Source organism: Aotus nancymaae, unplaced genomic scaffold (assembly GCF_030222135.1).
Source record: "Aotus nancymaae isolate 86718 unplaced genomic scaffold, 86718_ANA_hifiasm-v0.15.2.pri h1tg000002l, whole genome shotgun sequence".
NCBI lineage: Eukaryota > Metazoa > Chordata > Mammalia > Primates > Aotidae > Aotus > Aotus nancymaae.
This window is the reverse complement of record NW_026988413.1, coordinates 21542881-21831238: the sequence shown is the minus strand read 5'-3', so window position 1 is coordinate 21831238 and position 288358 is coordinate 21542881. Positions and strand designations below refer to the sequence as shown.

At 40.5% G+C, this 288358-nt stretch overlaps 4 protein-coding genes, 1 non-coding gene and 1 pseudogene across 12 annotated transcripts in view; 3 read left to right on the top strand and 3 right to left on the bottom strand.

Moving 5' to 3' along the window:
• The window catches only part of CNOT4 (CCR4-NOT transcription complex subunit 4), a 144094-nt gene extending 66779 nt beyond the window's left edge, over positions 1-77315 (bottom strand). For 6 of the 7 annotated variants that reach the window (XM_012465727.3, XM_012465731.3, XM_012465728.3 and 3 more), the window contains exons 1-2: positions 77102-77315; positions 10646-10911 (exon numbers count right to left, since the gene is read on the bottom strand). In XM_012465727.3, the coding sequence (XP_012321150.1) occupies positions 10646-10819 (174 nt within the window). In that variant the 5' untranslated portion in view covers positions 10820-10911; positions 77102-77315. Of the gene's footprint in view, positions 1-5406; positions 9495-10645; positions 10912-77101 lie in introns of those variants that run through there. The other variant, XM_012465730.3, reaches the window with a different exon arrangement.
• Positions 77316-121086: 43771 nt separating this feature from the next.
• NUP205 (nucleoporin 205) lies at positions 121087-209762 on the top strand. 2 transcript variants are annotated; one of them, XM_064373210.1, is made up of 43 exons: positions 121087-121167; positions 133601-133743; positions 136434-136605; positions 139305-139449; positions 139997-140156; positions 141155-141383; positions 142431-142595; positions 147969-148144; positions 150641-150757; positions 150920-151057; positions 153570-153720; positions 155122-155327; positions 156698-156880; positions 159187-159237; positions 159826-160035; positions 163145-163244; positions 163651-163788; positions 165483-165672; positions 167091-167211; positions 169463-169544; positions 170060-170224; positions 170553-170677; positions 174074-174188; positions 175953-176102; positions 176690-176761; positions 177037-177194; positions 177540-177620; positions 178343-178534; positions 179364-179631; positions 179725-179823; positions 182990-183138; positions 184796-184987; positions 185874-185995; positions 187586-187724; positions 190138-190264; positions 195300-195376; positions 198008-198136; positions 198318-198444; positions 204283-204449; positions 205983-206106; positions 206554-206682; positions 207237-207310; positions 209423-209762. In XM_064373210.1, exons 1-43 carry the CDS (start codon positions 121140-121142, stop codon positions 209573-209575), a joined length of 6039 nt encoding a protein of 2012 aa, XP_064229280.1. In that variant the 5' UTR covers positions 121087-121139; the 3' UTR covers positions 209576-209762. The 2 variants fall into 2 exon arrangements, with proteins under 2 accessions (XP_064229280.1, XP_064229278.1); XM_064373208.1 differs by having other exon boundaries at positions 176687-176761.
• Positions 209763-209858: 96 nt separating this feature from the next.
• LOC105726307 (protein max-like) lies at positions 209859-213251 on the top strand (annotated as a pseudogene).
• Positions 213252-216472: 3221 nt separating this feature from the next.
• Positions 216473-234186, top strand: STMP1 (short transmembrane mitochondrial protein 1). The gene is made up of 3 exons (XM_012465726.3): positions 216473-216576; positions 232133-232186; positions 233493-234186. The coding sequence occupies exons 1-3, from the start codon at positions 216562-216564 to the stop codon at positions 233565-233567; spliced, it is 144 nt and encodes a 47-aa protein (XP_012321149.1). The 5' UTR covers positions 216473-216561; the 3' UTR covers positions 233568-234186.
• Positions 219607-219710, bottom strand: LOC135274309 (U6 spliceosomal RNA). The gene has a single exon (XR_010342158.1). It is a non-coding gene; the product is annotated as a U6 spliceosomal RNA (small nuclear RNA).
• A 6806-nt stretch (positions 234187-240992) lies between the features above and the next one.
• Positions 240993-267255, bottom strand: SLC13A4 (solute carrier family 13 member 4). The gene is made up of 14 exons (XM_012465724.2): positions 266960-267255; positions 264631-264803; positions 264132-264186; positions 261449-261488; positions 260252-260332; positions 257955-258139; positions 254618-254737; positions 253437-253538; positions 251939-252040; positions 251093-251190; positions 250749-250873; positions 245463-245624; positions 243758-243895; positions 240993-241357 (listed from the first exon to the last, which is right to left on the bottom strand). The coding sequence occupies exons 1-14, from the start codon at positions 267253-267255 to the stop codon at positions 241220-241222; spliced, it is 1815 nt and encodes a 604-aa protein (XP_012321147.2). The 3' UTR covers positions 240993-241219.
• Positions 267256-288358: the final 21103 nt, after the last annotated feature.

The window sequence follows — 288358 nt, the reverse complement described above, 5'->3', positions numbered from 1 at the left end:
AGTTAACATGGTTTGCAGTTTCTAGTGTAACCACTCAATGTCTTCCACATATGTAGTTATGTTTCCACTTCTTTTTTTTTTTTTTTTTTTTTGACAGAGGCCTGCTCTGTCACCAGGCTGGAGTACAGTGGTGTGCTCTTCGTTCACTGCAACCTTCGCCTCCTAGGTTCACACAATTCTCCTACCTCAACCTCCTGAGTAGCTGGGACTACAGGTGGTGTGCTACCACACCCAGCTAATTTTTGTACTTTTAGTAGAGACAGGGTTTCAACATGTTGTCCAGGATGGTCTCGACCTCCTGACCTCATGATCTGCCCACCTCAGCATCCCAAAGTGCTGGGATAACAGGCAAGAGCCACCACGTCCGGCCACGTTTCCACTTTTATTCCAAATGCTATTTACATGTATTCTCTTTTTTATTAAACTTGCTAAGACTTTGATTATTTTATTGGTCTTTTCAGAGAACCAGCTCTAATCTTTACTGAAAACCTTTTTTTTTTCCTATTTCACAAAATTCTGTTTATTCCCTTCCATTATAAGAAAAATGCTTATTCTTTTTCTGATTTCTTAAGCTGGAAATTAAGTTATTTTTCTTGTTTTCTAATAAATGTATTCAAAGCTTTAGCTTTTCTACTACATACCACTTTGGTCTCATGCCAGATATTCAAAAGTCATGCTCCAATTATTGATTCAGAATAATTTATAATTTTCATTTTGATTTCTTTAAACCAAGAGTTATGGAAGATCATAACTTACATATTACAGGTAAATGAACTTTTAAAAATCCTTTTGCTGTTAACATCTAATTTGATTATACCAATTTTTTAGGGTTCTGTTTTCCAGTAATAGAAAGCTAATTAACCCTCTTAATAAAAACCATGAAAAATACAACATAAAACTTTTCTTTTTACTAACATCTTAAAAATCTACACTGGAAAAATCCCAAGCCAATTTTTCGTTGAAAGTAAAAATACAGAAGCTAAACAGAAAATCCGATAAAAAATAAATGGGATAGGGAGAGAAAGAGATGGGGGGAAAGAACATTCAAAGCCCAACACCAGCCCACAGTAGTCTTTGGCAAGATAGGTCCCATGATAAGCTGAGATACAGCCCACCTCCAAATGATGGGCTCAGGACAAGAACAAATTACAACCAAAGTGTAGTCCCAGGATAAGAACTACAGAAAGGTCAGAATAAGGCAAGAAAAAAGGAAAAGAAGATAGGGAAAAATATCCTGGATATATTGTTGAAGTCAACCCTAGGAAAGAGTTGCAGCACTGAGATACATAGCTTGGCTAAATCAAAGAACCTTTAAGCACATGGCAGCCCTAATGCCAATGTTTACAGGACTCAGCAGAAGCCAAACTGAAGCCTCTCTAGAGAGGAGCAAATTCACACTAGTCCTTGAGAAACTTCACAAATAATTTTCTCAATGACAACCACAAGGAACCAGCCACATTAACCAAACACATAAAGAAATACAACAACATGAACAACAATAAACAGAAACATACCCCACAGTCTTCAGCCACTGGAATTATTGGACAAAGATTTAAAAAATAATAATAATAATGCTTCTGTTTAAAAAACATATAAGCTTGAAAATACCTGCAGGGTATAATAATCTATTTTAAAATAACAGCAAGAGTAGGAAAAAAAAAGAGCAAACATTACTTCCAGGAATGGAAAACACAAAACCAATAGTTAAAAACTCAAAGGACATATTTAGTGGCAGACTGGACCCAAAAGAAACTATTCACATATGAGGATAGATCAGAAGAAATCATTTACTAAGGTATTAAGGAGAAAGAACATACAGAAAAGAGATTAAGAAACATAGAAGATAGTGAAAAAAATCTGAAAAATATTTAATCAGAGTCACAGAGGAGAAGAAAGAGAAAAAAGGTAATATCTGAAGAAATAATAGCTTAATTGAAATCTTGAACTTAGAAAATTCACCAGCCCACGGATTTGAAAAGTCTCCGAAGGAGGATAAATTTTTAAAATACACGAGAAAGTTTTACTTTTTGGAATTGGCTAATTTTTCCATTGTGGCCTAACAGTTTTTTGACCACTGCTCTTGTATTTAAAGTTGTGCACAAATTTATCTGTACAAAGTTATACACGCACACACACATCTTGCTAATTCTGTTATTCAAATTCTCCATTTTCTTTTGATTGTCTACTTCATCTATCTCTAAAATACAGAAGTTAAAGTCTCTCCATTATAAATACGGATGTCAGTTTCTCCTGGTATTTATAATGGCTCAATATACTTCAAAGCTGTACTGTTAAGTAAAAAAAGATTCATGACTCTGTGGACCTTTTGCCCTTCTAAAATGCATTTGATCTTGAATTTTATTATGACTAATATCAGTATTCTTATATCTTCTTTCCTATAATTTCCATTTGCCCAATGTATCATTTTTCCTTCCTTTCATTAATACTGTTTTGTATATGCTTCTAGTCAATCGTTCCTTTCATTAATACTGTTCTTGTATATGCTTCTAGTCAATCGGTTCTCCAAGTTTCATTAGGAAAGAGAGCAGTCCCCCATTTTCCCTCCTCCTCTGCAACCAGTTGCCTCTCCCTAGAAATAATCATGTTGACGCTTTTAGATGATTCTTTGTCATTTACTACCCTAACTCTAAATAGTATGTTCATATTGCTACTTCTTGTTGTCTCAGTTTTAGATATTATCGCATTAAGCAACTTGAAGATTTAGCTCTGTCAGTCTCCCTCATCAAACATCCTGAGTCCACTTTCTAACTTCTACCATAACTTTGGTTAGGGCAATATTCAGAATTACATTATTATAAAATGATAATGTTATTTACACACTTCCACTTCCAGCCATGAAAGTGACAGACTGGGTCTATCACCATAAACAACTAGAAAACTAGAGAAAATACAGGAAATAACTATTTTCAAACACTGAACCAACAGCCAATGAACAGCAAGACTGTGATCTCTGAAAAAAAAAAAAAATAATAAGATGACTACCATGACTACCCAAGCTTTCTGCTCTTCCAGCACTTACTGGATCCTGGTACTGAGTCCAAAAGTCATAATGAACAGAGGGGACAGACAGTGATCAAAATTAGAAGAGGCTGAGACAACTGAAAGGTATGGGGCAAAATACCACAAAGAGGGAGTTAGCCCAAAAAGAATTCCAAAATAGAAGAATACTGTGACAGCTAGTTTTCACAGGTGTCTTTCCAATGAAGATACCTAGTAGAGTCCATGCCAATAATGAATTTAGGAAAGAAATAAAAGAGAATACCAGTGGCATGCAAACTCTTTCAGAAGGCAGAAGATGAGGAAACATTTCCCAACTCATTTTATGAGCACAGTATGCCTTTGATATTAAAACTGAAAACAATATAAAACTACAAAGAAATATCCTTCATGACACAGACACAAAAATCTTCTGAAAATATTAGCAAACTGAATATAAAAAGGATAATACATCATAATCAAGTGGTGTTTATCTTTGAGAGGAAAAGCTGATTCAAAAATTAACATAGGCCAGATGTAGTGGTTCATGCCTACAATCCCAACACTTTGGGAGGCTGAGGCAGGAGGAACGCATGAGGGCAGCAGTTCAAAACCAGCCTGGACAACATAGTGAGCCTGTCTCTGCAAAAATAATTTCTTAAAAAAATTATTCAGGTGTGGCAGTGCACACCTGTAGTCCCAGCTACTTAGGAGACTGAGGCAGGAGATTTGCTTGAGCCCAGAGGTTGAAGCTGCAGTGAGCTACAACCAAGCCAACTGGACTCCACCCTGGACAACAGACCAAGACCCTATTACTTTTAAAAAAACAAAACAAAATAAAAAAACCATAAATCACTGTTTCAACATAATAAAGGGAGAAAAAAAGTATGACCACCTCAATAGTATCAAAAAAGGTATTTGGCAAAATTTAACATCATTCATGATAAAATCTCTCAGCAAATTAGGAATAAAGGAAAACTCCCTTGACCTGATAAAGACAAAACCAAAATATGCACAGACAGCAACATACTTAATGGTGTAATATTTAACATCTTCCTGCTAAGATTGGGAACAAAGATATCTTTCTTATCATTTCTTTTCAACATTATACACTAGAGGGGTTACCCAGTACAATTAAGGCAAGAAAACAATTTTTAAAACACAGAGCCAGGTGTCTACAATCCCAGCACTTTGTGGGGGCTGAGGCGGGCAGATGCTTGATGCCAGGAGTTCAAGATCGGCCTGGGCAACATAGCAAGACCTCTAAAAAAAATTGTTTTAAATAATTAACCAGCCATGGTGGTGCATGTCTATAGTCCCACCCTACTGGGGAGGCTGAGACAGAAGTACTGGTTGAGCCCAGGAGTTCTAGACTGCAGAGAGTCATATTTGTGCCACTGTACTTCACAGCCTGGGTGACAGAGCAAGACTTTGTTGCTAAAAAAAAAAAAATTTTACAGCAGAGATTGGAAAAGAAAGAGTAAAACAGTCTTTATGCACAGAAGACATAATCACCTATGCGGAAAATCCTAGGGAATCCATTTAATTAACAAGGTTACTTGATACAGATGGTCAACATTCAAAAATGGTACAATAGCAATAAACAACTAGAAAATGGAATTTTAGAAACAATACGTTCTATAGCTCAAAAAACAAAATATGGATGAATATAACAAAACATATGTACTATTCTGTATACTGGAAACTACAAAACATTGCTAAAGAAATTTTTTAAACTTAGAAAAATGTCAAGATATACATTTTTAAGACGTCATTTTTCCTCAAAATGATCTATCTATATAGTTAATGCAATCTCCATCAAACCTCAGTAGGCTTTTTGTAGAAACTGACAAACTGATTCAAAAATTTATGTGCAAATGCTAAGTACTTAGAATACCCAAAATAAATCCTAAATAGAATAACAAAGTTGAAAACCTTGTCATGCCAAAACTATATATGGATAGATATAATCATCAATGGACAGAATACAGATGCTAGTAATAGACTTATACATTTATGGGCAATTGACTTTCAAGAAAGATTTAAAAAACAATCAAGAGTGAAAGGACAGTGTTTTCTGCAAATGAAGCTCCAAAAACTGTATCAATATAGGAAAAAATAATAATAAATCTGGACCCCTACCTCACATGTGAGCCACTGTAGCATAATATGATTGCTTTTTCATTTCTGTACAACTTTTTGTTTCCCCTAGAGTTAATCTGTTTCGTCTGATTATATTTTTATGTGTTTATTACTAATTCAACCATTAAATCTCTTCCAACTGGCAAAATGGCCTCACAAGACATTTCTCTTTTGGAACACCAAGTATTCTTTTTATTTTATCTTTTTCTACAAATCCCTCTTGGAGTTTTCTGATGTGTTGCATTTTGTACTGGTTGCCCTCTTTACCTTGGGCACAGCTGTCATTCTTCCCCATCATTTCAGGAATCCAGGTACTTCTCTCCTGTGTTGGATCTCCTGTTTCCTTTATCCCATGATTCTCTGTTCTTTATTCCTTCATGTTGGTGGGGCACATCCTCCAAGATTCCTGAGAGAGAATGCATGGAAGGTAAAAAAAATTTGAGGCCTCTCGGGTCTGAAAATGCCTTTTAGTGTACCTTCACACTTAACAGTTGAGCAGATACGGAATCCTAAGACAAAAATTAATTTCCTTCAGAAGTGTCTTCTAGCTTGAAGTCTTGCTATTGAAAAGTCTGAAATGATTCGGATTCCTTGTCTTTTACATGTGATCTACTTTTTTCCTGGAAGCTTGTAGAACTTCTTTGTCTTCAGTATTCTGGTATTTCAAAATAAAAAAGTTTGTGCTGGACACTTGATAGGCCCTTTCAATCTGAAAATATGTTCTTTGGTTCTGGGAAATATTCTTCAATCATATTCTTGGATGATTACTTCCTCTCTGTATCTGTGATCTCTTCCTAGAGTACTGATCTCTTCCTAGAGCGCTTAATTATTTGGTATTTGACCTCGATTGATCCTCAAATGAACTTAATCTCTTCTCTCAAATATTTCATCTCTGTTGCTTTTTGTATTACTTTCTAAGAAATCTTCTCAACTCCATCTTCCAATGCTTTCCTTCAGCTATTTTTGCTATTATATTTTAATTTTCAATAACAATGGTTACTGTTCATTGAATACTCTTCTTTATATCATCCTGTTTTTTTGTTTTTTTTTTTTTTGGTTTTTTTTGAGGTAGTGTCTTGCTCTGTCACCCAGGCTGGAGTGCAGTGGCACAAGCATGGCTCACTGCAGCTTCCACCTCCTGGGTTTAAGCGATCCTCCCACCTTTGCCTCCCGAGTAGCTGGGACTATGAGTATGTGCCACCACACTCAGCTAATTTTTCTTATTGTTATTAGAGATGAAGCCTCGCTATATTACCCATGCTGGTCTCAAACTCCTAATCTCAAGCAATCCTCCCACCTCGGCCTCTCAAAATGTTGGGATTACAGGCATGAGCCACCATGTTCAAACCACCATCCTGTTATTGTTTCATAAATACATTATCTTCTATTATTTCTGAAATAAAAATAAACATACTTCTGTTGAATTTCTCATTTCCCTGTCTAGTCTCTGATTTCCATGAGAAATATACTGCTACATCAGTGCACCACCTATGTTCCCAAATCTGCTATTTCCACCAGGTAGCTTTCTCAGAAATGCTGCAATAAAAGGACACATAAACGCAGTCTAAGAAACAACCAAGTAGCCTGTGACTGTGTTTAGCAGCTAGACCAAACAGAAATACTAAACTCTCTTGGTTTTTAAAACCTGGCTGTCTCTGCTTTTCAAAGATATTAAAGCTAAGAGAAACCTTCTGCAAACAGGCAGGTTTCATATTGTAGACCAAAAACAGGAGCTTGATTCAACTAGCTCCCTACTTACATCTCCCAAGTTTCTTCAGATCATCTCAGTATGTCACCTCACAGCATGGCCTCTGTAGACCCTCTCCCTGCAAGGTTGGGTTACATGTAAATGGTAGTTTCATGGCCCTTTCTAGGCCTCTAGCAACATTTGTGGTTTTCCTCTGTGTTAACACAACCACTGTAGATGGGCCTCCAGAGACCAAAAACTTTCTCGACTCCAACCAAGACAGGCAACTTCATAAATATTAATCCTGCACTGTGCTAAGCATATTCTCTGGCAAGACTAAGCCAGGTCTCAGACTCCAAGACTCTCTGTTGCCTGTACTACAAAGTCTGGTGGCCAGGAGACGAAGGAGAGGTTCTAGGAGATGTGATTAAGTCAACAAGAAACCAAAAAATTATTCCTGGCCTAATAATAATAACCACCTTAGCTAAAGATTAAACTTGGAGACCCAACAAAGAGGTTGTCTTAAGACCTCTGTAATCTGCATTTCTTTTTTCTGTAACTGTTGGGAAGTTTTGGTGCTTATCATTAGACAATCTCTCATCTTTTCAATTCATGATCTTATCCAGTCTCATGATTTTATAAACAATATACAATATGCTAATTGACTCCCAAATCTGTATGTCCATACCAGAACCTCACCTGAAATTCAGACATGAACCATTCATTCGCCTGTCTACTCAATATCTCCACGTAGATTTCTAATAGGAATCTCTCACTTAACATATCTAAAACTGAGTTTCTAATCTTCTCAAATGTCTATTCCTGGTACAGTCTTCCCCATTTCAGTTAATGACCATTCTTTACTTCCAGGTGCTCAGTCAAAACCTTGCAGTCATCCTCAACTCTTCTATTTGTTTGTATCATGGTTCATGAATAATAAAGTTCATTAATCTTTGCATGTGTAAAAATGTTTCATTATGCCTTTACATATGAATAAAATTGAGAGCTCTCCTTTCAAAGTTATGTTCCCTTAAACTTTGGGAAAATAAATTTGTCAGTTTCTTTTCTATGATTGTAAAGTGAAAATACTGTATTAATTTTAGTCTTGTTCCTTTGTAGTCTAAATATTTATAACTCACAAGCTTTTAGAGTTTTCTTTGTACTAGATGTTCTAAAATTTCACAATTATATAAACAGATACTGATCTTTTTCAGTCATCTTGCTTCACACTCACAAGGCCCTTCTAATCTAAGAGGAATTTTCTTCTATTAGTTCTTTGATTATTTCTTGCTATTCATTTTTAGTTCACTCCTTCTGAGACTGCTCTCAGCAGATATTAGAACCTGTGGATCTATGATGCTTTTCTTTCATGCCTTCTATTTTTTCTCTTGTTGCATTATATTCTGCAATAAAAACCCACTCAGCACAAGCTTCCAATTTACCAATTTGATCTTGAAATGTGCACATTTTGCTTTTCAGGCCATCTTTAAGATTTTTCAAGATTTCTCTGGTTCTTTTTACTAGAAAATACAATCTTTCTACATGAATATGCCATTCTCTCTTTCCTTTCTGAAAGGTATCAATGATAGTTTTAAATGTCTTCTGTTTTGTTCCTGTGTTAGGGTCTTCTATTTACTGATTCTTGTGCCTCTCTTTCATGATGTTGGTTTTCCTGAAATCTGTGTTGACTCTTTGCTGTTGTACAACTTTACATGTGAGAATCCTTGTAATCTGCCTATAAATACTATTTCTGTTTACTGCAAGAGGCTCCTTTGTGACTGTAGCAAGGACATACTGCTGGACAACATATACTAACAGGTAATCTGCTAGGCAAAGAAGCTCCTAGTTTCTCCAGAATGTTTCCATTTACCTTAAGGCTCTGATTCAAACTTATAATCATCGTTTTAATTAGAGGGCATCTGTCTCTGCTTCATGGGCTAGACCCATGAAGCTGCTCTGACACCATACTCAACTAACTACACTGATATTTTTCCTAGGATCCTGAAGCACTGCCACTCCTTTTTTCTTTCTTTAAGCAGTCTTCTCTTGAGCTGATCTAATGCTTCCTCCTTGAAATTGATTCCAATGTCCTTCTTGTCTTTCAGAGATTCCTCACACTTTCTGGTATTCTCAGGACACCCTTTTATTCATAACTAGCTTTGCTAAAGTTATACTTTTCTTGCCTTTAAAATCTTCTATTTTTTTTTCTTGTTTTACTTTCTGAGGACTTGAAGTAATTTTAGGTAATCTCTTAAGACTGAAATTATTTTCTTTGTAATTTCCCCAAATAACTGATTTTTCTCTAATGTCAATTTAATAATTGGCCCTTTTAAGATGACTTTATAACATCCCAAAGGGGAAAAAAAAAAAGATAAACATCATGAAGCCAATCAAATTCACAATCCTTAGAGTCCTGGGCAATCCTGAAAGTCATTACTTCTGATGAAATAGTTCAATATGATTGTCTTCTTACAGAATGACTGGGAACCAATTTCTAAAAATAATTAAACATTTAAAATCCATAAATAAAAATGTATATAGGTTTTCCCCAAAGCTAGTGTTAAGGTTTTCATTTACCTTTCCATTCACATTTCTTAAACTATATTAACTATGTGAAATATTATATATATACATATTATATACAAATACACGTTATATAAGTTATATATACAATATATATGTAACTACATAAATGTATAAACTATATTAACATTGAAATAGACCTAAGTTTTTATTCATATAATACATATACATACCCACTGGATTAATTTTAAAAAAAAGTAATGAAAAACAAACAATGCATTGCCTTCTGAGATATATTATAAATTCTCAGGTAAGAAAATTGAGAGGTAGATTTTTTTTTAATTTTAGATATCTAAAGCACATTTCAGCTTTCTCAAAATTTGAAAGTAATGATCACAAGAGTCTTAGAAATGAGTAACCAGAAAATTAAGTTTAAATCATATAAACATTAAAGAGAAGGCAAATTCCACAATAAAGTGGCAGATATTTGCATTAATCCCTAAAGTTACAAAGTCCTTCAAAAAACAAATGTGGCAGTCCTACCTATCCTAGTAGTATTCACTATACTGTATTTGTGTTGCTGGTGCTTATCAAAACAATAAAACCCACAGAATATTAAAAATCATAGATTTTTAAGAGTTAGAAGGGGCTTTTCAATATAGACTCAAAAGACATATTTGAATTCCAAACCTCCTACCTACTACTCACAAGTTGATGACTCTGGACAAGGTCTCTAAGCTGCTGTTTCCTTGAGTGTAAAATGGGAATAGCAATACCAGCCTAGAATTGCTGTAAGTTCTCAACAAATGGCAACTATTATCTTCTAAACCAGGATTTCTCTGTCATTTTAACCCTTTTTAGTAAACATTTTCTCTCCTATTTTGTACTAGAAAATTGAAGTGAATTTCTTCTCACATGTAATATGAAATATGTTTCTAACTGCACAAAATCCTATCCAAATCTATTACCTCTCTGTTCCTAATTTTCTTAAGCAATGAGCATCCCTGACCATGTCTTTCTCCTCAGATAAAAACAACAACAACAAACTAAAGGCCAATCAGACAGGTTATATGACTTTACAAAGATCATACAGCTGGAAAACAACAAAGCCAAGACATGGCCCTGACTCCCAGTGCAGTGTACTTTCTACCTTATGATGTCTTAAAATAACATACATAATAATATAATCTCACCTAAGGTTTGTACAGTCTTTTAAATTCACTTACTCATATACATGGCAGCAAAAAACCTATAAAATTAAAACAAATCACTGTGAGGTTATTTTGAAGTATTTACCTTTCTACATGCAGGACAAAGCCCATTTTCATCAGTGCGAATTCGATGCCAACAAAATCGGCAAATCTGGTAGCCACAGGTGCAAGGGAAAAAGTTGATATCATCTATCTCCAAGGGCTCCATGCAAAGAGGGCATTCCACAGGGTCTTCCTTTGCATCAGGACTGCGAGACATCTTCACGTTTATTAAACAGCAGCAAAAGTTTATAATAATTTAAGGGAGAAGGAAGTTCAGCACTGAAAGCTAAAATGTAGAACTTTGACGACCTGCATGAGAAGAAACAAAATACATTGTTTACTACTGGAAAAACGGCATAGTCAACAATTAAGAGTCACACTGTCAAAAAAGTTAGAAAATACTGACTGAGTAACTATTGTTATCAACTTGAAATGGCTTTCAGAACGAATTTCTGAACATTTTTTAATAACAAAACAAAAGGCCTGGCATCATTAATATTTCAGATTCAACACAAATATAAAAGAACTTCCTTTTTTTCCTCAATAAAACATTTAGTACTAGCCTATAGCACTAATCGTAACACATTTTAGGGGAATAAATAAAGTAAAACAACACTCTAAACTGTCTCATCTTTGACCTAAAACTTAGTTAATAGTGCCACATAACTAGAAGACTATTACACTATTCTAAAGTTTGTCACAATTTATAAAATCGAATGAAAAACACAGACTTCAATCATCTATAGTTACACGTTAACATCAAACTCTTGACACAGAAAACATAGGCTAAAACTTAGAAAAACTAAGATGCCACAGAACCACAGATCCTAACTATACAACTAATTATGCAATAATATGCCAGTGATAACTTCTGAGAAACATGTATTAAACAAAAGTATTCCTATGGTAATACTATAAAAAGCCTACAAGAAACAGTAAGAAATAAGGAAACAAATCGACCTTCATATCACAAACACTTTTGGAAAAGTTAAATAATAAAACGTTTTAGATTACGGGGAGTTTTAAATTTTAGGTAACAGTTTAGGCTAAAGCCACTGTTAGATTAAAAGGTTAAGATGAAATCACTATTTTAAGTTAAAATCCAATAGCCTACAAACTAATGTATAATTCTGTAGTAATCCCCACCAAAATCATGGTGGTAATTTTTTACATAATTGGACAAACTGATTTACATACCAGAATAAATACATGAGAATCATTTTGAAGTTTCTGGGGGAAAAAGTGGGAATTTGCCCTATCACATACTAAATTATACTACAAAGTTACAGTAATTTAAATAATTTCCTATTAGTATAAAAATAGACAAAAGAGCAAAGAAACTAAAGAATCTAGATATAGCTGGGTACAATGGCTCATGACTGGAATCTCAGTATTTTGAGAGTCCAAGGCAGGAAGATCATTTGAGGCCAGGAGTTCAACTCTGGCCAGGAGTTTAAGATCAGCAAAACATAGCAAAGACTCCATCTCTGTAACAAATTTTAAAATCAGCTGGGCATGGTGGCACACACCTGTAGGCCCAGCTACTTGGGAGGCTGGGACAGGAGGATTGCTTGAGCCCAAGCATTCAAGGCTGCAATGAGCTATGATTGTGCCACCGCACTACAGCATGGGTAACAGAGACCCTGTCTCAAAATCAGAAGAATCTAGAAACAGACTCATGAATTTATGAGATTTTAATATTTGATAAAACTTATGAATCAAGATGGAAAGGCTGGACTTTTTTTATAAACGGTGATGGGACACTGGGATATCCATTTGAAGAAAAAACAGTATATATCTAATACTGTAATTTTTAAAAAATCCCAAATGATCTAGTGATCAATAAACTATTGAAGCGTTAAAGAAAAAAACACAATTTTTATTTTAATCTTGGGATACAAAAGGCCTTCCTAAGCAAAATAAAAAATCAGAAGCTATAAAAGGATACAATCAACTTAGTAACATGGAAAGAAGAAAACATAAAACTAAAGACAAGCATCAGAGTACAAGATATGTGTGTTACATATAATAAAGAGCTAATGTCCAGAATGCATAAAGAAATCCTACAAAGCAGTAAGAAAAAGACAAGTTTTAAAAAAAACAGAACAGAAAATGATAAGTAGTTAACAGAAGAATTACAAGTGATTAAAATATATGAAAAAATGATTAATCTCTTTAGCTAACAGCCAGGTAACATATATGTATATATATTTTTTACCCCATCAGCCTGCCAAAGAAGTTAGTTTTTCCCTGAAGTAGAGAAGTAGAGAGTATCACTGATCTAGTCCCTCTTTCAAAAGAGGAAATGGGAGCATATTATTTTACCTGAAGTAACACACTTATTAGTACAGACTGGATTCCTTCCAGGAAGTCTTAGCCTTAGAATCTGTGCTCTTAACCACTCCCTTATGCCACCCCTGAACTAAGAATCTATTCTACAAAAATAGTGACACAAGTGCACCAATAATATAATGCTGTGTTCTACAGCATTATAAGAGTAGAAAACTGCAAGCAGCATACTGCCCATTAATAGAAAAACTATTAAGTAAATATAATACAGCATAAGGTTATGTTGATCAGAATATCTATTCTATAATTATACTTTTTAAAGAACATTAAGTTAGAGACTGACATGAATATACAATTACTTTCACATAAATACATAAACCCTGTATGTGTGTATACATTTGTTTCACTAAGAAAATAAACATATGGAAGATTAGACACCAAAATGTTATTATATCACGAAAGAGAAAATGGAGAATACCACAAAAGACATGAAAAGTTTAGACATCAAAATGTTGTTATATCACAAAAGACAATTTAGATAATACTGATTTTTTAAAGAAAAAAGGTATTTTTTTGCAATTCAAATGGCCCTTTAAAAAGAGGAAAATTGTTTTCATTTCCTTTAGAAAAATTACTTATCACTTTTGCCAATAGTTAGAAGAAAAATACAACAAAATAAGTGCCTTCTAATGAATCTATAATTACTTTTAAAAAAGAAAAGAAAAAGAAATGTCCAAATTTGCCACTATCAGTTTTCAGTATATATAAAGTTAGGGGCTTAAAGCTGACTTCTAACAGGTCCAATTTTAAACATCCCAAAACTGTATCTGTTGAAAATATAGACTCAAATATAGGTTCCAATAACAGAAAAGTAAACTGAAAAAAATCAAAGGGTGCTATCTACACCTGTAGTATCTTTGATTCTAAGATATCATTTCTTTAACTACAGGTTATTAGAGTTTTAGTGAAGTAATTTATGGAATGTTGGGAAGGAAACAATACATTGGGGCTTATGAATAGAAAAGTGATCTAGAAAGTAAATTACTATAAATAAAAGATGATATACTGAGGTTTTGCTTTTTGATTGTTTCTACCTGCTTTTTAATTTTTAAAAAGTTTACAAAAGTATGTATCTTTCAGTTAAGGAGGAGATTTAGAGGAACAGAAGGGGACAAAGGAGCAAGAAATCCTTGAGATAGTTAATACAAAAGTAAGTATATTTGTGCACTTCTAGCACCATGGAGAGAAGCCACAGAAGCTGGCTGCCAAAAGTAATCTCACAAATGGTAAAAGGTAGTCTGACTTGGTAGAACACTGCAACACAAGGTAAAAGAGTTGACTGACTCATCTCTTTCACAAAGTAACTATATGATCTTGGATAAGACATTCAAATGCTCTAGGATTTGATTTACTCATCTCAACAATGAAGAGACAAACTTCTAGGGAATTTTAAGTACAGAGCAATTTCCTAAATGTCTTATAATACCCTTTTAAACTAAGCTTTTAAAATAAGCTTTGAAATTGACTCTCCAAAATACCCTTGCCCAAATTTTCATTTAGAGAATAATAATTTTACTTCATAAGCCAGACAACTAATATTAAAATTAGAACTAAATAGGCTAGGCGTGGTGGCTTATGCCTGTAATTCCAGCACTTTGGGAGGCCAAGATGGGCAGATCACCTGAGGTCAGGAGTTTGAGACCAGCCTAGCCAACATGGTGAAACCCTGTCTCTACTAAAAATACAAAAAAAATGAGCTGAGCGTGGCAGCGTGTGCCTGTAATCCCAGCTATCAGGGAGGCTGAAAAAGGAGAATTGCTTAAACACAGGAGGCAGAGGTTGCAGTGAGCTGAGACTGTGCCACTGCACTCCAGCCTGGGAAACAAGAGCAAAAACCCTATCTCAAAAATAAATTTAAAAAAATAAAATAAAACAATGAGTTGAAACAATAAGATTTATAATGTTATAAGACATAGAAATAAAATATATTTTTAAATGAAAAAGCCAATGACTTCCTGAATAGGATGTGGGAATCCTGAGAATTAATTTTGCAGGGAAAAAAATATTCCTTTTTAGCCAGACACGGTGGTTTACACCTGCAATCCCAGCACTTTGGGAGACCAACGTAACAGGACTGCTTGAGCCCAGGAGTTCAAGACTGTCTTGGGCAACACAGGGAGACCTTGTCTCTGTGAAAAATTTAAAAAATTAGGCAGGTATGGTGTTGTGTGCCTGTGGTCCCAGCTACTTGGGAGGCTGAGGCAGGAGGCTTGCTTGACCAAAGGAGATTGCAGCTGTAGTGAGCCATGTTCATGCCACTGTACTCCAGCCTGGATGATAGAGTAAGGCTCTGTCTCAACAACAATGCTGCCAGGCACACTGGCTCATACCTGTAACCCTATCACTTTGAGGTCAAATGTTCAAGACCAGCCTGGGTAACATGGCAAAACCCTATCTCTACCAAAAAAAAAAAAGTTAGCATGGTTGGTGGCACAGGACTGTAGTCCCAGCTACTTGGGAGGTTGAGGTGGGAAGATTGCTTGAGTCTAGGAGGCAGTGGTTAAAGTGAGCTGAGATCATGCCACTGTACTCCAGCCTGGGCAACAAAGTGAGACCCTGTCTCAAAAAATAAAAAGCCTTTCTATATACATGATCCAGTCCTCACAGTGACTTGGTAAGAACACACTATACCCTTTATAAAATATGAAACTGAAGCTAGAATGTTAAAGACACAATTAAAAAATAAGGCCCAACTTCAAAACTCATGCCCGTTCCAACACGGTAAGAAAGATGTCATGATAACTGATGTTGGAGCTACATAAACTTGGGGGTGAACTGCAAATACTCAAAGAATAAAACAAAATTGCTTTTTTAAAAATTAAACTCTACAGCAAGTTTTTACCCTATTGAGTTCTTGTTCTCTACATCACCTGTAACTAGTAATTCTGGCATATAGTAATGTTCCTGCATCACCAAAAATCTCACATACCATGTAGTAAGTACACATAATAAAAACCATACACTCAAAATCATGTCTGAAAATGTCTTATCACTTATAAAATGTTGCTGTATACATGGTTTTGTGTTTAGGGTCCTGTTCAAAACATATGTATAAAAATGCACTATAGGCTGGATGCAATGGCTCACACCCACAGTCCTAGCACTTTGGGAGGCTGAGGCAGGCAGATCGTTTGAGCCCAAGAGTTTGAGACCAGCCTGGGCAACGTGATGAAACCCCACCTATACAAAAATTAGCCAGGAGTGGTAGCACACACCTGTAGTCTCAGCTACTCAGGAGGCTGAGGTGGGAGAATCACCTGAGCCAGGTGATGTGGCACCACTGTACTCCAGCCTGGGTGACAGAGTGAAACCCTGTCTCAAAATTATAATAATACATGGAATGTAAGGTAGTACAGCCACTACAGAAAATAGTTTGGTGGCTAACTTAGAATTAGCATATGACCCAGCAATTTCACTCCTAGGCATGTACTCAAAGAATTGAAAGGACCTGAACAGATACTTGTACATCAGTGTTCCTAACAGTATTATTGACAATAGCCAAAAAACGGAAAATAATCCAAGTGTCCAACAATGGAGGAATACACAAAATGAGGTATACCCATACCACGGAATGTTAGAATACATTCAGCCATAAAAGGAATCAAATTCTGATACATGGTACAACATGAATGAACCCTGAAAACACTATGCTAAGTGAAATAAGCCAGTAACAAGAAGACAAATATTTTGTTTTCACTTTTGGTGTCTTTTTTTTGAGTCAGGATCTCACTCTGTCAACCAGGCTAGAGTGCAGTGAGTGGTGGGATCATAGCTCACTGCAGCCTCAAAATCCTGGGCTAAGCAAATCCTCCCACCACAGCCACCTGAGTAGCTGAGACCACAGGCGTGTGCCACCACACCCAGCTAGTTTTTAAAATATCTATACAGATGGGGTCTCCCTGTGTTGCAAAGGCTGATCTTGAACTCCGGGTTCAAGTGATCCTCCCAGAGTTTGGGAGCCTCAGGCTTCCAAAGTGCTGGGATTATAAGCATGAGCCACCATGACCAGCCTGATTTCACTTTTATGAGGTATCTAGAATAGACAAATTCACAGATACATAAAGTAGAATAAAGGTTACTAGGGGCCTCAAGGGGAGAGAGAGAGAATGGGGAGTTATTGCTTAATGGTACAGAGTTTCTGTTTGGGATGCTGAAAAAATTTCTGGAAACAGACAGTGGTGATAGTTACACAACATTGTGAATGTACTTATGCCACTGAACTATACATTTAAAAATGGTTAAAATGGTAAATTTTTATGTTACATATATTTTGCCACAATAAAAAAGTCAAAAAAGGAAACATACACTGTATACACTTAAATACAGTACATAATATACACTACTTTTGTAAAATTTTAGAATTATGGTTGCTCTATTTAATTAATCCTTTAATATTTTGCCAATCTTAATCGATTAATTTTTAACAACTTAAATGTGTAGACAGGCAACTCCACTGAATACAGTTAAACAGAAATAATACTCCTAAGTATATACTAGGCAACCAAAGTTATATATACACTATAATTATACATAATTGAAAGCTATTTATAGACATAAAATCTACACACACACATACACACTTCAGTATCTTGTATAGCATCTTACAAGTTTCCATAATTTCTGGCGGTGGTTCTAGTTAGAAATCAAAAAGTAAAAAAGATTGAAAAAAGAAAAAAAAGTTCCCATAAAAACCATACATGTAATTCAATATATACATAAAATTATAAACTATCAATTCTTAAAACCTGTAATATAAGTACAATACCACACACTTTATATTTTACTTAATGTGTTATAATTATAAAATTCTTGTTCACTTTATAGTCTGTTCCCACTATAATGGAAGCTTCAGGAGTGCAGAAATGATCTAGCGCATCACATTAATGACAGTATACCACGCAGCTACAACATGGCTTCCAGTAAATACTAAGCATTCACACATTTGATTACTACGTAAAAGAATGAATTATTTGTTATATGTCAGTTGTAACTGACAACCTTCGAAAATAAGAAACAGCACTTTAAGTTGTCCAGTGTTTCTGAATTAGACACATTTTACAAAGAATATTATAAACATAAACTACATAAAGACAAAAAACAAACTGAACAGTAGCTATGGACAGTTTGCTAAGTGAAAAAGCAAGGTAAGTTTCTGTTTAAATATCAGCACTAATATTTAATTTCCCCTTTTAAATTAGGTGTCAAAGTACCAATACGTATCTACCAGAATATTCACATATTATAGAACTCAGGACTGTATTACCTTTAGGAAACCAGAAAAGCTTACTTATGTTTTAGAAATCTACCTACCTAACAACTTAAAAGTCTCTCTCATAAAAGATTAAACTGCTGTTATACAGAAAAATCAACTATGTAGGCCTGCTTTCTACTTCTCTATCACTTTGCTATTTATGTAGTAAAATACTTGTATTTTACTTTTCTAAGACATAAATCAAAAGCAACATACAAATCATCTCATATAATTTAACATGTCCCTAGAGATAGCTGGGAATCTCTACCCAAAGGAACTGACTTCATTTGCAAGACTGACGTTCAAGCCTAAAGGCAGTATCAAACCCAAGGTGGAGTGAAAGGCATTTTGGAAGAGATTCAAAATACAGGCTAAACTGCAGGCCAACTAAGTTGCAGGTGAGAACCAGGGAATAAGACAGGTGGGATGTATCCCCCTGGGTCTGAACAAATCGTAGATGAAATGACCTTGAGAGTTGTTTGGATCTGGCTAAGAAGCAATTTATGTCCTAGGGTATTGTTAAAGACAACAGAACAGTCAGCCAGAAATCAGTGGAGCTAAAAAGCTGGGTGTGGTCAGAAAAAGAAACAGAAGAAAGCTCTGCCAAACACTGTCAGCCCAGGGTGCCATGCAGGCATACACAAGTCTGTGCCCCTAAGGAGCAACACAAGAGGCTTAAACACTGCAAAAGGGAAACAGAAGTCACTAAAATAGGGAAACAGTAGTTACTAAACAAAAATAAGCAAATAACTGTAACAAGCCCTGGAAACGAGCAAGGAGTTGAAAGATCAGTAAGTACCCAGAGTTGTTGCAATGTTATACAAGATGTTCAGTTTCCAACATAAAATCACAAGCCATGCAAAGAAATAGCAAAGTATAACCTATATACTAGAGAAAAATAAAGGCAAAAGACACTACCTGCAAGAGCAACCAAATTATAGATTTAACAGACTTCAAAAAGCTGTTATAAATATGTCCAAAGAACTAAAGGATACCGTAATTACAAAAGGAGGGCATAATGACAGTATCACAAGAAATAGACAATATTGATAAAGAGATTATTAAAAAGAACCAAATGGAAATTCTGGAGTTGAAAAGAACATTGACTGGAAAAAAATCACTAGAGGAGCTCAAAAGTACATTTGAACTGGCAGAAAAAAAGAACTGGCAAACTTGAAGACAGATTGATAGAGATGATGCAATCCAAAGAATAGAGAGAAAAAAAGAGTGAAAAAATATAAAGCCTCAGAGAAATATGAATCATTAAGCACATGAATGAACCCATAATGGGAGTACTAAACGGAAAGGAGAGGGAAAGGAAAAGAAAAACTACAGGTAACAAAGATGAATCTCACAAACGTAATTTTAGCAAAAGCTGCAAATCAACGTAAGCAGGTCATGTAAATTTCAACAAAGGAAACTATATTTTAGGGATGCACGTAAAGGTGAAAAACGTCATGACAGTGACTGCCTCTAAAGAAAGGGGGAGAATTTCAAACGGCAAGGGGTGTATGGGGCAGGATTCTCAGGTACATGAAATATTCTGCTTTTAACCTTGGAAGAGGCTCCAAAGATATCCACTTTATAATGAAACAGTACATGTTTTATGTTTCTTAACATATACTTCCTTTTTCAAACTTTTTTTTTTTGAGAGACGGAGTCTCACTCTGTCACCCAGGCTGGAGTGCAGTGGCGCAATCTCAGCTCACTGCAACCTCTGCCTCCCGGGTTCAAGCGATTCTCCTGCCTCAGCCTCCCGAGTAGCTGGGATTACAGGCACGTGCCACCATGCCCAGCTAATTTCTGTATTTTTAGTACAGATGGGTTTTCACTATGTTGGTCAGGCTGGTCTTGAACTCCTGACTTTGTGATCTGACTGCCTCTGCCTCCCAAAATGCTGGGATTACAGGCGTGAGCCACAGCGCCCAGCCCTTTTTCAAACTTTTAAAAGAAAAAGATACTAGCAGCAAATTTCCCAGAATTAGTTAAAAATAATCCCCAGACCCAGAAAGTACAACATATCCAAGTGGGATCAATAAGCCCACATCCAGACACAAAATAGTAAAGTTGCAGAACACTAAAGACAGCAATAACCATAAAAGAAGCCATAAAGAAAGAACCCTTCACCCAATGGAATAATTAGAATAACAGTAGAATTCTCAACAGCAAGGAAGCCAGAAGGCAGTGACCTATACAAAAAGAAAATCACTGTCAACCTATAACTGAGCACCTAGGAAATAAGAATCCTGAAAAGTGAGAGTAAAATCATAAAAAGACATTTTAAAGACAATTGAAACGACTCTGACGTGGACTGGGTGTTTACAATATTAAGGAATTACTGCTAATTTAGCTGGGTATGAAAATATCGTGGGTTTTTTTTTTTTTTAAACCTCTTCTCCAGGAGATACATTCTTAAGTATTTACAAACTTCATGATAGGATATTCTAGCAGGAAGGCAGGCACAGGGAGGTAGAGACCCCCTCTTTAAATATCAAATGATAAAATATCAGTAACAGGAAACTAAGGAATGGAAATACTGGATTTCATCATAGTATTTGTTCTACTTTCATGTATGCTTAAAATTTTTCATGATAAACATGAAAAATAGGGACAGCAGCCAACACTTGTGATCTCAGCTACTTGGGAAACTGAGGCAAGAGAATCGCTGAAGCCCAGGAGTTCAAGACCAGCCTGGGCAACACAGTGAGACCCTAACTCAAAAAGAGAAATAAGGCTAAATTAAAAATTAAATAAACAAAAACAGGCAATTTAACAGTAAAAAGTCTCCACTAATTAAACTTCTAAAGATGTTTTTTAAGAAGAAGGAAAATGATCTAGGAGGACAGTCAGAAATTGTTTTTTCTGTTTGTTTTTTGCAGCAGAGTCTCACTCTGTCGCCCAGGCTGGAGTGCAGTGGCGTGGTCTTGGCTCACTGCAACCTCCACCTTCTGGGTTCAAGTGATTCTCCTGCCTCAGCCTCCCAAGTAGCTGGGATTACAGGTGCACACCACCAGGTCTGGGTAATTTTTGTATTTTTGGTAGAGAAGGGGTTTCACCATGTTGCGCAGGCTGTTCTCAAACTCCTGGCCTCAAGTGATCTGCCTGCCTCTGCCTCCTGAAGTGCTGTGATTACAGGTGTGAGCCTCTGTACCCAGTGACAGTCAGAAATTGAAGGGATGGTAAGGAAAGAATGTGGTAAAAATGTGGGTAAACTCAATCACACATCTCTCTATAAAATAACACGGTCAAATGTGTTAGATTTAAAATGGATAAAACATCTGTTGGGAGGGGAGTCATATAAGATAAACTGCTCTAAGGTTCAACTTTAAGAGTAACATGAGGCCAGGCGCAGTGGCTCACACCTATAATCCCAGCACTTTGGGAGGCTGAGGAGGGCAGATCACCTGAGGTCGGGAGTTCGAGACCAGGCTGACCAACATGGAGAAACTCCGTCTCTACTAAAAATACAAAAATAGCCAGGTGTGGTGCTTGCCTGTAATCACAGCTATTTGGGAGGCTGAGGCAGGAGAATAGCTTAAACCTGGGAGGTGGAGGTTGTGGTGAGCCAAGATTGTACCACTGCACAGTCTGGACAACAAGGGTGAAACTCTATCCCAAAAAAAAAAAAAAAGAGAAAGAAAGAGTAAAATGAATGGTTGGGAGGCCGAGGTACAAGAATCACTTGAACCCAGGAGGCAAAGGCTGCAGTGAGCTGAGATCACGCCACTGTACTTCAGCCTGGGTGACAAAGTGAGGCTGACTCAAAAAAGAAAAATAAGACCCTCCCCTAAAAAAAGAGTAACATGAACGGTAAAATTTCAAGAGTAATCACATAATCCTCTATGATCTATAAACCCCACCTCTGAATATCTTCCTTAGAGAAACAGTTGCACATCTGCATGAGTAGCCATGCACAAACAATTGCAGGAATGTTTTGCAATAGCAAAACATTGGAACTCCCAATGTCTATCAATAGGAAAGTCTAAGTTACTGTGTATCAATAAAATGAAATAAAACAGTTTAGAAAAATAAATCTGTATATACCTACATACTGAATGAAAAGAAAACTAACTATAAGTACTGTATAACAGTCGTGTTTTGTTTTGTCTTGTTTTTGTTTTTGACACAGTTTCACTCTGTTGCTCAGGCTGGAGTGCAGCGGCGTGATCTTGGCTCATTGCAAGCTCCACCTCCCAGGTTCAAGCAATTCTCAGGCCTCAGATTCCCCAGTAGCTGGGATGACAGGCATGCACCACCACCCCTGGCTAATTTTTGTATTTTTAGTAGAGACGAGGTTTCATCATGTTGGACAGGCTGGTCTCGAACTCTTGGCCTCAAGTGATCTGCCTGCCTCGGCCTCCCAAAGTGCTGGAATTACAGGTATGAGCTACCATGCCCAGCCAACAGTTTACGCTAAAAAAGAAATCATATATTTTCTCTACATATGTATATTATAAGCAAAACCTTTGGGGGGAAAATGACATATGAACTGATAATAGTGATTAGCTTTAGAAAAACAAAGAAGGGAATGGGAGCAATCAGAAACCTGAACCTTATGTGTTTTTGCAGAGACTATTTATGTATTTTTCTTCTATGACAGCAAATTAATTTTTAAAAGATAACTTTTTTATTAGACTTTGAATCCCTTGAGTGCAAAGACTGTCCTATTTTATTCAACACTGTATCACAGACATGTGCAAGTATTATAGGCTCCCGAAACTGTACAAGGAAGATGGCAGAGAGATGGATAAAAGAGTGGTTCAGGCCAGCTGCAGTGGCTCACAGCTGTAATCCCAGCACTTTGGGAGGCTGAGGAGGAAGGATCACCTGAGGCTAGGAGTTCGAGACTAGCCTGGGCAACACACCTAGAGCCTGTCAGTAAAAAAAAATAGCTGGGCATGGAGGAGCACACTGTAGGGAGGCTGAGGTGAAAGGATTGCTTGAGCCCAGGAGTTCAAGGCTGCAGTAAGCTATGATCACATTACTATACCCTAGCCTGCGTGACAGAGTGAGAACCTGTCTCTAAAAAGGGAATATTAATAAAAGAGTGTATCAAAGGACATATAAGAAAACAGGGCCGGGCGCGGTGGCTCATACCTGTAATCCCAGCACTTTGGGAGGCCAAGGCAGGTGAATCACCTGAGGTCAGAAGTTTGAGACCAGCCTGGCCAACATGGCAAAACCCCATTTCTACTAAAAACACAAAAATTAGCCAGATGTGGTGGCAGGCACCTACAATCCTAGCTGCTCAGGAGGCTGAGGCAGGAGAATCGCTTAAACCCGGGGGCAGAGATTGCAGTGAGCTGAGATTGCACTACTGCACTCCAGCCTGGGTTAAAAAGCAAAACTTCATCAATCAATCAATCAATCAATCAAACAAACAAAAAAATTTTTAAAATACAAATACAAAAAATTAGCCAGGCATGGTGGTAGGTGCCTGTAATCCCAGCTACTCGGGAGGCTGAGATAGAAGAATTGCTTGACTCCAGGAGGCAGAGGTTGCAGTGAGCTGAGATTGTACCGCTGCACTCCAGACTGGGCAACAAGAGTGAAACTCCATCTCAAAAAAAGACAAAAAGAAAAGAAAAGAAAATAGCAGTGTCTTTACTGAGTAGAGGGCTAGAGGTACATTGTTTTCTTCCTTTTACTTTCCAATCTTTAGAAATGAACGTTTACTTTTACAGGGAGAAAAACTATATTAAATTAGTTGAATACTGAAATATAACAAACAAAAAGGGACAACAGAGTGATGAGATGAAAAACTTCTGACTATATAATTAGAGATCAGCATCAGTATGTTTCCTATTAATTTAATACTCTCAGGAGGAGGCTAGGAGTTTATGAAATTAAAGGCTAAGCCTGATGAAAGTGTTATTAGTAGGTAAATTCAAATCTGCACAAAATCAGAGCTGAGACTAATTAGTGTGCTAAATAATACTCTACCACACTTGTGAAGGTTGTCAAGAAAAGGAATTGCCTATATCAATGTATTTTCAACTGAAAAAAAAGTTTTATTTGGGAGGAAAAAGCATCTGATAGGGTATAATTGCTTTAAAGTTTGTAAGGACTTATCCAGAAACCTATTCGAAACAAATGCATCCAGGTATTATAAGCTTAAAACCCTTCTAGACCATCTGGACTCATAAATTAGTCTTTTTAGAGATACATCTGCTCACTGATTTACAGTAAACCACTAATAATGGATAAAATAGAAAAAAACAACACAACAAGAAACACTAATAGCCAGGTACAGTGGTGTGCATCTGTGGTCCCAGCTACTTGGTAGGCTGAGGCAGGAGAATCACTTGAGCCTAGAAGGTGGAGGTTGCAACGAGCCGAGATCAAGCACTCCAGCCTGGGTGAAAGGAATGAAATCCTGTCTCCAAAAAAGAAAGAGTAAGTCAGTAAAAATAAAAAGGAGTTCGAGACCAGCCTGGGCAACATGGTGAAACCCCACCTCTACAAAAAGTACAATGAGCTGGGTGTGGTGGCATGTGCCCGTAGTCCCAGGGGGCTGAGGCACAAGAATCACTTGAACCTGTTAAGAGGAGGTTGTAGTGAACTGAGACCATGTCACTGCACTCCAGCCTGATTTTGTGCAGATTTGAATTTACCTACTAATAACACTTTCATCAGGCTTAGCCTTTAATTTCATAAAGCAGTCTTAGCCAGCTTTTTTTTTTTAAAAGCTCATGTTTATTAGCCTAGTTAAATGCAATCACTTCTTTAGCCAAACTGTCACCCAGTCACTTAAATTCTACCACCTCCTAAATTCTAATCCCAAATGGCATGCCGCTAATCTTATGCTCCTTGCCCACCAAGAGATCTCTGTCAGTGTATCTGTCTCAAACTTCATTCAGGAAGAGCCTGCCACCACATCTGTAGTTCCATTTCATGGAAAGCACTGATTCATATGGAAGTCCACCCTTCAGTGTTTTGGGCTAGGTAGGGCATAAGGGGACATGAAGGAAGGATACAGTAAGAGAGAATTCATAAAGGAGGACAGATAACAGGTATCTGGGTAAATAATGATTTTTAAATGAAAGAAAATGGTTTTTGAAAACTTAAACAAAAATAAAGCAAGCAAGCTTTTATATGAGTATTTACTTCCTGGGTTATATGTATATTTGATTTTTAGATATGCTGCTATGCAGCCATCCAGGATAAAATTAAATAACAAATACTTTAAGGGGCCTAAAATACAGAAATATAGCTATTAATTCTTCTTTAAAAGGAAGAAAAAAATTAGTATTTAATGTCTGGTCCTCCCTAATCTCCATGTGTGCCTTGCTTCTATTATGACTTAATAAAACCTAGAATGGTAACCATTTTACACCTTAAAACTAAAATGGTACAGTCAAGAGTCCTCTGGTCCACATACAACTAGTTCATTCCTGTTTCCAATAGAAAATGTTAACCAAATTACCATTACTATAGAAAGTCTCATAGAGAATGTATGTATCAGAATGTTTTCAAGAATAAAACAAGGCCGGGTACTGCAGCTCATGCCTATAATCCCAGCACTTTGGGAGGCCCAGGCAGATGGATTGCTTGAGCTCAGGAGTTCAACACCAGCCTGGGCAATATGGTGAAAGCCTGTCTCTACAATAATAATAATAATAATAATAATAATAATAACAACTAGCCAGGTACAGTGGTGTGCATCTGTGGTCCCAGCTACTTGGTAGGCTGAGGCAGGAGAATCACTTGAGCCTAGAAGGTGGAGGTTGCAACGAGCCGAGATCAAGCACTCCAGCCTGGGTGAAAGGAATGAAATCCCGTCTCCAAAAAAGAAAGAGTAAGTCAGTAAAAATAAAAAGGAGTTCGAGACCAGCCTGGGCAACATGGTGAAACCCCACCTCTACAAAAAGTACAATGAGCTGGGTGTGGTGGCATGTGCCCGTAGTCCCAGGGGGCTGAGGCACAAGAATCACTTGAGCCTGTTAAGAGGAGGTTGTAGTGAACTGAGACCACGTCACTGCACTCCAGCCTGTGTGACAGAGTGATATCGTCTCAAAATAAAATAAAACATTCTATAAACATAAAGGACCATTGATACACAACACTAGGTCAATTACAATTGTGAAAAACAACTTGGTCAGCCAAATTGGCTCACACTAGTAATCCCAGCACCTTGGGAGGCTGAGGCAGGAGGATCACTGAAGTCAGGAGGCCAGTCTGGACTACAAAGCAAGATACAGTGTGAAAAAAGGGCAGGATAGGACAAGACAGAAAGAGAAAGAAAGAACAGCCAGATGCAGTGGTGTGCATCTGTAGTCCCAGCTACTTGGGAGGCTGAGGTGGGAGGATCACCTGGGGCAAGGATTTCAAGGCTTCAGTGACCTAGGATGATACCACGGCACTCCAGCCTGGGGAAGACAGCAAAATCCTGTTCTCCTTAAAAAAAAAAAAAAAAAAAAAAAAAAAAAAAAAACTACGTGAGGGAAAAAAAGCCTTAAATTCATATAGCAATGGCAATGCCAACCAATTCAACCAACCTAAAGACTGTGCTTTAAATATAGAAAATAATGATCAATACATATACAGGTGCTAGTTTTACTAATCTTTAAGTTGCACATCAATATATTCTATACACATTTAAAAAACAATTTCAAAATGTCTACCAACTATGGACAAAGGAATTCATTTATTTTGCAGCTAAAATGGTCTATTTAATATATACTTTAAATGACTTCAGGAAATTTAAACCCACAGGTTTAAAAAAAAGGCCAGACATGGTGGCTCATGTCTGTAATCCCAGCAGTTTGGGAGGCTGAAGCAGGGGGATCACTTGAGGCCAGGAGCTCAAAACCAGCCTGGCCAAAATGGTGAAACCCCATCTCTACTAAAAATACAAAAATTAACTGGGTGTGGCTGTGCATGCCTGTAGTCTCAATTATTCAGGAAGCCGAGGCATGAGGTGAACCTGTGAGGTGGAGGTTGCAGTGAGCCAAGATTACAATACTGCACTCCAGTCTCGGCAACAAGTAAAACTGTCTCAAAAAAAAAAACAAAAACAAAAAAGACTAAAACATATAAGTATGCAATAACTGAGAACAGGATAGTTTGTTTACTTAATTGTGGGATGGAAACTCCCTACACCACTGCCATTTTAAAAAGTAAAAGCCCCATTTAAAAATGTAACATTGATGAAAACAGAAGAAAATCTAGAGATCAGGAAACATTTTTGTTGAAGGGCTAAACAGTAAACATCTTATGCTTTACTGGCCATTCAAATTGTTACAATTATTCAACTCTACTGCTTAAATGCAAAGGCAGTCACAGGCCATACACAAATAAATTAAGTGTGGCTATGTTCCAATAAAACTATCTATGGACATTGAAAACTGAATTTTACTTTATTTTCTCATATTAAAATATTGATTTTTAAAATTATTTTTTCTACCATTCTCTCATGCCTCATAAAAACAAGCAGCTGGAAGGATTTTATCCGTGGGACGCAGTTTATCAACCTCTGCTCTGATCTAAACCAACAAGGAAACCTCACAATTGATGATAAGTCTAAATGATAGACCTCTTTCAAATCTTTTTCTCTTATTCTTCTCCCTGAAGAAATCTTTTTACTACATATTAGGCAAATGGTTTCTCTCTACTCTAAGGATGTACTTTGACATGCTAGGGTATAATGTGAAGTATAATCATCCATCAGTATCCTTGGAGGACTTGCTCAAGGAATACCCCACCTTCTATAGATACAAAAATCTGAGGAAGCTCAAGTCCCCTATATAAAATGATTTACTATTTGCATATAACATATGCAATCCTCCCATTTAATTTAAATAATCTCTAGATTACTTATAATACCCAGTAAATGCTATATAAACAGTTACTGTAATGTAGTTTATTTATTTATATTTTTTAATTGTCCCCACCCCACCCCTGAAAATTTTCCATCCATGGCTGGTTGAATCCACAGACATGGAAGGCCAACTGTATATACAAGGTTCAGTACCATCTGTGGTTTCAGGCATTCACTGGGGTTCTTGGAACATATCACCCCAGATAAGGGAGGACTCTTGTATAACATGGGAAAAGAAGTAAAACTAGTCTTTATTTGCAGATGACATGATTTTGGACATAAAAACCCCAAAATAACAGAAAACTACTATAACTACTAATTTAGCAAGAATCACTGGCTATAAAACCAATATACAAAAATACGCTGCATTTCTAAATACTAGTAACAGGCAATGGAAACAAAGTAAAATCATAATAACACTCAAAACAGCATCAAATAAAACATCAAACACCAAGGAATAAATTTAGATGTGAAACAGCCAGTCCTCTTTCTCTTCTCTCTCTAGTATTTTGTGATTTAAAATATTAGAGAGAGAAGAGAAAGAGGACTGGATGTTGGTGACATATATACATCTGTAAAATGTATGTAAGGGAGTATACATTTGTAAAAAGTCACTATTATCTAACTGTACTTCAATAATACACTGTGAAAAGAAGGGAAAGAAGACAAAGGGGAAAAGAAATGGAAGGAAGAAATGTCATTTGAGTTTAACTTTATGATCTGGCTAAGTCAAAAACTATATGTGAAAGTAACACCAATGCATGCTTTTGTGGAAAGAAGTGTTCTCTATGATATATAGTATCTCACACTGTAAAGGATATACCTTAAAATACTACTATTTTATTTGGACAACTAACTGAAATGTCATTATTACATGCTCAGCCTATTTAAACTTTAATAATAATAAATTACTAGGATTTTGAGATGTTTTATTTTAATTTTTCCAAAAATTTGTAAGCTTCAATAGAGTTTCCACGTTTCTAATACTATTTTATATATAAATACTTTATCTGTTCTCTCTGTGACTTAAAACTCTATTCAGATTTAATTTTTCCACATGCAAAGGTAAATTATTTAACTTCACTGTAATATAATTAGCACTGAAATAAAAGCAACAATTAGAAAAAAATATGTCACCCAGAACGCCATACTCTAGTATATAAAGCTTTCTGTACCTACACAGATATCAAGAGCGTGTGTGTGTGTGTGTGCGCGCGCGCGTGCGCACGCGCTTTGTAAAGGATCTTACGGCTCACAGTTCTGGAATTTTGTCTCCCCCACTCTTAATGCAATCAACATTTTTCCTTTGTGTAAATCATAGGTTACAACTCTCAATGAATATTCTACTACACAGATGTCCTATAATTTATTTAACAAGTCTCCTGTTACTAAACATTTGTTTCAAAGTCTTTACTACTGTAAACAACATTGTAATACTCTATGTATGTTGATTTTCTTCATTTATATTATTTTACCCATACAGTCATAACTTGAGGATATTGTAGATTCAGTTCCAAGCACCTGCAATAAAGCAATTATCACAATAGAGCAAGTCACACAAATTTTTTGGTTTTCTGGTGCATATTAAAGGTATGTTGGCCAGGCACAGTGGCTCACGCCTGTAATCCCATCACTTTAGGTGGCCGAGACAGGCAGATCACGAGGTCAGGAGATTGAGACCATCCTGGCCAACACGGTGAAACCCCCCATCTCTTCTAAAAATAAAAAAATTCTTTGGGAGGCTGAGGCGGGTGAATCACGAGGTCAAGAGATCGAGACCATCCTGGTCAACATGGTGAAACCCCGTCTCTACTAAAAATATTAAAAATTAGCTGGGCATGGTGGAGCGTGCCTGTAATCCCAGCTACTCAGGAGGCTGAGGCAGGAGAATTGCCTGAACCCAGGAGGCGGAGGTTGCGGTGAGCCGAGATCGCGCCATTGCACTCCAAGTCTGGGTAACAAGAGCGAAACTCCGTCTCAAAAAAAAAAAAAAAAAATTAGCTGGGCATGGTGGCGTGTGCCTGTTATCCCAGCTACTTGGGAGAATTGCTTGAATCAGGGAGTCGGAGGTTGCAGTGAACCGAGATCAGACCATTGCACTCCAGCCTGGCAACAGAGCAAGACTCCATCTCAAAAAAAAAAAAAAAGTACATTTACACTATACTGTAGTATACTGCATATTCGATAGCATTATGTCTAGAAAACAATGTATACACCTTAATTTTAAAATACTTTATTGCTAAAGAATGCTAAGATCATCTGAGCCTTCAGACAGTCAGTCTTTTTGTTGGTGGTCTTGCCTTGATGTTGATGGCTGCTGACTGATCAGGGTGGTGGTTGCTGAAAGATGGAGTAGCTGCAGCAGTTTCTTAAAATAAGACAACAATAACATTTGCCACATCCACTGACTCTCTCTTTCACGAAAGATCTCTCTGTAGCATGTGATAGTTTGATAGCATTTTACCCACAGTAGAACCTCTTTAAAAATTGGAGAAAATCCTCTCGAACCCTGTCACTGCTTTGTCAAATAAGTTTATGAAATATTCTAAATCTTTTATTGTCATTTCAACAATATTCACAGTATCTTCACCAGGAGAAATTTCCATCTCTAGAAACCACTTTTTTGCTCATTCTTAAAAAGCAACTCCTTATCTGTTCAAATTTTATCATGAGATTGCAGCAATTCAGTCACATCTTCAGGCTCTACTTCTAATTCTAGTTCTCTTGCTATTTCTACCATATCTGCAGTTAATGCTTACACCAAAGGTTTAATGCTTAAACCTCTCAAAGTAATCCATGAGAGATGAAATCAACTTCTTCCAAACCCCTGCAAACGTTGATATTTTTAACTCCTCCCATCAATCAGGGATGTTATTAATGGCTTCAAGAATGATGAATCCTTTCCTGAAGGTTTTCAATTTACTTTGCCCAGATCCATTACAGGAATCACTATCTATAGCAACTATAGCCTTATGAACATTGTATTTCTTAAATAAGATGATGTGAAACTCAAAATTACTCCTGGATCCATGGACTGCAGAATAGATGTTGTGGCATGAGAACAACATTAACCTCCTTGTACATCTCCATCAAAACTCTCAGGTGACCAGGAGAATGAGCAGTATTAGTTTAAAGAGAATCTTTTTTTCTGAGCACTAGGTCTCAACAGTCGGCTTAACATTCCCAAAACCATGCTGTAAACAGATATGCTGTCAGCCAGGCTTTGTTGTTCCATTTATAGAGCATAGGCAGGGTAGATTTAGCATAATTCCTAAGGTTCTGAATAGTTCATGGGCACTGACTTCAACTTGAAGTCTCCAGGTAAATTAACCCCTAATAAGAGTCAGCCTACCCTTTGAAGCTTTGAAGCCAGGCACTGACTTCTCCTTTCTAGTAATCAAAATCCTAGATGGCATCTTCTTCCAACAGAAGGCTGTTTCATCTACATTGAAAATCTGTTTAGTGTAGCCATCTTCATCCATGATCTTAGCTAGATCTTCCGCGTTGGGTTACAGTTTCTATATCAGCACTTGCTGTTTCACCTAGCACTTTTACATTATGGAAATGGCTTCCTTCCTTAAACATCATGAGCCAATCTCAGCTAGCTTCAAACTTTTCTTCTGTAGCTCTCTCACTTCTCTCAGCTTTCATACAATGGAAGAGAGTTAGAGCCTTGCTCTGGATGAGAGTTAGAGCTTTGCTCTGGATTAGGCTGTGGTTTAAGGAAATTATGTGGCTGGTTTCATATTCTAGGTAGATGACTCAAACTTTCTACGTGTCTGCAATAAGGCTGTTTTGTTTCTTATCATTCATGTGTTCACTGGCGTAGCACTTCCAATTTCCCTCAAGTTTTCCTTTGCATTCAAAACTTGGCTGTTTGATGCAAAAGCCCTACTTTTTGGCCTATCTCATGAGGCTTTTGACATGCCTTCTTTACTGAACGTAATTCATTTCCAGCTTTTGATATAAAGTGAGAGTTGTGTGATTCTTTCATTTGAACACTTAGAAGAATACTGAGAACATCCTGGCCAATATGGTGAAACACCATCTCTACCAAAAATAGAAAAATTAGCTGGGCGTGGTGGCATGTGCCTGTAGTCCCAGCTACTTGGGAGGCTGAGGCATGATTCTCGCTGAGATTGCGCCACTGCACTTCAGCCTGGCAACAGGGTAAGAGTCTGTCGAAAGAAAAAAAGAAAAGAAAGAAAGAGAGAGAGAGAGACAAAGAAAGAAAGAAAGAAAGAAGGAAAGAAAGAAAGAAAGAGATCTAATTTCAATATTGTTGTGTTTTAGAGAATAGGGAGGACCCAGAGGGAGAGAAACAGGGCAATGGCCACTCAGCAGAGCAGTTAGAACACACACAACATGTATCAATTAAGTTCATCATCTTACATAGGTGTAGTTCCCAGTACCTCAAAACAGCTACAATATTAACATCAAAGATCACTGACCAGAGATCACCATAATAGATATATTAATAATTACAAAGTTTGAAATATTGTGAGAATTACCCAAATGTGACACAGAAACATGAAGCGAGTATATGCTGTTGAAAAATGGCACTGACAGACTTGCTTGACACAGGGTTGCCACAAACCTTCAATTTGAAAAAAACACAGTATCTATGAAGCACTTGTTAAAGCAGTACACAATAAAGCATGTTAAGCCTGTAATTCTGAATTGCCTGAAATGGTTCTTTGTGACTGATCATGTAGAGCTTTCTTCAAGATTCAATAATTATTTTTCTGCAAGGGCCAGATTGTAGGTATTTCAGGCTATGTATGCCACATACGATCTCTGTTCTATATTCTTTGTTTTGTTTTTTACAAACCTGTAAAAATGTAAAAACCATTTTTAGCTCATGGACTTTACAAAAAACAGTCCATGAATTGGATGGGGCCTGCATGCCATAGTTTGCCAACACCTGGTTTAGATCACATTCTACAAAGATCTGTGAAGACAGAAAGTTACCCCACAATTTTAGGTGGTATGCGCCAGTCACCATATGTTTTTCATGTCTACTATAATGATTCTCAGCTACATTTAAGAAATAAATTTCCTATATCTTCTTTTAATTCTCACCCATACACAATCAAAATTTTTAATTTAAATTTTTATGAAATCTAGTGTGTATAAAAGAAAAGAGCAATTTTAAAGAAGTTTATTAGAATAAATGGTTTTGCTAATGTTCATAACTTATCAACTACTTTTATCAAATATTCAGAAGATAATCCCTGAAAGGCTGTTCCTAACAAGCCATGTACACCCAACTGTGGCTACATAATGACTCACAGCTACAGGAATAAATATCATCATCTAATTGTCCTTATCACAGCCTGTCCCTGCTTTACCTACTAAATCTTTGGAAATAAAGAGAGGCCGGGTGTGGTGGCTCATGCCTGCAATTCCAGCACTTTGGGAGATCGAGGCAGGTGGATCACCTGAGGTCAGGAGTTCGAGACCAGCCTGGCCAACATGGAAAAACCCCATCTCTACTAAAAATAAAAAAATTAGCCAGGCATGGTGGCACATCCCTGTAATTCCAGCTACTCAGGAGGCTATGGTGGGAAAATTGCTCCAGGAGGCAGAGGCTGCAGTGAGCCGAGATTACATCACTGCACTCCAGCCTGGGTGACAAAGCGAGACCCCACTTCAAAAAGAAAAAAAAGGAAATAAGCAGGGCATATATAATAAAAATATTAAAAATTAACTCTGTCTTTTTTCACCAAAATAAAATTTCAGTAAAATATTTTTAATCACTTCAGCAAACTCTTCTCTTTAAACAAGGATAAGACCCGTGATGGTCCAGAGATTAAAAGAAAGAATATCCATCTTAGGAGTATATTCACTTTATATTTTCTATTCCCTTTTTAAAAAAAAAAAATCACTAAGCAAATGATGTTTGAACAGAAGGATAAAGAAAAGGTAAAAAAATGAAAACTTTTAAAAGAGAAAACACAGAAGGTAGACTTCACAGGTGTAAGTTAGAAGACTAACAGAATTCTACAACTTTTTTTTTTTTTTTTTGAGACGGAGTTTCGCTCTTGTTACCCAGGCTGGAGTGCAATGGCGCGATCTCGGCTCACCGCAACCTCCGCCTCCTGGATTCAGGCAATTCTCCTGCCTCAGCCTCCTGAGTAGCTGGGATTACAGGCACTCTGGGATTACACGCCACTATGCCCAGCTAATTTTTGAATTCTACAACTTTTAAAATATTACCAACTTTAGTGGAGTGCAGAGTGCTTCTAAAAAAAATCTACTGTTTTTAGTTTCCTTCAGTTTCCAGCAACTGTGCTAGAACATAAGAACCAGCTTGGGAAGTTACAAAATATAATTAACCTACCAATTTTGCCCCATCTCCCTCAATCCAATCTCCCTATTCTGGTCTACTTTAACAGGTCCACTTTACAGTCATCCCATCTGCACTCTAAGAGAGAAGAGGGTAGGGGGATCCAGGAGAAAAAAGAGATAACAGGAATGAAATAATAAACGACTGGAGAGTTAACCATGTGTCACAAAGACCCTTCCTCTCATAGAAAACTTGATTCCTTCCTAATACTTCCTAATACTTTTGCCCATTATAGCTTCTGAAGATTTTCTTACTAATAAAGACCTCTGAACATGCAAATATTAAGCACATTATTTATTTCAATTAGATTCAAATTAGAAAACATTAGAAAATAAGGTATGTATAGCAGATCTAAGTTACAGTATTAGATTCTTGAAATAACTAGTTTTGAGAAGTTAGTCAAGTCATAGGTTTCTGTAGACCTAAGCTTCTGTCAGTAAAATGAAGAGGTTGTATTAGATAAACCTCTAAGATCCCTCCCCATTCTAAGACTCTAAAAATGCAAAATGATTATATTAAACCTCTTGCAGTTAAGCAACATATTTTAAAGGGATTAAATAATGTGATAACCTTCAATCTTCTGCATATGGCTAGTCAGTTATCCCAGCACCATTTATTTGTTAGCCAACCTTTTCCCCTTTGCTTGTTTTTGTCAGCTTTGTCAAATGACAGATGGCCGTAGATGTGCAGCCTTATTTCTGGGCTCTCTCTTCTGTTCCATTGGTCTATGTGCCTGTTTTTCTACCAGTGCCATGCTGTTTTGATTACTGTAGCCTTGTAGTACAGTTTGAAGTCAGATAAAATGATGCTGGACCCCTTCCTTATACCATTAATCTCCTTGTATATCTCCATACACAAATCAAAAACCAACTCAAGATGGATTAAAGACTTAAATGTAAAGCCAAAAACTATAAAAACCCTGGAAGACAACCTAGGCAAATACCATCCTCGATGCAGGAACTGGCAAAGATTTCAAGACAAAGACACAAAAACCAATTGCAACAAAAGTAAAAATAGACAAGTGGGTTCTAATTAAACTTAAGAGCTTCTGCACAGCAAAAGAAACTATCAACAGAGTAAACAGATAACCTACAGAATGGGAGAAAATATTTGTAAACTATGCATCTGACAAAGGTCTAATATCCAACATCTATAAGGAACAAACAAATTTACAAGAAAAAAAAAAAACAACCTCATTAAAAAGTGAGCAAAGGACATGAACAGACACTTCTCAAAGAAGACATACATGCAGCCAACAAGCATACAGAAAAAAAAAACCCTCAACATCATTGATGATTAGAGAAATGCAAATCAAAACCACAATGAGATAACATCTCACACCAGTCAGGATGGTGATTATTAAAAAGTCGAAAAACGGGCAGGGCGCGGTGGCTCAAGCCTGTAATCCCAGCACTTTGGGAGGCCAAGGCGGGTGGATCACGAGGTCAAGAGATCGAGACCATCCTGGTCAACAAGGTGAAACCCCGTCTCTACTAAAAATACAAAAAATTAGCTGGGCACGGTGGCACGTGCCTGTAATCCCAGCTACTCAGGAGGCTGAGGCAGGAGAATTGCCTGAACCCAGGAGGCAGAGGTTGCGGTGAGCCAAGATCGTGCCATTGCACTCCGGCCTGGGTAACAAGAGTGAAACTCCGTCTCAAAAAAAAAAAAAAAAAAAAGTCAAAAAACAACAGATCCTGGCAAGAAGAAAAGGGAACACTTATACACTGCTGATAGCAATGTAAGTTGGTTCAACCATTGTGGAAAGCAGTATGGCAATTCCTCAGAGCTAAAGGCAGAACTACCATTTAAACCAGCAATCCCATTACTGGTATATACCCAGAGGAATATAAATCATTCTACCATAAAGTCACATGCAAATGAATGTTCACTGCAGCGCTATTCACAATAGCAAAGACATGGAATCAACCTAAATGCCCATCAATGGCAGATTGCATTTTTAAAATGTGGTATATATACACCATGGAATACTATGCAGTCATAGAAAGAACAAATCATGTTTTTGCGAGAACATGTATAGAGCTGGAGGCTATTATTCTTAGCAAACTAATGCAGGAACAGAGAGCCAAATACTGCATGTTCTCACTTCTAAGTGTGAGCTAAATGATAAAAACTTATGAACACAAAGAAGGAAAAAACAGACACAGGTCTACTTGAGGGAGAAGTGGGGAAGGTGAAAAGAGGGAGGAGAGCAGAAAAGGTAACTATTGGGTACTGGGCTTAATATCTGGGTGATGTGATATGTGGTTTACCTATGTAACAAATCTTGTCATGTGCCCCCAAACCTAAAAGTTAAAAAAAAAAAAAGGTGATAACCTGCAATAGGAATAAAATAAAATGCTAACCAACATTCTATAATACTATTAAATAAAATAATAAAATTTAAAAATAAAAAATAAAATAAATTTATAATTCTAAAATTTAAGTCTGTCATCATTCTCAAGAAAATGCTGCTATTTAATAAAGCCCAACGTTTTGATATTTACTGTTAACAAATGGCTTTTAGTGTCTAGTAATGACCAGAAAAATCTAAAGATATTGCACAAAGAAGTTTTTCCTAAGGTATACGAAAGCTACTAATTTGAATTGGAAGAGAAATCTGAATTAGAGTACTTCTTTATATACAAACAATTATTTTATACATCAGATTGTTATTGATGCACTAAATTATCACAGCTAATCTGGAAGATAGCTGGGCTATTAAAGCAGAGTTTTAATAAATCTAGTGTATTTCCTAAGCTGCTGCTCTATGGTTTTAACAAATTAATTTTAAATAAAAGAACAGGGTTCACTGTTTTATTCATTTACATGTTTATATTTATATAAATGAATTAAAATCCAATCACATGCCCATTTTAATGGAATTTTTTTTTCTATTCCTGTTAGAATGGATCTTCCCTTGTAATCTCCACCCACATCAGATATGTGCATATACACGCTGACTGCCACTCCCACAACATACACTCACATTATTGTATTTATGGCAGAGATCAGTAATTCATAATTACTCAATTCAAGTCCCCTCTTATCCAAGGCGAATACATTCCAAGATCCCCAAGTATGTAATACTTGATAATAATAAACAACTATATTACTGGTTTATGCATTTGCTATACTACACTTTTTATCATTATTTTAGAGTGTACTCCTTTCTACTTATGAAAAAAAGTTAACTGTAAAACAGCCTGAGGCAGGTCCTTAAGAAAATATTCCAGAAGAAGGTACTGTTATCACAGGAGATGACAGCTCCATGTCCAGTGGGACAAGATGTGGAAGTGGAAGACGATGGTGATGATCCTGACCCTGTGTAGGTCTAGGCTAATAATGTAAGCAAGGATGTGTGTGCATGTGTGTGTAACAAAAGTTTGTGTGTGTGTGTGTTTTTTAATTAAGGCCAGGTGCAGTGGCTCGTGCCTATAATCCCAGCACTCAGGGAGGCCGACATGGGTGGATCACCTGAGGTCAGGAGTTCGAGACCACCCTGACCAACATGGTGAAATCCCAGCTCTACTAAAACTACAAAAATTTACCTGGGCATGGTGGGAAGTACCTGCCCCAGCTACTCTGGAGGCTGAGGCAGGAGAATCACCTGAACCTGGGAGACAGAGGATGGAGTGAGCTGAGATAGCGGCATTGCACTCCAGCCTGGGCAACAGAGCAAGACTCCATCTCAATAAATAAACAAACAAACAAATAAGAATACAAAATTAAAATAGAAATAGCTTACAGGGTAACACCATAAAGAAAAATTTTTGTACATATGTACAATGTGTGTTTTAAGCTAAGTGTTATTATAAAAGCTAAAACGTTTTTTTAAAATTAAAAAGTTTATAATGTATACCACGTACGGTGGCTCACACCTGTGATCCCAGCACTTTGGGAGACCGAGGCAGGCAGATCATGTGAGGTCAGGAGTTTGAGAACACGGTAAAACCCTGTCTCTACTAAAAATACAAAAATTAGCCAGGCATGGTAGCATGGAACTGTGTAACCCTAGCTACTCAGGACTGAAAGGCAAAGCTTGCAGTGAATTGAAATTGCATCACTGCACTCTGTAGAGCCTGGACAACATAGCAAGGCTCTGTCTCAAAAAAAAAGTATAATGTAAAAATGTTAAAGCAAGCTAAGGTAAAATAACTTTAGTGTAGCCTAACTGTACAGTTGTTTAGAGCATCCACAGCAGTGTAATATCCTAGGCCTTGATATTCCCTCAACACTCACTCACTGACTCATCCAGAGCAACTTCCAGTCCTACAAGCTCCATTTATGGTAAATGCCCTAAATAGGTGTACCATTTCTTAATCTTTTATATCATATTTTTACTATACCTTTTTCATGTTTAGATATGTGTAATACACAAATACCATTGTGTTACAAATGCTTACAGTATTCAGTACAGCAACATACTGTACAGGTTTGTAGCCTAGGAACACAGGCTATATCATATAGCGTAGATGTACAGTAGGATGTACCATCTAGGTGTGTGTAAGTACACTCCATGACGTTCACACAACAACAAAATAACGTGCATTTTTTCAGATTTAGCCATATTGTTAAGTGATGCATAACTGTACATTTCCATTTCTAGGACAGAGAGCATTTCCGTTTTTAGTAATGTTTACTTTTATCTTTCACCATCTGTGAATTTTCCAGGAAACTGAAGTTTAACTCCTTTTAAAATGGCAGATCCTATTAGGCACATACTATGTATCAGATATAATACTAGTCATTCATGATAATGATGATGATGATGATGTTGCTCAAGTAATAAGTATTAATGATCAATAAATTTACTATAGACTCTGTGACCTTCACTCTATTTTCACAGGCAAATTTCAGGTTCTTCAAGATTTCAAAATTTATCAACTATGTTCTAAACATAGCTATGCAAACTACTGTGCAAATCTGTCTATTCCATGCTGCCACTACTTTCCCCATCATCGCTGTGAGTCAGCCTTCTTTAGTCAATAGTCTATGATGTAAAGACATAAAATTTCTGGGGCCTGGAACAGTCATGCCTGTCATCCTGGCACTTTGGGAGGCTGAGATGAAAAAATTGCTTGAGGTCAGGAGTTCAAAACCAGCCTGAACAATAGAGCAAGACCCCATCACCACAAAAATAAAAAATAAATTAGCAGAGCATGGTGACTCACACGTGTAGTTCCAGTTAGTTGGGAGATTGGAGCAGAAGGCTCTTTTGAGCCCAGGGGTTTGAGGCTGCAGTGAGCTATGATCATGCCACTGCTCTCCAGCTGGGATTACAGAGCAAGACCCTCTCTAAAAAAATTTTTTTTAATTACAAAAAGACATGAGAATTGCTTCAACTGGGGAGGCAGAGGTTGTAGTAAACCAAGATCATGCCACTGCAATCCACTATAGCCTGGGTAACAAGTGAGACTCTGTCTCAAAAAAAAAAAAAAATTATACATCTATTCTGTCCCTGAACTTTTGTTTAGAGTACCTGTTGGCATATTTTCCACTTTCTCCTTATAGCAAATTAGCATGTAGTTCACTACGTATCAGAATCACTTCAAAACTCTATGTCTTTTCATATATTTATTATCTTCTTCTTTTAATATTCACCTTCCATCCAAAAAAGGGTGCAAAGAGAAAAGGATATGGGACCAAGGCCTGAGTAACTCCAACCTTTAGAGACTGTAATGGAGAAAGCCGCAACATATGAAGACCACAGAAGGTTCTCAAGAAGGGTAGGAAAGAAATCAGAGGTGTGATGGTAGTGAAGACTGAGAAAACCGAACAAGTCTGACAAATAATCTGTCAGGAGAATAGATGATGACTGATGATGGTAAAGGAAGAGGAGGAAGTTTCAAGTTGATTCCCAGTATGACTCCCAGGGATGCCCACAAACATTCATTTATTTATCACATTCTTTATTGAGTATTTCGTACATATATCAGGCACTTTTCTAACATGAGGCTCTCTTGAAGAACATATCTAGAGTTCAGAAGAGATATGAGAGCTGATGAAATACAAATTTTGGAATCAGATATATTTAGTATTTAAAGATTTGAGAATGAACGATGCTTCCTGCATCTTCTCATCTATGTGAAACAAAAATTCTCTTTCTGTTTAAGCTAGTTTGGTCAAGTTTTATGCTCTTTGCAACAGAGACCTAACTGACATATCCTCTTCACTGGATCTTCCTCCCTCAGCTTCACCTTTAACTCAGTCTTCAAAAAGTAGTCAGGTGTAAAAATGTAATTTGATGGTTTTATTCTCCTACGTCACTTCCAGGGCTTTTTTTATACTTGGGATAAAACTCTCCTTAATATGAACACCTAAGGTCATTTATGGTATAGCCTTGACTTACCTCTCACCTCCATTCCTCCACATCACTATGGTCCAGGGGAAAATAGTTTTAAACATATACTTTCCATATGGCCTAGCAATTCCAATTCTATATATTAACCCAAGAAAAATGAAAACATACATCCACAAAAGGGCTTACACATAAATGTTCATAAGTAGGTTTTTGTTGTGTATTTTATTTTTTGAGACACAGTCTCGGTCTGTTGCCCAGGCTGGAGTGCGTGGCGTGATCTCGGCTCACTGCAACTTCCGCCTCCTGGTTCAAGCAATTTTCCTGCCTAAGCCTCCAAAGTAGCTAGGACTACAGGTGCACGCCACCATACCTGGCTAATTTTTTGTATTTTTAGTAGAGATGGGGTTTTGCCATGTTGGTCAGGCTGGTCTCAAACTCCTGGCCTCAAGGGATCTGTACGCCTCAGCCTCCCAAAGTGCTGGGAATTACAGGTATGAGCCACCGCACCCAGCCTGGTGGTTTTTGAGACAGGGTCTCACTTTGTCACCCAGGCTGGAGAGCAGTGGTGCGATCATGGCTAACTGCAACCTTGACCTCCCAGGCTCAAGCAATCCTCCCACCTCAGCCTCCTGAGTAGCTAAGACCACAGGCACACAACCCCATGCTCCCCTAGTTTCTTAGTTTTTTTTGTAGATACCAAGTCTCACTGTGTTTCCCAGGCTGGTCTACAACTCCTGGGCTCAAGCTATCCTCCTACCTCAGCCTTCCAAAGTGCTTGGATTTACAGATGTAAGCTACCATGCTTGGCCTGTTCATAAGCAGTTTTATTCATAATAGCCAAAATAGAAAGAACCTCAATGTCCATCTGGCCAGGCACAGTGAACCGGTTGCAATGAGCTGAGATCACGCAACTGTACTCCAGTGTGGGTGACAGAGCTAGACTCTGTCTTAAAAAAAAAAAAAAAAAAAAAACTCAGTGGCCACCAACATGTAAATCATGTAAATGAATAAACCAACTGTGGTACACTCATTCAACAGAATACTAAATACTACTCATTAATAAAAAAAGAAGTGCTAATAGATGAAACATGAACAAATCTGGAAAGCATTATGCTAAGTAAAAGAAGCCAGTCATAAAATTATTCCATTTATATAAAACTCCATAACAGCTACGACTAAGTTCTAGTGACAGAATCAAAACAAAGGTTGAACCTGGGAAACAGATATTGAGTAGGAGGGAATATGAGGGAAGCTTCTGGGGTGATGGAAACGTTCTATATCTTGATAAAGATGTGGGTTACAAAGGTGCACACATTTGTCAAAACTCATTTACCACTTATGTATTTCATTGTATTTAATTTATCTCAAATTTAAAACAAATTTTTAAGCCATGAACAAAATCTCTACTTAACTCCATGCCTGGAGAACCCTTAAAGCTAAGCCTACTATATAAAATTTGATTCTACTATTCAGCTAGTGGTGAAAACTTGGAGGGAAGTAAAGCACCCAACAGTGTGGTGAGGAAGGGAGAAAGGGTAGTCTTTAGAACATATCCTACAACTCTAAACCCTGATAAACTCAGGACAGTTATGCTAAATTACACAGTAAACCTTCAGTGAGAGGACTGGGCGACAGTATGGAAACAGAGATAAGAGATTCTGATTTAAAAAAAAAAGTCACTAGGCATGCCAATTCATTGAGAGGCCAAACAACTGAAAAAAGTTGATACTTTTAAGAAAGTTAAGACACTTCATTATAATCTTATAAAATCTGAGGGTCCTCAAAAAAACCATTATTAAACTGTATAACATCTTCCAATTATTATTATGAGACTTGTGACACATGCCTAAAAGCAGCATTTTCGTAACTAAAATTGTAATGAGTATGTATAAAAGAATCAAACACTAAGTTTAAAGGAACCTGATAAAATTCTGTTTTGGGAAGCGAGATTATCAAAAGATAAAGTTACAGGCAGAATAGTAGTCTTGAAAGTAAATTATTTTATGTACATATGTATTTATTTATTTTAATTTTTGTCTTTTATCAGCCGGTTGGAGATAATGGAAAGTGAATTACTGACCAATACATTCTTCCATTCTCTGAACTCTACAGCTCCCGCGTATACAGTGACTTGTATTATTCCACAAGTGTCTTATGTTATATACCTTAACCTTGTCAATCTGCTAGCCAATATATTGGCACCTTAAGCAGTGTTCCTATGCCTAGCAGAGAGCTGGAAGGCACGCTGACTAGCTGAATGAGACCTTGCTAAACAAAATACATTGGCCAGGCATGGTGGCTCATACCTGCAATCCCAGCACATTGGGAGGCCAAGGCAGGTGGATCACTTGAGCTCAGGAGTTCAAGACCAGCCTGGGCAACATGGTGGAACCCCATCTCTACTAAAAATACAAAAATTAGCCAGGTGTGGTGGCACGTGCCTGTAGCCCCAGCTATTTGGCTGGCTGAGGCAGGAGTAGCGCTTGAGCCTGGGAAGCAGAAGTTGCAGTGAGCTGATATCACACCACTGTACTCCAGCGTGGGCCACAGAGTAAGACCATATCTCAAAAACATATATATAAATATATAGAAAAAACGTATTAAGTGATCCTCACCATAAGTAGGTCATAGCATCTCACAGCTTTTAACCCTTTCAAATTGGCCCTAAGAGATAATAATGATTGGCTCCAAAGGAAATTAAAGAGAGGTAACAAAGAAACTTAAATATGCAACATAAAAATTATACAAAATTCTAAACAAGGACTAAGTGCGGTGGCTTATGCCTGTAATCCCAGCACTTTGGGAGGCCAAGGTGGGTGGATCACCTGAGGTTGGGAGTTAAGAGACTAGCCTGGTGAAACCTCGTCTCTACTATAAAAACACACACACACACACACACACACAAAATTAGCCAGGTGTGGTGGCAGGCACCTGTAATCCCAGCTACTCAGGAAGCTGAGGCAGGAGAATTGCTTGAACCTGAGAGGTGGAGGTTGCAGTGAGCTGAGATCATGCCACTGCACTTCAGCCTGGGAGACAGGGCAAGATTCCAACTCAAAAAAAAAAAAAAATCTAAACAAAGGGTAAAAGTACAAAATAAATCTTTTAAAAAATGCAAATATAGGCCAGTTGCAATATCTCATACCTACAATCCTAGCACTTTGGGAGATTGAAATGGATGGATCACTTGAGCCCAGTAGTTCAAGATCAGCCTGGACAACATAGGGGGACCCTGTCTCTACAAAAAATCAAAAGATTAGTCGGGCATGGTGGCATGTGCATGTGGTCCCAGCTACATAGGAGGCTGAGGTGGGAGGACTGCTTGAATCAGGGAGGTCGAGGGTGTAGTGAGCTATGATCACACCCCTACACTCCAGCCTAGGTGACAGGGCAAGACCCTGTCTTGAAAAAAAAAAATGCACTTGCAAATACAGTTATACAATTTAGAGTCTTACTGATATTTTAAAAAAAGATTGATTAATGTATCTCAGAATCTAGTTTTTTTTGTTTTTGTTTTTGTTTTTCCCAAAAACCACAACCTTTCTTTGAAGTAGAATCTAGTTTTTTAAAAATTGTGGGCTTGGAGGTTTGAATAAGAGTCCTTAAAGTGTCATAAATGGGAAAGTAAATAAAAATATTCACTGAACCTCCTATATAAGTATTCCTTATTTTTCAATAAATGAACTAGTAACATGCCTTATTTTAAAAGACCGTTTCCAAGCATCTCTTAAGTTACTTACAATTTTAAAACCACATTCAAAAGCAATAAAGAAAAAACAGAGCTACCCTAATATTTTTTTTGTTAGAGTAAAAAAAAATTTTTTTTAATTTTAAGTTAAAAAAACAAAAGAAAAACTAATAAACATGACAGAAACAGTTTTCCATTTATTTCTCTGAAAAACTTATTAAAGAATTAATTACTAATCTGGCAAAGGATTAAAATATAGGCCAGGCATGGTGGCTCACACCTGTAACCCCAATATTTTGGAAGGCCGAGGCAGGTGGATCCCTTGAGCCCACGAGTTTGAGATGGGCCTGGGCAACATGGCATAATCCTGTCTCTACAAAAAATTCAAAAATTAGCCAGGTATGGTGGTACATGCCTATAGTCCCAGCTACTTGGAAGGCTAAAGTGAGAAGGAGGTTGCAGTGAGCCCAGATGCCACTGCACTCCAGCCTGGGCAAGAGAGACTAAGAGGGAGAAAGGAAGCAAGAAAGCAAGAGAGGGAGACAGAGTGTACATGTGACAGACATTTATGCACAGTGTCTGTCAAATTGCAGGATAAGAGTAGACTCTAGAAAGACATTAAGACAAAAGCACAAACTCCCCCATTCCAAAAGTAGAATAGTACTCTTTATGGCTTTCTTTCCAGGGACGCTCTATTTCATCATGCTAATAATTAATCTTAATTTTTAAACTGGGTTTTGTTTTTTGGGTTTTTTCTTGAGACGGAGTCTCACTCTGTCACCCAGACTGGAGTGAAGTGACACAATCTCAGCTCACTGCAACCTCTGCTGCCCAGGTTTAAGCGATTCTCCTGCCTCAGCCTCCCAAGCAGCTGGGATTACAGGCACCTGCCACCGTGCCCAGCTAATTTTTGTAGTTTTAGCAGTGATGGGGTTTCACCATCTTGGCCAGGCTGGTCTTGAACTCCTGACCTCGTGATCCACCCACCTCAGCCTCCCAAAGTGCTGGGATTACAGGCATGAGCTACCACGCTCAGACTTTTTTTTTCTTTTATTCTTGAGACAGAATCTCTCTCTGTTACCCAGACTGTACTACAAAGGTGTAATCTGGGCTCACTGCAACCTCCATCACCCGGGTTCGAGCAATTCTCCTGCCTCAGCCTCCCAAGTAGCTGGAACTACAGGTGGGTGCCACCATACCCAGCTTATTTTTAGTAAAGATGGGTTTTCATATCATGTTGGCCAAGCTGGTCTTGAATCTCTGACCTCGAGTGATCTGCCCGCCTTGGCATCCCAAAGTGCTAGGGTTACAGGTGTGAGCCACTGCACCTGGCCTAAACTGGTTTAGATTCAAAACACTAATGCAGTGCATAGTAGTCTGCATAGCCAAATGCTCTGGCTAGGAGTTTAAGTTTAGCATGTCTCTAACCTGCTTCTGACTTCTTGTTCTTATTAAATTTCCATACAAAATAACTGAAAATGTAAATGAAAGCAAATTCACAAGACTCTTTTACTCTTAGTTCATTTGGTAAAACATTTTAAAATAGTGACACTTAATTTTAAAGAAAATATCTTAAATGCTTATACACTGCTGACATTACAAATAGTCTCAATCTTTTTGAAAATTAATACAATGCAAAAAACATAATGATGGTAATATCCTCTGATCTAGTAATTTCATGTCTAGAAATTTTACTTACACAAAAAATTTAAAAGAAATGTGCGCTGTTTCAACCTTGCCTAGCATTTCAGAGTCAGTAATACAATTTAACAGTCAATTTAAATGAGCTAGAGCCTGGTTTAAGGCAGTGTAAAGATCTATATCTGAGGCATCCAAACTGCTATCCTGTACTCCAAAGGTGTTATCTGTGTGATACAACATAAATGAAATCTACAAAATGAAATTTTATCAAAGCTAAGGTAAGTCACAAACAAGCAAAATTCTACATTTTGGAATCTCATCACTGGAACAGGAAGGCTCCAAACCAAGAGGCCAACATTATGACCAGTATTTTCAGGTTGAAGAAACAAATAAAATACAAAAGAACTGAAGAAATTCTGAGACTCAAAGACAGAGTCAATAAACAAAATTAAGCATACTACGACTAAAATTGTACTTGGTAAACTACAGTGCTATCTAAAAACTGATGATTACAGAATTTCAGTGTGCAATATTTGACACAGGAAAACTCTCAGTGTGCAGTGAAATGGTTAAAAATTTTTTTAATTAAACTGAATTTGGTAGAAGTTCAAAAGAAAACTAACAAATACAAAGCTGTAATTTACAAAATTAACAAAAATCAGTTCAATAAAGTAAATGTTCATTCTAAAATGTAAAAGGAAAATAATCCCAGTAAAAATAATTTGAGTAAAATAAAAACGAGTTGGGCAAGGTGGCTCACACCTGTAATCCCAGAACTTTGGGAGGCCAAAGCCGGAGGACTGCTTGAGCCCAGGAATTTGAGACCAGTCAGGCTAAGATGGCAAGACCCTGTCATTACAAAAAACAAAAAATCAGCCAGGCAAGGCGGCACACACATGTAGTCCTAGCTTCTCAGGAGTCTGAAGTGGGAGGATAGCTTGAGTACAGGAAGTCAGGGCTGCACTGAGCTATGTTCACACCACTGCACTCCAGCCTGGGTGACAGAGTAAGACCCTGCCTCAATAATGAAAATAGAAAAATTAAAACGAGGAAAAAAAGTCTAAAAAATTTAATGTTGCTATGTAGAAAATTTACCAATAAAACAGTGTAATTTTTCATATAAAATATTCTGACGAAAATTCATCAATTTTGGTAAAACTGACTAAACTGTACTGACAATATCCTTCAAGGATCAGTCTACTGGGTCAAAAAATGTAGTAAAAAGATACATCACTGCAGTATCTATGACATCAAAAGACCCTGAGAAAAATCTAAGCGTCCAATGGTGGAAGATTTTCCTAACCAGTAGAGGCTGTCACCTTCAATGAAACTTTGAAAGAAAGAGATACACAACCATGAGAAAGGAAGAGGACACCCACCCAATCCACAAGATCAGCCATAAGCCCAGGCAAATGATGTGGTAATACACACAATCACATTGCCTTCCCATCATTATAATGAAATTATTAACTGACTGCTAAAAATGAGGATTGGAAGTTCATTTTAACATCCCCATTTTATTTCAGGAAGTATGCTATGGAGTGTAGGAAAACTGTAAAACACTAATTTTATGGTAAGTTATTTAATAAACTAATTTTTTTTTGAGACAGAATTTCGCTCTTGTTGCCCAAGCTGGAGTACAATGGCCTGATCTCAGCTCACCGCAACCTCTGCCTCCCGGGTTCAAGCAATTCTCCTGCCTCAGCCTCCTGAGTAGTTGGGATTACAAGCATGCACCACCACGCCAAGCTAATTTTGTATTTTTAGTAGAGATGGGTTTCTCCAGGTTGGTCAGGCCGGTCTCAAACTCCTGACCTCAGGTGATCTGCCCACCTTGGCCTCCCAAAGTGCTGGGATTACAGGAGTGAGCCACCACGCCCATCTGAATAAACTAATATTTAAAAAGTAAAAGCATAATACAAACTAAAAAGGTTAAAAGGGGCTGGGCATAGTGGTATGCACCTGTAGTCCTAGCTATTGGGTAGGCTAAAGCCAGAGGATCATTTGAGCCCAGGAGACTGAGGCTGCAGTAAGCTATGACAATGTCACTGCACTCCAGCCTGAGCAACATAGCAAGATCCAGGTGACAAGATCACTTGGGCTCTGGAGTTCCAGACCAGTCTGGGTAATACAGCAAAAGCCCATCTCTACAAAAAACACAAAAAAGTTAGCTGAGCATAGTGGTGCATGTCTGTAGTCCTAGCTACTCAGGAGGCTGAGATGAGAGGATAGCTTGCTCCTGGGAGGCAGGGGTTGCAAAAACAAACAAACAAAAAGAATAAAAGTAACACATTAAAGCAAATTTTTACCAATAGTTATTTTGGGAGACTTTTCTTCTATTTTGTCATTTTTCACATATTCTATAATGAATATATATGCCATAAACATTTAATTTTAGGCCAGGTGTGGTGGCTCATGCCTGCTATCCCAGCACTTTGGGAGGCTGAGGTGGGCAGATCACTTGAGGTCAGGAGTTCTCACCAGCTGGCCAACAATGGAGAAATCCCGTCTCTGTTAAAAATACAAAAATTATCCAGGTGTGGTGGCGCATGCCTATAGTCCCAGTTACTCAGGAGCCTGAGACAGGCGAATCACTTGAACCTGGGAGGCAGAAGTTGCAGTAAGCCAGGATCACATCACTGCACTCCAGTCTGGGTAACAGAGCAAGACTCTGTCTCAAAAAATAATAATAATAATTAATTTTACTTTTACTCACTAAATGATCAGAATTAAAATCAATAAAAGGACACCCATTAACTTTTGTTTCCATCTTTTCCATCTTTTAAAGTCCTAATAACAACCACTGTAAACAGTTCTTGTGAATTCTTACAGATATACTTAAGGTATACATAAACATACAATCATGAATATATCTTGTAGTACCCTCTTTTAATTGAAAAGAATGTGTACACTGTTCTGATCTAATCTGTACCTTTTTCACATTAAATATACTGCACATTCTTCTATCTTTTTTTTTTTTCTTTTTTTACCATAACATTGAAGTGACTGAACATTCCTCTATCTTGATAGATGCATCTCTACATTCTTTTTCATGGCTGCAACACATTACATCATACAAATAATTTAATACACAACTGACCCTCCTGTTTCCAATCTTTTGGTTTACAATACAGTAATGCACACACTTGAACATACAACCCATCCCTCATTCTACAAAACTTGATTCACTGAAAAATAAATTCACTGAAATTACCAAATTTACATATTTATCTCAAAGATCTGAACCACTCAGACAAATGAACCTTATATTTTATGCTAATATACATTTTATGTTGATACATTAATACACTGTATGTACTTGTGTGTGAATGTTTCTAGTTAATTAATATATGCCTATTAATACACACAAATATACATTTATTAAATATCAATAAATGCAGGTGTTATATATTTATAAATATTAATTTGTGAAAACATATTTATATGTATCAATATACTAATAAACATATTTGTTCACTCTTTTTCCAGTCATTATAATTCTTAATTTGTCTTTCATGATTAGATTTCACATTCTTGTTTGAATGAAATATTTTATTATTCCAGTTGTTAGGTAACTTTATTATTATTCCCCAGTGTCTCAACTAAGATTATCATTCTTAATTTTTATAGCAATTAAGAACCAAAATAATGCCAAGCGCTGTGGTTCACGCCTGTAATCCCAGCTCTTAGGGATCCCAGCTCTCAGGCGGGAGGATAGCCTGAGCCCAGGAGTTCAAGACCTGCCTGGGCAATATAGCGAGACCCTGTTCTCCACAAAAAGAAAAAAAAAAAGAAGACAAAACAAAAGCATAAGAATCAAAATATTGGCATTTCTTACTAATGCAGTTGACTAATTTTTAACACACATTTATGGTAGATGTATGTTAGAGTTATAGTGAAATAATAATTACTGGTTGTGAAATGTTTTTCTGAATATTGAATATATCCATAAAAATCAACCAGGCCATGACCCTTAGCTTACAAGTTGAACAGTTCTTTAAGTGATATCATAAGGATAGAGCTGGGCACAGTGGCTCAGATTGCTTGAGTTCAGGAGTTCAAGACCAGCCTGGGCAACTAGGGAGACCCTGTCTTTACAAAAAATACAAAAATTAGCCAGGCATGGTGGCACATGCCTGTGGTCCCTGCTACTCTGGAGGTTGAGATGGGAGGATCACTTGAGCCCCAGGAGGTGGCAGTTGCAGTGAGCCGATATCGCACCACTGTACTCCAGCCTGGGTGACAGAGCGAAATCCTGTCTCAGTAAATAAATAAATAAATATTGTCAACCAAATCTCATCAAAAATCTTCAAAAGCTATTATGACTATCCCATCTGATATAAATAGCTATAAATTTTAGTCAAAAATACAAAAAGCAAGGTTGGTATAGACACTTTGAAACTGACAAACTAATCCTAAAAATACTAAGATGCTGGGGGAAAATACTTAAAATAACTTTTAAAAGGACTGAAATCAGAATAAACTGAAAAATTCTCCCATAAAGTGATGTAATTTTGACCACATCTATTAAAAAAATATTTTCCTGAATACACCAACACAACTGGTAAATTTGATGAGTCAGCCTGTGGATTAACTGCCATACAGCCAGTATATGGGTAGAACAAATTCTTAGAAATGAAATTGCTAGATGAAGCATGGTATATGCATTTTTTTAGCTTTGACAAACATTGCCAAATTGTCATTTTAAAAGTTGCACCAATCTTACAGTCTCACCAAAGCCTATTAAAACCAAACATTTTAATCCTCACCAATCTAAAACATAAATACTGGAGTTATTATTTATAATTTGCATTTTTAAGAATTTGACTCAAAAAAAAAAAAAGAAAGAAAAAAGGCCAGGCATGGTGGCTCACAGGAATCCCAGGACTTTGAGAGGCTGAGGCAGGAGGATTGCTTGGGTTCAGGAGTTCGAGATCAGCCTGGGCAACATGGAGAAACCTGGTCTCTATAAAAAATATAAAAATTAGCTGGGCATGGCACCTGTGGTCCCAGCTACTCAGGAGGCTGAAGTGGGAGGATTGCTAGAGCCCAGAAGGCAGAGGCTGCAGTAAGCCAAGATCGTACCACTGCACTCCAGATTGGGTGACAGAATGAGAACTTATACCAAAAAAAAAAAAAAAAAAAAAGAATTTGAGAGTTTATGTATTTTATAATGAGAAAAATTCCTTAAATCCTTTAAAACCAATTAAATTATTAAATTATGAAGAAACAAGTATAAGAAACATTAAAAGTATATAAATTGGCTTTAAACTACTAACAATCTAAAAAAAGTTCACAATTAATAAGAAGATAATTTGCAAAAAAAATGCTGCTTATTTTAGGATTTTAAAATTGTAAGTTTTTCTAAATTTCCTTTTCAAGATTTTCTCCATTGTTATTATTACGCTTATTTTCTGTTAACAATAAGTTCTAGTAGTCTGGGAGTAAAGAATAACCACCACAGCTTTTTATGCCACCTAGGGTTTTGATTTCCTGTCAATGGTCCACCAAGTTTTCAGTTGCCCAGTGACAAACCTTGATCATAATCATTGATATAGCACTCTCCTCCATTCTTTAAATCCTAGCTATTAAATATTACTTATTTAAGAATTCTCTTTTTATATACCCTTTAATATCCATTTCAAGTGGTTTACTAATATAGGTAATAAAGGAATCTGAGCTGACTCCTTACCATAATTTATCTTCTCTACAATTCAGCTTACACACAGTCCTATTTGACTAACTTCCCTTCAAACCAGTGCCTACCAAACCTGATCACACAATCTTGTCAAAAATGCAGATTCTGGAAATGCTGTATTAAAAAAAAAAAAATGAGGTCTTACTCTGTTGCCCAGCCTGAAGTGCAGTGACATGATCATACAGTTTCAAATTCCTATTAGAACCATTGCAGAAGCATTCATCTGTGTCCCATGAAATATCTTTTAGGAACACAAATGTTCCTTCCACTTTATTCCTGGCTATAAGCTTAATATACAATTATACAATGCCTAAATCATATATATCTGCTTAATTTATGCAATTCCACATATTTAGAGACAAGTAATTTTCAATGTAAGTGCCAAGAACATACACTGAAGAAAGCACAGGCTCTTCAATAATTGGTGCTAGGAAAACTGGGTATCTATATGCAAAAAAAAAAAAAAAAAAAAAAAAACTGGATTTCTCTCTCACCGTATTAAAAAAATAGTCAAGATGAACTGAAGACTTAAATGTAAGACCCAAAAAACATAAAACTGGAAAAAAACACATCAAGACATTGGTCTAAGCAAGATTTTTATGGCTGAGACCTCAAAAGCTTAGACAACAAAAGAATTCACTCTAATTTTATATTATCTCTTTCAGAAAAAAAGAAAGAACACTTTTCAACTGATTTTATGAGGTCAATATTACCGAGGTATCAAAACCAGACAAAGACATTACAAAAAAGAGAAGAAAGAAAGAAAAACTTCAGACCAATATCTCCCATAAGAAAGTAGATGAAAAGGGCTGGGAGCGGTGGCTCACACCTGTAATCCCAGCACTTTGGGAGGCTGAGGAAGGCAGATCACCTGGGGTCAGGAGTCCAAGACCAGCCTGACCAACATGGTGAAACCCCGTCTCTACTAAAAATACAAAAATTAGCCAGACGTGGTGGCAGGCACCTATAGTCCCAGCTACTTGGGAGGCTAAGGCAAGAGAATCACTTGACCCTGGGAGGCAAAGGTTGCAGTGAGCCGAGACCGCGCCACTGCACTCCAGCCCAGGCGACAGAGTGGGACCTGATCTCAAAATAAATAAATTAATTTAATTTAATTTTTAAAAAGAAAAATAGTACCTTTTCCCCTAACTTTAAGCACAAAATAGGACTGGCTGATCTCACCAATCTTATCCAACATAATTAAGGAAATTCCAGTCAGCACAACAAAATAAAAGGCAAACAGATTAGAACAGAAGGAAAAACTTGCCCCTGTTTGTAGATGACATGATTATCTAGAGAATCCCAAGAAATCTACCCCCAAAAAAATCCCCCAGAATAATTAGTTTCTGCAAGGTTATAAGATGCAAGGTCAACATACAAAAATCAATCTTAATTCATGCCTGTAATCCCAGCACTTTGGGAGCTGAGTCTGGCAGATCACTTCAGGCCAGGAGTTTGTGACCAGCCTGGCCAACATGGTGAAACCCCATCTCTATTAAAAATACAAGTTTGTTGGGTATGGTGGTGCTCACCTATAATTCCAAGTACTTGGGAGGCTGAGACACAAGCATACCTTGAACCTGGGAAGTGGAGGTTGCAGTGAGCTAAGACTGTCCCACTGCACCCCAGCCTAGGTGACAGAGTGAGTCTCAAAAAAAAAAAAATCAAAAATCAAAACTCAATCATATTTCCATATATTAATAAACATGAAAATCCAAATTTAAAATACAATGCTATTTACAATTGCTCCAAATGAAATACTTAGGAATACATCTAACAAAATATGTGCAGGATCTATAAGCTGAAAATTACAAATGCTAATGTAAAATCAAAGATCTAAATAACTAAAGAGACTTACCATGTTCATTGATGGGAAAATAGTAAAGATATCAATACACCCCAAATTGATGTACAGTGTAATACAATTCCTAGCAAAAATCTTAGGAAGGCTTTTTGTTTCTATAGATATAGACAAACGTATTCTAAAATTTACATGGAAAGGAAAAAGTCCTAGAAGACCTAAAGCAGTTTTGTAAAAACAAAACAAAACAAAACAAAAAACAAGTAGAATTACTCTTTCCGATATTAAGGGTAACTATACAGCTATAGTAATTTAAAATGTGGTACTAATGAAGAAACATATAGACTAATGGAATAGAACAGAAAACCCAGAAATCTGTCCACACAAATATTCCCAAATGATTTTTTGCAATGATGTGCAAGCAATTCAATAAAAGAAAGACAGCCTTTCCAACAGATGATGCTAGAGAAATCAGGACTTCCATGGATGGGAGAGGGAAAGGGGAAGGGACGGGGAAACAGACATCAACCTAAACCTCTTACTTTATACAAAAACTAGATCCAAATGGATCATACACTTAAATGTAAAATGTAAAAGTATAAAACTTTTAGGAAAAATCTTTGAGAAAATCTCCAGGAATTAGCACTAGGTAAAGAATTCTTACACTTGACCAAAAGCACAACCCACAAAAGGAAGAACTGCTACACTGAACCTCATCAAAATTAAAAACTTTTGCTCTGTGAAGAACCCTACAAAGAGGATGAAAAGACAAGTTAGAATCAGGGAGAAAATATTAGCTAACCACGTATCTGACAAAGAACTAGTATCTAGACTGCATAAAGGAGTCACCAAGATCTCACAAATCACCACTAAAGAACTCACTCTTATAACCAAATACCACCTGTACCCCAATAACTTATAGAAAAATATAAATAAAATGAAAGAGAAAAATCTAGAAAAGTCTCAAGATATTTAAAAAAAATCTAACAGTAAAGATAACCAATTAGAAAATGGACAAAAGACACAAACTGAGTCAGTGCAGGTGTTTTTTTGTTTATTTGCTGGGTATTATGTTAAAGCAGACAAAAATATCTTTCCTCATATGTAACTTTTTCGATCCATTTTTTTTTGCCTGATAAATGTGCCTTTATTTTAAATTTTAGACATTTCATTGAAGAGGAATTACAAAAGGCCAATAAGCACATGAAAAGTTGTTGAACATCTTTAGCCATTAGGGAATGCAAGTTAACACCACAATAAAATATCACTATAGATCTCTCAGAATGACTACAAAGAAGAAAGTGATAGTACCCTATCTGGCTAGAACACAGAGAAACTGGACCACTCATTTAATGCTTATGAGAATACAAAATTGTACAGACATACTAGAAAATACTTTATCAGTTTTTTAAAAAACTAAACATATACTTACCATATGACCCAGCAATTTTGCTCTTGGGCTTTTATCTGAGAGAAATAAACACTTACATTCATACAAAAACATGTACACAAATGTTCATAACAGCTCTTTTAGTAGAACCAGGAACTAAAAAGAACCAAAATGTCCTTCAGTGGGTAAACAGCTAAACTGTGGTATACCCACACCACTGAATACTACTCAGCAATAAAAAGGAACAAAGAGTTAATAATATACAACACAGATGGACTCAGAAATTATTCTTTTGGGGCACATAAGAATAGTCTCCTAAGGTTGTGTCACAGGCAAAACACACACACATACATTTTTTTCAAGAAAATTTTATGAATCAATCGAAATATAGGTCTAGACAGCCAACAGAAAAGAAATCAGGCCTTCCTCAAAGCATAAAAAAAATTAAAAAGGTAAAGAGTATAAGTTCCAGAAAATTAACAAGTGAAAATTTTTGTTTCAGTCTGTCAAGATTATCCTTCCCCATTAGGCATCCAAAAATGTGAACTTTTATGACTTTGCTTAATGTCTTACTTCCCCAAATTCCTATTATCTATATTATCTCTATTTTTTCTACCCTAGATAGCTCCTTTTGCCTCTTTGAGCTTGTTTATAAAACCTGTATTTTCTCAATTATGATCATTAAAAAAAATTTTTTTAGCTGGTTGGCTCGTGTTTTTTTTTTTCTTCATGTATACTGTTCCTGTAAATATACTTTTCTTTTCTTATTTTTGAAAACAGGGTCTCCCTCTCACCCAGGCTAGAGTGCAGTGATGCCATCGTGGCTCACTGTAGCCTTAATCTCCCAGACTCCAGCAATCCTCCCACCTCAGCCACCCAAGAAGAGGTGGTGGTGCATACTGCCACACCCAGATAATTTTTTTTGTAAATTTTTTTTGTAGAGATTCAGTCTCCCTATGATACCCAGGCTTGTCTCAAACTCCTGGGCTCAAGTGATCCTCTCACCTTGGCCCCAAAATGTGCTGGGATTACAGGTGTGAGTCACCACGCCATGCCTAATTTTCTGTACCTAAGCAGGTATTATGGACTCTTTGGAGTTGGTAAGAACAATAAAAGTAATAGTTCTTCAGTAAATAAATAATTTCCAAATGCCTAACAAAGCCACTTTTGTTAGTAGCAATATTTCATGGATTGCTTTTTAAAAAAAAATCAGAATTGCTATTAGATTGTGGATTACTTTTAAAATATACTTTGGAGCACAGAACCTGCTTTTAAAAAACAAATCAGAATTGCTATTAGATTGTGGATTACTTTTAAAATATACTTTGGAGCACAGAACCAATAAATCTCCTTAAGTAATCCACAGCTACCCAATAACCAGTCTGTCACTTAAAAACTAGCCAGATTTGAACTACGTATATGATATGCCACTTGGTTGTAAACACAGTTTGAGATTTAACACTAAAAAAGCATTCATTAAACTCCACATAAATCTTGTTTTCAAAAGTTTTTTTCAAAAAAACTAATATAAATAAAACCATAAACTTAAGTCCTTTTTTGAGCTCTGTTGTCCAGGCTGAAGTGCAGTGGCATGATCTCAATTCACTGCAACCTCTGCCTCCCAGGTTCAAGCAATTCTCTTGCCTCAGCCTCCTGAGTAGCTAGCATTACAGGCACGTGCCACCACGCCCTGCTAAATTCTGTATTTTTAGTAGAGAACGGGTTTCACCATATTGGCCAGACTGGTGTTTTACTCCTGACCTCTAGTTATCTGCCCACCTCAACCACCCAAAGTACTGGGATTATAGGCATGAGCCACTTGCACCCAGCCTAAACTTAAATCTTTGAAGAAAAAAAGCCAATAGCGGCTGTTAGAGTCTAAGTTTATAAAAATTAATAAAATGTGTGCCAGCAAAATGAGTCAGTGCAGGTGTTTTTTGTTTGTTTATTTACTAGGTTCTATATTAAAGCAGACAAAAATCTCTCCTCACATGTAACTTTTTCAATCTATTTTTTTGCCTGATAAAATGTGCCTTTATTTTAAATTTTAAAATTATGTTATGATAGAGGAATTATAAAATGTATTAATATTCCTAATATTAAGAAGGAAAGCAAATAAAAGATCAACTTTGATACTTTTAATTTCAAATTCCCTTTTCAAAATTCTCCCAAGCAATGTAGAGAAAGAATAAGTTCTGCTTGTGTAGTACCATGGGTAACATATGGCAAAAGTCAAATCATTTTTTAAAAAAAGAAAAAGAAAACTCAAGACTTGAGAAAGTTAGTATTAAGAAGGAAAAAAACATAAAATTTGTTCCTTCAGAAAAAACAAATTCTTTTATAATACATAATACCAAAATCGTATTTTAGTTAATATATAACAGTTCATTAAGTGAGTTAAAACAACTTCAAAAGTTTTAGGGTAAAAGAGAAAGGTAAGTTTAAGACAGCACTATCCAAGAGAAATATAACATAAATCAAAATATAATTTTACATTTTCCACTAGCCATATTAAGAAAAAAGAAGAAACAGTAAAATTAATTTTATTTAACCCAACATATCAGCTCAACATGTAATCTATATTTAAAAATTACTAATGAGAAATTGTATACATTTGTTACTAAGGATTCTAACTCCACTGTGTATTTTATACTTAGCACAATCTCAATTCAGACTAGTCACATTCTCCTCCCCTTTTTTTTTTTTTTTGACACAGAGTCTTGCTCTGTCCCCCAGGCTGAAGTGCAAGGGCATGATTTCAGCTCACTGCAACCTCCACTTTCCAGGCTCAAGCAATTCTCCTGCCTCAGCCTCCCAAGTAGCTAGGATTACAGGCGCCCACCACCACATCCGGCTAATTTTTGTATTTTCAGTAGAGATGGGGTTTCTCCATGTTGGCCAGGCTCGTCTCAAAACCATAACCTCACGTGATCTGCCCACCTCAGCCTCCAAAAGTGCTGGGATTACAGGCATGAGTCACCGTGCTTGGCCAACTAGCCAGTCTCAAATGGCTAGTGGATACCATCTTGGACAACAAAGGTCTAAGAAACAGCTTGAGAAAACAAGCATATATCTACCTTCAGACCAAGAAAATAAGTATTATAATCTAAAAGAATGTAAAACAATAGTAACATATATACAATGCCACAGCAGTCATGTGATTGTTAATCCCACTACATAAGCCTCTCTGAAAGTGAATCAAAGAAAAACTGATTAGAGAACATTTGCCTCTAGAGAAAAAAATGTAAAGAGATAAATGAACTGTGAAGTTCTTTTTTTTGCCAACCAATCTCCAAGGTTCTTTATATACAGTGTAGTACATAACTCCTCTAGAAATCATTAGCATTTTTAGTTTATGACAAGTACATTCAAAGTAGTCAATAAAAATATCTTTCATTTCTTTGCAATTTCACACATGATTTCTTCATTACATATTGGTATCAATTTCCCCTTTACTATCATGTCCAGTATCATTCTAATGAAACATTATTAGCAAAAATAAAACTAACTCACACAGAAAGCATAAGAATGGGTTTCAGGATTTCTGAAGGGTTTGAGTATAAAATACTAATTCAAATAGAGCGAAAAATCCTAAGAAATATAATATTCCCATATGGGAGTATGGGAAATAGAAAAGGCAGATGTAGAGACAGGACACCAAACTTGGCAGGGGTTGGAGGAAAGCAAGCTTGTTACTAAAGGAGGTAATAATGAAGTAACAGACCTTTTCAAAAAGGATGATCCAGTATTCCTTTCAAAGAAATTTTCAGGAATAGCAACAAACTCAGGCCCTCTCTTTCCAATTTCCTCAGGAATACAGATGTCTTTGTACATAGGGTGGAAAAGAGAAGTGAGGAGAAAAGAGGGAGGCTATGAACCATGTCTGACAACTCCTTCTCCACCCGCACAAACAAGCATACTCAAAGCCTGCCTTAAATGTGCCTTCAGGGCTGACATGATTTTCTAAAATACCACTGACTAGAACAATCTCTAATCTTACTAACTTATGAAACTTCTTAAATGTGGTACAAAATCTCTTGCCATTTGACTTAAATTTTCAAAGGATCATTTTGACCGCTATGTTAATAACAGACTACAGAGGCCAAGGGTAGAAGCAGGAAAACTTATTGAAAGGCTGCTGCCATCACCCAGCAAGAGATGATGGTGGCTGTGGAGATAATGAAAACTGGTTGAATTCTGGATATGTTTTAAAGTTAGAGCCAACAACTTCCTGAAGGAATGAATGTGGGATAAGAGGATAAGACAGCAAAAGAATCAAGAACGACTCCAAGGTTTCTGGCTTGAACAACTGGAAAGTTGCCAACAACTGAGACGAGAAAGGCTATGTGGACAGAGCAGGTATTACAGAGCAAAGGGAAATGCAAGAATTCCATTTTGGACATGTCGAGTGTGACATGTTTCAGAGTCATTCAAGTGGGGATATTACATAGGCAACTGGATATAAAAATATGGAGTTATGGAAAGACATCAGGGCTGAAAAATTAATTTGAGAGAAAATATTCAAAGTCACCAAACAGATCGCTAAGGGAGTGAGCATAGATAGAGAAGATAACCAAGGAGTCAGCCTTGGGATATTCCCATGTTCAGAGGTAGGCAAAAAGAAAAATTTATTAAGGAAGACTAAGTAAGAAGGAGCAGCCAATGACTTTTGAGGAAAGCCAAGGAAATGTAGTACTCTAATAGGGAAGTTAAACAAGTATATCAAAGACAAGGAGAGAACAACTTTGTCAAACATATATCATCACCCAAGATAAACACAAAACTGACTACTAGATTTAACAATGTCATTAGTTGGAAGACCTTAACAAAAACAATCTTAGTATAGTGGTAGGGGCAAAGCCTGATTAGAACAGGCTTAAGAGAGAACATGAGAAAGAAATTAGAACAAGTGCATTTAGACAATGTTTTAAGGGGTTCCGCAGAAAGAGCAATTGAGGGAAGATATTTTTATGAGTAACAGCATGCTTGTATACTGATTGAAATGATCCAGAAGAGATGAATTGATGATATACAGAGAGAAGGGAGAATGGCTAGGACAATGTCCAGAGTAAATAACAAAGGATGGGACCTTAATGCATTTATCAGAGGACCTGGACTATACAGAAACAGTGAATCTACCGTAACATAAAGACACGAGCAAGGTCTGTGAGTCCAGATATAGTCAATACATACATGTGGTGGCAGGAGTCTGTAATTGTTCTTCTGACTGCTTCATTCTTCTTACAATGAAGTAGAAATCAGGTCCATCAACTGAGAGTGAATATGAGGAAAAGAGTTGGAAGTTTGAAGAGAAAAGCAAGGGTACAAACTAAGTCATCTTTAAGAGGGGAGACTGAATGGACTAAGGAAATAGAGTATGATTGCCAGACAATATTCAGGGCAAGAATTCTGAGGTTCTTACCATGAATTTAAAGTGAGAGCAGTTATTATAGTTGTATTTTTCTACAATAACTTTCAGCTGCACAGATATAGATATGAAGTACTCAAAAAGTTGATTTAACTTAGACTGAAGTTTTGCCAAATAATCATGAGGAGGCAAGAAAGGAACAAGTGAGTCAAGGGCATATGCAATATATCTGGCAAATGAATTCTACTAGGTAAGGAAAGAAGAAAGGAAATCAAGGGAGCAAGGTACAGTGAAAAAGGAATAAAATCAGTGGACTGACAGTTTCAATGACAGTGAAGAATTGTTGAGTTGAGGTACCAGGCAGAATAGGCTGAAGAGATAGTAGTCAGAAAGAGCTTAGAAGAAATGAAGAGGTTTCAAGTTACTGGTAATAACAAGTTATAAGACATGACCATGAGGCGAGGTGTGGTGGCTCACACTTGTAATCTCAGCACTTTGGGAGGCCAAGGCAGGAGGACTGCTTGGGGCTAGGAGTTTGAGACTAGCCTGGGCAACACAGCAAAACCCCATATTTACAAAATATCTTTTTTAATGCATAAAAAAGATATGACCATGAAGTGCTTTAAATGGGCCAGAGAGTAAGATCATTAAAGAAGACATTTTGCAATTAAGAGGTCACAGTATTAGAAGGACCATAGATGTATATATTGAAATTACTAAGAATTAAAAGAGACCTAGTGTTAGAAGAATGACAGTGAGCCAGGAGCTAAACTAGTCAAGAAAAGAGAAGGTGTAACCCAGGGTGCAGTAGATACCAGCAAACACGAGGTTTACAGACAATATAACCTGTTAACGACAAGTTTTAAGGAAAACAAGAGAATGGTAAACAACTGCTCCATCTCCAGTCTCCTGGTTCCAGTCAGTGGATCCAGGCTCTCTCTTGATTCCTGTTCAATGGAGTAGGTCAGGTCAGGAATAAGATTTTTGTTTGTTTGTTTGTTTGTTTGTTTTTAGAGACAGGGTCTCACTATGTTGACTAGGCTGGCCTTGAACTGGCCTCAGGGATCCTCCTGTCTCCACCTCTCAAGTAGCTGGGACTGCAGGTAGGAAATGTAGTTTTAAGTTTCAGTGCACAGGACTTCCCACTGATCCCTGATGGCATTATCAGAAAAAAATGGAATATTTAATTGTCAATGTATAAGAGAGTCACAGGGGAAGCAGCATCCTCAGAAAAGTACAAAGTAGACAAACAAGGATACAGGAAATTTTGCTGATGATAGACTGTAATTTCACTGGGTTGCACAATGGCAAGATTTCAAGAGTTGAAGAGGATTGAAAAAAATAGTAAATATACAGGACCTTATGGGGAAATGAGTATCACCTGGGAGACTGGTAGTAACTGACATAAAAAGGGAAAAGGAATAAAGAACATAATGAGATTAGTCCTAGTGGACTAATGCAAGAATCGGTGTCAAAGCTATATGAATACTGGAGGAAGGAATGTGGTATTTGAAGCTCACTGTCAATGGAAGACAACAGTTTGGGTAATCATGCTCCTGCTTTCAGTACAATGAGCCTCCCTTAAACACTAATGATGGCTTGCAAGGAAACTGTAATGCACCTATAAGGTGTTATAGAATTTTTTAAAACTAATAAGGAGGTTAGAATAGTGCTTAGCATCTAATAAGCACTCAAAGATAGGCTTTCATTACCTAATCAAATGTAAAATAAAAGTATTGTAGCAAAGAAAAAAAGAGATTCATTTACACATTCCCTTCCTCAGCTATTAATAAATGGGTTTCCCAAGTGATTTCCAGGAAAACCTGTACCAAAATAAACTCCAAAACTCATTAGAGAAAAACGAGGAAGTCTTTGATAAGGTTAAGTCCTATATAGTGTCCGTCAATCTGATAACCGGCTCTTCTCTAAAACTGTACCACCAGCGTCGGGCGCAGTGGCTCACACCTGTAATCCCAGGACTGTGGGAGGCCGAGGAGGATGGATCACCTGAGGTCAGAAGTTCAAGACCAGCCTGGCCAACATGGCGAAACCCCGTCTATACCAAAAATACAAAAATTAGCCAGGCATGGTGGTACATGCCTATAATCCCAGCTACTCAGGAGGCTGAGGCAGGAGAATTGCTTGAACCCAGGAAGCAAAAGTTGCAGAGATCACACCATTACACTTCAGACTGGGCAACAAGAGTGAAACTGTCTCAAAAAAAAAAAAAAGACCACCAGCACCTTGAATGCTTTTCTCTATCCATCCCACTTCAATGGTAAATTAACTTATTCATCCGACAAGCAAATAATGAGCACCTATTACGTGCCAAGTACTATTCCCAGAACCTGGAACACATCAGAGATCAAAACAAACATCCCTGCCCTACTGGAAAGAGATCAACAATGAACAGTTTATGTATTAACTTAATTACATGATATGTTAGAACATAAGTGTTATAGAAAAAAGTCAAACAGTGCAAATATTAAAGGAAAGAGGCCTGAAATCCAAGTGTAAATAAATAGTGTAGGTAGATATTCAAAGTGTTCTCCAAGAACATCCAGAGAAAAAGCCCTAAGACCTTTCCATTTAGTTCTTGCCACTACTTTGCAGTAATTTTATTAAATTCTTTTTTCTTCTATTTTTTTCTCTTCAGGTCACCAATTCTACTCTCTTACTTTAGCAGTAGATAGTAATAGCTAACATTTATCAAACATTTACCACATAGCATTGTTCTAAGTGTTTTTAAAAGATTAAATAATTACATCCTCACAATAGTTTTGCCTCCATTTTACAAGGGAAAAAACTGAGGCACACAAATATTAAGCAAATTTTCCCAAGATCACATGGTTAGCAAGTAGCAGAGCCCTGGAGGAACACGTATAACACATATTCCCCATTATGAAATTTAAGACTAGCCTGGGCAACATGGCAAAACTGCACCTCTACAAAAATACAAAAAATTGGCTCATGCCTGTAATCCCAAAACTTTGGGAGGCTGAGGCAGGTGGATCACCTGAGGACAGGAGTTTGAGACCAGACTGACCAACATGGTGAAACCCTGTCTCTACTAAGAATACAAAAATTAGTCGGGTGTGGTGGCACATACCTGTAGTCCCAGCTACTTGGGAGGCTGAGGCAGGAGAATCGCTTGAACCCAGGAGGCAGAGGCTGCAGTGAGCTGAGACTGAGCCACTGCACTCCAGCCTGAGCAACAGAGTGAGACTCTGTCTCAAAAAAAAAAAATAATAATAATACAAAAAATTAGCTGGATGTGGTGGCACATACCTGTAGTCCCAGCTACTTGGGAGGTTGAGGTGGGAGGATCACTTGAGCCCAGGAGGTTGAAGCTGTAGGGAGCCAAGATCTCGCCACTGCACTTCTTCCTGGGCAACAGAGTGAGACCCTGCCTCAAAAAAATAAATTAATTGATTGATTGATTACTTTAAGACCAATCAGGGATGGGTGGGAGCAATAGCTCACATCTGCAAATCCCAGTGCTTTTAGGAGGCCAAGGTGGGAGGATCGCTTGAGCCCAGGAGTTAAGGTTGCAATGAGCTATGATTGCACCACTGCACGCCAGCCTAGGAAATAGTCTTTATCACAGTCTCTGCTTACCATCTCCCTTAACCTCCCTGCAATCTGATTTACATTACCATTCTTAGTGTACTGAAACTGTTCTAATGTGGTTGGTCAGTGACCCTCACACCACCAAGCCAAAGAATTCTTTCTCTATTCTCATTCTCCTCGAACTTTGTATTGGACTATGTCCACCTCTGTGTCCTTCTTTCTGAAATGTCCTTGGCTACCTAGAAGCAACACTACCCTGAATCTTCCCTATTCCTCTCTCTCTGACTTTTCCCTTAGAAAATCTCTTCCTTGCCGGGTGCAGTGGCTCACGCCTATAATCCCAGCACTTTGGGAGGCCGAGGCGGGTGGATCACGAGGTCAAGAGATCGAGACCATCTTGGTCAACATGGTGAAACTCCGTCTCTACTAAAAATACAAAAATTAGCTGGGCATGGTGGTGCGCACCTGTAGTCCCAGCTACTCGGGAGGCTGAGGCAGGAGAATTGCTTGAACCCAGGAGGTGGAGGTTGCAGTGAGCCAAGATCGCGCTATTGCACTCCAGCCTGGGTAACAAGAGCGAAACTCCGTCTCAAAAAAAAAAAAAAAAAGAAAATCTCTTCCTTTGGATTCTGAGACTTAAGCTTTTCCATCTTCCTTTTACTTCTCCAATTGTTCCTTTAATAGTACCTTTTTCACTTCTACCCTGAAAGGTAGGAACCTCAAAAATTTAAGTTGGGTCCATTGTTCTTCTCTGTTTAATTATTTATTTATTTATTTATTTTTTGGAAATAGTTTCTCTGCAACCCAGATTGGAGTGCAGTGGTACAACCACAGCTCACTGCAGCCTCAATCTCTCAAGCTCAAGCAATCCTCCCCACTCAAACTCCCAAGTAGCTGGGACTACATGAGTGCGCCACCAAGTCTGGTTAAATTTTTTTTTCTTTATAAATGGGGTCTCACTATAATTGCCCAGGATAGTCTTAAACTCCTGGGCTCAAGCTATCCTCCACCCTCTGACTCCCAAAGTGCTGGGATTACAGGCGTAAGCCACCGCACCCAGCCTCTTTTTATATTCTTTATATTCTCATAGGGTCAGGCATGGTGGCTCACGCCTGTAATCCCAGCACTTTGGGAAGCCAAGGCAGGCACATTGCTTGAGGCCAGGAACTCAAAACCAGCTTGGCCAACATGGTGAAACCCCGTTTCTACCAAAATATACAAAAATTAGCCAGGCATGGTGGCACGTGTCTGTAGTCCCAGCTACTCAAGAGGCTAAGGGAGGAGAATCGCTTGAACCCAGGAGGTGGAGGTTTTGGTGAGCCAAGACGGCGCCACTGTACTACAGCCTGGGTGACAGAATGAGACCTTGTCTCAAAATAAAAATAAAATAGATTCTCATAGTCTCTTTTAAGGTTCATTCATCTGATAAGTATTTATTGAGCATCTACCATCAACCAGGTTCTGTTTGGGTTGCTTAAAATAGATTAGTGAACAAAACAGACCAAAAAAAAAATCCTCTGTCCATATAGTGAAATAATTCTATGCTACCAAGGACACTCAAAACTATCTTCCCCTAAATACTATTTTAAACACATCACTCCCGTGACTTAAAAACAACAACAATAACAACCTTGCAATGATTCCCCTCTTATCAGCCACACCTAATTTTCTATGCCTTAGTTCAAAACACTTGATAATCATTTTCTATTGTATCCATACAGGTTCATTTTCCATTACTCTCTGATTCAAGGGAATTCCAGGCAGGCCAGTCCTTTGATTACCCCTCAAACACATTCCTTATATTTCTATGTAGTCAAACGACTACTGAAAATGTATGTTTAATACTTAGACATTTTTTACAAGTGTACTGAATTAAAAGATAAATTCAAAGATAAATGTTTTTGATTCCTTCAAATGCATAAAAATAGCAAACACTTGTACAAGACTACTATGTGCCAAACACTCTTTCCAGCACTTTATATACATTAACTCATTTATTCCACATAACAATCCAGGTATTTTACAAATGAAGCTGAGGCCCAAAGACGGTAAAGTAACAACCTAGGTCTCACAGATAGTAAGCAGGTGGCAGAACCAACGTTCACACTTAGGCAGTCTGGTTCCATACTACATGGCATACTCCCAGCAGAAGTAATAAAAACAGAGTTCAAAACTGAAACTGAAAACTATATTTGACTATAAAGTTATGTATACTAATCCTTTACTCCAAATAAGAACAATATTTCCTTTAATATGTCAAGTTTGTTAAATTATAGAACAGTATATAATAAAAACCAAAATCTATAAACATGAATACACCATATATTATTCAGAGTTCCCCAAAGCTGCTGAAAATACTTGTTAGGCATGACAAAAAATAGATGGTGACACAGGTCTAACTAATATTCTTCTGTCGGCATGCATATATTAAAGCATTTTGCTGTCATCCTTGCTTTCATCAGGATCAAACTAGATTTGAATACAATCTTTAAGGTATCTTTTTTTTTCTTTTTTTTGAGATGGAGTCTTGCTCTATTGCCCAGGTTGGAGTGCAATGGCGCAGTTTTTGCTCACTGCAACCTCCATCTCCTGGGTTCAAGTGATTCTCCTGCCTCAGCCTCTCAAGTAGCTGGGATTACAGGCATTTGCCACCACGCCCATCTAATTTTTGTACTTTTAGTAGAGACGGGGTTTCATCGTGTAGAGCAGGCTGGTCTCAAACTCCTGACCTCGTGAACCACTCTCCTCAGCCTCCCAAAGTGCTAAGATTACAGGTGTACACCACCACACCTGGCTAATTTTTGTATTTTTAATAGAGGTGGGGTTGTACCATGTTAGTCAGGCTGGTCTCAAACTCCTGACCTTGTGATCTGCCCGCCTCAGCCTCCCAAAGTGCTGGGTTTACAAAACTGCCAGCTTTACTTTTTGGAAGCCAAATTCACATGTAGGACTAGGTCCAGTATGACAGAAAAAGATTTAGTAGAAGCAAAAAATGTCCAGAGCATTTAACTCATAAAGGTGTTCTTCAACCTATCACCAACTCTGTGGCTAAAGGATCTTTTAAAAGGTTTCTAAGGACTCACTGAGAATTTAATTATTTTATAACTGGTGACGTAAAATTAAAATCGAAAGGCAGCGATTCTTCCATAAAACTATTCTAACATATTAAAAGATAGGGAGTACCTAACTCCTACTTTATCATTTTCTTCTCTTTCCAGTTTCCCCTGCTCTTCAAGCAGAGAAAAGACATGAATTTGTCAGGTTTTGAGATGGAGAGATTAAAATGAACAAACCAGGCCAGGGACACTAGTTTGATCTAGAAAAGGCTAAACTGTATGTAGCCTTTCCAACTAGTAATGACAGCCTAACTAGAAAAGAAAAGGTATGCAGCTAAAGGCAGAAAGAAAAAAAAAATGTCATCAATTGCTTAGGCAAAAATGCACAGCAGCTACTATTGCCCCCTTTATTTTCTGCCTCTCCTCCCTTTTCCTGGGTAAGGAAACCACCCAAAACACCCCCAAGGTCACTCATAGAAAACCAATATCTTTCCAAGAACTGTATGAATTAAAAAAACATAAACTAGTAATAATTTGAGATTAATCCAATTTAATCTCAAATTCTGAAACTATTTAAAAAAGATTTTTCTAACAGGGAGTCATTTTCTCCTGTCACCCACAGCAACCCACTATGACACTCATAAATTAATTCCATACTCCAAGGGATTAAATACAAATCTGCTGGGGAAAAGGCTGGATTTGGCAGCTATCACTGAAGATATTCCCAAATACTAAGGTTCTCCTATACCCCATATTTGATATTTACTTCCCTTTCACATACACTGGTGACAATGAGAAAGATGTATAATCTTTCTCAAGATTCTCTACACAAAAGAGATCTCAACTCAAATCTCAAATCCAAAATTAACATATTAAAACCCCTGTTAAAACAAACTCCCCAAGGAGAAGGCAATAGCTTTCTATTCTAATGTTCATTTTCAACAGCACACAGGACCAGCTAAGTAAAGAAGTTTAAAAATGTCAAAAATATTTCTGTCACATCACAAGAATGAAAAAGGTCTAAAGATAGAGGCAATGCCAATGAAAAACAGATTATTTCCCAATAATGTACTATATTGCATCATCTTAATCATTCTAAGTATTTTCCAAGTCACTAAAAGGTCCATGGCATTATGATAGGTCCTACATTTTATAATAACAAAAACATGGCCAGACACAGTGGCTCATGCCTGTAAACCCAGCACCTTGGGAGGCCGAAGCAGGTGGATCATGAGGTCAGGAGTTCAAGACCAGCCTAGCCAACATAGTGAAACCCCGTCTCTACTAAAAATACAAAAAATTAGATGGGTATGGTGGCGGGTGCCTGTAATCCCAGCTACTCAGGAGGCTGAGGCAGAGAATTGCTTGAACTCAGGAGGCGAAGTTGCAGTGAGGCGAGATCATGCCATTGCACTCCAGCCTGGGAGACAAAGTGAGACTATGTCTCAAAAAATAATAACAAAATAAAACAAAAAACAAGAAAGGAAATGGTAAAATTAAGTTTAATTTTAAAATTATAAGCACAACTGACATGTTTTCAGACTCAACTGTGAGAAACTTTGAGATCCACATGCTAAATATAATAGAGGAGGAATACCTGATATATTGATGGAAGCATGAATAAGTGGCAATACAGTATTATTCATCTACCTCATTTACAAAGTGAGAAACAAGAAACCTACTTTTCCCCACCTTAAAAATAAAATATGAAATTTTCCTTCACAACACAAAGTATGCTATCTAGAAACACACAATAGATCCAGAAAGTTGGCTTAATTCAGGGTCAACAAACCAAAACAAAGAATAAAAGAACAACTTCAAAGGTCGCAGAACTTAAAAAAAAGAAGAAAAATCCAACCAAAACATATACGGCTGATGTTTAACCAGACCTATTTTTTAATATTACCTTTGCAAAAACAAAGCATATCAAAGTAAACCAAAGGGTAGGTTTTCATCTCACAATCTCCCTATATACTTCCTCAGCCTGCTGATCTAGCCTTATCCATCCTTAAAGGGAGCTGGTAGCTAGCAATATTTAATGCTCTACTTCGTTAGAATTTTCTTTAGCTCTGATCAGGCCATTATTAAAGTCATCCAGTAATATTTAGTGGTCATAGCTATTCAAACGTAAGTAGTCTCCTAAACCCCTTCTGAACTAATATACACATAAGAAGCAGATAAGGCCTAAATTTCTCTTTTACAAATGAAGCATGTTCTATCTCTTACTGTAATAAAGATAATGTTTCTTTATTTTCCAAGCTCCTATTCCCCAGTGAATATCTTAAAATCATTCAAAAACACTGGTAGCTATTTTCTACCAAACCTTTTTTTCTGTTTTTTTGTGGTTTGTTTTTTGAGACGGAGTTTCACTCTGTACCCCAGGCTGGAGTGTAGTGGTGCCATCTGCGCTCACTGCAACCTCTGCCTCCCAAGTAGCTGGAATTGCAGGCGCATACCATCACGCCCAGCTAATTTTTGTATTTACAGTAGAGATGAGGTTTCGATATGTTGGCCAGGCTGGTCTCGAACTCCTGACCTCAAGTAATCCTCCTACCTCAGCCTCCCAAACTGCTGGGATTATAGGCATGAGCCACCACACAACACCAGGCCTAATAAAACTTTTTGAGTCTCTTATTTGAGTAATCATCTATCATTTACTTCACAAAAGCTAGGCTTGGAAAACAAATTGCAGTTTACTATCAAAGACAAACAGACCACATTTCCGCAGTTCTCTATTCTTCAAAACTTTGAAGTCACTTTAGGGCATGCAGGATTATAGAGAAGATGGAATCAATTCTCTGCCAACTCCTGTAGAATTTCCACTCTAACATATCTCAGAATAGCTCCTTACCTCAGTGGCTTGGTCTCTAATTTTTCAAACAAAACTCAACTGTCAATCCCAAAATATGCTACATACTACTGAAAGAATAATCTTTCTGAAAACCACTTTCATCATGTTTTCTCCTGCTCCCTATCAATCTCTACTGGCTTCTTACCGCTTAGCAGATTAAATTCAACCTGACACCAGTACACCTTTCATAATCTAGCTCTACCCTACTTACACAAATTTATCTGCCACCATTCCTAGAAATTAACACTTTATTTCATTGAGATCAGACTCCTTACCTCCCTCTCACAACATGCTGGTCCCTACCAAGTGTTTGCTTTACTATGGTCTAAATGTCCCCTCCAAAACTCATATTGAAATTTAATTACCAGTGTGATGGTGTTAACAACATCAATGATTAAGGGTTCTACCCTCATCAATGATAACACCAGAATAATGAAGTAAATTCCTGATGCCAGAGTAATGGAAGTAGGTTCCTGATAAAAAGCAAGTTCTGCCCTCTCTGTTCCTTGTTCTCCCATCCTCTCTTGCTCTTCTACCTTACACCATGGGATGACATAGCATGAAGGCCGTTTCCAGATGCCAGCACCATGTTCTGGGTCTTCCCAGTCTCCAAAACCATGAACCAAATAAATTTCTGTTGATTATAAATTATCCAATCTGTGGTATTCTGTTATAGCAGCATAAAATGAATTAAGACATGCTTCTATCCCCTATATAGAATGTACATAATGTTCTTCTTCTGGAGATGCTAGCCTATACAAACAGTATACAATCTTCATTCAAGTCCCATCTCCTTCAGGAAGTCTCACTCCTAGAACTTTAATCTGAAGATATCCCTATACTAACATACTGGACTCAGACTACATGTAGCACACATTATTTGTATATTGCTTTGGACAGTGTTAATTATATCATTATGAAAGTATTCCTGACAAGATAAACTCTACAAAGAGGTTGTGCCAAATCTTTCAATAAGTGGTTCCATAAACACTCAAAGTCTATTTGAAAAGTTGATTAAGGCCAGGCGCGGTGGCTCACTCCTGTAATCCCAACACTTTGGGAGGCCGAGGCAGGTGAATCGCCTAAAGTCACGAGTTGGAGACCATGGTGAAACCTCATCTCTATTAAAAATACAAAAAATTAGCCAGGCATGGTGGTGGGCACCTGCGATCCCAGCTACTTAGGAGGATGAGGCAGGAGAATCCCTTGAACCCAGGAGGCGGAGGGTGCAGTGAGCCAAGATCGAACCACTGTATACTTGTTGCCTGGGCAACAAGAGTGAAACTCCACCTCAAAAAAAAAGAAAGAAAGAAAGAAAGAAAAGTTGATTAAATAACCCTGCTTTTGGTAGGGCGTGATCCCAGCACAGCACTCTGGGAGGCTGAGGTTGGTGGATTGCCTGAGGTCAGGAGTTTCAGACCAACCTGGCCAACATGGCGGAAACCCTGTTTCTACCACAAATATAAAAATTAACTAGGCATGGTGGCGAGAATTGCTTGAACCCAGGAGGCAGAGGTTACAGTGAGCCGAGATGGCACCACTGCCACTCCAGCCTGGGTGTCAGAGTGAGAGACTGTCTAAATAAATAAATAAAAACATTTTATTTTGTCATGACACAGTGGCTCACACCTGCAATCCCAGCCACTATGGGAGACTGAGGCAAGAGTATCACTTAAGTTTGAGACTACCCTGGGCAAGAACCTCATTTCCACAAAAAATAAAAAAAATTATCTGGGCCTGGTCCCATGCCTATAGTCAGAGCCACTTGGGAGGCTAAAGTGAGAGGATTGCTTGAACCCAGGAGTTTGAGGCTACAACAAGCTAGGATCATGCCACTGCACTCCAGCCTGGGAGACAGAAACCATCTCAAAAAAAAAAAAAAAAAAAAAGGTTCAAGTACAAATGAAACAATGTAATGACTAAGATTTGATAATCTTTGAAGCTGAGTAACAGCTACATGGTGGTCCATATCTACTTTTGTACTTTTTTAAAAATACCAAAAGTTTCCTTTTAAAAAAGTACCAATAATGTCTTTATATCATTTTAAATGACAAAACTAAATATATTATAATACTTTCTTTACCCAAGGAATATGGAGGTCCTACTGACAGTAAGAAAAATGTTTGCAGAAAGAATTAATGCAGAACCCTAATTCTCATCTAAGAATAAAAGTTAGAGGAAAAAATATAATCAAATAGAAGAGATTTCCATGAAAAGAAAAATTAATCTTAACTACCAAAAGCAATACTGTTTATACTATACATTTTCATTCAATTAGAGCATTCATAAAAGGGTTCACCTACATAACTGATTAAAATTTAAAAGTTCAGAAAAAAATCTTAAGCAAAATATGGCAGGCAGAAAGTAAAGAGAAAAAAAGGAAAAAAGTTGCTGCAACCAATGTTCAATAACCCAAATCAGCCAATGTTATTTTAGAAAATTCACAATCTGAAAACACCTGATGCTCTAACAGGGAATGGATTAATAGGTTCTTAAATAATCAGAAAATCAGCACTTCCACTTTATTCCAAAGACTGAAAAACATGCTTAGAAAATTTCAGATATTTGGATTCATGACTATGTATGTTTGTTGCTATTAAGAAATGTTCCACCACTTTGAAATTTCAGTCTAACTGCTTTTCAAAATTCAATCACTATTTTGCCTACATCATTCACTAATTGCTTCCAAAAGCAGTAATATAACATCTACATTTTTTTTTTTTTGAGACAAAGTCTTACTCTGTCACCCAGGCTGGAGTGCAATGGCACGATCTCAGCTCACTGCAACCTACGACTCCCAAGTTCAAGTGATTCTCCTGCCTCAGCCTCCCAAGTAGCTGGGATTACAGGTACGTGCCACCACGCTGGGCTAATTTTTATATTTTTAGTAGAGATGGGTTTCACCATGTTGGCCAGGCTGGTCTCCAACTCCTGATGTTAAGTAATCCACCTACCTTGGCCTCCCAAAGTGCTGGGATTACAGGTGTGAGCCACTATGCCTGGCCACATCTACTATTTTTAAGTGAAAGCATTTTATTCTTCTAATTACACTGCTTTTTGCCTTGACATTTTTTCCAAACTGGCTTTAGATATACACAAGCCAATGTTGATTATTTTGACTTCAAATTCTACTCCATAATTTCCTTAAATACTCAAGAGGTGAGATTTTATAGTCATAACTTTAAAAGAAATTGTATTTGAACAGTTATCTGACATACGCACCTAAACAAATAGCAAGACTTATCCTAACAACAATATATCATCTGCCCATCACCCAAAGCAATTAAAGCTTAAAACAGGACAATCCTTCTGTGTAAGCTGAGTTTAAGAATAAAAAAGCCATACTTGAGGCCAGGCACAGTGGCTCCTGCCTGTAATCCTAGCACTTTGGGAGGCTGAGACAGGTGGATAACGAGGTCAGGAGTTTGAGACCAGCCTGGCTAACATGGTGAAACCCCGTCTCTATTAAAAATACAAAAATTAGCCAGATGTGGTGATAAGCGTCTGTAATCCCAGCTACTCAGGAGGCTGAGGCAGGAGAATTGCTTGAACACAGGAGACGGAGGTTGTGGTGAGCCGAGATCGCGCAGCTGCACTCCAGCCTGGGTAACAAGAGCGAAACTCCGTCTCAAAAAAGAAATGTGTCACAGAACCAATTGATTCTATTATAGTTTAAAAAGTTGACATTTACCACATAATCTTTTCTAATAAAGAAGTCCACATAACAAGATTAAAAACAATGGTGAAGTTCTTTTAGAAAACCACTAAACCCATGATTGAAAAGTCCCATATATCTTCTTTCCTTGCATCACAAAAATAACTGGGTAAATTATGCTAGTTTTTAATTCATGTACTCTCAATTTTTGAGAAAAAAAGTGTATATATTACAATCTTTAAAATATTGAGGATATTGCCATCTTTTGTTCAGGAATGAGTATTTGTAGATTTTTCCAAATATCTTTGAGGTAACATAAAATATTATAAAATCTCAGAATGTGTTAAACAAGTTTTATCCAATACATGCTATTCCAGTGGGATGAAAACCATTTACAAGTTCCATTTAGATTAAGAAATCCTTTGAGAAAAGTATGTAGTACATTCTAGTTATACTGTTTCTAGAACAGCAAAAATTTCTATAACCTATTTCCCTACTGTTTTCTTCAGAACCAACTGAGCTGAATGTAACTTCCTTCACAAAAAGTCAAGACAGTATTATAGTTACTGTCAGAGAGCTAATTAACTGAATTTTCACCAGAGGCTGAAGTTTTCACAAATTGAAACCATTATACTTAAATGATCTATAAAAATAGTAACACTGAGTTTAAATATATTCAATTGAACACTATTTGCAGTCACCTTAGAAAAGTTAATTTTTTTCTCATTCACACAAAACAACAAAAAGATAAATTTATTAAACTGAAGAATATAGATTCCTTTTAAAGCCAAGAGTAGGGAGGGGAAGAAAGGGAAGATTTCTAAATCCAAACTGCTTAAACTGATATTTTTTTCACTCCTTTAAAGCACAGAAAATCATTTTTAAAATAAAACTCCCCTAAAACTAGGAGTTTATACTCTGGCAACACCCTCTTTCTTTTACAAAGTAATGAGTTGCAAGTTATCGCTAGTACTCCCATTTAGACTCAAGTTGAAGGGCATTACTAAAACAATTTTATTTTTCTGTATTTTCCCATTTGATTATAACTGTCTTATCCTAATTTTATAATAGGCCAACTTTAAGTGATTCATGTTGAAAACCTTACAGAAATAATCTATTGATCTGAAGAATTCAACTATTGAAGCTGGCAGAAAGTATTCCAAGTTATCAAAAGAAACCATGAAAGTATGAAGTTGCAATGTTCATAATGTTAGATCAAAAAACTTAAACCATGCAAAAATATTTAGAAATCTCAGCTCCCTATTTCCTATCAAAAAGTTAAAGAATTTTAGATATCTTCTCTAAACGTACTAAAGATCCAAAAGTAAATTCCTTTTGACTTCAGAGGGCTGAAACAAAAAATTCAGTAACTGCAGGCAAAAAGTATGGAGGGGAGAAAATTACTTGAGAAAATATTTTGTGAGACAAATACCGTTTTAAGAGAGAAGATGTATTAAAATCACTTACTCCCTTCTACCAAACAGTCCTCACTTAGAACCCACTGCTTACAATTCAGCCAAGTATGACTGCCAAGAGTTTCTAAACCTGTGTTCGGATTGTTCAAAGTGGAAAGCTTCTCCACCAGCGTATTACAAGAACAAAAAGTATATTTTTTAGAGTCAAAGATCAACTATTAAATACACTCCTACTGATAAACTAAATGTAAGCGATTTAAAAAAAAACCTCAAGTTGTAACTTAGGACAAAGTTTTCTATATAAATTGCTTGCAATTCTAAAAGTATTTATTTAGTTTCCCCAAATTGGGGCTTAAGTGGCTGAAAGCAAAAAGAAGTTTCATAAACAGCTTTTCTAACCTTAGTTTACATTTGGTAAAACACATCATTTATCACAATCAAGTGAACATTATGCCAAATGTAAAGATTCCAAATTTTACAGGTAAAATTTTGTAAAAATTACAATAACCCAGAAATGGACTGCCACATGAGACTGTCACTGATTTTAAACATTGTTACATATGTCTTAAGAACACAATGTCATGTATGTCATGTTTAAACTTGAGATGTATGTATTTGAACTATGTAATCCTGGTTGCTTTTCTGATAATTCTTTATCTCACAGTGGTCTGACTATAGCAAGGGCTCCTTCTTCCCGTTACACCATTAGTCCATACATCTTAATTTTGCTTTCACCAAAACATGGACATCATAAGCCACCTCTTGCTTCCAGTTTCTGCTTTTTACTGTAGATAACAATGACAGTGAGTTCCACCAAATGCATGTATGTGCACAGCTTTGTCATTCTTTTCCCAGCCCTTCTTTTCTACGAAAAAAATACGAGGAACTTAGGTTTACATAAAAATATTGATTTTTTCTTTTGCATACATACCGAATGGATTTTCAAGAGAAGACAATTTATTCAGATAACTATCATCCTACAAATGTCAACAGAACTTCCCAAATCCAAAAACAGTAACTAAATCTGATATTAACTAGAGAGGAAATTTCCACTCCAATCAAATAAAATGTCATCAATTAAGCTGAACATCAATAAAGCTCAGTCAAAAATCAAGTCTCAATACAGAACCCACATATAACCCACATGCAATCAAAATACCATTTATATTGCTAGCGGAGTTCACAGATGAATTCTGCATGTGCGCCAGATTTCTCTTATTTTGAAATGCTTGGGTTAATATTTATTGGTATAAATCAGAGCCCATACTAAGTGTCCTGGGGAGAGGCAATCCAAAGAACGCTTAGTAGCATGGTAAAACCGGTCCAAAATGAAAAGAAGGAAAGAAAGAAAGAAGACGTCCTAACACAACAGAGTGAATAAGCGACAAATAGATCACTGAAAGCAAAACGAAAACGTTCCTCTCCTGAGTAGCCTGAATAAAAGATCTTTACTCATACGTTTAATAGTATCCTACCTCACTTCATTCACTTCCCAACTTCCTTTACTTTTCAAGGGCCACCACGGGGCATCCCTTTTTCTGAAAGTGTATGTTGAAAAGATCTGTATAAGAAAGAGGGAAGGAACCGACAATTCTCAAGAAGGCTGAGAAACAGGTGGGTGAGCAGGAGCAGGAGCATAATCTAGATACTTAAGGGGCAGCTTTAAGATGACAGATGTGGTAGAAGGAAAGACTGCAAATCGGAAGAAGCTCTAGTGTGGCAGATACACTGTGGGCTGATTGCAAGCACCAGAGGGGGGCAAAGGCTAACTCCAGAGTGGTAGCAGTGGAGCAAAAAACAAGCAGCAGGACGAGTGGGCAATGAGCAGCGGGATTAATGAGCAGCAGCAGCAACACGGGTCAGAGTGGAAGTGATGGCTTTGGTCTAGAGAGACTGGGGCCAGTGGGAAAGGACGTCAGACAGGGAAAAGGGGGTTGGGGAAACAGGGAGGACTGAGACCTAAGAATCCTGCCTCTATAAAAATGTAGGGGGAAAACCTGGAGACCAAAAGACGCCTCGGCTCCCCAATTAACGAAATTCTCGAAGGAGAGTCGCGGCTTGCCGCCGCGCTGCCTTCTGACCCGCTCCCTTTTCCTGATGGTAACTGCTGTGGCGTAAAGGGGAGAAGGAGGAAGAGGAGGAGGAAGACGACGACTGAGGAAGAAGAGGGTGAAGATAAGGCGGGGGGTGGGGAGAAAGGGGGGTGCGGCCTGTACAGTCCCAGAGAAGCCTCCGCTCTCTCGTAGCCGGTCAGCCCCGGGTTTCCCCTAAGCCCAGCCCCGCATAGACTCACCCGCCTGCCTTGCCTCGCTTTTCCCTCAGCCGACTCCACGCGCTGCTGCGTCCTCACAAGAAACCACCGAACGAGCGTCGGGGAAAAAACTCTTCAGCACCGGGCCTGATTGCTTCAGCGAGTCCGACCTTTACGGCTGAGAGAGAGACTCTCAGCTTTCGGTGGGTTTCACAGCCAGACGGGCCACCATCTTACATTAGGGTAAGACTCCTCCGGCGTCCCGTGCGCAGGCGCACGCCGATCGGCCAGGAGGGGCGGGGGAGGGGCGGGAGGAGCGGCGGGCGGCTGAGTGGGAGGTTGCGGCGGCCGCTCCCGCAGCATCCTGGGAGTTGGAGTCCTCGGAGGGTAACCGCCCAGGGGCACGCCGGGAGTTGAAGTCCTCTCTCAGAGGGCGGAGGGGATCGCCCACCTCACGTGGTTGCTGGTCTACTGCCTTTCTTCGTGTTTTCCTTCCTTCCCTGCGCGCATCTGCTGCTTCAATGTCATTTGGTCGGCGGCTTTCGCTAGTGATTCCGTGTCCTCGGTGTTGTGGAAATGTGCAACTCCAAAACTGGGACGCGGCTAAACAATTTTTCGGGGAGCCCGGAATGTTTCTTCTCTGCCCCGCCCACCAGAAATATCTAAACGGGGCGGGATAGAGGTGGAGGCAGGTCGGGGGTACACAGAGCGCGGGATTTGATCTAGGGTGAGAATTTTACACAGATTTGGCGTCTGCGAACAAGGAACAAACAGATGCCTATTTAATTCATTTCCCTGTCCTTTGCGCATTTGGGGGCCACCACCCTTGATCCCTTCCTCACTGTAAAATCTCCAGTGAAGAATAACCTAAATTGTTGTGTGCAGATTGCACAGGAGAACGGAAGGCCTGTGTACTTACAATAACGTGCTTCTGTTGATGTGAATTTGAGAACTTTCGGACCTCGGTGCAAATTAATGTTAGTTCGGTGTCCTGCCAGCACAGCTGTGTGCAAGTACACAAACTCTACACATATCAGCACATCCCCAAGAACAATGAATGCAGCCGCAGTCCCTGTAAGCACCCGGGAATCTTCAGTCACAAAAGTCAGTCAATGTACTGGTAGCTCCCGTTTGCCTCCCAGAACTCTGATGGAAGTGGCGCTCGAAGCAGTAATTTTTGCTTATTGCATGTGTTCTTCACCCATTTATACAGCAAATACTCAGTGAACTCCTCCTGGCTGCCCGGTACTCTTCTATACACAATGGCGAGCAAAATTGACAAAATTCCCTGTCCCCATTCTAGTGGGTGTGTTGGGATGAGGGAGAGGAGAAGGGAGGCATTATTTTTTAAAATACATTATTAAAATGTATGTCATAACCTATTTTAAAAACTTAGGAAGGGGAGTAGGGAAATAAGTTGCGATTTTAAATCTACGAACTTAATTTCATAATGAGAAGCCCTCATTTTTTTTCTCTCTCTCTTTTTTGAGGTGGAGTCTAGCTCTGTCACCCAGGCTGGAGTGTAGTGATGCGATCTCGGCTCACTGCAACCTCTGCCTCCCTAGTTCAAGCGATTCTCCTGCCTCAGCCTCCCGAGTAGCTGGAATTACAGGCACATGCCACCACGTCCGGCTAATTTTCGTATTTTCAGTAGAGACGGGATTTCACTATGTTGGCCAGGCTGGTCCCAAACTCCTGACCTTAGGTGATCCGCCTGCCTCGGCCTCCCAAAGTGCTGGGATTACAGACATGAGCCACCGCGCCCGGCCTCATTCTCTTAATACTTTAGTTTTCTGGGTTTCAGTTTCCTCACTATCAAACCTAGAGACAACAATTATTTGGGTAAAAATTAAAATATATAATGAAGTCACATTTTACCAAAAGTTTGAAATTATAGAATCATGAAATGATTACCTAGCAAGGAAACAGGAAATTATTTGGATTTTCCTTTAGGTAATTAAATACCTAAACATTCAATATGGTAGACGTTTTTATTTAAAATACGCGTTTATTTTTCTTACATATATTACCGATTTTATAGTGGAATATAAACAAAATAATGAACAAAATAAAAAGAAGCCTTCCCATTATGAAAGATTAGAATCATCACAATAAAAACTGGAAAGGATCTTAAGCATCACTTAATCCAGTGACAATCTTATCTTACCCAACATTCCTTTTTTTAATAAATGTTTTTATAATATGATCTTTATTAGCCTAAAATGAAATTCATAGGTATGTAACTTACCTATATATGCTATTTCATCTTAAATCAAAATGACATTCTATTTATAATATAAATAGTACAAAGAAAGGAATTTATAATAAAAATCATTTGTATTTCAATATATAAATGCTCAGCATGACTATTCTAGAAATACAGTCAAGTCAGGGTTTGCTAGCACTTATAAATAAAATCTCCAACACTAGGGGGCAATGCCACCCCTGTATTGAGACTGACAGTAAAGGTGACAGTTTCTAGGTCACTAATTGTGAGAGTCACTACCATCTCAGGCCAGTACTCCTTTTACTATACTACATTGCCAATTTTCATATGTTTATGTATGCATATGTGTATGTATACTTTTATATAGACTTATGTATGTAACCATTCTCAAATAATTTTAAAAGTTGCTGGACACAGTGGCTCACAGCACTTTGGGAGGCTGAGGCAGATGGCTCACATGAGGTCAGGAGTTTGAGACCAGCCTGGCTAACATGGTGAAACCCTATTTCTAATAAAAATATAAAAAATTAGCCAGGCGTGGTGGGATGCGCCCGCAACGCCTATAGCGTCTATAATCCCAGCTACTTGGGAGGCTGAGGTAGGAGAATTGCTTGAACCCGGGAGACGGAGGTTGCAGTGAGCCAAGATTGCGCCATTGCACTCCAGCTTGGGCAAGAAGAGCGAAATTCCATCTCAAAAAAAAAGTTAACATTAAATTGGGCCAGGTGTGGTGACTCATGCCTGTTATCCTAGCACTTTAGGAGGCTGAGGTGGGAGGACCATTTGAGCCCAGGAGTTTAAGGCCAGACTGGGCAACCTAGGGAGACTCTGTCTCTATAAAAATAAATTTGAAAAACAGCTGGGCATGGTGGTGCCTGCCGGTGTGGTTCTAGCTACTTGGGAGGCTCAGGTGGAAGGATTACTTGGGCTTGGAAGTCGAGGCTGCGGTAAGCCATGACCATGCCACTGTACTCCAGCCTGGGCAACAGAGTGAGACTCTGGCTTAAAACAAAACAAAACAAAAAACATTCAGTTGTATTATTTCGCTTACCTAATGATTCCTCAGTGTGGAACCTCTCTATTCACATAATAAATATATCTTACCTTTAGGCGTTGTGCTCAATGCTGGTGGTATAGTAAAACAGTGGTCAGCAAAAGATGGTCCCTGTCCTCATAGAGCACAACGCCTAGTAGAAAAAGCAGAGATTAAATAATCATACATATAAATAAATATAAGTATGTAAATGGAATTTCATATATATGATTACAACTGGACATGAGTACTAAGAAGATATTTATAGGATGTTATAAGAAAGTTTAAGAGGGGAGCCTAATTTAGATTGGTGGGGAGAGGAGGGTAGTCTTCACCAGGTTAAGAATGGAGAATAGGCCGGGCGTGGAGGCTCATGCCTATAATCCCAGCACTTTGGGAGACTGAGGCAGGTGGATCACGAGGTCAAGAGATCGAGACCATCCTGGTCAACATGGTGAAACCCCATCTCTACTAAAAATACAAAAAAAAATTAGCTGGGCATGGTGGTGCGAGCCTGTAGTCCCAGCTACTCGGGAGGCTGAGGCAGGAGAATTGCTTGAACACAGGAGGTGGAGGTTGTGGTGAGCCGAGATCGCGCCATTGCACTCCAGCCTGGGTAACAAGAGTGAAACTCTGTCTCAAAAAAAAGAAAAAAAAAAAGAATGGAGAATATGCAGAGACAGGAGATGGTTTTAAAAAACCTGATCGGCTGGGCGTGGTGGCTCACGCCTGTAATCCAAGCACTTTGGAGGCCAAGGCGGGTGGAGCACCTGAGGTCGGGAGTTCAAGACCAGCCTGACCAACATGGTGAAACCCCGTCTTAAAAAAGAAATAAAAATAAAAATAAAAAAACCTGACCACAGGCAGGGTGCGGTAGCTTATGATCGTAATCCCAGCACTCTGGGAGGCCAGGGCGGATGGATCATCTGAGGTCAGGAGTTTAAGACCAACCTGGCCAACATGGTGAAACCCTGTCTCTACTAAAAATACAAAATAACTTAGCCAGGTGTGGTGGCAGGCACCTATAATCCCAGCTACTCAGGAGGCTAAGGCAGGAAGATTGCTTGAACCTTGGGAGACGGAGGTTGCAGTGAGCCAAGATCACGCCACTGCACTCCAGCCTGGACAGCAAGACCTAAACCTTCATCTCAAAAAACAAACAAACAAACCTCACCACAGCTGGGCATGGTGACTCATGCCTGTAATCCCAGCATTTTGGGAGGCAGAGGCAGGCAGATCATTTGAGCCCAGGAGTTCGAGACCAGCCCAGGCAACCTGGCAAAACCCTGCCTCCACCAAAAAAAACAAAAAATAAGCTGGGCGTGGTGGCACACATCTGCTGTCCCAGCTACTCAGGGGGCTGAGGTGGGAGGATGGCTTGAGTCCAGGAGGTTGGGGCTGCAGTGAGCCAAGATTGTGCCACTGTACTCCAGCCTGGGTGACAGAGTGAGACCTCATCTCAAACAAAACAAAACAAAAAAACTCACCTCACCAGAAGGTGTGTATGGACTATGGTGAGCAAGGGGAAGGGTGGCATGAGGTTAATTTAGAGAAAGACAAGGGCCAAGCGGGCATGGTGGCTCATGCCTATAACCCCAGCACTTTGGGAGGCCAAGATAGGTAGATCATTTGAGGTCAGGAGTTTGAGACCAGCCTGACCAATGTGGTAAAACCCCATCTCTACTAAAAATACAAAAATCAGCCAGACATGGTGGTGCACGCCTGTAGTCCCAGCTACTTGGGAGGCTGAGGCATGAGAATCGCTTAAGCCAGAAGGTGGAGGTTGCAGTGAGTCAAGATCGCACTACTGCACTCAAGGCTGGGCAACAGAGTGAGACTCTGTCTCAAAAATAAATAAATAAATAAATACAAAGAAAGGCAAGGGTCAGATTATTCAGGCCCTTGTAGAGAGGAAACACAGCTCTCATTCCACAGGAAAAGGAAAGCCTATGGAGGAAAGAGTCATGATCTGACTAACATCTTGAAAAGATGATGCCACCCACTGTTCATCAATGGGAAAGTTATTAATTTAATTTCAGAACTTCCGTTTTCTGGAATATTACATGGCTATATGAAAAAAAGAAAAAGAGAGATGACATATTGACCTGGAGGAATGCCCATGTTTATCAGATAAAGAATAAATGAGTAAATTATGACATATATTGTGTAATGTAATACATTTTTTAGAAACAAAAAGAGCCAGCACAACAAGATACAAATACATTTCTATACAATCACAGAAAAAAGAATAGAAGGATTCATTACCTATCAAATATTTAGTGTGTGTTAGTTACCTGGGAAGATTGGAATTAAGTAGGCCTAGAGAGAAAGTGTAATATTTGCTTTATAAATCAACCAGGATTGTTGGCACATGCCTGTAGTCCCAGCTCCCTGGGAGGCTGAGGTGGGAGGATCACTTGAACCTAGAAGGTCAAGTCAGCAAAGTCTGTAGTAAGCTATGATCGTGGGCAACAGAGGAAGACCCTGACTCAAAACAAAACAAAACAAATGAAAAAACAAAAGCAAAAGCATTTCTTCAACCTGAGGAAGTTGATTCTAAAAAAGAAAAAAAATACATAAATGGCTTCATGGATTTTTTATTTTGTATATGAATTAGTTTTATATATTTTTTAAAAACAGATCACTCTGCTTTTTGGAGAATGGATTGGAGAAAGGCCAAAATGAAAATGGAACAACTAATTAAGAGAATATTTCAGTCATCCAGACGGTAGTTCTGATTGTGGTGGTAGCAGTAAAGATAGGGGGAAAAAAGGTGATGAATTCAAGATATTTTTTTGAAGTTGAAATAATAGGACTTGGCGATGCACGGTATATGAAGATCTCATGAATGACTCTCAGATTTTCAGGCTTCAATGGCCTTGTAGATAGTGGCTCCTTTAGTAAAAGGAGAATATTGAAATAGCATCTGTAGAAAGCAGAACAGCTTCATCAGAAAAACAGCAGGATTTCAGGGAAATGATGGCTTCTCATTTGAGAGTAATGAATTTAAAAATCATGGTGATTATGTTTTCCCCAACTTAGTGATTTTTCTCTACTAATGCTTATTTCCTTGGGTTCTGCCAAATAAACTACATACAGTTGGGTTTACCTAGGCTGGAGGAGGACAGTGAAAATAAGAGAGGGTTAATGGGCAACCAGAATTATGGGTTATCTCCAATCTTTTAAGCCTTTTAAAATTAGTAACATGTAGATTTTAATTTTAATTTTTTTTTTTTTTTGAGACAGAGTTTCACTCTTGCTACCCAGGCTGGAGTGCAATGACGTGATCTCGGCTCACCGCAACCTCCGCCTCCTGGGTTCAAGCAATTCTCCTGCCTCAGCCTCCCGAGTAGCTGGGACTACAGGCGCACGCCACCATGCCCAGCTAATTTTTGTATTTTTAGTAGAGACGGGGTTTTACCACGTTGACCAGGATGGTCTCGATCTCTTGACCTTGTGATTTACCCGCCTTGGCCTCCCAAAGTGCTGGGATTATACGCATGAGCCACTGTGCCTGGCCAATTTTAGTTTTTTTTGAGACAGGGTCTCACTGTGTCGCACAGGCTGGAATGCAATAGCACAATCTCAGCTCACTGCAACTTCTGCCTCTGGGGCTCAAGCAATCCTCCCACCTCAGCCTCCTGAGTAGCTGGGACTACAGGGGCACACCACACCTGGCTAATTTTTGTATTTTTTTGGCAGAGACAGGGTTTCCCCATGTTGCCCAAGCTGTTCTTAAACTCCTGGCCTCAACTGATCCACCCACCTCTGTCTCCCAAAGTACTGGGGTTATAAGCATGAACCACTCCACCTGACCTAGATTTTTCTGTTTTGGAATGGAGGTCTCACTGTATTACCTAGGCTGTTCTCAAACTCCTGGTATCAAGTGATCCTCCTTCCTCAGCCTCCAGAGTCACTGGAACTGCAATCCTGAACCACCATACCCAGCTAGATATTTTAAGTAAATAACATTATTTTCAAGTCACATTCTTGGGATATAGTCTCAAATATAGACCTACTCGGCAAAGTTTGTCCAACCTGCAGCCCACAGGCCACATGGGGTCCAGGACAGCTTTGAACGTGGCCCAACACAAATTGGTAAACTTTCTGAAAACATTATGAGATTTTTTTTTGTTTTAGGTCATCAGCTATCATTAGTATCAGTGTATGTTATGTGGGGCCCAAGACAATTATTCTTCTTCCACTGTGGCTCAGGGAAGCCAAAAGATTGGACACCGCTGTACTAGACCAAAGAAAATGATCAATTTTATGACCCTTGTTATGGCTAGATTGCTTTAACATTAATGAATACTGAAGCCACTTTGTTCATGGGACTTTTTTTTTTTCTAAAACCTATTAATTTTGTGGGGGGTTTTTTCTGTTATTTATTTAGTTTTAATCATTTACTTAGTATTCGAGGGTTAAATATTGGGTATATGGTCATAAGCAAAACACTAAACTCAGAGATCTTAGGGTTGAAAAAGAGAGACAGATAACGAAATAATAAGCAAATGACTTATATTGTCAAAGTATTAGGAAGGACAAAGAACAGAATGATAAAAGAAATATCAGGAAGGGATTTACTTTAGATTGGAAAGCCTCTCTGAAGAGATGACTTAATCTGAGATTAAAAGGATTTGAAGAGATTATCCATTTAATGAATGGCCTGTGACAAGACCCTGATGCAGGAACAAGTTGAGCGTATTCCAGGAATGGAAAGTTAACCTGTGAAGTTGGGGCAGAGAACGCAAAGGCAGAGTGGTAGGAGATGAGGTTAAGGAAGAAAGTAAAATCCAGATCATGCAGGGTTTTACACAAAGTTTGGATAAGAGACTGTTGAGGCCGGGCACAGTGGCTCACTCCTGTCTTCCAGCACTTTGGGAGGCCAAGGCGGGCAGATCACAAGGTCAGGAGTTCAAGACCAGCCTGACCAATATGGTGAAACCCTGTCTCTACTAAAAATAGAGAAATTAGCCAGATGTGGTAGTGGGCACCTGTAGTCCCAGTTGCTCAGGAGGCTGAGGCAGGGGAATCGCTTGAACTGGGAGGCAGAGGTTGCAGTGAGCCAAGATTGGCCCACTCCACTCCAGCCTGGGCAATAGAGTGAGACTCCATCTCAAAAAAAAAAAGACAATTGAATGATTTGAAGCTGAGGAGTGACATGATTCAATTTATCTTTTCAAAAGACCACTGTGGCAGTGTGGCAGTCATGCGGAGAGTAGATCAGAGACATTCAGCGAATGGAGAAGTGGAGAGACCAGCGAGGATGCTGCTGCAGAAATGCAGCCTGGAGATAATGCATGGCTTGGACTGGGGCAGGGCTGGGACTAGGTGAGGGGAGTAAGGAGGCATTTGCCTTGGGCACAACATTTTTTAATGTTTTATTTTATTTATTATTATTATTATTATTATTATTATTATATTATTTAGAGACAGGGTCTTGCCTAGGCTGGAGTGCAGTGGCATGATCATAGCACACTATAACTCTGATCTTGAACTCCTGGGCTCAAGGGATCCTCCCTCCACAGCCTCCAAACTGCAGGCATGCAGCACCACCATGCCCGACTAAGGTTTTTATTTTTATAGAGACGAGGTCTCACTATGTTGCCCAGGCTGGTCTCAAACTCCTGGCCTCAAATAGTTCTCCCTCCTCAGCCTCCCAAAGTGCAGGAATTACAGGCATGAGCTACCTTGCCTGGCCCTAGGGCACAAAATTTAAGCAAACATTTAAAAACTCAGTAAATGTCTGGTCATGGTGGCTCATGCCTATAATCCCAGCACTTTGGGAAGCTGAGGCAGGCGGATCATCTGAGGTCGGGAGTTTGAGACCAGCCTGACCAACAGGGAGAAACCCCGTCTCTACTAAAAAATACAAAAAATTAGCCGGGTGTGGTGGCACATGCCTGTAATCCCAGCTACTCGGGAGGCTGAGGCAGGAGAATCACTTAAACCTGGGAGGCAGAGGTTGCAGTGAGCCGAGATCACACCACTGCACTCCAGTCTGGGCTACAGAACAAGACTCTGTCTCAAAAAAAAAAAACCTCAGTAACTAAGGTCAATAATGTTTAGATAAAACATTTTAAAAAATCAAAATTAATGCAAAAAATCCATGATGAACAAAATATTAGAATAAAAGATAAAGACAAAATCCAAGGTTGGGCATGTGGCTCATGCCTAGAATCCCAGTACTTTGGGAGGCCGAGGCAGGTGGATCACTTGAGCTCAGGAATTCTAGACCAGCCTGGGCAACATGATGAAACCCCGTCTCTACAAAAAATATAAAAAATTAGCCAGGCGGCCAGGCAAGGTGGCTCACGCCTGTAATCCCAACACTTTGGGAGGCCAAGGCAGGTGAATCACGAGATCAAGAGTTGGAGACCATCCTGCCCAACATGGTGAAATCCGTCTCTACTAAAATACAAAAAATAGCTGGGCTTGGTGGTGTGCACCTGTAGTCCCAGCTACTCGGGAGGCTGAGGCAGGAGAATTGCCTGAACCCAGGAGGCGGAAGTTGCAGTGAGCCAAGATCGCACCACTGTACTCCAGCCTGGCACCTGGTGACAGAGCGAGACTCTGTCTCAAAAAAAAAGAAAAAAAATTAGCCGGGCATAACACTTAATAGTGGAATTTTATTATTCATGTATTTATTTTGAGACTGGGTCTCTCTCTGTCACCCAGGTTGGAGCATAGTGATGCGATCTCAGTTCACTGCAGCCTCTGCTCTGCCTCCCATGATCAAGCAATTTTTGTCCCTCAGTCTCCCGAGTAGCTGGGATTACAGGCATGAGCCACTGCGCCTGGCCTAATTTTGGTATTTTTAGTAGAGAAACGGTTTCACCATGTTGTCCAGGCTGCTCTTGAACACCTGACCTCAAGTGATCCACCCGCCTCAGCCTGCCAAAGTGCTGGAATTACAAATGTGAGCCACCACACTCAGCTACTATACAGTAGAATTTTAAAAGCATTTGCTTTAAAACATGACAAGGATACTCACTACTATCATGGTTACTATTTAACATCATACTAGAGGGGCTAGCCAATGCAAAAAGACATAAGAAAGAAATAAGACATATGAACTAGAAAGAAAGAAAAAACTATATTCAGATATAATGATTGTCAGTATGGAAAATATATTAATAAATAACAAAAACTAAAAGCAAGTCAGTTCACAATATCAACATACAAAAAACAGGCCGGGTGTGGTGGCTCACATCTGTAATCCCAGCACTTTGGGAGGCCTAGGCAGGCAGATCATGAGATCAGGAGATCGAGACCATCCTGGCCAACACAGTGAAACCCCGCCTCTACTAAAATACAAAAATTAGCTGGGCATGCTGGTGCGTGCCTTATAGTCCCAGCTACTTGGGAGGCTGAGGCATGGGAATTGCTTGAACCTGGAAGGTGGAGATTGCAGTGAGCCGAGATCACGCCACTGCATTTCAGCCTGGTAACAGAGTGAGATTCTATCTCAAAAACAAAACAAAACAAAACAAAAACCCCAGCGGTATTCCTATATATCAGCCACAAGAATACAAAACCATATGAAAAATGCACATGACTAAATAGTAGGACTTGTTAAATCTTGGAGTGTTTACAGAGTCATGGGGATTTGTGGCTTCCAGTAATAAAGAGCATGCAAGGTGATTCTGACCAAACTTCTCTCTTATAATGCAAAGTGGGAAGAAGAACACACACCACAAATGCTGCATAGTGTAAATGTAAAATAAGGTTCAGTGGGGAAAAAATATTGGCAGAGATGCAGCAAAGCATTATTTCCTATTATCCCATAGAGACACATGCTGAAGCCTTCCATAAATAGGCTAGGTATACTCCCCTCCCCAAAAAGGGGCGATTCCAGGTGATAGACCGCATGCCTGTGATGTTTTACCTACCTACTGAGAATGGGAAATAGGGAGTAGATAATTATATAACAATGAGAACTTCTTGGTTGGGAATGACCTTATTAGAAAAGAGCAGCTCCTGGAGCTCAGATTCTGATAGTATTCTTTTTTCTTGGACCTGCTGAGCCAGGTTCTTGCTAGGCTACTTGTCTGATTAGCTATTGCCACAAAAGTGCTGGGTAATAACTACCCACAAGATATAATGGCTTAAAACATAGTCAGTTATTCTCTCCAACTGCAGGTCAGCTGTGGGTCAATGGATCTGAGCTGGGTTCATCTCAGCAGCTCTGCTTCAAGCTTAAGTCCAGCTGGGATTGGCTCCTCTCCTTGGGTTAGGCTCAGGATTGCTTTCATGTGTGTTCGTTCTGGGGTCCAAGGTCAAGAGGCAGCAACTTCCTGAGGAAAGCTCTTCTCATGGCAATGACAGAGGTGCAGAAAGGCAAGCTCAAATATGCAAACTTTTTTTTTTTTTGAGACAGTTTTGCTCTGCTGCCCAGTCTGGAGTGCAGTGACACAATCTCAGCTCACTGCCACCCCCGCCTTCCGAGTTCAAGCGATTCACCTGCCTCAGCCTCCCAAGTAGCTGGGACTACAGGCACCTGCTACTACACCCGGCTAATTTTTGTATTTTTTTTTTTATTATTATTTATTATTTTTTTAAGACGGTGTTTCACCATGTTGGTCAGGCTGGTCTTGAACTCCCGACTTCAGGTGATCCACCCGCCTTGGCCTCCAGAGTGCTTGGATTACAGGCATGAGCCACCACGCCCGGCCAATTTTTGTATTTTTAGTAGAGACGGGGTTTCGCCATATTGGCCAGGCTGGTCTTGAACTCCTGAGCTCAAGCCATCCGCCTGCCTTGGTCTCCCAAAGTGCTGGAATTAAAGGCGTGAGCCACCATGCCCAGCCTTGCAAACATATTTTAGGCCTCTCTTTACACCACATTTGGTAACATCTTAGTAGTCAAGGCATGTTACATGGTCAAGTTCAACATCATAATAACTGGGAAGTAGACTCCTCCCCTGGAGGGCAAGGGAAGTGAGTGAATAGTTACTGAACACTAACTAATCTACCACAATAATGAAAGAGAAAGGAATAAATCTCCAGTACCAATCACATTTGTCTTCACTTTCTGGCTCTTGAAGCTCATTGAATATAAGTCCTTTATCCTTTCATTAAAGATAACTGCTAGGCACGGTGGCTCACACCTGTAATCCCAGCACTTTGGGAGGCCAAGTAGGTGGATCACTTGAGGTCAGAACTTTGAGACCAGCCTGGCCAACATGGTGAAACCCTAGCTCTACTAAAAATACAAAAATTAGCAGGGCGTACCTGTAATCCCAGCTACTCAGGAGGCTGAGGCAGGAGAATTACTTGAACCAGGAGGTAGAGGTTGTAGTGAGCCAAGATCATGCCACTGCACTCCAGCCTGGGCAACAGAGTGAGATTCCATCTAAAAAATTTTTTAAAAAGAATTCAGTGTATGACTTTAACGGATGATTAGGTGGAGCTGAAAAGAATTTTAGTGAACTAGATGGTAGAAGATTTATCCATAGTAATGGTAGAAGATTTATCCATAGTAAACTCACAGAGATAAAATGGAGTAAAATACAAAATAGAGAACAAGAGATATATGATGCAGAGAAATGGTCTAGTATAATTAGTATTCCAGAAGAGAAGAGAGAGAAAATGGAGTTGAGGCAGTATTTGGAGATAATGGCTGTGAGTTTCCCAGAATCGATGAGGTACCTCACTTCATTGATTCAGGATGCCCAGTGATTCCCAAAAAGGTAAAAGAAAGGAAAGAAAGCCATGTGTGTTCATTCTGGGGCCCAGGCTGAAGGGGCAGCAGTGTTTACTATAGTCAGCATATATTGAGTTTAACTTCTTAATCCAATCTGATGGTGACTGTCTTTTATTTTGTTATTTTTTAATTTTTAAAAAGTTTGTGTAGGGACAAGGTCCAGCAATGTTTTCCAGGCTGGTCTCAAACTCCTGAGCTCAAGTGATCCTCCTGCCTCAGTTTCCTAATGTGCTAGGATTACAGGTGTGAGCCACCACATTCAGACAGATCACTACCTTTTAATTGAGCTGTTCAAATCGTTTACACTTCATATAAGTATTGATTGATATGGTTGGATTTAAGTCTACCGTATGGCTAGTTGTTTTCTATTTGTCTCATCCTTTTTGTGTCCCTTTTTCCTACTTTCGTTTGTATTGGGTATATTTTGTTCTATTTTATCTCCACTATTGGCTTATTAGTTATAACTCTTTTAAAATTATTTTAGGTCAGGCGTGGTGTGGTGGCTCACACCTGTAATCCTAGCACTTTGGGAGACCCAGGTGGGAAGAACACTTGAGGCCAGGAGTTCGGGATCAGCTGGGCAACATGGTGAGACCCTAGCTCTACAAAGATATAAAAAACATAGCCAAACTTGGTGGCACACACTTGTAGTCCCCACCACTCAAGAGGCTGAGACGCTGAGGCAGGAAGATCACTTGAGCCCAGAAGGTAGAGGCTGCAGTGAGCCATGTTTCTACCACTGCACTCCAGCCTGGATGACAGAGCAAGATCCTCTTTCAAAAAAAAAAATATTTTAGTGGGTGCCCTAGAGTTTATATCTTTAATACATTTTTAATACATCACAGCCTACCTCCAAATAATATTGTACCATCTTACATATAGTATAAGAACCTTACAACAATGTATTTTAAATTCATTCTTCCCATTCTTTATACTATTTTTGTCATATATTTTACTTTTACATGTTATAAAGCTCAAATATATTGCTACTATTTTGCTTTAGACATCAATTATCTCTTAAAAATGAGAAAAAATGTATTTTACAGTTACCTTTGTGTTACCTTCATACGTTGAGCTCTTGTTTATGTGGATATATAAATGTCTGTTAGGTATCATACTTCAGCTCAAATAACTTTCATATTTCTTGTTAATTTGTCAGGTGCAGGTTACAAATTAGCCAGGTGTGGTGGCTCACACCTGTAATCCCTACCCAAGAAACTGAGGCAAGAGAATTGCTTGAGGCCAGGAGTTCAAGCAATGATTGCACCACTGCACTCCAGCCAGGGAGACAGAATGAGACTCCATTTCTTAAAAAGCTCAAATTCAAATTTAAAAAACCATTTCTTGTAATGCAGGTCTGCTGTCAATTAATTCTCTCAGCTTTTGTTAGTTCAAAAAAGGCTTTACTTTGACATAATTTTTGAAAGGTGTTTTCCATGGGTACAAATTCAGAGTTAACAGTTTGAATATTACGTTAGCCATAGAGGTGCACCACTCATACAACCCTCAAAGAGAACCTGCTGCAGAGAGCATAGTTGACGGATAATCCCAGATGTGTCACCTTGAATCTACCACACCATTCAGCTTCATGAAGCACTGGAAAGGCCACCGAAGGCACAGCTTAAGCACAGCTTAGAGACAGTACACTGTAAGGGTAGGATGCCATCCTTCCAGATGCAGTGTCAACATTAAATCAGAGTCCATGTAGCACAGTGTTCTCAATAAGAACATGTGGGTCCCGGAAATGAGGGTGAAAGCAGGAGTGGCTCCATTTTCCCTCACTCCCAGTGACCTACTGGGGATTTTGTGCTTCTGTGATGCTCGGCTCTGGAGGATTATAGGTCCTAGTATACTAAAAGGCCACTTGCTTGCCAGAGGAAATAGCAAGGGTCCCATTGAACGATAAGCTACTGCTACCACCAGTGCACTTTGAACTCCTTACGACCAGGGACCAGCAGATAAGTAGAGTTATCATCTCAGACCAGGCGTAGTGGTTCATGCCTGTAATCCCAGCACTTCGGAAGGCCGAGGTGGGAGGATCACTTGAGGTCAGGAGTTCGAGACCAGATCAGCTTGGCCAAAATGGTGAAACCCCGTCTTCTATAATACAAAAATTAGGCAGGCTGTAGTGGCTCATGCCTGTATTCCCAGCACTTTGGGAGGCTGAGGTGGGCATATCACAAGGTCAAGAGATCGAGACCATCCTGACCCACATGGTAAAACCCCATCTGTACTAAAAATACAAAAATTAGCTGGGCATGGTGGCAGGTGCCTGTAGTCCCAGCTACTCAGGAGGCTGAGGCAGGAGAATGGCTTGAACCTAGGAGGCGGAGGTTTCAGTGACCCAAGGTCGCACCACTTCACTCTAGCTTGGGCGTCAGAGCAAGATTCTGTCTAAAAAAAAAAAAAATTAGCCAGCGATGATGGTGGACTTCTGTAATCCCAGCTACTTAGGAGGCTGAGGCAGGAGAATTGTTTGAACCCGGGAGGCAGAAGTTACAGTGAAGCAAGATTGCACTACTGCACTCCAGCCTGGGTGACAAGAACGGAACTCCGTCTCAAAATAAATAAATAAATAAATAAAAGTGCTGGGCGCGGTGGTGCGTGCCTGTAGTCCCAGCTACTCGGGAGGCTGAGGTGGGTGGGAGGATGGCTTGAGCCCAGGAGTTCTGGGCTGTAGTGCGCTATGCCGATCGGATGTCCGCACTAAGTTCGGCATCAATATGGTGACCTCCCAGGAGCGGCGGACCACCAGGTTGCCCAAAAAGGAATGAACCGGCCCAGGTTGGAAACGGAGCAGGTCAAAACTCCAGTGCTGATCAGTAGTGGGATCACATCTGTGAATAGCCACTGCACTCCAACCTGGGCAACATAGAGAGGCCCGTTTTTTTTTTTTTTTTTTGCCTATTTTAGGCCAGAAAAAAAAATTTTTTTAATAAATAAAAGTAAAAATAAGAAGAATTACCATCTCAGCAGGGATAATCGACCTAATCAGTAGGGGGAGGGTTACTTTCACACAAGTGACGTGGGAGTATACATGTGGAACACTTGGGTGCATCTTGATGCTTCCTTGCCCAGTTTTAACTGAGAGTGGGCACATCAGCAATCCCGGCCTGAAGAGGTGATAGTTATAAAGCTCTCAAATGCCTCCTTAGTTAGGGTTTTAATTATACCTTCTGGAGAGCCTCTAAGACCAGTCAAGAGGAGGGCTGTGGGTAAGAGAAGTTTAGAATGGATAGTGAAGGAAAGATAATGAAAACCTGTTGCAGCTCTGTGACAATATGTATCCCCTAATAGGGACTGTATTTCTTTCCACTAACCCCCATCTTCTAAGTTTACCTTCATGAAGAGAGGCCCACAGGAATTTGGGAGGAGTTTTTCCCTAAACACATAGGGAAAAGTGGATCTGTGCAGTGTAAGAGGTGGATAGTGACAGTCATGAAGTTTTGCTATACAGATGGCCCTTCAAGAAATGTGCTGACAAGCTGTGGCCAGCAAGGCATGAGGCCAGCTCACGCCTGTAATCTCAGCTCTTTGGGAGGCCAAGGCGGGAGGATCACTTGAGCCCAGGAATTCAAGACCAGCTTGGACAACATAGCAAGATCCAGTTTCTAAAAATAAAATTTGAAAATAAGCCAGGTATAGTAGGGCTCTCTTGTAGTGCCAGCTACTTGGGAGGCTGAGGTGGGAGGATTGCTAGAACCCAGAAGATCGAGGCTGCAGTGAGCTGTGATTGCACCATGGCACTCCAGCCTCAGTGACCTAGCAAAACCTCATCTCAAAAAAAAAAAAAAAAAAAAGGAAAAAAAAAAGAAAACTTGCCTTGCCTTGGGGACCCCAGTCACACACCTTTGGGTCCACAGCAGTTTCCAGTCATAACCAGGTGTGACTTTAGGAGGAATGGCTCAGGTGGAATGAAGGAAATAACCATTGAGGTGAGGAGGTCAAGGAACGGAGAAGTCATGTGACAGGAGTTGGATTGGATAGCAAAACAACAGTATGGGCAAGTGGATGAGGGAGAAAGACAAGGAATGTAGATGACATTAAAGAGTAGGGAGAGGTTGCACACATGGTGGCTCAGGCCTGTAATCCTAGCACTTTGGGAGGCCGAGCTGGGAAGATTGCTTAAGGATTGCAGGAGTTCAAGAGCAGCCAGGGCTACAAAGCAAGACCCAGCCTCTACAAAAAATTTTTAAAATCACCTGGGTGTGGTGGCATGTGCTTGTATTCCCAGCAGCTACTTGGGAGGCTGAGATAGGAGGATTGCTTGAGCCCAGGAGTCTGAGACTGCTGTGACTAGTGATTGTACCAATGTACTCCACAGACAAACAAAAAGTAGGAGGAGATGGTAATACAGCCAAATGTCATGAATTCTGAAGAAACAGGTTTACAAGAGGAAGAAACTATTTTTTATTATTTTTTTAAAATTTTATTTATTTATTTTTATTTATTTTTCAGATGGAGTTTTACTCTTGTTGCCCAGGATGGAGTGCAATAGCACCATCTCGGCTCACTGCAACCTCTGCCTCCCAGGTTCAAGTGATTTTCCTGCCTCAGCCTCCCAAGTAGCTGGGATTACAGGCAAGCGCCACCACACCCGGCTCATCTTGAATTTTTTTTTTTTAGTAGAGACAGGGTTTCACCATGTTGATCTGGCTGGTCTTGAACTCCTGACCTCAGGTGGTCCACCTGTCCCAGCCTCCCAAAGTGCTGGGATTACAGGCGTGAGCCACTGTGCCTGGCCTATTTATTTCTTTTTCAAAACAGGGTGTCACTCTGTCACCCAGGCTGGAGTGTAGTGGCACAATCATGGCTCATTGCAGCCTCAACTTCCCAGGCTCAAGCAATCCTCCTACCTCAGCCTCCCTAGCAGCTGGGAATACAGGCATGCACCACCATGCCCAGCTATTTTTAATTTTTTTGTGTGGAGATGGGGGTCTCACCATGTTGCCCAAGCTGGTCTCTAACTCCTAGACTCAAGCGATCCTCCTGCCTCAGGCTCCCAAAGTGCTGGGATTACAGGTGTGAACCACTGTGCCTGGTGGAAGAATCAATAAAAGCCTCACAACCAAAATAAGATCAAGAGGAACACCATGCTATCTCTGTTTCCTAAAGTATGTGGAGTATAAGAAAATAAGCACCTTCGGCCAGGTGCAGTGGTGCAAGCCTATAATCCCAAGACTTTGGGAGGCCAAAGTGGGTGGATGACCTGAGGTCAGGAGTTCAAGACCAGCCTGGTCAACATGGTGAAACCTCATCTCTTCTAAAAATACAAAAACTAGCCAGGCATGGTGGTGGGTACCTGTAATCCCAGTTACTCAGGAGGCTGAGGCAGGAGATTTGCTTGAACCCAGAGGTTGCAGTGAGCTGAGATCATGCCATTGCACTCCAGCTTGAGTGACAAGAGCCAAACTCCATCTCAAAAAAAAAGAAAAGAAAAGAAGCACCTTCTGTTTATGGTGATGTGGTGTACTTGGAATACACGTATATATTAGTTAAGGGCAGTAAATAAAGAGAATGATCTGGAAAGATGTTGAGAGTATTTGTTGATCACAGAGTAGAAATACTAAAGGACTCTGTGGAAGAGTTTGGGAGGAAGAGGAAGAGGTGAGAACTGAATCAAACGGCAGAAATAACTAAGCACCATGGGAGTCAAAGGGAAACAATGGATAACAGATTTTTTAGCTGTGTGGGTGTAGTCTTGCAACTCAAAGTACATCCCATGAACCAGCATCATTGGCACTACCTGGGAACTTGTTAGACATGCAGAATCTCAGGCTCTATTGAAAAAATTTTCACCTTGTTGCTTTTATTGCATGGGAGTTAAAAATAATTTATTATATATGGGCGAGTGGCAATGACTTGTTTGTATAATCCCAGCACTTTAGGAGGCTCAGGTGAGAGGATCGCTTGAGGCCAGGAGTTCAAGACCAGCCTGGCAACATAGCAAGACCCCATCTCTACAAAAATAAAAATAAAAAACTAGCCAGGCATGGTGGAACATGCTTGTAGGTCCTAGTTCAGGAGGCTGAGGTGGGAGGATCACTTGAGATCAGGAGTTTGGGGCTGCAGTGAGCTGTGATCATGCCACTTCATTCCAGCTTGGGTGACAGAGTAAGACTCTGTCTCAAAAAAAAAAAAAAATGTATCATATATGTTTGACATTGCAAACTTTATCCAAAAGGACCCCAGGGAGAATCTCATTTGTATTTCACTCCTGGGATTTGTACAAGTCTGAGCACCTTTGGGAGACTGAGGAGTACCCAACAGAAGTCTACCTGTAGAAGATCCCAAGAAATCTCCTGTGAGATGAATCTCTAGGCAAGGACCTGACATACAAGACTGTAACAAAGCCTTAGTCATTGGAGAGGCAGGGATGATACTGAGTCAGTTTATTACTCAGACTTGTGTCCCCATTCAGCCCCCTCAATAAACCCATGTGAACTATGAGTCAACATTGAAAGGCCAATTTTCCTAAAATGTGTATATGACATTGGTATACAAGCTTTATGTCTTTAATACTCATTCATAAAGCATGACACCCAAAGCACAATTACCCAGAATTCAGAAGAACTTTGGCACCTTGAAAAATTCATCATATCCACCATGATGATGCCCAGAGAGGGAGGAGGCGGCAACCAGGGCCGCCTAACAATATGGTGAGCACCAGAAGTTGCGATGGGTGCCTTTACACAGCTTGGCAGGTAGCAGAATTCTGAACAATTCCTGCTGCTGGAGTCTAGGAAATAGACTATATAACATAGAATGTGGGCCTCAGAGTTAGATATGGATTCAAACCCCAAATTTCATTCCATCCTGCCTACATGGAGGCCCCTGATAGAAGGCATGTGCTGGCTGATAGTAGGTATCCAATCTATTAACAGTTCTTTCATTCATTCAACAAATATTGAAGACCCACAATGTATCAGGCACCATGGAGGATATGGTAGCTGGCAAAGAAAATGAGCTCCTTTTGCTAATGGGTGAAGTGCAAAAGCTTAACTCACACTGTGCTATTCTCACAAAGAATCACTCCTGGGGCCGGGGCGCGGTGGCTCATGCCTATAATCCCAGCACTTTGGGAGGCCGAGGCGGGTGGATCACGAGGTCAAGAGATCGAGACCATCCTGGTCAACAAGGTGAAACCCCATCTCTACTAAAAAATACAAAAATTAGCTGGGCATGGTGGTGCACGCCTCTAGTCCCAGCTACTCGGGAGGCTGAGGCAGGAGAATTGCTTGAACCCAGGAGGCGGAGGTTGCGGTGAGCCGAGATCACGCCATTGCACTCCAGCCTGGGTAATAAGAGTGAAACTCCGTCTCAAAAAAAAAAAAGAATCACTCCTTTGCCTGCTCATGGTATCCTACCACTTCCAAGTTATAGACCCTTTGTTGCCTCCCTACCAAGCTCCCTTTGGACAGTTGGATTGGAACTTGGTAGCTTTGTCCTGGATACCTTTATTGGTTTCCTCTTGACTCTCTACCCTTCCCCCGTCCTGCACCCAACTACCTCCCATTTGCTGGAGAGAAGAGCATTCAGATATGTCTCTTCTGACAGCCCTGATAACCTCAGCAGAAGTAAAGAACGTTATATAATCCACAGAGACCAGTGCAGCCCTTATTTACCTTTGCCTTGCTTTTAGCTTCTCTGGCCTTCCATGAAAAGACCAAGTCTATAGCCTAGTGTTAAGAGGTTAACCCATTTAGGACCCTAGTTCTGGGGATCTCTGCCTCTGTGCTTAATTCTTTCAGAGGCTGGGTCCAGTTGAAGTTGAAGTTGCTTGCTTACCTTCTTGTTCACTGTACCAGCCAGTGTTCTTGAATGCAAAGAATAACTATAGACCCTGGCAAATATAAGTAGAAAATAAATTTATTAGAAGGATATTGGATGACTCACAGAATTGGCTGGGAAATGGAGATCCAGACTTGGAAAACAGGCAGGAATCATAGGGCTGGCAGCTGGAGAGGTCTGGATAGCAGGACAAATGTCCCTGGCATCACATCCATCACCACTGTTCTGCATGGCTTGAACTGTGGCACTGTTGTATCTGTTGCATGCTACCCCAAATAAAGCCTGGCTAGCTGTTCCTCCTTGCATCGCTCACTGTGAGTCCTAGAAAGACCATTCTAGTTGCAGAGCTTATGTCATACCTATGCTTTACCTGGTCACAAAGGCAGGCAAAATTTAGTAGCATATTGCTTTTTTTTTTTTTTTTTTTGAGACAGAGTCTCACTCTGTTGCCCAGGCTGGAGTGCAGTGGTGCAATCTTGGCTTACTGCAATCTGCCATCCAGGTTCAAGCAATTCTCCTGCCTCAGCCTCCCAAGCAGCTGGATTACAGGTGCCCACCACCATGCCCAGCTAATTTTTGTATTTTTAGTAGAGGTGGGATTTCACCATGTTGGCCAGGCTGATCTTGAACTCCTGACCTCAGGTGATCCACCTGCCTCGGCCTCCCAAGTGCTGGGATTACAGGCAGGAGCCAACAAGGCTGGCTTTTTTTTTTTTTTTTTGTAACAAGGTCTTGCTTTCAGACTGCAGTACAGTGGTGCGATCTTGGCTCACTGCAACCTCTGCTTCCCAGGTTCAAGCAATTCTTCTGCCTCAGCCTCCCAAGCAGCTGGGATTACAGGTGCCTGCTACCACGCGCAGCTAATTTTTGTATTTTTAGTAGAGGTGGGATTTCACCATGTTAGGCAGGCTGGTCTTGAACTCCTGACCTCAGGTGATCCGCCTGCCTTGTCCTCCCAAAGGTGCTGGGATTACAGGCATGAGCCACCAAGCCCAGTTTTTTTTTTTTTTTTTTTTGCAACAAGGTCTTGCTTTTTCAAGCTGGAGTGCAGTGACATGATCTTGGCTCACTGCAACATCCGCCTCCCACGTTCAAGCAGTTCTCCTGCCTCAGCCTTCATAGTACCTGGGATTACATGTGTGAACCACCATGCCCAGCTAATATTTTTGTATTTTTAGTAGAGATGGGGTTTCACCATGTTGGCCAGGCTCATCTCAAACTCCTGAGCTCAAGTGATCCACCCACCTCAGCCTCCTAAAGTCCTGGGATTACAGGCATGAGCCACCTCGCCCAGCCAATAGCATATCGCTTGCTTACCCTCTTTATTACTCCCAGCTTTCCCTGCCTGATACTCCTCTGAATCTTCTGGCTGAGGAATTGAAGAATCGGGGTTGACCATGGATTGAGATGCAAAATCATATTTGCAAATGGGCTTCCGGTGGTTTCATGCTGACCCTTTTTAGGTCCATCATTGTATAGCCATCTTTCAGAATAGTCATTTATTTTTCATCCCTACTTACCCTTAGTTCCTTTGTAACTTCTCACTGTCTTTCTTCACCTTTCTCTTTGCCATGTTTCTCTGCAACACTATTTGAACCTGTGTTTTCATGACTAAGACCCTTCTCCCAGCCTTAATCATTTCAAACTTGCAGTCCTGTACTATTCTATATCTTTTTCACCTTTAGGGCCTTTTTACACTAGAAAAATCTGTGCACCTGTAGCTAAAGTTTTTCTCCTCAACCGTCTTATCCTGCTATTGAAACACTTCACTTAACTCTTGAACAATCCTACTCGTAAAAATTCATTCCCCAAAATTCACTTTTCTTTTGCATGTTTCAAACCTCTCATTTTCATTATGTTTCATTCTTTCCCTTAAATTACTACATTTAAAATTTTTTAATTTCAATTTTTTTGAGACAGAGTCTCACTCTGCCACCCAGGTTGGAGTGCAGTGGCACAATCTCAGCTCACTGCAACCTCTGCCTCCTAGGTTCAAGTGATTCTCCTCCTCAGCCTCCCAAGTAGCTGGGACTATAGGCACCTGCCACCACACTCAGCTAATTTTTGTATTTTTAATAGAAACCGGGTTTCACCATGTTGGCCAGGCTGGTCTCAAATTCCTGGCCTCAAATGATCCACCTGCCTCAGCTTCCCAAAGTGCTGGGATTACAGGCATGAGCCACTGCACCCAGCCTCATTTTTTTGTTTTTTGTTTTTTTTTTTGAGACAGTGTCCCGCTCCATTGCCCAGACTGGACTGCAGTGAATCATAACTCACTGCACCCTTGACCTCCCAAGATCATTGTCCCATCTCAGCCTCCTCAGTAGCTGGGACCACAGGCATGCACTATAACATTTGGCTCATTTAAAACTTTTGCAGCAACAGGGTTTCACCATGTTGCCCAAGCTTGTCTTGAACTCCTGGGCTCAAGCGATCCTCCAGGCTCAAGTGATCCTTCTGCCTCAGCCTTCCAAAGTGCTGCGATTACAGATGTAAGCCACTGTGCCCAACCTACATTTTTTTTTTTTTAATTTGGAAATAAGTACTCCAATTAAGGTTTCAAAGACCTTCTTTTTCAGTGTTTATCTAACGTTATTTTTCTCCTGAGATATTTGTGGTCAGTATGTTTAGGTTTGTTTTTTTCAGTATTACATACAATAGCAAAATATAAAGTCTAGTCCATTGGTAGAATACTGGCTAAAGAAATTATGGTATATTCGTATAATGAAATTTCGTATAGTCATTTAGAAGAATGACACAGATTTGTATGTTACTTGTATGGAGCCATGCTCAACACATCCTGGTAGGTGAAAAGGCAGGAGGATAGATATGTGTATGGTCTATTACTATTTGTGAAGAAATTTGTATATACAACAACTGTCTCCACAAGAATACACAAGAAACTTGGCTGGGCGCAGTGACTCACACTTGGTTCTGTTTTGTTTGGAGACAGAGTTTCACTCTTGTTGCCCAGGCTTGAGTGCAATGGCATGATCTCAGCTCACCGCAACCTCTGCCTCCTGGTTCAAACGATTCTTCTGCCTCAGCCTCCTGAGTAGCTGGGATTACAGGCATGTGCCACCACACCCAGCTAATTTTTAATTTTTAGTAGAGATGGGGTTTCACCATGTTGATCAGACTGGTGTCAAACTCTTGATCTCAGATGATCTGCCTGTCTCGGCCTCAAAAAGTGCTGGGATTACAGGCATGAGTGGTTCACACTTATAATTCTAGCACTTTGGGACACCAAGGCTGGTGAATCACTTGAGGTCAGGAGTTCAAGACCAGCCTGGCCAACATGGTGAAACCCTGTCTCTACTAAAAATACAAAAAATTAGCTGGGTGTGGTGGCTTGTGCCTGTAATCCCAGCTACTCGGGAGGCTGAGGCACGGAAATCCCTTGAATTTAAGAAGCAGAAGCTGCAGTGAGCAGAGATTATGCCGCTTCACCCCAGCCTGGGTGACAGAGCAAGACTCTGTCTCCAAAAAAATAAAAATAAGATGAAAGACACAGGAAACTAGCAATAGCAATGCCTCTGGAGATGGAATCTTGGCTAAGGGGAAGTGCTGTGAGGGAGACATTCTTTTCACTACATGCTCAATATGGTACCAAAATAAATTATTTCTACTGGGGGAAAAATCCAGGGATATAGACAAAAACTGTGATAATTTATGATTCATCTGAAAGACCTTGAAAAATCACTCTATTTAAGGATGATTTGGTTCATAGTTTAAATATTTTTTCATTTCTGCTCCCAGTTTGACTGCCACAAAAACTTTGGGAAAAACAGGATTTTGGGTTTCACTTTAATCTATTTAGAGAGGCTGATCTGCATTTCGGGGCTGGACATCTGACTGTATCTTCCCTTCTATGTTACTCACTCATTCAACAAGTATTTATTGAGCCCCTGGGGAGGCACCGGGGTCAGTGCTACACATTGAAATGGCCCACATGCTGCAAGCAGGTTTCAGATCCTGTGATGAGAATAAAGTAGAAGAAAATATAAAGCTGATAATGTTAACCTTTGCTCTATCATTGAGACCACAGTTCTGTGCGATTTTTCTCATGCTAAATTCTTGAAATACCAGTAAAGAGACTTGAGAATTAAAAAAACAAACAAACAAAAACCTTGCATATTTAAGCAAATCTGCTTCCAAACTACGCAATTTTTTTCAGGCATGAGCTTTTGTAGAACAAATCAAGTAAGTAAAAGACTATAGAGGCCAAGCATGGTGGCTCATGCCTGTAATCCCAGCACTTTGTGGGGCCAAGGCAGGCAGATCACAAGGTTAGGAGTTCAAGACTAGCCAGACCAACATGATGAAACCCCGTCTCTAAAAAAAAAAAAGAGAGAGAGAGAGAAAACATGAAAGAATTTTTTGACAGAACTGCCGCTAGAAAGAAAGAAAGAAAGAAAATAAATAAATAAATAAATAAAAAGACTATAGAAAATGTCATAGCATGGCTAGGAGCAGTGGCTCACACCTTTAATCCCTGCACTTTGGGAGGCCAAGGCAAGCAGATCACTTGAGGTCAGGAGTTTGAGACCAGCCTGGCCAATATGGTGAAACCCCATCTCTATTAAAAATACAAAAATTAGCCTAGCGTAGTGGTGCATGCCTGTAATTCCAGCTACTAGGGAGGTTGAGGTGGGAGAATCGCTTGAACCACGGGGGCGGAGGTTGCAGTGAGCCAAGATCACGCCACTGGACTCTAGCCTGGATGACAGAGTGAGACTCTGTCTGAAGAGAAAAGTAAAGAAAAAAGAAAAGAGAAGAGAGAAGAGAGGAGAGAAGAGAAGGTCATACCAGAAGTTTCTGTTTAAATATTTTAAATATATACATTTAATTTTGTTTGAATACTTCTCACAGTTTACTTGGGATCATAGAAATTTCAGCAAAATAATGCTGCAAGTTTGGAAATAAAATAATTCTCTTAGCCTTTTTTTTTCCATTTGGCACTCTACCGACATCAAGCAATGCTATGAGAATCCAGTTCTTCAGTTATTTTCCAAAGATTTAGACAACTGTTTCCACCTTGAGACATCTGTAGAGACTAAATAAAAAGCAGAGTAACTGAGACAGAAATATGTGGTATTTCATCCAGCTAAGTTGCAATTGTAATGTTCATCGTCTTTCCACTGGGGGAGGCTGGTGAAAAATAACAAGCCCAAGCCAAAAAGAGAGCCATCAAGAGGCCACTAGGAAAATGAATTGACTATGAAAGCCTAAGGAACAGTAATTTCATAATGATGATACAGATTATGTGGTACATAAAGATAGATATGTCATTCATTTGTTTATTTGTTTATTCATTCATTCATTCAGCTTAATAGTTAAGAACATAGACAATGGAGCCAGACTGCTTGTTTTAATCCTGACTTTGCTACTTATTATTAGTGTGTGACCTTGTTCAAATAACTCAGCCTCTCTGGGCCTCAGTTTCCTTATCTGCAAAATAGTACATACTTCATTGGGTTGTTTAAAATTTGCTCTTTGAATAGTGCCTGTCACATAGTAAACATTACAGAAGTGTTTGTGACATTAACACTCACAAGCGTTAATGAGTTTGACAAATTATATGGTTTAACAAGTGATATGGTTTGGCTGTGCCGCAACCCAAATCTCAACTTGAATTATATCTCCCAGAATTCCCACATGTTATGAGAGGGGCCCAGGGGGAGGTAATTGAATCATGCTATTCTCCTGCTATTCCCATGCTATTATCTTTCCCATGCTATTCTCGTGATAGTGATTAGTCTCACGACATCTGATGGGTTTATCAGGGGATTCTTCTTTTGCTTCTTCCTCATTCTCTTTTGCCACTGCCATATAAGAAGTGCCTTTCACCCTTCCACAATTGTGAGATCTTCCCCAACCACGTGGAACTGTAGTCCAATTAAACCTCTTTCTTTTATAAATTGCCCAGTCTCGGGTATGTCTTTATCAGCAGCGTGAAAATGGATTAATACAACAAGTGTGCATTGAGCAACTAGTATGGTCCAGGCATTGAGCTAGGTGCTTGAGATACAGTGGTAAATGAGATAGTCACAGCATCTGCCTCTAGAACTTTCAGACTATGGAGAAAGACAATCAAACAAGTGATTACATAACATGTGACAAGTGTTTTGACAGGGGCTGTGTAAGGTGTTATGAGATCAGAGTGTGGAAGAACCTCTGTAACCCAAGTCGAAGGAAAACCTGGCTGTTCTAGAAAGGAGCTTTGCAGCCACCAAAAGAGGCAGTATAGTATAGTGGTTAAGTGGCCCTGGAAAGTCCAGCTCTCTGGGTTTGTACTAGGTTGGTGCAAAAATAATTGCATCATTTGTTTGTTTGTTTTTGAGACAGAGTCTTGCTCTGTTGCCCAGGCTGGAGTGTAGTGGTGTGATCTTGACTCACTGCAACCTCCACCTCCCAGGTTCAAGCAATTCTCCTGCCTCAGCCTCTCAAATAGCTGGGACTACAGGTGAACGCCACCATGCCCAGGTAATTTTTGTATTTTTTAGTAAAGACGGGGTTTCACCATATTGACCAGGCTGGTGTCACACTCCTGACTTCATGATCCGCCCACTTTAGCTTCTCAAAGTGCTGGGATTACAGGCGTGAGCCACTGCACCTGACCAATTACTGTTTTTATAATAGCAAAAACCGCAATTACTTTTGCTTCGACCTAATATCATGGCTCCATCACTTACTGGTTGTGACCTTGAGCAACTTACCTAACCTCTCCGTACCTCAGATTTCCTTACTGATAAAGTGGGAGTCATAACTGTGTCTGTGTCTTAGGATGTGGTGAGGACTAAATAAATTTGCACACTGAGAACACTTAGAACAGTACCTGGTTCTATAACAATGCCATAAAAAAAGAAAAAAAAAAAGAACAGTACCTGGAATATGGTAAGCAACATCTATGTGCTTTATTTTAATAAGAATATTCAAGTAATTCTTATCATTAAAACATGTAGATGTTATAATACTAAAGATACAATAATATTACTTCATGATGAAAATAGGATAATATATTAACATAATAATATGATATTATTGCAGTTGATCTTGCCTAGGTCTCTTTTTTAGCTTTACTTCTCCTTTTATGAGACAGGTAAAAATTTTAGAGCATTATGTTTTTTCTGCATCTTTTGCTTAAATTAAGGTTATAACAAAAAATTTCTTCTCTTACCCCTTCCCTTTTAAGACTAGTTTAGAACAGCTTTAAAGGGGGACCTCTTGGGAAATATCAAAGCATATTCTAGAAACTGGAACCACCACATGCACAGATAATAACAGCATTCTTGATAGTGTATTTTTGTTTTCCTCTCCTAGAAATAACACCAAACTTGCAGTCAAACAGCTTAGGGATTTGTGTGTGTGTGTTTTTGAGATAGAGTCTGCTCTGTCGCCCAGGCTGGAGTGCAGTGGTGTGATCTCGGCTCACTGCAACCTCTGCCTCCAAGATTCAAGCGATTCTCCTGCCTCAGCCTCCCGAGTAGCTGGGAGTTACAGGCACGTGCAACCACACCCTGTTAATTTATTTTGTACTTTAAGCAGGGATGGGGTTTCACCCTGTTAGCCAGGATGGTCTTGATCTCCTGACCTCGTGATCCACCCACCTCAGCCTCTCAAAGTGCTGAAATTACAGGCATGAGCCACTGCACCCGGCCAAACAACTTAGGCTTTATACCTACTTTTGCTACTTGCTAGGTGGGCTTGGGCAAGTCACTTGACTTGTCTAATCTTCAATGTTTTCTCATCTCTAAAATGGGAAAATAATAATTCCTCATTTACTGAGTTGTTATGAACACAAATGAAATAACATAGGGAGGAAGGAGGAATTTGCAATCTGCAAAGATCCATTCAATTAGAAATACAGCCACATGCATTTGCCTCATAAAATCTGATCCAGTTTTCTACATAGCTGGCTACTTCATGGGTCATTCATGTTGACTAACAAATCCTCAGCCATTCGCTCCAAAGCTTTGGCTACTTACCTAGATTCCAGATCAATCTAGGGAGCCTATCTAGGGCTTAAAGTGCCAGGAGGGATACATTTGTGAGAATGGGAAAGAAACTGAAACTGTTTTTTTCTTTGTCACTCCATTCCCTTTCTCTTCTCTGTCCTTTGAACTTCCTGAAAAGCCCTTGATTCACCTATACAGCAAAAGGAGACGAGGTAAAATTAGTTTTCTTCCCTGTGTCTTATCTGGATTTCTATGGTGCTTTCTATAGAGTCACACAATGTATTGTGGTCATGTGTTGATGCGTTTGTCACTACTACTGAATCTCTTTTTTTCCCTCCATTTGTTTTTCATGGTGGGTTCTCAATAAATGCTCATTGGATTGAACAGACTGTAAAGTAACTGAAGCTCTTCAGAGCTCAGAATGTATTTCATACACTCAAATCAAGTGATTATTTCACACACTCAGATCAAGTGATTTATTCAAGGAGAGTTTCAGAGAGTTTGGTTAAAAATAAAGATCTGGATTCAGGCAATTTTGTTCAGAGAATTTTAGGGGAGTTAAATAGCTCTGGCTGTAGGCTAGGGTCTTTGTTATGGGGAAAATGCAACATAGGAAGAATTGCAAAGTACCTCCAGGAAAATGTCTGGGTATTTTTGAACCTTTGGCAGAGATGCATGTCTGTCTGGAATACACTTCTTTCCCTTCCCCTCCTGTCTCTAATCCTAAGGCTTAACCCAATAGCACATAATAAATAAGCAACATTTATAGAAATATTTCTCTGAATCCTGATTCCTTGAAATTATGACCTGGTGATGCCTTCTCCTACCAATAATACTGAAGTCAACATGGCATATAAATATGGCAACTACATGTCCTGGCTTTTTCACTCTAGTTTTGATTTAAAATATTTTCTCTCAGTATGAGACTTTATCCCATTTTTGGTTCATATTCATGGAGATCCTATAATAAAATGTTTGTTAGAAAACTACTGTCACATTATTTTTAAGATATTATGCTTTAATTATGTTTTAATATATAGCATGGGGAAAGTATTTGTATTTGAACAAATTCAAAACTGCACTAGCAATATAAAGTGCAAGTTAAAATTTCTCTTTTTATTCTTATTTTTTTTTCCCTTTTTCCATCCTAGCTCCTGGCTGATGAATACCTTCCCTTCCTTCCCCTCCCCTCCCCTACCCTCTCCTCTCCTCCCCTCCCTCCCTGCTCCATTCCCCTCCCTTCACCTCCCCTTCCCTCTTCTCCCCTCCCTTCCCCTCCCTCCCTTCCTTTCTTCTTTCTTTTTTTCATCTATTTAACCATACGAAGAGGATACCATTAAAAAAAAAACTTCCAAATAGCATCCATTTAAAATTTTTGTATTTAGTGTTGGTGAAGTTTAGAAAATCAGTACATTCTCTAGTAGGAATGTAAATTAAAAGTATCTTTAAAGTAACTTTACAGTATCTATTGAGAGTATTAAAAAGTTCACATGCCCTGGCACAGTGACTCAGACCCATAATCCCAGCACTTTGGGAGGCTGAGGGTGGGCAGATCACCTGAGGCCAGGAGTTCGAGACCAGATTGGCCAACATGGCAAAACCCCGTCTCTACTAAGAATACCAAAATTAGCCAGGGGTGGTGGCGCACACCTTTAATCTCTGCTACTTAGGAGGCTGAGGCAGGAGAATCGCTTAAGCCTGGGAGGCGGAGGTTGCAGGCAGCCATGATCTGTTGCTTCTGGGCGAGATTGCAACCAGCCATGATCTGTTGCTTCTGGGCAAGGCTGCTGGTTGCCCTCTGTAACAACCTCCTGGCTTTCTGGTTTCAGAACAATGGGCCATCTCCCTAGGCTCTGTCTCTTTTTGTCCTCCAAAACCTGTTGAGATCTTCTTCTCTTGCAGCAGTTTTGTCAGCTTAGAGTTGGTTTCCAGTTCTCTGCCCTAGCCTTCAGGTGATGAATGGTTGCATGAACTGCCTCTGATTCTTAACCTGGCCTTTCTTTCACCCTCTTGAGCAACACGGTCCTTCTCACTCTGGGTGCAACAAACACAGAGAATGGGCCGCCTGCACAGCTAATAGGCCAGTGGCCCATAGTTTAACTGAGCTGCTCAGATCCATATTTCAGCCTCAGCAAACTGGGGTTAGAAGCAGAATACTAGTATTAAAAACAGACACATAGCTGAGTGCGGTGGCTCAAACCTGTAATCTCAACACTTTAGGAGGCTGAGGCAGGTGGATCACGAAGTCAGGAGTTCTAGACCAGCCTGACCAACATGGTGAAACCCCATCTTAAAAAAAAAAAAGAGAGAGAGAGAGAGTGTCTGTACTGTCTTTCCAAAGATTTCAGCTAGAGATATTACTTATCTCTGGGTAAAGAAACTAGTATTTTCACTTGAGATTTACTCTCTCCATGAATTTTTTTTTTTTTTTTTGAGACAGAGTCTCGCTCTGTTGCCTAGGCCGGAGTGCAATGGTGTGATCTTATTTTACTACAGTCTTTTCCTCCCAGGTTCAAGCAATTCTCCTGCCTCAGCCTCCCTAGTAGCTGGGACTAGAGGTGCGCACCACCATGCCCGGCTAATTTTTGTAATTTTAGTAGAGATGGAGTTTCATCATGTTGGCCAGGCTGGTCTTGAACACCTAGTCTCAAGCAATCAGCCCACCTCGGCCTCCCAAAATGCTGGGATTACAGGCATGAGCGATTGCACCCGGCCTCTCCCCATAAAATTGAATTAATGAAAGTTCCCTCTGTGATTGAAAAGAAATCGCTAAAATTAAAAATTTAAAGCCCATTTGGTCATAATATATTATTTTTTCTATATATTGCTGGATTTGTTTGGCTATTTTAGTAGTTGTTCCTGTTAAGGATTTTGGCATCTATTCACAAGGAATATTGGTGTATAGTTTTCTTGTAATGTCTTTGACTCTATCAGGTTAACAAGTTTCATAAAATTAAGTGAGAAGCATTTTCTCTTCTATTTTCTGAAAGAGTTTGTGTAGGATTGTTATCTTTTTTTTACTTAAACATTTATTAATATTTACCAATGAAGTCATCAAGGCATTAAGTTTTGTTTGTAAAATGATTCTTCAATACGAACTCAATTTTATTAACAGATATGAAACTAATTTTTTTTTTTTTGAGACAGGATCTTGCTCTGTTGCCCAGGCTGGAGTACAGTGGTGAAATCTCAGCTCACTGCAACCTCTGCCTCCCAGGTTCAAGCGATCCTCTCGCCTCAGACTCTCTAGTAGCTGGGACTACAGGCACATGCCACCACGCCCAGATAATTTTTGTATTTTTTCAGTAGAGATGGGGATTCACCATGTTGGCTAGGCTGATGCTATTTGGGTTTTCTATTTGGGAATTTTTCTTTTAGGGGTATTGACCATTTCATCTAAGTTGTCAATTGACATATATTGACATAAAGTTGTTCAAAATATTCTCTTGTTATCTTTGAAATATCTGTAGCTCTGAAGTGATGTATTTGTATTTTCTCCTTTTTTTCTTGATCAGGTAAGCTAAAAATTTATCAGTTTTATTTTTCAAAGAACTAATGGTCAGTATTTATAACATAATAATGGAGACTGGGTAATTTATGAAGAACAGAAATTTATTTCTTACAGTTCTGGAGGCTGGGATGTTCCAGATCAAGGGGCCAGCATCTGCTAAAGGCCTTCTTGCTGTGCCATGACATGGTCAAAGGCATCACATGGCAGGAGAAAGCAAGAGAGCCAAACTCAATTTATAACAAACTTACTCTGCAGATGATGAGCCCACTCATTAATCCATTCATGAAGGCAGGGCCTTTATGACCTAATCGCCTCTTAAAGGTCCCACCTCTCAACATTGCTGCATTTGAGGTTTAAGTTGCCAACACATGAATTTCAGAGAACACATTCAAACCATAGCAGTTGATTTCATTGACCTTCTGTCTTTTCCCGTTTTTCTATTTGATTGAGTTCCATTGCTTTATTGTTTTCTTCCTCACTATGTGTATATTTAAATAAATTTTTAATAAATGAAATATATATATATGTGTATATATATATACACACTTTTTTTTTTGAAACGGAGTCTCGCTCTGTTGCCAGGCTGGAGTGCAGTGGCACAATCTCGGCTCACTGCAATCTCTGCCTCCTGGGTTCAAGTGACTCTCCTGCCTCAGCCACCCAAGTAGCTGGGATTACAGGCTCCTTCCACCACGTCCAACTAATTTTTGTATTCTTAGTAGAGACAGGGTTTCACCATGTTGGCCAGGATGGTCTCGATCTCTTAATCTTGTCATCCGCCTACCTTAGCCTCCCAAAGTGCTGGGATTATAGGTGTGAGCCACCGTGCCCAACCTCACTATATATTTAATTTGCTTTGCTTTCCCAAGATGTGTAATTTTTATTCAGTTTAGAATATTCTCTGATTTTGCCTGTGATTTTTTTTTCTTGAAGCCTTTTTGGTAGTTTTTTCTCGCTCGATCTCACTCTGTCTCATGTACCAACTTTTTTCTCCTGTACATTCTTCATTCAACAAATATTTTTTGATCATCTACCACAAGGTGCTAAGTACTATTTTAGGTACTTGAGTGACATGAGTGACTAAAATAACATCCCTGCCCACATGGATCATACATGCTAGCAATGGTTACAGTTTTATCATTTTGTCTGTGTTTATCCCCAACCAAGCGTTCTCCTCCATTTGAAGTCTTGACATATTCCTTTCTTCCTGTATCTCCACTATGACTTTCCAGTACTTATTTGCAACTGCAAAATACCCTAACAGATGATACAGATCTCCTGTCTAGTATATTTCCTGAATTTATAATCATCTTTTTAAGAAAGAGGGTATTTATTGGGAGATGTATTCTCTTCTGTCATACTTGTACCTTGTTTGGTCTGAAGTCAGAAAGATGGACTAATTTTCATAACCATCTTTCTAGCTTTAGCTAGCTTTGGCGTTACTAAACTTTCCTGATGTTGTCAATCAAAAAAAATTACTGAGGCTATCTCTTAGGCTGATATTATGGTGATATATAATTTGTATCTTTTGTACTTTTCCTGTTTGAAAAATGAATAAAGGAAGAAAATTGATTTATTCTATCAATTTTGTAATTTTAAAAGCATTTAAATTAGTGTTATAACTATTTGTGGGCTTATTAAATGTGCACCTAAAATTTTGAACATAATTGACAACTTTTCCTTGTTGTGGAGTGATCCTAGATTTTTAAATAATGCATTTTAAAACTCAAAAATAAAAATGAAACAAAAATTACCTGATATTGGCTTAATGTCAGATTATAAAAAGAACTCCTACAACTCAACAGTAAAAAATCTCATCTAAAAATGGGCAAAGGCCTGAATAGATATTTCTCCAAAGAAGATATACAACTGACCAATGAGCACACGAAAAGATGCTCTATATCATTAATCATTTAGGAAATGCAAATCAAAACTACAAGGAGACACTACTTTATACCTGTTAGGATGGCTATTTAAAAAACCCAGAAAATAACAAATGTTGGTGAGGATATGGAGAAACTGGAAGCTCTGTGCATTGCTGGTGGGAGTGTAAAATGGTGTAACCTCTGTTGAAAATGGCATGGTGATTCCACAAATAATTTAATGCAGAATTACCATATGATCCAGCAACTCCACTTCTCAGCATAGACCCCAACACATGGAAAACAGAGATATGAAGAGATATTTGTTCACCCAATTTTATAGCAGCATTATTCACAACAGCCAAAAGGTGGAAGCAACCCAAATATCCATCAACAGATGATTGGATAAACAACATGTTTTATGTAGTCTATACATACGATGGAATATTATTCAGCCAGCCTTGAAAAGGAAGAAAGTTCTGACACATGCTACAAGATGATGAACTTTGAAAACATTATGCTAAATGAAAATACACCACAAAAAGACAAATACTGTATGATCCCAGCTATATGAGGTACCTCAAGTATTCAAATTCCTAGAGAGAAAAACAGAATATTAGTTGCCCAGGGTTGCGGCAAGGGAGGGATGGGGGAGTTAGTATTTAATGGGTACAGAATTTCACTTGGGGACAATGACAATGTTTTGGAGATCGATGGTGAGGATGGTTGCAAAACAGTGTCAATGTACTTAATGCCACAGAAGTGTACACTTAAAAATGGTTTAAATGGTTAATTTTAAATGATGTATATTTTTGCCACAATAAAAAAGTAGGCGAATGAGTACCTTAGCCTTGCTATAGGTTCTGTGTAAGTTAGGAAACCAAGAAGCAAAAATATTTCCTTTTGTTTTCGTTTTTGTTTTTGAGACAGACTTTCACTCTTGTTGCCCAGGCTGGAGTGCAGTGGCGTGATCTCGGCTTACCGCAACCTCAACCTCCCAGGTTCAAGCAATTCTCCTGCCTCAGCCTCCAAAGTAGCTGGGATTACAGGCATGCACCACGACGCCAGGCTAATTTTTGTATTTTTTGGTAGAGATGGGGTTTCACCATGTTGAACAGGATAGTCTCGATTTCCTGACCTCGTGATCTGCCCTCCTCGACCTCCCAAAGTGTTGGGATTACAGGCATGAACCCCCAAGCCAGCCTAAGTTAAATTTTAAAGTGACTGCCTTGCTATGGAGTTGTCATGCTTATGGCTGGAGATTGAAACCTTAAAATTATGGTAAAATTCAACTCCAAGTTCCTGTAGACACATCAATTTTCTATCTAAATTTTGAAAGCATTTAAATTAGTCTTATTACCACTTGTGTGCTTACTAAATGTACAATTTAAAATGTATGTCGTTGTGTGATATGATTAACAGTGTCACGGGAACTTCATTAACAGAATCACTGATGCTATGCTATTATTAGTACTGAAATAATATATCTTTAACAGACATTTTATTCAGTAGCTCCTTTTTTTCTTTCTTTAATCCCTATACTTTACCTTCATCATTCTTCAGTTGGATCATCCTGTTACAAGTACTTCAGGTTAAATTCATGTTATTTCACTATTCACAGCAATCCAAGTATTATTGGAAAGTATATTATTTCTATTTTAATCAACGAGGAAATTTAGGCTCACAACAGTTGAATAGCTTGCTTGCTAACCTACGGTAAGTCATGGATGAAGTAGAAATTTAAATTCAGGGCAGTATGTCTCAGGAGTCACTTCTTAACTCCACCAGCACGAGATGCCTTCCATTGTTGATCATTCTCTTCCTGAAATCTCAACTTTTCCATGACATGAGAAAAGAAGACACAAAATATACATCTCTGAAGAACGGGCCGAGCCTGATGTATCTCGATTCCGAGATCGCCAAGGGAAGAAGAGAAATAGTACACATACAGCTTCATGTGACTCTGGAATCTTTCTTAAAAATCTTTCTTGGCTGGGAGCAGTGGCTTACACCTGTAATTCCAGCACTTTGGGAAGCCGAGGTGCGTGGATCACCTGAGGTCAGGAGTTGGAGACCAGCCTGGCTAACATGGTGAAAACCTGTCTCTACTAAAAATACAAAATTAGCCAGGCATGGTGGTACATGCCCGTAATCCCAGCTACTTGGGAAGCTGAGGAAGGAGAGTCGCTTGAACCTGGGAGGTGGAGGTTGCAGTGAGCTGACATCGTGCCACTACACTCCAGCCTGCGCGATTAGGAGTGAGACTCCATCTCAAAACAAACAAACAAACAAACAAACAAAAGTCTTTTTTCTCTAATTTATTTACTTACTTTTTGCTTTTGTTTTCACTTGGGAATATTTTCTGTTGTCTCTTGTTTCTGGGTTTGCATCATGTCCTGAACAGCACAGTAGTTTATTTCAATTAATGTTTTCTTGTTCCTTGTACAAACATAGCTTCAATCTGAGCCTTCAGATAAGATGAAGGCTCTGCTCTTTCATCACACTGACAGATTTCTGCTTTCCTCAGGAGCTCCCCACTCTCCTCCCCACACTGCTGCCCAGGGCCAGAGCCAAGTATTCATGCTGATTCCCAGAGTACAAACCACATTCTTTCTTTTCTTTTCTTTTTCTTTTTTTTTTTTTGAGACAAAGTCTCCTTCTGTCACCCAGGCTGGAGTGCAGTGGCAGAATCTCAGCTCACCGGAATCTCTGCCTCCTAGGTTCAAGCAATTCTCCTTCCTGAGCCTCATGAGTAGCTGGGACTACAGGCATATGCCACCATGCCCTGAAAATTTTTGTATTTTTTGGTAGAGACGGGCTTTCATTGTGTTGGCCAGGCTGGTCTTAAACTCCTGGCCTCAAGTGATCTACCCGCCTTGGCCTCTCAATGTGCTATAGGCGTGAGCCACTGCGCCTGGCCCAGATTCTTTCTGATCATGAAAGTTGACTTTGCAACCAGCACTTTTACACTACCTGATTTCCTGTTTTATGTCATGTTCTGAGGTGTCACATGCCCTTGTCAGGACCAAGACCTGACATAGAAGGAAATAAGGAGTACTCTGCTTCCTTCGGATCCACATTGATAGTTCATGTAGCAGGAAAAGAGGGACCCAGCCTTCTTATCCTAGAGTTTTCAGACACTTGCAACAGAGATGTTGGCTTATGAAGAGTCTTCAAAGAGCCCACAATACTACGACTGCTGGCAATGGGTAGTAGACGGCAGCTTGATCGTTTGTCATCCTTATTCATTCAACAAAGTTTTATTGGCTACCTATTGGGTACCTCTATTCTTCTGCGTGGAGCTTCAATCCAGGGGGACAAACAGAGTTATGAAAAATTACAATACATTACGGGAGGAGCATTTAATCCAATCTAGGAGTAGGAATGAAGTGGGAGAAGGTGATGCTTGGGTTGAGGCTTGATGGCCAAGTAAGACTAACCAGATGAAGAAGGAGCTAAAGGTGATCTAGAAAGTGAAGATAGCACCCACAAAGATTCTGAGTTTGCATTATGCCCTGAAGTGTGCAGTAGTTTATTATTTCAATTGATGTTTTTGTTTGTTTGTTTTTTGAGATGGAGTCTCACTCTGTTGCCCATGTTGGAGTGCAGTGGCACCATCTTGGCTCACTGCAGCCTCTGCCTCCTGGGTTCAAGTGATTCTCGTACCTCAGCCTCCCAAGTAGCTGGGATTATAGGCGTACACCACCATGCCTGGCTAATTTTTGTATTTTTAGTAGAGATGGGGTTTTACCATGTTGGCCAGGCTGTTGTCAAACTCCTGATTTCAGGTGGTCTGCCCACCTTGGCCTCCCAAAGTGCTAAACCACAGCACCTGGCCTACGATTTCTTGTTCTTTGTACAAAATAGCTTTACTTTTTTTTTCTTTTCTTTTTTTTAACATAAAAAGAGAGAGCTTGTGCAGGTAAACTCCTCTTCTTATTTTTTATTTTTTTGAGATGGAGTCTCACTCTGTTGCCCAGGCTGGAGTGCAGTGGTACAATCTCGGCTCACTACAAACTCTGCCTCCTGAGTTCAAACAATTCTCCCACCTCAGCATCCTGAGTAGCTGGGATAACATGCACCCACCACCATGCCCAGCTAATTTTTTTGTTTTTAGTAGAAATGGAGTTTCACCATGTTGGCCAGGCTGGTCTTGAACTCCTGACCTCAGGTGATCTGCTTGCCTTGGCCTCCCAAAGTGCTGGGATTACAGGCGTAAACCACCTTGCCTGGCCTATGCTTTCCTGTTCTTTGTACAAACATAGCTTCACTTTGAGCCTTCTAATAGGATGAAGGAAGAAAGATGTGACATGGCAGCCAGAGGGCACTGACAAGAACTTGAAGGGTCTTATGAAGAGGAGGAAATGATCCTTCGGGTTCCAGTGTGGAAGGTGAATTGGAAATAAGTGAGACTGGAGGCAGAAAGGCCAGTTAGGAGGCTGCTAGGAAGATCCGGCCCATGGAAGGGAGCTCTTGCACAGGATCCATTTGCTGCACTGTGCTGTGGATCCCTGCTCCATCAGGTACTGCCAGTATCACAAGGTCAGCGGTTCTGCAACTGCAGCCTGTAGCTGGCCACTGACTGGGAGTCAAAACATAATGGTGGACCAGTCATGTTTGGGTCTTCCAGTGGGCAGGAGATGGAAAATTGCAGAGCTTGAAACTCATCTAAATGTCTAAGTCTTGTCTAGAGGAGTTGTTGTAGCTCTGTAAATACTAAACCTCGAACTTTGTCACTTTTTCACTGGTCTGTTTCCCTTCTCCCTATCCCATACACTTTCATGACCATGTAAAGTCTTATCCTTTGTCCATTCAAATGTAACTTACTTCATATAATTTCCCCTAATTTTCTTCCCTGGCTCCAGATAATAATTAGCTGTCCTTATTTTAAGATCTCAAAGAACTCTGTGCATAGGTTGAAACTCAATTAACTGAGGGTAATGAGGGAAGGTACCAATAATGGATCAATTAGACTGGGGCACAACTGTTTAATTGCTGAGTGCTGCCATATCTCCAGTGCACCCTAACAACTTAGTTAAGCTAGTCCTGAATAACTAATTATACCTCCATTTATACCTATTTGGCTTTTAGAAATAGTTTATTTTTATTTAACAAATACTCATGTAGCACTACATGTCAGACGTATTTTAAGGACTTTACAAATAAGTTTTTTACCAACCCTGTATAGTTACTAATATTACCACCCTATTTAGAGAGGGAAAAACCAAGGAACTCAGGAGGATTTCATAGCTAATAAGTAAGTCAAACACAATTTGAATTCGGGAAGCCTGGCTCTAAGTCCCGTGCGCTTCATCACAATTGTATGTGGTTTCTCTCTGTAGGCAGTGGAAGCAACAAACTCTGCAAATTATTTTTCTGAATTGTAACTGCAAGCTGGAGATGGGGTAGGAGCATGGAATATAAATATGAAAAGACACAGCTGTTGCTTTCTAGGAGTATATCAGTTATTTCTTGGGCATAACAAACCACAAAATGGTGACTTAAAACAATAGCCATTTACTTGCTCACAATTCTGCCATCTGGTCTGGACTCACTTAGGCATTTATAGTCAGCTGGTGGCTCCACTAGTACTGAGGATCCAAGATGGCCTCATTAATGTTCAACATTTCAGCTAAGGTATGGAATGGCTAAGGGCTGGCTAGGCCTCTCTCCTCATGGTCTTTCATCCTCAAAAAGACAAGCTTGAGTTTGCTTACATGGGCAAAAGAGCAAAAAGGAAGTAACAAGGTCTCTTAAATCCTGGGTTTGGAAGTTGCCCAAACATCACTTCCTCTGCATTCTTCTGATCCAAGCAAGTCAAAAGGCCAATCCAGGTTCAACGTGGCAGATGATTGCACAATGGCTTCAATTCGGGGACCTGTGATTCTCTGAGGACGTTTTAATAACAATCTACCACAAGAAGCTAACAGTGTTAGTGAGGAGACAATTGGCATAACACATTGGGTGGTAATAGAGATGGGAAAAAGTGCAATAGGTCTGTGGGCAAAGAAACACCCGAATTTGCTGGGGGAGAGGATCAAAGATAGCATCATAAAGGTGGCATTAATGCAGGGCCTGAGACTTGGAAAGCAGATCATGTTTGGAGGTTAACTTGGTGGGTTAAGGATGGATAAGGTCACAGATGGATAAGGAAGGGAAGGAAGGGCAGTTCAGGAGGACAGAGCAGCAGGTACAAAGACATCGATACATGGCAAAAGAAAGCATGTTGTATTTGGGGATAACAAATAGTTCAGAGTGATTAGAGTAAAGAGCTCTTGAAGAAGAGTGTGGAAGGCTGAAGAACGAGGCTGAATCACATCAGGAAGTGTCATGAATCCCTTGCTAAGAAGATTTTAAATGATACTATTAATAATAGAAGATCATTGAGAAATTTCAATCAGAGCAACCACATCATGTGTTTTTTGTATTTAAATATCACTTTGAGACCGGACGTGGAGGCTCATGCCCGTAATCCCAACACTTTGGGAAGCCAAGGTCAAGAGTTCGAGACCAGCCTGGCCAACATGGCAGAACCCCACCCCCGCCACCTCTTTACTAAAAATACAAAAATTAGCTGGGTGTGGTGAAGTGTGCCTGGTAATCCCAGCTACTCAGGAGGCTGAGGCAGGAGAATTGCTTCAACCTGGGAGGTAGAGGCTGTAGTAAGCCAAGATTGTGCCACTGCACTCCAGCAAGTGAAACTGTGTCTTGAAATAAATAAATTAATACAATTTTAAACAAAATTAACATCACCTTGGGACTCCATGAAAAGATCAGATGGAAATAAGAAAGACAAATGAGAAGGCTATTGCAAAATACCAAGTTTAAGAAGATGAGACTTGGGCCAGGCGCGGTGACTCATGCCTGTAATCCCAGCACTTTGGGAGGCCGAGTTGGGTAGATCGCTTGAGGTCAGGAGTTCAAGACCAGCCTGGCCAACATGGTGAAACCCCGTCTCTTAAAAAAAAAAAAAAAGATGAGACTTAAACAATGGCATAGAGAGCAGAGAAGAGAAAAAGAGTTCCAGAAATATTTGTGAGGTAGAATGAACAGGATTTGACAGTTGAAGGAAGAATACAAAACAAGTCCCAGGTTTCTGATTTTGGCAACTGGGTGGATACAGGTGGCAGAGTTTTAGGGGAAAAGCGATCATTTACATTTCAGAATGTTGGTTTTGAAATGCCTGTGTGACAATCAATACAGATATGAAGTAGACAAGTTGGATCTACCAGTCTGAGGCTCAAGAGAGAGGACCAGACTAGAGATACAAATACAGAATTCATCAGCAAGCAGATGGTAGTGAGAAACCATAAGATGTCCCAGAGAAAGCATGTAGAATGGAAAGACAGAAACTAGAGGTAACCACAGGGGAAGAGCTACATTTAGTGGATAGAGGAGGAAGAGAAAGCCACTTAGAACACTCAAAGGACTGGAATAAGAGGAAGAAAACCAGTATCAGTGGTGCCCCAGTAGCCATGAGATAATATGATTTTCGTTTTTTTTTGAGACAGAGTTTTTACTCTGCTGCCCAGGCTGGAGTACAATGGTGCGATCTTGGCTCACTGCAACCTCTGCCTCCAAGGTTCAATCTATTCTCCTGCCTCAGTCTCCCATGTAACTGGGATTACAGGCACCTGCCACCATGTCCAACTAATTATTGTATTTTTAGTAGAGACAAGGTTTTGCCATGTTGACCAGTCTGGTCTTGAACTCTTGACCTCAGGTGATCCACCTACCTTGGCCTCCCATAGTGCTAGGGTTACAGGCATAAGCCACTGTACCCGGCCTGTAATTATCACAATTCAGAAAAGTACCCATGGAATTTGATGAGTGATTACTGGTAAACATACCAAGAGCAGTTTTAGAAGGGCTTATGATGGGAATATCCCAATTGCTAGGAATTGAGGAATCCTGTGAGAGAATGCTTGTAAAGTGTAATGATGGGAGAAGAGGAGTTGGAAGTTAAAGAGTTATCTTATAGAAAGCAAAGTCATCTACTGAGAGGGAAGTGTATGGGCTTAAAAAGTGCGTGTGGAGAGGGGAAGGCTCATAATAGTTGTGCTGAGAGAGAAATCTTTGAATGCCACTTCCTGTCAAGTTCCTGCTCAATATTCTTTTCAGTTTTATGATAAACTTCTTGAAAAATTCCTTTGCCCTTACTTTCTCTCTTCTCCACTCCTTAAAACCTCTTTAATTGTAGTTTGGCATTTGTCTCTATATAACAATAACTTTCAGAAAAAAATCACCAGTGACTTTTGTGTTTCACCTAATGTATATTGCGTCACATGATATTATTTGTTTAAAAGAATGAATGTTCTGGATATTCTTTTTTTTTTTTTTTGAAATGGAGTCTCAGGAACTCTGTTGCCTAGGCTGGAGTGCAGTGATATGATCTCAGCTCACTGCAGCCTCTATCTCCTGGGTTCAAGGGATTCTCCTGCCTCAGCATCTGAGTAGTTGGGGTTATAGGTGCGCATCGCCATGCCTGGCTAATTTTTGTATTTTTGGTAGAGATGAGGTTTCACCATGCTGGCCAGGCTGGTCTTGAACACCTGACCTTAAGTGATCTGCCCGCCTTGGCCTCCCAAAGTGCTGGGATTACAGGCATGAGCCACCGCACCCGGCCAGTTCTGGATATTCTTAACAACATACTCTATGCTTTTGTCTAAATTACTTGATTCTGATTTCCACGGTGACATGGGAATAATGGAGAGTTGATACAATGAGATTGTAAGGCACATAGAGTGTCTCTGACATAAATAGCTATAATTATATCATTTCCCCAATAGAATGGTTTGCAGGGATTAAACGAGATAATAGCTGTAATTTTTTTGTTTGTTTGTTTGTTTTTTGATATGGAGTTTCTCTCTTGTCGCCCAGGCTGGAGTGCAATAACGTGATCTCGGCTCACTGCAACCTCTGCCTCCCAGGTTCAAGTGATTCTCCTGCCTCAGCCTCCGGAGTAGCTGGAATTACAGGCACAGGCCACCACGCCCAGCTAATTTTGTATGTTTTTAGAGACGGGGTTTCTCCCTGTTGGTCAGGCTGGTCTGGAACTCCTGACCTCAGTTGATCCGCCCGCCTCCGCCTCCCGAAGCGCTGGGATTACAGGCGGAAGCCACCACGCCAGGCCAAAATTCTTAATGAATAGTTATATTTTAGCTTGAAAATCAGCCAACTAAAATTTATCAACTGAAGAAAGAGAGTTCAGCTACTTTGGCTGCTCAGGTAGAAAAATACTTAGTGATTATAAAACGTTAAGTCTGGAGTTTCTTTCAAAATAATCGAGCGCGGCAGGGGAGGGTAGAGTACTGAGGTGGTAAGGGTGGGTTGGGGCTGCGTGGTGGGAAATTGGCCATGTTATTGATGCTGGGTGTTCACTATTCTAATTTTGTATCCGTTTGAAAATTTTATAGTTAAAAATTATGATTTGCTTCGCTCTACACAACTATGTTGACACAATATACTTGGTAAGTTGAAATGTCACAGAAACTTGATTTGTAACTGGTCAATGGCTTTTGGATATGTAGACACCTCACACCTTACTCCACTCCCCACTTGTAAGGAAGATTTAAGATTTAACTTGAAACGGAGATTATGATTTGAATTTATGGCTTTAATGTCATAAGGGGGCGTCATTTTAATAACTACTCTCAGAATATCTTTTTCTATTCCACTTTACTTTTTCCTCCCTACTTAACCAACTCATCCTTAGAAAGAAACTACAAGTCCCAGGGTGCACTGCGCGATGAACGTCGGATCGAGGACCTCGTGTCTCTGAAGTGGTTGCCCTCGCCTTATTTGAATGGGAATAATCCCAGTGAAAATTTGTGTTGGTGACCCAGAGCAGATTCTGGAGCCGTTTGTACGCCTGGGACGGCCCAGCGTCGAGGGGACAGCGTGGTGCCTTTCTGTTCAGGCTTCGTTCAGGGCAGCCTCACCCTTTCCTGGGGCCTTCTTGCGGCAGAAGGACTCAGTTAGTGCGCCTTCAAGATGGCGACGCCTTTGGCGGTAAATTCGGGTAAGTGTGACCAGACAGAAAGGAGAATTGAGCTAAGTGTTGACCGGTTCTTCAGGGAGAGACCAGGCCGGGGGTTTCTCGGAGTCCCGGACTCCACTTATGTGCGGTGCCTGCTTTTCTCTAGCTCTGGGCCTAGAGTCTCACCCCTCCCCAGTTTGAATGGCGCGCGTTGGCGCTGCGGCTGTAGCCCTCGAGTTGGGGTTTGAGAGTCAAGGCAGTGAGGCTTGGGCCGCTGGACCCAGGTGTGTAATCTCTCACAGCCCAGGGCCGAGCCTGGTCCCTCTTACCCCCAAGTTTCACTGTGCTTCTGTGGTCAGATTTCGCCGGGATACGCGTCAAATCTTAGGCAGCGAAGCCAGAGGATCCGAGATATTTTCCAGCTATGCACGGAGGCTGAAAACTCGCACCTCAAGAGTAGACGCTGGAGTTCCTTATAGGTTGGGGGATCTTGTAGGCACCGAATGCTCCCGATTATGAAGTCGGCCATCTGAAAGGTGGTCAGGAAGAGGGTGGTGGGACTTCAGCGGATGTCTCCCAACTCTGCGATTTGGTCCGGCCCTGGATGTTCTTGTACCTTTGGAGCTGTAGATTTTCGGGGTGGAATTGAATGTGGAAGGCAGTAATGGAATTTAGGAAGATTTGGGGTGGAACCTCTTTTGGTGATTCTCAATTCGGGCGGTACCGGCTTCCAGTGGTGAATGAGTGAGTGCATTTTGATTGTCATATTTCCTGGGGTATACTGGTGTCGCATAGTAGGCGGGGCAAGGATGCCGAAAGTCCGGCATGGGTAGAGCAGTCCGGGAAGAGAATTTCGCGCTTAGAATGTTAATGCTTCCGTTGAAATGCTCTGAACTTAGCGAGCAAGATTAAGAGACTATCTGTGGGGTAAATTCTTTTAAGAATCTCACTTAAAGGGCCGGGCTCAGTGGCTCACGCCTGTAATTCCAGCACTTTGGGAGGCCGAGGCGGGTGGATCACGAGGTCAAGAAATCGAGACCACCCTGTCCAACATGGTGAAACCCCGTCTCAAAAAAAAAAAAAAAACAAAAACAAAAAAAAAAACTCACTTAAAAGGACCCTTTCCTGGGTGCATTTTCTGTTTCTTTAGAGTCTTTTTTTTTTTTTTTGGATTGGTTCCATTTTCCACAGGACTGATATTCTTAAAAAGTTGTCTAAATCTGTTTTGTAAATCAAATCATTTCAGAAACGCTATGTTATAATGAAGGCTGTGTTTACTGAACACATACTAGATCCCAGCATTGGACTAAGTATTGTGCTTATGTCATTCAGTACCCTTTACACACCTTTGGAGTAGTTGCTATTAAATACTCCGTTTTACAGATTTGGAAATAGAGGCTTCAGATTGTTATGTAATATCCCCAGAGTTAAACATCTAATGATTCTAAGCCAGTTTTAGGTGCTTAAACTACTTAATGCTACTACTTAAGCACAACCCAATTCATTTTATGACATTAGACTTAAGTAATAAAGAAGTTATGTGCTTAATATTGCTATTCTTCCCTTCTAATTAGATAGGCTTAAAAGCAAGGCTTGCATGTTATATATTTGGTTATATATAATACATTTTATTTTATTTTAGTTTTTAATTTTCTTTTTTTGAAATGGAGTCTTGCTGTGTTGCCCAGGCTGGAGTGCAGTGACGCCATCCCGGCTCGCTATAACCTCTGCCTCCTGGGTTGAGGCAATTCTGCCTCAACCTCCCAAGTAGCTGGGATTACAGGTGTACACCACTATGCCGAGCTAACTTTTGTATTTTTAGTAGAGGCAGGGTTTCTCTATGTTGGCCAGGCTGGTCTCGAACACCTGACTTCAGGTGATCTGGCCACCTCAGCCTCCCAAAGTGCTGGGATTACAGGCATGAGTTGCCCACTATACCCGGCCTAATATATTTCTTTATTTTTTATCTTTTGAGATGGAGTCACACTCTTGTCTCCCAGGCTGGAGTGCAGTGGCGTAATCACAGCTTACTGCAGCCTCCAACACCCAGGCTCAAGCGATCTTCCCACCTCAGCCTCTGGAGTACATGTGCTACTATGCCCAGTTAATTGTTTTTTATTTTTTGTAGAGCCTGGATTTCACTGTGCTGCCCAGGCTGATCCCAAACACCTAACTTGAAGCAATCCTTCCCCCTTGGCCTCCCAAAGTGGTAGGGTTACAGGCGTGAGCCAGCACGCAGAGTATATACATTTCTTTTTTATTTTTCCTATTTCTTTTTTTGTGATGGAGTCTCGTCCCGTCACCCAGGCTGGAGTGCAGTGGCATGATCTCAGCTCACTGCAACCTCCGCCTCCCAGGTTCAAACGATTCCCCTGCTTCAACCTCTGGAGAAACTGAAATTACAGAAACTCACCACCGTGCCTGGCTAATTCTTTTGTATTTTTAATAGAGACAGGCTTTTACCATGTTGACCAGGCTGGTCTCAAACTCCTGACCTCAGGTGATCTGAGTACCTAGGCCTCCCAAAGTGCTGGGATTATAGGCATGAGCCACTGTGCCTGGCCTAGATACATTTCTTTAATACATACTGGCCCTAAGCTATTATAATTATCAAATGAATCATTGGAGGGAAAAGGAGTAGCCAATAGCAACAAAGAGTGTATATACATTGTATATAATAAAGCCTTGTGTTAGGAGTGTTTAACTGGCAACATAGGAAACATTTTTGAAAGCCAAGAGTCAGGAGAATGGTTTTTTAAAAAATAAATATCTTAGGGAAGGAACTCTTTCCATTAAGGAGTGAATGATGGGTTGAATGGGTAAAGAAAATGTGGCATATACACGCAATGGAATATTATGCAGCCTTAAAAAGGGAAGGAAATCCTGTCACATGATACAACATGGATGAATCTTGAGGACATACTAAGTGAAACAATCCAGTCACAAGAGACAAATACTACATGATTCCACTCATATGAGGTATCTGAAGTAGTCAAACTCACAGGAACAGAAAGTAGAATGGTAGTTGCCAGAGTCTGGGAAAGGGGAAAATGGGGAGTTGTTTATGGGGCATAGAGTTTCTGTTTTGCAAGATGAAAACAGCTGTGAAGATCTATTGCACAATGTGAATATACTTAACACTGCTGAACTGTACACTTAAAGTTTGTTGAGATTGCATTCTATGTTATGTGCTTCATTTAAATTACAGTTTAAAAAAATCAAACATCTTAGAGTTGTAGAGGAAGAAATACAGAGATCATAGAGTTCTAAGATACATGTTTGGCCAGGCACGGTGGCTCATGCCTGTAATTCCAGCACTTTGGGAGGCCAAGATGGGCAGATCACCTGAGATCCAGCCTGGCCAACATGGTGGGTGAAACCCCATCTTTACAAAAATACAAAAATTAGCTGGGCATGATGGTGGGTACCTGTAGTTCCAGCTACTCAGGAGACTGAGACAGGAGAATTACTTGAACATGGGAGGTGGAGGTTGCAGTGAGCTGATATCGTGCCATTGCACTCTAGCTTAGGCGACTGAGCAAGACTCCATCTCTAAAAATAAATTTAAAAAAAGACCTTTGCTTGTATTTCAGCTGTATGACTTAACTAGTCTTGTGACCTGTACCAACCTGGCTCAGTAGATACACTCACAGACTTGTGAATAAGCAACTATTAACACTGCTTGGCAGTCCTTCTGTGATAGTCTAGTGACCCCTGTCCATTCACAGCAGTAACTACTTCAGACCTTTCCACACTCCTCAAATCCTTAACCTGTGACTAACTAAACCCTCAGACTTCTAGTGACAGAGAAAATAGGAAACAACATGCACAAACTCCCTTTATTTACTCTCAAACCTAAAAACCTAGGTGTGTCTGCACCCTATTGAATCAATTTACCTCTGTCTAACTATCTAATGTAAATCCCACCCTTCATGTTCTTTTCCTGTTACCCCTTTTTTGTCTTGTATATTCACATCTTTCTCTTGCTCCTTCCTTTCTCTCCACTAATGATCTCATGCCTCACTTCACTTACTGTTCTTTTCTTTTCTTTTTTTGAGACCGAGTCTCTGTCACCCAGGCTGGAGTGCTGTGGTGCGATCTCAGCTCGCTGCATCCTCCATCTCTTGACAGTCCACAGGTTCAAGCAATTCTCCTGCCTCAGCCTCCTGAGTAGCTGGTATTACTGGTGCCCACCACCACATCTAGCTAATTTTTTAAAAATGTTAGTAGAGATGGGGTTTCACCATGTTGGCCAGGATGGTCTTGATCTCCTGACCTCGTGATCCACCCGCCTCAGCCTCCCAAACTGCTGAGATTACAGGTGTGAGTCACTGCACCCGGTCCCTAGTCAAACCTTTCAAAAGATTTGTTAGTATTCACTGACTCCATGCCCTCCCTCCCTCCTTCCTTCCTTCCCTCATTCTCTCCCTCCTTCTTTCTCCCCCTCCCTCCCCTCAGTTGCCTAGGCTGGAGTGCAGTGGCACAGTCTTGGCTCACTACAGCCTCTGCCTCCCAAGTTGAAATGCTTCTCCTGCCTCAGCCTCGCTAGTAGCTGGGATTACAGGCCTGAGCTACTGTGCCCAGCCCACTGGCTCCATTTTCATACTTCCTATTCCTCCACCCATTCTGGTCTCTTCCTATCCTTGTAAACAGCTCTGAATAGGGTTAATATCTGTTTCTTCTAGTTCAGAAAGTCCCTATTTTGTTTCTGTTTTGTTTTTTTGAGACAGAGTCTCACTGTTGCCCAGACTGGAATGCGATGGCGTGATCTTGGCTCTCTGCAACTTCTGCCTCTCAGGTTCAAGTGACTCTCCTGTCTCAGCCTCCTGAGTAGCTGGGATTACAGGCAACTGCCACCACACCTGCCTAATTTTTGTATTTTTAGTAGAGATGGGGTTTCACCATCTTGGCCAGGCTGCTCTCCTGACCTCAAATGATTCACCCGCCTTGGCCTCCCTAAGTGCTGGGATTACAGGCATGAGCAAAAAGCCCCTATATTTTAAATCTTCATCTGGCTTGATCTTTTAGAGTAAAGACCACAGTCCTTTAACATGGGTGACTGAGGGCTGCGTGGTGACCTTGCCAAACCTGTTTTCTGTACTGCAGCTCTCTTGGCCTTTTGAGTTCTTTGACTTGCCGCATTCCCTCTTGCTATAGAAACCCACAGGTTGTCCTCTTCCTGGAATGCATGTCTTCACCTCTCCCCTGACAGTTAACCGCCCCCGCCTTTTTTTTTTTAAGACTCTTACTTTGTTGCCAGGCTGGAGTGCACTGGCATCATCTTGGTTCACTGGAACCTCTGCCTCCCTGGTTCAAGTGATTCTCCTGCCTCAACCTCCTGAGTAGCTGGGACTACAGGCATGTGCCACCACGCCCAGCTAATTTTTGTATTTTTAGTAGAGACAGGGTTTCACCATGTTGGCAAGAATGGTCTTGACCTCCTGACCTTGTGATCCGCCTGCCTCGGCCTCCCAGAGTGCTGGGATTACAGGCGTGAGCCACTGCTCCCAGCCAGCTCCCACTTTTGTCCTTCAGAGTTCAGCCTAGTTATTACTTCCTCAAGGATAACTCTCTCCTCTTGCCTCTCTGGCTAGGTCAGATTCCCCTATTATGTGATCTCTTGCCTTGGCTATCTCTCCTTTGTATCCTGAACACAATTGGATTTTACCTTTATGTATGATTATGATTAATGTTTTTCTTCACTACAGTGTGATCTTTCCAATACCTCACACATGGTGAATGAGTGAATAAATGTGACTTGCTGGAGGTATCCCTAAACGTTAAGGAAAATCAGTGTATTTCTCAACTGGCTAAACTATATGTTAAAAATATGTGTTTAGTAATTTTGAAAAATTTATAATGTCCCTTCATTTGTAGTTAGTCAAAAGATTACTGGCCGAGTGCAGTGGCTCATACCTGTAATCCCCGCACTTTGGGAGGCTGAGGAGGGAGGATCACTTGAGGCCAGGAGTTCAAGATGAGCCTGGGCAACATAGTGACACCCCAGCTCTACAAAAAATACAAAAATTAGCCAGGTCTGATGGTGCCCGCCTTTAATCCTAGCTACTAGAGAAGCTGAGGCAGGAGGTTGCTTGAGCCCAGGAGTTTGAGGCTATAGTGAGCTGTGATTGCCTCACTACATTCCAGCCTGGGTGACAGCAAGACCCCGTCTCAAAAAACAAACAAACAAAAAGATATTTATTAAAATTGGTCAAACTCAAGACAGATTGAAGATAGCTCTTTGTTGCAGCTATCTTTGTTGTCTTTTTCTTTTTCTTTTTTGAGACGAGGTTTCGCTCTGTTGCTCATGCTGGAGTGCAGTGGCACAATCATGGCATACTATAGCCTCTACCCTTCCAGGCGCAGGTGGTCCTCCCACTTCAGCCTCATGAGTAGCAGAGACTATAGGCACACGCCACCATGCCCAGCTATTTTTTTTAAGTGTAGACAGGGTTTTGCCATGTGGCCCAGGCTGGTCTTGAACTCCTGCGCTCAAGCTCCTTGAAGCTCCCAAAGTGCTAAGATTACAGGTGTGAGCTACCTTGCTTGGCCCTTTGGTGCTGTGTTGATATTCATGATGAACTAAGTAGGCCAGTGTACCTGTTTTTTTATTGTTGAGTTTTTTTTTTTTTTGAGATGGAGTCTTATTCTGTCTTCTAGGCTGGAGTGCAGTGACGTGATCTTGGCTTACTGCTACCTCCGCCTCCCAGATTCAAGTGATTCTTCCGCCTCAGCCTTCCAAGTAGCTGGGATTACAGGCATGTGCCACCATGCCCGGCTAATTTTGTATATTTAGTAGAGATGGGTTTCTTCATGTTGGTCAGACTGGTCTCAAACTCCCGACCTCAGGTGATCTGCCCACCTCAGCCTCCCAAATTACTGGGATTAAAGATGTGAGCCACTTTACTTGGCCTGTTGTAGAGCTTTGACCTGTAATTGGATTCCTCCCCTTACTGGAGGAAAAATTGGATTTTTCTCTACCATTCACTGCACTTATTACACTAAATATGTACAGTACAAGGAAATTTGTTAGTTTTTCAGAGGTCCTACTGTATATTAAATAATTAATATTTAAAATGAAGGAGAAAAAAATTAGCTTCTGTCAGCTCTTTATCAGATTTCTGAAATGTCTGTGGTAAGGCATATTTCAGATTTGCATAGGAGTCATCATTGATACTTTCCCTTTATACCTGTGCCATTCAATGACCAATTCTGGGTCCTTTCAGTTACTAACGGACTTTTCTTCCTCTTATACTGTCCTCATCCTAGTTTAGGTTCCATTTTCTCTTCCTTTCTGTTTTCTTTTTTTTTGAGATGGAGTTTTGCTCTTGTTGCCCAGACTGGAGTGCAATAGTGCAATCTCGGCTCACCACAACCTCCACCTCCTGGGGTCAAGTGATTCTCCTGCCTTAGCCTCCTAAGTAGCTGGGATTACAGTCATATGCCACCATGCCTGGCTGATTTTGTATTTTTAGTAGAGATGAGGTGTCTCCATGTTGGTCAGGATGGTCTCAAACTCCCGACCTCAGGTGATCCGCCCGCCTCAGCTTCCCGGTTCCATTTTCTTATAAGTGGCTTACTTGCCTGTTATTCTTGTTTTCTGACACTTTCTGTTCTAGTCCATCAACCACACAGGAACACCATTGTCCTACAATGCCAGTTTGATTTTGTCATGTACTACTGGAAACTTTGCCATTTACTAATAGGATAATTTCCATCATGGCCCTGGAGTCCAAGGCTGAAACCTACTCTATCCTTTGCATTTAGAGAGAGGGCCAAGAAAATGATTCTGAGGGAAGTCAGCTAGTCATCAGGATCTGATTTTGGCAGGCATAGAAATCTGATTTTTTTCAGTGTATCCAGAGTTGATTAGGTCCCATTTATTGCTTATTCTCTAATGAAATTCAGAAAAGATAGATACATAAACCAGTATGCCAGTTACTGCTCTTTTTTATTTTATTTGTTTATTTTTTGAGACAGAGTCTTGCCGTGTTGCCCAGGCTGGAGTGCAGTGGTGCAATCTTGGCTCACTGCAACCTCCACCTCCCAGGTTCAAGCGGATTCTTGTGCCTCAGCCTTCCTTGTAGCTGGATTTACAGGTGTGCACCATTGCTCCTGGCTAATTTTTATATTTTTAGTAGAGATGGGGTTTCACCATGTTGGCCAGGCTGGTCTTGAACTCCTAGCTTTGGCCTCCCAAAGTGCTGGGATTACAGGCATGAGCCACTGCCCCTGTCAATTAATGATTGCTCTTTAATGGGAAGTATGTTTGCATAGATACTCATGTTGCTTCGTCAACACATTCTTCATGCTAGGAATTTATATGTAGAGCTGTATTTTTAATCAGAAGATTGGCAAGTGTGGGACCAAAGCAGGGAATCAGAGCAGGGATTTGAATGATCTCTCTATGTAAGGAAGATCTAGATATGCAGAGTCCCATTCTCCCACATCCCCACATCGAAGGCCTGACACTTGCTTCCTGCCCTAATCTTCAGATTAGTTTAGGCTCTTCCCCTTTTCATATACTGTCATAGCACTCTGTACTTTATCTTATATTTTATTATACTGATATTTTTAGAATTCTTTGTTTAATGTCTGTCTGTCTTATCAGTTTATAAGTTCCATGAGACTTGGGATTCTGTCTTCCTTAGTCTATATATATATAAAGTCTCTCAGTGAAGTCCCTATTTACAATCTTTAATGTTTAGGCTATAGTTATTTCTCATTTTTTTTTTTTTGAGACAGAGTTTCGCTCTTGTTGCCCAGCCTGGAGTACAATGGTGCGATCTCGGATAACTGCAACTTCCACCTCCCGGGTTCAAGCCTCAACCTCCTGAGTAGCTGGGATTAGAGGAACCCACAACGACGCCCAGCTAATTTTGTATTTTTAGTAGAGATGGGGTTTCTTCCTTGTTGGTCAAGCTGGTCTCGAACTTCTGACCTCAGGTGATCTGCCTGCCTCGGCCTCCCAAAATGCTGGGATTATAGCCACCGAGCTGGGCTACTTCTCAGTTTTATCTGTTGAGTAATTAATTGGTCTTTATAAACACATATGGGTATCTTATCTGCTTATTTCCAAACAGAAACCTTTGGCTTTAGGTTCATATTTTTTTAAATGTTGAGTCTAAAATCAGTTTAGTAGGGACCGGGCACTATGGCTCACGCCTGTAATCCCAGCACTTTAGCAGGCTAAGGCAGGCAGATTACTTGAGGTCAAGAGTTCGAGATCAGCCTGGCCAAATGGCAAAGCCCCGTCTCTAATAAAAATACAAAAATTAGCCCAGCATGATGGCTCACGCCTGTAATCCTAGCACTTTGGGAGGCTGAGGCAGGTGGATCATGAGGTCAGGAGTTCAAGACCAACGTGACCGATATGGTGAAATCCTGCCTCTACTAAAAATACAAAAATTAGCTGGATGTGGTGGCACGTGCCTGTAGTCCCAGCTACTTGGGAGACTGAGGCAGAAGAACCACTAGCACCTGGGAGGCATGGAGGTTGCAGTGAGCCAAGATTGTGCCACTGCACTCCAGCCTGGGTGACAGTGTGAGACTCTGTCTCAAAAAAAGAAAAAAAAAATTAGACAGGTGTGTTGGTGGGCCTGTGATCCCAGCTACTCGGGAAGCTAAGGCAGGAGGATCACTTGAACCTGCGAGGTGGAGGTTGCAGTGAGTGGAGACTGTGCCACTGCACTCCAGCCTGGGTGATAGAGTGAGTGAGACTCTCTCTGTCTTAAAAACAATAAAGATAAAATCAATTTAGTGGGCCAGACACCAAAATTGGGACAGAACACAAAATATCAGATATTGAATGTAATCAATAAATTAATTTTGGTTTTTGTTGTTGTTGAGACAGAATCTTGCTCTGTCATCCAGGTTGGAGGGCAGTGGCACGATCTTGGCTCACTGCAACCTCTGCCTCCCAGGTTCAAGTGATTCTCACACCTAGCTTCCCGAGTAGCTGGTATTACAGGCGTGTGCCACCACTCCTGGCTAGTATTTTTGTATTTTTAGTAAAGATGGGTTTTCACCATGTTGGCCAGGCTGTACTGGAACTCCTAGCCTCAAGTGATCTGCCCGCCTTAGCCTCCCAAAGTGCTGGGATTATAGGTGAGAGCCACCTTGCCCAGCCTGAATTTTAGTATTTTATATAATACTTTTGTTCTAGTTTTGTATATACATGTGTACTGGGTTGAAATATGAAATATTTCTTGCTGTGGATTATAGTCAAAAGTTTGAAAGTACTACTTCTACCTCTTTAGTCTTGCTAGTGCTCTGTGAATTCTCTTTCACACTTTTACACCTGTCTCTGATCTTTTGCTCACATTTTTTCTTGGCTTTTTGTTGCCCAGATTTTCCTCATCCTTCAAATGCTGCACAAGTGCCATCATTCCTTAGCCAACTCCGACTATCTGTTTGATCTTTTGAAATTATTTTATTGTTTGTGGCAACAATCATATTCCTTTATTGGAGTATTTCACTTACGTATATTTTATGTCCCCAGCTTATGAGCTTTAAGACAAGGATCGTTTGTCTAATCCTCTTTGATACTTTACTGTTCATTTACAGAGCTTAAATTTATTTATTTATTTATTTATTTATTTTGAGATGGTGTTTCACTTTATTGCTTAGGCTGGAGTGCAATGGCACAATCATGGCTTACTGCAACCTCTGCTTTCCAGGTTCAAGTGATCCTCCCGCCTCAGCCTCCAGAGTAGCTGGGATTACAGGTGTCCACCACAACACCCAGCTAATTTTTGTATTTTTAGTAGTGACAGGGTTTCACCATATTGGTCAGGCTGGTCTCAAACTCCTGACCTTAGGTGATCTATCTGTCTTGGCCTCAGAAAGTGCTGGGATTACAGGCGTGATTCACTGCGCTCAGCCATGGAGCTTAAACATTTTTTGGGTAAATCGGTTAGGCTGAGTTTAGATGACTATTCCTAGGGATGTTTAGATGTGATCTTGCTTTCTTCACTTACTAGACTATTTAGTACTATTTTTGAAATACCTAAATTCTTATCAAACAGTTTCACTTTCCAAGTATTATGTATTATGTTATAAATGTATATCATTTACTTTCCGGTAAATTACGGTGAAAATACAATTCACTTGTTAGGGCCTCATTTTGCTGCCCAGATTGCTTGGGTTTAAGTTCTGACATTATCTAGTGTGACCTCAGGTAGTGAGTATTTTGAACTCTCTGCCTCAGTTTCCATATTTATAAAATAGAGGAAGCCCTAGTGCTGACCTAATAGGGTGTTGTAAGACATAATATAAATGCAAAAAGATTAGGGCCATGCTTAGTAGCACACAGCACAAGCTCAGTCATTATTGCTTATTGTTACTATGTTTAGCATTTAAAATGTGATCCTTTTTATATGAGTTTATAAAAGTATTCTGTATTTCTATGCTGTTTTATAGTAGCTAGTGTCTCAGCCCAAACCAAGTACATTTTCAGCTTCTAAGTTTTATAAAATATGAATATTTTCCTACTGATGTTCTTCATCTGTATGACAAGAAGGAAAGGAAGGCAAAGCATTTATCTTTATTGAGTGCCTGTGATACGACAGGCACTGTATTGTGTGTTTTACTGAGTTAATCTCATTTAAAAACTTACAGCTCTTTGAAGCAGATGGTGTTCACGATATATATATATATATATATATATATACACACACACACACACACACACACACACACATACACACATACACAAGTATATATGGAAATGAAGTTTAAAGAGGTTATTTCCCTTGTTCCAGAACACATAGCTAATAAAGTGGTAAAACTAGGTTCAGCTGATATTCCAATTTAAAGTCAGGATTTATTTTATTTATTTATTTAATTAAAAAAATTTTTTTGAGATGGAGTTTTGATTTTGTCGCCTAGGCTAGAGTGCAGTGGTGTGATCCCAGCTCACTGCAACCTCCGCCTCCCAGGTTTGAGTGATTCTCCTGCCCCAGCCTCCCAAGTAGCTGGGACTACATGCACATACTACCATGCCTGGCTAATTTTTGTATTTTAATAAAGACAGGGTTTCACCATGTTGGCCAGCCTGGTCTCAAACCCCTAACCTCAGTTGATTTGTCCGCCTCAGTCTCCCACAGTGCTGGGATTACAGGCGTAAGACACTGTGCCTGGCCTGAAGTCAGGATTTATTTTATAGTAAGTTAGATAAAGTGATGTTTATATCATTGCTTGAGAATTTTAATAAAGTGTGCTTTTATATTAATGTCTCTTAATTAATAATATTATATAATTATCAATTTATTATATTAATATAAGTGAATATTAATACAGCTAATGTAACTTACTGATTAATATATAGTTATTTGTAATATAATTAATATATTAAGATAACTTCTTGGATTAAAAAGTAGCCGTGAGTATAACTAAAATGTGTAGGTGATAACCTCACGTTATTTTTCAAGTGTATGTTTTCTTTGACGCTGGTTTCATTTGTTTTTTCTTAAAGCTGCTAGTCTATGGGGTCCTTACAAAGACATTTGGCATACAGTGGGAAATGCTGTTTATAGAAGACAGCCTGAAGCTGTTCACCTTCTTGATAAGATTTTGAAGAAACACAAACCTGAGTTCATCTCATTGTTCAAAAATCCGGTAAGAAATTTTCTTTTTCAGTTTATTTTTATTTTTATTTTTTAAGATTGAGAAAGCAAGTAAATGCTCTCTTTCTTTTTTTTATTATTTTTTTTAATTTTCAAATTCTTTTCAGAAATTTATTTACTCTGACACAGCCTCAGGAGGTCCTGACAACATATGCTCCTAAATGCTTAAAAAAAAAAAAAAAGACAGGGTCTTGCTTTGTTGCTCAGGCTTGTCTTGGACTCCTGGCCTCAGCGATCCTCCTGCCTCTGCTTCCCAAAGTGCTGGGATTACAGATGTGAGCCACCATGACAGCTGTAAAAACTATTGTAAAAACATTTTTTAAATTAATTTTTGTGGGTACATAGAGGATGTATATATTTATGAGGTACATGAGATGTTTTGACACAGACATCCAGTGTGAAATAATCACATCATGGGGTATCATCCATCACCTCAAGCATTTGTCCTTTGTTTTCCAAACAATCCATTTATACTCTTATAGTAATTTTAAAATATAAAATTATTATTGGCTATCATCACCTTGTGCTATCAAATAGTAGATCTTTACAAGTAAACTCTTAACGTATGTAATGAAAATATGTTACCTGTCTCACTCCAGTGGTTCAGTGATTTTCTTTTCTTTCCTTTTTTTTTTTTTTGAGGTAGAGTCTCACTCTTGCCAGGTGCCAGGCTGGAGTGCAGTGGCTCAATCTCAGCTCACTGCAACCTCCACCTCCCAGGTTCAAGTAATTCTGCCTCAGCCTCCTGAGTAGCTGGGACTATAGGCGTGTGCCGCCATGCCCAGCTAATTTTTTTATTTTTTAGTAGAGATGGGGTTTCACCATGTTAGTCAGGATGGTCTCAATCTCTTGACCTTGTGATCCCCCGGCCTTGACCTCCCAAAGTGCTGGGATTACAGGCGTGAGCCACTGCGTCCGGCCGATTTTATTTTCTAGATATTTTTTAAAGACAGAGTGTTGCTCTGTCCTCCAGGCTGGAGTGCAGCGGCCTGATTATAGCTCCCTGTAGCCTTAAACTCCTGGGTTCAAGGGACCTTCCTGGCTTCTCACTCCTGAGTAGCTGGGACTACAGGTGTGTGCCATGGTGCCCAGCTAATCTTTTTTAGAGATAGCGTCTTGGTACGTTGCCCAGGCTGGTCTTGAACTCCTGGCCTGAAGTGATCTTTCTACCGTGGTCTCAAAAAGTGTTGGAGTTACAGATGTGAGCACTATACGTGCCCTGCTGTGATTTTAATGGAATTTTTCTTTGGAGCAATGATTATCTTTTTATTGTCTGTAGAAGTTAATATTATGTTTATGTCTAGCTAGGAGATTAACTTAATAATGTTTAAAGTCTATTTAAGAAATTTAGTATATTCCAGAAATACTAGCTTCCTTAGAATTTCTGATCTTTAGTTAGTAATACATCTAAACTTGGTAAGATTGATTATTTTGTTTATTTCCAGGTATACGTTAACATTTTAAGTCTTCATAGTATTATGTAAGTTGTGTTAATGGAACATAGTAATTCTTGTGTATCTTTAATTACTGCATCTTGAAATTCTTTGCAATACTAATAGAGTACTTAAGTGTAGGGGATTCAAACTTGGAAATTGCCTTTCTTGCTGTTTGGCACTTTTCCTTTGTGTGTGTGTGTGTTTGTGTGTCAGAATCTCACTCTGTCACCCAGGCCGGAGTGCAGTGGCACGATCTTGGCTCACTGCAACGTCCCTCCCGGGTACAAGCAATTCTCCTGCCTTAGCCTCTCGAGTAGCTGGGATTACAGGTGCTTGCCACCACATACAGCTAATTTTTTTGTATTTTTTTAGTAGAGATGGGGTTTCACCATGTTGGCCAGGCTGGTCTCGAACTCCTGGCCTCAAGTGATCTGCCTGCCTCAGCCTCCAAAAGTGTTAGGATGCAGGCGTGATCCACCATGCCCGATCTGGCATTTTTCTTTTATGTACAGGAAGCCATCTAAGAACTATTTATGGGATTGTGTTACAAGAAATGGCTTTTTGCTTTTTTGTTTTTTGCTTTCTTTAGTAGAAAGAACCCTAGCCTGTGAGCCAGTTGAGCTGATTTCCAGTCTTGGCTCTACCACTACAGAGTTTTCTGACCACAGACAAGTTACTTGACTTATCTGGATGTTGGTTTTTCTGTCTGTAATGGAGGAACTAGATTCAATGAGTGGTGTGTAACCTTAAATTCTGAAATTTCAAGATTTTGTGATCTATCAGGTAATTCTATACTGTATGTCACATGTTAAATATTTGTATCAAATAATCTTTTAGGAAATAAGACCACATTTTATATAATATATTAATAAAGTATTACTTGCTCTACTAAGTAATTAAACAGTGCATATATCCATTTGTTATGTCCCATTTGAAGACCTTATCATTTTTAATTATGTAAATGAAAAGTTCCTTAGAAACTTGAAAAATAGTATGCTATTTTGTATATTTTCTCCAAATATTGTAGTTCAGAGTTTAGCGGTAATAGTTATTGAGATGGTAGTATTGGAATAAAAAGTGGAAGGTTATGCAAAATATTACCTCATAAAAGTCTGTTCTAAAAAGAAATACTTCTGTTTGTCATGTTACCAGGCTGAATTATCATGAATAAACTTCTGTATGTAACACTTTAGGACCTTATCTCGAGTGTGCTATTTTCATAACAATTACAATTTTATCATTGTAGCCAAAAAATGTTCAACAGCATGAAAAGGTTCAAAAAGCCAGTACAGAGGGAGTCGCCATTCAGGGTCGACAGGGAACTCAACTTCTTCCTGAACAGCTCATTAAAGAAGCCTTTATTCTCAGTGACCTTTTTGATATTGGAGAATTGGCGGCTGTTGAGCTTCTCCTTTCTGGTAGGTTGACATTTAACTGAAACTGTGATAAAATAATGCAAAATTATAAAATTACTTGCTCATAGTTTAAAATAGTTTATTGTTTAGATTCTAAGGATGCAGTTTGGTAAAACCATATTCAAAATATTTCCTTTTTTAATCTTTGTTTTTTTTTTTTTTTTTGATACAGAGTCTCACTCTGTCGCCCAGACTGGAGTGCAGTGGCATGATATCGGTTCAAGGAATTCTTGTGTCTCAACCTCCTGAGCTGGGATTACAGGCATGTGCCACGACGCCTGGCTATTCTTTTTAAACCTTTGATTAAAAGGAAGGCTTCAGTTTAGTGATCAGAATCATTAAAGATATCTCAGAAGTTTTATAGCACAAAGCACTTATTGTCAGTGAGTAGGCAGGTAAGGTCACTGCTTTTTTAGAATTTCTTTTTGAGAGAGTAATTCAGTTAATGCGTGAATAGGTAAAAAATAAGATAATTTCAATAACACAGAGTACCAGGAAGAAAATAAAACAAAGCAGTGGGATATAGAGAGGTGGAGACTGGCTAGGGCAGCTCTAAGTAGCGTCCATAGAGAAGACCTCTCTAAGATGGGGTCATTTGACTTGAGACCCAAATGATGAGAAGGTGCCAACCACCCAGACTTACTGGGTAAGGCTTTTCCAGGGAGAGCAAGCAGCCAGTGCTTGAGGTGGGAATAAAGGCATGTTTAAGGATAAAAAGACCATTGTGGCTAGAGCATCTTAAATGAGGGGAAGAGTAAAGGAAGATGCGGATACTGCAGGAAGCAGAGCCTGTTTGCTTTTGCATGCTATGAAAAATATTTGGATTTTATTCTAATTGCAATGGAAAGTTGTTGATGAGGGCTTTAAGCAGAGACATTACATAACAAATTCTAACTCTGAAATTATTTCTCTGGCTGCTGTATAGAGAAAAGACAGTTTTAATTATAACAGGGGTCATTTGAAGAAAATATGAGCATTTCAGTTGAACAAAAGTGTAATATGTCTAAAGATAATATATAGCTGCCAAAATCCTTTTTGACCTAAGATTGCATTAAAAGAAGTATGATATAAGCCAGGTGTGGTGGCTCATGCCTGTAATCCCAGCACTTTGGGAGGTTGAGGTGGGCAGATCATGAGGTCAAGAGATCGAGACCATCTTGGCCAACTTGGTGAAACCCCGACTCTCCTAAAAATACAAAAATTAGCTGGGTGTGATGGTGCGTGCCTGTAGTCCCAGCTACTCAGGAGGCTGAGGCAGGAGAATTGCTTGAACCTGGGGACGGAGGTTGCAGTGAGCTGAGATTGTGCCACTGCACTCCACCCTGGGTCCTGGCGATGGAGTGAGACTCTGTCTCAAAAAAAAAAAAGAAGTATGATATTGGGAATGAGGGGGATGTTAATTAGACATGCTTGAGTTTTCAGTTTAACTCAGAACTTTCATCTTTTATTCTATACCTACCATGTGCCAGGCATGGTGTTAATTATATCACTCCAGTGATATAAAGATGAATAAAATCTCAACTAGTATAAATAAGCTCATACTGTAATAATTGAGAATGATGTGGAAACAAATAATTTTGACACATTTAAGTACATTAATGCAGTTTTGTGCAAGATTTAGAGATGGTTCAGAGAGAAGGGGGTTAGATGGACCTTGATTGTACACAGAAGTCTTAACAAGATCATGAAGTTTAAGGTAGATGTTGCAAAATGAGTAAGCATACATCAGGTGGAATAGGTGGTTATTTGGGAGGATGAAGGGCATCCAGGCAGAAGAAATTGTTTGTGCAAGAGGGTGAAGCAAAGTGATGAATTTGGGGAACAGAAAGGAGTAGAATAGAGGAGCAATTGCAGTAAGGGGAGAAGAAAGCTATAGGAAATGAAGAAATGAAACTGAAACTATAGGCAAAATACTCTTAAAAAAAAGTAGAACTTGGCTGGGCACAGTGGCTCATGCCTGTAATCTCAGCACTTTGGGAGGCCGAGGTGGGTAGATCATGAGGGTCAGAAGTTCAAGACCAGCCTGGCCAACATGGTGAAACCCTGTCTCTACTGAAAATACAAAAATTAGCCAGGTGCGATGGCAGGCATCTGTAATCTCAGCTACTTGGGAGGCTGAGGCAGGAGAATTGCTTGAACCTGGGCGGCAGAGGTTGCAATGAGCTGAGATGGCACCACTGCACTTCAGCTTAGGCGACGGAATGAGACTCTGACTCAAACAAAAAAAAATGTAGAAGTCATTCAAAGGAGCGCAGTTAAAATGGTGAGTCGACTTGAATTATAAAAATGTTATTTAATTTTCAGAGAAGATTCTGAGGGAAGAAACTTAGAAATATTTGAAAGATTCCATATGAGATAGTAAAATGGGCATTGAATAAAATTAAATTTAGTGAACAACAGTGAGACCAAAAGATTCTCACCCAGTATGTACAAATCACATAAACATGACAGTTAGAAATTGAGAGTTTGGAAAATGGTGAATTTCATGTTTCTGCTGGTGTTCGGGCATAATGGATCGGCCCTCTAATATGTTGAGCAAGGAGTTAGACAGTGGGTGGATGTTTGTAGTAGAGGACCCCAAAGCCCCTTAAGCCCTGAGCTACTGTGATTCTTTGAACTGAACATTGTTATATTGATTTTTGTCTCTTTCTAAACACATTATGTGTTTATTAACAATATTATTTCTCAACTTCCTTTTTTAGGAGAGCACCAACAACCACATTTTCCTGGCCTTACCAGAGGATTAGTAGCTGTTCTTTTATACTGGGATGGAAAGCGATGCATGGCAAATTCCTTGAAAGTCTTGATACAGTCTAGACGGGGAAAGACATGGACACTAGAACTCAGGTCTTTTTACTTCTTGGGATTTCAGGGGTTAAATTGAAATTACTTGAAGAATTATGGTATTTCCCTTTTTATATACAATTTAAGCAATATGTAACATAAGCTGAATAATATACTCCCTTATTCTGCCAAGAAAGATACAGCAATTCCTGTTTTATTGTGTTTGTAAATAAAAAATAATTTGGGCCCAGGTGCAGTGGCTCATGTCTATAATCCCAGCACTTTGGGAGGCAGAGGCAAGAGGATCACTTGAGCTCAGGAGTTTCAGATCAGTCTAGGCAACATGAAGAAACCCCATCTCTACAAAAAATAGAAAAATTAGCCAGTGGCTCGTACCTGTAGTCCCAGCTACTTGGGAGGCTGAGGTAGGAGAATGACTTGAGCCTGGGAGATCAAGGCTGCAGTGAGCTGTGAGCACGCCACCGCACTCCAGCCTGGGTGACAGAGCAAGACCCTTTCTCAAAAAAAAAGAGCATTTGCTATACCTGTTATTATGAGGAAGCATAAGCAGTATTATTTAACATAGTTTATTGATTTCTTTTCATTACAGCCCAGAGCTGGCTTCCATGATCACACGCTTTACAGATGAACTGATGGAGCAAGGATTGACTTATAAAGTCCTTACCCTGGTGTCACAGATTGATGTGAATAATGAGTTTGAGAAACTACAGCGAGAGAGAGGTTTGGGCAGTGAAAAACATCGCAAAGAGGCAAGGGTTCAACAAAATCAGTTCATGAGTTGTCTGTCAAACCTCAGATGTAGAAATATCATGATAGCCGGGCGCAGTGGCTCACGCCTGTAATCCCAGCACTTTGGGAGGCGGAGGCGGGTGGATCACAAGGTCAGGAGTTTGACACCAGCCTGGCCAAGATGGTGAAACCCTGTTTCTACTAAAAATACCAAAATTAGCTGGGCATGGTTTCATGTGCCTGTAATCTCAGCTACTCGGGAGGCTGAGGCAGGACAATCGCTTGAACCTGGGAGGCAGAGGTTGCAGTGAGCCAAGATCGTTCCATTGCACTCCAGCCTGGGTGACAGAGTGAGACTCCATCTAAAAAAAAAAAAAAAAAAAAAAAGAAATATTATGACAGTTAGAATATTCATTTTTTCAGGAAGAGTTATGTAGCTGACACCATGCCTAATTGCCATGTTTTTAAAAAATTTTATTTTTTATTTTTCATTGACACAAAACTGTACATATGTATAGGGTACAGTGTAGTATTTTGATGCATATGTATGATGTGTAATAATCAAATCAACATAATTAGCATATCCATCACCTCAAACATTTATTATTTCTTTGTGTTGGGAACATTGAAAATTCACAGTACTACTGTTTGAAAATATAGTATACAAGAAATTGTTTTTAATTATAGTCTGCTAATAATATAGGTTAAGGCTTGTAGTCAGCTGTGTCCATAAAATTGACTTGCAGTTGTTTCAGCTTCTGTATAGTCATTTATGTGCCATTCTAGCTCTTTTTATGAAATGAAGAAGAAATTGGTCGTCTCAATTTCTTAAGGAATTTCAGGATAAGGAACAAACAGTAGGGTTTGTTCTGAGTTCCAGAGGTGATGTCTTAGGATCACTTGTGAATTTAGATAGGTTTATTTTATTCACCTTTGTAAAAGGTAGTTTGTACTTTGGAATAAGACCAGACTTCACAGTAACTTATTGATACTGATAGTCATATGTTTTTATTTCTAGGTTTCTGATCTCATTAAGGAGTGCAGGCAGTCTCTGGCAGAAAGCCTTTTTGCCTGGGCTTGCCAGTCACCTTTAGGCAAAGAAGATACTCTCCTCCTTATTGGACATTTGGAAAGAGTGACAGTTGAGGCTAATGGCTCACTGGATGCAGTGAATCTGGGTCTTCTTATGGCGCTTCTGTACTGTTTTGATATCCGTTTTATAGAGCAAAGCACAGAGGAACGAGATGGTATTGAGTTTTATACATTTTCCTACATTAAAAAAAATCAGATTTAAAATTGTGGGGATAACATTTAAAAAGGACACTGATTTACCTACTAAGATAGACTGCTCTGTTCCTGTGTGTGCAGTCCGTTCATATTTGAATATTTATGTATAAGATCACATTAAAAAAAACAACTGCAATCCTGTTAATTCTATATTGGGGGGGATTTGGAATGGAAAATATTAAAGCATATATTATACATGTTCATGATTGCACATGCGTAATTTACTTAATTGCTTGTTTCTTTACCATTTATTTATATTTTCAGACTTTTTATTAAAACATTCTGCGAGACGGTGCCTGTCATTCCAGTAATGTTATCTTTGACCTGTGTTTTCTGTGAAGGAAATAAACTTTTTATGATCGTTAGATAACATGATTTATATTTTAGAATTTATGTGCAGAAAAAATGAGTATCTTTAACTGTTTTCTAGTTTATTTGTAGTACACTTAGAAAGATAACTGAAAATAGTGAAATTAAAATTTAGGATTATTGCTATTTGCTGTTTTTGTTTTTAGTATGTGTGCAATCAACAATAGTGTACCTTTTGGCATGTTGAAATTTGTCATTATTCTGGCTGGGCGTGGTGGTTCACGCCTGTAATCCCAGCACTTTGGGAGACTGAGGCAGGTGGACCACAAGCTCAGGAGATTGAGACCATCCTGGTTAACATGGTGAAACCCTGGTTCTACTAAAAATACAAAAAAAAAAAAACCAGTTGGGTGTGGTGGCGTGTCCCTGTAATCTCAGCTACTCTGGAGGCTGAGGCAGGAGAATCACTTGAACCCGGGAGATGGAGATTGCAGTGAGTGGAGATTGTGCCATTGCACTCCAGCCTGAATGGCAGAGCAAGACTCACTCCATCTCAAAAAAAAAAAAGAAAGAAAGAAAGTAGTCATTATTCTTTTATGAGAATGCTCAGATTTTCTGACTTTAAGACATTATTTCTGCATATGAAAAGTGAAAATTTATCTAGTGTTTGGTAAAGTGGTCTCTTTTTGTGTTTTCAGATATGATTCATCAGTTTCCACTGTTGACAGAAAAACAGTACATTGCAACAATTCACTCTCGTCTTCAGGACTCACAGCTTTGGAAACTGCCTGGACTCCAAGCCACTGTTAGACTTGCCTGGGCACTGGCATTGAGGGGAATATCCCAGCTACCTGATGTGACAGGTAAATTGATTGTAGGTAATTTTGTTATGAGAAACAGCATGTTAGCGCTTAATGAAATTTTTGGAAGGAGTGTTATCCTTGACGTACATAAGCACAAGCATAGGAAGATACCCAGAGTTGTATTAAATGAAACTTTTTAGTGTAGTAGTGAAATACAGACTTTTTTATCCTTGTTTCTCAGAAATATTATATAAAATCCTATTTCCCATTCTTGGAGCCAGTGACAATACTGCCTTCAGGGTATGAGTTTAAAATTTGGAATGACAGTGTCATATTAAATGTTTTTTAAAATTGAAATTTACTGTTCCTTTTATTTTTATGCATTTTCCTTCTTGGTTGGTCACAAACTTAATTTTTCACATTGTGTTGAATTAAAAAAGATTATTTTTTCATACAGTGTATTAAAAAGGAAGTATTTGGATCAATCAAGAACAGATTTGGAATCCCGACTTTTATTTTTTGAGACGGAATCTCACTCTGTGGCCCAGGCTGGAGTGCAGTGGCTCAGTCCTGGCTCACTGCAACATCTACTTCCTGGGTTCAAGTGACTCTCCTGCCTCAGCCTCCTGAGTAACTGGACTACAGGTGCATGCCACCATACCTGGCTAATCTTTTGTATTTTTAGTACAAATGGGGTTTCACCACGTTGGCCAGGCTGGCCTCGAACTCCTGACCTCAGGTGATCTACCTGCTTCAGCCTCTCAGAGTGCTGGGTTTACAGGCGTGAGCCACCTCGCCTGGTCAGAATCTGGACTTTTAACAGTCTTTTTTTTTTTTTTTTTGAGACAGAGTCTCATGCTGTCTCCCAGGCTGGAGTGCAGTGGCATGATCTTGGCTCACTGCAACCTCCGCCTCCCGGTTCAAGCAATTCTCCTGCCTCAGCCTCCTGAGTAGCTTGGACTACAGGCGCACGCCACCATGCCAGGCTAGTATTTTGTATTTTTGGTAGAGACGGGGTTTCACTGTGTTAGCCGAGATGGTCTCGATCTCCTGACCTCGTGATCTGCCTGCCTCAGCCTCCCAAAGTGCTGGGATTACAGACGTGAGCCACCGTACCTGGCCAACAATATATTAATTCGCTGTAGCATATCTTATTCTGCTATTTACATTTACATTATTATTTGTCTTATGAGTAGGGGTTTATTCTAACAGAATGAGAACTACCTGTACCTGGAACTCGAAGCCCAAAAAATTGTTGTTGTCTGTATCTTTTTATGGTAAATCTGGAAAGGCTTTATTCAAGTTTAAAATTTATGTCAGTTTTCTAATCCTATAGTATCAACAGATTCTAGTATCTTACCAATTGTGTAATTCCAGATCATTTTGTTTTCACTAGTGTCATGTTGTTCCCAAAATGTTTGCAGAAAGCTTTTTTTGTGTGTTAGGAGTCTTTCTTTGGCCACTTAATGTCTGTGTATCAGCCTATATATCTAAATGCTGATAGCTGATTAGACTTTTGCCTTCCTGTACAAATTCTGTTTCTCACCTGTACATATACCATCTTTATTTATAAGTCTGATTTCAGTATTTATCTGACATAAAATTACCTTTTAACCTTTTAAGTGGCTATATGATAGTTAATATCTTTTTTTTTTGAAGACGGAGTCTTGCTCTGTTGCCCAGGCTGGAGTACAGTGGCATGATCTCAGCTCACTGCAAGCTCTGCCTCCTGGGTTCAAGCAGTTCTCCTGCCTCAGCCTCCTGAGTGGCTGGGACTACAGGTGCACACTGCCATGCTTGGCTGATTTTTTGTATTTTAGTAGAGACAGGAATTCGAGACCAGCCTGGGCAACATGCCTGTAATCCAGCATTTTGGGATGCCGAGGTGGGAGGATTGCTTGAGCCCAGGAGTTCATGACAACGCTGGGCAGTACAGTGAGACCCTGTCACTATAAAAAATTAAAAATTAGACCAGCGTGGTGGCATGTGCTTAACTGTAGTCCCAGCTACTCAGGAGGCTGAGACGGGAGGATCACTTAAGCCCAGGAGGTGGAGGCAGAGGCTGTAGTGAGCTGAAATTGTTCCACTGCACTCCAGGCTGGGTGATGGAGTGAGACCATATCTCAAAAAAAAATTTGAAACACAGGCTGGATGTGGTGCCTGAAATCTTTACGCTTTGGGAGGCTGAGGTGGGTGGATCATGAGGTCAGGAGATTGAGACCATCCTGGTTAACATGGTGAAACCCTGTCTCTACTAAAAAGACAAAAAAATTAGCCTCGCGTGGTGGCATGCACCTGTAGTCCCAGCTACTCGGGAGGCTGAGATAGGAGAATAGCATGAACCCAGGAGGTGGAGGTTGCAGTGAGTCAGGATGGTGCCACTGTACTCCAGCCTTGGTGACAAAGCAAGACTCAGTCTCAAAAAAAATTAAAAAACAAGCATTGGCCAGTGCAGTGACTCATGCCTATAATCTGAGCCCTTTGGGAGGCTGAGGCAGGCAGATCACTTGAGTTCAGGAGTTCAAGACCAGCCTGCCAATATGGCAAAACCCCATCTCCACTAAAAACACAAAAAATTAGCCGGGCATGGTGGCTCGCATCTGTAATCCCAGCTACTCATGAGACTGAGGCAGGAGAATCTCTTGAACCTGGGTTGGGGGAGTGGGGGGGTGGGGGGCAGGGCGGAGGTTGCAGTGAGCCGAGATCGCGCCACTGCACTCCAGCCTGGGCGACAGAGTGACACTCCATTTCAAAAAACCACAAAAACAAAAACAAGTATCTTTGTAATTTCACTAAGCTTTATAGAATTTTACCATACTGTTTTTAAGCATTGAAACTCAATTTATATTAAGACATTAATGATGCCTTGTTACCTAAATGGTGTTCCAGAAGTAATTTTTTGGCTGGACATAGTGGCTCATGCCTATAATCTCAGAGCTTTGGGAGACTCAGGCAGGTAGATCACTTGAGGTCAGGAGTTCAAGACCAACCTGGCCAACATGGCGAAACCTGGTCTCTGCTAAAAGTACGAAAATTAGCTGGGTGTGTGGTACATGCTTATAATCCTACCTACTTGGTAGGCTGAGGCTGGAGGATAGCTAAAACTGGGAGGCAGAGGTTGCAGTGAGCCATGATCTCACCACTGCACTCCAGCCTGGGCAGCAGAGTAATCTATTTCAAAAAAAAAAAAGTCATTTTTGAGTTCTCTTTTAATTCCAGTGTTTTTGAATTCAAGTAAAGGTTTGAAAAAAATTGTTATTAAAAACAATAATTAGTAATTTTACAATCATTATTACTAGTCATAATAAAGAATTAAGAAAATATTTTATTCTCAAGGAGTTTGTATAATATGAGTAAATGTGCAGATTTTTGTTTGTTTGCTTGAGATGGGGTCTTTACCTGTTGCCCACGCTGTAGTGCAGTGGTGTGACCATGGCTCACTGACCTCAAACTCCTGGGCTCAAGTGATCTTTCCACTTCAGCCTCCAAAGTAGGTGGGACCACAGGCATGTGCCATCATGTCCAGCTAATTCTTTGATTTTTTTGTGGAGATGAGGTCTCACTATGTTGCCCAGGCTGGTCTCGAACTCCTGGGCTCAAGCCATCCTTCTGTCTTGGCTTCCCAAAATGTTGGCCTTACAGGCATGAGCCATCACACCTGACTGATATGCAGACTTTTTTTCAAAATACAAAACAAAACATTAAAAAAACAGTCTGGGTGCAGTGGCTCACGCCTGTAATCCCAGCACTTTGGGAGGCAAAGGTGGGCAGATCATGAGGTCAGGAGGTCAAGACCATCCTGGCTAACACAGTGAAACCCTGTCTCTACTAAAAATACAAAAAGTTAGGCAGGCATGGTACCACATGCATGTAATCCAAGCTACTTGGGAGCCTGAGGCAGGATAATTGCTTGAACCCAGGAGGTGGAGTGATCCAAGATAGCTCCACTGCACTCCAGCCTGGGTGACAGAACGAGACTCTGTCTCAAAAAAATATATATAATCATAATAATAATTTAAAAAATAAAAAACAAACTATAAACATACATTTTCCTGTTTGAGACTCTCTTGGCTTTTATCTATTCCTGACCCTTTCAAGGCAATGAAAATGTACTTTGAGCAACAGACTTTGTATTTGATCTGTGTGATAGTCAAATAGAATAAGCTGTGTAGTAGTCTTTTTCAAAGCCAGATTGCCACACAATTATCTAGCAATGTTATATTTAAAATTTAAAAGCAGTAATCAGCAATGTGTTTCTTGATGGAAGGATACACCATAACCTATGACATACTCTTAACAGAAAGTTGAATGTAAGTCAGATTAAGCCAGTCTAGATGAAGCCACTGCACCCAACTGAGGAATTAGTTTTAAAGATATGATAATGGCTGGGTGCAGTGGCTCACAACTGTAATCCCATCACTTTGGGAGGCTGAGATGGGAGGATCACTTGAGGTCAGGAGTTCAACCAGCCTGGCCAACATGGTGAAACCCTGTCTCTACTAAAAATACAAAAATTAGCTAGGCATATTGGCACACGTCTATAATCCCAGTTACTTGGGTGGCTGAGGCCTGAGAATTGCTTGAACCTGGGAGGCAGAGGTGGTGAGCTGAGATTGCACCACTGCACTCCAGCCTGGGTGACAGAGACCCTGTCTCACAAAATAAAATAAAATAAAATAAAATAAAATATACAATAATGGTGTTGTGTGTGTGTATGTAGTGAATTTTTGCTTTGTTTCTTAAGTATGTTTTTGAGTTGTATACTGCAAATAGTGGTAAAATGTTAAATTGTCTGGAATCTGGAATTTGCTTTAATGAAATGTGAGTGGAGAGAGGAAGATATAGATGAAGTAAGATTGATCGTAAATTGATAGTATTGAAATAGGTGATGGGTATGTGGAGGTTTATTATACTTATTTTTAGATATGTACTTGATATTTTCCAAATAAAATATTACAAAAATTACAGTTATACAAGTTTATATTCGAGTTAAAATTTGGTTTTTAAAATTTAGCTACCTGGTTACCAAATTAATACAATTAGTTACCTATTCATGTTCGGGATTTGGTCTTGGATTGAAGACTTTTCATATGATCCATGAGATTTCATTGGGATTAAAGCCTTAACACCATTTAATATGTTAATGTTTGGATAATAGCTCCCTGACTACATCAGTGTTGCATCACACATCTGTAAAATAATTTTCATTCATTATGTTTTTATTTAGAAGAGTATGTGTTTTTCTAATATACATTCAAGTAGTTCTTTGGGGTTTATGAATCAATTACAGTTATATATAGTCTCGTTTTGTGCATAGCACATGCTAGAATGCTGGGAAGATGTCTGAACCATCAGCAGAGTATTATGAGATATAATTACAATCTGGGTTAATGACTTTTTCTCCATGTACTGTTTTTTAAAATGTATTTCTAGCTCTGGCAGAATTCACAGAGGCGGATGAAGCAATGGCAGAGCTCGCAATTGCTGACAACGTTTTCCTGTTCCTCACTGAATCTGTAGTGGTATCAGAAAACTTTTATCAGGATGAATTTTATATTCGCAGAGTCCATAATCTCATCACAGATTTCCTTGCACTTATGCCAATGAAGGTAAGTGTAATAATAATAATGTAGGATGAATAAATAGTAAAAGAATTTTATAAAGTAATTTAAAACTGATTAGCTTTATGTTTTGGAAACTAATAAATTTTTTTTTTTTTTTTTTTTTTTTTTAAGACGGGGTTTCACCATGTTGGTCTGGCTGGTCTTGAACTCCCCACCTCAGGTGATCCGCCCGCCTTGGCCTCCAAAGTGCTTGGATTACAGGCGTGAGCCACCGCACCCAGCTAAAAATTTTTTAATTTAGGCTAACATTTGCCAGTAGTTGTGGTACATCTTATGAATCAGTTCGTGACTCATGAAATAAGTCCTCCTAACTGGGGATAAGTCAGCAGAAAGAAATATTTGACAACACTGTGAATGGTTTATAAATGAGAAAGTAATTAGTAAATACTTCTGTGGGTAGAAAATTACTAACCCCATGCCACCCTAAGGGTTAGTGCTAAAATTGCTTTATTTAATTGTTTTTTTGTTTGTGTTTTGAGATTGAGTCTCCCTCTGTTGTGCCCAGGCTGGAGTGCAGTGGTGTGATCTTGGCTCACTGCAACCTCAGTCTCCTGGGTTCAAGCGATTCTCGTGCCACAGTCTCCCAAGTAGCTGGGGTTACAGGCACCCGCCACCGTGCCCAGCTAATTTTTTATATTTTTAGTAGAGATGGGGTTTCACCATATTGGCCAGGCTGGTCTCAAACTCTCAACCTCAGGTGATCCACCCACCTCGGCCTCCCAAAGTGCTGGGATTACAGACGTGAGCCACCATGCCTGGCCCAATTGTTTAGATCCTGAATTGCAGTGTATAAAAGGGCTTCAGCATAGATACAGGTAAAATAATGGATTTTAAAAACCATAATGTAAAGGCTACTTTTGAATAGGTGGCTTGAGCTGTAACTGTCATCTGAAAAGCGATTCAAACAGTTCCTTATAGTATATGCTCCGTGTGCTGTTTTGTGCCAAAGAAGCCATCAAATGTTGGCAGGAAGTAAATGAGGGAGAAAACATCTTTTTTTGTGTGTTTATATTATAAAACCATCTATTTCAAATGTATATTTTTTAAAAGCACCTTGAAGGGTCTACACTTGTAATATATTGTGCAGTTTGATACCTTATCTCCTGAAAAGTATAAATTGATTATCATAAATTTGCCCTTAGGATTCTTGTATTCTTTTTGTTTTTATGGAATCTACATTGATTTTTCTCTTTAATTCCTAAATTTGGTAATTTGTATCTTCTCCCCCGGTTCTTAATTAACCCTTATGGAAGTTTATTGATCTTATTGATCTTTTCAGTGAATTAGCTTTTTGCTTGATTGATTTTCTTATATTTTTGCTTCACCATTATTGATTTCTGCTCTTATTTTTATTATTTTCTTCCTTTTGCCTTGGGTTTAATTTGCTCCTTTAATTTTGTTTCTTAAGATAGAAGCTTAGATTGTTCATTTGAAATCTTTCTTTTTTCTAATATAAGCATTTAATAATGCTATAAATTTACCTCCACTCACTGCTTTAGCTGTGCCACACAAATTTTGATATGTTACATTTTCTTTTTTGTTCAGTTTAATATGTTTTCTAATTTTCCTTGAGACTCCTTTGATTGATGGGTTGTTTAGAAGTGTGTTGTTTAATTTCCAAATATTTCAGAGACTTTCAGATCTCTGTCATAGGTTTCTAGTTTAATTCTGTTGTGCTCAGAGACATACCTTGTAGAATTTCAGTTATATTAAATTTGTTGAGGTTTGTTTTATGGCTCAGAATATGGCCTATCTTGGTAAATGGTCTATGTACACCTGAAAGGAGCACATATTTTGGTGCTGTTCTGTGGAATATTCTATAAATATCAAATAAGTCAAGTTTGTTGATACAGTTTTTCAAGTTTTCCATATCCTTACTGATTTTCTGTGTACTTGTTCTATTGAATATTGAGAGAGGAGTGTTAGCATTTCCAAGTATAATTATGGATTTGTCTAGCTATGATTTTTTTTTTTTAACAGAATTTGTTTCTTATTTTTGTTGGTATTTAGTTCACACCTATGTTGTGAAGCGGTGATTCTCAACTGAGGCTATAATGTTCTTCAGAGTGTGTTTGGAAATGAGTGGGGCCAGTTTTGCTTGTTATGGTGACACGCCAGTGTTGTTATTGATAGTTAGTAGGTGGTTCCAGGGATGCTAAATGACCTGGAATATTCAGGATAATCCAACGCAGTGAAGAAATGTGTCCAAATGTCAATAATGTCCCATTGAGAAACACTACAGTTAATTTCAACTTCTCTGTAGTGGAAAATGCATTCAAGTTTTAAGATATTATAAATTATGGATGGTAATATTGCAATTAAGATTCCTGGAATGTTTCTTCATGTCATCTAAAGTGGAATAGAGAGTTAAACAGTGTTTTTCTTATATATAATCACTCTATGACAGTTGCCTGATTTCATTATTATTAGCATATACAATAATATATTTACATATTAAACTATATCTAATAAATTTAATAGGTGAAGCAGCTGAGGAATCGGGCAGATGAAGATGCTCGAATGATTCACATGAGTATGCAGATGGGTAATGAACCCCCCATTTCACTTAGAAGGGATCTGGAACACTTAATGCTATTGGTAAGCCTTTATATTAGAAAGCTTGTCCTCTTTCCCTCTTTTCATTATTTTTTCCCCTAACTTTGGAAAATTTCAGGTCTAATACTTTAAATGTCCTTTTTAAATTGAAAGTACTTTTTGAGTCATATACATTTCCCTACAGTCTTTGTTTATTCTTTGTAGATTGGCGAGCTATATAAAAAAAATCCTTATCATCTGGAGCTTGCTCTAGAATATTGGTGTCTCTCAGAGCCTCTTCAGACTCCAACTATTATGGGTTCTTATCTAGGGGTGGCTCATCAGCGGCCCCCTCAACGCCAGGTGAGTCTTTAGGTTTTCCTCTTTTATACTCTGGTACTGTGGTTGGGAGTCTTGAAAACATGAAAGATGTTACTTCCTGATTTTATCGCTGTTAACACAAATGATCACTAGTGTAACCTTTAGAGATTAATACTTTTTTTTTTTTTTTGAGACGGAGTCTCACTCTGTCACCCAGGCTGGAGTGCAGTGGTACGATCTCAGCTCACTGTAGCTTAGACTTCCTGGGTGCAAGTGATCCTCCCGCCTCAGCCCCCAGAGTAGTTGGGACTACAGGCGTGCACCAGCATACCTGGCTTATTTTTGTGTTTTTTGTAGAGATGGGGTTTTGCCATGTTACCCAGGCTGGTCTGTAATTCCTGAGCTCAAGTGATCCATCTGCCACAGCCTCCCAAAGTGCTGGATTTACAAGCATGAGCCACCGCGCCCCGCCTACTTTTTTCTTTTATAAAAGAAAATTTGAAACCCTTAAAATTTAAGTACTGTTGATTTTGAAGTTTATGTAGTCAACCCTTTATTAGATACTGGATATATGTTGAATTATTAGAGGCAGAAAGGCATCTAGTCTCTTTGTTATTTATTTATTTTTAAAAGACAGGGTCTTGCTATGATGACCAGGCTAGTGTGTAACTCCTGGCTTCAATCAGCCCTTGTAAAGCCGTGGATTACAGGCATGGGACACTGTGTCCTGCTTGAATTTTATTAGTATTTTAGTTTGTTCTCCATAGACATGACAATAACCAATATACATAATTCTTACCAAGTTTGGGGGGATAGGAGAGGTACAAGTATTAAAGGAGAAATCGTAAACGTTTTAATTGATGGCAAAATGCCTATGAGTCTGTAGATAATATAGGCAGAATTCATTCTGTGTTAACTAAAGTATGATGTGCAGAGGCAAATAAAATGAATTGCTATGCAGTAGCTCACACCTGTAATCCTGGTGCTTTGGGAAGCTGAGGTGGGAGGATCGCTTGAGGCCATAATTTGAGACCAGCCTGGGCAACATAGTGAGACCCTCATTTCTACAAAAAAATTAGCTCGGTGTGGTATCATGAGCCTGTAGTCCTTGCTGCTCAGGCTGAGGCAAGAGGACCCCTTGAGCCCTCGAGTTTGAGGTTACACTGAGCCATGGTTACACCACAGCACTCCAGCTTAGACAACAGAGACAGACCCTGTCTCTTTAAAAAAAATTAAAAAAATAACGAGTTGGGGCAGATTGCCACGCAAGTGTTAATTTTGGGGGATTTCTGTTCTAGAAGCTTTTATGCTATATGTTTTTTATTTTTTCTGGAGTCCAGACCAGATGCCATTTTTTAAACTGTATTGTTTCAGTGTTTTCCCTATTTAAAAAATAGGTTTTGAGCTGGGCATAGTGGTTCACATCTGTAATCCTAGCACTTTGGGAGGCCAAGATAGGCAGATTGCTTGAGCTCAGGAGTTTGAGACTAGTCTGAGCAACATGGTGAAACCCTGTCTTTACAAAAAATGTCTTAAAAATTAACCAGGCATGGTGGTGCGTGCCTGCGGTCCCATCTGCACAGGAGGCTGAGGTGGGAGGATTATTTGGGCTGCAGTGGCTGTGATTGTGCCACGACATTCCAGCCTGGGTGACAGAGTAAGACCCTGTCTCAAAAAAAAAAAATATTTTGGAGAAGGATTTATTTAAAAATTTTTAAAGTTTTTAAGAAAGCTCACTGTTACGAAAAATTTGAAACATATGGAAGAAGGAATTATAAGGAATACCCTACATTTTAATTTCATATCTTAACATCTTATGATGTTTGCTTCATCTACTATATTACTTTTACTTTTATTTTATTTTAAAGTAAATTATAAGCAAATATATGAATTCTACCCCTCAATATTTAAGTAAGTTTATCTCTTTTAAAAATAAAGTTATTTTTCTACATCATCATAAAACCATTGTTAAACCTACCAGACATCTGTAGTATTGTCAGTTCTGAGTTCCAGCTAGTGAGCTTGAGTAATATTGTTAGTTGTTGGTAATAGGTTTAAGACATATGTAAGAAAAAAGGGAAAATTAAAAAATGAACTTAAAGAACAGGAGTATGGGAATGTGGCATTGGTGAGACCACAGAACAGAGTAAACTCAAGCTACCATCAAAAACAATTTCATGTTCTTAGGTCTTCATACTAATTTGACTGGGAGCTAGGAAATCTGGATTTTAAGTGTACCTTTGAATTGATTTTGGATAAGTAAACGTTACCTGTCTTACATATTTAAAATGTGAGTGGTCTTTTGTGACATTTGAGATATTTTGAAAAAAATATACTTTTAGTTCACAAAGATGTTATTTTATAATTGCAGTAAATTGCTAATGACAAGCTTAGAACACAATTTTTCATCAATAGAGTATCAGTTAAATTTGTCTTTTGTGAGGGTTAAGTCAGAGCACTACTTTTAGTTTATATGTAGTCTTTATTAGCTAGTCCGTGTTGCCTTAAAGTTAGGATACACGTTATATAAACTATTTGTTTTTCTCTTTTTCAGGTTGTCTTGTCAAAGTTCGTTAGGCAAATGGGTGACCTGTTGCCACCAACTATTTATATTCCTTATTTGAAAATGCTCCAGGGATTGGCCAATGGGCCCCAGTGTGCCCACTATTGTTTCAGCCTGCTCAAAGTCAATGGTAGTAGTCATGGTAAGGAATATGTGGAGGTTGTTAAAGTTGTGGTTGTACTCTTAAGTTCAGTAGCCCACTACCTGTTAAGAACATTAGTATTTAATTAGGTTCTACCAGAGGTATAAATTATTTTTATAACAATAGGGAGAAAGAAGCACACTTATGGCTTTATGCATAGTGACGCTGTGATTATGGTCTCATAGATTAGGGAATTTTGCCATTCTCCTTTATAAAATACAGTTCATTTTGACAAATCAGAATTAATGTATGAAAATTTTCCAGATCATGTCTGGCCCACAAAGAAAGCATATGCCCTTGCCTTATAAGTTTGATTAATTTACTTTTGTAAGTATTTTTTTTCTCTCTTAATTTCAGTACTTAGAATTTTTCTCTTGACCCTCTCCCAATTTCCTTATTTAATTTTCAAACTGGTTTGGTTAAATCAAAAACACTGCAAAAGGGAAAAGAAATTAAGCATCTGCTTTGTTAGGTAGATATTTTTATTTTTACATCTGAAGAAACTGAAGTTTAGAGGAGTTAAGTAATTTACCCAACATCATAGCTATTTGGGGAGCCATGATGGGAGCTGAAACTGCTTGGCTCCAAAGCCAGTGTTCTGACTACTCTGTCAAGCCTGCCAGTCTTGTATGCTATGCTTTTGCTTGTGATGCTTGGTATGCAATGGAATACTGTAATTCATAAATTAAGACTGTAGTTATCTCTTTCTTTGGGAATTCAAGCTCAACATTTGTGAATTATTTTGTGGGAAAAATCAGCCCTGTACAGTTACTTGAGAGCACAGAGAACTCTCCTGGATGTGAAGTAGGTAACTGACATCCAAAGTAACTCACCTTTACATTTACATGGGCAGTACCCCTTTCTTGAGTAAAAGTTAATCCAGAGGAAAAATTAATCTGGAGTTCTAGCTCACAGAGGAATTCTAACCCATTTTCAGCACACTGCTTATCTAGGACAAAGATTGCCTTTGTGCTAAAACAAAGGCAAACAATTTATTGTTTTAGGCTGGGCATAGTGGCTCATGCCTGTAATCCCAGCACTTTGGGAGGCCGAGGCAGGTGGATCAGTTGAGGTCAGGAGTTCGAGACCACCCTGGCCAACATGGTAAAACCCCGTCTTTACTAAAAATACAAAATTTAATAAGGCATGGTGGTGCATGCCTGCCTGTAATCTCAGCTACTTGGGAGACTGAGACAGGAGAATTGCTTGAACCTGGGGAGCGGAGGTTGCAGTGAGCCAAGATCACCCCATGAGACTCCAGCCTGGGTGGCAGAGTGAGACTCTCTCTCAAAAAAAACAAAAACAAAAAAACATTTTTTGTTTTAACTTAATTTTTTCTCCATTTCCCAGCAAATGCTTAGATGTTTTTGAAAGAAAATTCTGTGCTGTTTCTCTTTATAGTTGAAAATATTCAGGGAGCAGGTGGCAGTCCAGTTTCCTGGGAACATTTCTTTCACTCCTTAACACTTTACCATGAACACCTTCGGAAGGATCTTCCAAGCGCAGATAGCGTCCAGTACCGTCACCTTCCTTCCCGTGGCATCACCCAGAAGGAGCAAGATGGATTGATTGCTTTTTTGCAGCTCACATCTACCATCATTACTTGGGTAGGAACCCATCCCCAGCATAATTTCATTTGTATTATAGCAGAGTAGCATATTAAGAGCCCTAAACATTTTCTTTTAATTCAATTTGAGAGTAATAAACTTAGCCTATATAGACAGACATTTATATAGTATTCTGCCCTTAAGTTCTTTGTTTTTTGACCTGTAGCAGGTGTAAGTTATGGTAGCCCTGCTCATTGACATAATCTTAGTATAAAAATAATAGGCTGAGCCTGAAAGAAAATAGTCAGAAAGGCAAATAAGAACCAGTTGTTGGATGCATATGCTTCTAGGTTTCCAGCATAGATGTAGAGGTTTATGTGTGCATTTATGTGTGTGTATACATAAAGAATATTTTAATTAAAAGTTATTTACTCATTATTTTTTTTCTCTCCTTAGACCAAACCATTTTACCTGCCACTACCAAACTGGTCTTTATAAAACACATTATTTTCATTACTGTATATAATTTCCCAACTCAGAGATATATTTTAGTTATGTCTGTTTTTCACTAGAATAGTCTGACATTCTCTCTGAAGGGTAGGAATAGTATCTTCTAAGTTTTTGGCTTTTCTAGTAGCACTTAACATGATTAGGCATCAAGATGTCAATTATCAACTATTTCTCACTAAACTAAAATGGAAATGGGAGGGAAGGATAGGGAAAGGTTTGTTAACATACAAAGTTACAGATAGAGAAGAAGAAAGTTCTAGTGTTATTCTATAGCACTGCAGGGTGAATATAACTAGCAGTAATTCATTGTATATGTTCAAAAGCCAGAAGAGAGGATTTTGAATGTTCCGAGCACAAAGAAATGAGAAATGTTAGATAATGGATATTCTAATTACCCTAATGGATCATTACACATTGTATACATGTATCAAAATATCACTGTACATGATACCCTATAAAATATGTGTAGTTATTACATGTCAACTAAAAATGAAAAAAAGTCGTGATACTTGATACTGTATATCTCCATATTTTTTTTTTGGAGAAAAGGACAAGATTTTTTTTTTCATTCACACTTTATATTGCAGTATAATATATTGTTCCAGAAAGGATTTAAGATGCCTAGGTAAGATTTATCCAACACTGGCAGACCATTTATCTCTGTTTGTGTTATTTCTCATACTTGGAACCGGAAAAATAATTCTACAGTTTATTTCTCCTACAGTTTTTTACTTTGAATGAATGAGTGATCTGATTTGATGTGTTGGTAGGCTTCAAACGTAAAGGATAAGCTTATTTTTGTTTTGATATGTATTAAACCTATGAGGACTCAGTATAAATGACAGCAGTTTAGATGATGGCTGGTCATTTTCTTAACTTTTAAAAATGGAAAGTCTTGTTCTTTTTTTGTCAATTCTCAGAGTGAAAATGCTCGCTTGACACTCTGTGAACAGCCTCAGTGGACCCCTGTTGTGGTGATTCTGGGACTCCTGCAATGCAGTATTCCCCCTGTTCTAAAAGCTGAGCTACTGAAGACACTCGCAGCTTTTGGAAAATCTCCTGAAATTGCTGCTTCCCTCTGGCAGTCATTGGAATACACTCAGGTAGGGCTATGAAGTCCCTTATTTATATTATTTCAATGTGGAAAGTTAGGCTTGATAATACCATAGAGGCAAGAGCATTCGATTGGAATTCATAGTGTATCATGAACGTCCTAACTAGAGTTACAGTTTGGGGACTGAGCATAGCAATAGAAACTAATAGACTTGGGTTTTTCTCTTAGATTGGTTGATAACTTGACTAGATTACCAGAGATTGGTTCTTCATGTACTGTACCTCTCTGAAGACCTTGTTTTTCAATGTCTATAAGATGTCACTTGATAGACAGAATTCCTTCACTCTTTCTTTAAACCAGGCTGATGTAAGCCTTCACAAGTCACCTGCAGTCATTAAATGTGGGGAATGTTTGTTTTTCTTATCTGCTCTTTCCTGCCCCATACTAGAAGAGTGAAGTATCTATATATAGCTACACATGTCACGGGTTGTTTTTCCATTAAAGGGCAGGTCTAACTGTTAAGTTTGCACAGAATTTTTTTCCTTCTTTTTGATATAGGGTTTCACTCTGTTTGCCCAGGCTGGAGTGAGTGCAGTTGTGTGATCTCAACTCACTGTGGCCTCCACCTCCCAGGTTCAAGCGATTCTTGTGCCTCAGCCTCCCGAGTAGCTGGGATTACAGGCTTGCACTACCACGCCCAGCTAATTTTTGTATTTTTAGTAGAGATGGGGTTTTGCCATGTTGTCCAGGCTGGTCTTGAACTCCTGGCTTCCAGTGATCTGCCTGCCTTGGCCTCCCAAAGTGCTGGGATTACAGGTGTCAGCCACCACGCCCAGCCTACACAGAAATGTTAACAGCATCTAGAAGACTTTTTTTTTTGGTGGTTATGTAGGTTTATTGTCAGATCCATAAACTTCACTTTGGGCAGAATGGGAATGTGACAGTTGGATTTTTTGACTTCTGCACCCTGAGGGAATGTCCCTGTGCTGACATGGGGAAATAAATGGATGATAGTATGTTTGAAGTCTCAATAACTTCAAAATTATTAACATTCTTTTCTATAGAGATAAGTTCCATTAAATATTTTCTGTCAGGTTAATTATTTTATATGTGATAAAATAAAAAAGGAAAATAAGGATGCGCTTTATAGACGTATCTCTAGGAAAATGGTTAGGTGGAATATGTATATCTGTCTTAGAAGTAATACAATTTAAGGGAGTCTGGGATTCTAACTCATTATTCATAGAAGTCACCATTTTGAAGCAGTAAAATACTCTAGATTATTTTCTAACCTATGTATCCTGAAGACGTAATAATTAATGGGGTTGGGGTTTGCCAAGAGACTGAGTAACTTTAGGCTTACTATTGATACTTCACCTTTTGATTCTTGAGCGTACCAGTACTTACTAGTGTTTTACCGGCTTAGTGCTTCTTTACACCTGAAATCAAATGTGATTGGGTTTAGACATTTGTATCCTTAGAGCAACACTATTGTTCTTAAAGGATTCCACCTAATAGTATACTTTTGATTTGCAAGAAAGTTAAGTATTATGACAGTAGGATTATTTCTTATGCCATAGACTACTTGGGTCCAGACAGAACATCAGAACATCTTTTTTTTTTTTTTTTCTTGAGATGAAGTCTTGCCTTGTCATCCAGGCTGGAGTGCAGTGGCGTGATCTTGGCTCACTGCAACCTCCCCTTCTCGGGTTCAAGCAATTCTCCTGTCTCAGCCTCCCGAGTAGCTGGGACTACAGACGCGTGCTACCATGCCCGGCTAATTTTTGTTTTTTTTGTATTTTTAGTAGAGACGGGGTTTCACCATGTCAGCCAGATGGTCTCGATCTCCTGACCTCGTGATCTGCCCACCTTGGCCTCCCAGAGTGCTGGGATTACAGGCGTGAGCCACAGTGCCTGGCAGAACATCTTAACTCAAAACTTCAGCCTCCTTTAACAAACCTGTTCTTAAGAAGTTTACTTTTTGGGTTTCTTGTGCCATCAGTAGGGCTAGTTTTAAACAGTCCAGTATCTTGAACACTGGTGAAATTTCATCTTATAAATCCTTTTTAAAGATTCATTTCCTAGAATATCTGAGAGGAAATTTGCTGAAAAAATGTCCTGTGTGCTCTTAGAAACTACCAATTTTTCAGAACCCCAGACAATCAAAATTGCTATCTCAACCTGACAGAATTGCTAATGAAAGTCCATTGAGGGATTAATTGATTATCATTTCTGATGAACATTGTGAGATCTGTGGGTCCAGTGGGTGAGGTATGTGAGTATTATATTGCAAAGCCACTACTATTCATTGATGAATGAGGAATGCTCCTGACATCTACTTCTTATTATTTTAAGATACTGCAGACCGTGAGGATTCCAAGCCAGAGGCAAGCTATTGGTATCGAGGTAAAGTTTTCCTTTTGGTTTAAATGCTAATTAATTCATACATGTAATGATAAGAACACTATGAATCATTCTTACCCTTTTAAGTTTCTGTAATTTTCAAACTTTATGTATTTTTACTTGAAGAGTTTTCTGATCAGTGTTGAAAATAGAGATGAAACTTACAATAAAAGGAACCAAAATATTAAGTGTTTCAGAGTTGGAAAAGGATGTTACATGGCAGCCATCCAAAGGGAAATTTCCTGATTTTTAACTCAATTTAATTAAATTACTTGAGTCAACCTGAAGTGAGAATTGTTTTCCTTTCTTTTCTTTTCTCTCTAACTCTTCCTCTCTTTGAAAAGGAACATTAAAGATTTCTGTTTTTAATTCAAGTTTGGGGACAATAAAGGAGAATTTGAAGTTCTTCCATCTGACTCATCTAGATTCATATAATACTTTTTTATCTTTTCCTGTAAATGAAAAACAGAAATATCTGTTACGTCTTTTGGTGTGAGTTAGCACTATTAATAAGTTAAAGTCTGCATAATACTCTGCACTTCATAGCTAGTAGTTTTTATTAATAAGTTTTTTTTTCTTTTTCTTTGGAAGGTTGAACTAAATGAAATAGAATCCCGGTGTGAAGAATACCCGTTGACTCGGGCCTTTTGCCAGCTTATTAGTACCCTGGTGGAGAGCTCATTTCCTTCTAATTTGGGTGCTGGACTGCGGCCCCCTGGCTTTGACCCTTATTTGCAGTTCCTTAGAGACTCTGTGTTTCTACGATTCCGTACGAGAGCTTACCGGAGAGCAGCTGAAAAGGTTATGTTCAGAGAAAAACTTTTTTCTCCTTATACATTTACTGCTTTTTTTTTTTTAATCAATTATTGAAGGTATATGATGGTATAAATACAGGTTAGCTTTTGAAAGGTAGTAAAATTCATAGTCTTTATTTTGAAATATCTATGATCTGATTAGTTTATGTGCACCAAAAAATAAGTTTGGTCATTAAAACCAAAGCACTGACATTAGTCATCAGTAATCTAGTTGCTAGGAGTTCATATTCAGATTTTTAGTTGAGCAAGTTTTGACTAAAATGGAACAAAAAGTATCACATTTGTTGGAAACACACTACTATTGCTTATTGGAATGATTTAGGTTAGGGACTGAAATAAGTTTTAACTTGCACACCAATTTCTATTGATTAGTGGCACTGGGTTGTGGAGTATTGGCTTAGCGGGAAGGAGTATTGTAATCCATTAGGTGTGTCTGCCATGGATAGAGGCTGAGAGAGCACTGATCTTTATGACAGATTTGCTCTGGTTGCAAGACATTCACCACTGAGCTTATATATATCATCTTACGTAATTCCAATATTACCATGAGGTAGGTACTATTTAATATTCCCATTTTACAGATGGAGGCTTAGCAAAGTTAAGGAACTTGCCTAAGGTCCAGGACCAGGATTTGAACCTAGGACTCTGATTCCAGATACAAGCTCATAACCACTAAGCTACGTAAGAGACTCTTCCAGGTTCTGATGTAATTCACTTTAGTCTATAGTACTCTTTATTAACCTTACAGAATACCCTTGGTTGTATCTTGTAGGAACATTTCTGCTTTATTTTTGTAGTTTGCTGTTTTTGAACCTGTTGGGTTTTTTTTTACCTGTTGGGTTTTTTTGTAGTTGTATTAATGATGATAAAAATAATTGAGTTAATGTGAATTTGGAGAAATTAGGAAAATATAAAAAATGTAAGAAAGCCAGGTACAGTGGCTCATGCCTGTAATCCCAGCACTTTGGGAGACCAAGATGGGCCGATCACTTGAGGTCAGGAGTGCCAAACTAGCCTTGGCCAACCTGGTGAAATCCCATCTCTACTAAAAATACAAAAATTAGCTGGATGTGGTGGCATTTAGCTGTAATCCTAGCTACTTAGGAGGCTGAGACAGGAGAATTGCTTGAACCTGGGAGGCGGAGGTTGCAGTGAGCCAAGATCATGCCATTGCACCCTATCCTGGATGGCAGAGCAAGACTCCATCTGAAAAAAAAAATGTATATATGTCTCTACACACACACATACTATATATATACATGCATATATGTGTATATGAGCAAATTATATATATCATCCTTAATTTTGTTGCCAAAGGAAGGATACCTACTTTTAGTCTTTTTCCTATGCCTGTACACTTAATTAACATTTGAGATAATTAGTTGTATTACTTTGTATTTCTTTTTTGTCACTTAGCATCATGGGGATTTTTTTCATGTCCTAAGAGAGTCTTCGAAAAATAGTCTTTTTAATGACTGCATAAACTCTACTACTTGTATCTAGCATAGTTTATTCACTGCTGTATCATTGAATATAGCTTGTTTTTGATACTTAGTCACAAATAATTGCAGTTCTTTTTGTCAATTGCATTAGCATTTTTGCTTTCCAGGTAGTAAAAATAAACACTGAGATGGAGTATACATTTTACTTCAGCTCTAGAACTACCTTGTTAACATGTATTTCCTGACTGGATGAAAACAATAGTGGCAACCATGCCTCATTATGAGTAATGAATGCTGAGAATTACAATCTTTTCATCAAAGTGTTCTGATTCTTTTTTACAGTTGTTAAATGTCTTATACGCTTTTTCCTGAAAAGGTCATGATCTGAGTGTTTAGCGCATCAGTCAGCTGTATTCTCTCCAGATGTTATCACTTTTCACCTGTGCATAGCCGCACTTCAAATGTTGCTGCTTTTCCCTGGCTGCCATTGATTTTACTTCCTAGTCTAAAACATTTTCCCTCAATTTTGTGAATTTATTTTACTTGAAAGTGTTCTTAGACTTAATTTGTATGACTATTTTAGGACACTAGCTGCTCACACAAGCAGTGCTTTGGATTGAGATAAGTAACTGGGTTTAGAGGCAATCGGTATGCTTGCTGGTCCTAGGTCCATTATTATGTGGTAATATGCCTTTTTTATTTTAAATAAAATTTTTTGAAAATTTTGGAAAATGCAAAACAGTGAATAATTAAAAAATAATTAAAAAGTCACTTTATAGTCCCATTCTCTAACTCAGCCTTGATAAAATTATGTGCAGTGGACATAATAATTTTAAAATAATAATTCAAAAAAACCACCCTGTCTACAATGACCAAACCCACTCTTATTAAAATTCTATGCAGTGCATTTTTTAAATAAAATTTTAATTTTACTGACTATGCAGTTGTATATAACCTTCTTTGGCATAAGTATTTTTCTTTACTGGTACATAGCTTTTAAATGCATTTTTAACAAGAAAGTGATAACGGGATTATTTGAGGCAAGCCTACCAGTGATTGTGTCTTCTCACCTTCTTTGACTATATTTATGGATGGAAGCCTGGTCTAAGAATGAGAAAGCCTGGGCTTGACTTTGAGCCTGCTCACTGCCAGGCTTTATGGTCTTGGGGAATCCATTCACTGCTCTGAGCTTCACTTGCTTTACTTATAAAGAGTTTAGATGAGGTGATTTCTCAGATTCTTTGCAGTTCAGCTTCTTAGAGAAAACTGAAATATTTGGCACTTGAGAAGTGTCCAAATTTGATATTTAATTATAAATTGAGTATGACTAGATACTAAATGTTTTCAATGTATTTATAAATTCCAAACATCTCCTATAAACATGTATCTTTAAGAATAATGCATTAAAAATATTTTACCTTGAAAATGACTCAATTCATTATCTTTTAGAAAAATAAAGCAAAATGAATTGAGATTTCTGTATTGCTTAGCATAAGTGAGTAAAGTAGACAAGAAACTTCACTAATTTGCTGGAAAAAGAAGTGGGAAGAGTAAAAAGCCTTGGAGGCCACCTCCTTGGTCTGATATATATATATATATATATATATATTTTTTTTTTTTTCTTGTTATTGATATATTTGTATCTTTCCATAGTGGGAAGTTGCTGAGGTGGTTTTGGAGGTGTTTTATAAATTGCTCAGAGATTATGAGCCTCAGCTTGAAGATTTTGTAGACCAATTTGTGGAACTACAAGGTAATTTAATTTTGTCACTTTCAAACAAGGTGTCAGCTATTTATAATTTATAAATTATGGCTATGTTATACATAAATTAAAAATTATACTTATAAATTAAATTAGAATTTAATCTTTTGTTTTATTGTTTTAATCATTTTAATTTTTCTGTTTAACAGAAAAAATAAAATTGTTGAATGGAAAATCAAGAACACTGTATTATAATTTCTTTAATGAGTTAACATAATAGTTGACTGCTTTGTGCAGATTAGCCCTTAGGAGAATTACTACTGTATCTCTAAATTGAAACTTGCCTTTATCTGTCTAGATGCCATCTAATTTACAAGTCTCATGGATTTCATATAAATCAAGGGTGTGACAAAAATACTAATCTATCATCTCTTGGAATATGTTATGTTCTATTTAGGAGAAGAAATTATAGCCTATAAACCACCTGGATTTAGTCTGATGTATCATATGCTAAATGAGTCACCAATGCTGGAGCTTTCTCTCAGTTTACTGGAAGAAGGAGTTAAGCAGCTTGACACCTATGCCCCCTTTCCTGGTATATGCTTAAAAGTCTTTATGTCTTGCAGTTTTGATGTTTTCATCTTTTGTAAACTGAGAATTTGAAATAGATGATCTCTGAAGTCATTTTTCATTTATATCTAAAGTGGTGTTTTCAATGAACATTTAAATGAGAGGATATTGTAAGTAAAAACAGACTAAAGTACAGAGAGATTCTCACCGTAACTGGGTTTCACTGCAGGGGCTTTTGTAGGTAAAGTGATCTATCATTTTAATATCTTTAAAATCCCTAACTTAAAAGGACTTTTTTGTCTATCCCCCCACCTCATAATATTTGTAAAAGCACTCACCGTAGTGCCTGATACATAGTGGTCAATAAATTTTTCTTGTTATTATTACCACTAATGATTATTTATTGAGTGCTTACTATGTATTTGGCCCTTTTAAAAGCACATTGCATATATTAATGCATTCAGTCTATTCAAAAGTGTGTTAAATCATTATTTCCATTTAACAAATAAGGAAGCTAACATACAAAGAAGTTAGACTGACTTTCCCTAGCAAGGGTGGGAGCTGGGATTCGAACCTAGTCAGTTTGGCTCCAGAGCTCATACTTTTTACCACAGTGCTATATTACTTAATGTGGCTATGATCAAAATAAGAAAAGAGATTCTAAACTTATGAACAATAATTGTATAGTCAGAATATATAGATAAGAAATTAGGCCAAAATTTTAAATTTGATTGGTGAGATTATAGGTGATCCTTGTTTATATTATCTGCTTTATTTTCCACAATGCTTTTGTCTTACTTTAGATCAGAGTTTGTCAGTTTTGGCGCCATTGACAGTGTGGGCTGAATAATTCTTTGTTGTGGATGATGTTCTGTGTGTTATAAGCTGGATGCCAGTAGCACATTTCCAGTTACGATAACTAGAAGTGTCTCCGGACATTGTCAGATGTCCCCTGGGGCTCAGTCACCCCATTCTGAGAACCATTCTCTAAACAATAAGGGAAAAGATAAAGGAGATGTGACTTGAGAATCCATTCCATGAAAGTATTTTGGATTGCAAAAATAACCATGACTTGCACAGATGAATCGTTTTGTGAAGTTGCAGCAGAAAGTTTGAAACAATGAGCGCCTAAATCTCTAGATTTTGCTGCTGAAAATTGGAAACGAGAGCCTAAATCTCAAGATTTGAAAATCTAAAACTTGCCATTTGTCTTATTTTCCTAAGAATTGACTGTGAGTTTTAAAGATAAATTTAGAACTTTCTTTTTTATATTTTTTGAGGTGGAGTTTTGTTCTTGTTGCCTAGGCTGGAGTACAATGGGGTGATCTCGGCTCACCACAACCTCCACCTCCTGGGTTCAAGCCATTCTCCTGCCTCAGACTCCCGAGTAGCTAGGAATATAGGCATGCACCACCATGCCCGGCTAATTTGTATTTTTAGTAGAGTTGGGGTTTCTCCATCTTGGTTGGGCTGGTTTTGAACTCCCGACCTCAGATGATCCACCCACCTCAGCCTCCCAAGGTGCTGGGATTACAGGCATGAGCCACTGTGCCCAGCCAAATTTAGAACTTTCTCTTTTTGGTTGATAGAAAGTTGGAAACGAGAGCTTAAATCTTTAGATTTGAAAATCTAAAACTTGTCATTTTTCTTGTTTTCCTAAGAATTGACTGAGTTTCTAAGATAAATTCAGAACTTTCTGACTTTATTTTTGATTGATAGGGAAAAAACACCTGGAGAAGGCAGTACAACATTGCCTTGCACTTCTCAATCTTACTCTGCAAAAGGAAAATCATTTTATGGACCTTCTAAGAGAGAGTCAACTGGCTCTAATAGTCTCTCCTTTAGAACAGCTTTTGCAGGGAATTAATCCCAGAACTAAGAAGGCAGATAATGTGGTCAACATTGCCAGGTAAGTTACCTTTGTAGGTAAAGAAATGAAATAAACAGACATTCTAGCTTTGATTTTCAAATCTGGTAGGATATCTAGTGCATCACCCTTTTTTTTTTCCCTTTTTTCCTCATTTTACTTTTGTTTTTCTTTTTTGAGACAGAGCCTTGCTCTGTCACCCAGGCTAGAGTGTAGTGGCGCGATCTTGGCTCACTGCAACCTCTGCCTCCTGGGTTCAAGCAATTCTCCTGCCTCAGCCTCCTGAGTAGCTGGGATTACAGGCATGCAACACAATGCCCGGCTAATTTTTGTATTTTTAGTAGGCACGTGACTTCACCATGTTGGTCAGGATGGGCTTGGGCTCCTTACCTCGTGCTTCCCCCACCTTAGCCTTCCAAAGTGCTGAGATTACAGGTGTGAGTCACCGTGCCCGGCCTCATTTTCCTCTTGCCTTCTCTGGAGACCCTGATTTTAATTACTCTGAACTTTACAATTTCTTCTCTTCCATGTTCTAAACATCTCTATTTTTTTTTTTTTTTTTGGTTTGAGACACAATCTCACTCTGTCACCGAGACTGGAGTGCAGTGGCTCAATCTTGGCTTACTGCGACCTCTGCCTCCCAAGCTCAAGCGATTCTCCCACCTCAACCTCCCGAGTAGCTGGGACTACAGATGTGCTGCCACCACACCCAGCTAAGTTTTGTATTTTTAGTAGAGATGGACTTTCACCATTTGGCCAGGCTGTTCTCAAACTCCTGACCTCAAGCAGTCTGCCCACCTCGGCCTCCCAAAGTGCTGGGATTATAAGTGTGAGGCACCGTGCCTGGCCAAAATCTCTTAAGTCTAAAATGACAGTATTGTCTGTCTGCCGTAGGGAAACTAGGTGTTTGGAGGATAGGGCTGGACAGGAAGCAAACTTTTCACTGTATATTAGCTTTTTGGTGGTTTGATGTTTCATGGCTTATAGAAGCATCACCCTGATCCCTGTTTTCAGCTTCACATGGCATTTTCCCTGTATGTATGTTTGTGTCTGAATTAACCCTATTTATAAGAACACCAGTCATATTTTATTAGGACCCTTCTTAATGACCTCTCTGAACTTGATTGACTACATATGCAAAGACCTTACTTTCAAATAAGGTTAGTGGGTTAGCCATACTATGTATCTGGCTCTTTTAAAAGCACATTGCATATATTATTGCATTCAATCTATTCAAAAGTGTGTTAGATCTTACTTTTTCCATTTAACAAAGGATTTTGGGGGCAGGGACACAATTCAACCCCTAACAGACTGCATCTATCTAGAAGGATTCATCTTTTTCTAATTTACCTCGAAGTGCTGTATGGGTAGGGGAACCCTGGTTCTAAATTGTCCTTATTGAGAATAGTGAGACACCAAAAGTTTTATCACTGTTTCTCAAATGTTTTCTTTTTTTAAAGATACCTATATCACGGCAGTACGAATCCAGAATTGGCTTTTGAAAGTGCCAAGATCCTCTGTTGTATCTCTTGCAACTCCAATATTCAGATAAAGTTGGTTGGAGATTTCACACATGACCAGGTAACTGATTTTGTTGCTGTTGTCATTTTTTGGTACATTTTGCATTTTGACTATATATGGAAGTTACAGTGTTTATGAGGAATCATTCTTGGTTGTGGAAAAGTTCATTAAGTATTATTTGCATTGGATGGGTGAAACCTACCCACAAACTTGGCTATGATTTATCTTTGAAGATAATGCTATTCACAGTGATACTGCTTATACTGTAATATGTGGCTGTGTGGCCTAACACGACCACTGCTACTCTAGGCATGTTTAAAATGATTGGGTTTGCTGTAACTTGTTTGTTTACTGCTCCTGACCTGTCAGTTGCCTCTGTTCTAAGTGAGCCTCTGCAGTTCTGAATATCTCATTGTTGTAAGTTGTCTGCTTCTTTGGTTTTCTTGTGATTCACCTGTGTGTCACTTCATTTGATAACACTATAGTGGGTTTTTAGGAGTTCCTCTTTTTATTCAATTTATAATAGTTCTGTTCACTGAATAGCTGCAATTGTGGAGTCTCCTTTTTTTTTGCTTCATGAACATTTCATCCCATTGTATCTTTATGTTGGAAATCACTGCTGTAGCTAGTTGAAGAATTTTTTTTTTTCTTCTTTTGAGACAGGAACTAGCTCTGTCACCCAGGCTGGAGTGCAGTGGCAGGATCTCAGCTCACTGCAGGCTCTGCCCCTGGGCTCAAGCAATCCTACAGGAGCATGCCACCTCACCCAGCTAGTTTTTTTGTATTTTTTGTAGAGACTGGGTTTTGCCATGTTGCCCAGGCTGGTCTTGAATTCTAGAGCTCGAGCAATGCATCAACCTTGGCCTCATAAAGTGCTAGGATTACAGGTGTGAGCCACAGCACCTGGCCTTGTTGAAGGATTTTATTGTGTAGTCCTTCATAGAATCCCTATTTTGAAATAAGGACTCCTCGGGCATGTTGGATGGCACAGATCTTATTTTGTGTGTCATAGTCCCTTACATCTAGTACCTTTAGCATCCCTAGATGTCACTATCTGTCAGTAGTAACCTCTAGTTGTGATTACTCAGATGAAATTTCTAAGTTCCCTCTGGAATGGTAGTACCACCCAGCATGAGAACCACCATAAGAAGTGTAAGTCTCAGCTGGGTGCTGGTGGCTCAAGCCTGTAATCCCAGCACTTTGGGAGGCCAAGGCAAGTGGATCATGAGGTCAGGAGTTCAAGACCATCCTGGCCAACATGGCGAAACCCCATCTGTACTAAAAATACAAAAAATTAGCTGGGCGTGGTGGTGGGCACCTGTAATCTGAGCTATTCGGGAGGCTGAGGCAGAGAATTACTTGAACCTGGGAGGCAGAGGTTGCAGTGAGCAGAGATCGCACCACTGCACTTCAGCCTGGGTGACAGATCGAGACTCTGTCTCAAAAAAAAAAAAAAGTGTAAGTCTCATCTGTGGCTTGTGGATGAGGTTTATGAAAGAAACCATGTATAATCAGGGGATGCTGAAGATTTTTGATGTGCTGAATTTGGGGTTGATTTTGGTATAAATTATTATTACCATAAATTATTAAAGGCAAAATCAGCTCAGAAATAGAAACTGGGTGATAAGCAATACATTTCTAAAGAGAGAAGATGAAAATTTTATTTTACATTTTAGTTAAGGTCTCATAACATTGAGTATATAATGAAGAGGTCAGTAAACAGCAATTTTGTGTGTTGTTGTTTTAAACTAGCTTGATTCGTTGGGAAGGAAAATTAGGAAGCAATTTTTGAAATCGATAAATTTATAAAATTTTTGTTTCTTTATTTGTATAGAGAACTAACTTGTGGCAACTTAAGGAACTGAGTTTTTCTATTAAAGATGTAACTAAAGGCTGGGCACTGTGGCTCATGCCTGTAATCTCATCATTTTGGGAGGCCAAGGTGGGCAGATCACCTGAGGTTGGGATATCGAGACCAGCCTGACCAACATGGAGAAACCCCATCTCTGCTAAAAATATAAAAAATTAGCCAGGTGTGGTGGCGCATGCCTGAAATAACTGAGGCAGGAGAATCGCTTAAACTAGGAGGCAGAGGTTGCGGTGAGCCGAGATCGCACTATTGCACTCCATCCTGGGCAACAGAGTGAAACTCTGTCTCAAAAAAAAAAAAAGTAACTAAAATGTAAATACTTAAGCAAGTTTGCATTTTTTTCTTTGTGGATGAATGTTTATAAATATATATTAATCATAGTTTTTCTAATATTTAGAAACCTGTAATAATTTGTTATTTTTTATCTTTATGTTACTTCAGAGTATAAGTCAGAAACTGATGGCTGGATTTGTGGAGTGTTTGGATAGTGAAGATGCAGAAGAATCTGTACGTCTGGAAAAGGGTATGCCTTAGATTAACATGCACATATGCATTTTTTTTTTTTACTTTTTATATATGCTTGATTTAAAGAAAACACTTGAAATTGTTAACTGTTTAGTGATGGTGTAAGAGAAATTGAGAATTTGCTAGAATACAGGTTGAGAATACAAAATCCAAAATAAAATCTGAACCCTTTTGAGCATCTCCAATATAACTCTCAAAGGAAATGCTCATTGGCACATTTTGGATTTTGGATTTTTGAATTAGGGATGCTCAACCTGTACGATGCAAATATTCCAAAATTCAAAAAATCTGAAATCTGAAGCACTGCTAGTCCCACACATTTCAGATAAAGGGTATTCAGCCTGTAAATTTATAAGGTTTTTAGGATTCCTCTTTAAATACATCTGAAATGAATGTGATAGATAATCAGGCAAATGATCTAAAGAAAACATGAGACTTGGAATACAAGTTTTGTATTTTTTAATTGAATTATGTTAACTTTTCATTATTTTGTTTTGTGATTTCTACATTAAGGATCAGAACTTGAAAAGAAATTTGTTGCAATTCGTCATGAAACAAGAATCCACATCTTGAATCTTCTCATTACCTCTCTGGAATGCAATCCACCCAATCTTGCTCTCTACCTGTTGGGCTTCGAATTGAAGAAACCTGTCAGTACAACAAACCTACAAGACCCAGGTATAGCTTAAGACATAAAGGCATTTATTTCCTTCCATATTTGTGTATCTCAGGGGTCATTTATTACATTCTGGGCTCATGGGATAATTCATTGAAAGAAAAAGTGTATGGAAGGTAATGCGATGGATGGCTGAGTCTTTAGGGCTTAGAACAAGACTGGACAAACTGAGCTATAGAGAATCAGCCTTTATCAATTTTCTGTATCAATATTTGAAAGAGTGTTTACAATATAGCATGCATTTATAGAATTTAACTTTTGAAAAGGCAATCTAAAGTTTTAACGCAGAAATTCTAAAAAAAAGTTGAATTTCTTTTTGGTTTCATGTAGGAGTGTTAGGTTGCCCTCGGACATGCCTTCATGCCATCCTAAACATCTTGGGGAAAGGAACGGAAGGGAGAACAGGCCCAGTGGCGGTGCGAGAATCTCCTCAACTGGCTGAGCTATGTTACCAGGTACACAGAAAACTGTGTTTTTTGGTACTGAATAGAAGAAACTTGACCAGATGCATGAATACACCACAGATATAAGAGTATAACAGTAACACTTAGCTGAAATGAGTTCATTTAGCAATTTGACCTGTCTTTCATTTATGGATAAAATCCATAAAGCACAAACCCTAAGATCTTATACATCTAAGTCTTATATGTTAATCTCTTGAAAAATGAAGGAAATTAGATTTTTGTAATGGGTTTTTACCAGTAGCATAGAAACTGTCCAACAGTGCTGTGTTTTGATGGGTCAGAAAAATTCTGGTTCCCATCTCTGCCCCATGACAGGCAAAGTCACCTTGGGTGTACCATTGGGCATGCCATGAAACTTTTCTGAGTCTGAGTTTTTCAATTTGTGAAATGGACTGTTGAGAGACTTCAATGAGAATGTAAGTGAAAGCACTTTTTTTTTTTGGAGGCAGTGGGGTCTCATTATCACCCAGGCTGGTGTGCAGTGGTGTTATCATGGCTCACTGCAGCCTCAACCTCCCCATAATCAGATGATCCTCCTACTTCAGCCTCTCAAGTAGCTATGACTATATGTGTATGCCACCATGCCTGGTAAATTTTTGTATTTTTAGTAGAGATGGTGTTTTGCCATGTTGTCCAGGCTGGGAAAGCCCATTTTTTTTTTTTTTTTTGAGACAGAGTCTTGCTCTGTACCCAGGCTGGAGTGCAGTGGCATCGTCTTGGCTTGCTGCAACCCCCACCTCCTGGGTTCAAGTGATTTTCCTGCCTCAGCCTCCCAAGTAGCTGGGACTACAGGTGTGCAGTTCCACGTGCAGCTAATTTTTGTATTTTTAGTAGAGACCGGTTTTCACCATCTTGGCCAGGATGGTCTCGATCTCTTGACGTTGTGATCCACCCACCTCAGCCTCCCAAAGTGCTAGGATTACAGGCATGAGCCACTGTGCCTGGCCAAAAAGCACTTTTTAATAACCAAGTAAATTAAGTCCTATATACAACTATGTTAGGTGGTAGAATGTCAGATTAAGATTTAAACTATAATGAGGGCTGGGCACAGTGGCTCAGCCTGTGAAATATGGTTGAAACCTTGTCTCTGCTAAAAATACAAAAATTAGCCGGGCATGGTGGCACGTGCCTGTAATCCCAGCTACTTATAGTCAGTTCTTGTTACTCACAGTAGTTATGTTTTATAAAGTCATTGTGAACATTGAATTGGTGAATTCATTGCTCCTATGGAAAAATAGGCTAGGATTCCTGCAAACTTCTGGTTCCAACATTCTTGTCAACTGATGAATTCATAATCATGTTTTATATGTGTTTCTGTTTAAAGACTCCTTACTTAATATAATTGATTCGTTAACATTAAACTCATAGCCAACAACTATGATTTGGGGATTATAAATAAATTTTAGCATGTTTGGTGAATTTGCAAATATGGAATCTATAAATAATGAGAATTGACTCTGTCGAGTCAAAGGCTATGAAGAGTTTTGATTTTAGATTTTATTTTTTTAAGATGGAGTTTTGCTCTTATTGCCTAGGCTGGAGTGCAATGGCATGATCTCAGTTCACTGTCATCTCTGCCTCCCAGGTTCAAGCAATTCTCCTGCCTTAGCCTCCTGAGTTGCTGGTACTACAGGCGCCCGCCACCATGCCTGGCTAATTTTTGTATTTTTAGTAGAGGTGGGCTTTCACTATGTTGGCCAGACTGGTCTTGAACTCTTGACCTTGTGATCCGCCTGCCTTAGCCTCCCAGAGTGTTGGGATTACAGGCATGAGCCACCGTGCCCGGCCCTTGATTTTAGATTTTAATTCACAAGTAATCATAACACTTATACTAGATATTAATGGTGCTCAGAATAGACATGTCTTAAGTGCCTGGTGCATGAAAAGCATCTAATAAATGTTCATATTAGCCAAGCGTGGTGGCATGCAATTACTGTAGTCCCGGCTACTCGGGAGGCTGAGCTGGGAGGATTGCTTGAGCCCAGGAGGTCAGGGCTGTAGTGAGCTGTGATTGCACCACTGTATTCCAACCTGGGTGACAGAGTGAGTCCCTGACTCAAAAAAAAAAAAATTTGTTTTTGCTAATTTATAATATAGTACCTAACCTATTATCATCCTGATTTTTTTTTTTTTTAATTCCTGAAAGCAGATGGACATTGTTGATTATGGGCTATTTTTATTACTCTCATATAAAATGTGGCAGGGCGCAGTGGCGCATGCCTGTAATCCCAGTACTTTGGGAGGCCGAGGTGGGCAGTTCACAAGGTCAGGATTTCAAGACCAATCTGGCCAACATGGTGAAACCCTATTTCTACTAAAAATACAAAAAATAAGCCAGGCGTGGTGGCATGCGCGTATAATCCCAGCTACTTGTGAGGCTGAGGCAGGAGAATCGCTTGAACCTGGGTGGCAGAGGTTGCAGTGAGCTGAGATCGTGCCATTGCACTCCAGCCTGGGCAACAGAGTGAGACTTTGTCTCGAGGGAAAAATAAATAAAATAAGTCTTTTGCCATTTGGCCTACTTAGATATTTTTTTATTTATATCTGTAATGAATGGAGATCTTCATATATAGTAGAGCTAGTCACTTTTTCTTATATTTAATGTAAGAACTTTTTTCTCTTATCTATTCTTTCTTGTTAAAGTTTTATTCAGCTTATTGTTATTTAGTTGAATTTATGGATCTTCTTTGTAATTTCTCCATTTGCTTTAGTTTCAGTAATTTTAATCTTCCTGAGGTTGAGATGTAACTTGTCTGGTTCTCAGAAGTTATTTCCAAGTAATTTGCTACTAATATATATACGTATTTTTGAGACAGAGTGTTGCTCTGTCACCAGGCTGGAGTGCAGTGGTGCGATCTTGGCTCATTGCAACCTCCACCTCCCAGGTTCAAGTGATTCTTCTTCCTCACCCTCCTGAGTAGTTGGGATTACAGGTGCACGCCAACATGCCCGGCTAATTTTTGTATTTTGTAGAGACGGGCTTGGCCATGTCTACATGTCACCATGTTGTTGTCACCATGTTGGCCAGGCTGGTGTCACACTCCTGACCTCAAGTAATCTGCCTGTCTCAGGTGTGAGCTACTGTGCCTGGCCTGCTACTAATAATTAAGCTAAAATACTAAAATTTGCTAATTAACTCTGTGTATGTATTAATAAGTATATGAATAATAGTTCTGTAATAATGTTATCAACACTTGTATTTCAGTGTATTTTCTTGAGCTAGGTTACCAAGGACTGTTCATAACTCTCCACTTGTTTTGTGCATCTCTCCATTTCACTTGAGTTACTGATGGGTCTTAGTTTTAGATCTAAGTCCATATTTTGTTACCTTAATATGTACAATACAGAAAGACTGATTTAGGGGTTTTTCTTACTTTAATGCTTTAGGTCATATATCAGTTATGTGCATGCTCTGATACGTCTGGCCCTACTATGAGGTACTTGAGAACCAGCCAGGATTTCTTATTTTCCCAGTTGCAATATCTACCGTTTTCTAACAAAGGTAGGATATTATTTTCCCTTATTATAAGAACAAATTTATAATTCCATGTTAAGTGATTTTATTTATGCAGTATTTAGGGGAATTCTGTTCTCATTCTAATATTTTGGCTTCTTTGTTTTTTTGGGTTCCTTTTGTAATTTCTGCTTCAAAAAGCCTGGTATTTTATCTGCTAGCAAAAACTTATTTAAGTATAGCCTGTCAGAGATAGAATTTGATTCTCTTACAACAAATAAAATTTAAAGATTGTGTTGAAGGGATACAAAAATTAATGGGAATTTTAAAGTTTTGAATGAAAATTGTTTTACAAAGATTTCTTATTTTCTCTTTCCAGTCTGTTTATAAGAAAAAAAAAATCTCGATTTACTTTTGTTTCTTGTGTATATATTGAAACCAATTCAGGTCTCGAAATGAAAACTTTGAAAACTAATATGGTAGAAAACAGTTTTAACTTAGTTTATTGATATGACTAACAATTATTCCAGGCTAATGAAGTTTTATTGGGATTTTACTTTATTTTCTTTTTGACCAACTTTTAACAGTTTTCTGAATTCAGATTATATTCAGACAGTCTTGGTCTATTGAGTTTTTTAAAAGTTTAGTTTGTATCATCTTTATTTTTTAGGAAATTGAGGCTCACACATTTCATAAACAAATTTCTGTTACTAGTAGTTGTCAGCATCTCATTTACCTTTTTTTTAAAGACAGGTTTCACCATGTTGGCCAGGCTGGTCTTGAACTCCTGACCTCAGGTAATCCACCTGCCTGGGCCTCCCAAAGTGCTGAGATTACAGGTGTGAGCCACCACGCCTGGCCTCATTTACCTTTTAGAGTAAATAGTGTTAGACCTCTGAGAATTATCTAATGGCAAAAAGATTTTCACTTTATTTTCGTAAGTGTCTTATTTTTAGTTCTGTGATTTTCTTTATGTAAGAAGCTTTTAGTAACCCTCTTCTATACCTAATTAAAAAGAAAATTTAACATTTTACCTATTATGGTGTATGTTTTATAAAACTTCATTTAGCTTTTCCTGAAATTATTATTAGTATTATTTTTATTTGGTTAATTTTATGTTTATACTGTCACAGTATAGGGTTCAATGTCAAGCATATTAAAATAGTATCAAATTTAAAAACTGTTTTTGTAGGACCAGGCACAGTGGCTCACACCTATAATCCTAGTTCTGAGGTAGGCTGAGACAGGAGGATCACCGAGGCCAGGGGTTCAAGAACAGCCTGGGCAGTAGAGTGAGACCCTGTCTCTGCAATAAAAAAATAAATGAAAACTATTGTATAAGTGATTCCCAGCCTTAATTAAATGTTAAACCACATCCTTGAGATATTATAAAATCAAGCAATTTAAGTTTGATTTTTCTAAGTCTTTATTTTGTGAAATCAAAACCAAACTGTGATAGTTTTTTGAGTTATGTATTTGAAAATTACTTTGAAATATTGTTTTATATATTAATGTCAAAATATAATAGACTCAGGATCTTTGTGAAATTAAAATCAGTAATGAAAACTGGATTCCCTTTTACTCTTCATTTACTTTAGCTCATCTTTCATAGATTTATACTAGCTTATTTTTTCTTCCTTGGTATCTTTTTTTTCTCTAGTCATTTTAAAGAATGAGAAATTATTACGTTGCTGAGTTTCATAAATTACTGACTTCGTTACATGGGAAAATACCTGTTGAGTTATGGAATTTAAGTCTGTTTTGATGCTGTGCTATTATTCTAGGAAACAAAATTTACTTTTTAAATTCTAGAATATGAAATTTCTATGCTGAACCAGATGTCATGGCTTATGAAAACTGCCTCAATAGAACTAAGGGTAACCTCTCTGAATCGTCAGCGGTCACATACCCAGAGGCTCCTACACCTCTTACTGGATGACATGCCAGTGAAACCATACTCAGGTGAGCATTAGTATTTGTTTTATTGTGCTGGTGACTAGTTGCTGTGAAGACAAGCACAGATCTGAAGCCTGTGCTTAGTATGTGATTATAGACCAAAACCAACTTCTCACTTTTAGAATTTTTTTTTCTTAGAACACAAAAATATTAACTCATCTTTTGATTGTCATTTATTATTATTTTAAGCATCCACATTACACTATAGTCATACCGGTATTATATTCAAAATTGTCAGTGGAGTTTGTCATGCTGAACCAGCGTGACCTAAGCTATTTCAATGTGTATTATTCATGCAAATTAAGCATAAACTTTACAATCATCTCATTGGTATGATTAGATCTTGCCATTTTTGAGAATCTGATTATTCTCTTTACAATTGTGAAGTGGATTCCATAGGGACAGAAAGAATTAGATGAATGTTGGTAGTAAGTCCTCATCATTCTTCGCATTCTAATTATCAATTTGCACAGGGCTCTTTGACGTAGAAACAATGACCTAGAAATAAAATACTTTATGTTTGTTATTTCCAAATAAATGCAGTTTTAAGAATATGTTCTTTTTCTGATTCAATATTATTGATGTTCCAGCAGATGGTGAAGGAGGAATAGAAGATGAAAACAGGTCTGTTTCTGGGTTCCTTCACTTTGACACTGCTACAAAAGGTAATGCCCTTTGAATTTGTAATAAATGTATTTTATAGACATATATTAAATTGTTTAAAACTTTAAGGGATTATTATGTCTGTGCCTGCAAATGAAAGTATTTTTGTAAGTGGATGTATCAGAAATAAAATCAAATTTAGATTCCAATACAGTTTTCAGTTTCTTGACTAATGCTCTTTCTGAAAATAGCACTCTCTGAAAATCAACTGAATATGATGGTTTGCTCTTCTCTTCAGTATCCCAGGTAAAAACAAATTACTTTTTATTATTTCTAGTACGTCGAAAAATTCTGAGTATTCTGGACTCAATTGACTTCAGTCAGGAGATCCCTGAGCCTTTGCAGTTGGATTTTTTTGATCGGACCCAGATTGAACAAGTTATTGCTAACTGTGAACACAAGAATTTACGGGGACAGACAGTCTGCAATGTCAAGGTGAGGGTTGCTTTAAAGTACATATCTGTAGTATCGAGTGGCTCAGACCTTAAGTCATCAGAAACAAATACGACCATACAGGTTTTCTTTCTGATATAGACATTGGTTTACTAGTTTATAGGAAGGACTGTGGTTTTTGTAAAATATCCCTGAAATAAAACTTAATATATCACACTCACTTTTTGAAAAGGGATACTGTCTGGAAATTGGACAGTGCTATTATTAGATTATACATAAAGGTATCTGACACTTTTCCCTTTAGGGTAGTTTATAGTAATTGCTAGGTGTTATTGTTCTACCATTGTCTGAAATGTCTTATTATTCTTTCTTTTCCTAATTATCCAGCTTCTTCATAGGGTTCTCGTAGCTGAAGTAAATGCCCTTCAGGGTATGGCAGCCATAGGACAGAGACCTCTACTCATGGAGGTAAGCTGTATTGAGTATGTGTTCATTTCAACCTTTTAACTACTTAGGTTGCTGGTGAAAAAACTAAAATAGTATATTGACCTGTAGTTTGCTAATTAGTAAGCTACCTAAAAATGAAATATTTAGGGTATCTTTCACTTTAGATTTTACCACTTTTATAAGCTGAACTATCTGGTATGCCGAAATAAATAACACTTTTTCTGCTAGGCTAGTTAAGGATTTGCAAGCTGACCATATTTCATATTAGACCTCACTTGGTGTCCATCAGTGAGAGAGAGGGTCATTTGTCACCACAAGTGGAAAGTTATAGGTAAGAGGTCAGGTGGGAAGAACCACATGCATGGAGACATATAGCTGGCCAGGCCAAAGCAAGAGGCAAAGAAATAAGAGAGATGTCAGGAAACATGCCATTGAACTTGGAGTTTGTGTAATTCTAGTGCTCTAGAGTAAGTACAAGTAGATAGGTACAAGGAGAAAGAAGATGGTGTCAAAAAGTGCACATTTATCTATGCCACCTCTGTCCCCTACCTTTCATGCACATACACATACACACACAGCCTTATATATTAATACTTTTTATAGCCCTGGCTACTGAAATAATATGAAAAGATCTGCTTTCTGACATGCATGTAGTAAGCTTCCAGATAAATATTTTCTGAGTAACTGACATAACTGATCTTATTTGCCTGTTTAACCTTGTGATTCAATTCTTGTGGCTTTAGGAAATCAGCACTGTACTTCAGTATGTGGTAGGAAGAAATAAATTGCTGCAGTGTCTCCATGCAAAACGTCATGCTCTGGAGTCGTGGAGGCAACTGGTAGAAATTATACTGACAGCTTGTCCCCAGGACCTCATTCAGGCAGAGGATCGACAACTGATTATTCGTGATATTTTACAAGACGTGCATGATAAGGTGACATACTTCCTAAATTACTTTATAGTGCTGAACAAGTATGTATTATTTAAATAAATATATTTTACTACCCTAATTGTTTTCCATTTTTGATTGGGAGTAAGATAGAATTGCGCAATACCAATGTTAAGACTTTCCTTGAGAAAGGCATTAATTCTATACAGTAGTGGCTCTCAACCACAGTGTGTGTCCATATTATCTAGGGAGCTTTGTAAAAATTGACATGGACAGAATCCACCCCAGACCTACTGAATTTAGTAATGGTGAGACTATTTTTGTGAATTTTGAAAAGAAAACCTCCCTAGGAAATTCTCTTAGGAATTCCTTCTGGTTAAGAACAGCCATAACCTAGTATCATATTTAAATTCCTTTGTATATATTTGATTCCTTTCCCTTTTTTTTTGAGTAATTCCTATATTCCATTCTTATTTATTGTTATCATAGTTGACAAGCTAAATGTATATGAAACTTTTTAATGGGCTGTGTGCAGTGGTTCATGCCTGTAATCTCAGAAGTTCGAGAGAAGCCAGGTTGGGAGGATCGCTTGAGCCCAGGAGTTTGAGACCTACCTGGGCAACATAGTGAGACTCCGTCTCTACAAAAAGTAAAAAATTAGTTGAGCATAATGGTATGCACCTGTAGTCACAGCTACAGGAGGCTGAGGTGTAAAGACCGCCTGAGCCCAGGAGTTCAAGGCTGAAGTGAGCTGAGATTGTGGGTGATAGAGCAAGACCTTGTGTCCCAAAAAAAAAAAAAAAAAGCTGTGAAACTTGTTAATGATTATAGCTGAAAGTAAGATTCTCACTCTAATTTGCCCTTGTCCTTTAAGATACTCGATGATGAAGCAGCGCAAGAGTTAATGCCTGTGGTCGCCGGAGCAGTGTTCACACTGACTGCTCACCTAAGCCAGGCCGTCCGCACTGAACAGAAGCAGACATTAGTCTCGGGACCAGGGGACGCCCATTACGCTTTTATGCTTGATAGTTCTTTCACTTCACCAATTCCAGCAGAAAACCCATTAGTGGGTTTTGCTTCTATTGGAGATTCTTCACTTCACATCATATTGAAGAAACTGTTAGACTTCATTTTGAAGACAGGTTTTTTACATCTAAGTTTTCTATAAATTATATCTTTTGTATTTGTTTTAATTGAGAAAAGATTTTCATTTGACATCTTCCTAATCTCCCTAGGTGGTGGATTCCAACGAGTGAGGACTCACTTGTATGGCTCTCTGCTTTATTACTTACAGATTGCCCAGAGACCAGATGAACCAGACACCTTAGAAGCAGGTAGAATGAGATCAGCTCCTAATCTTTTCTGGATTGGGAGATGGTTACTTCTCCCAATCTCTATCTTTTGACTAATCACTTCTCCATCTTTTGACTAATCACAACGGTAATAAATGAATGTTGGTGTCATTTTTAAAGCACTTACTCAAAAGTTGAGGAAGAATGTTTAGTTTTTAAGAATTATGTAGTACATGAGTACTATTTTTTTATAAAACCCTCAAATAATTGTTTAGCTTTATATACTTCTGTAACTCCCTCACTTGCCTCAAGTCCCACTGAATAGTATGCTCTACATAGAATGGTCCAACATCTTTGTATTCTTTGACCTACATCAGAGTATATATCTAGTTGATTTCTTTTAAAATGTCTTGGCCAGATACAGTGGCTCATGCCTGTAATCCTAGCACTTTGGGAGGCCAAAGCAGGTGGATCACCTGAGGTCAGGAGTTGAAGACCAGCTTGGCTAACATGATGAAACCCCATCTCTACTAAAAATACAGAAAATTAGCCAGGTGTGGTGGCAGGCATCTGTAATCCCAGCTACTCAGGAGGCTGAGGCAGGAGAATCACTTGAACCCATCAGGCTGAGGTTGCTGAGATCACACCACTGCACTCCAGCCAGGGCAACAAGAGTGAAACTCAAAAGAGTCTCTGTTATTTTATGATATGGATGAAACACTTATTTAGCCATTTTCCTTATTCATAGGCATTTAAATTGTTTCTAATTTTTTTTTTTTTTTGAGACAGAGTTTTGCTCTTGTCACCTGGGCTGGAGTGCAATGGTGCAATCTTGGCTTACTACAGGACCCAACTCCTCCATTCAAGCCAATCTCCTGCCACAGCCTCCCAAGCAACTGGGATTACAGGTGCACCACCATGCCTGGCTGATTTTTTGTATTTTTAGTAGAGACAAACGTTTTCACCATGTTGGTCAGGCTGGTCTTGAACTCCTGACTTCAGGTGATCCACAGCCCCCAAAGTGCTGGGATTACAGGTATGAGCCACTGCGCCCAGCCCCTTAACAGCCCTTTTTTTTTTTTTTTTTTTTTTTTTTTTTTTTTGGAGACAGAGTCTCGCTCTGTTGCCCAGGCTGGAGTGCAGTGGCGCTATCTCAGCTCACTGCAGCCTCTGCCTCCTGGGTTCAAGTGATTCTCCTGCCTCAGCCTCCTGAGTATCTGGAATTACAGGTGCACACCACCACGCCCAGCTAATTTTTGTATTTTTAGTAGAGATGGCATTTCACCATGTTGATCAGGCTGGTCTTGAACTCCTGAGCTTGTGATCCACCCCCCTGGGCCTCCCAGAGTGCTGGGATTATAGGCGTGAGCCACCACACCCAGGTTTCAAATTTTTTTAATATGCCTCTGTTTCTCAAAAAGCATGCTTAATGGTGGAATTTCCATGTGAAAAAGTATGTATTTTTATTTTAATAGAGTCAAAGTCAAGTCAGAGACTTTTCCAGTACAACTCATCAATAGTATACATGTATCTTTTTGTACTAGTGAGGTTTTCTTTGGATAAATTCCAAGAAGTGGAATTTCTTGGTCAAAAGTTAGGCATAATTAAAATAATGATAAATGCTTCTTCCTAAAATATAATTAGCATTTTTGATTGAGACTAAACTTAAGTCATGAAAATGTTATTAACTGTTCAACAGATCAGTATATAATACTTCATATACTTTATAGACATTTGATGTTCGATCACCAAGCCATTCAGACTTATTCTGCTATTTGTTAAGAAGTTGTCAGAGCACCTTCTGATAATGGACTTTCTTTGCATTCTTCACCTTTGTGAGTGTTATTTTGTATAGACTGTTAAAAACCACTGTGTGTGTAAGTTTGAATTGATCTCATTATCCTTATGGTGGTTGTTTTTTATGCTATACATAGGAAGAAGGTAATAGCCAAATGGTAGATTTATAAGCATGTAGCACCCACATAAATAATGCATAAGCATATCTGTAAGGTGAGAAAAAATAACAGAATAGTTCAGAGAAATTTTTTAAGCAAATACAAGCTTCTTTTAAGAAAAGAGAGGATTTCTCCACTCTCAGCACCTCCCACATTTTTCTTTGCGTGTGCTTTTTTTTTTTTTTTTTTTTTTTTTTAACATTCCTTGGTTGAATTAGCCAAGTCACCACGTAGCCACCAGGTGGGGCTCTACAATAGGTTTTTTTTTTAATAAGAAGTCATCAAGATGCCAATTTAAAAACTGCTGCTATGTAGTAGTTGGAAAAATTGAGATTAATTTCAAATACAAGTTATTGCTTTATTTAATGTATTTGTGAAACTTTTTAAAGAATCTTACATAAGAATATGTTTATGGGTCTACATAAAATGTATGATCATACTGTTCATAATCATTGTATATTTAAATTACCTTAATAATGGGGCACTTTTATTTTTAATAAATACTTCAACTGAAAAAAAGGAATAAAAATATCTGATGTTTTGGGGAGCATATTTTTGTCTACATTGTACCTGATCCTTTCTAGCTAAAAAAAAATTTTTTTTTTTTTTTTGTGACGAGTCTCACTCTGTAGTCCAAGCTGGAGTACAGTGGCATGATCTCAGCTCACTGCAACCTCCGCCTCCTGGGTTCTACCGATTCTCCTGCCTCAGCCACCCCAGTAGCTGGGATTACAGGCATGCACCACCACGCCCCACTAATTTTTTGTATTTTTAGTGGAGATGGGGTTTCACCATATTGGCTAGGCTGGTTTTGAACTCCTGACCTGAGGTGATCTGCCAGCCTTGGCCTCCCAAAGTGCTAGGATTACAGGTGTGAGACCCACCGTGCCTGGCAATTTTCAGAGATCTCAACAAAAGATAAAAGTTTGATTAGCAGGATAAATACAGGATGTTGGTTGTCATGGAGTCTTGTAATTCATTTTGATCTCTTTAAGAATGGTTTATGCTTGTCCTGCTAGAGTTGTTATCTTAGTGTTATGAACTATGCATGAAATAAGTGCACTGTGTTATTAGAGTTAACCTGCTTGGACCCGCTGGTCAGTGGGCCTTTGTGTACAAACATTAATGGAAGGATTTTTTTTGGTTGCATTTTTTTTTTCCTTCTCTCAGCTCACACCTACTGTATAAGGTATAATCACTCAGTTATTAAACTAATTTTTACTGGATTTTTTTTTCTGTTTTAATCCTTTTAGCCAAGAAAACCATGTGGGAAAGGCTGACCGCCCCTGAAGATGTATTTAGCAAATTACAGCGAGAAAACATAGCCATTATTGAAAGTTATGGTGCTGCCCTCATGGAAGTGGTCTGTCGAGATGCTTGTGATGGTCATGAGATTGGAAGGGTAAAGCAGCTCTCATTTAGTATTGGAATTGAATAAGTATTTTGACTTATTAAGATAGAAACTGATGGATGGCTAAGTGTGGTAGCTCCTGCCTGTATTCTCAGCGCTTTGGAAGGCTGAGGTGGGTGGATTGCTTGAGTCTAGGAGTTTGAGACTAGCTTGGGCAACATGGTGAAACCCCATCTCTACAAAAAATGCAAAAAATTAGCCAGCCATGGTGGCATGCACCTGTAGTCCCAGTTTCTTTGGAGGCTGAGGTGGGAGAATTACTTGAGCCCAGGAGGCAGAGGTTGCTTGCAGTGAGCTGTGATTGAGCCACTGCACTCCAGCCTGGGCTACAGAGTGAGACCCTGCTGTAAAAAATATAATGAAATAAATTGGTTAAATTTTTAATATGTATGGTACATATTAAGAAATTTTTTAATAATATAGTGTATTTTTTTATTTGCCATAATTTGGGACTTCTCTTTTATTTATTCATATGTCTTGTTTAATTTTGTTAGAATCTTAATTCAGAATTGCCTTTCGGGATTATCTTCTTACTAATTTTGAGGTTGGCTGGTAGAAACAGTCGAAATGCTGCTTAATAAAGATCTTTGGTTAAGATAATGTGGAATAAATTGCCTTGTACTTAATATATCTTTCTTTGCCTAAATGCTTTATGGAGAATTTGCATTTATATTTCTTTACTGTATTGTGGCACACTGGTAATGATGCAATGAGAAAATAACTTTTTTTTTTTTTGAGAAGATAACTTCTTAATGGAAAATTATGTAGCGAAGTTATGTAGCAATTAAATCGTGTTTTTGAAGACCATAGGTAATAGGATTTTTAAAAATAGGGTAAAATATAAACTGTCATAACCTTTTAGTTATGTTTTAAAAATTTAAAAGTATTTGTATGCATAGAAAAAATACTGGTAGGAAACAGACCAAAATGGATGAACTGTGATTATCAGATTGTAGAGTTCTTTTTCTTTTCTTTTTTTGTTTTTTTTGAGATAGGGTCTCACTCTGTCGCCCAGGCTGGAGTGCAGTGGCGTGCTCTCAGCTCATTGCAACCTGCGCCTCCCAGGTTCAAGCAATTCTCCTGCCTCAGCCTCCCAAGTAGCTGAGATTACAGGCACGTACCACCATGCTGGGTTAATTTTTTTAATATATATTTTTAGTGGAGATGCAGTTTCACCATGTTGGCCAGGTTGGTCTCAAACTCCTGACCTCAAGTGATCCTCCTGCCTTTACCTCCCAAAGTGTTGGGATTACAGGGGTGAGCCACTGAGTCCAGCCTAGTTATTTGTTTTCTGTATTTTCTGTAATGAGCATTATAAAACTTTACAATGAGAAAAAAACTGCTGTTAAAAAAATTTCTTTTTTCTAATAAGCAATGTTAGAATCTACTAAAATATATATCTAATCCCATTATTTTAATGTGTTAGGTTTTGTTTTGGAAATAAATCTTTACCTGAGAGCTTTCCTTTATTGATAAATAGAGATTCAGATCCATAGTTTTTAATTTCTTAAAAAAAAAAAAGGAAATTTTATTGCAAGCAACATTCTCTTTATGAAAAATATTCTTCATATTTCCAGATAAAGGCAGTTACTGTTGTTGATTTTGGTAGCATCTGCATGTTTTGGACTTTAATTTATTCTTCCTTTAGATGCTGGCCCTGGCTCTACTTGATCGGATTGTCTCTGTGGATAAACAGCAGCAGTGGCTTTTGTATCTTTCTAACAGTGGCTACTTGAAGGTCCTTGTAGACAGCTTGGTAGAAGATGACCGTACTTTGCAGAGCTTACTTACACCACAGCCTCCCCTTTTAAAAGCACTTTATACTTATGAATCTAAAATGGTAAGGCTTTCTAGACATTTGATGTTAGATCAAGAAGTCATTTTCTCTTGGCTATAGAAGTATTAAAGAAAATTAATGTGGCATACATTTTGAATATTTCTATCATAAGCTAGAATCCTTTTTTAAAGGAGTTTTAAACTTAGGAATCTTCCTACTGTGCAATAGATGGGTGAAATGATCCTCAAAGGGCTAGCTGGATAACAGGACTCCTGCTTCCCTCACTCACTCGGGTTGCTCATGATGGTAATATGACAGCCAGTGCTCCATGAGGACAGAACAAAATTGTCCTCTCACAATACGATTCAGACTATAGTAGTTGCCTGTTGAAAATTTCCATGTAGATATGCTGTTTCTATTCTAAACACAGCATTTTCAATATAGTATATAATTAATTGTTTCTTTGCCTGCAAATTGTTTTAATTTCGATTTCCCCCTGCTTAAAAGGATCACAAATGTTGCAATAATAGAAGCACTGAAGTCTTAGATTTTTCATTTACTTCTTTTTCCTCCTTCATTTATTTAACACGTATTTATTAAATACCTGCAAAATGGCAGGCATGGCACTAGGTACTGGAGACACAGCTGTTAGCAAAACAGACAAAATTCCTTGCCCTCCATGGGTCCACATGGTAATAACATAACCCACACTGTAAATGAGTACTTGAATTGTGCAAGCTACTGTCCTTGGGCACTTCAGATATGTTGTACCACTGAGTCCTCATGAAAATCATAGGAAGAAAGTGGTATAATGTAACCTGGTCACTAGCCCAGATTTCTATTCAGTGAAAACTGAAGATGAGAAATGTGCCGTGAGAGTGTTTCACTTTTCTGTGAGACCCTTGGACATGATTTCAGCACTGATGATTTTTCTTGTGTAACTCCTCAGGCATTTCTCACAAGAGTGGCAAAGATACAGCAGGGTGCTTTAGAGCTGCTAAGATCAGGGGTGATTGTGAGACTAGCTCAATGCCAAGTCTATGACATGCGCCCAGAAACGGACCCGCAGAGGTAAGTGTCTATATAGATTAGTTTGGTTAAACTCCCACTAAAGGATTATTAAGAGGGAAAACAAATTCCAAACACAATTTTGTCACTTAGCAATTCTTGTTTCATATTGATGTGGGTTTTTTTGGTCATGTTGTGCCCTTGTCATTTACTAATAAATGGAAGTTGCTAATAAGGGAAAAAGTAGGTGGAATGGGAGAGAATAGTAAATGTGTACTTTCCCAATGTTATTGTTTTGTTCATTAGAAATACTTGTTTTCAGTTATACTGTCTTTTAGAGTTGTAGTAAAATCATATAATTTGTTATGGATTTCCTGTTGCAGGATTTCAGATTTTACGTATTTTTTTCTTATTTCAATAGTTTGCTTACTGCTTGCTAATTCAAAAGCTTCAAATGGAATTGTTTTCAAGTTTTGAGCTTTTCAGCTGATTTCTTAGTTCAATTTGAATGTAGAAAATTTGATTTGATTTTTTTTTCTCTTTTGTTTACATGACTGCAGCATTGTTATGCAGACAGCATAGCATACCTTCCTAGAAGTAAATGATACTTAGTTTGAGTTTAGTAATTGTTTTAAAGGGTTCTATTTCAAACTTGAATGTTAGAATTTTTTAGGCTTGTTTTACCTCCGAGGGAAAAGCATTTATTTTAGTATTGCTGTCTAAAGTTTCAAACCTGAGAGTTATTACCTTCACCTTAGGTAAAGTGGGTTGTTAAATATCTTTAGTTCATGGCATGTTATTATCACTTGTCTGTGCAAAGCCTCTCTCTTATTTTATTTTCATATTCTGCTTTCATTCCCTTTCAATAGGCAGCCATTTTTTTGGTCTAAAAATTTAAATATAAACATTTACAATAAATATTATTTTACTAATACAGTGCTCTGAGACCTACTCTTAAAGGTTAAGTGATTTTACAGCCTCATTTTAACTCTTAAATCTTGTTTTATTTTTATACAGATTGAGCTTCTCTAATCTGAAAATCTGAAATCTGCAATGCTCCTAAATCCTGAACTTTCTGAGTGCCAATATGGTGCTCAAAGGAAGTGGTCACTGGAGCAATTTGGATTTTGGATTTTCAGATTAGGGATGCTCAACCAGTAAGTATGTATAATGCAAATATTTCAAAATCCAAAAAAGTCTGCAACACTGCTGGTATCAAGCATTTTGGATAAGCAGTACTCCCCCTATACCATGGATAGTATAGTGCATTTTTGGCTTGGATAGAAGAGAGGGAATTTTAGGGAAAGTAACTTTTTAAATCTGTTTCTTACTTAGAGCCTACATGGCCCAAGGGAGCATTTAGAGAAGAATAAAAATGTTTGGGAAGTTTCAAGCATTTTCTTGTCAAATTACATAGGTTTTCCTTGATAAGATTTTTTGGAATTCAAATAACTGTTTTTACTAACTAAGGTATGAATTTAGGAAGACAGATCTTTTTTTGGCCCGCAGATATATATATGGGATGCAGAGTACTCACTAGTAGCTTTACATCTTAATCAGCTGGCAGTGATTTATTTGCCATGTCAATGTTAAGGAGTTGCCTAAAGTATATTCTTGGAATGTTTTCTTCTTGTTTGGGTGAAATGAATCAAGCATGTTTGGCATGAGAGACCCACCAATGTTCATCCCTACCCCAGTGGATCGCTACCGCCAGATTCTCCTCCCAGCTCTCCAGCTGTGCCAGGTCATCCTTACGTCTAGTATGGCCCAGCACTTGCAGGCAGCAGGGCAGGTAAGGTGAACCCTTTGTTTAGATATTGTCTAGAGCAAAATCCTCATTTTACAAGCACAGAAACCTTACACATAGAAAGCTTAAGTGAATTTACGTTAGTCCTAACTTTTATGGCAGAGCTGGGTAGAGAAAACAGGCCCCTGTACTTTGTTCTTAACTTCATTGACCCATTTTTGTACTTTTGTTTGAATGAAACATTGTAGCTAATTAATAGAATCATGAGATAGAAAACAAGAGATTGAAATTTGTTCTCCTATGAAAGAAAGCAGTTATTGTGATAGGAATAAGCTGGTTTCTAAAATGTAATTTAACCAGATATTTATTGAAAGGGGGCTATGCTAGGCCTTGCAGAGAACACAAAAGACAGATGGTAATGCCACATTTATATATGTTAGAGAATGAAATAATTTAAATGAGTGATTTTGCTATCAAAAATTTTTAAACACCAGAAATTAATTTTATTTTGGTTGCTTTTCAGTGAAACACTCCAACATTCCAACAGACACATTTTTCCAGATTAATAGTAGTATATGTAATTTAGCCTTTTACTGATTAATTAGGCTTATCATTATGAATCTGCAACCTTTTATTGTATTGCTTCATTATATTTTGGAACTGTGTCCTAAAACACTTTGATTTCTGGTCATTTTTCTGCTTTCTCTACCGTTAGGCCTTAGGCCATCTCACCAGGGTAGATACTGCTCTTCTAAAGTGGTACTTTATTTTATACCGTAGCAGTCTGGGTTGATGTTTTACTTCTGTTTTGTTTTTGTTTTTTGAGACGGAGTTTTGCTCTTGTTGCCCAGACGGGAGTGCAATGGCACGATCTCAGCTCACCGCAACCTCCGCCTCCTTGGTGCAAGCGATTCTGCTGCCTCAGCCTCCTGAGTAGCTGGAATTACAACCGCATCACCATGCCTGGCTAATTTTGTATTTTTAGTAGAGAGGGGGTTTCATCATGTTGGTCAGGCTGGTCTCAAACTCCCAACCTCAGGTGGTCCACCCACCTTGGCCTCCCAAAGTGCTGGGATTACAGGCATGAGCCACTGCGCCCGGCCTACCTCTTTTAGGCCTGTGTGGTCTTCAAGTTAGTACTTTAAAACTCAGAGACTTTGCTTGTCTTCTCCTAGATTGAGATTAAGATTTTTTAGTAGAAATGGGACATTATGATACAAGACATTGGTTCCCTAACACCAATCTTGTATTGACTGAAGCAGAATCACCTGAGGAGCCTCTTAGAAAAGCACAGATGACTGAGTTCTGTGACCATGCATTTTAAGCTTAGGCTGGGAATCTGTATTAAAAAATAAAAATGATCATAATTCTAAGTGATTCACATCCTTGGCTTGTTTTAGCATATAATCTTTAAAATGTTTGTAAGGTAGTTGAGATATTCCTAAGTCAAAATACTGAGAGAGGCCTTCATGAGTATACACTGTAAAATGCCATGGTGGAAGGGTAGAGTTTGGAGGTCAGGATTTATATCTCCTTTTTTTTAAAACACATCAAAAAGAGAATTATGGCCAGGTGCGGTGGCTCATACCTGTAATCCCAGCACTTTGGGAAGCCAAAGTGGGAGGATCACTTTAGCCCAGGAATTTGAGCCCAGACTGGGCAACATAGCGAGATTATATCTCTCTTTTTTATGAGACAGAGTCTCACTTTGTCACCCAGGCTGGAGTGCAGTGGCACGATTCCAGCTCACTGTAACCTCCACCTCCCAGGTTCAGGTGATTTTCATGCCTCAGCCTCTTGAGTAGCTGGAATTACAGATGTGCACCACCACACCTGGCTAATTTTTGTATTTTTAATAGAGATGGCATTTCACCATGTTGGCCAGGCTGGTCTGAAACTCCTGACCTCAAGTGATCCGCCCATCCTGGCCTCCCAGAGTGCTGGGATTACAGGTGTGAGCCACCGTGCCTGGCCCCTACCTCTAATATATAATAATACAAATTAAAATTTTTTAAAAAAGGAGAATTAGACAAAAGCTTTTATGTGATTTTTCCCCATGTCATGATAGTTACACTTTCATAGAGCGACTTCTTGAATTCAGTCGTCATTTTTATACTCACTCATTTTAAATTCTTAATTTGGCCTAACAATAAAAGTAAGAAAAAAGGGGTCAAATAATAGTTTTCATACAGTAGTTCTAAGTTATATTATATTCTTCTACAGTAGTCTCCAAATGTGCTAACTTATAAACTTTAAAATAATCCCTTAGTCTTGTGAATTTTTAAATGTTTACTTCCTGAAGAAATAAATATGTAAGTGCAGAAAACAATTGCTTATCTGTTATTCATCCTCATTAATTGAATTACTTGCTTTTTTTTATGAGATGAACTATACATTTATAATATAATTTTCTACTTCTACCTCTGTTTTTCCTATTTTTCTTCCTTTTCAATGACAGGTATTGCAGTTTCTTATTTCACATTCTGATACCATACAAGCAATTCTGCGCTGTCAGGATATTAGTGCTGGGTCTTTGCAGGAATTGGCTCTACTGACAGGAATTATAAGTAAAGCAGCACTTCCTGGTGAGTTGATTATGTTGAAAGGACTTTCAATAATTCTTTACAGACACATAAATTAATAGAATGAGGTTTTTTTTTACTTTGCAGCTATATATGACTTATTTGAAATTTGTATTGCTAACAGAGCCTTTATTTAAGTAATAAGTTTATGTTTATAAAAATGATACAAGCTTGGCTGGGTGTGGTGGCTCATTCCTGTGATCCCATCACTTTGGAAGGCTGAGGCAGGAGGATTGCTTGAGGCCAAGGGTTCAAGACCAGCTTGGCAACATGAAGAGATCCTGTCTCTACAAAAAATAAAAAAAATTTAGCTGGGTGTTGGAGGGTTCACCTGTGGTCCTGGCTACTTGGGAGGTTGAGGTAAGAGGATTACTTGAGCTGGGAAGGTCAAGTCTAAAGTGAGCCAAGATTATGCCACTGTACTCCAGTCTGGGCAACAGAGCAAGATTTTGTCTCTCTTTTTTTTTTTTTTTAAAGATATGTGCTCATTATAAAAATATTCAAAAAGTTAACTAACACTCAAAATCTCACCACCTAGAAATTCCCAAATGTTTACATTTGATATATTTTCAAACATTGCTCTGTGTATGTACATTTGAGAGAGAGAGGGAGACAGAGAAAGGAACAGAAACATGCAGAGGTAATTAATGAGAATAGGATGACCTTTTACATGCTGTTTTAAAAAACAAATATTTAATTTTACATGAATTTAACAGACAAAAATCTAATTGATTAAGAAATGGAAAGAACTGCCAAATTCCAGACAAATGTTTCTTTACTACTAGTGTACATCACCTTTTAAAAGATCACTGTGAACAAGGAAAAAAACATTACGAAACATTATTAAGATATTTTGGTTACTCCCCCTTCTTATAATTTCTTTACTACATGTAAATTTTAGAATCAGTTAACTTCCTGATGGGAAAGATAAAATGGTGAGTTCTTTTACACTTCCTCTGCCACCCTCAGATAATGTTTGCTTATATCATTTTAACCTTGTCAGGTTTGGTAATATTTACATCTATTATACAACCATAATATCCTCAGCTACTTAGTTTTAGCTGTACATTTACATGAATTCCCGGCAGAACACCAGTTATCTTCCCCACCATGGTGTCACCATTCACGAGTTCTTTCTTTTGATTTATCTCTTGGTATTTTTAATTTGCATTGCGGTTCCTTCCCTCAATAAAAAACATGCTGTCTCATATTTCCGAAATTCTCTAATGTTTAAGAATGTCTAAAGGTTGCCTTTGTTCTTGAATGAGAGTACGGCCGATTATGATTTTCTTTTGCTTAGAATATGTAATATAAATGATAGTAGCTGGCATTTATTAAGCATTTATGTGCCAGGTACTGTTTTAAATACTTGACATGTTAACTGATTGGAAGACACAGCAGTCTTAGGAGGCAGAACTGTCATTATCCACATTTTACAGATGAGGAGGCAGAGGCACAGAGACGTTAATTTTCCAAAGTCACACAGATAATGCTGGGTAGTATATAGAGTTTCCCAGGCAGGATGGCTTTTGAACCTACATACGTAACTACTAGGCTACACTACCTCCATTTTTATGTTGCTTTGGAGAAGTCTGAGGCAACCTCTGAATACACCCTATAATCCCCAATATTTTTTTTTTGTCTGGGCTGTCTCGGTGGCTAAGCCCTCTTGGTTGAGGGAGGTTGAGAGTTGGCCAGGACTGAGTATAGTCACTGCTGAATTACTTGGAGCTTGTGCTTCTTTCAAGGAGATCCCAGAGTGCATTCCACCCAGCCTGTGGAATTCATTCCAGTGTCCTGAGATGCTACCAAGTCAGGCCACCCTTCTTGCTTCTACTAAGATCCTATAGTGTTGTGGGGTGTAACTTCTAATGTTTTTTTTTTTTTTTTTTTAATTTTTCCCAGGACTTAACTAATGACTCTCTCAATGTACTTCTGTAAATTGCAGGATCTTCATGAGATTTTTTTTTTCTCATCAGCATCTATAGCTCTTGCCCATTCTTTTTAATTGACTCCCTAGTTTTCCAGTTGTGAGACAGTTGACCAGATCCTTGTTTTATTTGTTTGTTTTTAGTTTTATTGAGACAGGGTCTCACTCTTGTCACCCAGGCTGGAGTGCAAAGCTGCAACCATGGTTCACTGCAGCCTTGTCCTACCTAGGTCAAGTGATCCTCCTGCCTCAGCCTCTTGATTAAGCAGGACTATAGGCACATGCTGTCATACCAAGCTAATTTTTATTTTTTGTAGAGACAGGGTCTTGCTATGTTGCCCAGGTGTTCTTGAACTCCTGGCCTCAAGCATTCCTCCCACCTCAGTTTTCCAAAGTGTTGGAATTACAGGCATGAGCCACCACACCTGGTCTATTTGTTTTAGAGACTGGGTCTTACTCTGTCACCCAGGCTGGAGTGCAGTGGCACAATCGTAGCTGGAACTCCTGGGCTCAAATGATTCTCCTGCCTCAGCCTCCCAAATAGCTAAGAATACGGCATGTACCACCACGCCCAACTAGTCCTTTGTTTTGTAATCAGATTCTAGGACATCTTGACTGTTTCCAAGCTTCTTAAAATTTTAAACAGTGTGGCATTTAATAACTTTGTGAATTTGTGTGTGTGTACTTATCTATTTAGCTATGTATATACATATGTATTCATCTATATTTTTGTACATTTGTTTTTGATTACTTTTTAAATTTTTTGTTGTTGAGACAAGGTCTCGCTATGTTACCCAGGCTGGTCTCAATCTCCTGGCCTCAAGCAATCCTCCTGCCTCAGCTTTCCAAAGTGTTGGGTTTACAGGTGTGAGCCACTGCATCTGGCCCCGTTTTTGTTCATTTGAACTGATAGACTTGATAAATTCCTGGCAGTACTTGATCAGAATTATAAGTGCTTTAAATTTTTGTTAAAAATAATGCCAAATACCCTCCCAATTTTTTAAAAACACTTTTAAACAAATCATAGTCCTATCAACCCTGTTGTGCACAGCACAGCCCTTGTATTATCCTATAATTTACTATACGTGTTTGTCTTAAATGCTCCCATTAGATTGCAGTTCTGTTTGTAACTTTGTACCTCCCATGCTGCCTAGCCCACCACTATGTATGTTGTACCTCCACAAATCTTATCAGCAGGTCAGTTTAGTTTCTGTGACTCACAGATACATACATACATACGTGTGTGTGTGTGTATCTATATCTATATCTATATCTATCTATATTTTTTAATTAAATTTATTTTTTCAAGTAAAGACGAGGTCTTATATTGAGACCATGCTGGTCTCAAACTCCTAGAATCAAGCAGTCCTCCCACACCTCAGCCTCCCAACGTGCTGGGAATATAGATGTGAGCCACCATGCCCAGCTGGCTCACAGATATTCTGAAAAGTATTTTGGAGTCGAGAGTGATAAATATAGAGTAGTTAGATAGCATTTAACAGAAAGCTCTTATAGAACCTGAGAATTGGAGGTCCTTTTAAATTGCGGCAGCAGTTGACACGTAGGGGAAAGTGAACTTTGGAACAGCAATACTTGGTGCAGAGTTCAGCAAGTTTGAGGACAAAGAGGAACAAGTCTTAGCTTCATGATAGTGTTAGGTACAAAATCCAGGTGTCAAGGAGTTCAGATGGGCAAGGAGGGTATAAGAATTACAAATACAAGCAGCAACTGAAGAACGACTTTCAAAAAATTGATACTAACCAAGTTTTTGCTTGGTTTTGTTTTGTTTTGAAGTACAAGAAAGACTTGAGCCTATTTTCAAATAGGAAAACTCTTCTGTGGCAGGGTAGATTTTAGTATGGTAGAAGAGAAAGCGATTCTGGGAGCAGACTCTAAGAGGAGTTGAAGGTAAGATGGCATAGGCTCTGGTGAAGCCGTGAGGGACAGGCGAGGTATAATGAGCCCGCATGCACCAGATCGTAGGGTTTTCTGTCAGTTTGTATTGAGGGCTGAGCTAATCTAAAAAGAGGATGGCTTGTCATTTTGAGGCGAGAAGGATCAGGTTTTTGGTTTTATGTGCTATGGAATCTGCTTGGAAGTGAGTACAATATGAATTAAAGGAATCTGAAAACACACACAAAGTTAGAGTGGCTAGGATAGGTTTAGATGGGTGTCCCTTAGCATGACTAGTGAAGGAACAAGGAAACAAACTCATGGGGAGAATGACGTGTTAGGGTCACTTTCAGGCTCATTAGAAATTGAGAGAGGTGGGCTGAGCGCAGTGGCTCACGCCTGTAATGCCAGTTGGGAGGCCTAGGAGGGTGGATCATAAGGTCAGGAGTTCAAGACCAGCCTGACCACCATAGTGAAACCCCATCTCTACTAAAAATACAAAAATTAGCCAGGCATAGTGGCACATGCCTGTAATCCCAGCTGCTCGGGAAGCTGAGGCAGGAGAATCGCTCGAGCCCAGGAGATGGAGGTTGCACTGAGCCAAGATCACGTCATTGCACTTCTGTCTGGGCAACAGAGCGGGACTCTGTCTCAAAAAAAGAAAGAAAGAAAAATCTTTCTTTTTTCCTTGATAAGATAAGGAGAGGCTATGGCACTATTAGAGGTGAGTCATTTCGATTTAGGAATTTTGTAATGGGTCCAAACTGAGAAGTTGAATAGAAATGTTTTTGTTTTCTTTGTAAATTGTACTTTGCCTAGGGGAAAAGAAAAATCAAATGATATATATTTAGAGGTGTTAAAAAGAAATGCATTTTATTCTTAGTGTTATATATTCTAAAAACTCCTTTATGGGAAAGTAATTTAGAAAATTACTTTTATTATAAAAAAATGAGATTTTCCTGGAAAACTAAAAATGCCTTTTAAAATCAATTCACTCTACATTTTAGATTGCATATGAATGCACATATGCTGATGCTGTTATTAATATATAAAAGGCACTTACAGTCTTTGTAAAATCATAGTTCTCAACACTTCTATGGCAAGAATATCTTCATGTACATGAAGAATATAAAATACTAGAACCTTTCTTCCTAGTTTTTAATGTTTTGTTTATTATAATACTATATTTTAAAGCATTCTACATTTATTTTATAGGGATATTAAGTGAACTTGATGTCGATGTAAATGAAGGGTCTCTAATGGAGCTACAGGGACATATTGGAAGATTCCAGGTAACTGATTCTTATTTCTTTAAATAGGAGTTATAAGACATGTGACAAAATATATCATCCTCCCCATTGTCCTCCCTAGATTTGAGAAACCCCTTTCAACTGTTTTGGTTGATTCTTTGGTATTTCTAAATAATATCCTTATATTGCTGCTTTTTGATTTTCTAATTTTAGTAATCATGTATTGACTTTCCATTGTTGGGTGATGGGCAGAGATGAGAGTTTAGATGTTTTTACTCCTTTTCTTCCGTCATACAATGTATACATTTCCCGTAACACCCCCTGGAACTCAATGTAATGATATCATAATTTTGGTTACATTAATATTTAGTGTTACATTATTATGACTATATAAATGTCATTTGTGAATAAGCCAGGAACAAACTGTTTTCCCTATAGTTTTCTTTTTTATTTGCTCGGTTTTTATGTACTTATTACTAATTTATCCCCAAACTCTTCACAAGCTCTGTAATCTCCTCTCATTATGTTCTAATGTATTAGTTTGTCAATTAGATATTTTATCAGTCTTTCTGGGAGCCTCTTGGCCTGCTTTGATCTGAGCATCTTTACTTTTTTTTTTTTTTTTTTGAGACAGAGTCTTGCTCTGTCACCAGACTGGAGTGCAGTGGCACGATCTGGGCTCACTGCAACCTCTGCCTCCCAGGTACAAGCAATTCTCCTGCCTCAGCCTCCCAAGGAGCTGCGACTATAGGCACACACCACCATGCCCAGCTACTTTTTGCATTTTTGGTAGAGACAGGTTTTCACCCTATTGGCCAGGATGGTCTCGATTTCCTGACCTCGTAATCTGCCTACCTTGGCCTCCCAGAGCGCTGGTATTACAGGCATGAGCCATCGCAGCCGGCCACATCTTTACTTTTTATTGGCTGCAGAGGATCTACTAGCATTTATATCCCATTGTTTTTGATACAACAATTTTCTTAACTAGTCCTTTTTTCGTGAACTATTTTTCAAGATTTCAAAAGAAAAATGCTACTGTTAGCATTTTTGTGTACATATTTTACTCTAGATTAAGGAACACATGGTATGACTGGGGCCGAGGGTAACATAGTATACACATTTTGACATCATAATTGTCAAACAGCTCTCCAGAAAAGATTGTACTGTCACCAACAAAACCCAGATACTTTGGGTTTTTTAAGTCATCTTTCACTGGAATGGAGAAAGACGCGTTTCTGATGGATCATTCATAAAGTGATCTTCGGAAATGATTGAGTGCATCTATTTTATCTGTTAAGAAGCACAAACACACATTTATAAATGTTAAAAATAGATACAACTATTTTGGCAAAATAAATTTATATTATAGTCTCATCAATATGTTTTTTGCCTTATGCAGACTTACTGAGGCAGGGTGGGATGGCTCACCCCTGTAATCCCAGCATTTTGGGAGGCCGAGGTGGGTGGATTGCTTGAGGCCAGGAGTTTGAGACCAGCCTGGGAAACATGGCTAAACATCATCTCTACTAAAAATACAAAAATTAGCCAGGCATGGTGGTGCGTGCCTGTAGTCTCAGGTACTTAGTGGGGCTGAGGCACGAGAATTGCTTGAACCCAGAAGGCAGAGGTTGCAGTGAGCTGAGATCATACCATTGCACTTAAGCCTGGGCACCAGAGTGAGAGACTGTCTCAAAAATAAATAAATAAAATAATAAGACATTTTTATATTACATATGTATATCTCTCTCTATATATATCTAAATCTGTATAGTATTACCAACTTTTAAAATACATGTTTCATTTAAAATACATATTTTATATGCAGATCATTGTGCTAAGCACTTTAAATATAATACCAGGTCTCAGGGAATCCTGACACCATATAAGATAGGAATTGTTATTATCACTTTAGAAATGTGACCATATAGGCTTGAGAAATTAAGCAACTTATTCCGGGTCACTGAGCAAAAAGTTGTACCTGTTAATGGAACCCATGTCTCTAATTTCAAAGCCATTAGCTAACCTCTAGATATGCTCCCAGTATTGAAAAAGCTAACCTCTAGATGTGTTCCCAATATTGAAAAGCATATCCTTTCTCTTTGAGAACCATGGGAAATATTGTATTCTCAGGTGAGAAGAATTAACATTTGAAGCTGGGGACATTTGCATTTATCTTCCAAGGCAGTCTGTTTGTTTGTAACCCCTTTACAAAGTCCCTGGGATAACCACAGGAGTAACAGCTTTTAAATTTGTGCCTTGGTAGACAAAATTACCACAGATGTGTTTGTTATAAACCATCTTGTAATTGCCCTCTCATTTTGCTTCTCTTTGTTTATAAACTTGTGTTTCATTTAATGAGTATCTTCCAAAGAATTAATACATACTTTGATATGATGCAGGAAGTTATTTGGCAAACAGATAATATTGGGATTTATTGCTAAAAAAAAAAGGTACTCTTTTCATCTGTTAGCTACCAATCAAATACCTTTGCAAAAAGTTGAATTTTAATAATGCTTCTTTTAGTTGGCTCAGTTTTAAGTAAGATATTAGATGCTTTAAAGAATGGTTCCATTCTCCACGGAGTTTTTCTTTTTTCTATCCCTTAAGAAAGAGGGGTTAAGAATTTTAAATACATTTAACTAGATATCAACAAGATATCTTTCTCTTTCTTAGCGCCAGTGCTTAGGACTACTAAGTCGCTTCGGTGGCTCTGACAGACTGCGTCAGTTTAAATTTCAAGATGATAATGTGGAGGGAGATAAAGTAAGCAAGAAAGATGAGATCGAACTGGCTATGCAGCAGGTAAGAGGGGCAAGAATCGTGTGATTTTTGTAAGGTTTTTATGTTTTTGGAAAATATTGATAAAAATAACAGATGTAATTTTACAAATTGATTTATAACCTTGTTCTTCAAATCTTGATTTTCATGTTATTAGAGCATTTTGGGGGCTAATATTTTTGTTACTGCTGTTTTTTGATTATAGATTTGTGCCAATGTAATGGAATATTGCCAGTCGCTCATGTTACAGAGTTCCCCTACCTTCCAGCATGCTGCGTGTCTCTTCACTCCTAGCCTTTCAGAAACAGTTAATAGAGATGGACCGAGGCAAGGTGAGATTAGTTCTTTCATTCTGTATTGAAGGAACTAAGTTGTTATGGTTATAACATAGCTCTGTAGCTTGGCCCCAGTAAGACGCAGTATTTTATTTAAGTGTCATTAATGGGAAACATTTTAAACAAGTTTTTAAAGTTGAGTGGGAGGTATTATTATTAGACCTATGTATAAGACTGGAGACCTGGAGATAACAGAGAAATTCAAGATTTACTGAGAGTATATCTAGAGGAGCCATGTAGGGAGCAGAGAGCTTTGCATAGCACTTGGGGGCTCAAAGGATCTAAATTGGGGAGTAAGGTGGCTGGGAGAAAAAGATTAAAATAAAACAGACAGTTTTGTATGTTAAATCATGTTAAGCTGAATTCAGTGTCTAAACTGGGTTTTTTATTATAGCTCCAAATTTCTGTAACATAACAAAATACAATTTAGATACTAATTAGGCCAACTTACCCTGTGTTTCTCTGATGACTAAGTAGGGAATGTTTGAATATGGGGCAGGATAATGGGTAAAGATGTTAGCCTATGAAACACCCAGAAGACAAAGCCCATTATTACCTTGGTTGGGATGATGGAATTGACTGTTGGTGATTTCAAGAAGTCTTTGTTTGAGATCTGTGAGAAAAATGTTGTCAGATTTTCATCTTCTTCAAGATCTAATTTTCCCTGAAAATTACCTAATCACAAAAAAATGTGTTTAGTAGGATAATAGTATAAAATGACATTATGAAAAATATATTAGTGGCCAGGCATGGTGGCTTGTGCCTGTAATCTTAGCACTTTGGGAGGCCAAGGCAGGCAGATTACCTGAGGTCAGGAGTTCAAGACCAGCCTGGCCAACATGGTGAAACCCTCTCTCTACTAAAGATACAAAAAATTAGCTAGGTGTAGTGGTGCATGCCTGTAATCCCAGCTACTCTGGAGGCTGAAGCAGGAGAAATTTGCTTGAACCCGGGAGGTGGAGGTTGTGCTGAGCTGAGATCACGCCATTGCACTCTAGCCCGGGCTACAGAGTGAGACTTTGTCTCAAAAAAAAAAAAATGGATTATAGTTTAACCCAAAGAATTGTAAATCATTCTACTATAAAGACACATGCACAAATATGTTTATTGCAACACTGTTTACGATAGCAAAGACTTGGAACTAACCCAAATGCTCATCAGTGGTAGACTGGTGGCACATATACACCATGGAACTATGCAGCCATAAAAAAGAATGAGTTCATGTCCTTTGTAGGGACATGTATGTATCTGGAAGCCATCATTTTCAGGAAACTAACAAACACAAGAACAGAAAACCAAATACTGCATGTTGTCACTAATAAATGGGTGTTGAACAATGAGAACACATGGACACAAGGAGGGGAACATCACACACCAGAGCCTGTCAGGGGATGGGCACAAAGGGGAGAGCATTAGGACAAATACCTAATATACGTGGGGCTTAAAACCTAGATGATGGGTTGATAGGTGCAGCAAACCACCATGGCACACATACACCTATGTAACAAACCTACACATTCTGCACATGTATCCCAGATCTTAAAGTAAAAGAAAAATATATTAGTTTAACAACATACAACCTTATCCTATACAAATTATGCTAAGAACTCTGTTAGACAAACTCTATTATAAAATGTCCTAGCCAGTAGTAGTAAATTTGTTGTTGTTGTTGTAATTTATATACAACAAAATTCACCCACTTTAGGTGTACAGTTTGAATACCTTTTGGTAATTATATAAAGTTGGGTAACCATCACCTCAACCAAAGTACAGAACAAGTCCCTGTTTCTTAAAGATTTCTTCTTGCATCTGATTGTTTCCTTCGACTCTGACCCAGGCATCTACTATTCTGATTTCTGTCACAAAAGTTCTGCCTCTCTGACCAGTACCTGCTTCTGTTTGTTTTATGTCTAGGCCTTTTAGTTTTATGCCATGGAACGGGGAGAAGAGTATTGACTGGTAGGATCTTAGTTTGTCATATCAAGTCAAACTAAGTCCTTAATAGCTAATAAAATACCTTTATTTAAAGATATTTTAGTGATTCAAAGGGAGTAGTCTTACTTAGGTGACAGGATGTCCTAAAGAAGCTGGGGAAGTAGCTACAAAGATTTGTAGTTCTACTTTATGGAATAAAATAGTTAAATTAGACTGAACATGTAAAACAGTTTCTTTGGCTTAAACAAGTTAATTCTACATAGTTTCTGTTTTCTCCTGTATTCCAAAAGTTTAAGTCGGGCATGATGACTAAGCCTGTAATCCCAGCTACCCAGGGGACTGTGGCGGGAGGATCACTTGAGCCCAGAAGTTCAAGGCTGCAGTGAGCCAAGATCATGCCACATGTACTCCAGCCTGGGAGACAGAGCGAGACCATGTTTCTAACAACAACAAAAATGTTTGCTGCCAGCAAGATAGAGTAAAAAGGGGCCACCATGGGAGGATTCCAATATCTGCATATCCTCACTGGGATGAGGGGAAAGTTATCCTTCTAATACAAGTGGCTCAACCAGTGTGAAAAAAGAGGACATCTTCACTTTGGAAGGGCACGGAATGATTGGGAATCCTATCCAAAGACCTGTCACCCAGCAGTAACTTAGAACCTGATTTATCCCCTTTCCATCTGGCAGTTTGAAAATGAACATCAATCTGTTTAACTCTGTCTCACAAGGGCTCCTTTCTTCCCCCTTGAAACTAACCTTGTAACAAATTTAACCTGAACGTAAGATTTTCAAACAAAAATATAATTTTGTATTCTTTAATATTAATCATGTGCTAATAATATATCATTGGTAATTATTAAAATTTTATTTAGTTGCTTCTCATTTTGAGCTCATCTTTTACATATCCTGTCATTCTTTGATCTTTAATACTTGAAGGCAAACTCATTAAGTCTTATAAATTTAGTTATTTTTCCATTTTCTTCTTAGACTCTTTTTAGGGTCAACAACCATATCTTTCTCTTCCAATTCTAGACATTTGAGTAGGTAGGTATGTGGTAGGTTTGAGGATAATTAATTAAAGGGAAGCAGTTTAACCCAGTGTTAGGAACATAGACTAATGACAAACTGCCTGGATTTGAATCCCAGTTCTCCAAATAACTTACTGGTGATTTTGGAAAAGTTAAACACTCTCTTTGTGCCTTAGTTTTCTTATCTGTAAAATGGAAGCAAGATAAGCTCTCCTCTGAAGAATTACTGTAAGGATTAAATGTGTTAATATATATAAACTGCTTTAGAACAGCACCTGGCACTTAATACTACATAATGTGAGCGATTATTTTCATTATTGTTACCATCATGTATTATATTTATTATTACTTATGATGCAGGGACTCTTTTATAGCACTTATACTTCCTAGACCTCATAGTCTGTCCTGTAGCATCTGTTCTTGTAGTCTAATTTTTCACAGGTCATCTTTGTTTTATGCAACTATTTTATTTTATTTTTATTTTTGAGACAGAGTCTCACTCTTGTCCCCCAGGCTGAGTGCAGTGGCACGATCTTGGCTCATTGCAACCTCCACCTCCTGGGCTCAAGCGATTCTTATGCCTCAGCTTCCTGAGAAGCTGAGACCACAGGCATGCACCACCATGCCCGGCTAATTTTTGTATTTTTAGTACAGATGGAGTTTCGCCTTGGTCAGTCTGGTCTCAAATGCCTGACCTCAAGTGATTCACCTGCCTTGGCCTCCCAAAGTGCTGGGATTACAGGCGTGAGCCACTGCGCCTGGCCATTTTATGCAAACCTGATAGCCTCTGAATGTGCAAATATTTTCTAGACTTGGGCGAGTTACTATGGTGAGAACTCCTGAAATGCTTTGGAATCCTCCAAGCATTCACTCGTCCCCTTGTGGATATCTTATTTTGTGGCTATCTTCCTACCAGGGTAGAGATCACACAAATGTTATCTGGGGACCAGGATACCTAATTTCACTAGGAGAAGGCTTTCTATAACAATGTATTGTGAAGACTGTCATGTTTTTGCTGTAGACTAGAAGAGAATACCTGGCAAACTGAATTTGCCTAGGATGTCCTAGTTGGTGGCAGCATCCACACACAAGGGACTCTTCTGTCTCTTTCCCTCTATATAAAGATCTATGGAATTGGCCGGGTGCAGTGGCTCACACCTGTAATCCCAGCACTTTGGGAAGCCAAGGCAGGCGCATTGCTTGAATCCAGAAGGTAGAGACCAGCCTGGGCAACATGGCGAACCCCCATTTCTACAGAAAATACAAAAAGTTATCTGGGTGTTTTGGTGTTCACCTGTAATCCTAGCCACTTGGGAGGCTGAGTTGGGAAGATCACCTGAGCCCTGGAGGTTGGGGCTGTAGTGATCCCTGTTTGTGCCACTGCACTCCAGCCTGGGTGACAAAGTGAGATCCTGTCTCAAAAGAAAAAGAAAAAGAAAGGGAGGGAGGGAGGAAGAAAGGGAAGGGAGGAAAGGAAGGAAAAGAAAGAAAGAAGGAAGGAAGGAGGGAAGGAAAGGGAAAGGAGGAAGGGAAGGAAGGAAGGAATAGATCTATGAGTCTGACTTTAGAGCAAAGTTAAGGGAGTTGATAGTAAAGAAAAAGCATGGCAGTTTGGGTCATTAAACAAAGATTATCTCCAAGTTGAACTTGAAATTGCCACAGTGTTGGGCCAGGTGCAGTGGCTTATGCCTGTAATCCCAACACTTTGGGAGGCTGAGGTGGGCGGATCACCTGAGGTCAAGAGTTCAAGACCAGCCTGGCCAACATGGCGAAACCCCGTCTCTGCTAAAAACACAAAAATGAGCTGGATATGGTGGCACGTGCCTGTAATTCCAGCTATTTGGGAGGCTGAGACAGAAGAATCTCTTGAATCCAAGAGGTGGAGGTTGCAGTGAGCCAAGATTGTGCCACTGCACTCCAGCCTGGATGACAGAACGAGACTCCTTTTCAAAAAAAAAAAAGATATTGCCACAGTGTTTCCAAGAAATCCCTTAGTCACTAGAGGAAATTGCTCGAATTGCCCTACACAAACTATCTCTGGGATGATTTTTTTCTTTTCTGTAGAGATGGTGTCTCTGTTGCCCAGGCTGGTCTTGAACTCCTGGCCTCAAGCCATTCTCAGCCTTCCGAAGTGTTGTGATTACAGGTGTGAGCTCCCGTGCCTGGCCTAGGATAATATTGTTATTGCTTTCTAGTTTTCCCTCTGCAAACAGCTTTTATGACATCCCACTGTTCCTTTGCGCCTTCATTAGCCAGTAGCCAGGTAAAAGGCAGATCATTTTGTTTTACTACTCTAATGTAGTTGTTGTGGTAACTTGTTAAAGTTGAAATCCGTTTATATTTTTTGAATATTTCAGTTAGTATTTTTGTCTCTTTGAAAGAATGACTTTGAGCTGGCAATTTAGTAACTAGAAAGATGTAGACCAGGAATGAATCTATACAGCTAGAGCCATCAGGCAAGGCAGGAATTATTCACTTGGTGTTAAAAAACCCCAAAATTGTGTATATTGTTTATTTATTTGGAGCGGGGTGTGTGTGTGTGTGCGTGTGTGTGTGTGTGGAAGGTTGATACTTTGATAGAATTCTCAGAGAAATCTTTGCCTAATAAAAGGTAGGCTCTGTTAGTGTGCATCAGTCAGATTTCTTTATTCTCGCGGGATCTCTAGCGTTATGTATGTACCTGATTACAGTGGCTTCTAACCATTTCTTCTTTAAACTATCAATGGTATTTAAAAGTAATCTTGGATTGGTTTTAATGATAGTTTACATGTCCTTAAATTCTGGGGCATCCCTTGTTTTAAAACAGGTCATTTGAAATTCATATGAAATGCTTATAAAGGAACATTGTTTTATGTCATCACCTCTATTAGATACCCAAGCTCCAGTGGTTCCATACTGGCGCCTGCCTGGTTTAGGCATTATTGTCTACCTGCTAAAACAGAGTGCTAATGATTTCTTCAGCTATTACGACAGTCATCGACAGAGTGTCAGCAAGCTACAGAATGTAGAGCAGCTTCCCCCAGATGAGATAAAAGAGGTATGAATCTTATCATGAGCTCTGGGGACTTTAGAAATCATTGCTGTTACTAGGGCCAGGGTACTGGTCTCAGACTGAGTAAAGACAATATACAGTATGACTAAAGGAACTGGAATGATTCTTCTGTGTGATTTGAAGAAAACTCTTTTGTCATAGCAGCAGCCTTATAAGCATAGAAATTCTTGACTGAAGAACAGTGAAGTGTAGCACCTGTTAAAGAAAATAGAAAGACAGCTGGGCTTTGAATGAAGAGTTTTGGGTCATTTATATTCTAAAATCTGTGTGCTGAGAAAGGCTTCTGTTGCAGATTTTTTTTTTTAAATAGAACTTAGGTAAATGTTTCTGTGCCTTCAGCATCTTCAATATCTGTTTAGCGAATTTTTCAAACACATGGGATAGCATATGAGACTTGACTGCCTTCCCCCAGTGACCCAGAATTGTTCCCTGTACTTAATTACAGGGAATTAAGTATTAATAGCTAAAGATGCTGAATTACCCGGATTGCTACTAAGTAGCTTGCCGCCTTTTCCATTTGGCACAACTGAATGTAAGGCATCTCTTGGCCAGTTCCTGAGGCAGTGCCGAAGCTTCCTGTTGTCCTGTGGCAGCCTGGATATTGAGCCATTTTGTCATTCCTGGTTTGCACCAAGGTTTCTAAAAACTTTAGTCCATTCCTACTTCCTCTTGCCACTTTTCTGGTAATCTCAGGGGACATTTATTGAGTGTTTACAACATACCAGGCCCTTAACTACATGTTCTACCTGAACACATGGGCAGATACTGTTTCTATTCTTATTTCTCATGTGAGGAAACTGAGGCACAGAAGACTTGTATAACTTCCCCAAAGGCATGTAGCTGGCAGGAACAGGGTGAGGCAAGAGTCAATGGCTGGGTTTAGGTATCTCCTGAAATTTTGTGGGTTTAGGACTCCTGGCAGTCCTTCCTCTAACGTGCAGCTTATCAGTGATGCTTGTACTTGCAAGAGGAATTGCATCGTCATCGTGAAGTGTGTGGCATTCCATCAGCCTCACTTCGGTATGCCTTCCATGGAACCTAGTGATTGGAACGTTAGCTGGAACCACTGTGCTCTGTGTGTGCCACGTTGAGAAGTGGTGATGGGAGCTTTGGTTGATGATCATATTTTAGTTACGCTCTAGGAGTCTACCTTATATTTTTTGCAGAAGATACCTGACAACTGGCTCCATGGGGTTGTTATAGCTACTGCTTAAAAACCCTGTCATTTTGTCTTGCTTTATTTTAATGTGATAGGAAATTCAGGGTTGCATCAGCAGATTGCAAATGTGTTTCAGGGAGACTTTTTCAAAAGGCAGCAGATAAATGTTCATTTGTGAATTTGCTTCTTGGCTCTCATTTTTAAAAATTGCTAGCTTCTTAGATATAAACTTATCTGCAAGAATGTTTAAATTTGAGTGTTTTTCATAGCATTTACCACGGCGACCTGCTGATAGTAGTTTTTCATTAAAATTTTTGTTCCAGTTGATGTCACTCTAATACCACATTTGTTTCTTCTAGTTGTGTCAGTCTGTGATGCCTGCCGGTGTTGATAAAATCTCCACTGCCCAGAAATATGTTCTAGCAAGACGGCGCCTGGTGAAGGTGATCAACAATCGAGCTAAACTGCTTTCCCTTTGTTCTTGTATCCTTTATGAAATCATGCACTTGAATGGTGACCTTGAAATGTAGGAACTGTTCACTTATTCTCACATTATTTGGGCACTAAAACCCGGTGGAAGGAGATACAAACTTAATTTTTCCCAGCAAATGCCTAATGTATTTCCAAATCATAATTTTTGCTTATATTTTAGAATAGCTGGTAATACTGATAATATACACGGGCACTGTCTGTCAGGGAGAAGGTAAGGACGTGAGACTGCTGGCACAGCACCCCCTGGTCCCCACCTCCTTCTTCCCAGCACACCTTGCTGCTTCCTTTTGAGAAGACTTCAGTGGGATCCTGTGTGTTAGATCGAGGCTGTGGGTACCTCATTAAATGAGTACGGTCTCCTTTTTTCTCCTCCTCAGAAACCGGTTTGTAAAAAATATTTGATGAGATTATGTTCCTTTAATCTGAGCTCTGGTGTAGTTATCATAGAGACCTGCCTATTCATTCTTTGGCGCCATCTGGAGTACTACTTGTTACATTGCATGCCCACGGATTCTCAAGATTCCTTATTTGCCTCTAGAACCTTGTTTAAAAGCAGAAGACTTCAAGGTAAACTTTCTGCTAAAAATTAATGAACCATAAATATCTATTAGTGCTTTGAAAAGCTAGTAACATTTTTATTTATGTTTGTTTCCAGATTACTTAGAGTGAATTGGGTGAATCAAGAGCTAGTCACTAGACGAAGTTATTTCTTGCATTTTAATTTCTGTTCACAGGACACTGAGCTGAGCATAAGAGTATTCTAGAGCCTGCTTATCAGCTGTTCCTCGGCTTCTTGCTGCAGTTAGGGGCTGACCCAGCTCTAGAAAAATGGAGTAGGTCTGCCATGATGCTGATTCTAATTGCTGGAGTGGGCCTCTGTGACTGATGGGCGTGTATTGGTTCCCTTAGGTGGAAAGAAATAGAGAAAAGCTGAGAACCCTGGTCTGGACCAGTGAAATGTTTCCTAGGGGCTTTCATTTGCTAAAAGTTGAAAATTGAGTTCCTAATCTTGAGCCATGTTTTTCATGGTGCTTTTGTTATTGTTCATTGTCATCAGGTTCCTCTACTGTGTGGGAGATGTGTACTTGCACAGCTGGTATGACTCTGTTTTTTATCTCTAGATTCCTTCGGCTCAGAAACCAATCTAGATTTTAGAAGTGGGCTGGCTATAGTGAGCCAACATGATTTAGACCAGGTAAGGTTCTATTCTCATATTCTTTTATTTTTCTTTATTACAGTAAAAGGGCTGGGTGTGTTGACTCCTGATAATCTCAGCATTTTGGGAGGCTGAGATGGAGGATTTTGAAGCCAGGGGTTTGAGACCAGCCTGGGCAACAGAGTGAGACCTCATTTCTTTAAAAAAAAAAAAAAATTGCATAGTGTGGTGGCATGCACGTGTAGTCCTAGCTACCACTACCTGGGAGGCTTAGGTGGGAGAATCACCTGAGCCTGGGAGATGGAGACTGCAGTGATCTATATGATTGCACTACTGCACTACAGCCTGGGCAACAAAGCAAGACCTTATCTCCAATAAATGAATGAAAGAATGAAGCAAGACCTTGTCTCCAATAAATGAATGAATGAATGAATGTGAGTAAGTAAAAGGGAAAGCCTGGTATGTTAATAAGATTATAATTTTCAAGGTTGCTTATAGAGACCTGTTTTGAACTCTAGCTTGACCATTTTAACAGCTATTTGACTTTGAAGAACTTAACTTCTGAGCCTCTGTTATTTCATCTAAGAAATACGAGGGATGATTCAATCTCAAAGGGTTTTGTCAGAATTAAGTGAGGTTTCATGTATGTGAAGCTGCTTATATTGTACCTAGAACATGGCAAGTGTTTTGTAATTGGTAGGCATTATCATCTGGAAACTCCTTCTGTCTTTTGATTAGCTTTGTGGTACAAAGTACCACTCAGCATTTATTTTTCAGAAAATAATTTAATAGTGAGATTGAGAGCAGCCAATACAAATCCCGCTGTAGTAGACCATAATGCACAGCGCTGTGCTCTTACTAACCTGTTCCTCAGTAGTGTTGGAATGAATGAGGACCATTCCAAAAACAATTACAATGAAAACCTCATATTAAACTAATGGCAAAGTCATGCTCCTAACAAAGCAAGTATCAGGGTGTGTGATGTTAGGGAAAATGAATTACAGCTAGATCTTCTACTAGCCATCCGAATGTCCTTAGCCATGATTTGATAAAGCCTCTGCTCCTCCCTAATCCCTCTTTTTTGCTATTTTTCTTGAAACAAGGTTGGGAATGAAAGGTGCAGTTACAGCAACCTCCAAAGCACACCTAGCTAGATGTCATGGATACCACGCTCGCATCCTAGTCCAGATTACATTTGCCCTTTAGTGACTTTATGAAAGGAATTTGTTTTGTGGCTAGGCTTGTTTAGGGGAACTATTATTAATTGAAGCCATGTGCAAAATTAGCCAAAGAGGACTATCCAGAAGTTTTTTTGTTTGTTTGTTTGTTTTGTCTAAGAGACAAGGTCTCACTCTGTTGCCCAGGCTGGCATGCAATGGTGTGACCGCTATTCACTGCAGCCTCATTCTCCTGCCTCCTGAGTAGCTAGGACAACAAAAATAAATATATGTTGAAGTAATAACTGTTACTATTTCATTTAGACTGACCTGTGAAAAAGCTAGAAAAAAAAATGCAGGATTAATAATTTATCCTTGTGCTGTGATTTTAATGCAAAACTGAAAACAGGCAGACTCATCTAATTTTGTACTTAATTTCAGTCTTTCAGTATAACATCAGAAAGATCCATCTGAAATTACATATGCATTCTAGAATATATATGAATTCTAAAGCATATACCAGGTTTATCCCCACATTAATATTTTTTGAAAACAAAAGCATGCAAATGGGTTTTTTAAATTGCAAAATGAAATCAGAAGTAAAGCTTCTTTCCCACCTCACCCCCCTTCCTTTCCCACATCCTTAATCCCTCCTTTCTTCCCTCCCTTCCACTCTTACTGACTTCTCGTATGGCCCTTTAGGAAATGTTTTTGTGTGTATTTTAGTATATCAGCATCAGCATCAACATTCGTTGCTATTTAAAGCAGGTTTTAAAATTTATACAAGAAAAGAAAGCAGGAAAAACATGATAATTATACCAGAATATTCTAAGGTAGAAAATATGAATGTTTAGTTAATTTAGTAACACGTTACAAAAATTCAAAAGTATTTTTTATTAAAAAAATTCTAAGGTTTTAAATTGGAAGACATAGAATAAAATAAATATTTGAGACAACAATTTTAACAATGAAATGTCTTTAATGTTACCTCTAGCTTCAGGCTGATGCAATCAACGCTTTTGGAGAATCACTACAAAAGAAACTTCTGGACATTGAAGGATTATATTCAAAAGTTCGATCTCGATATAGTTTCATACAGGCTCTTGTCAGACGTATCCGTGGCCTATTGAGGATATCAAGGAACTGAGAGCCCATGCTTATGCTCTTCTATGAAAGAGATGAATTGGGGAGAACTGTCTCCTTTTTATAGGTTAGTTTCTTTCTAAATTATGAAGATAAATATTTTGCTATTTCTTTCTTTGTATATGGACATTTTTTCTGTAAACTTCTTTGCCTGGTTCCATCCTCACTAGTGAAAAATAAATACTTTTTAACAAAAAACAAAACAAATATATGGTTAATCTTTTGATCTTTTATCTAGAAAATAATCAGCATTATCAGGATTTTAACAAATAAACCAACAGTGGTGGTTTTCACCTAGATATATTATTCTGAATGCCAAATTAAAGGCATAGCCTGAAAATTCTATTTTTGCACTCTTTGTACCTACATATATAATATTCAGGGTTACTAAACTATAGCCATGCTCTTATAGTGTACTCAGTATTGTGAAAATGTATTATAGAAATGTCTGAAAAAGTCAAGTTCTTTCCTAAAATTAGTAAGCTTTTTTTTTTTTTCTTTTCTGCATTTAAGTTGACAATACAGTTGTCCCTTGGTATCTGGGGAGGACTGGTTCCAGGGCTCCCACAGATACCAAAACCTATGTTTTGTATGCATGTTCCTCATATAAAATGGCATAGTGTTTGCATATAATGTAGATACATCCTACTTTAAGTCATTTCTAGATTATTTATAATACCTAATACAATGTAAATTCTGTATAAATAGCTGTTATACTGTGTTTTAAAATTTGTATTACTTTTTACTGTTATATTGGGTTTTTCTCCCCCCGAATATTTGTGATCTGTGGTTGGTTAAATCTGCAGATGTTGAACCTGGGGATATGGAGAACTGACTCAGTAATAATTTGCATTTATTCCTTAGAAATGAATGTGAAATTTCCTTAATTAATTATCTGCCAATATTTCTTATGTAATTAATATGATGGTTATCCCTAGGACAAAACATTTACATAATCACCACTCTATTTCTTACCCAGTTGTTTTCATGTTTAAGTAACTACATCATCTGAAACTGCAAATTGCCCTTGCCAGCCAGCAATTATTTCTGCCTAATACATAGGCGAGACTGCTGAGAGGAGAAAGTATTCACTTTCATGTAGTAACAGAATAAACACTATAATACTATAGAATAAAATTGATAGTTATTCTGTAGTATTAGTAGTATTCTGTAGTTTTTTTTTTTTTTTTTGGAGACAGGGTCTCACTGTGTTGCCCAGGCTGGAGTGCAGTAGCATGATCTTGGCTCACTGCAACCTCCGCCTCCCGGGCTCAAGTGACTCTCCTGCCTCAGCCTCCTGATAGCTGTGATTACAGGCATGTACTACCATGCCCAGCTAATGTATTTTTAGTAGAGATGGGGTTTCATTATGTTAGCCAGGCTGATCTTGAATTCCTGATCTCAAGTGATCTGGCTGCCTCAGCCTCCCAAAGTGCTGGGATTACAGGTGTGAGCCATTGCACCTGGCCTTCAAGCATCATTTTAAAACAGCTTTGTCTTAGAAAAAGTTATGCTGTCAGGTTTAAAAAAAGAAAAAGAAATATAAAGGCTTTGTCAGTGTTATATTTTATAGTTAATTTCCTGCCCACCAGTTATAAACATTATCTTTAGCTAGAAAACATTCTGTTAGTAAATAGAAGTTCTGGATGTGAAATAAATAAATGGATCCAAAATGTAGTCATAGTGCATATTGCTCCGCTGGTCAGGTATATGATTATCTCTATCTTCTGGAGCACAGACATGAACTTAGAAATAATTAGCAAAGAGCCTGGGCATGAAATCAAAGCATTTTATAAACCTCTGAAGTATGAAGGCTTCTTAACAGGCAAGACATATAGCTAAATTTGGAACCGAGAGTTTGGGAGTGAGAAGGTGGTTCTTGCTCATGTTTTGTGTGAGTAAGAGCGAGTGAGTGTGTGTGTGTAGGCAGGGGACTCTGATTCTTGTCAGTGACTTCCTCAGACCCCTCTGCCCTGCCTCCTCCCCTGGCTGCTGCTGCAGTGGCTGCTCCCTGTGCTGTAGGAAATGAGTGATCATGATGACATCGAGGTGGAGAGTGACAAGAAACAACCCAGATTTCAATCTGTAGCTGACAAATGAGCCTATCATAATGCACTGGAATGAAATCATAGGGACCACATCAAAGACAGCTTTCAGTTTGTGGGACTCAGCCCCATCACTCTAAGGAAAGAAGGCATCCTGGGCCCAAATCCTAGACAAAGCCACAGAGTACATCCAGCATATGCAAAGGGAAAACCACACTCCAGTGAGATATTGATGACCTCAGCATCAGAATGCTCTTCTGAAGAACAAGTCCATGCACCGAAGGGGAGGTCAAGTGCCCAGCTGCAAGTCAACTATCCCTCCTCAGACAGCATCCTCTACAGCAATGCCAAGGGCAGCATGGCCTCTGCCTTTGATGGGGGCTCTGACTCCAGCTCAGAGTTGGAGCCTGAAGAGCCCTGAAGTAGGAAGAAACTCCAGATGGAAGCCAGCTGAGTTACTCGGGGCAGGCCAGCAATAAACACAGTCTCCATCATCCTCCTTTCAGTTTCCTCAGAACCATTTCAGAGACGATTTTTCTCTTTCTCCTTTAAAAATTAAAAAAAAAAAAATTTATGTAAAAGCTCTTGGGGCCTGGTGCAGTGGCTCACACCTAATCCCAGCACTTTGGGAGGCTGAGGCGGGCAGATCACTTGAAGTCAGGTGTTCGAGCCTGGCCCGGCCGACATAATGAAACCCTGTCTCTACTAAAATTACAAAAATTAGCCTGGCCTCAATACCATTCAGGACATAGGCATAGGCAAGGACTTCATGACTAAAACACCAAAAGCATTGGCAACAAAAGCCAAAATAGATAAATGGGATCTAATTAAACTTAAGAGCTTCTGCACAGCAAAAGAAACAATCATTATTGTGAACCACTAACCAACAGAATGGGAAAAAATTTTTGCAAATCTACCCATTTGACAAAGGGCTAATATCCAGAATCTACAAAGAACTAAAGGAGATTTACAAGAAATAAACAAACCCATTCAAAAGCGGGCGAAGGATATGAACAGACACTTTTCAAAAGAAGACATTTATGATGCCAACAGATACGAAAAAGTGCTCCTCATCACTGGTCATTAGAGAAATGCAAATCAAAACTACATTGAGATACTATTTCATGCCAGTTAGAATGGCGATCATTAAAAAATCTGGAGACAACAGATGCTGGAGAGGATGTGGAGAAATAGGAACACTTTTACACTGTTAGTGGGAGTGTAAGTTAGTTCAACCATTGTGGAAGACAGTGTGGTGATTCCTCAAGGATCTAGAAATAGAAATTCCATTTGACCCAGCATATTATAAATCATTCTGTTATAAACACACATGCACACGTATATTCATTGTGGCACTGTTTACAATAGCGAAGACCTGGAACCAACCCAAATGCCCATCGATGATAGACTGGGCAAAGAAAATGTGGCACGTATACGCCATGGAATACTGTGCAGCCATAAAAAAGGATGAGTTCATGTCCTTTGTAGGGACATGGATGAATCTGGAAACCATCATTCTCAACAAACTGACACAAGAACAGAAAATCAAACACCGCATGTTCTCACTCATAGGTGGGTGTTGAATAATGAGAACCCATGGGCACAGGGAGGTGAACATCACACACTGGTGTCTGTTGGCGGGTAGGGGGCTAGGGGAGGGACAGTGGGGGTTGGGGAGGTTGGGGAGGGATTACATTGGGAGAAATGCCTGATGTAGGTGATGGGGGTATGGAGGCAGCAAACCATGATGGCACCTGTGTATATATGCAACAGTCCTGCAAGATCTGCACATGTACCCCAGAACTTAAAGTAGAATGAAAAAAAAAAAATTAGCTGGCCTGGTGGTGCACCTCTGTAATCCCGGCTACTCGGAAGGCTGAGGCAGAATAATTGCTTGAGCTCAGGATGTAGAAGTTGCGGTGAGCCAAGATAGCAGCACTGCACTCCAGCCTGGGTGACAGAGCAAGACTCTGTCCCCCTCCCCCCACTCTCCAAGAAAGCTCTTGTCCTCCTTCCCCCATTTCCACTATGACTTTTTTTTTTTTTTTTAAAACGTATTCCCTTCAGGGATTCTCTGTCCCCACCAGGATTTTTTGGACCAAAACACCCTAACTTGGTGGCAGCTTTTTCTGTGGAGGACAGATGGCCAGCTGGACCTCCGAGCACAGTATCCTGCTCACCCCACCAGCTCCTCCAGCCCTGCCAGGCACATACCTGGAGGACACCTGCCCCATGCAGGCTGCCTCCTGGTCCACACTCGCTCGCCTCTGTTGAATAGATTTTGAGAATCTGTGAACTGCTTTACTTTAAGAAGATGACTGGTTTGGAGTAATCAAGATTTACACTTTCTCTTTTTTAAGGACTTCTAAATCTTTTTCTAAAAAGCTATTTATCATTCCAGTTGAGTGACCAGATCCTTAAAGAAGTCTGTTGTGTAAAAAGAAAGTGGGTATATTTGCAGCACGGAGCCTTTGGCCTGTTTCACTCCTGCTTCTCAGCCTTGTTTACACCTGTGGTGCCAGCATTACGGACACTCGTGGTATGAGATGTCAGCAGCGAAGTGGCAGCCACCAGGGAGTGGTCCTTTGGAGTTGGGCAGGGAGGGCAATATTGGGTAGTGTAGAGATTTTGTATTGAGGTACAATGATGATGTTCTGATATTTATTTCCTGCTACTGAAATTTGAATCTGAACTGTCCCTATTTCTTGATAATACCAATATTGCAAAATGACAGTCATAAAGTAATGATCAAATCTTCCTTTCTGTTTGTTTATGTCTAAGAAATAGAGCTAACTGATTTTGTATGTAAATACCAAGAGTGATTTACCTGGTGCTAAACCCGTATCCCAGTGTGGGCCTTTCCCTGCCCTACCTACTTCCCTTCCAGCGGCCCTGGTACCTGCTTCGGTTGTGTGATCCAGCCCTGGTTCTGGCTGTGGTCAGCAGATCCCAGTGAAGGGTTTTGTGTGTTTAGGCCTCATTTGTCTTTTTCCTGCTCCGTTCCTGGCATTTGCAAATTTCTAGTGTATATTCTGTAGTCGCTGTCTGGGTTTGATTCCATTCCATAGAAATAAAAAGTGTGTTTACATGCTGTTGCAAGAATTTGTCTTGCAAATTAAGGCTTTCTTGCTTTACTGTAAGACTATAGTCTTGGCCAGGTGTGGTGGCTCACAGCTGTAATCCCAGCACTTTGGGAGAACGAGGGGGGCGGATCACGAGGTCAAGAGATCGAGACCATCCTGGCCAACGTGGTGAAACCCCATCTTTACGAAAAATACAATTATCTGGGCATGGTGGCGTGTGCCTATAGTCCCTTCTCTGGAGGCTGAGGCAGGAGAATCACTGGAACCCAGGAGGCAGAGGTTGCAGTGAGTTGAGATTGTACCACTGCACTCCAGCCTCGCTACAGAGTAAGATTCTGTCAAAAAAAAAAAAAATGTAGTCTAATACTCTTATTTCTTTAAAAAAAAATAAAGATTTTGGATTAACTACGTTTCATATTGTTTTCTCATCATTTTGTCAAAAATCACCACTGACTGGATCAGAATTTGGGGCAGTGGAGAAGTGTGTGGGAGGAAGTGGCGGGCAGGCCTGCAGCTGCATTGTGCTGCTGAGCTGAAATGTTTGTGTGACAGCGGGGAGAGGCTAGCATTGTTACCTGGGGCATGGAGAGAGGGCGCCACGTGCAGCACGTAGGCTTCAGCGAAGCAAGCAAAGAGGATAAAACCAGGTGTTGGAAAGTTTGTTTTTAAAAGCTCTTATTAAATAAATGTAGGATTTAAATTTGTCATTTTTACTGAATGAATCAGTTTGGTGGGGTTGGAAAATCGAAAAAGTATATATTCTCTTCTTAGTCGTTACTACTGTAGTCTTGGTCAGTTGGTAATATAGAACTTATATGTCTGAACTGTAACAGCTGTTAATATACAACATAGCCTTTTCTAAATTATTTGTCTAGTGTTTTCCCAACTTATTTATTATTTTTTGAGATGAAGTCTCGCTCTGTCGCCCAGACTGGAGTGCAGCGGCACAATCTGAGATCACTGCAACCTCTGCCTCTTGGGTTCAAGCGATTCTCCTGCCTCAGCCTCCCAAGGGCCAACCTGATGAGGCCTGTCAAACGTAACTTTCACTTGTTTTTAGTCACCTGCTTTTCACAGAGCTAAACAATGTATATCTAAGCTCCCACTAGCTTCCTATGGATAACATCTCTTGACATCTAGGTTGCTTGATAAAGGTTTTCTAAGTTGTTTTTCAGGAAGTTGGGGTCAGCCTCTGTCCAGTTTAAACCAGCTGGCACCATCAGCCCCTCAACTGGGCCTGCATGAAAGCCTGATGGACGAGGTTTTTGGCCTTCTGACATTAGAGAGCCGCCATCCAAGCTTCTTAAACACCCAGCCTCTACCTTAGGTCCTCAACACTGGTTACACAGCACACCTGCGGAGCTTTGAGAGCTACAAGCTTCGTTTCCTCCCCGCAAAATCCCGCTAGGCATAGGTGGAGAATGTTGCAAAAGATCCCACGATTCAGCTGCGGATGAGACCCTCTGCCCACGCGGTCCTTCTAGTCCAGGGCGTCCTAAGCTGGGCGGTGTCTTACAATCGTCCGCGTGCTGGGAGTAATACAGATTCCTGGGCCCCAGCCCAGGTTTACAGAGGGCGATGCTCAAGGCTGCCCAGCCAGGCTCGGGACTTGCTCCTCGCCGTCCTGGCGCGCACTCGCTGCCCAGCGGGTTTAGGCCCTGAGGCCGAAGCGCTCCGACAGGGTACAACGGGGCGCTGCCACGCGGCGAGTCGTTTCCGGGCGCGGCTGGACCGGGGAAAGGGCGGGGCGTGACCCGGAAGTCGACGGGGGGTTCCGCCCCCGCGCATGGGGAGGCAGGCTCGGACGGGCCCGCGGAGCTGCAGCCGCCCTTCGCACTCTCTTCGCCCTCCCCGCCGACATCATGCTCCAGTTCCTGGTGAGTGGAGCTGCCGAAGAGCGGGGCACGCTACCTGGGGCGCGCCACCTGGGGCGCGCCTCGGACCCTTCTTCCCCCTCGAAGGCTTCCTACCCCGCTGACCCGGCCTGGCTCAGGGCCGGGCTTGGCGTGGATCCCGCGGTCCTTTCAGCCCCTGCGCGTGGTCGTCGTCGCCTCTTTGGGCGGCCGTTTTCTTCCTGCCTCCCCAGAAAATCCCTTTGCTAGTATTTTTCAGCAACCGTCCAAATCCCTAAAACTTCTAGGTGTCAGAGAGTGTGCGTTTCCAGAGCTACTTACTGTGTGCCGCGCCCCGCGCTCGTTGTGTAATCCTTGCATTAAAGCTTGTGTGGTCCTTGATGACTTTCCGTAGTCCGCCCCGCTTTCTTTCTGCGCTCCTGTTCCATTACATAGTCGCAGGCCCATCTCTGATGTAGAGCCCTGCTAGTTGGCATTTCTGAGGAGGTTGGAGGGCCAGAATTAAACCGTAAAGTAGCCACCTCACGAAGTCCGAGAGGCTAAGTCCTCATCAGACCTTTCAGACGTGGAGGAGTGAGTTGGACACTGGTATACAAGTAATTTTTCCCCAAATGAGTAAGCATGAGTAAGCAGATTATTTCTTCTGGCTCCTTATTTGAGTTAAAAACTAGTTTTCAGGCGAAACTCGGTATATTTCAAAGATTGCCTGAAGGTTCCGGGAGAACTCATCAGATTTTCAAGTGAAAGTTTTTTTGCCAAGCTTTTGTGCATTCAAAACTTGATGCTTTCAACCTCTAATTCTTATAAGACGCAGATATTCAAATGTTCAATAGCGATCTGGTGCTCTGGGAATGAGATGCTTTTCCAAATGCTGTATTATTATTATTATTATTATTATTTTTGATACGGAGCCTTGCTCTATTGCCCAGGCTGGGGTAATGAGGTGATCTCGCAGACTACAACCTCTGCGTCCTGGGTTCAAGCGATTCTCCTGCCTCAGCCTCTTGAGTAGCTGGGACTACAGGCTTGAACCACCACACCTGGCTAATTTTTGTATTTTTAGTAGAGACGGGGTTTCACTGTGTTGGCCAGGCTGGTGTCAAACTCCTAACCTCAAATGATCCACCTGCCTTGGCCTCCCAAAGTGCTGGGCTTTCAGGCGTGAGCCACCATGCCCAAATGCTGTATCTTTATCAAAGAGATTAAAACACAAAACACGCCCCTTCTGTCCTTTTGTGAAAGTTGGTAATGGATTGTTATCCAATTAGTCAAAAGAGTATCCTTAATCTGCCCAGCTAAGATAGGGCTGCTCCTTTGCCTCTAGGAGTTTTTCTAGTGTCCTAACTAGGTGTTGGTTTAGGAGTTCAGAATAGTGACAGTCATTTTCTTGTAGTAAACACTAGATTAAAAGCGGTATCACTTAGCTCCAGAGTGTAGGATGATGTAATTGAGCTGCCTACTATATCTGTTGCTCATTGATAAACTGAGAGGACATGATTCAGTTACAATTAACTTTCGAAGTGGTTTTGCAGAATGAGTTTATTTGGTTTTGCCACAAACTTTTACTGTGTGTTAATTTTTTTTTTTTTGGAGACAAGATTTCTCTTTCTCACCCAGGCTGGAGTGCAACAGCACAGTCATGGCTCACTGCAGCCTCTAACTCCTGGCCTCAAGCAATCTTCCCACCTTAGCCTCATAAGTAGCTAGGACAGGTGTCGTCTAGGCCTCCCAAAGCGTTGGGATTACGGGCATGCGCCATGTGCCTGGTCAGATTCTGATCTGAGAATTCAGAATTCTCAGCATTTATGGAGGGATGCTAAAGTCATCCATCACATTCCTAACTCAGAAGTAACTGGAACACTGATTTCTCCCACTCTCTGGTCTCCCACCTCATTGCTTTTTTTGAGAGAAGTGGTTAGCATTACTTTTCACATTGATTTCACCTCTGTCAAATGAGTCACTGAGTCTGAAGTTGAGTAGGTATTTCTCTTTGCGTTCAGTCATTTCATCTATAAAACAATGACCATCGTGTTCTAGTGTTTAAGAGGTTAGACTTCAGAGTCAGACTTCTTAGTTTGAACCCATCATTTTCAAGCTGTTACCACAGCGTGGGTGGGCTGTTGACATTTTCTGCACTTCCATTTCCACATCTGAAAATGCAGACCCACCTCATGGTTTTGTTGTGAGGATTAAAAATGAGTTAACACATTAAAGAGCTTAAAAACAGGGGCAGTCAACAAGGATTCAGATAGTGTTCAGTTTTTCTTTTGCAGGGTGTTCTTCAAACCCTGATTTAGTTTCTTCTCAGAAGTGGGGATTAGCTTCTCTCAGAAGGATAGGTGATAGGAAAGGTTTGGAAGTGATGAAACAGCCACAAGTGAAGTATGTGCAGTCATCTCACATTTTGGAACCCTCTCAGGTGTCTCTCCTACAGCTGGCATTTGTGGAGCAGTCTGGAAACCACTGCACTTGCTTGTGTTACTGATATCTTTCTTCCATTGTTCATATTCCTCCTCGGATTAAAATAGGCGCCCATTTTCCCTGTCTTGAAGAGACCTCGTTTCTGTGATTTCCCCCTTTTACTGCAGTTTTCCTTCTTTATTTAAAAATTTGTTTTAATAGTAGAGATAGAGTCTCTCTATATTGCCCAGGCTGGTCTTGAACTCCTGGGCTGAAGCAATTCTCCCACCTCAGCCTCCCAAAGTATTGGGAATATGGGCTTGAGCCACCCACCGCTCCTAGCATTATTATTTTTTTTTTGAGACGGAGTTTCACTCTTGTTGCCCAGGCTGGAGTGCAATGGCACTATCTCGGCTCACCACAACCTCCACCTCCCGGGTTCAAGTGATTCTCCTGCCTCAGCCTCCCAAGTAGCTGGGATTACAGGCATGTGCCATCACGCCTGGCTAATTTTGTATTTTTGGTAGAGGCAGGGTTTCTCCATGTTGGTCAGGCTGGTGTCGAACTCTTGACCTTAGGTGATCCACCTGCCACCGCCTCCCAAAGTGCTGGGATTACAGGCGTGAGCCACTGCACCCCACCAACTTTTTTTTTTTTTTAATGGAATGCTTCAGGGATTTTCGTGTCATCTTTTCGCAGGGGCCACGCTAATATCTGTATCATTCCAGTTTTAGTGTTTGTGTTGCCAAAGTGAGCACCCCCCTTTCTTTTACTGCAGTAAAAGACAACTCTTTGCAGATAGTTACTGACACTACCTGAGGAAAGCTACTACTTCCTTAATCGTAAGGTTAGTTAGAGTTATTTTAAGGATGCTTTCAGAGGGAAGCTAACATGATGACATTGCTGGGGGCTTTGTGCACACTGCCTGTGATGCTGTTACTGTAATCTGTTGCTTTTTATTTTTTTGAGACAGAATCTCACTCTGTCATCCAGGCCGGGAGTGCAGTTGCACCATCTTGCCTCACTGCAACTTCTGCCTCCCGGGTTCAAGCGATTCTCCTGCCTCAGGCTCCTGAGTAGCTGGGATTACAGGAGTGTGTCACCACACCTAGCTAATTTTTATATTTTTAGTAGAGACGGGGTTTCACCATGTTGGCCAGGCTGGTCTTGAACTCCTGACTTCAGGTGATCTGCCTGCCTCGGCTTCCCAAAGTGCTGGGATTATAGGTGTGAGCCACCATGCCCAGCCATCTGTTGCTTTCCTTACCTCTTGAAGCCCGAAGCACTCAGTGCTCTTAAATCACTTTGTCTTTAATCTCTCCTCCATGGCCTTTACGACTCCATATCTCAATACTCTGGGCCTCAAGTGCTTCTCCTGTCTTGGTCTCCCAAAGTGATGGAATTACAGGCGTGAGCCACTGCACCCAGCTTATAATTACTTTTACAAAGGAACTTAGAGGAAAGTGAGCTCTGGCTGCTCCAAGGGCTGAGGGGATCATATCTGGGTGTACCAGTTGGGAAGCTGCTCTATCTCATCTCTCCTGTTTTTACTGGCTGCTCCTCCCTGCTCTTGGTTTCCGTATATTGCTCAAGGCTCAGTCCTTGACCCTCTGCTCTTCTCTCCAAAGCCCCCTTAAGGAGTGTGTTCCTTGTCATGCCATCACCTTTTACTTCTTTGCAGACAGCTACCAACTCTACCTGAGTCCTTTTCTCTGAGTTCTAGTTTCATGGTATCAGCTTCCAGCTGAATATTTTTGTCTTATCCTGGACTCATCACCTCTTCCCCTCTTCCCCCATTCCCGACCTTACCTACCTTCTTTGTTCCCCTCCCCTAAGTCTCTCAAATTTGAGAGGTTGACATATATTTAATTTTTTTCTCTCCTTTACTTCCTGTATTATTTACCTGTCATGTGCCAGGCACATATTTTACCTACTATGTAATCTTGAACAAATTACTTAACTGCTCTGTGCCTCAGTTTCCCGAACATAAATTGGGCAATAATGGTACCTGTCTTACAACATTGGGAAGAACATGAGTTTACTCATGAAAAGAGAATGCACTTTGGTAGGCTGAGGTGGGCAGATCACTTGAGGCCAGGAGTTTGAGACCAGCCTGGCCAACAGGGTGAAACCCCGTCTCTACTAAAAATACAAAAATTAGCCTGGCTGGTAGCAGGTGCCTGTAATCCCAGCTCCTGGGGAGGCTGAGGCAGGAGAATCTCATGAACCTGGGAGACGGAGGTTGCAGTGAGTCAAGAGTGCGCTATTGCACTCCAGCCTGTATGACAGCCTGTATCTCAAAAAAACAAAAAAAAGGAGAGAGAATGCACATAATAAACACTCAGTAAATGTTAGCTATCGTTTTAAGCCATTCAGTCTTTACTGCCCACCTGATGAAGAGTTCTCTCTATATGTTCCCGCTGCCAGCTTTGTCAAGCACATCCTTTTCATTCCACTCTTGGACTGCCTACACTAGCTGGCTGGTGCAGAATTGTAGGTTTTGCGTTGGAAGGGTTATATTTTGGGTTCTGTAGTCCAGCTAACATGCCCGTGCTTCAGTCTCCACTTCTCAGGGGCATCCTGTTTATATTTGGTCACCTCATTACAACAGGCTCATTATTTCGTCTGTTAATCTCTTTCATTTTGGTCAGTGCCTCCTCACCTGGTTCTGCTTCTCAGCGTTAAAGAGCAATTCTCATCTAAATGAGAACCTTTTATGTATTTGCAGAGCATTCTGGCTTGGCACTTCTCTCACTCCCCCTCCTGTCTTGTCTTTAGGCTAAACTTTTCTACTTCTTCCACCCATTCTTCACGATTTCAAGTTCATGCTGGTTACACTTCTCTAAATATTCTAGCTTTTGAATCTTCTCTAAAACATGGCACCATATAGTCTGATAAGCCATAGAGAAGCAGGGCTGTTGCCTCGACTTGTTTCTCTTGCTGACCTTGGCTCTGTCCTCTCTTGTAGCTGCTAGAGTAACCATCCCATATTAATTACCTTATCCACATGCTCAGAAACTGCTGATGGCCTCTGCCTCCTGCCACATCAAATCGTAAATAACCAATTTTACTTTCAAGGTTTATTTTCAAGGTTTGGTAATCTAGTCCTTTCCCATTGCTCTTCAATATATGATCCTCTGTTTTAGATTGGCTTGGCTAATCTTACTGATCTGTAACCAACCTGTGAACCATCTTGTGTTAATACCTTCCCACATGGTTTTCTTTTTCTTCTTTCCCCTTTTCCTTTGAGAAAGAGTTTCACTCTTGTTGCCCAGGCTAGAGTGCAATGGCGCAATCTCGGCTCACTACAACCTCCGCCTCCCGGGTTCAAGCGATTCTCTTGCCTGGGCTTCCCAAGTAGCTAGGATTACAGGCGTGTGCCACCACACCCAGATAAGTTTGTTTTTTTTTGTTTGTTTATTTTTTGTTTTAGTAGAGATGGGGTTTCACCATGTTGGTCAGGCTGGTCTTGAACTCCTGACCTCAAGTGATCCACCCAACTCGGCCTCCCAAAGTGCTGAGATTACAGGCATGAGCCACCACCGCACCCGGCCGGTTTTCCCTTTGTCCTTTTTGCCTTCCTAATTACTCTTTGTGGTCCCACTCTCATCTTGTCCCCTGAGGCCCTCCTGATGACTTATGCTCCTGAAACCTTTACACTATTATATCTTTGTTTTGTTTTGTTTTTGAGACAGAGTCTCACTCTGTCACCCAGGCTGGAATTCTGTGGTGTAATCTTGGCTCACTGCAACCTCTGCCTCCCAGGTTCAAGCAATTCTCGTGCCTTAGCCTCCCAAGTAGCTGGGATTACAGACATGCGCCGCCATGCCCAGCTAATTTTTGTATTTTTAGTGGAGGCAGGGTTTCGCCATGTTGGCCAGGCTGGTTTCAAACTCCGGGCCTCATGTGATCCGCCCACCTCCACCTCCTAAAGTTCTGGGATTACAGGTGTGAACCGCCATGCTTGGCCTTACACTGTTACACTATTATGTTCTATTTCCTCATTTATTTAGTTCTCACATGTCTTTTCATTAGCTTCTGAATAATTATCTTGTACCTTGTTTGTTATGTTTATTTCTAGGTCTGTTTTCATTTTGTGGTGTTGTGAGTGGTGTTCTTTTTAATTTTCAAATAGTTGTTGCTGATGTATAGAAATGCTAATAATTTTGGTATATTGATTTTGTATCCAGCAAGCTTTTCTACCTCTTAGCTCTAGTTGTTTGTCTATAGATTAACTTGGAAGTGAACCAGTGAAGGTAACGACAGTTTTGTATCCCTTTCCAATTTTTATTACTCTTATTTGTCCTTTCTTCCTTTCGTTTTGTAAGCTAGGACTTCCAGCAGAAGTGACAAGAGTAGACATCTAGTTTTGTTTCTGCTTTTAATGGAAATTTCAAGTTTTATAGTATGATGTTTGTGATTTTTTTAACAGATCAGGAAAATTCCTTCTAATTTCCAGTTTTAAGAGTTTTCATTGTGATTGGCTATTGAATTTTTCTTTCTTTTTTTGGTGTTTTTTTTTTTTTTTTTGAGACAAGGTCTCACTCTCACCCAGGCTGGAGTTCAGTAGCGCAGTCATGGCTCACTGCAGCATTAACCTCCTGGACTCAAGCTATCCTTCCACCTCAGCCTCCTGAGTACAGGTGCACGCCACCAGGCCTGGCTAATTTTTAAAATATTTTGTAGGGGGTCTCACTAAGTTACATAGGCTGGTCTCAAACTCTAGGCTCAAGCGATCCTCCTGCTTTGGCCTCCCAAAGTGCTGGAATTACAGGCATGAGCCACCGTGTCTGGCCAGCTACTGAATTTTATCATGGTGTTTCTCCATCTGGTGATGATGTGATTTTTCTCCTTTAATATGTTAGTATAAATTTTGTTAGTAGATTTCTAATACAAAGTACTTAAACTCTGTGGTCCGTTTGAGAGCATCAACATGGTCATGTGCTGTGGTGTAGTCACTGTACCTTCATGTATTTTAGTCTTGGCTTTCTAGACTAGGTCATACATTCCATGGGAAGAAGCATTATACCCTGTACTTGCATACCAAGTACATGGGTTAGTTTTGGGGTCACTTAGTCAATACTTGGTGATTGATTTTATTTATTTAATTTTAGGTCTTCCTCTTTTGCCTCATTACTACTCTCAGTCATAAAATATTTGAATATTTGAATCAGTTACTCTGAGAACAGGCAAACCAGCTCCACCTGTGCACCTTTTCCAGAGTGTTTACTGGATGACTTTTCATGAATGTCCCTGTTTAATAGACTGGCTCAAAGTAGTAATGGCTTTTTTCCCCCTTTCTTTATTGTTCAAGGAATATTATTGAATATAAAACCTAGCTTACCTCTTAAAAATGTGCTTCTCTGTGGTCGTAGTAGAAGGGATGTAGGCTATATCTTCAGCATATTTTATTTTAATGTATAGTATGCGGGTTTTATTATTATTTGAAGCAGTTGTTAAACACATTTGATAATGTTTTCCACACTGAGTTTAAACACTAAGACACAAAAATGGTGAATTTTTTCCCCATCTCCTTGGAATGGAGAGAGCTTTTGACTGCTTCTCTATTTGAGTCTAAAATTAAGAAATAAAATGATCAATTTTTGTTTTTTTGTCAGTGTGTAGATTTTTCTCAGTTCAGACCATAAATCATTTTTGGATTGGCTGGGGTAATTTTATCCTTCTGAATGCTAGTTGTAGCTATATTTGCTAAATAAAATGAGATTAATTTTAGATTTCTTAAACCTTTGTCAGAAAATATAAAAAGGTTCAGATTCTATGTCATAATTTGGGTTTGACAAGTTGACAAATCCTCTGTTTTAGATTGGCTAAACATGGGTGTGTTGGTTTTGAAAATGTAATTTGATGAGTCATAGTTCAGATTTGTCAGATACTTTGGGTTATTGCCAGGAGCCATCCCCAGATAAAAATCATAGCTTTATTTGCTGATCTACATACACAACTTTTTGACTGGGGAAAGAGTTGAGCAAATGATAAGAGTCAGGGTTATTTTTTTGTTTGTTCATTTTCTGAGACAGGGTCTTGTCACCCAGGCAGGAGTGCAGTGGCACAAGGTAAAGCAGTCCTTCCACCTCAGCCTCCTGAGTAGCTCATCCAACAGGCACACACCATTACACCTGGGTAATTTTTGTATTTTTTGTAGAGACAGGGTTTCACCATGTTGCTCAGGCTGGTCTTGAACTTCTGGGCTCAATGGATCTGCCCACCTCAGCTTCCCAAAGTGCTGGGATTGCAGGCGTGAGCCACCATGCCTGGCGGAGAAGAATCAGTTTGCTTTGCGGTTGGCTCTCTTTCTTTTTAAGAGTTAGTGCTTTTTTATGTTGATAAATAAAACATGCCTAACCTGTTCATATGTGTCCATACATAAAAAAGTTGACAGCTGTCATATAGAGCCAACCGCTTATTTGAGTAGTCTTCACTTTCACATTTGACATTTCTATTCTTTTTAAACATTTATCCAATCTGGAAGCCTTGAAGTTGTCTTTGATTTCCTGTTTCATCCTATATAGCTGATATTATTTTAGCAAGACCTAATGATCTTTTTATAGCCTTGAGATATAATTCATAAAATAGAAATCACCCATTTAAAGTGTATAATTCAATGATTTTTAACATGTTTGCAGAATTGGGCAACTATCATTACTATCTAATTTTATATCTAATGTTTCATTGTCTCAAAAAGAAACCCCATACCCACTAGCATTCACTTCCCATTTTCCTCTTCCCCAACCCTGGACAACCACCAATTTATTTTGTGTCTTTATAGATTTGTCTATTCTGGATGTTTCCTTTAAATGGAATCATATATGTGGTCTTTTCTAACTACCTTTTATAACATTTCAAGGTTCATGTTGTAGCATGAATCAGTACTTCATTTTATGACTGAATAAATATTACATTGTATGGATATAACACATTTTGTTAATTATTTCACCAGTTGATGGGCATTCAAGATGTTTCTACTTTTGGCCATGATGAGTAATCTGGCTAGGAATATTTGTGTACAGGTTTTTGTGTGGGTATGTATTTTTTTTTCCTTTTTTTTTTGTTTTAAGGATGGAGTTTCACCATGATGACCAGGCTGGTCTTGAACTCCTGACCTCAGGTGATCCACCCACCTCGGCCTCCCAAACTGCTAGGATTACAGGCGTGAGCCACTGCGCCCGGCCCATGGATATGTATTTCAGTTCTCTTGGGTATATACCCTAAAGTAGGATTGCTGCATCATATGGTAACTTTATGCTCAACATTTTGAGGAACTGTTGAACTCTTCCAGAGTGGCTGCACCATTTTACATTTTCACCAGTAATGTTTAACGGTTTCAATTTCTCCATATCCTCGCCAACATTTGTTGTTGCTGTTATTGTTTTTGTTTAAGCAATTCTAGTGGGTGTGACATAGTTCCTCATTGTGGTTTCGATTTGCATTTCCTCAGTGACTCATGATGTTGAGCATCTTTTCATGTGCTTGTTGACTATTTGTATCTTTGGAGAAATCCTTTCACATCATTTGCCAATTTTTATTTTATTTTATTTATTTCTTTTTGAGATGGAGTCTCGGTCTGTTGCCCAGGCTGGAGTGCAGTGGTCCAATGTTGGCTCACTGCAACCTCCACTTCCTGGGTTTAAGCAGGTGCCCACCACCATGACTGGATAATTTTTGTATTTTTAGTAGAGACAGGGTTTCACCAAGTTGGCCAGGTTGGTCTTGGACTCCTGTCTGCAGGTGATCCACCCACCTTAGCCTCCCAAAATGCTGGGATCGTAGGTGTGAACCACTGTGCCTGGCCAATTTTCCCATTTTTAAATTGAGTTAGTTATTTATTTTTTGTCATTCAGTTGTAAGAATTGTTTATATATTCTGGATACAGGTCTCTTATCAGATATATATTTGAAAATATTTTATCCAATTCTGTGTGTTATCTTTTCACTTTCTTGATGGTATTCTCTGAAACACAGACATTTTAAATTTTGACAAAGTCCAATTATTATTATTATTTTTTGGTTACTTGTACTTTTGGTGTCATATCTAAGAAAACTACTTGCCCAGGCCCACTCATGAAGGTTAACTTCTGTGATTTCTTTGAAGCGTTTTATAGCTTTAGCTCTTACATGTAGATCTTTAATCCATTTTGAGTTAATTTTTGTATATAGTGTGAGGTAGGGGTTCAGCTTTATTCTTTGCATGTGGATATCCCATTGTCCCAGCACCATTTCTTGAAAAGATTATTCCCAGCACCATTTCTTGAAAAAACTATTCTAACTATATGGAACATCTTGGCACTCTTGCACTTGTTGAAAATCACTTGACCATAAGCCTTTACGGTTTATTCCTGGACTCTCTACTCTATTCCATTGATCTTCATTGATCAGTAGAAACAATTCACTCATGTTTGCTTGCTCTCTCCTGTGCCACCACAGTAATTGACTCTTTTCTAATAGGTACCGGGTTTTCTTAAAAAAAAAAAAATTACATTTTTTTATTCCTACATCTTTTCATCATCTAATAGGTCCTTGCTTCCTTAGCCTTTTCTGAGTATAGCTATCAGGAGAATGCTTGTAAGGCAGTGCTTTCATCATGTTGCTGTGGGCAAAGAGTAGTCAGTGGCTCCCTACCATAATTGCATGTGAAGGAAACTCCCCTGCCTCTGTCACCCAGGCTGGAGCGCAGTGGCATGATCTCAGCTTACTGTAACGTCTACCTCCTGGGCTCAAGCAATCCTCCCACCTTAGCCTCCTGAGTAGCTGGGACTATAGGTGTATGCCACCACAAAGTGCTGGGATTACAAATGTAGCCATTGTGCCTGGCTGCCCTGCCTGCTTTTTGAAGCACATCAGCTAGCCCTGCCTGGCTCTCCATACTTAATTCTCTCCACTTTAACTCACATTCTCTTTTCCAGTCAGGCCTGTTTCTTTTATTCCAGTTATCACATCTTCATTCCCATCTTGTGCCTTGATTTTCCACATTCAGTTTTCTTTGCATTTTTTTTTTTTTTTTTGCCAGTTGTGTTAGTCCATTTTCACACTGCTGATAAAGACATACTCAAGACTGGGTAATTTATACAGGAAAAGGGGTTTAATAGACTTATAGTTCCACATGGATGAGGAGGCCTCACAATCATGGCAGAAGGCAAGGAGGAGCAAGTCACATCTTACATGGATGGTGGGAGGCAAAGAGAGAGAGAGCTTGTGCTGGGGAACTCCTCTTTATAAAACCATCAAATCTCATGAGACTTATTCACTATCACGAGAACAGCATGGGGAAGACCTGTCCCCCCGATTCAATTACATCCCACTGGGTCCCTCCCATAACATGTGGGAATTCAAGATGAGATTTGGGTGGGGACACAGCCAAACCATATCACCAATTTAAATGTGAACACTTAGCATTTTAGAGCCTTTAATATCAACCTGAGGTACATATCTTTCAAGTATGATTTCTTAAAAGAATCACTTCTGTATCATTCATTTTACCACTTAATGGATGGCCTAGTTCTGATTTTTGGAGCTTCTGTTAACATTGAAAATCCTGTGCGGGTCCTGCCTTCTGTTATGTAACTATTTTACCTACCATTTCTTCCTATTTATCATTTAAGTTCTCTAAGGGCAGAGATCATTTTAATCCTCTCGTGGGGCTAAATATGCAGCTGATTTTTAGTATATAAAGGTCTGCAGTCCCTTAATCAGAATCTTTGGGGGTCAGATGTATTTGGGAAATTAGATTTCTTTCAGATTTTAGAAAAGCAATAAGCTGCATCCTGTACCTTGGTACTTAACACCCCCAGCAACATCTGGAATAGCACTTTGTAATCAAATGTATTAAATTTTTTGCTGTGAGACATATTTTCCAGTGGGGGTCTAAGGCAGGATCTTGTATTTAAAGATTTCTATTTCTATAGCAAAAAATGATTATTCACACTAAAGTGTGATGAAGGCTATAAATAGTCTCCTGTTAGTTCAGGTCAGGTATGCTCTTGCTACCAAATGAGTTATGATGAAATGTAGTTTGGATTGAGTTGGGTTTCAGAATTGTGGATAATGGATTGTGAAGCTTCACTGATTCTTAGCATACTCTGTTTATAGAGCTGAAAATGTGATTCGTCTGTTGTATACTGCTCTGTGCCAGTCTAGAGTTCTCTTTTGGGGCTCTTAGCTGCAGCATCTTCTTCCCATCTATTTTTCCTGTACACTACTTTCCTCATGTCAGTCCTCTGTTCCCAAAGTTCCAGTGTTTTACTATTAACTGTCCCCAATGTGCCTGAGAAAAGAAGCTACTTTTTCATACCGTTAAAGTCCCAAAGTTATTGCAGAGAAGGTGTGATAGCAATGTACTTAGTGTTGATCTTAGGAAGAAAGCATTGTACTCCTTAAACCATAGTCTTCTCTGCAGGGAATACTAAGGGGTGACCATGTGATGAGGGGGAAGCAGGGCATTGTGATGGCATTCAGCTTACAGAGTTACTGATGAGGTTTCCAGGTCTTGGCCTGGAAGAAGTTAGGCATTCTTGGCCTGCAAAGAGGTTTCAGACTCATCCAAGACCTCCTATAATCAGACTCCAGTCTAACCCCTCAGACTGAGTCACTGTTCCTTAGATTTAGGTTTTATTTTTTTGTCTAAACTTGCCTATTGACCATTCCATGAACAACATACTCTATGCGTTTTTCTGGCTTCCTACATTTTTCCCAACATTTCTTTTAGTGATATTTTTCTTGTGTATTTAATCTTACAATACCCCATTGGTAGATTGGTAGTATTCTGAAACTGGAATTGGATATGACTTGTTTACAGACTCATGGTTTTTGTTTTGTGTTGTGTTTTAAAATAATCACGAGTTTTTCGTGCCCTGATGGCGGGCAAAGTTGCCAAAATGAAGCCATATTAGACATGCCACATTTATTTAGAGACATGTACGGTAAGAACTAGGGATCTTAGAATGTTGGAGCTGGGCATTACATTGTTAGTATAATGTTTTATAAATCAGGAAGCTCAAATCAGCAAACTTCCAGAGAGGTAAAGTGTCTTGCTTTAGACACACCACTTGATAGTGGTGGAACCAGAACTTGTTTATTTTTCTTGAAAGTTTTAAAATCCCATGTTTTTTCTTTTTGGTGTTAGAGCTAATACTTTCATTTGATTTTTTTCCCTCTTCTTTTAAGTAAATTTAATATTCCTTCTGGATTTGGAAAACCTCTTCCTACCTAGTTTCAACCCATAGGAGAAAAAAATTATTCTGCTTCGAAGTGCCACATTAGTAAAAATAGGATTTTGTAGGCCATATCTGATTAATCAAATGATCAGAATAGTCTATGAGTAGAGATTAGATAGCATCTTTTATTTTATTTTATTTTATTTTCCCCCGAGACGGAGTCTTGCTCTGTGACCCAGGCTGGAGTGCAGTGGTGCGATCTTGGCTTACTGCAACCTCTGCCTCCTAGGTTCAAGCAATTCTCCTGCCTCAACCTCCCAAGTAGCTGGGATTACAGGTGCTCCCCCCGACCATACCTGGCTAATTTTTGTATTTTTAGTAGTGACAGGGTTTAGCCAGGCTGGTCTCGAACTCCTGACCTTGTGATCCACCCACCTTGGCCTCCCAAAGTGCTAGGATTATAAGTGTAAGCCACCATGTCCAGCTGTTTTGTGTTTTTTATTGCTAACAACAAATCAATTTAAATTATGCTATTAGTGTTTCAAGCTTAGTAAGTTTAAAGCATACTAAGGACCCAGCTGCATTCTGTTCCCCTATGTGCGTATCCAACTTGGAGATAAGGTTCAACCATGCCATGTGTGGTTGATGGTGTTAAGTGCCACACTTTATTTTTCTTTTAAACCTCTCTGTTGCATATTGATTGAATAAAAGCAACGCTGATTAAAGAAAATGATGAAAAAAATAGATGCTAGTTTGAATTTATAAAATGAGAAATTAAGCTCCAGATGGAGGCTCTTAATTACCAGGGGAAAGCAGGGAATTACCATCATTAAAACTCAAAGCTGAGGAGCCTTGGCCTTTTTGGGTATATCTAAATTTTCATGAACCAATTTTTGTTTGGGAAAACAGTCACCAATTGGGATACATATTTAAAGTTTTCTAAAATTTGTGCCTCTCCCTTGTCACTGAGGTAGGGCTGTGTTTCCCACCGACCTTAAATGTCTTGCCTGTTGGACTGTACCTGTGGCAGAGTACTAAGCCATATGTGCTGTCAGTGGTGTGTCAGCATTTTCTCTTCATCTCTGTCATCGCATATTTTAGTTTTTGAGTGTGAAGCTAATGTAGATTGTCCTGTGCTCATTGTTGCGAATGACCTTGGATAAGTCCCTTTCCATCCTGGGCAAGTTCCTCTTTTGAACTATGAAGAGCTTGTAAACTGTGAGAGTCCCTTCATTTTCTAAGATCCTGTGATTTGACTGAATATTTATTTATTTATTTATTTAGAGACGGAGTCTCACTCTGTCTCCCAGGCTGGAGTTCAGTGGCACGATCTCAGCTCACTGCAACCTCTGCCTCCTGGTTTCAAGCGATTCTCCTGCCTCAGCCTCCTGAGTAGCTGGGATTACAGGTGTGAGCCACCATGTCCAGCTAATTTTTTTTTCACCATGTTGGCCAGGCTGATCTCAAACTCCTGACCTCAACTGATCCACCACTTTGGCCTCCCAAAGTGCTGGATAGGCATGAGCCTCCGTGCGTGGCCTTGACTGAATACTTTAAAAACCAAATAATTTTTATTTGATGTAAAAAGAAATAACAATATCCATAACCAAAAAAAGACAAAAGAAGTGCAGCATTCAACAAGAAAAATCTGAACTTCGGCTTGAGTTTCCAGAACTTGTAGTCAAGTATTTATATGGGTTGTGCGGGGATAAGAGAACTCAGGGTAAATTTATACAGTGTTACCTTTTATTCTTTTTGTTGTTTTATTTTCCTTCTTATGTTTGATTGGTGTCACCATTTATTTTTTTGTATGCTCTTTAGCCACTTGAGAGGGCATCTCTGTGTTTATAGAAGAAAAATGTGAATCTCATGTTGTACACAGCCCTAGACTGGACACCAAGGTCTTCTAACTGTCCTAAGCTTTTTAGGAAGATATTGTCTATGTGTTTTAGTTTGGATCAGACTGGCACAGGACTCGATATGCACTGTAACTCTTCCTGTTCTATTTTTCAGCTTGGATTTACACTGGGCAACGTGGTTGGAATGTATCTGGCTCAGAACTATGACGTAAGTGGCCATGTCTTATGACCTCCTTGATTCCATGTAACTGTTTTAGAGTGACTTTTCTTTGTTTGAGGTAAGGTGTGCCTTCTAGCATAAATGAAGTCCATAGGGCTGAGGAAAAATTCCTGAATGTTGTAGAGTGGTTTGCCATTGTTTGAAAAAGTAATCCAACTCATGAACCATCTGTCTTCCATATCACCACAAGAGGGCAAAATCCCTTCAGTGTAGCTGGCCTCATGATGATCCTCAGCTGTGGCTTAGTAGCCCAGAGTAATATTAAGTAGGGCTCTTAAAATTTTTTGGGAAATCATGTGATAAGTGAGAATTTAAAGATTAATTGGATAATCTTTTCAGCCCCACTACCCAGTAGTAGAGATGACTTAGAATTTTCGAGATCCATATGGGTAGGGGGACTGAAAAATGTAGATCTGTATTCCATCTCAAAAATTCTAAGTGTAGCACATTTGAGGACAGAGTTTTGTGAAGTTGTGTTAACCTTACTTTATAGAGGGTGATGTTGAAAACCAGGTAGTGCAGCCTATGAATGGGGATCCTGGACAGGTGTTTGAAAAAGACAAGCAAGGGAAACGTGATATTAACTTGATTTATTTTGTAGTAAAGCTTTTAGTATGACAAAGGGAATTCCTTTTGTCAGCCTTCTTTTGAGTCATCTGGTTTTCTAGCCAGGGGCTTTATTATGTCACATTTATTGTTTATATGTACAACCTTTACTTGGCACCAGATCGAGCAGTTAAGTGGGTATACAAAAATAGAAGTGGCTTTCAGAGAAGAAGCATACTTATCTGACAACTTCTGATATCTCTCATATGCAATTATGAGGCTAAGAGATACCACTATTGGCCAGGTGCAGTGGCTCATGCCTGTAATCCTAGCACTTTGGGAGGCTGAGGGGGGCGGATTGCTTGAGCTCAGGAGTTTGAGACCAGCCTGGGCAACGTGGCAAAAGCCCATCTTTACACAAAATACAAAAATTAGCCAGGCGTTGTGGCATGTCTGTGGTCCCAGCTGCTTTTGGGACTGAGGCAGGAAGGATTGCTTGAACTCTGGAGGTCAAGGCTGCAGTGAGCTGTGTTTGCACCATTGCACTCCAGCCTGAATGACAGCATGAGACCCTGTCTGAAAAAAAAAAAAAAAAAAAAAAACGCAAAAAGAAATGACCACTATTTAGCAGATCACTTTCAGAGGAAGATAAAAGCTTGTAAAATCATTTATCTTCGGAGGAAGAGAAGTAAAAGAATATTGATTAGGTAGATGCAAAATTGTAATAATCTTTTTTTTTTTTTTAAAGATACCAAACCTGGCTAAAAAACTTGAAGAAATTAAAAAGGACTTGGATGCCAAGAAGAAACCCCCTAGTTCATGAGGCTGCCTCCAGCACTGCCTTCGGGATACACTGATGCTACTGCTCTCGAAGGCCTCCTTTACCATCTGAACCAAAAGCCTTTGTTTTCATCTTCAGCCTCAGCACTCCTCTTCTTTGCTAGACCCTGTGTTTTTTGCTTTAGAGCAAGCAAAATGGGGCCCCAGTTTGAGAACTACCCTACATTTCCAACATACTCACCTCTTCCCGTATTCCCTTTCCACCTGCACGGGAGGTCGTAAGACTGGAATTATGGTGCTAGATTAGTAAACATGACTTTTAATGAGTAGTGTCTTCTTTATTGTTTGCGATTTTTACTACCTTTTGTCAAGAGAAAAACTGATGAGTTTTGTGTAGCTGGTCAGATACAAATAATAGTGACTTCACAGTTTAGCAGTTATAATGGGTGTTTGTTAAACATTTGATACTAAATTATATTGCTGCAAAGTAATTAAAATTAATATCTTAGAGCTAGTTTCTGGTGAATTATTCATTTATTTTGTACTGTTAGTCAGCTCCATAGTTGCTAATTTAACCAATAAATCAATTTCCTATTCATTAACTAAGAAACAATTCTGAGAATCCTGTCAGAAATTGGGGAATAAAAAAATATGCAAAATGATGGTCTTTGTCCCAGTAGAGTTCAGTCTATTTAGTGTGCATGTTTTTCCTTAATGATGTATTTGATCTGACTTTTTTCCTTCTCAAAAGGATCATACTTGGGATTACAGGTATATTTGATATTACATGATGGATAAGTGAAAAGTTATTAAAGGAGATTTTATACCTTTTCACATTAAAAAAGTTATTTATATTATTACTTTGTAGTGATTCTCTTAAGAAAAAATGTAGCCCAAATGTATAGTAAAATCAGCGGCTCAAGAATTTCTGCTTCTCATTGTAATTGATGTTTTGTTTTTTCCTGCAATCAGAAATTCCCTGTATTTGTCAAATGTATAATCAGCTCTTATATTTTTAAATTAAAAGAAATTTAAATAATCAATTTTTCCCATGGGACAAGATACAAAAGTAATTTCATATAAAGGGCCTCTCCCACCCCTGTTCTCTGGCTCCTGGCTCCTGGCTCCTCTTTGGCAAGTTACTGTTACCACTTTGCCTTATTGAGAAAGAGTCTGTGCCTAAACAAACACGTGTAACACAAATGGTAACTATATATAGAGGTCTGCTCCTTGCCTTTTTTTTTTTTAATGGAGTTCATTCTGTATCAGCATGTAAGTAGCAAGGAACCTTATTCTTTTTTTGGCTGCGTACGATTCTTTTGAATAGATAGAACATAATTGATTTAATCTGCTACTGGTGAATGTTTAGGTGGTTCTTTTGCTATTACAGTGATAACCTCAATCCTAATGTTATTAAACATACCGACTCTGGGTATAGCTATAAGATAAAGTCCTGAAAGTATAATTTACACCAAATATAGATAAATACCCATTTCACTAGGTGTTTTTTTTTCAGAGGGCTTGTTGAGCAGCTTCACTAATAATGCCATTTTTGAAGACATGGCAGGTTCAGCATCAATAAACTGGAAGAATTATTTAAAGCATCTTTTTTACAGACAGTGATGACACCGATTCTGTATGTGTTAAGGTGATTCTACTTCTCTGAAAACTTGAATCTCTCCTACATGGAAGTAAGTTTTATTCCTGTCAAGATTGTCCTTATATGTGAGACAGATTAGGATTAAATTATTGTTTGACTTTTCCCTAGCAGTGTGATCACAGGCAAGTAGCTATTCTTTTTTTTTTTTTTTAAACTTTTTTTGGATAGAGTCTCACTCTGTTGCCCAGGCTGGAGGGCAGTGGCACAGTCTCAGTTCACTGCAACCACTGCCTCCTGGGTTCAAGTGATTCTTGTGCCACAGCCTCCCAAGTAGCTGGGATTACAGGTGTTCACCACCACGCCTGGCTAATTTTTGTATTTTTAGTAGAGCTGAGGTTTCACTATACTGACCAAGCTGGTCTTGAACTCCTGGCCTCTAGTGATCTACCTACTTCAGCCTCCCAAAGTGCTGGGATTATAGGCATGAGCCACTGTGCCTGGCTTTTTAAAACTTTTATTTTAGGTTCATTTAATAAGTAAATTGCGTGTCACAGGGGTTTGTAGCTTATTCTTTCAGAAACATTTGCAGTATTTGTAGATGTGGACGTAAATACCCACCTCATGGGGTTTTCATGAGAAATAATTGAGGTAATGTATGTAATGTTGCACAGTGCTTTGCAGGCTAATAAATAGTAGCTATTAGTACAAACTTACTGCTTTTTGGCTAGTTCTGGAGTCACTTTTGAATCAGCTTATGAACCACACAAAACATTTGTCATTAATCTGTGATCACTGTTTTTGATACTGATGAAAATTTACAGTATCCACCTGGATCATACCATCTGGCTCACAAGATTTGATCTTGAATTGTTAGCAGAATGAACTAGAGCCTCAAAGGATGAAGATTACCTTGTGGATATTAAAAATGCTAGAAGCTTAGAAAGCTGTTTCCAAAGAGGGATTCCTTGTTACTAACCATGATAGCATTACTATGGCGTGTGTGGTCTCCCAGAGTGACTGCTTTGGGGTTGGAGGTCACTTAGCTGTTAGAAGGTTAGGTCCCTTTACAGTATATCTTGTAAACAAGGCTCATTTGTACTTAGAGCTTCCCTTAGGGGTAACACTTAACCTTGCGGAGGGGATCATTTCTACCAGTGGGAGCCATCTAGCAGATCAGTTAAGTTCAGCTTCACCATGTAAACGGCTACACACAGGCTGACTTTGCATTCACCATTCAGATACCCTCTCCTAGTTCTATGTTCTTGGCAGCAGCGAAAAGGACCTCAAGCTCTCAGGCAAGATAATCTTCCCTGAGATATATCTTGGACGAACCCAGAACCATCATAGATTTGAGGGTGTAGTTGAAAATCCCTACTGTGAATGGGGTTTGTGGTATTGAAAGTTACCCCTTCCCTGGGATTTTTGTAGGAACCCTTGCCACACAGATCAATGGAGTGGTGGGAAGAAGCACCACAAGACATGCCTTTTTTTTTCTTTGAAAAATGTTTGAAAGTTTCTACTAATATGGTTAGGAAAACTTCCGCGACATTTGACCATAAAATGAGAGTTGCTCAAAATACTAGTGCGGATTACTCTGACATGTGAAATACAAGACTTCAGGATTGATGCTGAAGACTTCAGGAAACTTAATAAATACATTGAACTTGAAAAATGTATCCCTAAACCGTAATCCTCCCAAACAAAACAAAAACAAAGCGAGAGAAAAAACCTTTTTAAAAATTGTGAAAAAGGCTGAATTTTATAAATTGAAGTTACCAAAATTACATCTTTAGATCTTTCTTCTGTTTTGGTATTTTATGTTATTAAGCAGTTACTTGATTCTGATTTACAGGAGTAATTTTATTATTTCTCTTTTTCTACTCATTTATTCAATGAGTTTGTGTGACTGTAGAGAAAAGTAGGCTGTGTGGTTTTTCTGGTTGTCTATACATGTTGGCTCATAGAGCATATGTACACATGTGTAATGTTTTCATTTCCACTAAGCTCTTTGCTCCCTAGATACTATGCTAGTGTTTGTTTTTCTGCTGAGGTCTCCCACGTTTTTACTGCCTTTTCTGAGTTATTCCTCCTGAAGGAACATTATATACTGTACTGGAGCAAATGAGGCTTTTCTTAAACTTTTGGTCTTGGGTTTTGCATGTAGCATTTCCATTCCTTGCAGATGAATGAGTTCTTTTTTTCTCTATTGACTATGAGGGCCTTGCCTTGCCGAAAGGAATAGGGTGGTGAAGGAAAAATATTTAGAGATCTTGCCTGGTCTTAATAGGTAGTTTGTGACACTTAGATTTTCAAGTGTTCAGTTTATACCTTTCCCAAATCTGGTTGCAGTATATTCAGTCAAGTATTGAAGACCTAACATACGGCATGTTTTGCAAGGCACAGGGAAAGAAAAATGAACTGAGAACAGTGAGACCTTGTGGAAATTCCCAGGGTGGGATGTTGCAAACCATGAGTCCTGGGCCTGCCTGAATCACAGCCTCAGTGGGAGGATCTTATCAAAGGTACAGTGCAGCTGCATCATCTTACACAGTTGTACAGGACTGGGACCAAAAAAGGTGCCGCCACATAAACGGTACATGCAATGTGTTCAGTTTCATTCAGTGAGGACAGCCCTACTGAGCTACCTGTGTACTCAGATGGTCTCGGTTTCCTTTTTGAATTTCTTGGTGTACTGAGAGTGATTCTAGTGTTTAGAGACTTTTTCAAACACCGCAGTCCCCAAATATGAAGCCAGCTACCTCATTTGTTGTATAGCTGAACAGACAGATTTGTTCTGATGTTGGAAGGAAAACTAGCTGTTTTTTATTTGTTGAAAGTTGGTACATGAGTCTTTGGGATGTGTAAATGCTAATGTGAAAGATTACATACCATGTACTTTATGTCGATTTAATGGAATTTCAAAGGCAACTTTGACTAAGCAAATTTGATAGAGAATTGACTTAAGAATAAGATGCAACTGTACTTAGTGACTTTGGCTCACACTTTCTTTTTTTTTTTAAGACGGGGTTTCACCATGTTGGTCAGGCTGGTCTTGAACTCCCGACCTCAGGTGATCTGCCCGCCTTGGCCTCTAAAGTGCTTGGATTACAGGCGTGAGCCACCATGCCCGGCGGCTCACACTTTCATATCCATAAAATATTAGAAGATAAAATCAAATTATAACATATTTGCAAGAGACACATGACTATTAAGGAGGGCTAGACGTTATCCAACAATGGAGTGATTTAGATGACAAGGAGTTATTAATCATATCTGCCATTTCCTGTCACTGGAGTGGGCAGCCTTGCCTGGCTTGAATCTCTAGTTCTGGGAAAGAACAGTGCTGTGCTTGAGAGCAGTTAGTAGACCAGACTGAAATAAACGCTCTTTCTAAATTGGCTAGTTGAATGCATTCACTACTCAGAGCACCTGGCAGCAGTTGCTGCTGGGAAGTTGGCATAGCTTTCCCTTCAGGAGTGAGTCAGGTTCTCACATAGTTGAATACTGGCCAGTAATTCCAAGTCCACTTAATTCTAAATCAACTTTTCTTTCTCTCTTAGACTCCCAGAATCTTATTGATTATCTACACCTTTGTCCTATTGTCTGCCTTGGGGGCAAAGGATCTGAGTTCTGTAATGGGAAATAAATGTGATGTTTGGCTGCTCTGATAATAGGAGTAGCACCCTGACTCTTTTGAAAATTTAAAGCAAAATGACTTTAGAGATGTTGACTGGATCAAATCAGCTGTTGGACAAATAATTTTGGTCTAAGCTAACGCACAAGGCAGAAGCACGAATGTTCCCATTAACTCTGATCAGTCACATTCTGTGGTTGGAGCAGATGTGTGGGTTGTTTCTTTTGCCCCAACAGAAACTTTACAACTCACGGATGCTTGATCAACTAAAGGAGTGATTTTATAGATAAATTATTGTGGGAAAACTGCCTGTGCTGTCAATAGTAACTCAACATGGTGAAACCCCATCTCTACTAAAAATACAAAAAATTAGCTGGGCATGGTGGCGCGTGCCTGTAATCCCAGCTACTCAGGAGGCTGAGGCAGGAGAATTGCCTGAACCCAGGAGGCGGAGGTTGCGGTGAGCCGAGATCGCGCCATTGCACTCCAGCCTGGGTAACAAGAGCGAAACTCCGTCTCAAAAAAAAAAAAAAAACAAACAAACAGTGCAGTAATCGTAGAGGACTCCCTTTCCCATAAAACGTATTTAACAAGCAACTGATGGTAGAAATAAAAAAATATGTAATGCTAACAAACTAGAGGGATTGAGAGGTATAGCCAGACATGTAGCAAGGTATCTGTCATGGAGAAATGGCATGGTCTTCAGGAAGAGAAAGAAGCCTTGATTTCCAGACAGATTTTTCTCATGGGACACATTTATTCAGCACTTATAGCTTACTACATTTTAGAAGTTGCTGGGGGATTTCAAGAGTCATAGACATCTCTTCTCCCTCAAGGAGCTCATGTAGGGACTTGTAGGAAGTGACAGATGTGTTTGGACCTTTGGCTACTACCTGGTACTTTGTTTTCTCAGGAACAAACTACTTATTAAATCCAGAAGCAGCCAAGCTTGGCGCCTCACACACTTTGGGAGGCCGAGGTGGGCAGATCAGGAGTCCGAGACCAGCCTGACCAACATGATGAAACCCTGTCTCTACTAAAGATACAAAAAATTAGCTGGGCACGGTGGCGTGTGCCTGTAATTCCAGCTACTCAGGTGGCTGAGGCAAGAGAATCACTCAAACCCAGGAGGCGGAGGTTGCAGTGAGCCGAGATCATGCCATTGCACTCCAGCCTGGGTGACAGGGCAAGACTTCGTGTCAAAAAAACAAAAACATAAATCCAGAAGTAAGCCAGTCTAATATAATAATAGTGCTGTGGTCTTAATTATAGTTTTGGTCTCTTTTATGAGACAGGAATTTTCCCTCCATCCCAAAACTTAACCAAGGCAATGGTATTTGCAGTTAGTGACAGGTGGAGAGAGAGATGCTAATCTCAATGTATCTTCTTTCTTGACTTCCCTTTCCTTTGACAAATAGAACAACACCAGCCTCTTTCTGAAAGGGAACACTATATATATCTTTATGGGAATGCGGTGCCAAGGTAAAGGAGAGCCATTGAAGACAGATGCTCAAAAGGGAATCAAAGTAGTGATGAAACAGTACTGATTGCCATGAAGAAGACCTACTAAGCACGCCTTCTTGTGGAGAGAACAGGGAGAATGGAGAGAACTTAGCATAGAAGCACTTAAGACAAAGGAGCTGACAGCTGGGCACAGTAGCGCACACGTGTAATCCCGGTACTTTGGGAGGCCGAGGTGGGTGGATCACCTGAGGTCAGGAGTTTAAGACCAGCCTGGCCAACATGGTGAAACCCTGTCTCTACTAAAAATACAAAAACCTAGCCGGGCGTGGTGGCAGGTGTCTGTAATTCCAGCTACTCAGGAGGCTGAGACAAGAATTGCTTGAACCTGGGAGGTAGAGGTTGCAGTGAGCCGAGATGGTGCCACTGAACTCCAGCCTGGTCAACAGCGAGACTCTGTCTCAAAAAAAAGAGAAAGTTGCTGACATTAGGTTTCAAGTTCTGGGTGAGCTTTTCCCCCAAAAGAGATGTCACTGGTTTCACCCTGTCTTGGTAGGATGACTTGGGTATCTTTCCACTCCTAAGAAGGCATTAAGAATAACATAAAACTTAGTAGGTTTGCAAGGCTTAACCTCTGAAGGGCAACTAAGACAGGCTTTCTTTTCCTGTCTTATAACGAATTGATTACAAAGACTAGATACAACTTTAGATTTTCTTTGTCTTCTTTTTTTAACTTAATTTTTATTTTTTTTCTGTGAGCCTATGGCTTATATTGAAACTTTAGGTTTTCTTGAGCTGTGGTGCTGAGTGAGGGCGGGAAGACACTAACAGCTAAGCCTGTATTGTGGTTGTTGGAGGATTCCTGCAGTTCACTTGAGGTGGCGGAATCTTCTGGTGGAGGGATGCCCTCCCGCGTGGTTCTGGTGGTTTTCTTTGCCTGTGGTCCAGATTCTGCTGGGTACTGGCGGCTTCTGTGGTTGGGCCAGTTTGTGCACTTGCGTTAGGCTTGATCAGTGATGTTACTGACCCTCGCCCATGCTGGGTAACTGTCCAGGTGGAAGAGGCTAACTCCCCAGGTGTTGATGGCCACCATTACTATCACCAGTCCAATGACGTTGACTCCCAGGCCAGCCTTCACCTACAGGACACAAACCAGCACACCCTAGTCACTGACCAGCAGCAGCACAGATACCCAAGTCCCCCTTCTGAGCCCACAGCCAATGCCTTGTGGCCTAGATTGGTTCCCAGTCGCTGCCTGGGGTGCTCTAGCATTGCCTTGTAGGATGCACAGGACCGTGGAAGGACTGGAAAGGGATTGGGGCTGGGAAGGGACAATTAGAGTCATCTCTATGCTTACAGCACTCTCACTAGGCTTCAAGTGGAAGCCTAGAGGTATGTTAGTTACTTGGAACACCCACCTGTGGAACTTGAAGAGGTATTTCTGCAGCTCACTGATAGGGCGATGTGTTAAACAAAACTAACGAGATCTCTTTAAAGCAGGAACTTCTCAGAGCCCCTATTCACTAATCCACGGAACTTGTAGGAGGGGCTATATTACACGAAGCCTTTGCCACTGTTACCTTTTTTTTATTAAGGTTATACCTGAACACTGTTACCTTTTTAAAGGAACAGCTCGTGGAAATAGTGTACCTTGAGTTCACCTGGGGAAACAGTTCAGCTGCCTCTGCTCAGCTCTTCCTCAGGAAGGGGACACAGGCGTGCTAGCTGGAGTGGGGCCTTTGCTTCTTTCTTCTGAGGGAATTGCACCTCAGTGACTGACTCTTTTCACTTCTGCCATGACATTGACACTCACAGGCTGAAGTGGGGGATGTGAGGGATGACGGGCTGGCAGAGCCAGATAAAAAAATGTGTACTGTAAGGACAGCTGACATCCTTCCAAGGAGTAACCAGGCATACAGCATGTAGCCAAAACAAGTCACTAACTGGCATTAAGTTGGGAAAATTGCAAGGGGAAAATGAATGCTGGGAAATTGTTTCAAGCAAATGGCTAGACGTGTCCTCTCTCTCCCTTCTCTGGCTGGGGCACTGTACTGAATAATACTGGCCCCCTGGGCCTTTTGGCATGGAGAACAGCCCATGTTTCCCCACAGGTGAGAGAGGGCAGGTTCTAGCAGAGCTAAATTAGGGAGTGTTAGAGTTGAAAGGGAGCCCATGGAGCATCTGACTGGAACCTCATCATTTAGCAGAGGAGGAAATTGAAATCAAGGTAGTGCCCATGCTGGGAATAGAACCCAAGACTGGTTCACTTCTTGTGACCTGGTACCTTTGAAAATTACTGTCTCTGATCATTTGATTCCATTGTAGAAAGCTAGGGGTTAGTGGTGGGGGCACACAGCTGAGGAAGTGGGAGACAGGAGAGAGCTGGGGTAGAGCTCAGTGTGAGCAGACTGAGGGTTACACAGTAAGATGGGAGGGGAGAGGGATGGCTGGGACACCCCCTTCTGGGAATTATCCCGGATGACTTAGATGAGCAGTTTGAACAGTCAAAAGGACCTGAATAGGCTGGGTGTGGTGGCTCACACCTGTAATCCCAGAACTTTGGGAGGCCGAGGCAGGCAGATCACTTGAAGCCAGGAGTTCAAGACCAGCCTGGCCAACATAGTGAAATCTCGTCTCTACTAAAAATACAAAAATTAGCTGGGCATGGTGGTGCGCATCTGTAGTCTAAGTTACTCTAGAGGCTGAGGTATGAGAATCATGAGAATCACTTGAACCTGGGAGGCACAGGTTGCAGTGAGCTAAGATTGCACCACTGCACTGCAGCCTGGGTGAGAGTGAGATTTTCTTCTTTACAGGGCTACTGAGAACAAGTTTGACTCCCATGAAAAAAAAAATTGTCAGACTATCAGTAATTTGTATCAGTGTTGTTTTCCATCCTTTCCCCAACCCTCTCAGCTCTAGATACTAAGTATAGCAGCAGGTGTATAGGTTGAGGAGCAGAAGGTCGATAGGCCCAACACTAGTCAGCAGCAAAATATCTGAAAGCCATCTTTTGTGATCTCCGCTGAAAATGAAAATGAATGGTGGATGCTTCATTTTCCATTGTTGCTTCAGGGGTTTCTTGTCTGGGGGGTGAATTGAGCAGAAGAATCCTGTTTTCTCAAAGTACCTTTCACCCTAGGTTCATATACTTTCTCAGTCTCATCTTCTGTGAATAAACCAGTAGCTTTGTGAATACATGTCTCCACTGGCCTAATGAAGAAAATAAAGGCAAAACTTGTTTGCGCAGGCTCATGCCTTCTGGAACTGGGCCACAGCCTGTGTCTATTCCAGCTTTCTCTACTTAGGTACCCACTTCCTTCCAGGTAGGGTTGGGGAGAGCACATTCTTGCTATTCTTGGTGCTTATGGACCAACCAAAAACCTTTTCATAGGTGCCATTTTTGGTACCACACTGGGTTTGGTGTTGACAGGCCGGGCACATTGCTACAAAATAAGCTTTGGAAGAAGGCTGTGGAGTCGGTCATCCCTGTCCTCATGGCAGCTGGGCCTGGCAGGGAGAGGACACCCCAACTCACCATATCTTTGATCTGGCAGTGCCCATAGCTGAAGACGATGGCATTAGGGGGATTGCCCACAGGCAGCATCACTGCAAAGGAGATGCACATGGTGACTGGGATCAGGGTGTAGAGGGGGTTAATGTGCAGCGTTTCAGACTAGAAGAGAGAATTCACAGAAACATTAACGAGATTAGGCTTGCATTTCCTGTGCTCAACATCTCGAGCTTGCCTTAATGATGGCTTGGTGCTGGCCAACCTTAGCAGGACACTGGAGGGGTGGTTAGGTCCCTGCCCTCTGGGGCATGCAGTGCCCTTGGGAACCTGAATAGGCTGATGCTGCTCACTTGCTCCACATGAAATATGGCTTTGAGTTACTTCTAGAAGGGATGTTTGATTTTTTGGTGTTATTCTAAGGAAGTGGTTCCTAAACTTTGTTCTTTAGCTGAGATTTCCTTTCCTCAAACCCAAATCTCATGAATAAGTTGCTTTGATTGAAGTAGATCCCTCAGTCTTAGGATATGGAACTAAGGGTTTTTCTCCCACTAGGGAAGATGATTGCTTTATATAGGATTTGAGTCCATGGTCCTGATCTCAATGTTGCCAAGTTTTTTTGTTTTGTTTTGTTTTGTTTTTCTGAGATGTAGTTTCACTCTTGTTGCCCAGGCTGCAATGCAATGGCACAATCTCAGCTCACTGCAACCTCTGCCTCCTGGGTTCAAGTGATTCTCCTGCCTCAGCCTCCCAAGTAGCTGAGATTACAGGCATGTGCAACCATGCCCAACTAATTTTTGTATTTTTAGTAAAGATGGGGTTTTGCTATGTTGGCCAGGCTGGTCTCAAACTTCTGACCTCATGATCTGCCTGCCTTGGCCTCCCCAAAGTGCTGGGATTATAGGCGTGTAGCCACCATGCCCAGCCAATGTTGTCCAAGCTTTAACTGTACTCTCTTGCTCACCCAAGCAAGCTGACAGAAGGGAGAAGCTGGGGTCATCTGAGCAATGAGCAAAGAGAGTGGGGCTGGGGTTAGAAACAGCAGTAGAAGACTATGTTGCTGGGGTGGGGAGGGGCCTTCATTTCCTGGATTCTGCCTCCCAGAATGGGACAGATGCAGCATTGGGTCAGATGCATCACCTTTCAGGCTGCTTGGCCAGGGTAAGATCTGACCATTGCTCCCCTCCCCTGTTCCATTCACAACAAATTGGTCTGAGGCTGTGGACCGAAGCTGACCTTGCTCCCAATCCTCAGAAGTCCCCGGAGGACAGTGAGACTCAGTGGAGGTGGTGGTGATCGTCTGAGCTGTGATCTCAGTCTTTGCAGCAGTGTGTGTTTTACCTCCATTTTCTGTGGCTACCTTTTTGGCCCTACTCAGGTTTTATCTCAGGAGAGAAAGGTTGATAACAATTGTGGGGAATTGGAATGATAGGGTTTGAAGATTATTTTGTACATTCTTTGGTTTTCACTAAGGGCTGCCCCTAAACTAATCCTACTCCTTTGGAAAAGGGTTTCTAGAACTCTTGCTATGATTTATTAATGTATCTTTTAATTTACTAGTTGCTATTTGAAAAACTTCATTTTTCAAAATATGAATTGAACACCATTCAGTGAAGGCTGTGAGCAGGGACCAGAGGAGAGGGTACAGCCACGGCAGCTGCCCTGAGCCAGGCCTGCCACTCCAGGCCCCTGGGACAGCCTGTCTGGATATCTGGAGCCCTGCACTACTCACCAGGCTGCACAGGATGGGCAGGAAAATGGTGATGGTTGCTGGGTTGCTTACAAACTCAGTGACAATGGACACGAGGATGCATGCCAGCAGAGTGATAGCCCACGGTGGGAGGCTGCTCAGGGACAACATCTGGTTCCCAATCCACGTAGAAAGGCCAGAGCTCTGTAGGAAGAGGTGTTACAGTAAGAAGAAAGGAGGACAAGCACATCCCAGGTAGAATTCTTAGACTTCGGAAGGTCAGGGACGTTGAAAGGCTGGACCACCAGGGATCCTCTGATCTTTAGTCTGACTGGAGCCAGAGATGTTCCTGATGTTTATGATTCGATCATTTTTATAGCTCAGAAAATTGTTTTTTTTTAATGATTGCACAACATTCGGTCTTTGGGTTTCGTCATGTGGCGTGGAGAGCCACCCACCGTAATTGCCATGATCCTTCTTAGGACTTTGCCGTGACAGCTTGTCAGAGGTTGGAGATCTTTGCTTCTCAATTTTAGCCCCTCAACTTCAATCTCATTACCCTTTCTCTACCTCTGACATCCTTACCCTGTGCATTGATTCGACAGTGCCCTTCACAGAGTGCCAAGTATGGCCCTTTATTCTGCTTTTGAAATCAGTTTATTTTGTTACGTAAAAAGGGGAAAAATGTATCAACATCTGTGGATCGTAGCTTTTCCTGTGTTTTTAGGGAGATGAACAGGCAGGGCTGAGCACTGGAGGTTTTACATGAGTAATAAAGTAGAGGGGGATAAAAGTTTATTTCCACTTATTGGAGAAGGTGCCTCCTACAAGACATTGAGGCTGGTCATTCAGCCCCAACCTGTTTTAGGTTCAAATCCCACAGGCACATGCCACCACACCCTGCTGTTTTTATTTGTAGAGACAGGGTCTTGGCATGTTGTCCAGGCTGGTCTCAAAACTCCTGGGTTCAACCGATTATCCCACCTTGGCCTCCCAAAGGGCTGGGATTACAGGCATAAGCCACTGCACTTGGCCTGCCAGTGCTTTTTGAAGACACAGATATGAAGGCATGTTGACCATCCTGATTATTTTTCACTAGGAACAGTTATACACATCCACTTAAATAAATGAGCATTCCGGCCGGGCCCGGTGGCTCACGCCTGTAATCCCAGCACTTTGGGAGGCTGAGGTGGGCGGATGATTTGAGGTCAGGAGTTCCAGACCAGCCTGACCAATATGGTGAAACCCAGTCTCTACTAAAAATACAAAAATTAGCCAGGTGTGATGGCACATGCCTATAATCCCAGCTACTCAGGAGACTGAGGCAGGAGAATCACTTGAACCCGAGAGGCAGAGGTTGCAGTGAGCCAAGATTGTGCCATTGTACTCCAGCCTGGGTGACAGAGTGAGACTCTGTCTCAAAAAAATAAAAAAATGAATATTCCCACTTGGAATGATTAATTTGGTTGGAAGATGTTCACCTGCCAATAGGGAGGGCTGCCTCCCTCTCCTAAAAAATGAAGAGTACCATTGAGTTTTGTATTAATAAGTCCAGATTGCCATATGCATCCTGCCTCCCTTCCTCTCTCTCTTCTATGGTGACAGGCTCTGCCTTTCCCCATGGTACCCTAGAAACTGCGAATGCAATGAAGATATGGAGAGCAGGGGCAGAAACCAAGGCGAGACATTTATGATTCCTCAAGCTCTCAGGCCTGATACGCATGTTTTACTATGAAAGACCGCCTTCCCTACATTGTCAGCATGCTACCTCTTCTTGTCTCTTCCAAATGCATCAAAAGCTCATTTCATCTCTACAGTACCCTGGCCACCTCCTGACGAGCTCTTAGACAACTGAGGACCAAAGGCCTTCAGAATTCTCTCTGTTGTAGCCACTTCACCTTGTAGAACTGTGCTTCCTTTTTTTCTCTCAACTGACTGAGAGAGCTTACAAACCCAATATGTGCAGACTGCATCAATTAATGCTTGTTTCAGAGCCTCAAGGCCTCCAGGAACTCTTTAATTGTTCCCTATAGTAATGCATTAAACCTTGCTCATTGGACAGAGGCAGAGGAGGAAGAACAGTTGAGTGAAAATGGTACATTTTATTAAGAAATAGAGATTTACTTACTTAACCTGTTACCCAAATAATACTGGTAAGTAAAGTGAAGTAATTTTTTTTTTTCTTTTAGACAGAATTGCGCTCTGTCGCCCAGAGTTTGGCTGGAGTGCAGCAGCACCATCTCAGTTCACTGCAACCTCCACCTCCTGGGTTCAAACGATTCTCATGCCTCAGCCTCCCTGGTACCTGGGATTACAGGCATGCACCACCATCCCCGGCTAAATTTTTTTTTTTTAAGGTGGAGTCTCACTCTGTCGCCCAGGCTGGAGTGCAGTGGCGTGATCTTGGCTCACCGCGACCTCTGCCTCCCACATTCAAGCAATTCTCCTGCCTTAACCTCCTGAATAGTTGGGATTACAGGTGCGTGCCACCATGCCCAGCTAATTTTTGTATTTTTAGTAAAGATGATGTTTCACCACATTGGCCAGGCTGGTTTCAAACTCCTGACCTCAGGTGATCCACTGCCTCAGCCTCCCAAGGTGCTGGGATTACAGGGGTGAGCCACCCTGCCCAGCCCCCGTCTAAATTTTTTGTATTTTTAGCAGAGACGGTGTTTCACCATGTTGGCCAGGCTGGCCTCGAACTCCTGGCCTCACGTGATCCTCCCATCTCAGCCTCCTAAAGTGCTGGGATTATAAGTGTGAGCCACCACACCCGCCTAGTAAAGTGAAATAATTTAATGGTAGTTACTTTTCCAGCAGAACTGTTTTATACTATAATTTGAAATAAATTAGACTGCAAAGTTAGAAAAAAATAACACAACCAGAGGAAGTCTTAATTTTTTAAACTCTTGGTGTGAAAACATTTTACATTGGATTTTCTTCACTAATGTCAAGACTGGAATTATTTCAGACTCAGTAGGAATCACATATATGCTACCTCAATTATTATTAAAATTAGTAGTAGGCTTTACAGAAATAACTGTACTATCTCTAATATGTGCACAATTTTTGTGTGTGTGTGTGGCAGGGGATAGGGTCTTCCTGTGTCACCCAGGCTGGAGTGCAGTGGTGGGATCTTGGCTCACTGCAGCCTTGAACTCCTTTCACCTCAGCCTCCTGAGTAGCTGGGACTACAGGTGTGCACCACTATACTGAGCTAAATTTTGTTTTTGTAGAGAGTGGGTCTTACTATGTTGCCCAGGCTAATCTCAAACTCCTGGACTCAAGCAATCCTCCAGCCCTGGCCTCCCAAAGTGCTGGGATTACAGGCATGAGCCACTGTGCCTAGCCCAATTTTGTTTTAAAAAAATAAAATCTTGCCAGAGGCCAAAACTAACAACTGAAATTCAAGAGAGATAAATATAAATATCCTGAACTTGTAATTAGAAATATTGATAGCATATATTTAGGATGGGTTAAAGGTCTAGTAATGACTAACAATTAAAAGAATGAAGGGTTCTAATTGACTGCAGTTTTAATATAAATGTTGTCACGAGTGCCAAGGATGCTTGATAAACGCTTCCATAAAAATGCAGGGTGGTGCTTGAATCAGAGGTGAGAGATGGGGCTTGGGTAATGTAACTACTCCACTTGGCAGTAGACTGACCACCCCGTGGACCATGTTTGAATAAGGCCAGGTGTAGTGAGTCCTGAGGAGAGAGACCAGATGGTATGGGTCACTACTTCTTGATTTTTTTATGTTAATAGTTAGCTAGGAGAGGGTCCCAGAGAACAGAGCTAGAGCTAACAGTAGACAGACCACATGCAGAAGACTTGAGCTGAAAATGAGAAACAGCTATTCTTTGTTCCCTGAAGAGGGAGTACTTTGTCACTGGAAGTGTCCAAGCCAGAGGTACCATGGGGGTAAATCTCGCCATGGGTAAGAGATAGGACTCATTGTTTTCTAAGGTTCTCTTCAGTCTAGTATTTTGTGATCTTATTGTTAATAATGCAGATAGTATTTTTGGCCATCAAAAGTGAACCAAGCTGGTCACGGTGGCTCGTGCCTGTAATCCCAGCACTTTGGGAGGCCAAGGTGGGCAGATCACTTGAGGCCAGGAGTTCGAGACCAGCCTGGCCAACATGGTAAAATGCCATCTCTACTAAAAATACAAAAATTAAGTTGGGTGTGGTGACGTGTGCCCGTGATCCCAGCTACTCAGGAGTCTGTGGCACAAGAATTGCTTGAACCCGGGAAGCAGAGGTTGCAGTGAGCCAAGATGGCACCACTGCACTCCAGCCTAGGTGACAGAGTGAGACTCTGTCTCAAAAAAATTAAAAAAGAACCAAGTTTGGCATGGGTTAATGCTTGTAGACAAGGTGGAGGGAGAAATAGTCTGAACCTTAACCTAATTCATTCTTAGGACTGTTTTCTATTTCAGGGAGGGCTAACACTTTAGGAAATTCAACCATTGCCCCACATCCCCACCTTACTTAAAAGATCTCATCCCTAGGCCAGGTGTGGTGGTTCATGCCTGTAATCCCAGCACTTTGGGAGGCCAAGGCGGGCAGATCACAAAGTCAAGAGATTGACACCATCCTGGCCAACATGGTGAAACTCCGTTTCTACTAAAAATACAAAAATTAACTGGGTCTGTTGTGCACACCTCTAGTCCCAGATTTTCAGGAAGCTGAGGCAGGATAATCACTTGAACCCAGGAGGTGAAGGCTGCAGTGAGCCAAGACTGCACCACTGCACTCCCAAGCCTAGTGACAGAGCGAGACTTGGTCTCAAAAAAAAAAAAATCTCATCCCAAATTTTCCCAATCAGAAAATCCAGAAGCATTTACATTTACATCAGCTTTAGCCTAGATTTTCCAAAGGGGCTCAGCCTATGTATTGTGGACAGACAGTTCACCATGTATCCCTTGGAGCATCTCTAGTCCGTTACAGAGATCTCCTATTACCTATTACCTGTGTCATCTCCTGTTACCATCTCCTGTTGCTACTGTCAAATCCCAGAAGGAGATGGCTACAAACTCCAATAAACCTTTTGCTTGCGGCAGCATGGGCCCCACAACTGAGGTATCATTGCCCATGTGTCATGACTGTGTGGCACAGCTCATTGTTCCTCTGTTCCTAGTAGCGCTAACTGAGCAGCTTAGGGCAGGAGAGGACATCCATCCTGCTCTATTGCTTCCCTTCCCAGGGACTCGGTGAACATTTACTTCTCAGCTCCTTGAGTCTTCCCTCCCGTGGCCATAATGACTCATTAGGTAAAGATGCTCGAAAAGTATTTGACCCATAAGAACAGAATTCAAGAGTTACCTTGCTACCAGATGCCAGAGCGTAGCCTCCTCCCACCAGAATGACAATCTCCCAGGGCATGGTCTTCTGGAAGTCCTTCCACGTGATGATGGGCTCAGTCCCCAGTGAGCACTCCTGGTTCTCTCCTGGATTAGAGAGAGATGTAAAGCCAGATAAGCCCCGATGGGCATGATTTGTGGAGATAGGAGCCTAATTGGTGAGGTGGATGATTTGGGATACTGCTCTGCTCTTTGTAGGGGTGGGAATCTGAAGGACCTTGGCAAATCTCTTTGGGAGTATTATTCTGATTTGGGTATTCTTCAACTAGAGCCACCCCCAACTTCTTCCCTTGAGCCTTCTCTCACCATCATTGTTTTTCCCAAAGCAGGGCTTCTTTGCTGGAATGAGGAAGAGGAGGAAGCCAAGGAAGACAGAGACTGTGGCATCAGTGCGGTAGCCTTTCCTAGTAAAGAGACAAGCATAGCTGAGGAGAAGGTTCAGGAATTCTCAGGAGTAACACGATGTCTCGGGGCAGTCTGTCTGAACACAGTGCCTCTTTTTAGGACTTAGTCTAGAGGTGACATTCACCTTAGTTCTTCCCAGTTGCTGCCATGCTATCCACAGTGGATTTAATGGGCAATGGTGAATGTCTGGAGGCAGGGCCTGGCTAGAGTAGATGTCTTAGTGTGAATTTGTGAGCCCGTTAATTGGGGCAAGTCCTAGAAGGAGTGATCAGGAGTGGAGTTGGTTAGATAAAGGAGAATAGAAAAGGATGAGACCTCTTTCCTATGAAGGCCACACCTCCATGTGCCTCTTTCCTATGAAGGCCACGCCTCCATGTGCCTTTCTTCTCAAGTGAGAAGTTGGTCTCTTTTCTTTACAGTTGGTACTTTATAGATGTTTTCTTCTTTAACTCTCATAACAACCTATGAACAAGCTTCCAGGAGCTTATGGAATGAGACTAAGTGCAGCACTGGATCCCAACCCCAGACCAGGACTCCGAAGACTGTGTTTTTCCTTCCTGATTTCACACTGCAGCCCCTGCCCCACCGCCCCCAACCACCCGCCACAGTTAAAAAGTGTGGATTCCCCAGGGAATGAAATCTTCCTGGCTTCATAGCTGCCCCTAAGAGTCTATGAAGGGACACCAGTAGTTCTTGCCCGAAGAATTAGTGTGAGGGGGTTCTTAAGGAGGAAATGATATCGCTTACTTTTCAAAGAAAGAATCCCAGCCAGGGACAAAGCCAGGCTCCCGGGTAAACCACAGCACGGTCATCAGGATGAAGAAAAATCCAGTCACCATTTCAGGGTAGCTGTAAAATAAAACAGAAAGATCCACTCAGGAACTAAGAAATTTCTTCTAGCTTTTTCACTTTGCTTCTGGAAGCTTCTGTATTTAGAGTTTCAATACCCAAGACATAAAACACACTTGCTACCTAACCACTATGAGGGCTGATGGTGAGAGGAGAAGAAGACTGAGTGGTCCCAGAAAACATGACATTAACCATGTTCCCTGGAGAAACTTCAGTGGAAAGGGCAAGAGAACACAGCACTGTACATTTCTAAAATAATTTCAAATACAGTCTACCAGGAGAATGCAGTGAAATAGGCACCCCCAAACACTGCTGGTGGGAGTAGGAATTGCTACAACCTTTTTGAGGCCATTTGATGATACACACATCAGAGGCTTTAAAGTTGGTCATTCCCATCATCTAACCAGAAATGCATACTGAGACATTCATTACCTATTACAAAATGGAAGCATCCTCTATAGCCAGTGATATTTTGTGACACTGAATACATTTTGCTACAACTGTATGTTAAAATGAGATGCATCCTGATAAACCCGTTTCCACAGCAGAGTAAAGGATATGGGCACATGCTGTACCGACAGTACAGTGTTCAGCAGTGAAAGCCAAAGTATATGATGGCTTCAATATGGACTGAATTTTACCAAAAATACATAGAGCTTTGCACAAAAAAGCATGGAAAGAAGTCTTCACATTTGTTAACATGGGGTGCTAAGAATCCAGTCAGTTTAAATTTTTTTTCTTACACCGTCTTGTATTTTTGAAATGTTCTACAATGAACGTGTATTCTTTTATAACTTAAAGCTTTAAAGAAGACGGTGTCTACCTGGATTGTTTTATGCAAACTTGTGCCAATTGCCATAAAAGGAGAAATAGCACTAAATAGGAAGCTGGGATCCTCCCTGTGGAAAATCTGATAGAGGCGACTGAGGGTTGGTTAGTGATTTCTTGGACCCTGTGTCTCCAAGTCTGTCTTTGATGCTGCCTTAAGCCCTAAATATAGCACAGTCTCCCCTCTCTTTGGGAGTGACAACTGGACCACTTTGGTGGCGCATCTGAGCAATGAGAGGAGGCCTGGCTTTGGAAAGGAATTCACTTGTTCCAAGAGGATGGCTGTGTTGTCTTTCCCTTCTTCTGCCTCCCTCTGCCCCATGGTCAGCACTCCACCCTATCCCACAGCTATACCTTGGACTCTGAATAGAGCAAAGGGGAAGGGTGGCCACCTGAAATCTGGGCCAGCTTGGCTTTGGCATTAAATAGCATCTTCTAAATGCCTGATTCATAGTTGTGGAAAATTCTCCCAGCATCAGGGACTGTCAAGAACAAGGCTGGTTCTGTGTTCACTCTACCTACTGTGTTTCTGCTGGAGGAGGAGAGAAGGGGAATGGCTGATGTTTACCTAATGTCTCCCAGCTTTTCATACTCTTCTTGGATCCTCTTCTCTGACATCTGTTCCCTTTTGGTCTTCTTCTTCTTGCTCAGAGAGCAGGTCTCTTTAAAACTGAGAAGGGAGAATGAGCAAATGATGAAAGAAAACACACTTCCGAGGCCCAAAGATCAAATATTAAGCAAACACTAAACTATTTGCCTGCTGTGGTCACTTTTCTCCTCTTTCACACGCTCTATGCCTCTATTCCCCACCTATTCATGCGGCTTTTATTTGCCACATTATCCGGCCTCTCATCAACCTTCTCCCCTAGCCTGTTGGGAATATCCAGCTGGGTCTGTCTCTAGTATATTACCAGTTGTGAAGTGAAGTCTCAGGGATTTGTACAAGTGTATTTGTGTGGGGTTGTTTCTACCTACTGTCTTTTACATAAGTGAAAAATTAGTTTAATGTGGTATATGTGTCTAGATGTATAAACTAACACTTTTACTCCATTATGTGTCTAGATGTGTAACTTTTTTTACTCCAGATAAGCTTTGTCTCTAGACAAACACACAAATATTGGTGTATATGGAACACAGTGTTTGTTTTATATCGGCAGTACTGGAGTTAAGAAGTATATAGCCATCATTGGTTTGACAACAGTCTCAGTAAAAAGAAAAGTCAGAGGACAAGTCTTGACCAATGGGAGCATTGGGTTATATGGACTAATAGCAAAACGTTATGTTATCTTCTCTTATGTGTTTGAAACTGATCAAAGTTGGAGTAGACTGACTTGTTATTTTGAGGCATATGAGCATATTTTATTCAGGCTACTAAGTATAAATCACCCATGCCTATAAAGTTAAACCTAATGCAAATTCTACTTGGAGCCATATTTTTTATTTCATCTTTCTTGGAGTAATTGGAAGTACTCTATATGCCTTGAGAGCAATAAAACGTCGCTAAATGCTCTCCATGTCAGACTTCGTTTAAGTTGGACAGGCTCTCTAACCATTTAGTTGGAATTGAGAACATTTCACTGTAGAGCTGAGAGTGAAGTGTAGAGTTCACAAATGTTTTGAATGTCTAGAAGAGAGCGCCTGACTCTCAGTCCCGTCCGCTGCATTCTCCTCAGGCATCCTCTGTGGTTGTTTGACCTTTGGGTCAACAGGAGGTCCTCAGTGCTTTGCTGGAAGGGCCCTGAGACTCACTTGCAGCCCAGGAACAGCCAGTGCATCCAGAACCAGCTGACCACCAGCATGATGAGGGATATGGGGAAGCTGAAGAGGAACCAGGTGCCGAAGTTCACCACCTCTGCGGCTGGATACTGGCTGGAGGGTAAAGAACCAGGTCAGCAATTACAAAAGGGAGGGTTTCCATATGGTATTTTGGGGTAATACACCAAATGCTCCCTAAAAAACATACAGCTGGGCTACGTGGGGAGATAATGATATGGTAAAACACTCGTTGACAATTGCAATTGTACAGAGCCCAGACAAGAATCATGAAGTTAGCTAAAATAAAGCCATCCAAACAACTAAAACGCATATCACTAAAGTGTATATACTTTACACTCAAGAGAATGACTCAGGACCCTCAGGACCTATTTGCCCTTAAAGATTCTGCTAAGTTTATTCATCTGGTTTTCAAGACGGCAGGAAATGGAGCGGCTTGGTGTACTTTGTTTCTAAAAATTACTGAAGAAATGTTTAAGTGTTGATTGGGGAACACAACTCTGGAGAATTTGGAGCTCTGGCGCCTCATGAAGTTTTTAGATAATAACAGTGCCCATAAAAGAAGCAGGACTTGGAATCTCCAAATCTTTATCAACATCCACTGGTCTTGGGTAGAGGGGATTTGCATGGGGAACTGCTCACTCATCAGCAGGCAGAGCTGTGGCCCCCAGCCCAAGTGTTTCCTGTTGAGCCTGGGTGGACCACACATGAGCCATGGCTTTGCCTAGACAAGGCTCAGGCCAAATGACCTATGTTGGATTTTCCTTGGGTCTCTGTTTTTAGGGCTGGGCATAAAACTCTTCAAGGTGTGAGACATCCCTCTATCAGTGACCCCTTCTCCCAAATCTTTAATTTTCCTCTCATCTGGACCATCCCTACCAGCATTTAAATATCTCCCATCTTGAAGATGCCTTACTTTCCTTTTGCTTATTTTTATTTTTGAGATGGAGTCTCACTCTGTTGCCCAGGCTGGAGTGCAGTGGTGCAATCTTGGCTCACTGCAACCTCCGCCTCCTGGGTTTGAGCAATTCTCCTGCCTCAGCCTCCCGAGTAGCTGGGATCACAGGTGCCCGCCACCATGCCCGGCTAATATTTGTATTTTTAGTAGAGATGGGGTTTTGCCTTGTTGGCCAGGATGATTTCAAACTCCCGACCTCAGGTTATCTGCCTGCCTCGGCCTCCCAAAGTGCTGGGTTTACAGGCGTGAGCCACAGTGCGTGAGCCACAGTGCCCGGCCCCTACTTCCCTTTTATTATCATCCCACGTCTCACCTTCCCTTCACAGTCAGATCTCCATTTTCTCACCTCCATCTTAGTCCTCAGCTCACCAGAATCTGGCTGCTTCTCCCACTAATTGACCGAGGTCCTCTTACCTACATCACCAGTAACCTCTATGTCACAAATCTAATGGATATGTTTTCATCCTCACTTTGAGTCATCATTCATTGATATTAAATATCGTAGGCACTTCCTTTTTCTGGAAACACTTTCCTCCCTTGGGTAGAGTGACACCAGATTTCCCTGGATTTCCTCTTTGCTATCTGATGCTGTTTCCTTCTGTGCGTTAAATATGTGAGCTTAATATTTATGGCCCCTGTCCTCCTTACTCTATTATTCTAAGTAATCTCCTCCACCCCTGTAGCTTCCCTTACCAGGAGACAAAATGAATATGTGGCCCCTTTACTCAGAGGTTATTATGAATATCCAAGTAGGGACAGCAGAACATTAAACCAAGTCTGATGCCTGTCTGGGCATGGTGGCCCTGTGTTCCTGTGCAGGCTGCACACCCGTGACCCCAGCCCTGCAGGCTGCTCACTCCAAATCTATGCCTTCAGCCTAAACATGAATATTTCTCTTGAGATTCACAGGTCTGTTTCCAGTTGAACATCTCAACCTCTATGCCAGTTTTTCCAAGACCCCGTTCCTCCTCTTTTCCTTCTATTCCTTCACCTGCAGAGGGCAAGAGCCTGAGAGGCAGACGCAGCCTTTCCCTCTCTCAGACCCTGTCTAACCTTCCCGAGACCCAGCAAGTGACCTCTGAGCTTCTCTTAAACCTGACCGTTCCTCCTCCCCACTGCGCTGTCAGCCAAGCCGCCGGCTGCCCTGGACCACTGTGCAGCAGTGTCCTGAACTGCCTTCCTGCTGTCTGCTTTCTCCTTTCCAATCTGTTCTCCTTTTTTTTTTTTTCACTCAGAATGAGTTTTCAAAACTATAAATCTGATCACCTCACTCCCTGCTTAAAATTCTTTAAAAGCCTCTCAGAGCCTTTCAGATGTGGTCCAAGTTCCTCAGTGGGTCCTGCCAAGCCCTGGAGATCTGCCCGTCCAGCTCCCTGGCCTCCTCTTACCTCTGTGCACTGCTGTCCTGCCTCGGAGCCCTCCTACGCACTGTTTTCTTTGTCTGGATAATCTCCCTTCATCTACTATACTCTCATCCTTCAGATTTCCACATGGTCACCTCTTCGGGGAGGCATTTCCTCTCTGCAGATGAGCGAGCTCCCCAAGCAGGACTCTCCCTGCAGAGTCCTGGACTTCTCCAGGACTATATAATTAGCTATAATGACTTGATTTTTCCTGTTTTTTTTTTTTTTTAATAAAATTTTTATTTATTTATTTTTTGAGATGGAGTCTTGCTGTCACCCAGGCTGGAGTGCAGTGGTGCAATTTTGGCTCACTGCAACCTCCGCCTCCTGGATTCAAGCTATTCTCCTGCCTCAGCCTCCTGAGTAGTTGGGATTACAGGTGCCCTCCACCATGCCTGGTTAATTTTTGTATTTTTAGTAGAGATGGGGTTTCACCACGTTATCCAGGCTGGTCTCGAACTCCTGACCTCAACCGATCTACCCGCCTTGGCCTCCCAGAGTGCTGGGATTACAGACATGAGCCACTGCACAGGGATTTTTTTTTTTTTTAAATAGAGACAGCGTCTTGCTCTATCGCCTAAGCTGGAGTGCAGTGGTGGGATCATGGCTCACTGTAACCTCAAATTCCTGGACTCCTGATTCTCCTGCCTCAACCTCCTGAGTAGCTGGGACTACAGGTGCGTGTCACCAAGCTTGGCTAATTTTTTAATGTTTTCTAGAGACAGGATCTTACTATGTTGCCCAGGCTGTTCTCGAACTCCTGGGCTCAAGCAATCCTCCTGCTTCGGCTGCCCAAAGTGCTCGTATTACAGGCCACTATGCCCAGCCAGTTTTTCCCTCTTTCTACAGAAACTCTTCTAGTCTCATTTTGTACCATATCTCTAGCACCTAGTCCAGTTCCTGATACACAGTGGTGGTTAGTAAATATTTGTTGACCGAGTGAATCACTTACTTGTTGAAGTGTTCCAGGAAGATGAGGCTGGTGGAGGTGCCGATGATGGTGGTCAGCCCACCAATGGTAGCGGAGTAGGAGATGCTCAGGGAAAGGCACTTGCAGATCATTTGGTCATGGGGGGACCCGTACTTTCTGTTCAGCTTCTGCTTCCTGGGGCTGGGGGTCAGGACTTGTGGCTTTTCCTACCAAAGGAAAATCAGCCAATCTCTCCAGCCCAGCTCGGGCTGTCTGACCAAAGCATGAGAGGCAGGAGGCACCACGGTACAATGGAAAGGTTTTGAGCTTGGGTGTCAGAAAGACAAATCCCAGTTTCTACCGTTTATCAACTTGGGCATGCGTCTGAGCTACAGTTTCTTCTGTAAAATGGAGGAAACCACATTTTCTCTGCCAAATTGTTGTGAAGAGTATATGAAGTAATAGATGCAAAGTGCTTAGAACACTTCCTGGCACTTATGTAGGCTATTATTATTTTTATTAATGTTATTTTGACAGCATGATTTTTTAAATTTGAACTCCAGTAAAACTGGTGTCCCTCACATTGTGTTTGAATAACAGACATTATTCCTGTAGAGTTAGAATGACAGGATTTGGCCTTCCCCTCAGGCCCTTTCTAATCCTGCCAAGACCCATCAAGCTACCTCTGAATATCTCTCAAATCTGACCATTAAAGTCCATCAAGCCCTGATGGAGAGATGACTAAACAATACACTTGGATTACATAAAACCCTAGTCTTTACTGGGAAGAGGGTTGAAGTGTGATTTTTTCCTCCTTCCCTGACTTTTCCTCTCGACATTTTTCTTCTCCCTTGCATACAAACTGCAGCTGAGCTGTGGTCCTCTCTGGCCCTGCTTAGTCCAGATGACAGGCTTTCATGTCGAAGAGGTTGCTGAACTCTGGCCTCAAGCGTTGCCTTAAGCAAGTCCCTCCTGTTCCCTTGACACCTGGCCACCCTCATTGATTCTTCATGAGCCGAGGAAAGTCCTGGTGCAAATGTCAGCAAGTCAGGTCATGAAACAACCAATGGGGAAGAGGCCACCTTGCCATATTTCCCAAAGCCCTTTCCCACTGCCCTGTCTTCCTAAGTGGGGCTGAAGTATGACTGGACCCTTCCAGATCTCTAAAAGATCCACTGATTATCAAAGCTGGAACAGACCTCAAAAATTCTTTGGTCCAGTGGTTTTCCATAATCCTTTCTTCCAAATTTTACACAGAATAGTATTATAAGTGCAGCAATTGGATACATCCGTTTTTTTTTTTTTTTTTTTTTTTTTCCTTGAGACAGGGTTTCACTCTGTTGACCAGGCTAGAGTGCAGTGGTGCCATCATAGCTCACTGCAGCCCTGACCTCCTGGGCTCAAGTGATGCTCCCACCTCAGCCTCTTGAGTAGCTGGGACTACAGGCATGCACCACCATGCTAGCGAATTTTTAAAAATTTTTAGTAGAGACAAGGGCTGGCTGTGTTTCCCAGGCTGGTCTTAAATTCTTGAGCTCAAGTGATCCTCCTGCCTTGGCCTCCCAAAGTGCTGAGATTGCATGTGTGAGCCACCACGCCTGGCTGGCATCCATCCAATTTTGTAATTGGAAGCATATTGAGGGGTTACTTGCATGTGGTCAAGGAGACTTGGATTTGAATCAGAATGCTCCCATACCTAGTTCCTTGGCCTTGGGTTATGATTTCATCTCTGCCTTGTTTGCAAAAATGGAGCTCAAAATCACTACCTCATTGAACCAAGACCAGAGAAAAAATCTTGAGTGCAGTGATAGGTACATAATAAGCATTTAATAAATGGTGGCAGTCATTTATGATGATGGACATTAAACAAGTGAGACTGTTTTGGTGAACACAGACATTTGAAATCAAGGGTCATAAGTGACAGTTGATATTTTATATAAGCCTTAACATTCATTCATTTGACTTCTGCATTTTGTTTCAGTGGAATCATGCCAGGAAGACCATTATTCGTTCAGTTGCCTTACAATCTTAGGATACTCAAATAAAATATGTGCAGCGTCCCTGAAGCACCTTTGAAGACGGGTTTGAGGACCTCTGATCTACATCAACCCCCAGCTTTTCTAGTTGAAGACACTGGGGCTCAGGCATTGGACTGCCTTGCTACAGTCAAGTGAGTTTGATGTCTCATCTCCATGGTGCACACAGGCCAGACATGTATGTGGGTCATGAGTGCCTGGTGACAGCTCACTAGCCTGACTCCCTTACGACCTCAAGACCCTTGGAAAGCAGCTCACAGCATTCTATGTAGGAAACAGGGCCAGAAGGGGCCGTTCTCTTACCTGGGATGGGTGTTGCTTCTTGTCCTGGTGTTGGTTTGTGGCTTTGATGGGGTTGGTGATCGAGGGCACACCATTCAGGTTCTGTTGGGACAAAGGCCAGCTCACTGTTAGGAAGAGGGGGTGGTGAGCCAGGTGCCTTGAGAAGGACCACCTAGTCATCCCAGGGCCACCCCATGCCTCAGCACTGTGGGAAGAGAGACCAGAAGCCAGGGAGCATGCAGGGCAGAGCACCTCAGCCAGGCCTGCCCCGCCCGCCCAGCCTGGCGTCAAGCTCTCCACTTGAAGAGGCTTCGAAACTAGCCAGAACATGGCTGGCTGTCCCTTAGAGGAGAACCAGCCTTTCAGGACTTTATTAGCTGATGAAGAACCCTTTATTTATAAGATGAAAAAAAAAAAGAAAATGAAAACAAACCCCACCACAACCAAGTTCACAGTTTTTTGTTTGTTTGTTTTTAGAGACAGGGTCTCACTATGTTGTCCAGGCTGGGCTCAAATTCCTGGGCCACCGCGATCCTCCTGCCTCAGCCTCCTCAGTAGCTGGGACTATATGTGCACACCACTGCGCCCAGCTGAAGTCCACCATTTTATTGGCCTTTTACACCTCTCATGAAAAGATGTAAAACCAGACTTGGCGGAGTGAGGTAAGTTCAAGTAGCTGTATGCAGGTAAACTCTGCCTTCCCCTATAAATGTGTCCTTTTTATTTTATTTTTTGAGATGCAGGTCTTGCTCTGTTGCCCAGGCTGGAGTGCAGTGGCATGGTCTGGGCTGACTGCAACTTCTGCCTCCCTGGTTCAAGTGATTCTCCTACCTCAGCCTCCCGAGTAGCTGGGATTACAGGTACATTCTCCTGAGTAGCTGGGATTACAGGTGCATGCCCCTACTCCTGGCTAATTTTTATATTTTTAGTAGAGGCGGGGTTTCACCATGTTAGCCAGGCTGGTCTTGAACTCCTGACCTCAAGTGATCCTCCCACCTTGGCCTCTCAAAGTGCTGGGATTACAGGCGTGAGCCACCACGCCCAGCCAATGTGTCCTTTTTAATGATAACATTTTGTCAATGGAATCCTCACTGAAAGGAACTCTAAGGTTGATCTGTGGCTGTTGAAAATCTGGATGGCTGAATCTTGGGTTTCCATGAAAAAGCACTGAGGGATTTTCAAGTGATTCCAAAGCACAGAAAAACCCCAAGGCCATACCTTGTTGTGCATCAGAGTGGTGTGGTCTGCGGTGGACCTGCTGGAACCAAGCAGAGGACACGGGAGCCACATCAGTAAGACTGACTCCTGGGAGGGGAGGTCCCCCTGCATCAGGTGTTTGGTGTAAGGGACTTAAACTCTCTGGACTCCAGTTTTCTGGCCTCCATAGAAGACTCATCTCATCCTAGTCTTCCTTGCCTTCTGAGATGCTGTAAGGATTCGTGGGGGAGGGGCCTGCTTCCTTTTGAGGGCAGGGGCAGCACTTCCCTTTGATATTAACAATCCTCCTAATAGCAGACTTGGAGTGGTTATTAATACAGAGTCTTATGTATGGGTTTTAACCCCCAGACATTGTTAATCCTCATCCCAGATCTGTGGTCCTGGCATTCCTACCTCCATTTACACCAGTACTTAGCACCAGGATGCTAAGTGGTGGAGGAAGGTAGGAGTCCAGGCATCTGTCTCTCTGGAGAGCCTATGCCCTCTGACCATGTCCTCACTGGCTGACTCTGGGAAGACCACTATCTAGAAAAGGGAACTTGTGATATGGGTATCTGAGACGACAGGAGCAGAGGGTCCTAGACTGTACCCAGGGAAACGCAAGGGAGAAGGAGAGGATGGGGGAGGAGGAGAACTTCCGATCAGCAAGTGCACCTCAGGGCGTGAGTCTCTCCCACCCCTCTGGTCCCCAACCTTTGCCTTGAGGACAGAAGAAGATGAGAACTTAGCCATCAGTGTAACTGACACCCTGAGTGATCAGTGAATGTTTCCAATTTGTCTTAGTTGTGAGGACAAGTGAGTGCCACCAGCTTAGCCACTATGAAGATAGAGAGCATACTGGGCACTCCCATGCGGGATGCGGGTCTGCAGTCACGGCCCATCTCCAGGCTCTGTCAGGGAGGGAGAAGACGCTGATAGGCGTGCAGAGTAAAGTGTCTGGAGTGAGTTCTTAACCTGGGAGGAGAATGTGCTGTGATGCTTCCCCTCCCTCTTCCCAAACTGAGTGAGGAGGGCAGGCGGGGACCGTCAGGTAGCACCGGAGGCGGTGGCTGCAAGAGTTCTGTCTGCACACCCAGCAAACGCCCCGTTCCCACCAGCACAAAGGATGCTTAGAGTTCTAGGACAATTGAGGCTTTTCTTTTGGAGTTTGGGGACACATTTTTTTGTGGAAAAGAGCAAAGGCAGGTTGATGCCAGCAGGGTGATGCCAGAGAGGCCACAGGGAGGAGAAAAGGCCACACAGTGAGGATGACCTTTTCTTGGGTCATCTGGGAAAGGCCTGCCCAGAGGCAGAGGCAGCCCCAACACAGGGGCTGTGGGGGAGTGAACCGCCAGAGCACAGGCCCAGGAAGGTGGCAGGAGCTTTAATCCCTGAGCACCGCCCTGCCATCAGGCCTGGGGCCCTGCAGAGGGTGCCACAAGGGGATGCTCCAAAGCCCCTGAAGGCAGTTGCCCCACAGACAAGACCAGGGACTGAAATCTCAGACAGGGCACCAACCCCAGACCGCAGTAGCCCCCCAGCCAGGCCCTTCTCACCCCTTTATCTTTCTTGTGCCCTACAGCTGCTGTCCTAAGCTGGGAAAAGTCAGAAGCAGCAGAGTGAGGGCAGTGGGTAGGGGAGGAGGAGAAGAGGGAGGTGGAGGAAGAGAGGAAGCAGCTCAACTCCCTCCCCCACTTACTTCTGCCTTCGTTCTTCTGCAGGCCTAGGCTGAGCGGTGGGTGGGTGTGGGAGGAGCTTTGGATGAGAGGTTGAAGTTTTGATATGAATCTGGACAGTCTTCCAAATGTCTAAACATGAGATTGTTATGATACCTGAAAGGAGCCAGGAGAGCTACGGGGTTTGCCTGAGATATCATCAAGGGTGATGTCATCAAGAAATCCAATATGCTATGATTGAAGACAGTGGTGGAGAAAAATCAAGTGTTTTCTTGATGGCACCCTTCTGCATCTGTCCCTCTGCGAATGCTGATTTCACTCAATGTGCGTTCTCCATTTTTACAAAAGCAAATGACAGAGCTGAGCTGTATTACAAATCCAGCTTTTAAGTGTGGACTATTCATTGCAGCATGCCTGCAGACCACATTTTGAAATAGAATCTCCAAATGGAATCAGCTGTTAATGGAGCTTCCTCCCAGGAATGTCTGAGGCTGTTTGTCCTTTTCCAGCTTTGCTTCTCATCACTGAATGGTCCTCTCACCTCCTGTCCCCTCGTCCCCTACCTGCCACCTACATTTTCTTTGCCATATCTAATAAGACCAAATCTACTAAGACCTTATCTAATATCTAGAAAGTATTTCATGATTCTCCAAGAATCTGCAGTGACTTTGATATGTGAACAGTTTTCCATTAACAAATTAAACATATTTTCCTAAAAGGAATTTAGAATGTGATTTAGATGTGATTCTGCATGGGGATGTGTAGACATTTCATATATCCACGGAGATTCAGTGTGGCCTTTTTATTTCTTCCTCATCACTGCGACACTGTGGTTAAGGCAGTGACCCTCCAGGTCCTGACAGGGGGCTCCTAGGTATGAAGAGGAAATGGGGGAGGTTGGGGGTGGCAAGGTGGTGAGCTTGGGCCGGACATCTCAAAGAGCTGTTTATGGGTCCAGGTCCTATCTTTTCTGACCTCCCCAATGGACTCTGAGAGGCTGTGTCTTGGAAGAGGGCAGTCATACTCACTCTTCATTGACAAAGATGAGTTCCAGAGAAGGTTGGGTGTTGTTTACATCCAGACCTACAAGTAGCAAAGAAAAGCAGGAAGTGAGAGGTGGAGGCTGGGATGGACCCTGTGGGTTGGGGCATAGCTCAAGGGCTCAGGGTGGGGGTGGGGGCATATGGAGTGGGTGATATTTCTCCTTCCCTTTGCTCTGTAGGTAGAGTGGGGCTCATGGATGTGGACTGGCCCAGGGTTTTGTAGTGACCCTTGAGCATTTAGGGGCAAAGAACCCATAAGTGAAGGAGGAAGGCAGAGCCAGAACAGGGGGTTCAGGGAAGCTTCAGAGTCCAAGAGCTGGGATGGGAAAGAGGGGAGAGGGAAGAGAATGGGGAAGGTGGGGAGCATGGCTGAGGGGGTCCTGGGGTGGGCACCACACTGGGCAGTCTCCCGAGAGGAGCCAGGCAGGAGGACCCCAAGGGAGGTTGGAGGAGCAAAGGACAGATGAACTCCAGCAAACTGTACTGATGGGCTCGGCCTCTTCGATGCTGGGGTTGCCCGCCACGAGCTGCTCGTCCTCAGCACTGACCAGCTCCTGCAGCACGGCCTCCACGATGGGCATCACCATGGCGGTGGTGGAGGTGTTGGACAGCCACATGGACAGCAACGTGGTGCAGCACATGAAGCAGAGCAGCAGCCTGCAAGGGAGGGAGGGCTGGGTCAGAGCATCCATGGAACACGCATCCCTGCAACCCCACAGTGGGCCTCACAGAGCTCCTCTGGGGCCTCCTACCGACCTGCTGGGGCTGGTCTAGACAACTGTGGCTGGAAGGGCAGGCATTGGTCCTGCAGGGCACCATTCAGCTCTGTACTCCCAGTGCTTGCCACAGAGTAAGTGTTAAATCAATACTTGTTGAATGAATGAATCACGCTTCATGGACTAGTGGTCTTAGCCAGAAAAAAGTCCTTAGTGAAGCAAAGAATAGCTCTGGTCATAGGGCCACAGGGTGTAGACTTACCATCGCTTTTCTGTCTCTGCAGACATTGGCCGGAGCTTGGCGGTGATGCGTGTTTGTGTGTGGAAGGGGATACTTTGCCCGCCCTCGCAGCCAGCGATTCTGTGAGTACCATGGCACTCCTTGCTTTGCTGCCACGTCACCATAGTTATCAGTGACGCAATAGAGGTGAATGTTTGGAGCTCACAGTTCTTCCCACTACCTGTCAACATGCTGAGGGGCTAGCCCCCAAAGTCACAGAAGTGTTCCTTATCACTGTTTGTGTGCACTTTTCCAGCTGACAGCTTAAAGAGTCAACACGGAGAAAAACACAAACAAGGATAACCCTCCAGTGATTTCTCTTTGGCTTTGAGAACCTTGTGCAATGTGCGCCTGTACAGACAGGTCCTAGTTTCCATAAGATAAGCCAACATAAAGACTACTGTGTTTATTATTTTAGGTGGAATCACTGACTTTGCACAATCTGGGGACAGTACGTTTATCACATGGACTCAGTCAGCTGACAGCGACATGACTTTGCTGAATCTGCACACACATGGGTAACAGTGCCTCGTGGGGGGTGGCAACTTGCTGACTGATGAGGTAAATAGGGAGTAGAAATGTGAGAGGATAAAAATTCTTGCAGAGGCTGGGCGTGGTGGCTCACACCTGTAATCCCAGCACTTCGGGAGGTCGAGGCAGGCAGAACACCTGAAGTCGGGAGTTCGAGACCAGCCTGACCAACGTGGAGAAACCCTGTCTCTACTGAAAAATACAAAATTAGCCAGGCATAGTGGCACATGCCTATAATTCCAGCTACTTGGGAGGCTGAGGCAGGAGAATGGCTTGAACCCAGGAGGCAGAGGTTGCGGTGAGCCAAGATCGTGCTGTTGCACTCCAGCCTGGGCAACAAGAGCCAAGCTCTGTCTAAAAAAAAAAAAGATTTTTTTTTTTTTTTCGGATAGGACACAGAGATTTTAAAGAGCCACAGAGTCTCCATATGATGTGACAAAATGCCACTGTGTGCCTGGGAGGTTGAGTATAGGCACAAGATTATTACTGAGCTAGAGGGTGGATGAAGCTGTAGTTGGCAGACCTGTTTGACAATCTGGGAGACAGAAACATGCTTTGAAGCGTAACCTGTAGTCGTCTAAATGACTCATGTTGAGAACCAATACTATATTATTTATTTATACTCTTGGTGACTCCCATAGGAGTCAGGGCAGCTTACATAAAATATAGCAAGGAAGTTGTAAACTAGAAGGAGGTGAGCAGGATATTCCAAAAGGGCAGGTACAGGCAGGGCATCCGAATAGAGCAGCAGTGAAGCCAACACAAAACTCAGCCTTGACACTGCGTCACATTCCCCGAGGGTGGGACGCCCCCCGCATCACAGTCAGATGCTGTGTCTCTAACCAGTTCTGTGGTCTGAACTGATGACAGAAACTCAGGGTGGATGGGAGGAAACATTCACGTCTCCTTCCATGACAAAGGAGAAGACAGCCATTTCTGGCCCAGCCTGTTCCCTGATACAGAGGAAAAAGGTTGGGAAACAATTTCTATTGGTCCATCCTGTTTTACCTAATGGGCCCCTGTAAGCTGCTGCCCTTGCAGCCTAGATCAATGGGTAAGTTTTTTGGATAACGACAGCAAGATCACAGATTCAGATCTCTATTCCATGGTCACAGACCCTCTCCCTGGAGGGGAAGTGGGGGTCCTAGGCTCTGGTGTCAGCCCATCCCTGTTATTAGAAAAGCAGGCTGAAGTGGACATCCTGCAGTGACCTGAGATCACTGTCCTGGTGGCACACTGGGAGCTAGAAGGATGCCCTATAGCCTGACATCCCAAATGAGACTTACATGCCCGGCTTGGCTCCGGCCATCAAGACCATGCGCAGAGCAATGCGCTTATGCAGGTTCCACTTCTCCACGGCAGCCGCCACGCAGATGACCCCCACCAGCAGCAGCGTGGTGTTCTTGAAATACTCCGCCGCCACCTGCAGAGAGGTCAGGCAGGTCAGCCACCCTCCCGGACCCAGGACCCAGGGCCCAGCACTGGCACAGAGAATGGGCCATGCCACATAAAACCTGTTCTCAACCAAAGAGGCTGATGAAGAGGAAGCAGGGAGGTGAGGATTATTGAAACAGCCGACCATCCTAGAGTCGTATCTACTAAACATTCACTGTGGGCAGGCACTGTGCTAACTAAGCACTTTACAGATTATTTCCTTCAATGCAGCCAGTAACTCCATAGGATAGATATTCTTCTCCACTTTGGAAAACATTAGACCACTGTATTTAAATTTGATGTGAATATGATTTTAAAGAATAAACACATATAATTTTATATTGATCTTCTAAAATTATTAAAATAACCCTAGTTTTCTCCCCAAACCTCATTTTTAATGTTTTTAGAAAATATTAGAAAATTATTTTCATTTCATTTCTATTAGAAAATTAATACATGTTCAGTATGGAAAACTTCAAAATACAGAAAAATGTAAAGACAAAATCACCCTTAATCATGCCACTGTTGATACTTACATACCACTGTTAAATACCTGTAGCTTCTTCCATTTTTTCTGTATCTATATAGATACATAAATGGATTTATACAGTATGCATACTTTTCTATCTTGCCTTTTTTCATTCAACATCATATCCTCATCATTTTTTTCTTTGAGACAGAGTCTTGCTTAATTTTAAAATTTTTAAATAATTGCCAATAATTCTGAAGTTCTAATGAATTCCAAAAATGAAAATAGTACAAGGAATACCTACACACTACCTTTTTTTTTTTTCCTGACCCATTTGAGGGTAAGTTATATACATTTTGGCTGGTCCTTTACCCCTAAGTACTTCAGTGTATATTTTGTTTCTTTTTATTTTTTTTTTAATATGTTTTTTTGAGACAGAGTTTTGCTCCAGAAGGCCGGAGTGCAGTGGTGATGTCTCAGCTTCTGCTTTCAAGCCATTCTCCTGCCTCAGCCTCCTGAGTAGCTGGGATCACAGGCGCCTGCCACTACGCCTGGCTAATTTTTGTATTTTTAGTTGCAACAGATTTCATTCACCATGTTGACCAGGCTAATCAAACTCCTGACCTTGTGATCTGCCCACCTCGGCCTCCCAAAGCTCTGGGATTACAGGTGTAAGCCACTGCACCCGGCCTTTTTTTTTTTAAAAAAAAAAAAACAGTTGAGACAGGGTCTCTGTTGCCCAGGCTGGAGTGCAGTGGCATGATCACGGCTCACTGCAGCCTTAACCTCCCAGGCTCAGGGTATATTTTCTAAGAATAGGGATTTTCTCTTCCTTAATAGCCACAGTACCAGTTATAAACTCCTTTCTACTTTTTAACTGAATGATGGGGCAGTTGAGGCACAGGGCAGTTAAAAAGACGTTTCACATGTTTGAGGTTCATGGACCAAATCTTTGTTGATTCTCTCACTTGGAACGTTCTCTCTTTCCATCTCTGCCTGTACATTCCAATCAGACTTTGAAGCCCAGTTCAGGCCTGGCACACTCCAGAAAAACCTTTCTTGTGGCCCTCGCCTCTGGCTCCAGAACATTCCTCCTGGGCACCATTAATTCCGCACACCACAAGCACTTGGAGCATTGCTTGAATGATTGCTTCCGGCTTTTACTGTTTTCAATTTATTTTTGTATGAGTACCTCTCTTGTCTCTCAACTAAACTTTTTGGCTGTGAATGGTTTATTTCTATACATCTTAACACCTAGTAGAATAATAGGCAAAAGTAGGTGCTCAATAAATATTTGTCACATACATGAGAATTGCTTCCAACTGGAGGAACCATGACAGAAACTGAGAGGAAAAGATATAGAAAAGTTTAACTTCTAATTGAAAAACCCTCTTAAAGTGGGAAAACAAGAACATTTTTAACTGCAGCAAAAATAAAAATTCAACAGGAAAGGAAATGCAAATACAGTAAAACACATAGCATTTGAAGTAATATGTACATAATCATACTAATTTTGATTACTGAATTAATAAAAATTGTGATATGACTATATTGGGAGGATGGTGGAGGGCAAAGCTGGGGATGTAAAAGAAAAAAGTCTTCATCTGCTGTAACAAGAAGCCAACTGATAACGGCTTAAAGTGAGAATGCGAGAACTAATAAAAGAATGTCATATGAAGAGGTGGCGCTTAATGACAGAAGAAGCAGTTAACAAAGATACAAGTTATTGACTCAGGGTGGGGTGGGACTTGGTAGGAGAAAAGTGGGAGGGGATGAGGAAGGAGACTGCTGACTTTTCATTAGAAGCGTTCAGTATTACAGTATTTGATTTTTAAACTTTGTGCTCGAAACACTCTGATAACATCAAAACCAAAATAAAGGCAGTCTGCTCCATCTCTCCTTTCTCTCTCCCCATGGACATTTCATTGCATCTGGTTGATGAGGGTTGTGCAGGAGAAGGGACATATGTCCTTGCCGGGACCATTTCCTGGGAGGAAGAGCTTCTGCTTCTGGTTAACCTAGTTCCTGTCTCCAAGCCCATTTCTCAGCCGACCACTGTCATGAATGTCCCCTGGGGGCAGGGAAGGCCCCCAGCTCTGGACAGCTTATGACTCCATGGTGGAGTCCTCTCTTAGAGGGCGGTGATCATGGGTGGGTGGGGTAGGGGGGAGATTCCCCCCAGCGGGAGGGGGGAGTGCTGCCAGATTGTCCTAGGGCAGCTGCTGAACTTGGGGGTCATGGGCCTTTCTCACTGCCTAGTTACTTTCCCAGGCTTCCAGGAGGCAGCTCTGTGGCACTAACAGAGCTCCATTTTCTTGTCTACCAAGAAGGGAAACTGACAGAAGGTGTGGGACACGACCGTTGTGGGAGATGGTCTTTCCACCAGCACCATGACACAGCCCCGGGAAGCTTTTCAAGTCAGCGCAACTGGGGTTACTTTCCCAGGGGACTGACGGACAACAGCTGTTTTCTGCCTCTTCAGCACATCCCATTCTAGAACGCAGGTTTGGTGTGATGGCCTTTTGGGAGGCTTAGTGCCTAAACAACAGGTAGGCTACGTTCCTTGGAGGGAGAGGAAAGGAACCAGGAATATGGAGAGCCTTCTAGTCCCGGGCATTTTATTTTATTTTTTTGAGACAGAGTTTCGCTCTTGTTACCCAGGCTGGAGTTCAATGGCGCGATCTCAGCTCACCACAACCTCCGCCTCCTGGGTTCAGGCAATTCTCCTGCCTCAGCCTCCCAAGTAGCTGGGATTACAGGCACGCACCACCATGCCCAGCTAATTTTTTGTATTTTTAGTAGAGACGGGGTTTCACCATGTTGACCAGGATGGTCTCGATCTATTGACATTGTGATCCACCCGCCTCGGCCTCCCAAAGTGCTGGGATTACAGGTGTGAGCCACTGCGCCCGGCCCAGTCCTGGGCATTTTACATGTTGCATTCACTTTCTCATCTGATCTCCACAACAGTCCTATGAAGCAGCACTATCTGTATCTCAGTTTGCTGATGAGGAAACTGGGGGGTTAAGGAGCATCTCCAAGGTCACAGTGTAAGGGCAGAGGCAGGATATCGGTCCAGGGCCATCTGAATTCAAAGCCTCCTAGACAGCCTGCCACATGGTGAGCCGACTAGAAACCCCTCATCTGATCCAACTCTAGGGAGATTTTCTTGGTCTCCCAGACAGCATGAGCTGGCACACATTTCTTGTCAGTTTTTTTTTTTTTTTTTTTTTTGACAGAGAGTCGCTCTGTGGCCCAGGCTGGAGTGCAGTGGTGCAATCTCAGCTCACTACAACCTCTATCTCCTGGGTTTAAGCAATTCTCCTGCCTCAGCCTCCCAAGTAGCTGGAGCTACAGGTGCTCAGAAAAACTAAGGGAACCACCTTAGTGGAACTACCACACCTGGTGATTTTTTTTTGTGTGTGTATATATATATATGTATATATATATTTTTTGTAGGTACAAGGTTTAACCATGTTGGCCAGGCTGGTCTTAATCTCCTGACCTCAAGTGATCTGCTCATCTCAGCCTCCCAAAATGCTGGGATTACAGGCATGAACCACTGCACCCAGCCCACTGGTACACATTTGTTATCTTCATTCATAATTGTAGTCCTGACACTGGCCTTAAGTGCCCAGGCTGGGGCCAGTCCAAGCTCCAGGCCCAGCTTCAGTGGGATATTGGCTCTGTGCTGGGTGTTTGGTGGGCTCAGGTCTGTTCTGTATCTTTCCTGCTCCCTTGTAAGTGATACCATGTGCTCGGGAGACACAGCCTGGGGCTCAGGATATTGTGATTACAGAGGTAACATCATTGAGTGGGGAAGAGGGAGGACTCTGGAGTCAGCCAGGACTCTACTGTGTAACCCCAGGCAAGTTATTCAGCCTCTCTGGGCTTCATTTTCTCATCCAAAAAAAAAAAAAAAAAGGAAGGTTATGTGTGTCCCTACCTCGTAAGGTTATTACAGAGGTTAGATGACATGTGCAAACCAGCTGGCATGGCCTGCTGCACTGATGGCCAGGATTCTTGGTGACTCTTCCGGTTGTGAAGTGCTCCATCCAAAGGCTGACCTGGTTTGAGGCCATCAGCACACAGAGCAAAGCCACAGGGCTGCTTTTACATTTTTATAAATTTAAATTCTTTTTCATTTTTAAATTTAAATTCTTTTTCATTCTTTTAAATTCTTTTTCATTTTTATAAATTTAAATTCAGTGGTGGTGTTTGTTAGTTTTCTAGCCCATTGATTTTTCTTTCACAATAACACCTGGGTTATTCAGAACCTCCCAGGGAACGCCAGACTTCCAGGATTCTCAAGGATGACTGGAATTGTTTTCTAGTGTGTTGCATATTTCCTGCCTTTATTTACAGAGTCTGTGCATTCTCCCCAGCTTCTCATGAGACATGTGCCAACTCTCCCCATCATAGCCTCAGCCCAGGGACCCCCTTATCGCTCTTGCCCTTGGCTAGCTGTCCAGGCTGCTCCTCCTCTGCTCCCTGGGCCTGCATTTTACAGGTTTCTCATCTCATTCTTAGGTGGCCACAGTTTCTCGATGTGAGGATGCTGCCGTTAGCATTCCTTTCTCCGTTCTCTAATTTCCCAGACTAATATCCTGTTAGCTGAGAAACCAGATAACGAAACTTGTTAGAGTTATTTGTAAAGAGAAATTAGATTCTAAATGGCTGTTCCTCCCCAGGAGTAAAGTGCGTGGATTTTAGGATATTTGCATTGGCAGTTTGATTGCTTTTTCTCCTTTTCTGCTCTGTGGTTTTTCGCGGTATGCCACATCACTGAACCTGGAGAGCAGAGGTGTTTCTGGACTGTGTTTTAGGAAAGATGGGCTCGAAGAGGTCATGTTGACAAGGAAGAGCTATAGCAATCTTGGGCTCTGAAGTTCTGATGAGTTACTTGCTATTGGACAAACTAATAAACCTCTGTACCTCTGTCACCAATTCTTTAAGGGCAATAATGATGCTACATAGCTAATTTAATCTGCTGTGATATGGGCTTTACGTGTAAGATAATGCAGGTGGGCTCTTATTTTTAAAAATTATATATATATTTTTTATATATTTCTTGAGACAGAATCTCACTGTCACCCAGGCTGGAGTACAGTAGCATGATCTTGGCTCACTGCAACCTCGGCCTCCCAGGTTTAAGCAATTCTCCTGCCTCAGCCTCCCCAGTAGCTGGGACTACAGGCACCCACCACTGCATCCAGCTAATTTTCTATTTTCAGTAGAGACAGTGTTTCACCATGTTGGCCAGGCTGGTCTCGAACTCCTGACCTCAAGTGATCTGCCTGCCTTGGCCTCCCAAAGTGCTGGGATTACAGGTATGAGCCACCATGCCCAGGCTTATCTGAACAATTTTGCAGTGAAATTCTCTGAACCCTGAGAACAGACACCTGGGCTCGCTCTTGCCCAGTGCTAAGCTAAACCCTGCCAGGGCTGAAGCTCCACAGGACTCCATTCCAGTTAGTGTCCAAGCAGCGCAGGCAAGCCAGCAGTGTCTCCTCTCCACCTTCCCTGGGGGCAGGAATGCTGTTTCTGCTGGGTAAGTCCCCAGCATGGGCTCAGACACCCTTCTCATCACCTGATTTGCATTCCTGGTTCCATCTGTTTTATATATTGAGTCTTCTAAGATTTGGTTTAAAGAAAAGATTTCGTTGCTTAAAAAAACATTCTTTGCAAATCCTGCCCTAGAGAAACCTAAAGTAGAGAGACCCAGATGGGTGCTGGCGCGACCCAGAAGCTGGCCCAACTCTTGCATGACTGGAGACACTGATTCATAACCACCACCACCCCTGTCCCAGTTTCTTCTTTGGGACTGTCAGAAGTACTCAGATGGGGAAGCTGAGGCAGGGGTCTGGGCTCTGAGCCACAAGCAAAGGGACTGCTGGTCAGGCGGTGGCTCAGAGGGAGCTGCTCTTCCCCCCAGAAACATTAGTTTGTTCTCAAAAGGCTGCAAGGTCTGTAGGCTCCCACTGAAGGCCCAGTGTGGAGCTCAGCCCCGGGCTGCGTCTGGGTGGCTGAGGGTGAGGGCAGCCTGGGGTTCAGGCAGGTGGCCAGCTGGATGCCCAGCCCACATGCCCACAGGCCCACATGCAGAGGACTGGTCAGCCTCCATGGTGAGCAGAGATGGGAAAGGCAGAGTTCAGAGTACTTTATGAAATGCCGCCAGGCTTAAACAGAGAAAGTAGGGTGACAGTCAGATGGCAGGAATCTGGCGGGTCAGAAAGATCAGGAGCCAGTAGGGAAGCGGATTCATGACAGGCGGCTCCAGCAGCACTGGGCTGCAGAGGCTACGTGCTATCCCAGCGGGTGTGGCCTGTACTCCCCCTGCCCCTGCGGGAGCTGGAAGCTGAGTGAGACTGGCTCGAGGCCTGCAGTGCAGGGCCAGAGAATGCTAGCTGGGCCAAGGGCAAGAGAGTGTGTGTGTGTGTGTGTGTTTATGTGTATGTGTGTGTATGTATGTGTGTATATGAGTGTGTATATGTGTACGAGTGTGAATGTGTGTGGGTATGAGTGTATGTTTGTGTGTGAGTGTATGTGTCTGAGTGTATGTGTGTGTGTGAGTGGGAATATGTATGGGTGTGTATGTGAGCGTGTGTGTATGAGTGTCTATATGTATAAGCACGTGTGTATGTGTATGTGTGTGAATGTGTGTAGGCATGTATGTGTGTATGAATGTTTATATGTATATGAGTATGAGTGCACAAGTGTGTATTGTGTATGTGTGTGTATGAGTGTGTGTGCATGTGTATGTGTGTATGAGTGTGAGTGCATGTATGTATGAGTGCATGTGTGTATGTGCATGTGTGTGTGCATGTATGTGTATGAGCGTGTGTATGAGTGTGTGTATGTCTGTGTGTGTGCATGTATGTGTGTGTATGAGTGTGTAACTGAATGCATATGTGTGAGTGCATGTGTGTGTGTGCATGTGCATGAGTGCATGTATGTGTGTATGAGTGTGTATGTGTGAGTGAGTGCATGTATGTGTATGAGTGTGTGTGAGTGCATGTGTGTGTGTATGAGTGTGTGAGTGCATGTGTGTATGAGTATGTATGAGTGCATGTATGTGTGTATGAGTGTGTGTGTATGAGTGTGTGAGTGTATATGTGAGTGTGTGTGCTCTGGGGAAAGGGTAAAGATAAAGAGCACATGTAATTACTCCCAGAAGTGGATCCTGACCCTGGGCCTCCTGGAGAGCTATTTGTTCTCAAGCCCCAACATCCAAACCATGCTTTCTGCTCCACCAGAGAGCTCTGGTGCCCACCTCTACGCCATTCTCCTATAGACAGTAAATCTTAGCTAACTTGATTGACACAGGTATCATGCCCAGGCTATAAACTTTGAGAGCAACACATTAGGAGGGTCTTAGAGGACTTCGGAGCCAGATATAATGACAGTGAGAGTCACGGTGGAGCCAAAACAAAGCAAAAACACACAAGCACAAACCTAAAATACAGGACTAAGCTCTGTGCGCTAGCAGAGGAAGTAGCAGCTGCATACTCACAAGATCACAGAGGAACCTTAGCGTCCAACCCAACTCCCAAGGCACAAAGTGTATGTCTAGTGTATCTGACATGGTCATTTGGCTCAGACTTCTAGGTACAGGAACACAAGGACCACACGTGGCAACTTGTTTCAGAGTTTTCCTTTATACAGAATGGGGAATTCCTTTACGGCACTCTGATTCTGGTTCTGGTGTGACCCTTTGGCCTGGAGCGTGGAGGCATGGAAGCCTGACTCATGTCCCCCTTAAGCCTTCTCTTCATTCTCGTGTGACCCAGGCTCCAGCTTTTGACATCCCGGCCACCCACCTCTGAATGTGTTCCTTATCCAGAATTTGATGCACTGGAGATGTCATTTATTAATTTTTAAAAATTAAAAATTTTTTTTTGAGACAGTCTTACTCTGTTGCCCAGACTGGCGTGCAGTGGCACTATCTTGGCTCATTGCAACTTCTGCCTCCTGGGTTCAAGTGATTTTCTTGCCTTAGCCTCCCGAGCAGCTGGGACTACAGGCACCCACCACCATGCCCAACTAATTTTTTATTTTATTTTACTTTTAGTAGAGACGAGGGGTTTCACCTTGTTGGCCAGGCTGGTCTCAAACTCCTGACCTCAGGTGATCTGTGGGCCCCGGCTTCCCAAAGTGCTAGGATTACAGGCATGATCCACTCTGCCCAGCTCATCATGTATTAATTCAACGAAAGATTTTTGTCACATTGCCTAGGGGTTAAGAGCTCAAGTTCTGGAATCATATAATCCTGGATTCAAGTCACGGCTCCACCACTTAGTAGCTGCATAACCTCGGGTAAGTAAGTTACTTAACCTCTCTGAACTTCAGTTTAAAATAAAAGCTCCTTCACAGAGGATTAAGTTATATAGTGCATGTAAATGACCCCCCAGAGTGCCTGGCATATGGCAAACACTTGGAATGTTGGCAGCCACGTTGGACTGATGGTGACTCATGCTGAGCCTGTACTTAGCTAAAAGCCAAGGGTCTTTTTCACATGTACTGCTGGCATTTATCCTTATTAGACTTCATTTTGTCAGTTTCAGCTCATTGTCTCTTCCTGTCCACATGTCTCATTCTGCCACCATACATTAGCACCACGCATTAGCTAGGTAGCGCATCCAGCTTAGCCATCTGCAAGTCTGATAACATGCCTTTTATATTTTCAACTGCGGTCTCACCCCAGACTGATACCAACATGTTATTCAAGAGTCTTTAGGTTCAGCTGTTCACCCAGCCCTCAAGTTACTCAACTGTGTTTTCTCATGGAGCCCACTCTGGCTCCTCCGAGTGAGAAATTCTTTTTTCCCCCTGGAAATTTTGAAGGCTCTAAGGAAAAAGTTAAATTATATTCAATAACTTCTGTTTAAAAGACCAAGGAAATTATAAAGCCCTGTAGAAAGACTGCGATCAAAAATTGGTCGACATGAAGTCTGGGCAGTTGGCAGTGTAAATTTTACTTATCTAGAACATCCCCACTTGAGGAGTTGTATAAATCCTCCACAGTGCCAGAAAACGCGGCACCGCTGCCTAAAAGCATTCTGTATTTTTCCACATGGTTTATACTTTCTCTCTACTAAAATAGAAACTTCTCAAGGTCAGGAGCCCTTCTGTCATTTCGTATCTCTTGTCGGCACCTGAGTCTGAGCTTTGCACACTACTCCTAATACCCACTGGCTGACAAAATATTACTGTAAAAATGAAACATTTATATGTACTTGTGATGGTTAACTTTGCACCTCAACCTGAGTGGGCCACGGGGTGCCCAGGTTAAGCATTGCTTCTGGGTGTTTCTGGAGGAGACTGGCATTTGGATCAGTGGATTGCCCTCTACCACGTGGACAGACATCATCCAGTCTGTCAGGGGCCTGACTAGAACAAATGGCAGAGGAAGCAGGAATTTGCTTACTTTTTCCAGTCTCACTACCTGGGCTGCAACATCTCTCACCTCCTGCCCTGGGACTGGGATCCACACCATTGGCTTCCCTGGTTCTCAGGCCTTTGGATTCACTTAGAGTGACATCACCAGCTCTCCTGAGTCTCCAGTTTGCAGGTGGCAGCTCATGGGATACCTTAGCCTCCATAATTAATCAAGTGAGCAGATTCCTATAGACAGACACACACACACACACACACACACACACACACACACACGCTAGTCTCCTCTTGGTTCTGTTTCTCTGGAGAAACCGCAGAGCACATCCAGCTTCAGACAGTGAGAGTTCCGATATGAGATTCAAGAGGGAAGAGATGGCATTTTTTTATTTTTGTCACTCTCAGGGTACCTGTATCATCCCATGTTACACCTGGTAGATCTGGAACTCAGAAAACATTTTTTCTAAATGTTGAGTGAATAACATGAGGGAACCCAGCCACAGTCCCAGAAACACTGATCCCATTCATGTGCCTTCTTTCCCTCACTGGAGACGACATTACTGACACATCGTCAAGAAACACTGCAATCAAGCGCGGGGAATGGAGGGCTGATGCCGGGATGACACTGGGCTACAGACAGGCCATACACACTGTACATCCCAGAGAGCATGAGTCTTGGTGGGCAGAGCACATGTCTATGAAAGGTTTATATCTGGTGTATCTGATGCACCATTTAAAAGATAAAGACATCAAATAGGCTCAAAGAGAACGGATCAACACTTTCAGCCTTTGGTCTTTGGAAGGGCTTCACGAGAGAGTGGTTGAAATGTAAGACTCCAAAGGTCAAAGGAATGGGAGAGACCTTTCCAAAGCGGAAGAATAACCCAAGTTGCGGTAAGAGGATGGTGAAGGAGTAGGTGGGTTTTGGGAGTGACAAGGATCTGAGGGCTCCTAAAGAGCACCAGCCTAGCTCCTCCCTGTGAGCCGTGGCACACACTGGCGTCACAGTGGTGCAGCATGGTTTTCTTTGCAAATGTAACTGGCTCATAAAGGGCTATAACGCATGTCCTCTGCCTTACTGCCATTTCCCTCTAATCTGAGCTAAGAAGATCAGCTAAACAGACTATATTTGAATTAAGCTGCTGCTCCTTGTAGCCTGACTACTAAATATCATCACCAGCCAAAGCCACTTCATCAGGCAGGTGGGTTAGAATTTTTCACCTCAAATGATAATATATGCTTTCTGGCTCCTCCAGCCCCCAGCAATACTGACACACAGTCCCTCCCTGGACAGTCTTCCTTTACTTCTCACAGAGTCCTGTTATCCTCGCAAGCCACTGCCTCTGCAGACTCTCCTTATGGGTTTGGGCTTCCTTCCTGGACAAGGGGGCATCCCTCGGATAACTGTTGTCTGCAGCATCTCTACTGTGCCCTCCAAGGAACAGAGACATTGTCTGCTTGAAGACTAACCATGCTATTGGCTTTTGGGCTGCCTAGAGTGAAATACAGAGATTAGGTTTCTTAATTAATACTTGTCTCACTTTAAAATGTTCTTTAGGATTCAGTTCTTTCTAAACTTCATTTTTTCTCCCCTTTACCCTCTACTTTCACCCTCTGCCCTTGTTGGTTTTACTTTCACAATTTTAAAGAGAAGCCTGCAGAACAAGCTTGTAATAGCTCTCTTAAGAAAAGTCACGTTTAAGATTCATTTTTCCTTTAGGCAGACACAAAACCCCATTATTACCTATTCTTTTTTTCACAAAAGAAGGGGGACAATTAATATGACTGCCTGGTGATTCTGGTCACAGATTAGCTTTTACATGGGTCCCCAGGATATTGGGGTTGTACCCATTTCCAGGAATACAAGCACTGCTGAGAGCTTTGGGATTCTGTTATTTTTGGTGAGCCTGAGGCTATGGCTACTCAATGCCACACATATATGTGTGTGTATATATATGTATGTATATAGATAGCCACACACACACACACACACACACATCTATCTATATATATATGGATAGCTAGCTAGATAGATAGATAGCAGAAAGAAAGCGAGAAAGAAAGAAGAGAGAGAGAGAGACAGGGGAGAGAGGGGGAGAGAGAGAGTGAGAGGGAGTGGGAGAGGGAGAGGCAAAGAAAGAGAGAGAGAGAACCTAAGACCAAAGCAAACTAAAACATTAGTCAGTTAAATCTATCCAGCAGAAAGACTTAAAGTGTTCATTGCAGTCAAGTACAACAATTAGAGGGTCACCTAATTCTGTCTTTGTACTTTCAAGAAAGTTCTGTTATCGATTAAAGCATCCACAGGCCCAGCTCCATTCTTCCTCATATCACAGAAGGGAAGAGACTCACAGTTCTTAGTCATAACTCCATGTGTTCATAATCCCATGAAGCCACATGCCACTTTATGGAGTGTTTTTCTTATGGTGTAGTAATCCAGTGTATACACCTTGAAATCTAATAGTTATGGGTTTGAATCTAATTCTGCTACTTTCAACTTTGTGATCTGGGGTGAGTTTCTTAAATCTCTGAGCGTATCTGTAAAATGGAAATATTAGCATGCACCTTGTAGAACCCTTGGGAGCATTCCATAACAATGTAGCGATTCTGATACAGTGCCTGGCACTTAGTAGGCATTCAAACATGTGCTTCCTTCCCTCTTCCTTCTGTGCCTCTGCCCATAACCTCACCCCCATCTCTACTATCCAGGCTTTTTCATCAGAAACCCTAAGCAGAGACCAGGTGTTAATAATGAGACCGTTCAAATGGAACCAGGTGTTACTGAATGAGGATCATCATTGATTTTGCTCCCAGATTCTGGCTGTTTTTTTTTTTTTTTTTTAACTTTTTCGTAGTGTGCTCTGAAATTTTGCCACAACCTGGGCTTCCCACCGACAATTTCTGTTTGAGCTTTTGAGAATGCCACAGACAGTAAATGGAGAGGGCTCACTCTAGGGAGAGCGCAAAGAAAGATCACGCAGAAACCTTGAGACGGGGAAGAAGGAACAGAAATGTTGTTTTTTGGAGGGGTAGATAAAACATTGTCAGGGCCCAGGGAAACACGGTCTCTCTGTAAGACATTCATTGAGCACCTACTGTATACAGGTTCAGCTTTCTAATGAGACGCCCCCAAAATGAGAGATCTGATTCCTGCCTTTGTGTGCTTATGGTCTAAATAGACATCCAAAGGCTGAAAAGGATCAACAGCAGCTGAGTTTTAGGCATCAATCACACAGCTCCTAAAAGGTTTCAGACTGAGGGAGCAACTGGATATATTTAATCAAGTAAGGCTTCCTTAAAGAGGCAAGTTTTGAGTCAGTTTGAAGGAGATGAGGGTCATGGGTGGAAGGGGAGGAATTCAAGGTCTAGAGCCAGATGCCGGGGCTTAGTGTTAAGGGGTGGTTCCAGTGGGTAACAAAGCCCCCTGCTCCTCAAGTGCTGGGTGAATCTCCCTTCATTGGGAGCTCTCTTTCATGGGCCCTGCGTGCACCCAGGCGCGGGGCGAGGTGGGGAGGGTGGGGCTATAAGTGGTCTAACCTCATTGGATCGGAGGACTCCGAAGAACGGGTAGAGGAAGGCCGGCACCAGGGCTGCAGCTCCCAGAGGCACTGCCTCTGACACCCAGTACACAGCAGTCACGATCAGCACGTAGGCACACGAGGCCTCCTGCAAAGGAAGGAAAGGGTCAGTCATTCACAGGAACAGTCACTGCCACTGAGCGTCCAGATGCAAGCCTGGCATCTGGGGCAGCAGGCACTCGGACTCTAACGCAGGTACCAGCATTCCGCCCTGGGACTACAAAGCCGGACTGGCAGGTGAGCATGGTGAATGCATGGTGAGCCCATCCTTTGGTGGGTGACATTATGGCTGCTCCTTGGGGGACCGATGCCTGGCCTGCAGTTTGCACTGGTGTGCAGCCAGGCGGCTCTGAGGGTTCTGGAAACTGCCAGGGTGGGGATTGAACTTAACTGCATTGACTCAGACCCATGATCGCAAAACCATACAGGTGGAGTTCAAAGCTTTAATGTGGACTAGGATGTAACTGTTGTCAAGTTGACTGGACATTAGAAGTTCTTGGGGTAGTTGGAGGTAGGAATCACTGTGCGGTTGGAGCCGGGACTCACACTTGTAATCCCAGCACTTTGGGAGGCCAAGGTGGGAGGATCGCTTGAGCCTAGAAGTCTGAGACCAGCCTGGGCAATAGATAGTGAGACCCCGTCTCTAAAAAATAAAAGATAAATTAGCTGGGCGTGGTGGCACAGGCCTGTAATCCGAGCTATGTGGGAGGCTGAGGCCAGAGGATCACTTGGGCCCAGGAGTTTGAGGCTGCAGCGAGCTATGATCATGCCACTGCACTCCAGCTTGGTCTACAGAGTAAGATGCTGTCTCAAAAATAATAATACTAATACTAATAATACAGTTGGTTCACATGTGAGCCCTGAGATCAGCCATCTTGAGTTTGACACATGTGCCTAAGATATGAAGATATGGGGCATTGTGTGTGCCTGATTGAAGAGAAATGGATGAATAAGAAGTGAGATTGACAGACAATCCAAAAGGTGGCTTTTGGCCTGTGCTCTTGCAGCCCTGGGTGTCTGGGGTGTGTCTCAAAATATCCCAGGGAGCTCGGCAAGGCCTGGAATCTGGACCCCCCCCACCCCCCAGCCTCATCCCAAATGGAGTAGCTTCGTTTTCATTTGATTCATATTCTAGCATTACATGTAAGATTTTATTTGGAAAAAAAAAGGCTTTACTGCTTTAAAAATGAATAAATGAAGTTAAATCCCCCCATTTTAAATTCAGTAGTAAATTTTAATCAAATCAATTGTTAGGTGAGAACTGTTTGACCATTTCCCCCTTCAATTTTGGAGCTGAGGTTCTATCACGTTCTTTTGCATCTAGAGATTGACTCCTTCTCCCAAAGGCCTCTGTAAGAGTTAATAAGGAGCTGAAGGGAGCGTGGTAGAGGGAAGGGAGGCGTGAAGAGGAAGGCAGCAATCCTGAGCATGGGACTCTCATTTTGGATGAACCAGCATCAGCTCCTAACTCAGTGTTTCTCAGCCTTGGCACCACTGACATTTAAGGCCACACAGTTTCTTGTTGCAGGGGCTGTCCTGTGCACTGTAAAACACCAGCATCCCTGGTCTCTACCCACCAAATGCCAGTAGCCCGTCCTCCATAGTGACAACCAAAAAACCATCTCTAGACATTGCCAGATGTCTTTTGGGGATAGAGAATGATCCCTGGTTGAGAACCCCTCCCCTAACCAGGGTCTGGTTCTCATTGCTCTTGCACCCCATTCTACCTGCCTGACACCATGGAAACGTCCATCTGCAAAGAATAAAGACAGCCATCTATCTGGAAGGGGAGGCCTGGAAATTCACCAGCATTTTCCACAGCCCACTCACTTTGCTGGCTGAACAACCCAGGGTGCACAGCGTAATTAAGTACAACATTCTTATCAAAAGCCAGCCCTCCGTCAGCTTGCCCTCTAGTCGTGCTGATTGCTCCGAATTGCGCAGATGAACGCTGTTAAGAAAGGTTACCGGCTTACTCTAGGGAGAGGCTACACAGTTCAAGGGCTTGTTAACCGTAACATCACCAAGCCCCGGGATTCAGAAGGCCATTATAAAAAAGCCAAGTTGGCCGTGAGCGCCTCAATTGTTACACAGTTCTAAGCCATCAGGACTTGTGTCTGACTTGCCGAGGCTGGCTGCTGATCAAGGAACCTGACAAATTTTGCTGTTTATCGCCCCTTGAGTTCAGAACACACATCCTCAAACTCTTGCGTAAAAGTTACAAAAGGTCGCTGTATCAGTGAGGGGCAGCGGGAGTGATTAAATCAGCTGGGCTGGAAAGGACCTTGTGCCCTCCTGACATTCGTGGATTATGGGGTTGGGGTTTGAGAAATCGGAACTGGGCCCAGCGATTGTTGACTGTCGCTCCCCACTGAGCTGCTCTCTGGGGCCACAAGATCAGAGGGAAGATAAAACTTTTGGAAGTGCTGATAAGACAACAGAACCAATAGTGGGGAAAAAAAGGCTCCACTTGGAAAAGAATTCAATTTAGATAAATACCTTGTTTGCTATAGAAATAAAATACCTAAAGGAGTTCAAACCTTATCAGAGAAGGAGACAGAGTGGCAGATCTTAACTCCAGTTGAAGAGAAATTGTTGAGAGACGAAATGTCTGTCTCTCACTGGGAAGCCCTTATTCCTTGCTGGAACCCTTAGTCTCTCATGATCTGGTCACTGCAGGGCTACAAGTTACAAGTTAAGAGGAAGGAGGCAGGGAGAGAAGGTGGGGAGAAAGGGAAAGGAGAAAGAGAAAAGGCACCTGTAATCCCAGCACTTTGGGAGGCCGAGGTGGGTGGATCACTTGAGGTCAGGAGTTCGAGACCAACCTGGCCAACATGGTGAAACCCTGTTTCTACTAAAAATACAAAAAAATTAGCCAGGTGTGGTGGCATGCACCTGTAATCCCAGCTACTTGGGAGGATGAGGCAGGAGAATCCCTTGAACCCGGATGGCAGAGGTTGCAATGAGCTGAGATCACGCCACTGTACTCCAGCCTGACTGACAGAGTGAGACACACACCAGCTTGAGTGACAGAGTAAGACTCTGTCTCAAAAAAAAAGGAGAGAGAGAGAGGACTTTCCTTCTGCCAGATACCTTTAGGTTTGAATTAGGAGAATTTGGTAAAATAAGGCAAACATTCTGGTTGTAAATATTATTAGAAATGGGACCAGGTTACTGGAGGAAGTCATCAGGCCACCTTCACCCAGAAGTATTCAGGATAGGATTAACTACTATCCATTGTTTTTTAGACGGAGTTTTGCCTTTGTTGCCCAGGCTGGAGTACAGTGGCATAATCTCTGCTCACTGCAACCTCTGTCTCTCAGGTTTAGGTGATTCTCTTGCCTCAGCCTCCCGAGTAGCTGAGATTACATGCTCATGCCACCACGCTCAGCTTATTATTATTATGTTTTATTTTTAGTAGAGACACGGTTTCACCGTGTTGGCCAGGCTGGTCTTGAACTACTGACCTCAGGTAATCCACCCACCTTGGCCTCCCAAAGTGCTGGGATTACAGGCGTGAGCCACTGCACCCAGTCAACTACTATCATTTTTAACCTGGATTTTCCTTAGAGTAGAAGAATGCACAACAGACACCTTTAGAGAGTCTTTCCATATATTTTCCACTTATTTCACCCAGAATCTCCATAAACTTCCTTTTGCCCCTTCTAAAGCTTCTCAAAATTCAGGAGGTAAGCTTGTATTCAGACAACCAAAAATACTCTGCAAAGTTTGCTTACAGGAAGTCCGATGTCCCCAGCGCCTATCCCATGCCTAGCAGGTAGCTCGCTTCACGTGGGCTGAACTGCACTGGACTTCTCTGCTGGCTATCAGTCTCTTGCATCTTCTGGAGAGAATATTCTGCAACCCCCAGGCTCCTTATTAATACCACTGGTTCCTTGTCAGCAGGTGTGTAGGGGTTGGGGATTGGTGAGTATTGAGACAATGTCTTCAAGGGACAGTGCTATCTACTATTTTTTGGCTCCTGTTTACAAGTAAAGAGTTTGAAAGTGGCATTTTTCTATGTAGGACATTTCCTAGTCTGCTACTAACTTAGGCATGGAATGGCTCATTTTCCATGCAGTTTGACCTCCCCAATGATATCCCACCCCGACTTCACAGGAAGGAGGTTGAAGTCTGTTTATCTGCTATCATCAGTGACTGGTGGGGCCTTTTAAAAAAATTTAGCTTGGGCGGTTGAGGTGCAACTTTTATCCCACTGGGGGCACTGAGGAAGGGCTTAGTTATGGATGCCCCTCTTGTACCCTCTTCTATAACATGATAAATAGCGTCTGGACCTCTAGTTTTAGAGAGCTGGGCAAGAAAAGGGGGGAAGGTCATTTTGACTCCTAAAATGGAGCTGAGGCTTGTTGCTTAGAAAAACCATCCAAACTGCAGGCCAGGAGCTCCTGTCCAGGTATGCCACCACTGCTCTAAACTCCAGCCCAGAGCAAGCAAATCCGTTTGGAATTTTAAGGATTAAATATCAGCATCTAAAATTTTGATGCAGGCCAGGCACAGGGGCTCACACATAATCTCAGCACTTTGGGAGGCTGAGGTGGGAGGATCACTTCAGGCCAGGAGTTTGAGACCAGCCTGGGCAACATAGTAAGATGCCCCATTTCTACAAAAAAAAAAAAAAAAAAGCTGCAAATGGTGGTGCTTGCTTGCCTGTAGTCCCAGCTACCTGGAGGCTGAGGCACAGGAGTTCAAGGCTGTAGTGAGCTATGGTTGTGCCACTCACTCCAGACTGGGTGACAGAGTGAGACTCTGCGTCTACAAAAAAAAAAAAAAGCTTGATGCAAATGGTGACAGATGGATGAAAGACACTCTACCTGCTGGGCACCTAGTCTGTGCCTTCTGTGGGCGGTGGCCAAGGTCCCCAAAGATGAGGCTGACTCAACAAGGATGTATGAGACATTCCTGATACTGCTTTGGAGAGGAGGCTAATATGTCTCTTGGTAACAGTCCCTTATATCAACCTGACATTGAAGGAAAGAAAAAGCCACAAAAAGGAAAAAAATCAGGCCCATTTAGACAAAGCAGAAAATTGACTAGGGTACAGTCCGGGAAAAATGTCAGCAGCAATCACTGTCTGCTAATCCCAGCCCAGTTTTAATCAGCGTCTCCCTGGCACTCTGGGGTATTTATTCTATGAAAGATTTAAGCCAGTTTGTTTTTAAGAAGAACTATCCTAATCCCCTCTGTTTAACTTTTCAACTTAATCTTGGTTACCAAGTTACTTACAGAGTGGAGTGGAAGAAGTGCTCCCTCTCCTACAAACGTGATTAACATGTTTTAGCTTTTTTCCTAAAGTCTCCAGGGCAGTGCCAGCTGGGGGAAAGGGACAAGCCTGTCACAGAAGAGAACAGTGGAGGGAAGGGAAGCAGGTGACCACGGGGAGGGTGTGACAGGCAAGCTGATTGTGGAGCCAGAGCTTGGGTTCCTTCGTTCGCACAAACCGGGTGAAGAATGAGGTCATGGGCTAGAGCTTGGGGGTTCTTATCTCTTTTTTATCGTGTCACTTTGTGTCTGTCCTTCAAGAGCACAGGGAAGAAAACACAGAAGACACAAATAATTCAAGGCCACGTGCATGGGACCAGGGCAGCTTGCCAAACTCTGCTTCCATTCCTTCTCTAAACATTCATTCCCTGAAGTTGATAGGAGCCTTAGGGATTAGAGCTTCAACTGTGGTCATGGAAGCCCACCAGGACGCGACCACAGACCTCGGATAGGCTCCCCGGTTCCCTTCCGCCCCCAGCCTTCTCCTTAGTGCCAGTATTGGGAGCTCTCCCTGTGTCTCCAGGGGCTCTCAGATAACCAGGGTCTCAGGTGGACTCCCGACAAACACAGATGCACTATGTTCTTTGCTTGGGTGTCTCTGGCCCTCGTGGCTGGGGCGGACTGGCCTGCTGCTTGGTGCAATACCCATCAGTCACTTCTGCCAAGGCCCCTACTCTGTCCTGACCCCTGGTTGGGGGCCATGGGATCTGGGGGACTGGGACTGGGCTAGGGAATGAACATGACAGGAAGAAGGTATCTTGGTTTCCTCCAGAAAAACACTTCCATTTCTTTAAACCCACCACAAGCCATTTTGAGGGACTGCCTGAGCACCCCATGTCCCCCACCGACCTCCCCTCTTTGCCCTCCCACTGATCCCCGACCCCGGCAGGAGGGCGCAGGTCGGTACTCACGCTGCTGGGGTGGAGGATGGGCAGAGGCAGCAGCAGGAGCGGGACGCAGACAACCAGCAGCAGCTTCCGGGCTCGGAGCAGGACCTGCAGCAGGCCCATCGCGCCTCTGTCCTCTCCAGCTCGTCCTTGGACCCCGCTCTGCCGGCGAAAGACTTCCTCCCTAGGCACTGCTCTCTGTCCAGAGAGACTTCTTAAACCTTTCTTGGCTTCCAAGAGTCCTCTTTCGTCTTGGGGGCAGAACGGGAGGGCAGTTATACCCTCGCTGTTTCTACAAGAGGCTGGGTTCCCGGCCTTCTGCTTTAGGTGGGATTGATGAGCATCGTTTTATGACCAGCAAAAAGGAACTGGGAAAGGATGGTAAACGGGGGCATAGTGGGCCTCCTCTCGGCTTGATTAGTAATAGAGTAACTTCATTCTAGGTGTCAGCAAAAGCCCTCTTAATCCATTAAACCACACCTTTGCTGCTGCTGCTCGGCCTTGAAGAAATCATTTAAAAGCTTAAAAACATTAAAAATGCTCAGGGTATATTGTGCTCTCCATCAGTTTTCCTTCCTCGGATGACCTATTTTGGGGAGGTCATCCTGTTTCATCTCCTACCCGGGCTCGCTGTTGGTAAGAATCTAGTAGCCCCTTTCCTTAAAACAAGCACCCGAGCTTGTCAGAGGTGCGTGAGGACTTCGGTGGGGGCTGCTGGTCGCTCCCAGGACCTGGTACCTTAACTCTATTCACATGTCTTTCCTTCAAATTGGTTCCCTACTTATAATTTGCCTTGAGCCTGGGCCTCCAAAGCAGAAAAGGAAAGTCCCCAAGACATTCCTTTTTATCAAAGGACAAAAACTTGCTGGAGGCCCACCTTTAACTTTCATCCACCAATGGGAAGCCGGGACAGAGGCAGTAGCTCGGCCCACTCCTCAAAGCCAATCAGCAAATTGAAAAGAATGAGTCAATTTCTCTCCCCACGGCCGTTCTTGATTGGTCACAGCAGGGGCCTGCTGATTCCGCAGAACCTAGGCAGCCTGCTAAGCTTATTTTTGTTTCTCAAACATCCTAGGGCTGGAGTGATGACCATCATCGTAAACATAATCTCACTTACCCAAGCACAGCTTTATTGTTTCGGATCATAGGACACAGAGCTTTCGCTGGGAGGGCCACCCGCTGATCTAGACCTTAGGAAGGGAATGTGCCTGGTGGCAGGGAGAAAATGCAACATTACTTCTGGAGAATTTTCCCCAGAGTGTACAAAATTAAGCCTTTCAGGCTTCCCTGCTGGCAAAGATAGTTTGCCTCGGCACCAGGGGAGAATATAAGGGGTCTAGGCCAGCAGAGGGTATGAGCCTGTGAGAAAGACCCCAGATCTTTTGGGAAGTATGGCTGCCTCCCTGGCAAATTCTAGATGCCAGTCTCATGCCCAGATGTCAGTGGTCTTTCTGGCTAAAGTAGGTGCTCAAATGCTCCTCTCTGAGACTCTTTGAAAAAGAAACGAAAGACCTTCTTTGGCTGGTTCAAAAGGAGGAGGTGAGAGGGCAGGGAAGAAGTTGACAAGTTCAGGGACGAGGTCTTAGCAGTTGGACTCTGGAATTTCTCCTGCTTACAGACTGGAAGAAGTTGTTAGCTTCTTTT

Excerpts from the sequence above, each read along its gene's own strand:
- STMP1 (XM_012465726.3), top strand. Across the intron at positions 232,187-233,492 it reads ATCTGGCTCAGAACTATGAC|ATACCAAACCTGGCTAAAAA; the intron begins GTAAGTGGCCAT and ends TTTTTTTTAAAG.
- SLC13A4 (XM_012465724.2), bottom strand. The coding sequence starts at position 267,255 with ATGGTCGGCTGTTTCAATAATCCTCACCTCCCTGCTTCCTCTTCATCA. Across the intron at positions 261,489-264,131 it reads CTCATCTTTGTCAATGAAGA|CAGGTCCACCGCAGACCACA; the intron begins GTGAGTATGACT and ends GCTTGGTTCCAG. Across the intron at positions 241,358-243,757 it reads ACTGCCAGATCAAAGATATG|GTGAAGGCTGGCCTGGGAGT; the intron begins GTGAGTTGGGGT and ends TGTGTCCTGTAG.
- NUP205 (XM_064373208.1), top strand. The coding sequence starts at position 121,140 with ATGGCGACGCCTTTGGCGGTAAATTCGG. Across the intron at positions 184,988-185,873 it reads ATACTTATGAATCTAAAATG|GCATTTCTCACAAGAGTGGC; the intron begins GTAAGGCTTTCT and ends GTAACTCCTCAG. Across the intron at positions 198,137-198,317 it reads TCGAACTGGCTATGCAGCAG|ATTTGTGCCAATGTAATGGA; the intron begins GTAAGAGGGGCA and ends TTTTGATTATAG.